General features: G+C 38.9%; 4 protein-coding genes and 2 long non-coding RNA genes across 11 annotated transcripts; 2 read left to right on the top strand and 4 right to left on the bottom strand.

Annotated features, from left to right (window-relative positions):
- Positions 1-63,330: 63,330 nt before the first annotated feature.
- Positions 63,331-65,216, bottom strand: LOC129443514 (uncharacterized). The gene is made up of 3 exons (XR_008644181.2): positions 65,116-65,216; positions 64,850-64,989; positions 63,331-64,129 (listed from the first exon to the last, which is right to left on the bottom strand). It is a non-coding gene; the product is annotated as an uncharacterized lncRNA (long non-coding RNA).
- Positions 65,217-105,252: 40,036 nt separating this feature from the next.
- Positions 105,253-120,108, top strand: LOC129451841 (polypeptide N-acetylgalactosaminyltransferase 5). 2 transcript variants are annotated; one of them, XM_055215305.2, is made up of 11 exons: positions 105,253-105,806; positions 106,162-107,246; positions 108,891-109,057; positions 111,230-111,349; positions 111,608-111,743; positions 115,600-115,719; positions 116,047-116,164; positions 116,302-116,631; positions 118,309-118,389; positions 118,480-118,623; positions 119,492-120,108. In XM_055215305.2, the coding sequence occupies exons 2-11, from the start codon at positions 106,177-106,179 to the stop codon at positions 119,630-119,632; spliced, it is 2,427 nt and encodes an 808-aa protein (XP_055071280.2). In that variant the 5' UTR covers positions 105,253-105,806; positions 106,162-106,176; the 3' UTR covers positions 119,633-120,108. The 2 variants fall into 2 exon arrangements, with proteins under 2 accessions (XP_055071280.2, XP_055071281.2); XM_055215306.2 differs by lacking the exon at positions 105,253-105,806 and adding an exon at positions 105,895-105,916.
- Positions 120,109-122,669: 2,561 nt separating this feature from the next.
- Positions 122,670-127,922, bottom strand: cytip (cytohesin 1 interacting protein). The gene is made up of 8 exons (XM_055215307.2): positions 126,926-127,922; positions 126,538-126,587; positions 126,394-126,448; positions 126,138-126,240; positions 125,235-125,328; positions 124,793-124,859; positions 124,465-124,531; positions 122,670-124,182 (listed from the first exon to the last, which is right to left on the bottom strand). The coding sequence occupies exons 1-8, from the start codon at positions 127,106-127,108 to the stop codon at positions 123,770-123,772; spliced, it is 1,032 nt and encodes a 343-aa protein (XP_055071282.2). The 5' UTR covers positions 127,109-127,922; the 3' UTR covers positions 122,670-123,769.
- A 20,226-nt stretch (positions 127,923-148,148) lies between these two features.
- acvr1c (activin A receptor type 1C) lies at positions 148,149-232,807 on the bottom strand. 2 transcript variants are annotated; one of them, XM_055214805.2, is made up of 9 exons: positions 232,595-232,797; positions 228,369-228,599; positions 195,453-195,695; positions 194,790-195,020; positions 189,736-189,903; positions 177,294-177,450; positions 158,277-158,401; positions 153,061-153,191; positions 148,149-148,473 (listed from the first exon to the last, which is right to left on the bottom strand). In XM_055214805.2, exons 1-9 carry the CDS (start codon positions 232,656-232,658, stop codon positions 148,348-148,350), a joined length of 1,476 nt encoding a protein of 491 aa, XP_055070780.2. In that variant the 5' UTR covers positions 232,659-232,797; the 3' UTR covers positions 148,149-148,347. The 2 variants fall into 2 exon arrangements, with proteins under 2 accessions (XP_055070780.2, XP_055070781.2); XM_055214806.2 differs by lacking the exons at positions 148,149-148,473; positions 153,061-153,191 and adding an exon at positions 153,346-155,895 and having other exon boundaries at positions 232,595-232,807.
- Positions 167,543-169,098, top strand: LOC129451560 (uncharacterized). 4 transcript variants are annotated; one of them, XR_012358212.1, is made up of 4 exons: positions 167,543-168,320; positions 168,387-168,598; positions 168,679-168,792; positions 168,896-169,098. It is a non-coding gene; the product is annotated as an uncharacterized lncRNA (long non-coding RNA). The 4 variants fall into 4 exon arrangements; XR_012358211.1 differs by having other exon boundaries at positions 167,543-168,323; positions 168,387-168,792; XR_012358210.1 differs by having other exon boundaries at positions 167,545-168,320; positions 168,387-168,792.
- A 9,722-nt stretch (positions 232,808-242,529) lies between the features above and the next one.
- Positions 242,530-285,340, bottom strand: LOC129451718 (activin receptor type-1). The gene is made up of 11 exons (XM_055215095.2): positions 285,111-285,340; positions 268,208-268,281; positions 260,049-260,297; positions 258,606-258,857; positions 256,286-256,491; positions 250,816-250,915; positions 250,285-250,431; positions 248,735-249,010; positions 245,751-245,948; positions 243,883-244,013; positions 242,530-243,418 (listed from the first exon to the last, which is right to left on the bottom strand). Exons 2-11 carry the CDS (start codon positions 268,272-268,274, stop codon positions 243,284-243,286), a joined length of 1,761 nt encoding a protein of 586 aa, XP_055071070.1. The 5' UTR covers positions 268,275-268,281; positions 285,111-285,340; the 3' UTR covers positions 242,530-243,283.
- Between the last annotated feature and the right edge of the window lie 3,018 nt (positions 285,341-288,358).

Here is a 288,358-nt window from a genome sequence, read left to right as displayed (position 1 = left end):
GACTTGGAATCTTAGCAAGCTTTAGCAATTGTTGGAGACCATGTGGAGATTCATTTGATTAGTAGAAGACTTTACTAAAGCCTGGAATACACTGCACGATTTTTGACCTCTTATAAGATCATTACCTTATCACACTGTGCGACATGCATCGTTTAAACTCGGGTACGAGAGGCAAGTAGACTGTACGATGATGACACGGAAGCTTCGGCGGCTGCGTCACACGTTGCGCAACGTCACCAGCATGCGCTCGTGGTAAACAAATACCGGCGCGCCGGTCGTAGCAGCAAACACACTGTGCGGTGATCATGCCGAATTTCTGACACTGCCAGAAAACTATCGTAGGCTATCTTTGGACGCAAGACCGGGAAAACGGCCGTCTTTGAACCTCTCTCACTGTACGACATAGGACCACCGATGGAGAGCCACGATCACAGAAATCGCGACGATAGTTTCACGATGGCAATCTTTCGTCTGGGACAGCCAATTATCGTGCAGTGTATCCCGGGCTTTAAAGAGGTTTAAACTTCTTGCCATCTAGGAGGAACAAGTGAGATTCTAATGAATCTCATTTATGATTTTTCTTTTCCTTTGAATTACATGCTGATTTTATGACTGATATATTTCATAATTTTAATAACCTCAAATCTGCTGGGGGAAATTTAATACACGTGTACACATCTTCCCAATGGACCAGGAGTGTTTATTTCATATCAAACTGTGCTTGTTCACTTTGAGAGATGCTGCAAGCCTTGACATTTGCAATAAGTACCATATAAAGTATTTTTAAGCCCTTTCCAATTTGATCAATTTTCATTGTCACAAATATGCACTCTGGCGACAGGGTTGCACAGATAGCAGGATAAGATAAATCTATATGCATCTCTCACACTCAAATAATAAAACTGAGAGAGAGAGAGAGAGAGAGAGAGAGCTTGTTGAACATATGCTGTGAGAGCAGCTAAGCCGCCTGGCTCAGAATCAAGCATTTCCACCAACGGCAGACTTACGCTACCTGACTGAGAGCGGAGCTCTATTCCCCTGGCACAGAGGCCACAAATGGAGAAATATTATTGAAATTATTATCTGCATGGAGACTCAGATTTGGGCTGACATTTCAGCAACAGCGCTGGGTAATCCGAGGGGTTGTGGAGGAGGAGGTGGGGAGGGGGTTTGATGCTAAGCTCAGTACTGATGATTAATGAAGCTGGAGCAACTCAAAGACCTGACACACCTCCACCCAGACCCAGCGGCTAACACACATATGAGAGCAGAAAAGAGAGAGATGATGGGTGAAAAACAGCAAGTAGAATATAGAGAGTTCCAGACAAAAGGGAGGAAAATAGCCAAAGTGAGTAAAAATCTTGACCTTCAGAGTGTCTGTTCACTCAATGTCTGATGCATATTGCACACAACACTGGAAAGCATTTTTCTAATCAGACAATATCTAATCTCGGTGTGTTTTCCATACAATGATGTAACTCTCTGCGTATGCACTATTGTAGGCCTATTTGCTTCACTGGAGAAAGTAGCTAGCGAGTTACGGATGTTCCAGAAAACATAGTAACTTTGTTGCACAACCAACGTTCAAACAATGTTGTTCTCAACAATATAATTAATGATGTTATGTAGATGGTGGAGTAATAATGTTTACTAATTAATCCATTCAAGATTAAATAAATGTCAGATTATTGCTGTAAATAACAAACAGTATCTGATTTTTTTTGCAGTTCTTTGCTTTATATCCAAAGTTCCCTCTTACTGTACGTCACTGGGATTCCTCTGGTGTATTGGAGCACATACCCAGCAGCGTTAAAGCAGCCCTTGAATTCTCTTGACAAACTAAAAGACATTGCATGGAATGTGTATATATTTAAAAAGGTTGATATAAAATGAATTGCATGTTGCTTTCCTATTTTGCTCAAGAGCATGATTACTGTAAGTCTACAAGTTATACTAACATATACCTTTAACCACAACTTGAGCACTGTATTTCCAACCACACAAGTTTGTGATGCAGTTTACAAATTTGAACTTTTCCCTTAACAACAGTTCCCTTTCAGTCAGTCACTACGACGTCACGTCGTGACCGACGAATTGGGAACTCGCTTAGAGGGACCAATCTGCTTCGTATACTACTAAAACGCCAATGAACTTGGCATTGAGATATTTGCATAATGCTGGCGCCGCCCTGCCAGGTGCGTATATAAGCCACAGGTGTAAATATGGAAATTAGCTTTTTTGCTTCGAAAACCGGCAGTATCTGCTACTGAGATGCTACTCTCTGCTCTGGTGGGAAACGATTGCTGAAGTTGGTTGGACAAGCAGTACCACAGCGGACGCTGCAGTTTTTCCACTACTCTGCATCTTTTTTGTTTTGAGTTTAGTGTGTGCGTTGCCTTTCCCTGTGCGCATCATCAACTGAGCATCTAGAGTGAATTTCCATAAAAGAGTGATACGGAGAGCTTTGTGCCTTGTTAAAGGCAGCCACTCTCTCGTATATCCGGAGATCAGCGTCCTTTTCAGGATGGCTTTTTGTCCGTGTGTTCTTGGATGCGGCAAGTACATGGGTCCAAAAGAACGATCACGAGCGCTGTCTTTCATGCTTGGGCATCGAGCATGCGGAGGCTGCGTTCGCTGGGGGTGCATGTTCTCATTTCGAGGAGATGTCCCTTTTGGATTTACACAGGCGGTTGTCATTTCTACGAGAACGGCGTCCGCGTCCGGTGAGTGCTGATTGGTCGGGTCGTGACGCCGGAGTTTGACCCGGAGATGGTGGCCATGCTCGCTCGAGCGGCGGAGACCGTAGGGTTAGAGTGGGTTAACCCCCCTCAGCCCGAACCGTCCCACCTGGATGATTGGTTTTTCAGAGCTGCCCGGGCTTCACAGCCCTCCCCACCAGTACCTTTCTTCCCCGAGGTGCACGAGGAGCTGTCGCGGACTTGGAAGTCACCGTACTCTACCCGGTTACGGCCGATTCAGCCCTCCCCCCTCACCAACGGAGCCACTAAGGGTAACACGGGGATCCCTCCTGTGGAGCGAGGGGTCACGATGCAGCTGTGTCCGGCCTCCGCTGCCTCCTGGAAGGACCGCCCAACCCTTCCCTCTCGGGCTTGTAGACAGTCGTCCGGTTTAACGGGCGCTGCCCATCAGGCTTGTGGAGAGGCAGCTTCGCTCTGCATGCAATGGCTTTGCTGCAGGTCCATCAAACAAAGGCCTTACGGGATCTGCACGAGGGAGGACACGACTCACCCGTCTTCTCGGAGCTCCGGGCTGCCACTGATCTGGCTCTCTGCGCAACGAATGTGGCGGCGCAGGCGATTGGTCGTGCGATGTCTACACTCGTGGTCCAAGAACGCCACCTATGGTTATGTCTGGCTGACATGACGGAAGCGGACAAGAACAAGTTCCTGGACGCTCCAGTGTCACAGACTGGCCTATTCGGCGAATCGGTGGAGTCTTTTGCTCAGCAGTTCACCGCCGCTCAGAAGCAGAGTGAAGCGATCGCTAAGATCATGCCCCGGCGCAAGAGGCCTGCCTCTTGTCGACCAACACCGGCTGCCCAGTCTGCTCCTCGCAGAGGGCGTCATCCAGGCCACGGAGGGGGAACAGCCGTCGACAGCCTGCCCCGCCCGCTTGACCTGCTTCCTGTGGCAAACAGGTTTCCAAACTGCCATGAGACGGGCGACCTGGGATCGGATGAGATCACTCTTCAGGAGACGGTGAACGCACCGCTCCTTCCCCCGGAGGAGGGCTGGGTGGAAAATCCTTGGTTTCGTTTTTCAGTCTTCTGAGGATCGAGAGAGCCGTGAGCAGGCATTCATTTGCTCATCCTCCCTCTCCTCCATCGCCAGCGGGTGTTCTGAGGAGTCCGAGCTCTCCGCTGAGGAGACCGGACCACCAGCACCCTCATTGGAGTCTGCGCTCTCCGCTGAGGAGACCAGATGACCATCACCCTCAGCGGGCTCAGGTCAGTGTCACACACACCCACATACTGTAGATGCTTATGCTGTCACAGCAGACGCACCGTCAGTCTCACCTGTCTCGCTTCGCTGCCCCACCGCGAGCTCTCCGGTAGTGCCGTTAATTCCCCTCGCACGTTCTCTGGAAGCTTGGCTTCAACTTACCAGCCCTTCCCGTTGGTTATTACGCACGATCCGCCTCGGCTACGAAATTCAATTAAACCTGCACACACCCAAATTCTCTTATAATAGCGCATTCTCGGCAGACGCTTTGCGAGCACAGAGACTTAACGCTTCGGCATCTCGCCCGTTTGGGTCTTCGGGTCAACTGGGAAAAGAGCAAACTCTGCCCCACGCAGAGGATCTCTTTCCTCGGGATGGAACTGGACTTGATCGATTTATCGGCACGTTTAACAGAAGCGTGTGTCCAGTTGATTCTGACTTGCCTCGGTTCATTCTGAGGGAAGAACGCGGTCCCTCTGAAACAATTTCAGAGGCTCCTGGGACATATGGCAGCAGCCGCGGCTGTGACACCGCTCCACGATCAAGTCCCAAGGAGAGCGTGGCGTGCCGGCATCCATCGTGTAACCATTACACCTGCGTGTCGCCTAATGTTCCCCATATGGTCAGACCCTGCGTTTCTGAGAGCAGGGGTTTCCATGAAACAGATCTCGTGGCATGCTGTTGTACACACAGATGCGTCCAACACAGGATGGGGAGCCACGAACGACGGGCTTGCAGCCTCGGGGGTGTGGACAGCACCCCAGCTGCACTGGCATATCAATTGCCGCAAGTTGTGGGCTGTATATCTGGGACTTGTACGCTTCGCTACGGAGCTGTGAGGGAAGGATGTACTAGTACGCACCGACAACACTGCGACCGTTGCGTATATCAACCGTCAAGGTTTGCGCTCTCGTCACATGTCACATCTCGCCCATCATCTCCTCCTTTGGAGTCAGAAGCATCTGAGGTCCCTTCGTGCCATTTACATCCCGGGTTCGCTCAATACAGCGGCAGACGTGCTTTCCCGAGCTGTGTGCCCCGGGAATGGCAACTCCACCCCCAGACGGTTCAGCTAATTTGGCAGAAGTTCGGTCGTGCACAGATAAATCTAGTCACCGGACGATACCCATTGTCGCCTGTTTTATTCACTAACCGAGGGAAGCCTCGGTGTGGATGCGTTGGCACACAGCTGGCCGCGAGGGATGCACAAATACGCATTTCCACCAGTGAGCTTAATCGCACAGACATTGTGCAGGCTGGACGAGGAGAGCCTTCTACTGGTCGCGCCTTACTGGAAGACCAGAAATTGGTTTCCAGAACTGATGCTCCTCGCGACAGCCCCCAGATGGTAGGCTGTCACCCTCCACCATTTAAGTTAATATCGCCGCTATTTCTGCTCATCACTCACTTTTAACGGCAGATCAGTCGGCCAGCACGACTTAGTTATTAGGTTTTAAGAGGCGCTCGTAGGCTAAACCCCTCGCGCCCTCCCTCTATTCCTCCTTGGGACCTGTCCATGGTGCTGAAAGCCCTGCAGGGACCTCCGTTCGAGCCTTTGCAGTCTGTGAGTCTGAAGTTTTTATCTATGAAAACTCTGACCCTGCTCGCATTGGCCTCTGTTAAGAGGGCAGGTGACCTTCATGCATTCTCCATCGACGATTCGTGCCTTCAGTTTGGTCCTGATGTCTCGAGTGTAACACTCAGACCCAGGCCAGGCTACGTGCCCAAAGTTCCCACCACTCATTTCAGAGATCAGGTGGTGAGCTTGCAAGTGCTGCCCCTGGAGGAGGCAGACCCAACCATGGCTTTATTATGTCCCGTATGCGCTCTGCGCCTCTACGTGGATCGCACACAAAGCCTCAGGACCTCAGATCAGCTCTTTGTTTGTTGTACGGTAGTCAGCAGAGAGGGAAAGCTGTCACTAAGCAGAGGATGTCTCATTAGATAGTTGATACTATCGCCCTTGCTTATAATCTGCAGGGCATTCCTTGTCCATTTAATTTGAGAGCTCACTCTACTAGAAGTGTTGCCTCATCTTGGGCTCTCGCTCGTGATTCCTCGCTAACAGACATCTGCAGAGCTGCTGGTTGGGCGACACCTAACACGTTCATTAGGTTTTACAGTGTTCGTGTCGAGCCTGTCTCCTCTCGTGTTCTTTCCTCGTTAGGGGAAGCACAGAGAACAGGCTTGCAGGTCGGCTTGCAGCCTCCGACTGGTGCTCCAAATTGAGTACCAATATGGAAGGCCATCTAGGCAAAAATGCGTAATGGTTTGATTTGTCTTCCTCCGCTGCCTTGGCAGCCTGATGTTGCGGAGCATCCGCTGCCAGCCTCTCACTAGCTGCATCCTCGCGAACCTATGTGTTTGGCTCAGGCATCCACATTGCGTCCCACCGGGTTCCTTTGTGAGTATTTTCCGTGGGGTTAATCCTACTAGCCCACGTTTCCCTCAGCAGAGCACTGCTTTGCTTACACAGCCACGGCTGTCATTTATACCTCAACTACAGTTGACTTTCGCCCCCCATTAGCCCTCAACGGGGCGGTAGCTTCCGCAGCGTTCCTATACCGCTCAGATAGGGCGCTTCCCCGTCGCTGGCACTACTGTGGGGTTAAAGGAACATCTAGTGCCCGGCCTTCTGCCTTAAAACCTAATTCTCCTTCTCCTTAAGTGGAACTGTCACAGGCCGGAGCGGACCACAGACTATGTGTGTCGTGCTCCTCCCAAAGTTCCACCTCGAGGAGGTCCCAAAAGCACCCCAATGACCAGACAAACAAGAGATAAGTAAAAGATAAAATAGAAACTTTATTTAATTTAATTAAAATTAGAACGGGGAAATGGGGAGGGAATCTAAAAGCTTTCTTCTCTCTCCCTCAGGGGGACCTACGGGGCAAGGGACGTTGGAGGGGGAGAAGCCTGGTTCCGGTGGGTCGGGGGATAGCAGGGCAAGGGCCGGGAGCTCCTTCGACCTCGGCCCACCTCCTGCGGGGAAGGACTTCTCGGGGCTCCTGGGTTCCTCCTGAGGGTAAAGTAAACACAATGTAAGTATGGCGTCGGTATTAGTCAAATCGGTATCTCTTCACTAACTTTCTTTTCCTTTTGCAGACACTCGGGCCAAGGAATCACAACTGGGTAAGAATAGCTCTACTTGCGGCAAATGGAATGCCCTCTGTGCTCCAGCTGCTGGAAACTTCGACGAGTCGTGGGTGGTAAGTTAGATAGGACTGTAATGTGGTAAGTATCCTTTGTAGGTTTCCCTGGACCTTCGGGTCGTACTGGGTAATTTAGCTTTAACTCGTGACACAATGAGTATGTTCCTTTACCGGTTTCCCTGGACTTTTCGGGTCGTACTGGGTAAGTTTTGCTTTAGCTCGTAACACGGTGAGTATCTTGATTTACAGGTTTCTCTGGGCTTTCGAGTCGTGCTGGGTAAGTTTAGCTTTGGCTCGCAACACAGTGAGTATCTTTCCTTACAGTTTTCCCTGGGCGTTCGAGTGTTATGGATAATAACTAGGCACAGGGGAAAACATGGGATCTTAGACCATATATCACCACACCATCTAGCGCAGCACGGCACAGGGGCAGGGGTCCCTCCTGGCACTTAGACTGCGACCGGCGCGACGGCACCTCGCTATCGGTGGATCCAAGCTAACCGGGTCCACACGTCCTCTTCCCGTTCTCCTAGGGCGGGCGAAGATCTAGACGAGATAGCAGGTTTGAATATACACTTGTCACATACAATACGTACACAGCGCCCGGACCCTCTGTTCTCCCTTGGCAGCTCCTCTGCCGATGGTTGCCCAATCAACCTCCTATTTTCCCCTCAATACCTTCTCCGGGGTCTCAACTGGTTCGCAGAGGACATAGCCAAGCGGCGGGTTGACTTTTGCTGAGGCCTACGTCGGCGCAGCGGCTCCCAGTGGTCTCCACAGAAACTGGTTTTCCCTGAGGGGAGCACAAACATCAAGGTCACGGCACCACACTACAAGCTTAGTGTACTCACGTCAAAAGATCACTCTTGCACTGCACAGCACACACTCCAGTGAATAATTAGGGTTTGTCTTTCTCTCTTGGCACAATCAGCTCTGGGTAAAGGGGGAGAGATCTCGTCTGCCACACTGACGATGTCCCAACCGGGCTTAGAGGCTTCGCTATCCAATGCCAGTAGAACACTCGACTTCCGGCTCACCCACCCGCTTCGCACCTGGTGGGGCCGCTAATAAACAAAACACACACTCCTTTAACAATGTGCAGTTGTCATACACCAGTATTTGGGGTTACTCACGACTGTGTTGTCTCCGATCGATCGTCCCTCCTCTTCTTGGCGTCCTTTAATGCCACCAACTCGATAAGTACAACTCGCCCAGGCTGTTATGCAAACACAGCGGTAATTCAAATGTTCAAATAATTTATGTTGCTCCAATGCTCACCCTTTTGTTGACTTTAACGGTGTTTTCTCCTTTACAGATCTCCAACACTCGCCCAATGCTGCCTCCTAATGTAAACAACTCAGCCCACGGATATTCCCAGCGGGATTCCGACGCAACTGAACACTTCCTGTCTTCTTCTAACTCTCCTTTATATACGCCTTTGCCAGCGTGACTCACCCAATCGTTGTTTGCCACGTCGGTGATACAGCTGCGTCTTGTTTTGGGTGATTGCGGGGATGACCGGGAAACCCAGAAGTGCCGGTGTTTGTGCAACCGGGTCCGGGCGGAACCTCTCTCTACTCACTTTAGTTCCGCCCCGTTGAAGTCACTCCGTGACAGAACCAAAGGGCTTTACGCAGACACTGGAAGAGGTCAGACCTCAGTGGCGTTTTGGTAGGGATTCCCAATTCGTCGGTCACGACGTGACATCGTAGTGACCGACTGAAAGGGAACGTCTCGGTTACATATGTAACCCTCGTTCCCTGAAGGAGGGAACGGAGACGTCACGTCCCGTCGCCACAGGGCTGCTCCCTGCTGTTTATCGTCCGGTCACACTTTCCGGCTTTCTCAGCGAAATGAAGCTAATTTCCATATTTGCACCTGTGGCTTATATACGCACCTAGCGGGGCGGCGCCAGCATTATGCAAATATCTCAATGCCAAGTTCATTGGCGTTTTAGTAGTATACGAAGCAGATTGGTCCCTCTAAGCGAGTTCCCAATTCGTCGGTCACGACGTGACGTCTCCGTTCCCTCCTTCAGGGAACGAGGGTTACATACGTAACCGAGACGATCTTGCAACCATGTTTGGCTAATACAACCTCTTAGAATAGGTGCATGCTGAGTTTTGATTATTTTTCAATAAAGTTACCTAACCAGTATGCAAATAAGGCAATTACATTCCATAAAAACACATAATCAGATTATTTTCTAATTTTTAATAAGAAAACAAAATCTCATCACATGCTCAAATGGTAGCTCTTTCATGTGGCCAAACCCTTTAATCTTAAGTCAAATGTTTACAAACCATTGGTACAGTTGTTGGCCGATACAAAAAAAGTTTTTTAGATCGCATGCGTTTTCCTTTCAAATTCTTTTTTTTCTTTTCCTGTCTCTATTTGTAGATGTGTACTTGATCTAATCCTAAAACAAACAAAAACTATGGGTGGGTTGCACCAACAAGGATTAAATTAAGCATTTTAAATAGTTTAAAGTTAGTCTAGGGTTTGTTGACTACAGTTTAATTCTAATTCAAGTTGTGTTGCACCATTTAAATTCAAACACAATTTGCTGGTGTAATTAAACAGCAACAATGTTGACATTGTACTGAGCCCCTAAGGTGACATTGGAGTAAAAAAATCTCACGTTTAGTTTTTAGTGTGCTCACGCGAAACCTTCATGTGCAGATTTTTTTTAAAGTTTAGTTTTGCTGAAACTATCGTGTGCACACGTGAAAGCAAAAGCGCACAAGATAGTTTCACGTATGCACGCGAAACTAAACGTGATAGTTTCACGTGCACACGCGAAACTAAACTTTATTTAATTTTTGCTCCATGTCCCCTTAGGGGCTCCTTAACATTTTCATTCAAAAGGAAATAAACTTTATGCAGGCAAATTAAATGTAATTTACGTGTGCAAACCGACGCTCCGGGTAAAAAGAAAATTATGGTTTTCATTTCTCTATTCACTGATTGTATTTTAATCGGCCACGGTATGTAAACAATATGAAATGGTGAAGCGGTTACTGTTACGATACTAGTAGAATACGTCTTTACTGATGAAACACGCATGAGAATCGCAGGCGATTTTTTGCACAGCCCTACTGCTTTTTGATATCTGTGTTGAAGAAACATTATACTGTAGAAAATATATGAGGGCGAATAAAAAAATAATATGTAAGTGCCAGTGTTTGATATAACATCGTGTATAATGGTACTGCCAAGACAATTAAATAAGATTTGACTCATAAAGCCAGTGGGTTTTCCACATTTTATAAGCTTAATGTTGTCTGTCATTTAAATTTTTGAGTTCAACATCAACAAAGGCCATTTAAGAGGTGCAGTATTAATTGCAAAGGAATTTGACACATAATGGGGAGTTAACATCGCTTTCTCATGGCAATTTGTACATATTTTACTAGGTGGCTAATTCAAATTAATTGGTAAGACCACATTCGTAAACGCCTGTGATGGTGAGGTTAGGGTGGGGTTTTGTTATTTTTTAATGATAATTGTATGTTTTTGCATGATTAACTTCGTACGAATTTATACAAATTACCCAACTAGTAAAATATGTATGAAGTACATATGTGTTTCCCGAAAAACGACGTAACTCGCTGCTGAACCAACATAGTACGATGCATAATTGGAGAAACTAACTAGCTTGTCACGACTGTTTCCCGAAAGCATAGTAGTTTTGGCGCACATTCGTCGTTTGAACCATGTAGTCACGTGGGAGGTGGAGTACTAATTAATCTGTTCAAATCAATTTAATGTCAGATTACTGCTGTAAATAACATATATTGCATCGGAATACTGATTTTGTTATCGTGATTTAGTTATCTGTTGTTTATTTTTAAGATATTTAATTCATGTGCAAGTTCCCTCTTATGTCACTCCTCCCAGGGATTCCCCAGGGTCTTAAAACTCGTAGGACTGTGCACATGTTCAGATTTCAAATGCAGCGCTTTAATTCTGTTTACAATCTTAATAAAGACTTAAAATAAATGTTAAATATATTTAGAATGATGGATATACATTGTACTACATGTTTTTTGCTTATTTTGATCGAAAGCATGATTAACGTAAGTCTACATATGATAATAACAAGGAACTACGCTTCTAATGACAGGTGAAGAACTGTCGTTCAAACCACATAAGTTTGCGATGCAGCTTGCGAATGTTGTTTGAACTATGGTTTTGGGAAACACCAAATCGTTGAACTTTGTCAGTAATGACGAAACTTACGACAGTAATTGCCTAACGATGCTTTTGGGAAACGCACCCTTGGCTGGAAGTTAAAAGTAGTATTTAGCTGGTCATGTGATCGTGTCACTCCACATGTAGCACTCTACAAAAACACTTAATATTAAAATTCTGCTCTGATTTTGCTGTATTGTAGCGTCATTCTGTTGTATTTTATAAATGTCTTAATTTCTTTATGCTGTGGGTTATTTTTAATGCGTTGTCACTTAGTTGTACAGTATGCTCCAATATCCTTATTGATCTCTGACCAGGTTAGCTTAGAATTGAAATAAAAATATTAGAGCCTCCAGCATATCCTAGCAGCCTTTGGTTAAAACAAACCATTGTCTTTATTGCCGATAATACAGTAGACCAAAACATACATGCTTATATTTTAAACTGAGTAATTAATAACATCAGTGGAAACTGAATAATGAGAACAATGTATTGTACTGGTTTACAACATCGGATTAACATCCTCTACCCTGTATGCTTTCTCGATTTATTCCTCTATTTCTTCTCCTTTAAGAGAGTGGCCCAACCATGATTAATTGCAAGCTTACAGGTTTTTCAGCTTCAAGAGTAAATCAGCTGCTCTGAAGTGCTAACTTGGTAAAATCTAAACTAATTTTAGGCCCAATATATTAAAATATAATCCATCTTCTTCCACGGGGAGAGCTAATTAGAAAATGTGACTGGCATAAGGGAGAGAAGAAATAGGAACTGTGGGATTAGAGATATAGAGATAGCGGCACAGCCTCACTTTAATACCGCTGGATTTCTACAAGCAAAGTGTATAAATCACCAACATTACACAGCCAGCACACAACGGCAAAGGAATTTGAATAATGTGACTCTCAATAGGATCGCAACACAATGCAAAACATAGGCGGAAATTATTAATACACACATTCCATAATCATTTTATTAGAAAATGTTTTTAAAGTTTTTCTAAATTATTTCTAATATATTTCCCTCCAATAAATATCACACAGCTGTTCAGAATAACAGTGTCAATTTGGTCATAGCCAAATAGTGAGTGTCTTAAAAAAGAAGCATCTATTGAGAGTCTATTATCCATATTAGAGTAATATTTACAATGAGTTGAACCAGCAATTGTTTTATTTTATCGAAGTTTGGTCCTGCAATGGGACAAGCAATAAATAGCATTAGCCTGAGGCTGTGAACACACTGATGAGTCTTTTTCTGTCACTGTGTAACATGAGGTCCTGCTCCACTAGTAATCTGCACCTTACTAAAAAGACCAAACTTTACTAGTTAATATTTATTTATTTTGTTTGTTTTTTAATTAATCATAGATTTTGATTACGGAAAATTTAAGTTGTGATTTTTTAGGCAGATATGGCTAGGATCTATACTCTCATTCTGGCGTAATAATCAAGGACTTTGCTGCTGTAACATGGCTGCAGCAGGCGCAATGATATTATGCAGCGCCTGAAAATAGTCCTCTGCGATAGAGGGTATGCACATGACGCCACCGTCGGCGAGAGGGGCTGCGGTTAAGCCCACTGAGTGGCAAAAGACAGAGCGGCAGCATTTGAGTACAGCTTGACATCAGCAAAAACACTATGAAAATGCTGTAAAATGGGAAAAAGCTGTTGTGCAATAGACTATTTGGGGTAGCCTGTAAGGGTATGTTGCAGTTCTACAGAACTGCCATTGAGAGTGTTCTCACTTTTTCTGTTACTGTCTGGTATGGCAACTCTACTGTCCAGCAGAGGTTGCAGCTAGACAGGATAGTAAATACAGCCTCAAAAATCATTGGCTGTAAACTCACCCCATCTATGAAATCTACATGGCCCGCACATACCGGAAAGGATTAAAGATCCTACGAGATCATACACATCCTGCCAACTCCCTTTTCTCCATACTTCCATCAGGGAGGAGGTTGAGGGCTATTAAGACAAGAACCTCTCGCTTTCTTAATAGTACATACTGCAGAGTCATCAAATCTTTAAATTAACTGGGTTTTTTATGAAAGAGTATCTCTTAATGAGTTTGCATAATTTGCACTTTTTTATCTTTTTAAATTGACATAATGTGTATGTATATATGTATGTATTTTATAAGTTTTTAAGCTAGTCTCAACATGACACCAGCCAATATAACCTCCTGGTTTGTCATCCAGGTATGTGGCAAGCGGTGTGTCCCTTTTAATTGTATCTGCCTGTGTTCTCTGTGTTTTAGGGTTAAGTGTTTAGCGTTATCCTGTGAGGAATATTGTGTGTGTATATATTGTTCTACGTTTTTGGTCCTTTGTTGATGTTTTTTGTTTGAGCACACTGAAGCAAATCCCTAACAACCAAGTTGTATGGCAATAAATGATTGAAACTTGAAACTACTGTACTAACAGATTAACAAGAATTCAGAGCTATCGTTTTACAGACTGACAAAAAGCACCAAAAGGAGAAGCAAATTGATCGTTCATGCCAACGTCCACTGACCACAGGTGGGTTGATAAGTTGGTAGGGTCACTATCAAGCAGAGGTTTTACTTTCAACTAAAAAGTATTTTGTCAAGTATTTGTATTTTATCTGTGTTTTTCTTTGGAAAACAAATTCCAAAGCATATTATCATAATTCTTCCTCTATTACATTTAATAAATAAATGTTAAATGTAAAACAAAAATGTATTAAGTACATCAAGTAAAAGTACACAATTTAAATGTAATTAGGTATTAAATAATTGAAAAATCATTATAAAACATGTATTTGGAGGGAAGCTATATAACAATACTTTATGCGTCTTGTTCATCATATTCATTGTTGTTTAAAAGCAACAAAACGTATTACATCCAGTTGATCAACAATGTACATAAACGTAAATCATACATTATCAGCCTTTGAAGTTGTACGGGGCTGATTCACTATGAGGACTGTCCATCTTAACTGCACTTTTTTCACTCCTTCCATGACTGACTGCAGCCACCTATTGCCAGATGTGTTTAGCTTCATGCAACACTGAGCAAAACGATCTAGATATGACATCAAAGTACCATGTGAGTGATTTGAGACTAGAGCAAGCTGCTTCTTAGGATTTTGAATCACTCTCGTGGTACTTTGATGTCATACCGCCGATCAGTCTGTGCAGCAGACATCTTGTGTAGTTGCGTTTATGGATCGGGGTAGGTTATTTCCCCAAAATCAAAACTAGAAATTACAACCAGTTTGAACTGATAACAGGAGCAGAAGAGTGTAGCCGCTTTTCTTTGCGACTATGCTGCATGACAGTCACCGAGTCTAATGTTGGAACAAATAGCGTTCCTGATATGTTACATTTGAGGCATCCTAAACAGAATCTAAGAAATTATCACTTTCACTGGCCTCATCTAGCATGCAATCTAATAATGCGACCTCCTCTGTCAGCCAGACGGCTTACAGCAGTAATTGTTGTTGCATTAAGACTGATGAAGAGATCCACTCCACATCCACGTTGGATTGTAGAAATGTAACAAAATGTAGACAAACGCAAATATAAAGTGAAGTGTGTTGGAAAATAGAATTAAATAAAGTACATACATTATAAAGGAAGCCATGACTTACAACAGCGATTGTTGTTGAGATAGCCCTATTCGGACGGGATTAGTGTTACAGGGGGACCTCTGAGAAAATCGTGCTTTTCAGAGGTCCTCTGTGTTTTTAATCCCGTCCGAATCGGCCATGTCTGTGTTTTTCTCTGACGACCTCCGTAAGAATTCCAGAGCAATTTACCTACTGCTTTTGGCCGAACTCAGAGATCCTCTGAGAAATGTAATCCCATCCGAATGCAAATGTCTGTGTTTGCCCGCAATATCTTTTGAAAACGCGGTTCATTTCATGTTTTGGCCAACGTGATCTGCCGTAAGGTCTTACTAATGCACGTATATTGTGTTTCCTGAGTCCCATTCATTCAAATATGAATGTTTTTTGCATTTGGCAAAATAAAATAATTAAAGCAAGACGAGCTGAATATCATACACTGTTAAGACTGGGCACTGTAATATCATTAACGTTATAAGAAACTCGGATCAAAGTTGTCCAACTCCGGAATGGTAATGTTAATTAATAAAGATAATAAATTTTTATTAATCATTATTTCTTCATTTCTTTTGTGTTGATTATAAGCAGACAGTTATATAAAACATGTAGGCTAACGTTACTTTAGTAGGATTTGTATATTTTATTTTGATTTGTAAAAATTAAATTAATAAATTACATGTTCTGTCATAATTTTACATTTAAAGCAAAATATTAAACATTAAACACGCATATCCAGAGCACGTGCTACTGCAACGCCCAAATGCATGAAACAGACACTCCCATCTCTGGAATAGCCTGCATCATTTTAATCCCATCCGAATCGGTACATAAAATCACAGACGTCCTGGGGTAAACGTTGAAACTCAAACGTCGTTTGGAAAACGAATCCCGTTCGAATAGTGCTAAAGAGTAGGCTAGATGCACAGTCAAAGATAAAAAGTAAGGTGTGGTGAAAATAGTGTTAAATAAACCAAAAACAGGAAAAGGCCAAGTAAAACATAACCAAGAGAGTTACAGTAGATAAAACTTGCAGGCAAGTGAGTTACAAACAAACAGTCTACATCTCCAGAGTAGAAACGGGAAGTGATGTGAGACAGGAAAACCTACAATACAGTATGTACAGATGACACTTCAACCCCCAATGCAATGTTCAAAAAAGTCCACATCCTTGGGTGCATAATTGAAATGCTCTCTAAAATTTAAAATGTGCCTTGTCCCAAATCATACCACCTACCTCAAACTAACAAAGCAGCAAATTGTGGTTTTGTCAAAGCAGTGACACAACAACATGATCTCACGAATTTCCGTGACATTCTCACGGATTGGTTACTCAACTGTTTTGTCCTATTTTCTTACCATTTTCGCTTCAGTTTAGGGTTAGATTTACATGAAATGACATCCCTACCCAAACCCAACTCTAACCCCAAAGCCAGGCGACAACTGTTTAAAGTTTAGAAAATATAAAAGAATAAATCAGAAAAAATAGTATAAACCAATAGTTAAAGTGACATACTAACGCAAACACCAAATATAAAACTGTAACTTTATTTAAATTAATTAAAAATCAGAGGGGAATGGGGAAAGGGAGTCTAAAATATTCCTTCTCGCCCTCAGGGGGAACTACGGGGCAGGGGACGTTGGAGGGGAGAAGTCTGTGCCGTGGGGCCAGGGGACAGCAGGGCAAGGGCCGGGCGGAGCTCCTTCGTCCTCGGCCCACCTCTTGCGTGGAAGGACTCCTCTGTGCTCCTCGTTCTCCTGAGGGTAAAGTAAACACAAGGTAAGTATTGCGTTGGGCTTAGATCAGATCAGTACCTCCTTCCTAGGTTCCTAGGTTGTGAGGAGTGGATTGGACGTGGGCTCCAGACAAGGTAAGTATCTCTTCCTCCACAGGTTCCACGGGCTTACGAATCGTTGCTGGGTAAGTTTAACTTTAATTCGAGACAAAGTGAGTATCTTCTTCTTTACAGGTTTTCAGGGCTTACGAATAGTTGCTGGGTAAGTTTAACTTTAGCTCGAGACACAGTAAGTATCTTTCTCTTTACAGGTTTCCTGGGCTTACGAGTCGTCGCTGGGTAAGTTTAGCTTTAGCTCGAGACACAGTAAGTATCTTTCTCTTTACAGGTTTCCTGGGCTTACGAGTCGTCGCTGGGTAAGTTTAGCTTTAGCTCGAGACACAGTAAGTATCTTCCTCTTTACAGGTTTTCTGGGCTTACGAGTCGTTGCTGGGTAAGTTTAGCTTTAGCTCGAGACACAGTAAGTATCTTCCTCTTTACAGGTTTTCTAGGCTTACGAGTCGTTGCTGGGTAAGTTTAGCTTTAGCTCGGGACACAATAAGTATCTTCCTCTTTACAGGTTTCCTGGGCTTACGAGTCGTCGCTGGGTAAGTTTAGCTTTAGCTCGAGACACAGTAAGTATCTTCCTCTTTACAGGTTTTCTGGGCTTACGAGTCGTTGCTGGGTAAGTTTAGCTTTAGCTCGAGACACAGTAAGTATCTTCCTCTTTACAGGTTTTCTAGGCTTACGAGTCGTTGCTGGGTAAGTTTAGCTTTAGCTCGGGACACAATAAGTATCTTCCTCTTTACAGGTTTTTCAGAGATTACAAAGCGAGTGTGTCATCAACTAGGCACTGGAGTAATACAGAACTGAAGTCATACATCACCACCACCATCCGACGTAACAGGAAGCGGGGGGTCCTTCCTGGCGCTAGGCTGTGGCCGACGCGGCGGCGCCTCAATGAATGAAAGTTCAGAATGGCAGAGACCACACGTCCTCTTCCCTTTCTCCTAGGGCAGGCGAAGATCTAGACGAGAAAACTCGTCTACGTCTTTAACATGCACTTGCCACATACAGCGTATATACGGTGGCCGGACCTCTGTCCCCCTTAGCAGCTCCTCTGCCGCTAGGTGGTCGCGTAAAACTACTGTATTCCTCACAGTACCTCACTTTGTGGCTCCGGCTGAATCCCACTGGACACAGTCACGTGGCGTGTTTGATTTGGCTGGGCATGCACCGGCGGGGCGGCTCCCGATGGTCTCCACAGAGGTCTAATCCTTCCTGAGGTGAGTACAAACGACAAGGACACGGCACAACACTACAAAGCTTAGTGTACTCATGTCAAATAGATCACTCTCACGCTGCACAGCACACACTCCAGTGAATAGTTAAGGTCCGTACTCCTCTCTTGGTGGGACCAGCTCTGGGTAAGGGAGAAAGGTCTAGATCGCTACGCCAAGCGGTGTCCCAACCGGGCTTGGGGGCCTCGCTGTCCAATGTCAAAACACACGTCTTCCGGCTCACCCACCTATCACACACCTGTTGGGGCCGCTCATAAGCAGAGTACACTCTCCTTTAGCAATGTAAGTCTCTCTCATACATCAGTGATTTCTGTTACTCACGACTGGGATGTCTCTAATTGGTCTCTCTTTCTGCTTCCTCCTCCTCCAGACGTCCTCTAATGCAGACAGCCCCATTGATAAGACTCGCCCAGGCCTTCGTGTAAACACAAAAGTAGCAGGAATATTAAGACGTTCATACAACTCCGGTGCTCACCCTTATTTGACTTTAAACTGTGTTTCTCTTCCACAGATCCCAGAGCGTTCGCTCAATGCTGCCTTCCTGTGCTCAAAGTCTCAACCCAGCGGATATTCCCAGTGCCTGTCCAACGCAACCGAACACTCCAACTTCCTACAAACAACCATGCCGTCCTTTCACCCAGACCAGCCCCGCACTCTTTCCGCCCGCTTCCTAGCGGTCGCCACATCAGCGGGGCCTGCGGACTCTTCAAAGGCTGGTGTTTGTTGATCAGCGGGGCCTGCAGACTCTTCAAAGGCTGGTGTTTGTTGTGCTGCCCAAGGCGGAAGTTGACTCGCCCGAAATCGACTGCCTTTCTGCATCTTCAGTCCACCTTTTATGTCCCTATCAATCATAGGGACCGCCCAGTCAGTGTTCGCTCCCTCATTTGCGCACCTGTAATGAATTAAGCCCAAATTCGTTGCCATAGAGAACCAGGAAGTGATTGTGTTTTAAAAAATTTGATCCGGGCGGAACCTCTCCTATCCATTTTAGGTTCCGCCCTAAAAGTCACTCCGTGACAATTACACACTCTCCATAAATACTCACATGACTCTCTGTTCCCTGCCAGATTCTCACTCTTTGTTTGATAGTCATGTTGGTTGGTTCTCTGTGTCGTTCTGTGTGGATTACATGTCATAAGTTGGATTGTTTATTGTCTTCGTGTGGATGTTCCCGTGTTCAGTTTGGATCTTCACCACTGCTCACCACTCCACCAACGGCACACTCAATAATCACCGTCACCAACTTACCACCGTAGTCCTTCGTCACCATTGCCAACAACACTGGACATTTCCTGCCTGGTCATTTAATCTGTCATCTGTCTCTTTGTTTACTTTCAATAAACATTGTCATTTTTCACCTGCATTTGCTTCCGCGCATTCCGTATCATTACAGGGTCGTTTAGCTGAGAATTCAGGTCACTTAAAAGACCCTATGAAACTGGTATTACAAAGAAAGAGAACTACAGACTTCCTGATGGAACCCAAAAGTGTCCACAGTAGAGGACAGAGAGAGACGATGATCCAGATGTGAACATTGTCAGAAAGCAATACAGTAAGACAGTGATATTCACTAACACTCTGAATAAAAGCAAAAGCAACTGACAAAACAATACATTAGAGCACAAAAAAGTGAAATCTTCCATAAATCTGTTCCCCCAGGTTTTTTGTAGTATAGTTGTTTTTCTAACAATTAATACAAGTGTGAAATGTGACATCTTCACAATTTTCAGTGCTTTTTATATCTTACGCTTACCTCTGCAAGTTTCTCAGAAGGATATAATTTAGTCGAGAGTGGCAATTTTTCCTGGATGGACACTGCTCTGTTAACCCTTTCCCTGTAGGATGCTGCCTCATAAGCCATTAAGAGACACACATTTTGGAGTTGTTCAGTGTGGTAATAGTGGTTGAATTGCTTGCCTGCTGTGGGTCCATTTGGCTGCTATAAAACGCAATCTCACACTATATAATTACACCATAGAAATGAAGAGATGAGCAGAGAAGATATAAACATCTATGTTGTGTTATTTTTTGTATTGTCGTAGATTTTTGAAAAACTTTTACATAATCTTTCTTTTTTCAGAGGTGTGTACTGCTTAAGTATTTTAGTTACTTTTTCTAAGCATCTGTGCTTTATCAGAGTGTTTGTCTTGGTAAAAACAATTACTTTACTAAAAAATGTTCACTACATTCTAAAGCATAGAATCATACTGTGTATTCCGTTAATACTGCATATTAAAATTGATTTAATACCTAATTACGTAAATATTGTGTACTTTTACTTTCTTGAGTAAAAGTATGAAAGTATCTTTTACTTAAGTAAAAGTAAAAAAAAATGTACTAGATGTTTAATGTGGTTAAATATTAACTATAAACCAAAAACCTGAAAATATGAAATGTAGTGGAGTAAAAATTATGATAATATGCTTTGGAATGTATGTTTTCCAAAGAAAAACACTAATAAAATATGAATACTTGAAAATTTACTTTTATGTAGAAAGTAAAAAGACTTAAGTACTATACACCTCTGTTTTTTGTATCATATACATTTTCAATATACCATGTTTCTGTTCTTCATTCCTTCAATAGATGTTTTGAGACACTCTGCCACAGTTAGATAGGTTAAGTAAAGTAAGTTTATCTAGAATATGTACACATTTCTTAACGCAAAAAACATGACAAAGTTGCATTTATAAATTTGTCCAGAATTATTTGAAATTGTACTGTGAAAATGTTTTCCTTTGCTTCGTAACACAACAAATAACCACTGCATTGTGGGATAAGATTTATTTTACTTCTCCCATTCAGTGTAACAAAGTTACATGATGAAAATAAGCCACGTTTGCTGAGTGACTGTATAAGCCCTATTCGTGCAGGACTAGTTTTACAGAGGTAGATGGAATAATACAACTTTATCCCATGGCGTCTGTATTATGAATGGCCAATTTGCGCGGGATTAGAAATTTCAGTATAACTATCAGAAGTGGGAGGCGTAACTTGATTACGCACTACTGTCACCTCCCTGTCGTCACGTGCGCATTACTTTGCTTCCTGATATCACATGCAACATAACATACTGTATGGATATAAGTAAATTATATATATATAAATAAGTGCCTCCATATTTAAAAAACACAGGAAATTACAGAATATTTGCATTAATATTTACAGTTGGTCTATTCGCACAGGAATTAGCATTCCCTGAGGGAATTTTTCTGGACCTTTCTACTGAAGATAAAATTTGCTGTATTCTTTAATGATATTGTCCATAATGGTTACTGAGTGGGCACATTTTGGACAGGACTAAAATCACTGAGAAGCTTTTGTAATAATTGCTTTTTCCCACCATATAACTAATCACATCCGAACAGGCCTTAAGACATATGTATATACAGCCAATGTAGTTTTGCACATTCAAAGGTAGACAGACTTCAGTGTCGTTCTGTGACTGCTCTTCTCGATGATTATGGTATAGCCGTGATTGTTTTGCACTGTATTATAAGACAGATTATGTCAGCATTGTAGAGTAGAGCTGGATGAAATTCAGATTAAAGTTAAAGAGAATGCCTCTAAGATCTTCAGTTCTCTGTCAAGCTGAGCTGAGGAAGAAAAGAGTAAAAAGAGATACAGACAGAGGAAAAGAGACGCTCATTTTAAATTCAGCACAGCAACATTGCCATCTTTTGGCAGCATGCTGTACGGTTTACATCAGATGCATGGGTACTTTCTTCACAAACATAAATTATAACACATTACACATGAACAAATTCAGAATACTTTAGTTAGTGTTTGTGCTATTTTGTCTGTGTGCTGTACTGTAAGAATTTAATTGTGATTCACACTCAAAATGTTAAATATTTTGTGCTTTTATTTAACAATGAAGAAAAACACAAAGTTTCAGCTCTCAGGTTTTCTTCAATGTGTAAGGTAATGTGATATCTCCACCCACTATTTGTACAATCAATTATTTGTGACATCATAACCCATTAACACATTTAATTAATCACAAATCATCAACAATGTCATTAATTGTATATACATATATATATACCTTTAAAAATATAATGGCCCCAAAACCTTGGAATCTAGATACATTTTGTTGGGAATACGGTTATTGAGTTGCTACATTTTCTTTGAAAAGGTTATGAATACAACATTATATGCTCTTGGAATCAGAATATTGCATTTTGTAAAATCTGTAAAACACAAGTACTGTACCTTAATGGTTTTCTGAGGACCTTGGGGAAAAGTTATTTGTTGAACGTCTATGGAACCACACTGCAAATCATTTTATAGTTGATTATATCTTTTTTTTTTTCTTTTTACAATTTTGATACTTTTATGTTTTAGATGCATAAAAAGTACAAATGAGATCTTGTTAATATTGTGTCTTAGAAAATACAGATTTTTATGGTTTAATAAAACAAAGACTTGAATAACAACTGAAACCTGTGCATCATGAAAAACTCCACCCATTTTCTATACATGGTGTCCTGGTGCTTGCGACAAAGCACTTTCTGAGCAATATTTTTCTTCTCATGAAAGAGTCTAGGTTGATAAATGCATATACAAAAATTCCATATTTAAAAATAAAGATGTAAACTGATTAGACGTTATGCAGTGTTTGTTTTATTGTACGAAGCTTATTGCAATAAAATGCCCTTTTTTACTCAGTTTTATTATAAACAGTGTTCTGTTTGTCAAAGCTTCACTCAATACACAGACAGTATCTATTATCAGCTGTTGTTGGTCTGGCTCTTGAATAGTCACACATCCAGCAGTAGTAAACTGTATTTAGGAGCTGTTCAAAGCAAAAGTGACATATCTGAGAAAAAATATCATCCATCCATCTTAAAAAACCTTATGGCTGCTGTTTGCTGTTCCCACGCTGCTGTGTGCGTGTATGTGACATCAGGGATGAGAACTGCATCCAGACTGACACCAACTGACAATTCATCCACCTCTCCATCCATCCGGCGTGTCACTCCACCTGATGGCTTTATTGTGTGGCCTGTCAGAGCACTTAATCTGTGTGTCACTCACACACACACAGACGCGCGCACATCAACCACTTCTTCAGCAACACTAGATCTGGTGTTATGTCAGTCAGCATGGTCAAGATATAATCAGCTATTTAGCATCATTCAGTGTGTTGTTGGAGCGTGGGTCTGTGCGGTCCAGCCGGAGATAGCAGAACCGGTCGTTTCCCAGTCCGTTTGACACACCCTGACAGATGTCACAGCACACAGCATTTGGCTGACAGACACTGTGTGTTTATCACAGACAGACATGATGTCTTACTCTGCAGTGGAGAGAGCAGTTGTCCGGTCATTATTTATTCATAAAATAAACTGATGCCTCTCCATTACCGTCTTCAGCCAGAGCCGCCCAGTGATTTGCTAAATGGAGTTGGATGTGTTTCTTATGAATGGAATCACATTATTTTCTTGCTTAGAGCGCAACATACATAAATCTTGCATAAGCACAGTAGTGGCTCTCTTTAGTCCGTAACTGCTTTTAAATATGAATAGATCCATTTTGAAAGCTGTAAGAAAACAATGGACACTGGGTTTACAAAAGTAATCTTCACCTCTTAAATGAAACAATTCTTATTGACAACCTGATTTTTATTAGGATTTCACCTAACCAAAAATGTTTTCATCTTTAAACGTTGTTAACGGAAAAAGTATTAGTATTTACCCCCATTCGAAACCCCAATAAATTCCTCTGTGCTGTAAAACAAAACAAAACAATCCCAATAAAAAGCTTATTTACAAACAAAATGCACACCATTTTATTTACTGGTATAACAGCAGCTTGGACATTCTGTAAAATATTTTCCTTTAGGAAAAAAATAAATAGTTTTAGAACTGTCAGGGTGTGGCGATGGAGGAAGGCAAGATGATGACGAAGGAAATAAATGAAATGATTCTTTAAATGAATCAACATAAACTGAAACATACACTATGACTTAATACAGAACTTCAACACAAACATAACCTTAAACAAACAAACAACACCCAACCAAGTGAGGAGGAGTATAAATGGTGACTGATGACAATTGCTGTCAGGTGTGCTGATGATAATGACGATCAGGTGAGGGAGAGTGAGGGATCATGGGAAATGAAGTCCAGATAGTGAATACAGGGGATAAACATGAGGGCACAGATAGTTGTGGGGAGCAAATGATGTAGCAAGATTGTGAAATAGCTGACTCACAACTAAAAAAATGTCAAGAAATGGTCCCTACTGTAGGTGTCCCTGAGGCAATACCCTTTCGAAAAGTATACCTTTTCACCTTTTCAAAAGAGGTATACAAATTGGTACCAATCTATATCTGTGCCTATTATTTTACTACACCCATTAACATATTAGGACCTATTTAAAAGCTACTGCCCCAGTGACAGAAATTTGTGCAGGGGTCTCAGTTTGTCTCGTAAACTTGAGGAATCCATCAACAGTCAAGCAGATAATTTCACTTCCACATAAGCACATAAATGTTTGCAAACTTCCTGCACACAAACATGAATTTCGCTATTCTTGTGCAAATGCTCCAGCACATAGACAAAAAGGAGCACAAAACACATTCACCAGCACCTCAACCTGCTGCCCAACAGGGCCATAGGGGACTTTTGGATGATTTCCTGGGTCTGCTCACCCTTGAAGGGGCAATGTTTCTAAGCCCATTTGTTGTGCTTTTTCTTTGTGCCCAACTAGCATGGCAGTGCTCATGCCAGCCTGCCGCTATGCTCTCACAAACAGGTGCCTATGCCAAGCGGCACTCTGGGACAAGACAGCCACAACGGCGTGCCATCAATCCCTAGTTAAATCCTGGTGTTTTCACTCTTTTTTCATCTTGTTTTTCCACACAGAGCTCTTTTTCTGTTCTCTCAAGCCATAATTGCAATTTGTGTGAGATAAGCTAATTTTACGACACAGAACACCTGTATTCATCTCCATATTAATCGAAAAGAGGAAGTATAAATCCCAATTCGGCAGCAGCTGGTGTCATGTTAGATGTACCTTCAGGGAGAAGTCTGTCTTTGGCACATTAAAATATCACTCTATTCCCCCGTGTTACCCCTGTAGAGCAGCACTGCTCTGCTCCAAATCAGATATCATAATTATGGATGTCACCATATAAAGATTACTGGAATATTCTTACATATGGCAACATCCAGCATATGGTAGGATTTTAGGTAGCCGATTACTTGACTTTTAGTACTCCATGTAGTTTAGTACTTCAGGTAGTCCATATAATACTATGGTACTACCAGGGTTTGACATTAACGTTTTTGCTGGCGGGCACTGTGGCAAATTTTTTTTTGAAAGCCACTAATCACTCAGGATTTTCACTGGCCCCAGTGTTGTTGTTGGCAAATTATTTTTTATATGATTAAAGTTGAAAATGACATGCGTAATGATTTACTCACCCACATGTTGTTCGAAACCTGCATGAGTTTCTTTATTCTGTTGAGCACAAAAGAAGATATTTTGATAAATGATGGGAACCACCAGTGGCGGCATTTCGCAAAAACCTAGTGTATGGCATAATGTTTTCTTGTCATGCAACAACGACATTCCCAAGTAGCGCAACCATGAAACTACATTATATCTAAACAAAATGTGTACATACTCCACCTGTACAACATCCACTATACTAAAGAAAATCACTACAAACAACATGTAAGCAATACAAACTGCAAGTCTACTAAAAATGTACTTTTATCAAGCTAATATCAACACAAAACAATCTGCCATTTATATTGTGACAATCTGTCCACAGCCATGTTGTCATGACAAACCCAATAAAATGACTTAAATAGTTTGATAGCATATAACATGAGTTAACCGATTATGATCCTAAAATTCAGACTAAAATATTAAATACAACTCACAATAAACAGGACTAAATATAAAAACAAGGATAGCACTCGATGCATGTACTTACCTTGTACATATATGCAAAATATGTTGTACTTACAGACAAATGTGTGGTGTTTACCTTTGAGTATCTACATGGTAATTAAATGGTATCATTACTGTACTTACCAGTGCTACATACTGGGTAGTTATTATATAACACCAGATAAGTACTGGGTAATACCAGATACATAATTATAGTGTAAGTATACTGTAACTAACAAGAAACACTACTGTACTTACAAATGAATGTACAATATTGTATTTAATATTATAATACTTATTATAATTAAACATATTTAATACTTAAAGGCGAGTGTGGGTTAATGACAGGAACTTATAATTTACATATAATAACAAACACTACTGTACTTACAAACTGTATGTATGTCGTAAATGTGTAGTACATAAAGGCCAGTGTATATACACGTATAGTACATGTGTAAGTTAATAAAAGGCACTTATAGTGTACGCATATGATAACTAATAACAAACATTACTAATGTGCCATTTTTGTACCCTTAAACCCAACCACTGAATACCGTACACATTAACTACTGGTAACATTTTCTAGTACGTTTATAGTAACAGTTATTACACTGGACCTATAGTACCACCTAAGATATAGCATAGTATATGAGTTACAGTAATGATAACATTTAATTTACACGTGTAGATACTTAAAAGTAAGTACCACACGTTTGTAAGTACAACATATTTACCATAAATGTACAAGGTAAGTACATGTACTGTAAAATAAAGTGCTACCAAAACAAGTCTTGCCCTGTGATACCATGCAGATTTTATAAGTAGACATATTTTAAAGGTGAGCAAATAAATAATGCAATTCACTACTATTGTATTACAACTGTGAATCTGATTGAAATTTGTCCAGAGAGAATATTATAAATTATACTATTTCTACAGTAATGTATCTTGCTCGAGTGTGGAAACTACACTACCCACAATTCTAAAGTGAGATCCAATCAGAGAAGTCGTCATTAATATCATAATACCAACCTGTGACTTTTTTTCAAGGCCGCATGATACAAAGCTTGTCACAACATGTATGTAGCCCGTTATGTGTTTGGCTCATTATTTCAAGTGTTCGGTGCGTCATGTAAACTTATGTGCGTCACGTGTCATGTCAAAGTACATATCTGCTCCAGACACTTTGAGTTTACTTAAGTTAGTGTCTTGTGAGTATTTCGTGAACGTTCGCGACACTTTTATCATAAACCCTTTCAACACATGTGCAGCAGGTATTTATTTTGACACAATGCATGATGCACATGGTTCACATAATGCAACAAACAAATATTTTGAAATGACGAGCAACACACAGGACACTCCTAACACGGAGGCTGTGTCCGAAATCGCATACTGTCATAATTTTATTGAATACCTTCTTAACGAGTACGTACATTATTGCCTGATCATCAAAACATCATCCGCCATGTTGACGTAATTATGTGACTTATTAGGCGTATTAGGCTTGTTCGAGCTAATGCAGCGCTCCAAAAACCGACAGGAGGATGACATCATAATACAGCGGGAGGGATTCGAAATCAGACTTCTCTGTATGATTTTTCAAATCCCTGTCACGATACTTTGATGTCACCCGCCTGCTGGTTATTGCGGCCATGCATGAACTTGAACAAGCCTGATAACAGGCATATGAACTTATGCGCTTGTATGATGGACAGGTGCACTAACACCTGATTGCATCAGTAACTTTGACAACCCTACTTTGTACAGTTTCTTTCAGTGTTTGCAATGTCTGGACATAGGAGACATCGGAAAGCTGCTCAAAAATCTCGCCTTTGGATAAGACTGTTGGTTTTACACTCAAAAATACTTAAAAATTAATATTTCTAAGATGTCATATCCCAAAATTACATTGCTAGCCCACCCCAACTGTATGCACAATAATAATGACAAACGCTGACCATTACTTCATTATATTACACATTTTCTTAGTGGGCAAAAATGAGTAAAACATGCAAACTGTATAGTCACAGAATTTTTTGCGTGGACTTTTTTCCGTGGCATTCTCACGGATCTCCGCACTTTCTTTTCGTGGCATTCTCACGGATTGGTTACTCAACTGTTTTGTCCTATTTTCTTACCATTGTCGCTTCGGTTTAGGGTTAGATTTACTTAAAATGACATCCCTACCCAAACCCAACTCTAAACCCAACGCCAGGTGACATTGGTTTAAAGTTTAGAAAATATAAAAGAATAAAGCAGAAAAAAATAGTATAAATCAATACTTAAAGTGACATCCTAACGCAAACACCAAATCTAACCCTAAACCGAAGTGATAATGGTTTGAAAATAGGAAAAAGCAGTTGAGTAACCAATCTGTGAGAATGCCACGGAAAAGAAAGTCCAAATGCGGAGATCCGTGAGAATGCCAAGGAAAAATGAGCAAAAAATTCTGTGACTATCCCACGGAACTTTGTGAGATCATGTTGGTAATTTAATGCGTATTGTCAGATGACAGCTGTGCTTGAATACAAACTATACAAATGCAGGTGATGTGAATACATTCATTTTCACTTATGATTAATACACGAGTTAATGCAATTTCCCTTTATATACTGAAAACAACAGGAAACATTGAATAAAGATAAATAAATTAATGAATAAAACCATCACAATAAATGAAAACATATAGAAGTCCATACCATATGAAACAAAACTATTCAAATGTATTTCTTTATTTTGATGAATCAGCTGAGCACTTCGTGGGATATCCTGGGTCTGGAACACAGAATTTTCATTTTTGAGGAAAGTATCTCTTTATGCTAGAACCTTTAAATTGTGAATGACCATTGTACAAACCTTAATCAAGACTACATGAAATGTATAACACAACAGGTCATCGTTTAATATTTGTCACTGAAAAGGTTTTGTGTGAACTGAGGTGCAGCTAAAAATTAACTTGCACATCTGTGATATTAGCATAAATTGCTTCGCAGTGGATGCGACCATATACATTAAAATCCTAATCACATTTCTTCACAGCGACTTTTTGGTAACAGTGTCATGCGACTTTGGCCAGGAGCACGCAAGCAAATGGACCAGTGGGCAAATTCTATATACAGGTTTGACTCACCACAGTACACATTTTTAAAACACTGCTTCATTACCGGTACCTTGTGATCCAGTTTTTTGAAAGGTAGACAGAGAGAAATCTCAGATAAACAGTGTTTAAATGAGAGAATTAACATTCTGATTCATCAATTCTCTCTTTCTCACTTCTCTCAGGCCTGAAAGCTGGAACCCGTTGTAGGGTCATCCAGCACAAAGCTGGGAATGTTGTATGAGGGTCACCTACACTTATTAAAAACATTACCAAGCATCACTCTAATGAACTCAAGACAATGCTAATTACTGACTGAGAACAAAAGATGCTTTAAAAGCCTGATCCACAGGGCACGCTCGTACAACACAAGCTTAGCCATCTTATCCATTAGCCATGTGGCAAGAAGGCGCACCATCTATTCAGGCTAGCGCTGACATGGGTCAGATGGGTTGGTGCTCTCAGAACTGCCGATACATTCACCTGTGACAATCCTTTATGGATGTGATAAAATAAAAAAGTATCTCAAGAACCCGGAGAGCTGACTCTGCTCCTGAACGTCTCCAGAGACCAAGTGCCAGAGTTGTCTATCAGAGACTTGAAAGGAAAAAGGAAGCGTGGTAGCGAGGGCTATTGTGCTGCCATTGTCATTGACTGATCTGGCCCATTTAACGGGCTTTCACAAAGAATGAAAGCACCTGAATGGATGAAACAGAGACAGCTTTCCTGACAAACAAGGAGTCCACGGAATATTCATGGAGGACCTGCGAAGGAAAGATTAATGTATTAGAAATTAAAATGGGGGCTGAGCCGTTATGATCTTGCTCTAACACTTGGACACACCCGTGTCACCCACGTTCCATCTAGCACCTAAAGTCGGCATCCCGCCACTGCCAAGGTAGAGGGAAATTATTAAATGGGCCGCTATTGTGTGAGGAGAATAATCTAACTTCACCCCAGCCCAGCTGACAATGAATAATTCCAAAGCCATTTGCAATCTTAACAGCAGCTATCGGAGCCATCCGTGCCGTTACGATAAGAGCAGCAAATATGCATTTCAACAGTTGGAACAGACGCCACCTCACCGGTATTTCAAAGGACACCTGTCATTCATCTGAAAGACCTGTCACTCTGTGTCTGGCAGAGGAGCCAGGAAAAGAGAGACGCAAAGATAATCTTGACTTCCCTTGCCCATTTTTTTCCACTTTCTCTCCCATACACTCGCTCCCTCATGTTTTCTGTCATTTTATAAAACTGAAGCGCTAGACAGAGAGTTATTTACTGATTGAAATGGGTAGGTTTAGAGAGGAATGGGGCATCTATTCTCTTAGGTGGTGTGGATTTATTCTTCGCCCAGTTTACAACTGTATCAAACATGCTATCGTAAATGTGATCTGGGGCAGCACTGAATGTCATTATGTTTGATACAGTCAGGCAATAGTCGTCTGTCTGAGCTCAAAGGTGACATTGATAATTCATTTCACAGGATGTGTCTGGCGGAGTATAGGTGACTCGTAGAGATTTCGCTCTTTGAAAGTTTCTATATGCACAGGTAATTCTTTATCCAAAATTCCATCTTACAGCAGATGTCAACAGTCACTACATGTGACCCTGGACCACAAAACCAGTCATAAGTTGCACGGGTATATTCATAGCAAATAGCCAACAAGATATTGTATGGGTCAAAATGATCAATTTTATGCCAAGAATCATAAGGATATTAAGTAAAAATCATGTTCTATTAAGATATTATAAAATTATACGTCCCTATTGCACTAATAACAGCATGGTTAACAAACAAATCTATATCTACATTTAAGATATTAAAGAAGTGTTCCAGTTATCCTGAGATCTGCTCATGACTTCCACAGACTTACGGATCCAATATGCCACCAGCAGCACCTGGCATTTACACTCCAGTGCAGTCAGCATGCTCAGCAAACTTTGGGTTTGGGCCCAGTCGTTGTGGCCCTACCAGGCAGTCCACAGGCTTCTTTTACGGGGAGGATGGGCTGGTCAGGACATGTTTGAGATGCTGTGCTCAAACATGGTCACACGCTTGGACAAACACACAGAGAATTTTGTGAGGACACATATTGTGATGATAGTAAAGGAAAAAAGCATCAGTAGTTTTGTTAATAATTGTTTTTCTGAGACAAAAGTGAGAATTTCTGGTAACACTTTATTTTACGACCCGCAAAGTACCGCGTAATTAAACCAAATTTACAGCGTACCTATTTGTAATAACAGGATACCTCTACAGTACGTACTTGTAGGTATAAGGTAATAATATTTTAAGTTTGGGGTAATAAGGGGGTAAGAATATGAAGAATTATAAATTATTTATACTCTAAGTATTTTATAACAACAGGGTACCTATTGTAATATTACGTGGTATGTATGACTTAGTCAAGTCTATGGGGAAATTATGTTTTATTTTTTTTTATTTTTTTTTATTGTGACTTTTTCATATTGACTAATGAATGTTGTATACAGTCAATGTCTACGAGCCACATCGGCAAATAAATATAACAGCACATCACTTTTATTTTAGTAGCCTATATTACTTGCTTTTAATAACAAAAGTCCAGCCGATTTAATGTGTTTATCTTTTTTTTAAGGTAAGTACAATAAAAATAGCAACTTATTCCCTATTTACCAGGAAACTCCTACATTTGCGGACATATTTGAAGTGGTGCTTTGCAATTTATTTACTGTAAACACAAGTATTTTAGCCAAATATAGTTTATGCAATGGCAAACCAGAATATCAGCAGATATCAGCTCCCGCTAAAGCAAAAGACGACTACATGCGTAGGCTACTGCGCAGGTGTAGAGCGCGCGGCCGTCTGCAGGAAGTTTGCTGGAACGCGATCCTGTGGTGAAATTTCTTTAAGAGGTTTTAAAAACGTTCTACACTGTGGAGTACGGCTGCGAGTGATGTTAGCAGGATCCACATGCTGGTTAAGGTGACTGGTTTTGTTACATGACTCATGCATTTCAAACAATGTTTTTTCAAGAAAGTTGCCAGCTAACGGTAGCAGGTAAGCTTGCACATAAGTTAGCCTAAAGTTATTAACGTAACTGGCTCAGAAAACTCTGTTTCTGTCAAGGCACAGTGAAGAAACATTTACTTAAGGCTTTCATTTATGTTTTTTATATGTAATGCAGAACAGCATTTGTGAGACGACATCAACTCATCATCCGAGTGGACAAGAACACCAACAGAGGAAGCCAAGGCGCAAAAACAATGAAAAATTGTCATGACTTTTTATTTGAAATAAAAGTTATGTGATAATAAACATTAAGTGTTGGCTTAATTATAGTGTTTTAAAGATGTTTTGAAATAAGTTGTTTTAAAATAAAAAGAACAATATTCTGTATGTTTATGGTATTTACCCTATAACATTTATAACAAAAGGTGAACAAAGCACCACTTTAGTTTACAGCCCGCAAATATGAGAGTTACCTAGTACATACACAGAACAAGCGGGGAATAAGCCCAACTTTAGTTTACAGCCCGCAAATATAAGAGTTACTTGGTTCATACACAGAACAAGCGGGGAACAAGCCCCACTTCAATTTACAGCCCGCAAATATAAGAGTTACCTGGTAACTCATGTATACATATACAGATCAAAGAGGTACAAGTTGCTATTATTTTTATTGTGTGTTATATTTTATTTGCCGACGTGGCTTGTAGACATCAACTGTAGGCTATACAAAACACTTCATCAGGTAAGAAGCAAATATGAAGAAAAAAACATATTAAACATAGACCATATTACCCATAGACGTAAGTCATACATACCACGCAACACCACAATAGGCACCCTGTAGTCACGAAACACCCAGAGAACAATTTTCCATATATTCTTACCCCCTTATTACCCCAAACTTAAAATATTGTTCCCTTATAACTACAAGTACGTACTGTAGAGGTACTCTGTTGTTACAAATAGGTACGCTGTAAATTCGGTTTAATTACGCGGTACTTTGCGGGTCGTAAAATAAAGTGTTACCATAAATGCAAAAGTTTTTCATGTATGCATTTGAATTTTATAGTTGAAGAGCTCAAATGCAAAACCCTTTCTTGTTAATGAGCATTTTTTATCAGACTCTTATTAAATGGCTCATTGGAATGCTTGATTCTGATTGGCCAGTCGTCCCATTTGCAGATTTGTTACTCCCAGATTACAACTGCTCAAAACTAATAACACACGGTAACCCGCATGCCACCCGCAAATTATTTTGACAGGTAGTTTAATATTATACAAAATATATATATGTCCTTTAATAACATATATAACATTATATTTACAAATAATTAAACCAAATACAGTAGTGTGTTTGTGACATTCGAACGCCTTGTCTTATCTTAAAACCGAAAGTAAAGGGGTTTTCCTCACGGAGGGTCTGCATTCATTAAAAATGAACAATTAAAATATTTCAAATCAATATTGAATGTTCCTTACCTTACTTATGAGGCAAACAGCCGTGTAATAAGCAGGATAATGTACAGACATCTTGTTGTTATACAAGCTTACAATGTTGGGGCTGATTTCTGCATTAAAGGTGCAGTGTGTAATTTGTAGAAGGATCTCTTGACAGAAATGCAAAATAATATACAAAACTATATCAGGTGTGTATAAAGACCTTTCATAATGAACTGTTATGTGTTTATTACCTTAGAACGAGAACTTTTTTATCTAGATACACCGAGGGTCCCCTTACATGGAAGTCGCCATTTTGTGCCGTCATTTTTCTACAGAAGCCCTTAACAGACAATTTTTTTTACTAAGTTGTCTCAGACGATAACACGTTTGTGGCTTCCGTAGCTTCTCTATGTGTTTCAAAAGTAAGATGTGAGCAGTGGACTAAGCCGTTGGTTGCAATTCGCAACTTCGTCACTAGATGCCGCTAAAATTTACATACTGCACCTTTAACAACTAGTTTTCTACAGGTATACATACCTAATAATATGTGCAGAGAGCATAATGTTAATATCTTTAACTAATTTTTGACAGTGGCAGCGTTTAGCTGCTTTTGCATCTGAGCTCCTTAGTTGTAAATCCTAGTTATCCTTACTTATTTAAACAAATTTGACCAGGCAACAAGATAGAAAATATATTATTTGTTCAAATGACTAAACTTATAAACAATCTTGGTCTAATTGGTGTAACAGTTTACATTTCTACATTTTAGTTGGGGCCACTGTAACTCTATATTGTCATGGTCCTGTCAGCCCTGTATGTCTTTTATGTGTTTCATGTGACAGGGTCATGGCAGCCCCCACTGTTGTCTTGTTTTGTGTGGAGAGTCATGTGGTCTGTGTTTATGTTTTGTGTACCGCATGCTCTCCTGTCTTAAGTCTTGACCCTGCCCCCTCGGTTCCTTGTTAATTATTCATGATTGGTTTATTCCCTTCACCTGTTTGTCATTGTTCCCTAGTTTAGTTTTCCCTATTTAATGCCATTGTGTCTTATGTCTTGTGCTGGTTCATTGTGAATCGTATGATACCGTCTCATGTGTGCTTTGTCTGTCTTGTCATGATTATTTTCTAGTTATTGTCATTGTTTGCCCCCTCGAGAGTTTTTATGTTTTAATAAACGTCTTTAAGTTACTAGCTGTCTGCGATTGGATTCTATCCACCAACACACCCTGACATGTGTTATATTTTCAGATTTGCATTTACATGTTCAGTCACATATCTTTGTTATAACATTTTACTAGTATAAAACGAAAATATTTATATTCAGATTTTCTATATTTTTTCTGTATATTGTTCCATATATTATAGATATATCAATTTTGTTTTTAATATATCAAGTCTTGTCCTTATTAGAGTTTGTCATTTCTGGTCAGGGTAAATTTAAATTAGGGAAATAGTTCTTCAACTATTTAAAATATGTCAACCTGGAAAATAAAATCCTAATCCTAGTCACAAATTAGTGTCCCTAATTGAGTCCTTGAGGAAAATAATTCAGTTTAACCACTGGAAACAGCACATTCAGTCTATAATGAGCTAATTTCAATTTGCCGCACTTACATTAGCGTGCTCAGACTCAGCTCCTTGTTGGGAATGGTGGTACACATTGCGGCCTTTTCATATCCATTTAAATTAGCATATGGACCTGTCAACACATCAGGAAAGTGTGCTGTAACGATGCCATTTAGCTTCACGGACTGGCCTGCCACTGGAATAAATGTCTACAGCTGATGAATGCCCTTAGACCTTCAGTGATAGAGAGACACACACTAATGTCTCTGCCCAGCCCTGAATCCACAGCCAGAGGTTTCACAGTCAGTGTAGTATTTATAAAATAGTGTCCCTGTAGCTTGACTGGTAGAGAATTGTGTTAGCACATTAGTTCATGTATTCAATTCCCACGGACCACACATACAGTGTCAGAAATAAAGGTACAAAACTGTACCTTGTTTGTCATTGGGGTGGTACACTAAGGGCCTTAAAGGTACACAATAGGTCCTTAGGCTACCCATAACTGTTGTATACCCATAAAGGTACAACAAATTTACCTTTGAGGGTACCACCCCAGAGACAGGTACCTTTTTCTGACAAATGTATGGCTTGTGTGCAAGCAGGGACAGATTGGCAATCTGTGCGTTCTGGTAAAGTCCAGAACGGCCGTTCAAAGGAGGGCCGTCACCCGGCCAATGGCAAAAAAAGTCTAATAACGCAATATGAACAGCCAACAGCAGAGGCACTAATAAGATCACTTATATGCTGCTACGTGTAAAAAAAAAAGAAGGAAGAAGAGTCGGCCTACTAGCCGTGATTGGTCCACGGATTCCCGGAATTCACGAGCGTCTATGTTCGCGAGCCTGAGCATCCACAGCCTGGTCATGATGAGGGACAGACCAAGTTAACTTCACATAAAGCAAGAAGTCCTGTAAGTGCCAGTAGTAGCAGGACACGTGACATTATAATACAATATACACGAAATAAAAATAAATAAAACTCACGTGAAAATTAACATAATGCGCAACTACTGTTAGAGAGAGACGTGATGTGAGTGTGTGCACGTGTGGGAGAGAGAGAGAGGCGAGGGCGCGATTGAACAGTGGAAACGTAAAAACAAAACATTTTTCGTCATTTTGTTCATGTGGGACATCATTCAAACTGCAAAGTGTTTGCTTATATTTCTGTGCAGTTGCTATAAAACAAAACATTGTGCTTTTGTCAAACTGTAAACTCTTGTCAAACTGTAACTTACAACTGTCATCTAACCAAAATCACACACACCAAAACAAAAAATATTTATCCAACCCTGTTTAAAAATGGGTGGACATTCATCGTATTGCATTGGTTTTCATTTCTTTAATTAATAATTACTATTTGACCTAATATTTATTTTTAATGTCCTTTATAATATTTATATAAACATCAATTCACAAAATGTATCACTAAAGTAGTGAAGTAAGCAGTCGCCCATATCCAGTAAAATGAATGGGTCTCTATGGGCATCTGCTGGTCGAAATGATTTAATTCCTAAACTGTAATTGTTTTATGTTTTATCTAAAAACAGATGGATGAATTTCAACACCTAACAATTTAAATCAAATGTAGGTAATAATTTATGTGAATTTTCATAAAAATTTGATATTTTTCAGGCAAGCTAATGGTGTAGTTGAGGAATTTAGTGGTAAACAGGTACAAAAGTACTTAAAATCTCTCACACAGCTTATAGTACAGATAAACAAAAAAGATATATTATTTATATAATTGAAAATGCATATTTTTCTTACAATTATGCTTTAAATGTTGGGGTCATATAGACCCCAAGGGCCAGTAGTGTAAACAGAAAATGAGGAGCATTTGAGGGTTAAGAATGTTGCATTTTCTCTAAATATTTTGTTACTGTACTGTATTTTTCAATTTTATTTACATTTGCACAATAAATTATCTTACAGTAGCTGCAGACATTGTAGGTCTCTATAAATACTGATAATTGTGACAATAGCAAAAGAAATCCCTTACGAAAATTAACCATGGTTTTATTGTGGTAAAAGTGTAGTAACCATGGTTTTTTGGTCAATTGATTACTATGAGCAAAACCATGGTTTTACTTCAGTAACCATGGTTTTTTGGTCATAACTGTAGTAAAACCATGGTTAATTTTCGTAAGGGATAGGTCTGTATTATTAAATTGCAGACAAAGATTTTGAATAGCTAGGTTGGATTGTATGTTTGGTGTGAAATGGGTATGGTAGTGGGCCCAACCTTCTTTCATACACTCTTTAAACAAATGTGTTAAATAGATGTGTTGTCCTTAACTAGACACAAGATGTGTTATTTAAACACATTCGTTTTAAGAGTGAAGGGCCCAAAATTGCTAGCGCCGCCCCTGGTTGCCTACAATCCGCGTGTTTGTTGTAGTCCAAGAAAAGTGATTTATTTTGGAGACGATAACTTGCGTCATCGTTTACTTTTGGGTATGTACCTTTTGTTAGGGCTGTGCAAAAAATTCAGCTGCTTTCAGATGGAGCTGCATTTACTATACAGAGTTCACAGAGAAGCTAGGCAAAATCGCATAGATTATCGGAGTCGATTTTGAACCCGATTTTTCCTAGCTTCTCTGTGAACTACAGCTCTGTGTGGTAGATGCCGCTCCATCTGAAAGCAGCTGATGGCTAATTTCTTCTAATTTCTTCTAATCACTAATCAATCGCTTTACTGATGAAACACGCATGAGAATCGCAGGCGATTTTTTGCACAGCCCTACCTTTTGTATATCATTAACATGTACTAATACATACTTACATACCAAAGGAAATGTAAAAAAGTGAATCAAATAATAGGTGCTCTTTAATTATATTTTATTACACTATTACGGCATTTAGGGCAAATAACGTACCCATTTCAGGGCTGTACAGTGCGACAAAATCACAATGGCACAATCGCACTGTGGAGGCACAGAGCATAGACATTAAAAAAATAACTGACAACGCATTGGCTGCAGGATCATGGGTCAACGGCGCCGACATATTAGTGGTGGCAACTTCTCCATTAGCAACCGGAGGTAAAAATGCCTCCTTGGCTTCGTCGTATGCAGTTTGGTGGTGTACAAACCGTCACACACTCAAGTATGGAAGGGTTTATCTTATCCACAAATAATCCTTATGTTGTTAATGCTGTTACATATATGCTATAGATAGTATATGCATGATATTAAACAAATGCAGAGAAGGGTTTTCCTTAAATAAATTAGTTACATGTGAAATGCGGGAAACTCTCTTAAAAAAAATGGGAGTGTTGACAGGTATGGTCTTAAATGTATGTATAGATTAGAGGCAGAAATCAGTCTTAAAAAAACAGTAACCTCAATTAACCTGCTAAAGACTGTGTTATTAATGTTAATCAAACAACCCAAGACAAAGAAAAAATCACTTCTGAAGCTCTAAAAATAACAATTAGATTTAATTTATACAATAAAGTGTTATTATTCATTTGGTTCAATTTCTGTACCTAATGCTAATTTTAGACTTTACTTAAAGAGTAACTAAATCCTAAACCAACTTTTTTAAGGGGGTTAATTAGTGCTGTTCATTGATAGTAAGTTTTTTGACATTTGGGTATAAAGTGTTTCAATGCTACAATATATGGTGAAAAAAGTGCTGCCCTCTTCAGGTTGAACGGTGGCTACTGCAGTTGACTTTTCTATTGGATGTTGCGGTACCGCGTGACATAAGCGGTACGATCCTACGTAAGCAGGTTCAAGCTCACCACGCCCTTGTTACGATCTTACCACCCCCTTGGTACAAGCTAAGTTCATCCCCTCTATCTCCGTTGGGGTCTGCCCACTTTTCTTGCATTTTTCAAATATTGCCAGTGGGTGGAGTCAGGCTCTGACCAGGGGTTTAGTTATGTTTTAATGTGCAACTTTGTTCTTTTTTATATCCAACATATCCAAAAAACTTCAGCATACATTGCAACGTAAGGGTCCACTCTTCAAAATGCATCCCACATTTTAATCCAAAACAACAAAAAATAGGGTAAAAACCCACAAGATTCTCCTTTGTTTACATGCGCGCTTACAATCATGTTTCCAGTTCACCGAAAATGCATCTTTTTCTGCTTCGTTAGACTGTTCCGATAAATATTCCGCATTATTTTTCTGTTTTGTCCAATCAGATAAGGTTTGAGAACTTAAAATGTCCTGGAAGCGTAAGCGAGGTGTCCTTTTGTGCACCTTCGCTTTTGACTAGATAAAGCCAAAATGAAGCCAGCCATTGCCTATCCAGCAAAGTTTTGATTGATTGGGGGTAGTAACCAATCATGAAACAATTACAAGGATTCAACTTAGGTCAGTATGTACTTCTGCACAAATCTGCACTTACACATTTAGAGACATGCGTGCGCAGTCTGCGCACCCGAATGTTTTGTTTTGGTAGCATAGCGGGTCGGCTAGCCTCTCACAGAACCGCTGAGAAACCTCTCCAGAGGTTAGATATAATCTCCATTGTGGATCGTCGTGCAAAAATACTAGATTGTATAAAAATGAAATTGCGTTGCAGTGTTGCACCGGACTGTGGAGCTGCGCTCGGATAAAGTAACTTTGTATTGTTATGTTCATCATATATTTTCAGTTTTTTATTTGATGTTTTTCATGCTGTTTTTGATTATAAAAGTAACAGTGGAGATGACTAAGACACTAGACACATGGGCTCATTTTTCTATGACATGACATGTAAATGCATCGTATTTATGGCTATATGAATCTAATGCATAGAATATACAAACTAAAAAAATTTCAAAATCACTTTGAAAACTAGACAAGAACAGGATAGTGAGATGGAAAATATGATTATATATATGATTTTATTGTTGGATAAGGGTTTCCCTATAACTTCAAGTATAGCCTTAAGGATTCCTATGATTTCACCAAAATAACTTTCCGAAATGTTGGTATAAAAACAGTTTTGGCAGTACAGAGCTGCAAAGAGCTGCCAGTCCACAGATACAACAGCCCTTTTGTTGCAGTGTGATTGTTTGTGATGTGTGCTGAGAGCAGATATTGTTGTGCAGTGGGGCACGGCAGGGCAAGCATCTATTGTTCAGGTTGGGTTTAAAAACACAAGGCTGGTTATCAATAACACACAGCCTCTCTTCAAGCAGCCCGCTGTGACTGACAACCCAGCACACCTCACTTCCAGACAGGATTTGACTAATAATTGATTCTTTCGCTGTTTAAAACACATGCCACCTCCCATGTGTTTGTTAGTCAAGACCTGTGCTTATCACCGGCCCTTAAATGCTCTATGTTTGCACATCACACACTTTATGCGTTTTATTTCACTCATTATTTTCTCAATTACATTTCTTCACTGTCTCAGGCTGAGGCTGAGAAATCATTACATGCCATTAGCGAATGTGGCGTTTTATATATTGGGGGCTCTGCAGGATTAGGACCTAATTAACCCTGCGATCTGCATTTGACGGCAGAAATAAGGGCAGGGTGGCTGACTGCGGTCCTTCTGTGGAGCACGTCAGCCTGAAGGAGAAGACAATCTCTGCCTCCTCCACTCTCTACGTACCTGCAGCATAAAAGAAAATGTGTAAGCCTTGGGCGTCCTGTGATATTTCGAGCATTCGTCCATTTTGACCTGGACTACATCTAAGTTAGACTTGAGGGTCAGTGACATAGGATGGTGAAATGAAGAGAACACGAGAAAGAGAGTAAAGAAGAAAGCAAAAGAAAAAATGAACGAGAGAGAGTGAGCCTAGATTCAAAATGCAGAACAAATGGACAGATTTTGCCATCGTAATAAAGCTCATTTCAATTCAAATTGTTCCATTAATTCAGTAGTAAAGCATTGCGTTATCTGCGCAGTCCAATCCCAGGAAATACACATAATCATCAAATGTATGCTTTTTAATTCATTGCAAATCCAAGCATCAGCCAAATGCATAAGTGTAAATTAAATTGAGTGAGACAGATAACAATAAAGAGATGTAGAGTGAGTATTTATGTGTTTAAATTGGAAGGAAGTGATGTGACATTTTGCTTACAGTTGACTTGTAGTTTACACAGCTTTTTTGACAATAATTAAAATGTTTTGCTGTATAGCATAGTGTTGCTTACTCTTATTTTAGAAAATTATTGTTATTGTTTATTTTATAATTAGAACTGTATATGAAACGCTTGGAGACCATTGACAATACAGGGCAAACATAATATTTAACAACATTAAGAAAATGTAATGTAGAATATAACAACTAGAATTTACCACAGGGCCGGTAAATGCTTAATTCTGATTGGTTGAGAAATGTTTTACCGGTGTGCATTATTTTTCAGTAAATGCACACCTATGAAGTAATTCCAGTTCTGTCGGCTGCATTACAGTTCCACATCACCAGACCAAGTTTAATTGATATGATGATTATCAGATGATAATGATTTAGATGAGATGTATAAGATAATAGTCCTACTCACAACAGCATGTCATCAATTATTCCTTACAGAATGAAATAAATATAATATAAAAAATACATATAATTAAAAAAAATACTTCTAAAGCATAATTCTGTAAAAACATTACTAATTATAGTTACTGTAAGTTAGCTTGCCATGTGATAGGCTGATATGTTTCTAGGAATAAACTGACAGACCTCTCAAAATCTATGAATCATGTGAAAATTGCACGACCACAAGACCCAATGTACATGAAGCACTGCGAGTTTGCCTATATCCAGAAATTATGCAATAAGGATAAACACAAACGAGGAGCAGAGAGGGAGCGGATAAAAAAGGAGAAAAGCCCACAGACGCAGCAAGGTGCTACAAAATCACAACCACATTTGCCAGTAATGGGGCAGGTTGATCAGATTTAGCAACACTAGCAACACTTTAGCCCTATAGCATGACTAGCTATCACCTAATACAGTAAGTCCACTTTGTGAAAGTTAATGCTGTTCTCAAAATATAAAAAAACAAAAGTTTTAAAAGAGGGCGTTGCAACATCTTAAAAAAAGACAAATTAGCACATTGTGTTATAAGATGGGGATACAGTATTTTCAAAGGTTTGACTAGGAATTTAGATTTTCTGTTTTAAGGACTCTCTGCTATGTTGGGTGTTAGTGTAACCTAAACTAGCCTACAATATCTAGTCTGCAATGTAAAGGGTTTCCATAGGTCCTAAAAGTCTCACAATTTAAGGCTGTAAATGTTTAAGGATATCTTAAGGAGCTCTTATCATTTAACTATTAGTACTGTATACCTAAAATTAACTTACATTTTAAACCAGTGGTTCTCAACATTATTCCTGGAGGCCCACTGCTCTGCACATTTTGTATGTCTCCCCCATTCAACACACCTGATTCAAGTCATCAGCTCATTAGTAGAGATCGTCTCGGTTAAGTATGTAACCCTCGTTCCCTGAAGGAAGGGAACGGAGACGTCACGTCGTGACCGACGAATTGGGAACCGCTTCGCGGGTGACCTATCTACTTCGAGAAACAATGAAAACGCCAATGAACTTGGCATGCAGGTATTTGCATAATGCCGGCGCCGCCCCGCCAGAAGCCGCAGGTGCACAACACCAAACCAGCTATATTATTGCTGAGAAGCCGAGCAACAGTGCCCGGCCTGAAAACAGCAATGGAACAGCAATGGAACAGCAAACTGTGGCGGCGGGACGTGACGTCTCCGTTCCCTTCCTTCAGGGAACGAGGGTTACATACCTAACCGAGACGTTCCCTTTCAGTCGGTCACTACGACGTCACGTCGTGACCGACGAATTGGGAATCCCTACCAAAACGCCACTGCAGCTGAACCCTCCCAGTGCCTGCAAAAGCCCTCCGCCCTCCACATAAGGGGCGGAACCTAAGGCAAAATGCAGTAGGCCGGTCACTACCTGTTCCCTAACCCACGATAGTGAACCAGCGAACTGGGGAAGCGTCTAAACTGAGCGGAGCTAGAACACTGCGGAAGCATCCCCTAAGAAGTTTGAATGGATGACATAAAAATATGAAACAACCAACAGGTTGCTCAAAAGAAGTCTCTGAACAATACATGGTAAGCAGAGAGATGCAGAGCAGGCTCTGCTAAGGAAAAACATGGAGATTAGAACCCCACGGACTATACACACAAATGAACCCCACGTAGGGGACAAATGTGGGCACCTAGCCTACACAGGTTTACAAAGAACACATCAGTGATAGGCTGACAGCGGATGCTCCGCAACATCGGCTATCAGGGCGGTGGAGGAGAGCCAAAAACAGTTTTTGTGACATTTTTGCATCAACAGCCTTCCATAATGGTGCAAATGTGCAGCACCAAAATAGAGGCTCCAAGCCAACACACGAGCTGACCCTCGGTGTTCTTAACTAATTAACAGAAAGAACCCGAGTGGATACCGTCTCGACACGAACACTATAGAATCTTGTGAACGTATTAGGTGTCGCCCAGCCTGCAGCTCTACAAATATCCGTTAGTGAGGAACCGCGAGCCAGTGCCCAAGATGATGCCACACTGCGTGTAGAGTGAGCACGTAAATTAAATGGACAAGGCACGTCTTGCTTTTGATATGCAAGGGCTATAGTATCCACAATCAAATGGGACATCCTCTGCTTGGTGACAGATTTCCCTTTCTGCTGACCACCGTAACAAACAAAGAGCTGGTCTGAGGTCCTAAAGCTTTGCGTCCTGTCTATATACACACGTAGTGCACGAACAGGGCACAACAAAGCCATGGCTGGGTCTGCCTCCTCCAAAGGCAGCACTTGCAGGTTCACCACCTGATCTCTGAAAGGAGTGGTGGGAACTTTGGGCATGAAGCCGGGCCGGGGTCTCAGTGTTACGCTGGATGCAGCTGGCCCGAACTGAAGGCACGAATCATCGACCGAAAATGCATGAATATCCCCTATCCTCTTAACAGAAGCCAAAGCAAGGAGAGTTAAAGTCTTCATAGTAAGAAATTTAACACTCACACTATGCAGAGGCTCAAATGGGGCTTCCTGGAGTGATTTCAGCACCAAGGACAGGTCCCAAGGAGGAATGAGGGAGGACGCGAAGGATTCAGCCTCTGAGCGCCTCTGAGAAATCTAATGACCAGGTCGTGCTGACCCACTGTCCTACCGTTTACGGGTGAATGGTAAGCTGATATCGCAGCGATATCGACCTTAATAGTGGATGGTGACAGCCTATTCTCCAAACGACGCTGGAGATACAAAAGCACAACACTAATCGACCTTAATAGTGGATGGTGACAGCCTATTCTCCAAACGACGCTGGAGATACAAAAGCACAACACTAAGCTCTATTCTCGGGGGTTCTCACGTTGGGAAGAACACCAGTCGACAAACAGGTTCCATTTAAGCGCGTAAGCCTGTCTCGTAGACGACGCTTGCGCTGCAGCAATAGTGTTAGATAACTCTTACGGTAAATCACTCAGAACCTCTGTGCCCTGTCCAGAGACCACACATGGAGGTTCCAGAGGTCGGGGTGCGGGTGCCATAATGTGCCCCCTTGTTGAGAAAGAAGGTCCTTCCTCAGGGGAATCTTCCAAGGAGGGGCTGTCGCGAGGAGAGAGAGTTCTGGAAACCAATTCCTGGTTGTCCAATATGGTGCCACCAACAGCACGCTCTCCTCGTCCTCCCAGATCTTGCACAGGGTTTGCGCAATGAGGCTAACTGGTGGGAACGCATATTTGCGCATGTTTCGCGTCCAGCTGTGTGCCAATGCATCCACGCAGAGCGAGTCGTCGGCTAGTTAATAGAACAGGCGACAATGGGCCGTCTCTGGGGAAGCAAACAGATCTTTCTGCGCTTTGCCGAAACGTTTCCAAATCTTGTGAACCGCTATGGGGTGGAGTCGCCATTCGCCGGGACGCGCAGCCCGAGAGAGCGCATCCGCCTCTACATTGAGCGTGCCCGGAATGTAAATGGCACAAAGAGACCTCAAGTTCATCTGACTCCAAGTGAGGAGGTGACGGGCGAGATGTGACAGGTGACGCGAGTGTAAACCGCCATGGCGATTGATGTACGCAGTATTGTCTGTGCGAACTAATAACATCTTTGCCCCGTAACTCGTTGCTGAAACGGACGAGCGCAAGATATACAGCCCACATTTCTCGGCAATTTATGTGCCAATGCAGCTGGGGTGCCGTCCAGACCCCCGAAGCCGCAAGCCCATCATACGTGGCCCCTCACCCCGTGTCCGAAGCATCTGTGCATACTATTGCATGCCTGGAGACCTGTCTCAGAGGCACATCGGCTCGGAGGAACGCACGGTCTGACCACGGAGTGAAAGTGTGACGAAACGCAGGTGTAATGATAACACGGTGAATGCCGCACAGCCATGCTCTCCTCGGGACTCGGTTGTGAAGCCAATGCTGAAGCGGTCGCATATGAAGCAGCCCGAGCGGTGTCACAGCCGCAGCTGCTGCCATATGCCCCAGGAGCTTCTGAAATTTTTTCAGCAGGACCGCGCTCTTGCTCTTGAATGTATTCAGGCAAGCCAGAATCGACTGTATACGTGCTTCTGTTAAACGAGCTGTCAAATCAACCGAGTCCAGTTCCATCCCTAGAAAAGAGATTCTCTGCACCGGGCAAAGCTTGCTCTTTTCCCAGTTGACCCGAAGACCCAAACGAGCGAGGTGTTTTAGAGTTAGATCTCTGTGATCGCACAGCACCTGACGTGTCTGAGCTATTATGAGCCAATCGTCTAGATACGCGAGAATGCGCACACCTTTCTCTCTCAGGGGTTTTAAAGCCCCCTCCACTACTTTGGTGAATACACGGGGCGACAGAGAGAGCCCGAATGGGAGGACTTTGTACTGGTATGCCCACCCCTTGAACGCAAAGCGGAGAAACGGCCTGTCCCAGGGGAGAATCGATACGTGGAAGTACGCTTCCTTCAGGTCGATAGATGCGAATCAATCGTTTGGACGAATGCATGGAAATATGCGTTTGGGCGTCAGCATCTTGAACCGTATTCTGTGAAGTGCACGGTTCAGCGAACGCAAGTCCAGGATCGGTCGCAAGCCGCCGCTTTTCTTGGGTACAATGAAGTAAGGGCTGTAAAACCCCAACCTCATCTCGGCTGGAGGGACCGGCACGGAGGACTTTGGTGGGACGCCAGGCAAATTGGATCACATAGCCGAGACGAATCGTGCGTAAAAGCCAACGCGACGGGCTGGGAAGCTGTTCCCACGCCCCCAGATACCGTGCGAGGGGGACTAAAGGCACGATCGGTGTACCCGCGGCGGGCACAACGGAGGTGATCGCCGGTGTGTGCGTATTGGCCACACCGACAGCAGTGTTGTGTATGGTCACACTCACCTGAGTCCGCTGCTGGGTGGGTGAGTAAGGGAGGCTCTGCTGAAGACACCTCACGCCACTCGATGCACCCTCTGGCGAAGGAGGAGGAAGACGATGGGTTATGAGCCCGTGCGTTGCTCTCGTACTCCTCTGATGAGTCGGAGAACGATGGGGGGTTATGAGCCCGCTCGTGCCTCCGGCGCTCATCTGAAGACCTAGAGATGGAAGTGGAATTCGCTCTTTCTGTGATTGTGTGGGTGCCGACTGAAAAGTCGGCGGAACAGAAAAATGAAACAAAGGATTCCCCAACCGGCCCTCCTCCGGTGGGGGGAGTGGTGCCTTCACCATCTCCCGAAGAGCGATCCCCTCCATTTCTAGGTCGCCCGTCTCAGGGCGGCTTTGATCTCCTCTTTCCACCCTTCAAAGCGGGCTGAGTGGGCGGGGCGGACTGCTGACGACCGGTTCCTCGCTTCTTAGAAGAGCCCCGGTGAGGAATGGAGGCGGCCGCCGCAGGACGCCCTCGACGAGGAGCAGGCTGAGGCACCGACGTGGACGGGGCAGGCGCAGGACGCTTCCGACGTGGCATGATCTGAGCGATGGCCCTTAGTCTGCTTCTTGGCCGCGGAGAATTGCTGCGCAAACTCCACGACCGTCTCGCTGAACAGGCCGGCCTGGGAAACCGGAGCATTCAGGAGCCGGGTCTTATCAGCATCCTTCCTGGCGTTCCTGGACTACCAGGGTAGACATCGAAAATCACTCTTTGTGCAAGCTTGTGAAACACACAGGGAGAGGCAACGCACTCAGTCGAACTAAAGTCCTAAATTAAAGAGACAGAGAGAGAGAGAGAGAAAGGGTGGAGAAAACACTGCGAGCCTCCGCTGAGGTGTCTTTGCCCAACCAACTTCAGCAAGCTGAGATATTTTCCTCTTAGAACAGGATCTACGAAGATCAGTTTGCAGCTTCTCGGGAGCAGATGTCTGCCGGCTTCGAAGCAATAAAAGCTGATTTAATATTGTGCACCTGCAGCTTATATACGCACCTGGCGGGGCGGCGCCGGCATTATGCAAATACCTGCATGCCAAGTTCATTGGCGTTTTCATAGTTTCTCAAAGTAGATAGGTCACCCGCAAAGCGGTTCCCAATTCGTTGGTCACGACGTGACGTTGTAGTGACCGACTGAAAGGGAACTCTATGAACTGAACTTATTGTGTTAGATGAGAGAGACATACAAAATGTGCAGAGCAGTGGGCCTCTAGGAATGGAGTTAAGAAACACTGTTTTAAACCATTTCAAAGTAAGTTGTTTTGGGTAATATTAACCCTAAAAATATGCATGGATGCACTCCTTAAAAATCCACTTGAAATACATCTAAGCATCTTAGTCAGTGGTTCTAAAGCCCTGTTTACACGTACATGGTTATTTTTAAAAACTGAGAGATTTACCTTCATTTGTGCCCCTTGTTTACACGCAAACGGAGAACTCACCTCTGAAACCTATTGTTTCTAAAAACTCCGGCCAGAGTGGAGATCTTGAAAATCTTTGGTTGCACGGTTGCATGTAAACTGAGACAAACGGATGCTTAAGCAGGCATCGTCACAGTATGCGCCAGAGCTCGCACCTACGTCAAAAGTGCGACCTATGTTTACATGTGACTGCTACTCTGAACGCTTACAAGGTCACATTTATGTTCGTGCAAACTCGTTTCGTGTGTTTGTATTTGCAAATACAGCTGCTCCATTATGTCGAGGAGCAGAGACGAGTGCTTGGAGCAGCAACTTTACGCGTGTTCGACTTCATGCGACACTGCAAGAAAGGACAGACGGATGATGTCAACGTACCGCGTGAGCGAGTTGAGAAATCACACATAGAGATCTAATATCAAATCGCTCTTGCTGTACTTTGACGTCATCGAACACCTACTGCAACAACTCCTCTCTCCAACATGAAGAACCAGTCCGCGTCATCCCCACCAACGCCGGCGGTGATTGGCTTACGTGGGCTTCAGATCTCTTGACGGAATATATGCACGGCTACGTGTAACTGATCACTTTTGTGAAAACTGACATGTGTGCACGATATTATTTTTAAAACAGGAGAGGTTGAAATGTCTGTTTATGAAAATAGCTGCTCACGTGTAAACATAGCCTAAACACCAGTCCCCCCCCCAAACATTTTATATATATAAATCACCAAGTCATCAGCTTGTTAGTGTGTTAATTAAGGAAACGTTTCAAACATTCTGGGAGGGGCTTGATAAACCTGATAATGTTTCATATAAGGAAACATTAGGTGTGTTCAAGATCATCCAGCGCTGCACAGACCGTTCGGCGAGGTTTGTCGCTTGCAGTCGAGGGAGGAACTGAAGACGGAGCCATCAAGCCGGACACCCGCTGCTTGCCGTAGTGACGTGTGCGCAGTGTGTCCTTGTTATTAATCGCGAATGAAGTGAATTAGATGCTGAATTTGATAAAAACAAACCTTTTAATAAAAAGTTGCAACCAGAAACATTTTATATCGAATATTTTAATTGCTGCTTATACTGTATATCCGAAAATAACGGGAAACAAGCCTATATTATTAAAATACCAATAGAGTTTGTTATTTTCATTTTTATTTTATTACACGACACAATATAACATATTTATGCATAATAACGTGTTTTTTTCCGCTTTAAAACGTGAATTTATAATGTTTATTAGTGGAACTAAAGGTTGGATTAAACTTGAAGTGCACGTGATCGTTGTCATCAGTGAGGCGACCAATCACTTAAAGCTGTGTCGTCATCACCGCTCTGGAGAGGCTGCACCGGCTTAGTTAGCTGGCTACTCTCGAAACGCTCTTGCGGTACTTAAAAACCACATGACACAGACACGTGCCTGCAGCGGCAGCTGAAGTCGGACAAAATTACTAACCGGAATGCACTGCTTCAAGTCAGCCACCGATCGGTCTGCGCAGCGCCGCATGAAGTCGAACACACCTTTTTAAAACATTCAGGAGGGGGGCCGAGGACTGGAGTTGAGAATCACTAATCTAAACAATTATACTGTTACATTCTGTTTTCTTTTGCACTTAGCATCTTGATAACTCTTAATGAAATGATTATAAAATTATTAGATTATTCACAAAGTTTTATTGTGGAAGAGGTTATATATTAAATGCATAATTCCACTGAAAGTATTACACTATTTATGCTATGATTCGAAAGGCACTAATTCTGAACTCACATACTGCATAGTAAAGATATTGGTGCATTTGGATGCAGCCAGGGAATGAGATACTAAAGGAGGAAAGTGAAGTATATTCTTTAGGAGGCAGAGGACCATGCAGTGCATCTGTATCTAATTACAGCGATCTCTTTGCTGCATTGTGTTATATTACCTTTCCTTTCATCCATATTAAAACCAAGTTAGAGTACTTTCATCCTGTCAGTGCGCTTATTAAAACTTTACATATTCACAGCTCGGCAGGACACATCCTTAATGAGCAGAGGAGGACTCACTAATAGAGTTTCTCCTGTCCGTGTCCATCACACAAACCAAGCGCAATAATGAGCTGTATTCCAAAGGAGGGACACAGCCAGAAAATGAACCGTTTCTATATTGCACTAGTCAATACATCAAGTGGACATGAATGGAAGTACAATTAAATAGCATGAAATATTGATCACATGGATAACTCAATGCAAAAGTTGCATTTAAATAAGCCAATTATAGAAATGCTCTGAAAGTCAGTATTATTTTAAAACAGTCAAACTCAATTTAGAGCCATGATCCCACCTCATAAGGGCTCTCGAAACACATAGGGACTCACTGATTATCACAATAACAAACATCTGGAAACCAATAACTTGTAGTCTATTAGATGCTAAACAGTGTGTTTACAAGTAAATGGACATTGCCTTTTAATTAACAGGTCTGACTAGACCCCTTACTGCTAAAGACAATCTCAAAGATATGGCATAGAATGACATTCTAGAAAAGTGTTGCAACTGTGTGGCAACACACTGGGGAGGGTCATTTTCTATTCCAGACTAATAGTGCAGTAGTTCACTCTGGTGTAAAAGAAATCGAATGGCCGGTACACAGCCTAAACTTGAGTTCCCTAAACACATTTGAGATAAGTTTGAGATAAGGTTTTTGTTTGGCGCCATTTTATTTAGAGATGTTTCCATGTTGTCACAGAGTGACACAGGGTGTGAGGTCAGATCACTTCCGGTTTCACGCTGAACAGATCGTGCATCGGAGCTCCGTCGAGTTCTTCATCTAAACGCCTTTTTTACTATCTTATTCCTATTTATATATTAAGTTTTACCTAGGAATACTTTACCGTGAGGATTATTGAGCATTACTACCACGTGAAACTATTTATCACTAATAAACACCCACAGTGTTAGCATATAGCCCGCTAGCTTCAACAAACGCTGCCGACTGAAGCTAGCATTTTCCGATCTAATGGCGGATTCATCTGATATATGCTTTTCTGACCTGTCCTCGCCTGAGCGGGAAGATGCGAAGGAGTTGATCGGTTTGAGCAGATCCAACGCGAGCTACAGCGCCCACTTCACCATGTCTCCGGACGTCCACAAGCGACCGAGGAATGCGACAAACGAGTGCTCCACGCGATGCAGCTTTACGGACCGTAAGCGAGTGAACGGAGACGCCATTGCCCAACATGAAAGCGATCGGGAAGCTGTGGAGGAGCCGCTGCCCGGCCTTCGCAGATTCAGCATGCCCAACATCACCCTGGACCCAGACGTTCGCAGGCGACTGAGGCGTACCACAACCAAACCCCCAACGCGATGCAGCTCCGCGGAGCGCGTTCGGGTAAACAAAGACGCCATCGCCCAGCATGAAAGCGGTAAGACTCCGCTTGTTATTGTAACATGTACTACTTGCTACATGTATAGTTTAGCTTCTGCCGTTAGCATAGATGGGTTTACATGCACTAAGTGTATTGAAGTATTAAGATTAACTGAGAAGGTTGCTGAACTAGAATCGCGCATCCGAACGCTAGTTGAGGATAGCAAAACCGCTAATGTTACTGTTGTAAATACTGTATCGAGCGAAAAGACTAATGGCTCGGTTCCGACATCAGATGCTAATGTAAACATTACAAACAATGTATCGAGCGCACATAGTGTTCCGACATCAGATGCTAATGTAAACATTATAAATACTGTATCGAGCGCGCATAGTGTTTATCATAATACACATGGCTCGGTTCCGACATCAGAGTCAAGTCGGCGGTCTAACTGGGTGACTGTCAGGCGGCATAGTCATATACGGCGTCCATCTAAGACCCATAACGTTACGGTACTTTCTAACAGATTCGATCCCCTAAGGAATACACTAGCTGAAACACCTGTTAAAAGTGCCCTGGTCATTGGAGATTCTATACTCAGGAACACTAACATTGAGGCACCAAACACCCTAGTCGACTGTATACCGGGAGCCAGAACGTCTGACATTAGATCCAAACTTAAAGTGCTGGCTAATGCTAAACGGAAGTTTTCTAAGATTGTTATTCACGCCGGAACAAATGACACCAGACTCCGACAGTCGGAAATCACCAAAGATAATATTAAGGAGATGTGTGAAATTGCAAAAACAATGTCAGACAATGTAATATGCTCTGGTCCCCTCCCCGCCTACCGGGGAGATGAAACACATAGTAGATTAGTGTCTCTCAATGGCTGGATGTCAAAGTGGTGCCCTCAGCATAATGTAGGGTTTATAGACAATTGGAAGCATTTCTGGGGTAGACCATTCCTCCTAACCCGAGATGGCCTTCATCCGACATCAGAAGGAAGTGCTATACTCACCAGAAATCTGATTAATATTCTTAATTCTGATATAGTATGACTATCCAGGGCCCAGGTCAGGAAACAGACGGATCAGCTTAACTGTCCGTCTGTTAGCTGGCATGATATGTCTAGATCACATATATCCCAGAACTTCGAGTCGATCTTACCAGAATATCAACACATTTCAACTGTATCTGTTCCCCGAACAAGCAAATACAGAGCACCGCTTGCCACATCACGTACAAATTTGACCAACATAAAATTAGAAAACAATACATTACAAGATGAACCTCGAATGTTAAAATTCGGCCTTCTTAACATTAGATCGCTTACCAATAAAGAACCTATTGTTAATGAAATAATTAATGACCAAAACTTAGATGCACTCTGTTTAACAGAAACCTGGCTTAAAGCAGACGACTACATTAGTTTAAACGAATCCACCCCACAAGATTATTATTATAAACACGAACCTAGGTTAAAGGGGAGAGGGGGTGGTGTAGCTACAATATACAACAAAATTTTTAAAGTAAACCAAAAATCTGAACTAAAATTTAAATCATTTGAACTAATGTTGTTAAATATGGAAATAACTGATCGTAACCACAAACAGCTCTCTTTTGCCTTAGCTACAATCTATAAACCTCCGGGCCACCATGCAGATTTCCTTAAAGAAATAGCAGATTTTCTGTCTGAGCTTGCAGTCACTGTAGATAAAGCTCTTATCGTTGGTGATTTTAATATTCATGTGGATAACCATAAAGATGCATTAGGACGTGCGTTTATGGATGTTCTAAATTCTCTCAATATTAGACAAAACGTGACAGGGCCAACGCATACTCGTAAGCACACATTAGACTTAATTCTGTCACTCGGGCTTAATATTAATGACATCAAAATATCACCTCAGAGTGATGCAGTTTCTGACCATTACCTTGTGTCATACACTGTACTTCTAGATAGGATCACTCAATCCACAACATGCTACAGATTAGCCAGAACAATAATTTCCACCACTAAAGATAGCTTTATTAGCACTCTTCCAGACCTGTCCCAAATTAAACATGCAGATAACTGTGATGATCTAGATATTGTAATAGAAAACCTAAACAATGTCTGTTCTAACACATTGGATGCCGTTGCTCCCATTCGAAAAAAGAGAATCAAAGAAAACCCGCCAGCTCCATGGTATGATCATCACACCGCAGCTCTTAAAAAGGCAACTAGGAAAATGGAAAGAAATTATAGAAGCACAAAATTAGAAGTATGGCGTGCAGCATGGAAAGATAGTGTTAAACACTACAGACAGGCTATTAAAACCGCCAGATCTACCTATCTTAGCAAGCTTATAAATGAGAATCATAATAACCCTCGTTTCCTCTTTAGCACCGTTGCAAAACTGACTAGAAACAAAGAACAAACAGAAACCAATAGTAAACTCCAACACAATAGTAACGACTTCATGAACTTCTTTTCTAACAAAATTACGGCTATAAGGGAAAACATCGTAGCTACACAGGCAGCCACCACTCTACCCGTTAGTTCACTTAACACTAGACTACCACACGAACATCTTGATTCATTTAAACCTACTACAATAGAAGAGCTCTCTAAACTAGTAACGTCATCCAAATCATCGTCCTGTATATTAGACCCCGTTCCCACAAAACTACTTAAAGAGGTATTTCCTGTAGTGTCAACCCCGGTTCTAAATATCTTTAACTCATCGCTAGAAATAGGATACGTTCCAACATCTTTCAAACTAGCAGTTATTAAACCTCTGATTAAAAAACCACAGCTTGATCAGGGAGAGCTTAATAACTTTAGACCAATCTCAAATCTCCCTTTTCTTTCGAAAATATTAGAAAAGGTAGTGGCAAGCCAGTTACGCACATTTTTGAAAAATAATACTACATATGAAAAGTTCCAATCAGGATTCAGGCCCTACCATAGCACAGAGACAGCGTTGCTTAGAGTTACAAATGACCTCCTATTAACATCCGATCGTGGTGAAATCTCAATTCTTATATTATTAGACCTTAGTGCAGCCTTTGACACAATAGATCATACAATCTTACTCAATAGACTAGAAAACTATGTTGGTATCAGTGGTCAGGCGCTAGCATGGTTTAGGTCGTATCTAACCAATCGCTATCACTTTGTTTATGTAAACGAGGAAGAGTCATATCACTCCCTGGTTAAATACGGTGTACCGCAGGGATCGGTTTTAGGTCCTATCCTGTTCTCGTTATACATGTTACCTCTAGGAGACATTATCAGGAAACATAACATAAGTTTTCACTGCTATGCGGATGATACCCAGCTTTACATCTCCTCACATCCCAGCGAAACACACACGTTTTCTAAGCTAACAGACTGCCTTAGCGATGTTAGTGACTGGATGGCACATAACTTTCTTAAGCTGAACTCCAATAAGACAGAGATACTTATTATTGAACCGAATCGCTACAAACATAATATGTCAGATTACACGTTGCACATAGATGGCTGCACTGTGGTGCCATCTTCCACGGTAAGGAACTTAGGTGTGATGTTCGACAGCAACTTATCCTTCGATAGTCATATCGCCAACGTCTGCCGTACAGCTTTCTTCCACCTTAGAAATATCTCGAAAATACGCCATATACTGTCTACATCTGACGCAGAGAAGCTTATCCATGCTTTTATGACCTCTAGAATAGACTATTGTAACTCGCTACTCGGGGGATGCCATGCAAATCAAGTAAACAAGCTTCAGCTAGTTCAAAACGCTTCCGCAAGGGTACTTACTCGATCTAAAAAGTACGACCACATAAGCCCAATTCTGGCATCTTTACACTGGCTACCAGTTAAATATCGCATACAATTTAAAATATCACTACTCACCTACAAAGCTTTAAATGGCCTAGCACCCTCATACCTTAGAGAATTACTATCAGAATATAATCCATCACGCACACTACGGTCACAAAATTCTGGTCTCTTGATTATCCCTAGACTATCAAAAGTGTCTAAAAGTGGAAGGTCATTTTCCTATAAGTTGGAAAGCTGAACACCCAAAATTAGTGCATCAGTGATGTTATATGTGAGGTAACTGCCTTTGTATTCTGGCTAAAGAAAGAGCAATTCACTTATTTCTGTTTGGGTATCCATACTTTTGAAAAACGTTAGAGGGATTGTGGCTGATCAGACAAAGTTTGGAAGTAGCAGTGAGAGGGGATGAGTTTATACTGTAATATGTGATTAAAGGTTTACAGTTTTTCTCAGTCGCTTTGGTGCATTTCTCACATCACTATTTACATCAGTACAACAGTTAATGCAGTTCTCAAAACAATTAGTACAAACTGCAAAACCTAGTTGATAACCTGCAAAAGCGTGTCACTTGCTCAAAATAGATAATTCATTCCTCAAAAGCAAGTTTCCATTTCAATGAAAGTGTCAGTGTCATTAAAATGAAAAGTCCTGACACCATTGTTTATGAACAAGATAGTCAAATGGCTTAACCATGTTTTCATTATCATTATGTTTTCCAATGCATTGATTTTGACAATTTGTTCAACATTTTTCTATGTAATGACTCAAGCAATGATATAAGGACACTTAGTTTTATATGGAATGACTGTTCAGCATTCACAAGTATAGTTAATTTTGACTGACATGACATGAGCAAATGATAATTTTATAAAACAGCAGAGAATTATATGAAAGCAATTGATGCATGTCCAAAAGCATTTGCAATTTGTTCGAAAGAATGAGAAACTGATACTATGATGTGCACAAATGACTAAATGTTGTGGAGCTTGAACTAACTGTGCAAATGTAAATAGTGTTGTGAGAAATGCACCAAAGCGACTGAGAAAAACTGTACGTTTGTTTATAGGAAGGGATTGGGTCAAGGGGACAGGTAGTGGGATGGCTGGAAAGAGGTTTGGAGACTTCACCCTCACTGACCATAGAAAAAAAGAGAAGTGGCTGCTAATAGATAGGGCTGCAACAAACAGTTATTTTGATAATCAAATAATCTATCGATTATTAGAATGATTACAGTTTTTCTCAGTTGCTTTGGTACATTTCTCAGATCAGAATTGAAATTCTCAAAACTACTTGTTCAATTCTCACATCATTGTGTCACTTGTGCACATCAAAAAAGCAGTTTCTCATTTCTTTGAACAAGTTGCAAATGCTTTGGTACATCCATGCAAATGATTATGTACAATTCTCTGCCTTTTCCTACATTATCAGTTGCTTATGTCATGTTGATCAAAATGTATTATAATGGGTCTCTGTTGAATAGTCTCACTCCACACAACATTTAGGCATTAGTTCATAGTATAAGTCTTTACATGCAAAATGTTTGAACATGTTGTCAAAATACAGGGTATGGTCAAACATATTTCTATACATTTCCATTAGACATTTTTTATAAATCTGTCCTGAATTGGTAAATTGCTCCTAGGTGAATCTTGACTTTCTCTAACAGACAGGAACGTCCCCAGCAAGCAAAAACCGAGACGTTGAAATGACTGCTAACTATAGACCCAATATAGTACGTCTATGAGTAACCCACTTCTACCATAAATAACCTTGAATTTGGTTACATGTCATTTTTGCCAAAATAACTTGAAGATGTATGATATGCCAACATGTAAGCAAAGTGTGTTCAAGGTGTTTGCTTTCATTTCTTTTACATGTTCTTAAAGTATATGCATCATCTATTCTTGGGCTATGGTTAGACATCTTTTAGACATCTATCATGTTCACATTTCTACTTTTTTTTTTCTCTTTATGCTATGCAGTGCTTACAGTGCTGTCTTTATCTTTCTTTATGGCAATGACATGGTCTTTCAACGAATTACAGTACAAACAGTAAAAGCGTAAATGTAAATTTTGTCCAGTCTCTTGCAGTCAAACTCACACATAACTTATACTAAGGTGTAACTTACAATTTACAATACTTGTCGTCAAATCTTTAGCCATAGTTTACATCAGAACATTCCTCCAGAGTAAATTGTTATATTGACAACATGACTAAACAATTTGACTGTCTTATCCGTACACAATGAAACAAGGACTTGTCATTCTGATGGCACTGACATGTTCATTGACACAGATATTTACTTTTGAGAGATGAACTAAGTATTTTGAGTAAAAGAGTGGCTTTTGCAGGTTATCCATGATGTTTTGCTATTTGTACAAATTGTTTTGAGAAATGCACTTACTGTTTTGCAAATTGTGAGTATGATTCGAGAAATGTACCAAAGCGACTGAGAAAAACTGTAATTTACTAATCGTCAATTATTAGCACGATTACTCGACTAATCATCGATTATTTTTGCCAACTAATCAGTAATTTTTGAACGATTATTCTGCTTTTTCAATTAGTTAAAACACCAAGTTATATATATATATTAGGGGTGGAACGGTACATGTATTCGTTTCGAACCGAATCGGTACGGGGGTCACGGTTCGGTGCATGAATTTAAAGGAGAATACACGGTATGAAAATAAAAAAAACTTGCGTGCAAAATAATTAATGTAATGCGGAACTACTGTTAGATACGCGGGTTCTTTATGGACAGCTAATCTGTTGCCCCGCTTTAGCTCTGAAGCTCTGATTTGCGCCGATGCAGCCGAGCTCCGCCTATGTATGCGCTCTATCAGAGCCCGTCTACATTCTGGCACTCTGCATTTTTTGTCAGGTTGACGCCGGTCCAGTCAGTTAGTGAGTAGCGATAGCGAGGATGGCAAGTGGTGTTCCACAAGAGTTAGACGCTCCGCCAGCCTCTTTAAGATCGCAAGTTTGGCAAAACTTCAGTTTTCCAGTCAGTTACAATAGTACAGGCGAGAGAGTGGTGGAAAAGACGAGGACTGTGCGTCGGCGTTGTTCAGCAGTTGTTAGGTATGTGAGTGGAAATACTTCTAATCGGGGCTCTCAAGTCTCACGCATTCACCTTGACACACACGCATTTCAGTCCGATTTGTATGAAAGATGAGTACAAGATTACTTAAAGTGGTATACATTTTTGAAATACGAGATAGTATGTTAAATGCATTTCAGTTCATATTCATGACATCTCAAAATAACACTGATAAGGACACCTATGTTTTTAAGATTATCTTAAGTACTAAAAAAAATGCCTTTTTCATTTTTGTTTTGCTTTTCCCTCCATTGTACCGAAAGTGAATCGAACCGTGGCCCCTGAACCGAGGTACGAACCGAACCGGGACTTCTGTGTACCGTTCCACCCCTAATATATATTCTAACTGATAAATAAAACAAGAAAATCACTTCAGCATTTGAAATAGTTGTTTTAATGAACTTTCTGTCATGACTGGTTACGGAAGTGAGGACGCAGTTGCAGAGTTCGTGATGATGAATAAATAACATTTAATAAATAAACAAGATGAGAAACAAAACACGAGGAGTAAAACAACAGGCAAGTAAGTCAAACAGGAACATCCAACACATGGAACACAGGAACACACATGGAAGTTACAACAATGATCCAGCAGTGAGTGTGACACATACAGGGGTATACATACACAGACTAAATGACATACAGGTGTGATGAGGCAGGTAATTAATAAATGAATGTCCAGGTGACAACAATCAGAACAGAAACAAGACATGACACGGATTAACCGTCACATCACTCAAAGAGTGGCTTCCAGACACCACCCAAACATAAACAAAAGTCTGGGAGGGTGAGTCTGGGGGGAGGGATGGAGGGCTTGAAGGCCACTGCGGAGCCGGCGAAAGCCGGGGTGAAACCGACAGGGCAGGGAGCCGGAATGAAGCCGGGGCGAAACCGGCAGTGCAGGGAGCCGCAATGAAGCCGGCAGGGCAGGAAGCCGGGGCGAACCCGGCTGTGCAGGAAGCCGGGGTGAAACCAGCAGGACAGAAGCCAGGGCGAAGCCAGAAAAACCGGAGCAGCCATCTCGGGGACCGACCCAGATGACTCGACCCTCCTGGGAACCGGCGAGGATCTGATCAACCCAGGGGTCGACTCCCACCATTTCGGGGGAAACGGGCTCACCCACGGTAGCAACCACCCCGGGGAAATAATCGGGCATGGCGTCCGTTGAGAGCCGTGAATCGAGCATGGCGGTGGACCTCCCAGGAACCTGACCAGACGACTCCATCAGCAGGGGAGCTAACTGGACCGATTCATCCCTCGCAGAAACAGGCTCGTGTGTCGCAGCAACCACCCCGGGGACTGAATCAGGCGTGGTGACTGCTAGCTTGAGCCCGTCCTGGAGTTCTGAGCGATCCCTCTAGGTCAGCTCCAAGGGACATCAAGACTTCGAAGCTCGCCGATCCCAATGTCCACTACTCCCCCTCGAAGAAATTTCAGGGGAAGCTCTCCTCCTGGAACTCGCTGCGTCCTTCAATGGCTGGATCATTCTGTCATGACTGGTTACGGAAATGAGGACGCAATTGCAGAGTTTGTGATGATGAATAAATAACATTTAATAAATAAACAAGACGAGAAACAAAACACGAGGAGTAAAACAACAGGCAAGAAAGTCAAACAGGAACATCCAACACATTAGGCCTGGCAAACTTGACTCATTTTAATGATCCGGGTTATTGTGAGTCACTTACTAAAGTGATCCGGGTTGTGTGAGTCACTTGAATCAGTATTGCTAAATCGCCAAGGAAACTCAGTACAGACCCACTTGTAACCGGCTGATCCGCGCGACTCGAGATTCTCAGTGCCGGAAACATTGCACACTCGCAGACCATGGAACTGAAACACTGCAGAAAACTGCTGTCATAGTAAAGCCGGTAACATGGCAGACTAAAAAATACCACATCTGAAATATATTTCTTATTTCTATTTATCAGTTAAATTAATTACGTTAAATCAGTTAAGTATTGCATACATTTTGATGCTGATTTACCCTTTAATCAAGTAATACAATCTATAAAAATGTATAAGTCAAGTTTAAAAACATTGAAAAGGGGTTTATTTTTCATGAACTTTGATACCACATCTGAAATGGTGAGTCTTCCTACTATGTTATGGTTAAAGACAATGGGTCAGAGCCGGAGAGTCTCGAGTCTGCAATGTTTCCAGCAGATCTGCAAATCTGCAGTGTTTCCGGCTCTGACTCGAGAGACAGTTCGCACCGATCAGCCGGTTACGTGCTGAGACTTGAGAGATTCTCGAGTCAGAGCCGGAAACATTGCAGATTCGCATATCTCTCGAGTCCGCAATGTGAGTGAGAATCTCGGGTCAGTTTGCGGCTCGCGCGGATCAGCAGTTCTCTTGAGTTTGCAACGTTTCCGGCTCTGAGTGAGAATCTCAGGTCAGTTCAATACACACCAGGCAGTCAAAACGCTCTCATTCGTTCCCTCTAACACGTCCCACAGAGACTCCTTTGATGTACACGGAGACTGCAGGGCAAGCAATAGATTTTTACTTCAAAATGATGTGAAAATCATTCGGCCTACTCGTTCACATAAAGCAATATATTGATTTACAATTTCTAAGACACTTTTTCCTGGGAAAGGCTGTATGCGTGGAGGTGGGATAGCTCCTGAATAATCAGTGATTTACAGCTGAGGAAAAGAGTTGCATAATGAGCCACATAATGAGGCTTGTGGAGATGTTCAACAGGAATGTAACTTTCTCTGTAGTAAAACCATGATAAGGTTTACTTGGGAATTTATAACAAAAAATTATATATATAATGTGTGTATATATAGAAATATTTTCTATTAATTTCACAAGTATACCTTTAAAAACCATAGTAATCATAGTAAATGTACTGTTTTGGCCATCGTAAAAATGAACACAGGGTAGTGTTTGGTTGGCCAGCGAGAGTTTTACTTTTGTGCAGTAAACAGCTCAAAATAAAAACTGCCTATTGTTGTCTGGACTCGTATTTGTGTTTTTGTAATCATTATAGTAGAAACACAACAAGGGACAAGCGTGTAAAAACTTATCAATGTTTGTTTACAGCCGGCGCCATTACTCCCTCACGTGTTGATCATGAAAGCAGTATGTGTGCACACGCGAGTGATCCTGTGTTTAATAAACTTGCTGTGCGTAGATATGCGCTTAGACGCAACTAAATAAGGATTGTATTGTTTGCAATCGGGTATTTTATAAGAATACCAAAAACCGCGTCGAGTTTCCTGACTCGTGTGTTTGTTTATGCGTGTTCCCCTCGCGTGAAATGTTTGACGGAAGAACAAAGAAAACACTCGCGTCTGGAGATACTGACACACATACGCAAGTAAATAAGGATTTTGAATGGAGAGACTGGATTGTGAATTGCGTATCCATTGACTGCAGGAGGCCCGAGTTATGCATATGGATGTTTCTGCTCGTTCACTTCAATGGCGCGGGCGTGTGGCGATCTCATCTCATTACAGATAATCAGGTAACAAGAGAGAGACGGTACTTGTCCTCCTTCTCATACAGTTTACACCGAACGACAATATATGTTTTCAATCTCACATCATTCAAAAGCTGACATTCCAAGCATTATGTAGACATTTCTCTTTTGTTTCAAGTATGCGCCCGCGCCGCAGTCGACCCCAGAGTGTTAAATACTCAACTTAATCCTCCATTGATCCAATCTTCCGAGTGCTGCCAAATCCACAATATCCTCGACTACGTCTCCCTCTCTCAGCCCACTCGTCGCTCCGTCTCACCTCCAGTCCCGACCGGAATAACAACCACCTCACTGCAAATCAACTTCGCACTTCCTTGAAGGCTATGTCACTTCGACCATAGGCCTCGTCCTCCAAACACTCATCTTTGATTACAGTTTCGGGTTCATTTCCAGTTTCAGTGCGCGTGCTTCCCCGCGTCCGTCCCTTTCCTGTAGCGAGCCCAGCGGGCGCCCAGCGTGAACTCGCAGTGCCAACTCCTCTCCCATTGTTCTCCGGGTGCCTTATTTATATTCCTCTTCGACACTGAATTGTCCAATCATCAATGGCCACGTTCGTTTTCGCACCTGCACGCGATAAAGCCCCAAATTTGGTTGCCCAGAGTTACAGGAAGTGACGTGGTCCATCACGGATCATCGTCCGGGCGGAATCATTCTTTGCCGTTTTTAGTTCCGCCCCTTTTACTTTTAGTCACTCCGTGACACTTGGACAACAGATATCGGCCAAGTCAAGTGATTGCAGTCTGTGTGCTTTGAACACTTCTTATGGCAAACGGAGTTGGCTAGCTGAATGCTATGTAAGTCATGTCTTTTATTGTTTTCTCTGTTTGCTGATTTAAACTCTGAATGCGTGATAGACTGCACAAAAGTTTGTGGCGTGTTTGAACTGGCTTTTCATGGACATAATAAGAGTAAGAGCTCAGTTAATCCTGTATATTCCATGGCTTGGTCGACATTGTTGCTCATGGAGTATAAAAGAGCACCCACAAGAATACCACAGTGTTTAAGGGAACTTTGAAAACTGCATACAAAGAGCTGTTGGACTGTTTGTTGTGAGAGAAAACATGTGCTTGTGCTGTGCTATTGAAGCAAAAAGAAATGTACTGGCTGTGATTAGACAACTTTAGTGTGTGTGTGTGTGTGTGTGTGTGTGTGTGTGTGTGTGTGTGTGTGTGTGTGTGTGTGTTCGGTTGCGTTAACAGAAAAGTCTTTGACAGAATATTTTTTAAGTAGGATCAAGAAAAAATCTGAACGCCATTTTGACAGAGTGCACTTACAACTGTCTAAATGTAATTACTAGTCATTTCCAGTTGGTGGCAGTGCGTTGATCTAATGCAGCACTGTCTCTAAACTCTCTTGTGATACTTTGATGTCATACCCTTATAGTTCTGTGCAACACTGCTGAAGTAAAACACTACAGCAGTGGTCTCACACTCCCGGCCCGCGGGCCATTTGCGGCCCGCCCTCCCCCTTCTGCCTCACTTTCAAAAATATAACATAATCTGGCCCGCAGAAAGAATTTTATTCACTTTGTTTTATATTCGTTTAATTTTTTTATTTAAACGTTCAAGTGTTCGTTCACATGTCACGTCTAACAACGCGTTAAAACGAGTCAAAGCATTTACTTTCCAAAGTGCTCGGGAGCGGAAGTTGCGTTCCGTGGCGTGGGTCGCATCACCCGTTGCTACGCAGCCATGAACCGCGCTCTCCGTGATGTTGAACGGAATGCATGATCGGATTTTAATTCCTCAACTGAACCTCGGGCCAATCATATCATTGTCACCATGCGATCAGTTAATCTGGTCAGGACTTTTTAGCGTTTGTCCAGAGAAGATTTGTTACTTCCGGCTGGATACTGTCCATTACTATTACAACAATCAGCACATGCAGTACATACATAAAGGGACAATTTCCCAGACAGGTTGTAGATTAATCCATGACTAGGCCCTAGTTATATTAGGATATTTTTACAAAAATGTTTACAAACAAACCTACCTTACAAAAACAACAATGGAGTACATCTTTAGACAAAACAATGGCACTGATATATGGCATTGCAAAAGTCTGGGACTAGGAAAAGCCCCATCTGTGAAACTGACCCAAATGTTTAAAATAGTTACTATCACAGTAGATTTAGAAGTGCTAAAGCACAAACACTGCATTCCAAAGAGACATGCAAAACAGTATGTACTATTTTTTTTAATGGATTTACAAACTGGAAAATATCAATCCTTAAGAAAGTCAGAACTACAGCATTTGTATAAACTGTTAATCAAAGATTCATCAAAAACAAAATACAACAACCATTTCCAAAATCGACTCTGAGCAGCAAACTGTTAATGTTTTAATAAGATAAAACACTTAAAAGTCAAAAATGAGAAGCACAGTCTTTCTGATCCTTTCACGGAAAGAAACTGTTCGTTAAAGTTACGCTCAATGCAGTTCCATTAAAATCTTTTGGATTTCCTCAAAAATAAAGCAGAGATCGGGATAGCTCAGGTTTAAGGCATACATCAGCTCAAACAACATAGCACGATGTTGCAACACCTTCATGGCTTCCAGGACTATACAAAGATCCTCTTCTTCATCACAAGAAGCATGTTGTTTGAGAGCACAAATCCCAACATTGGTGTCTTCAAATGACCTCACTGATGCTGACTTCATCCATGCCCTGTACAAAACAAACAAATGTAGTTAAAGAAACAGAAAAAAGGTTACTGTTACAATAAAAGTGTCATTGGAAATTAGTACAATGCAAACAAATATAAATGTAAGTATACAGACCCATGTGCATTGCCACAGCATGTTACAATTGGTTACAAATACATGGGTTACAAAGCAAGGCAGCTGCACTGTCCACTGCTCTGGGTGTGTGTGTGTGTTCACTACACTGGGATGAGTTAAATGAAGAGGCCACATTTCGAGTGTGTGCTACCATACCTGACAATCACAGCAAAAGTGAATTCTCTCATTTTCTCACTCTCATGTTGTTACAAACCTGTATAAATGTCTTTGTTCTGATGAACATGAAGGAAGATATTTATTTTGAGAAATGTTTGCAACCAAACTGTTCATGAGCCCCATTCACTTCAATAGTATTATTTTTCCCCACTATGGAAGTGAATGGGGCTTATGATTGGTTTGGTTACAAACATTCCTCAAAATATCGTCCTTAGTGTTCATCAGAACAAAGACATTTATAAAGGTTTGTAACAACATGATAGGGAGTAAGTGATGAGAATTTTTATTTTTGGGTGAACTACCCCTTTAAATCTTCCCAGGTGTTTTAATGACCCGTGTGCCAAAAGATGTTGTAACTAAAACATACTAAATGTTCTGTACTTCCAACAATGTTTACACATTTTTATGTCTATGAATCTATATTACTTACTTCTGTCATTTGATCATAAAAGTCTTTTTGATAGCTGTCCTCCTTTCTGGTAGAAGAGTTTCATCAGGTTTTTGGATTGGAGGTCCAGGTGACACGCAGGAACATAAGACAGTAGTGATTCTTTTAAATTCAGCATTTATCTGAAAACAAATTAACCAACCATTGTATATTTGAGTACTGCGAGTCAAAGAATAATAATTGTATATTAGTTACAAAAATAAGATTTAGCTCCTAACAGCAGTACAAAAGTGAAAGAAATTACTTACCAATGCTTTTGAGTGTGTAGCGTATGAAAGGATGATGGACCTATAAGAGGAAATATTCTGAGGTGAAATCAACACATAACCTCAAATGATTAAGGTCACACATACAATTCAATTCAATTCAATTTTATTTATATAGCGCTTTTCACAATACTTAATTGTTTCAAAGCAGCTTTACACTAATAGAAGCAGTAAAAGCACAGAAAAACAACAGATAGCATTTATAAGCTTGCTAAGATAGGTAGATCTGGCGGTTTTAATAGCCTGTCTGTAGTGTTTAACACTATATTTCCATGCTGCACGCCATACCTCTAACTTTGTGCTTCTATAATTTCTTTCCATTTTCCTAGTTGCCTTTTTGAGTGCTGCGGTGTGATGGTCATACCATGGAGCTGGCGGTTTTTCTTTGATTCTCTTTTTTCGAATGGGAGCAACGGCATCCAATGTGTTAGAACAGACATTGTTTAGGTTTTCTATTACAATATCTAGATCGTCACAGTTATCTGCTATATGTTTAATTTGGGACAGGTCTGGAAGAGTGCTAATAAAGCTATCTTTAGTGGTGTAAAATTATTGTTCTGGCTAATCTGTAGCATGTTGTGGATTGAGTGATCCTATCTAGAGGTACAGTGTATGACACAAGGTAATGGTCAGAAACTGCTTCACTCTGAGGTGATATTTTGATGTCATTAATATTGAGTCCGAGTGACAGAATTAAGTCTAATGTGTGCTTACGAGTATGCGTTGGCTCTGTCACGTTTTGTCTAATATTGAGAGAATTTAGAACATCCATAAACGCACGTCCTTATGCATCTTTTGGGTTATCCACATGGATATTAAAATCACCAACGATAAGAGCTTTATCTACAGTGACTACAAGCTCAGACAGGAAATCTGCTATTTCTTTAAGGAAATCTGCATGGTGGCCCAGAGGTCTATAGATTGTAGCTAAGGCAAAAGAGAGCTGTTTGTGGGTACGATCAGTTATTTCCATATTTAACAACATTAGTTCAAATGATTTAAATTTTAGTTCAGATTTTTGGTTTACTTTAAAAATGTTGTTGTATATTGTAGCTACACCACCCCCTCTCCCCTTTAATCGAGGTTCGTGTTTATAATAATAGTCTTGTGGGGTGGATTCGTTTAAACTAATGTAGTCGTCTGCTTTAAGCCAGGTTTCTGTTAAACAGAGTGCATCTAAGTTTTGGTCTGTAATTATTTCATTCACAATAGGTTCTTTATTGGTAAGCGATCTAATGTTAAGAAGGCCGAACATTCGAGGTTCATCTGTTTATGTATTGTTTTCTAATTTTATATTAATCAGATTTGTACCAGGTGTGGCAAGCGGTGCTCTGTATTTATTTGTTCGGGGAACAGATACAGTTGAAATGTGTTGATATTCTGGTAAGATTGACTCGAAGTGCTGGGATATAAGTGATCTTGGCATATCACGGCAGCTAAGGTTAAGCCGATCCGTCTGTTTCCTGACCTGTACCCTGGATAGTCAGACTGTATTAGAAGTAAGACTATTGGTCAGATTTATAGAGAGAATCGCCCTTCCTTCCTGAGACGGATGGAGGCCATCTCTCTTTAGCAGGTCAGGTCTCCCCCGGAAATGCTTCCAATTGTCTATAAACCCTACGTTATGCTGAGGGCACCATTTTGACATCCAGTCATGAAGAGACAGTAATCTTCTGTAAGTTTCATCCCCCTGGTAGGCGGGGAGGGGACCAGAGCATATTACATTGTCTGACATTGTTTTATCAATTTCACATATCTCTTTAATATTATCTTTGGTGATCTCCGACTGGCGGAGTCTGGTGTCATTCGTGCCGGGGTGAATAACAATTTTAGAAAACTTACGCTTAGCATTAGCCAGCACTTTAAGTTTTGATCTAATGTCTGAAGACCTGGCTCCCGGTATACAATCAACTATGGTGGCTGGTGCCTTAATGTTCGCGTTTCTAAGTATCGAATCTCCAATAACCAAGGCACTATTAACAGACGTCTCAGTCGGTTTATTGCTTAGAATATCGAACCTGTTAGAAATTACCAGGGGGGTCTTGGGTGGGCACCGGATACGACTGTGCCGCCTGACAGTCACCCAGTTAGTCGGCCGCCTTGACTCAGATGACGGAACCGAGCTATGTGTATTATGATTAATACTAGGCGCACCCGAAACAGTGTTTGTAGCATTAGCGTTATTAGCATTTGTAGCATTAGCGGTATTAACGTTTGTAGCATTAGCGGTATTAGCGTTTGTAGCATTAGCGGCATTAGCGTTTGTAGCATTAGTGGTATTAACGTTTGTAGCATTAGCGGTATTGCTGTCATCAACTAACGTTTGGATGCGCGCTGCTAGTTCTGCAATCTTATCCGTCAGCCTTACTACTTCAATACACTTAGCACAAGTAAACCCCTCTGTGCTGATGGAAGAAGCTAAACTGTACATGTGGCAAGTAATGCAGGTTACAATAACAAGCGGAATCTTACCGCTTTCATGTTGGGTGATGGCGTCTTCGGTCACCTGGACGCGGTCCGTGAAGCTACATCGCGAGGGAAGCTCACTCGCAGCACGCCCCGATCGCCTGCGGACGTCTGTAGCCAGGGTGATGTGAGGCACGCTGAATCTGCGAAGGCCGGGCAGCAGCTCCTCCACGGCTTCCCGATTGCTTTCATTCTGGGCGATGGCGTCTCCGTTCCCTCGAGCGCGGTCCGTGAAGCTGCACTGCGTAGGGTGTTCGCTTTTTGCACGCCTCGGTCGCTTGTGGACGTCTGGAGCCTGGGTGAACTGGGCGCTGTACGTCGCGTAGGATCTGCGATAACCGGGTATCAATTGCTCCACAGCTTCCCGCTCAGGTGAGGACAGGTCTGAATAGCATACATTGGATGAGTCCGCCATTAGATCGGCAAATGGTAACCACACCGGCACCTGTTTGTTGATGCTAGCGGGCTATATGCTAACACTGGGTGTTTAGTAGTGATAAATCGTTTCACGTGGTAGTACTGCTCAATAGTAGTCACGGTGAAGTATACTTGAGATAAACGAATATGTTATATTATATAAATAGGAACAAAGTAGTCAGAAAATAGGATTTGTATAATAAAATCGACGGATCTCTGATCTATTCTGTCTGTACGCTGGCAACTACACAGAGCAATAATGAAATAAGTATTATATCTGTCATAGGACGCAATGTTGGACAAAATGAGATCTTAAAACAAGGTTCTCTTCTGAAAACGTCAGCTTTAAGGTGTGGCCACTTCAAAGCGATTTTTTTTTTCAGTTAATATACCAGACGTCACGCGAGACATTTAAAAAAGCTTTTTCTAATAGAATCAAGTGTTGCTCGTGGCGTAGCGAAGTCACGAATAACTGATGCGGGTCTATTAATCTGATTAAGCAGACAGTTTGTTTAATACGCAATGTGTTGTCAATTGATATTATCTGGTAAATTACTTACATGGATAACGTTACAACTCAAAGCTGACAGTTTTCAACTCAGATAAAACTACCAAACGTGAAATAACGTTAAACAGCTGACGTTTTTCAAACGCTGTGTTTTTCTTTATGAGCCTGACTGACTGTAACGTTAACTTACTCCACCAACCTCATCCAAACTAATATTTACTACAAGTGATTGCAATGGCTACATATTGTAAAAAAAATAGTCTGTCTCGTGAAGATATATCACGTATGAAGCGAAAATAAATAAATAACAGAACTTACTTTAATAACGTGGTGTCCGTCTGAGGGAGTTCTTCTGACTGACTGTGCTGAGTCTTCATTTTGGTGCATAAAACAAATGATCTTTATTCTTCTTTTATGGCAATCGACGTCCTTCTCATTGAGCTATACTGACACCTGCTGCTCAGGAGGTGCCGTTTTGTGTGCAAACTCAATTTTATTGCTTTAAGTATTCAATTCAATCAATTGTAATCAACGTGAGAATAATGTGTTCATTTTACATTCAAACAAAACATTTTAATCCTAATCAATAAAATTATGTTTACACAAGGAATATAAATATTTTGTGTTGCATATACATGTTTATTTTATTTAAATTCAAAGACCCACTAAGTCCATTTTTTTCAGTGTAGTAAAACCATGGTTAGTGATCGTAAGGGTAGGGTTTAGGAATGCACAGTGTGAAATGTCAGATTATGAATACCCAGGGTTATCTCTTAACCCCTGGCTAAGTATTAACCCTCTGGGGTCCGACCATTTTGGGACACTGTCAGAGCTTCTCACATGCTCTTACATTTGGTCTTTTTTCAGTTGCTTTAAAACATAATAATGGCAAGTGTCTCATACCACTGTGTTCACCACAAACTGGGCTAAAATATTATATGAGCTACATGTATGTACATGTTTGTATTTTTGAGAGAAAAAGGTTTATGTGTGGTTTTTAAAAAAGCTAAAATTTTAAGTCACTGATATAAGTTCACAAAACCCATACTAAACATGTTTTAACAAGACTTTCCTAAACAGAATCTAGTAGTCTAGAGTTTTTTCTTTAAAATGATGTGAGAATCATCCTGCCTACTGATTCACATAAACCAATATATTGATTTAGAAATTGTAAGACACTTTATGTTTAGAGTGGCCGTATGCGAGAATGATTGATTGACAGCTAGCAAACAAAGGCTCGCATAATGAGCTGCATAAGGAGGCAGGAGGGAACTACAGTAAAGAATGTGAGGACAAATGTACATGTTTGTTTGAGGTTTATTAAGAAGTTAACAATATAATCAAAATAGAAATGAAGGTCAGTAAGACCCTATTTAAAAACTTAACTTGTATAAGAAACTGATAAACAACAGAGCTGTAAACTTCATGTGGCTCATGTTACCATATAACTTTATGTCCAAAGAGTGTGAATATGTTTTTCCACTTCATAGTTTTGTACTGATGAGAGGGATGCAGACCTGTAAGAGAGTTATGAACAGCTGTCAGCATAAATTGTCCACAGAAATACCCTTAATACATAACTGATGGGTAAATGATAGCACTACATTCAGATAAACTATCATAAACTAAATTAGTATCTCAGATAAACATATGCAATGATTAGTTGTATAAAAAGCTGTTTTCAGATGACTGTTTTCAGATGCCCATCCCCTTATCATCTAGCTTCTGTTTTAAACGCGTTTCTGTAAGCGAGTATGAACTTTAAAAACACATCGCAAATGGATGTGCGCGAGCTCGCGTCTCCGTGTAAACAACGCGGAGCTCATAATAAAACGGTGTTGCGTGTAAAGCGCAATGTATGGAATGCGTTGCATGTAAACAATATCATATTATAGCAGATCCCTCAGTGCAGCATTACTCAAAGTTGCCATGAAGGATAAGAAAGTGAATAACTGTGTCTAACACTGTACAGCATGTAACAATGAAATCCGCCATTACGTTATCACGCTTACTCGTTTGTAAATAAGCATGTAAACATGGAATCATATTACAGCACACACTTAAAAGATACAGCAATGCAGCATTAGTCAAAGTTGCCATGAAGGATACGAAAGTGAATAACGGTGTCTAACACTGTACAGCATGTAACAATGAAATCCGCCATTACGTGATCAGGCGCGTACTCGTTTGTAAATAAGCATGTAAACATGGAATCATATTACAGCACACACCTAAAAGATACAGCAGTGCAGGCTTACTGAAAGTTGCCATGAAGGATATAAGTGAATAACTGTGTTTAACACTGTTACAGCATGTATCAATGAAATCCGCCATTACGTGAAACCACGCGCCCTCGTTTGTAAACAATGCTAAAGTTTTTAAATCCGAAGCGTGCAGTCAGCTGAGGTTGCTTATGTAGGCTGAACTGCACAAGCCATAACATATTAAATGATAGCAAATATAAATGACAACAAATGACTTACAGTTTCTTCAGGAATATATTCTTCTCCATTGCGTCTTCCGTTGTTTTTCTTCTTAGGTGACGTTAAAGATAAACGCTTCTCTTCCTCAATGTCCAGACATAAATGAAGATATTCCTCACGTGTGTGTGTGTAAAGTTTATAATCCAAACATGCGGTAAAGTCTTTAAATCTGATAAAAGTTTACGCTTTGTTTATTATTGTTGGAACTGCTCGTCTCTTCATTACCATGTCAACAGCCTGAGGGGGTGACCGGATTAGAGATAATGAGCTCAGCCACGAAAAACGGTACTCTCTTTACTTCAATGCAGATTATATAAACAGGAAATATTTGTTTTTGATTATAATTAGCTTGTTTAAAAGTAGACATTTCAGGCTTTCTTTTGATATGTGTATCATGTTTGTGTGACGAGTATTCGCGGAGTTTCAACTGATTTTTGTAACGTGATTTGAGAGACAGCTGGCGGAGATAGAAATGTCTGAATGTGCACTCTGTTTATTTTCTTTATTTGATAAAAACACAAAGATCTCTTGTTATTGTGAATGTACACTAATTAAAGAGGACCCTTCAGAGTTTCAAATGATGTCAAACACGTAAGTGTTTGATTATTAATGATAGAGTATTTTAAGTTGATTCTGCTATGATAAGGAGAAAACACGTCAAAACGCGTCCCGCGTTTTTGGACCTCTGGGGGTTAATAGTGTGAAGCGAAGATAACCCAGGAATCCTAGACCCGGTGTTTAGAATAACACGGCGTTAACTATTTTCAGAGTGAAAAGCTCTTCTGTGTCATTCATTTTTCTATTGCAAGCTTAAAAAAAACTCACCAACATTATCTAGCTTTCATAACAATTAACTATGGTTTTGTAGTTAAACCATATTAACCACAAATGTATCATTGTCTCACTATAATCATAATATAATAAACCATGTGAAAAAATACTAGTTATTTTAGTAAACTGCAGTCTCAGAAGAAAAGCTGTCACTAGGTACAGATATGAATACATGTTGGACCATGTACCTCTGTGGTAGAGATCTAATAAGTACATTTATTTATACTAATACCACGCACAAATAGGGTGTAAGTTACTTTTTTAAAAACCACCTCGGTGGCAGCATTTGTACTTTTTTTCTGAGTGTGTACATTCCACTGACAATTCCCACTATAGGCTATGTACTATAGTATGCTACACTTTTCAAAATTATTTTTAACCATACTATACTACATTGGCCTACTATTGTGCACTATAGTTTTAGTTTTAATACTTAGGCTAAATCAATCTGCAGAAAAAAATGGTTATTATTACTATGGTTATATTCATAAGGGATGAAAGCAGTCTCTTTTCTGTCTCAATATGCGATAAACACTGCAAAAATTCATGTGATCGTGTCAATTTACCAGATCATAAAGTCATAAAGTAGCCTATTACTGGATCAGGATGATTTTAAAACACACTTGCACGCACGTATGCGCACATGTATACTATACTTTCATTATGGAGTTATGCTCCACATTACTCATTGTACAAGCTAGAAATTAAGTTCTGCACAGGTCTACTAAAGGGTTAATGGTGCCACATGGTGATCAACAGTAAAAATGACAAATTTGACCTCTTTGCAAATGAAAAACCACCAACATTCAAAAATGCATGATAACAAGGTGTCATTGCTCTGCAATCAAAAAATGTTGTTATAATGGAAGTCAATGGGGCAAAAACAGCCACTAACAATAAATGAGGGAGAAAACAATTTTCAAAAGCCAATGTTTTTACTTTATCTTTGACATGCCCAAGACAGCGAAAAAGGTAAATTTTAATATTGAAAATTTGTCATTTAGTTTTTTCCCCAAATCCACTTATGAACTTGGCAATTAAAGAGTTAAAATCATGGAATTGAAGAGTTTCGTTGCAAAACGAGATAACCACCATTTTTTTAATTGTTCAGAAATCTTGTTTTTTGGTTGTGCATTCCAATTAATTTCATTTCAACTGCAGTTGGTTTGTTTTGATTTAAATCTTCATAACTTAACAAATACAGCTAAGTAGCACCATAAAACAAAATAATAACATGATAACATAATAATAAACATGTTTTGAGAAAAATGTTAAAAAATGTATTTATCTCGTTTTGCAACTAAACTTTCAAGATTTGGTAGTTTTGATCAGTACTGACATTTTTCATTTTTATATGCGTCTCGGTAGTGTCGTTTTACGTAGGCGTAGACTAACCGTTCCGTACATGGTTCTGTACAACAACGATGTTCCGTGCAGATTAACTTTAACCGCCGATCGCTGAATAAATACTAATTACGTTAGGTCATACACAAAATATGTATGTGTGTCGTCTTCATTTCTCTTCCATCTCCGTTTAAAGCCCGGGATACACTGCACGATAATTGGCTGTCCCAGACGAAAGATTGCCATCGTGAAACTATGGTCTCGATTTCTGTGATCGTGGCTCTCCATCGGTGGTCCTATGTCGTACAGTGAGAGAGGTTCAAAGACGTCCGTTTTCCCGGTCTTGCGTCCAAAGACAGCCTACGATAGTTTTCTGGCAGTGTCAGAAATTCGGCATGATCACCGCAGTGTTTGCTGCTACGACCTGCGCGCTTTTGTTTACCACGAGCGCATGCTGGTGACGTTGCGCAACATGTGACGCAGCCGCCGAAGCTTCCGTGTCATCATCGTACAGTCTACATGCCTCTCGTATCCGAGTTTAAACGATACATGTCGCACAGTGTGATAAGGTAATGATCTTATAAGAGGACAAAAATCCTGCAGTGTATTCCGGGCTTTAGAGAGACACGTCCCAGCCGGTTGTTCTGGTAATATATCATAACGTTTGCGCCCACTGCGCTTAAAAATTGACTGTTTTGCAGAAGTGCTTGTATTTGCATATGTTAGTTAATGTTCTCGTGTTTTTGTGTGTTGATGTACCGGGTATAATCTCGATAGCACCCTTACGAAAATGAATCATGTTACTACAGTAACCAATTTTTTTACTGTAGAAAAACAATGGCTAATTTTCGTAAGGGCAGGTGAAGTGATACCTTGTTTTATACTGTTAATTTTATTTTAACCCCTTTCCTGATGTTTTTCTGAACCTTATACTTCTCATGTTTGCAGATAATGCATTGTACTGGAAGCAGGTGTGGGGCCTGCTTGGATGTGTAAAGACCATGGGCTTAAGACTTCAGAGCCTGTGTTTTTACTGGCTTTGCCTCGCCATCCTCTGCCTCTACCACTAAAAAAGTGCAAAACAATAGGTTTAGGTTCTGCACATCACTGATTGAAGAAAGATGATGTGTAACTTTCAGCTGTGAAAAATTGGTTCCACCTGGGTGATAAACCAGTTTCACATCGTTTAGGGGTCTCGTTTATAAAATCCTTACTAAAAGTCTACGTAAGCACAAAAGGCAAAAATGGCATACGGCAAAATAAATTTTAAGACTTATAAAACAAAGCACTGTTCTCTTTATAAATCACAGATCACCTGCAAGTGTTCATACATGTATCATCCTCAGGTCCCACCCTGCAAGCCCATCTCCCATTAAGTTTTTTTTTTATAGATCACAACCTTTGCGTGGAACTGGTGTACGCACATTTCCAGCTCCGTTTTGTGCGTACGCCAGTTCCACGCAAAGGTTGTGATCTATAAAAAAACAAACTTAATGGGAGATGTGCTTGCAGGCTGGGACCTGAGAATGATTCATGTATGAAGAATTGCAGGTGATCTGTGACTTATAAAGGGAACAGTACTTTGTTTTGTCCTAATATTTTTTGGCGTATGCTACTTTTGGCTTTTGTGCGTATGTAGACTTTTAGTGAGGATTTATAAATGAGACCCCAGGTGTCTGGTCTTGTTGATAATAACTGCCATAATTTAAAATGTAAATTTTGTAGGTTGCTTTTATTATATTACTGTTAATACACTGCATCTACATTTGTACTACTCTTTTACTTTTACTACACTGCACATGTGTATGTATATACACTGTATATGTTGCCATCCCCCAGTGATTTTCTATGTAACTGTTATAATAATCTTAAACCATTTGTCTATGGTGCATTTTTGGTCTGCTATTTAAAGGCTACTGCGAAAAACATTGCATATTTAATTTATACTACTGTAAACCATACTACTTTCTTCACTGCATGTCTATACAATATAATATCAACCTTCCTTTGCAGTTTCTTCAATAAAAACTTCCTCTCTTCTCCTTTGTGCGCTTTTTATCGTTGTGATATTTGTGAAATGGCTGTAGCACTGCCTGTGGTAGCCAGTGTTAGCTAGTTTGACTAACTTGTTTGTAGGATCCTGGCTTTGTAACTTATATGCCTGTACTGCTTGTTCTTGTATACTGCTTTCTCTGCATTCAAGGTCTTTCCACAAAAACACTGATTTAATCAATTTCTGCCAACTTGTGCCTGTGAAGGGAATGGTGGGTCCACTACCCTCAAATACATACATGCAGCACTTCATTTTTTGACATTTCTTTCCAGTAAACAGGGAAAAAAATTGGCTGTCTCGTTTTTATGACGTTGTGTTTCCAAGCGATAACACAGATCAAATGTATGAAATCAGAACGGTGTAAAAAAAAAGAACGGTGTATTTATTAAAGATTACAAAAAAATGACAGGACATGACAAAGATGGTTACATAAAATAAAAACAGTTAGAATGGGCAACGTTACCCCTACTTTCACATTTTGTTTCAAACTGAATATTAAAACAGCATTAGTGGCTAAAATAAGTTAACAAGTTCAATCTTTCCTGCGAAACTCGCCAGTGTGTTGACACGCGTCATCAACACTGACACTTTTCCACGCACGCTATTGGATGAAGGCAACAAATACGTCATGAACTTCGGACCCCAAACGTAGCTGCTTGCTCTATTCGCCGGGAAAATAACCTGGAGAAAGTTACCGATATTATAGAAATGTGCAAAGTATGTAAGTGTCAACAATTTTTATTTGCTTTGTTGAAAAGCGTAGCGGTTACATTTAAAAAACTGGGTTATCCCTCACCAGAGATCGTCTGATAACACAAAATCTCCCCTCGGCCCACCGTCTACCTGTCTGAGGTAAAGACAAAAAATCTAATGACAATAGAATCTACATTTAACTGCCTTCATGCATTTATTACACAAGATTGTTTCAGATACACAGTGTCATGAATTTAGTTCAATTCAGATTTTTACATGTTTGTTGATATTTTAATCGCAATAGTATTTTGTGATTTGTTCATATCTGCCTGTTCAGCACAAAGTTTGAGTGTTTTATCGCCTCCGCTGTCACTGTGAGAAAAAAGCATTCATTCATCTGCTTCATGATGTTAAACATGTAAAGTGATGCACAGTCTCTGTTCATCTGTTCTCTTCGCAAATAAATAAACACATTTTTACTTGTATGCACGTCTTGTAAGTTCATGATTAGAAATGAACGATCATTGAAAAAAAATTTGCTGCCATTTTTCATGAGCTGATGTCACAGGTCGGAGCGGACCACAGATGTCGTGAGTCACGCCCCTTCCTAAGTTCCACCTCGAGGAGGTCCCCAGAGCACCCCAATGACCAAACACACGAGAACGGTAAGTAAAATTAAAACAAACTTTATTTAAATTAGTTAAAATGATTCAGGGAGGGGGAAAGGGAAATCTTAAAATGACGTCTTCTGTTTTGCAGGAGAGAACGGGCCAGAGGGGTCCAGACAGCAAGTGTAAGTACACCCACAGGGGAGGGGAGAGGGACGGAGCTCCTTCGTCCCTTTTTGGAGAACCCTGGGTCCTTCTTCTTGGTTTTGTTGACTCGTGGCGCCCTTCGTTTCTCCTGAAGGCAGAGTAAAACACACAATAAATAATCGATCGGGTGAGAGTGGCTACCTGCTACTTGGTTCCTCATGACTAGCTGACGATTGACTTGTCCCTCTGATGTCGTTACACAGGGCGCTCGGCCCTGCGAGCTTCGAGAGGGATGCGACCCACCACACAAGACTCCTAAGGGACAGGTAAGTGGCAAAGTGAGTATTTCCAAACGTTTACCCTGCACTCCGGCTGACCGGGCTTTTCAGAATCAGTACCCCTGAATTTTGACGTTCGGGGGGAACGGAGTTTGCAAGGCGAATGTAACTTTGACTCCTTACAGGTGATACTCCCTTTCGTCGTTGGATAGTCTGTTCGTGACTTACGAGGTAGGTATGGCTTTTGGGGCTTGGTATAGGTAAGGCTCTCCTTCGTCGCTGAATCGTCTATTCGTGGCTTGCAGGACTTATGAGGTAAGTATACTTTAACTTATTGTAGGCAATGCTCTCTTTCGTCGCTAGATCGGCTATCCGTGGCGGCAGGACTTATGAGGCGAGTATAACTTTAACTTGTTGTAGGCAATACTCTCTTTCGTCGCTAGATCAGCTATTCCTTGCTTACAGGGCTTACGAGGTAAGTATAACTTGAGTTTGTTGTAGGCAATGCTCGCCTTCGTCGCTGGATCAGCTATTCGTGGCTTACAGGGTTTACCAGGTAAGTATAACTTTAACTTGTTGTAGGCAATACTCTCTTACCTCCTTCTGGCTGAACACAAGGACCGGAATTATACGTGGGAAGATGTAGAATGATGATTACCACCACAGCAGCTCACATAAACGTCTAGCTGGGACTTCCTTGACCTAGAGGACGAGCAGGGACAACAAGAGACACAGCACAGCACTGCAAGACTTCGGTGCAAATACGTCAAAAGACAGACTCACCCACTGCACTCCCCACACTTCAGTGACTTTTAAGGTCCGTACTCCGTACTCGGTCGTGGTTCGCCCTGGCGGAAGTTCAAAGTTGCTGCCACAGCCGGTATTCAGCTGGCGTCCGTAAAGCCAACAATATAATCTCCGTTGCCTTTCAACTCTTCGGCTCACCCACCCGTCTCGTAATCCACAGTGGGGCCGCTACTCAAGAGTAAACACTTCAACACAGGTAATTATGTCCGTTCTCCAGATGAAACAACAATGTAAACAAAGCGCTGTACTCACTACTTCCCGGTTATTGATCTCCTCTTTTCTTCGTCTCTGGTTCTCCCCAGACAACTCACCAAACGCCCGGCAGTAGTGTTTATATTTCCGTTCTGAGATTGTCTTTCCAGTCAGCCTTTAACACAGCACACACACCATAGGTAAGTGCATATCTCATTCAACTTGACTAGCTTCAAACCTGGTTTAATCGTTGATCTCCCTCCGCTTCATCCGCTCAATAAATCCTCCAAATGCCTTGCCCCTACATCCAACTCACCGTTCCACACACCTGCTGCCGATTTTGCTTCATTTAGGTTGCCCGTTCAGTGGCGGCTGGTGCTAAAAAAACACACTCAAAATCAAACTTTTACTAATGCAGTACTCTTAATAGCCATTTATCAGGTGATGAGTATCATTAGCATTTAATGCTGAAAATGTTACAGTTGAAATCAAACGCACTAAATAAATGTACTATGAATCTGTAATGAACTAATATCAAGGTAATCATTCGCACGCACGCACACACACACACGTACACACACAGAGAGGTTGCGATAGACATTTTCAATCTCCGTCATTAAACAGCGTTGTAAAGAGTCCTTCACAGTCATTTATTATCCGTCATTTCATGTTTTAATTATTTTCATTTTCGTTCACATGTCCATTTCTAATCATAAACTTACAAGACGAGCATACAAGTAAATGTGTTTATTCATTTGTTTAGAGGAGACCGTGCATCACTTTACCATCACACGAAGCAGATGAATTAATGTTTTTTTTTTCTCACAGTGACAGCGGAGGCAATAAAAGACGGAGCTTTATGCTGAACAGGCAAATATGAACAAATCAAATAACAAAATACTACTGCGATTAAAATATCAATAAACATGTAAAAATCTGAATTGAACTAAACTCATCTGAAACCATCATGCGGACTCTTAGATTTTGTATCTTTACCTTAAAGACAGGCGTCTTGTTGCAGCGCTCCTGTAGTGTTTAACTTCAGCAGCCATGCGCAGACCAATCAGTGTATGACATCAAAATATCGCGAGAATGTTTAGAAACCAGGGCGTCATTTGAGCAACACACTTCCACCAACTGGACATACATAGGAATTACATTCTCAAGTTGAGTTGTATGGACAATCTGCCAAAATGGCGCTCATATCTTTCTTTATCCTGCTTAAATTTTCTCCGTCAAACACTTTTCGTTTAACGCGACCGAACACACACAAAAAGAGACACTAAAGTTGCCTAATCACAGGCTCGTACGTTTTTTTTTTGCTTTTATAGCAATAGCACAAGCACATTTCCCCCTCACAACAGACTAACTTACATACAGTCCAGCAGCTCATTCTGCACGGTTCTTGAAGTTTCCTTAAAAACAGTGGTTTTCTTGTGGGTGCTTTTTTAAACTCTACAACAACAAAACTAACAACAAAGTTGACCAAGCCACGTAATATACCGGATTAAATGAGCTCTCGCTCTCATTATGTCCACGCAACACAAGCTCAAATGTGCCACAAAAGTTCATGTCGTGCACGTCTATCACGCATTCAGACTTTAAAACAGCAAACAGGGAAAAAATAAAACTCAAGAAGACTTACATGATATCCAGCTAGCCAACTCTGTTTGCCATGAGAAGTGGTGGAGAACACAGACTGCCATCATTTGACTCCGTTGGTCGATCTGGTCCAAGCTTCTTAATCCTTTATTTATTCATCAATTAAATACCTTTTATAGGGTGATTTTGAAGAATAAAATAATATTTTCCTTCATCTCAAGATATTTCACTTGCTTTCACTGATCTGTACTGTAGCTATCACTCAGTTAACACAGCAATCTCCAACGCGGTTATGAGACTCTTCGAACGATCCAATCACAGGAGGTTAAACACATTAAAAGCAATATTGATTCGCTTTCAACATAAGTGGGAGTGTTTGGGGCGCACAGTCCTGCGCCCCAGGGCGGATCCGAAACCAGCCACTTAGAACTCAGCTTCAGGTCACATGTTTTTACCCTTTTTCCTGACCTACATAGACACTCATTAGGGGTGCGCCCCAGATACACAAACATGACACACACACAACGAACTCAGTTTTGATTTTTGATTTTTTTAAATAAATTATAACATGACTAACAGTGAAATAGTACAACTAAATGAATTTATTTTGTATTAATTTGCACTATATATTTTACTTTTTGGTAACATGTTAAAGTACTTTTCCTCTCTGGCCAGCTTTAAGGGGGCGGCGCCCCAGCGCCCCCTAGTGACCAGCCGCCACTGCCGGGGTTACCCGGAAGTGACGGGTGTTTGTGGATTCGGTCCGGGCGTAACTTTTCCTCTCACTTTTAGTTCCGCCCTGCAGTCACTCCGTGACATCGAACTTATAAGACTGTTTGTCTATGTACACAAAAGGCCTATTTCTCTCAAATAATGTTCACAAGTCTGTCTAAATCTGTACATTTTAGGCCTAGTCCACACAGACACTGCTATATTTATAACCGTGACACTTTTTACGCGGTTCGGCCGTTAGCAGTAACACAGTATCAGGGCACTGAAACCAAACATTTTTGAAAACCCCTGCCAGGGTGAGGATTTTAAGAAACGGCAGCTGCAGTGTTGTCATGTAGACAGTAAAACCGGGGCTTTTGCCTTGCGACATCAGAGTGTGCACTAGGGATGCCACAATTCTCAATATAATATTGAACTGTTCGGTACGACCCCCACATTCCAATACGGGCATGTGAATTGCGATTTTTCGGTTTATACATCCAAATCTGTCAGTTTTATATTCCCTGCACTTTTGTTAATGTGCGCGCCTGCGTGATCTGCGCGCTTAAACGCAAACGCACGCTATTTGCCTCAAACAAGTTGAAAAAGTTCAACTCAAGAAGAGAATGCGCATGATGCTAAAATAGATCCCACCAGTAATCTTGATTGAGGAACGCATTTTCTTTACACAGACAGCATGATGTTGAACTTAAAAGCTTTCTGTACATATATTTTGGTCTATGTAAAGTAACTGAATAAACAAACATTCACAGAGAAAAAAAGAGCTTATGCGAAAAGTTATGCAATATGTGAGTAAATCATTTGTTTAAGTCTATTTATTTCTTGTTGATAATCGGTCTGAATGATTCATTCATGATTAGAACTGATTTGGTTCTCACATTCAGATTCATTGATTCTTCACTGTTACAGCTCATTTTCACATTTCTTTTACCGAGGCTGGTGTGTAAAACGTTTATTTGATTCATCGAATAATAATGATAATGATGATGATACGTGATTTATGTTCATTTACAATAATATTACAAATAATTTTGAGATGGTTGCAAATACAGATAATGGCTCCACTGCACATTCCTAATACATTACCTTAGACAGCTGTAGCATTTGGTTTTAGCCAGAAAATCTAATATTAAGCTGGAAATGTGAGTATGTTTCAAACTATGTTGCTGCTTTCTGAGCTGTCAGCTTTCAATAGCTCTCAGAAAGCACTTCCCTATCACGCTTAGAGTAATGGAGCTTTGCTTAGATTTTTCTCAGCCCTTTCAAGCGCAAAATATAAAATGCCTAGCTGACTGCTCCTACCTGATTCAATCAAGTGTGCAACATTGTATACCCATGGGCTATACGCAGAGAGGCGAAAAGCTTGCTTGGGTTTTAATTAATATCATGATGCTCTATTCTCAACAGCAAAGCCTATGGCAGTTGAACACTTGCTGCACTTTTAAGACAAAAGCAAAAATGCTTCAAGCTTTTTTCTTTCTCTTTCTGAAATTATACAATTGTATTTGGTTTGTTGTATCCCATTTTTTCTTCACTCCACGCACAAATGCTCCAGACTATATTTTAGTGATAGACTAGTATTGTGATAAAATATAACATGTTACAAGACATGGGATCTCATTTATAAAGCATGTACACAGATTTGTTCGTCTTTGATGTGGAAAAGTGATTAGAGCCACACGCCAGGGTCTAAGCAGACATATGCATTTTTGCTAGTCCGATTGCTGCAGGTTTTGGGAAATATAAGCCATTATTGCAGCTTGAAAAGCATATAAACATTGACAGGTGCTCTTTTATATGTAAATGGTATTAATTGGGCATCGTTTAGAGGCAGAGATTTGAAACTGTTTTGCTGGTATAAACATAATAATATCTTGGTATTATTAATTACACATATCTAAAAAACATAAGGTAAGCAAAATATTTTGATCACAAACAGAAACTTTTGATGGTAGAAGGGCCAGATGACGCATATCAACATTTTAGGCTAACCTTAAAGCTTTTGATTAAAAGAATTTTGTGTTTGTTGGTCAAGCGACACGTAATATGTGTCTTATTTTTCCCAAAGCACTACAAAACTGTGAGCATTTTTAATTACTTGAGGTTAGTTTTCCGCATCAAAAGATCCGGAGTGATTATTCCGGCCCTGGGAGAAGAGCTGTCTCCCTGCGCTCTGTCAAAAGGTCAATTATGGCCCGAAAGCACCACATGGCTGATACTGACCTGGAAGAACCAGCCACGACCCCACAACCACAGGCACCGATGACTGGATCATCTCACATGCAAGCAGCCTGCAGCAATGGAAAGCTGACATTTCTCTTTATTCAAATGAACATAAACAATATGCATCTCAGCCCTTTGCCCGAACTGGGCCAAACATAAATGCACCAGGACAAGAGGACACTGTCATACTGGCTCTAAAACCTCCAGTGATGCATTGTTTATATGTGTGTACAAATACCTAGAGAGGGAGGGAAATAGAAGCCCAGATAAAGAATTTATGTTTACATTTATGCATATGGCTTACACTGCATTCAAGCCATACATTTTATCAACACGTGTGTTCCCATGACCTTATTGCACTGCTATACCAGCTGAGCTACAGGAACACGTTTTTTTTCTGTGGTACACCTTTTCAACAGGTGTTTTATTCCACATACTGTACTGTAAGATAGGAGTCAGGTCTCATATGAGGTCTGTATATTTCTTCTGATAAATGAACTTGCCTGAAGCTGCTTTCTTCAGTAAATGTTTATCTATGTGGACGAGCTTTCTCTTTTTGTCTGTGCCACATCTGTGGTTGTACGCAAGTCACTGATGTGCGTGTACCAATGTAAGGGCTCTCGTGTCTGGAGGGGATCTACGGATTAACCCTTGCAATACACAGATGAGAACAACCAAAGAAAGGTTGAGCATAACCTTGGCATCCCCCTTTTATGGTCTCCCAACCCCCATCCACCCCCACCCAAACATCACGCTCCATTCCCTGTCTCACCATTCCCCAGAATCAGTTTTTGTAATATGCCCTGGCTAAATCATACAGAGAGGTATTACAAATCACTAGCCCTGTGCCCACAGAACCCAATCATTCCAACCACCAAACACAAGCACAAAGAAATGGATATCCAATGAGAAATGCAGAGGAAAAGGTATTTTTCACATTATAATACAATGGGAACACAAGGGCTCCATATATATCAGATTGGTTATGCGTCTGTAGCCCTGGGCCATGCACAGCAGGCTGATATTAGTTTTAAATACAGATTGCAAGCAATAAAGCTGCAGAAGGGATCTTTTCACATTGCACAAACACAACATCAGCGTCCGTCTCCTATTCTCCTCCTAGAGATCCTTGATCACAAACATCACAGACAGAAAATAAATGTACCTGTTTGGCTCTATCAATTGTAAACGCTTATTGATTTTATGAATTAAATTTGTTCGTGCTGATCGATCAAACGCATTATCTCCTTGTTTTTCCTTTTTCCCCTGCAGTCTATTACCAGTTACACGAGCATCTCCCAAGGCGCTGCGGGATTGAAGGGCTCTGAGTGAAGTGGATTTCTGGCTGAGAGCGGCCGTAGGGTTGTTAAAGTCAGCCGTGGATATAAACACCCGTACTTAAAGGTAATGGAGTTACACTAGGGCTTAACAGCAGGAGCCTGAGGTGCAAACTCTACGGTGTCTACAAACACGTCTTCATCCCTAATGTTTTCTGTTTCCTCACCCCCCAACTTTCAATACCGTAAGCTCGCCAGCTGGCATACTGCAGTACTTGGCAGGTCAAACAGACACCAGAATTAAACCTATATGGGTTTTGTTACCCATTCTCAAGTATCAGTACAGAGCAGGATTGCACTAGGGACACTTCAGTACTATCAGCTCCTGTTTGGCTCTCGTCCCACAGACATAATTAGCTTGACTGGAAAAGACGGAAAGTTTTAAAAGAACTTGTATCCTGTAAAGGAGTAATTGGTTTGGACACAAATTGTTGAATTTGTTTAAATGGGTCAATGACAAAACAAGCTTCAAAAAATATATTTAAAAAATAAATCTTTTTAAAATATATGTAATGCATTCAGTATATTTGAGTCAGGAATAATGTGTTTTAAAACGTTGTATTAAATGAAACAACATTCTTTCCCACTTTCTTTAGCCCCACCCAAAACATGTCAAGTGGTACAACCAATAATTGTCTATTTGCCAGATAAGTTTTAATGTGCTTAATGTATTGTACTGATTGTTTGTTTACTTGATATTGGCATTTAAAATTATAAACCTACTGTATATGCACTCTTAAGCCCTGTTCGGACGGGATTAGTTTTACCTCTGAGAAAATCGTGCTTCTCAGAGGTTTTCTGTGTTTTTAATCCCGTCAGAATCGGCCATATCTGTGTTTTTCTCTGACGACCTCTATAAAAATTCCAGAGCAATTTACCTTGGTGTTTTTCACCAAGCTCAGAGGTCCTCTAAATTGAATCCCGTCCGGATGCAAATGTCTGTGTTTGCCCGCAATATCTTTTGAAAACCCGGTTCTTGTCGTGTCTTGGCCAACATGATCTTCCGTAAGGTCTTACTAACGCGCATATATTGTACTTCCTGAGTCCCATACATTCAGATATAGATGTGGTTTTTTTTAATTCGGCAAAATAAAATAATTGAATTAAGACGAGTGGAATATCAAACACTGTTAAGAATGGCCACTGTAATATCAGTATGAGGTAAGAAACTTTTGTTAAACTCTGGAATGGTAATGTTAATTGAAAAAGATTAGAAAAGATTGAAAAAAAGAATTGTTATTAATCACGATTTCTTCATTTCATTGGGTTTATTATAAGCAGCCAGTTATATAAAACTGCTACTTTAGTAGGATTTGTATAAGTTATTTTGATTTGTTAAAATTAAATTAATAAATTACATGTTCTGTAATAATTTTACATGTAAAGCAAAATTACAAACATTACAAACACGCGTATCCAGAGCACGTGCAACGCTCAAATGCATGAAACAGACACTCCCATCTCTGGAATAGTTTCAATAATAACACAGAGATGGGTGGATTATGGGACAACACATTTAGTGTGTTGTCCCAGAATCAACACTAATGTGTTGTTTTTAACCCATTCCTTTAAGAGTGTGGTTTGAAAATGTAAAACAACTTTAACATGAAATTAACATGTAAAAACTATGCATTATAGAAAAATTATTTAAAAAAATATATATAATATGTTTTTCAATTATCCCAACAGCTACTGGTATTTGTGAAATGTGATTTATAGGAAAAGTTTTGAGCATAAAACGATGTCAAACTATTTTAATTTGAATTTTTTAATCATTTAAAAACCATTTTTAATAGTTGCCTTAAACTGTTAATTTGTATGGACAGTTGCCCCACCTGTCATTTTACAAGTTTGAGATACCATAAAAAATAAATATTTATTATTAAAAAATACTGAAAATGTATTTAAACTATATAGGTTCATAGAATAAAGATTCCCCTGGACACAAAAATATGCATGTCATCGACCCAAATGCATCTCATGGCTTTTTTCACTTTGTATGGTGGAATACAAGCTGAGAAAATGTGATGTTTTGCATTTTACTAGCTCTAAAAACCCTGCAAATACAATCACTTATAAGTGTGAGGAAATTATATCTCTACAATATGAAGGTCAGTTCAATGCAAAGATACAGACACATGCACAATATCAGTAACAAAAGTAATACGGATACTTAAATAACAACTTTAAATTACAGTTTTCTCTCCAGACGTATTTTTGAGTTAACACTATTCTGCAAAGAAATATTCTGATTTAACTAGTTTAATCAGTTCAAAATAAATTCTAACCAGTACTTACCACCATAAACCAAAATGGAAATTCATGCTGCCCTATGAGGAGGGTCTTCGAAACAGGGTAAACTATGATTAATCTGATGTTAAATGCATAGTCTGGTTTGGTCAGGGCTGTTTCCATGCTTTTGTTTTCTTGTTAGGTTTGTCTGTTTAAACACCCTCCTCAGCCCTTCAGTGTTTTACTCCTTTGTAACAGAATCAAATTGTTAGAGAGCGCACAATTCACTTTAAACATCTCTACATGTTGTCTCTACCTAAGAGATGGAAATAAGAAAATCATATAAACCTTATATTATAGAACTTACTTGAAAAAGAATCTTAAACATTTGCCATTTTTCTTATTTGCTGTATTTTTTTCTTTCTCTATTCTTCCTCATCCTCGCGTCTCCTGATTTCTGCCTGTATCACAGCCTCTATTGATAAGATGTCTAAATTTATTGCAGAATAATTCTGAAAGAAAAGAGATAAAAGGTTTCTGAATAAAATATGAGGAACAGGCTGTAAATTATGGCAATGCAAATCATTTCATTCAAACGGAGGACGCAATTACCATCTGCGACGCTCATCAGCCCTTCCTTTATGGCTTAATTATATGTTTAATGCTATCAGATCAAGGAAAGGGCACAACAGATGAATGAGGCAGTGGGAGAAAAGATTCCACAACAAGACAAAAGCCAGAAGAAAAAGTAACATAAAAAAGAGAATTGATTTCATTTACTGCCAAAAGGGGAAGTTAATTTGGACACCTTGCGTTCTCATCTCCTCCTCTGTATGATAATAAAAAGTCATGTTTAGCAATAGGCTTCATACAAATTTAACAAAGAGAGTCAAATTGTTCTAAAACTGAAATCAAAACAGCCTTTTTTATGAAAGTATGATATAAAGTCATGAATGGTTTTGGTGAATTTTGCACATCTTGGAAAAAAAACATAATTTCTGTTTAGATACGTTCAATAAGCAGTTTATTCAACTTCAATGATTATAACTGATTATCAACAATAAAGGGTCATTATGTACAATAATTCTATAATCATAAACAAATTAGTCACATAATTTTTCAACTAACAGTGCCAAACAATGCTGTATACTGTTAATGAAAAGGCTATTTGTGAACTTTTGGCCCATGTACGTAGACAACAGGTCTTTTAGAGGAAGTATTTTGGATTCAGGAGTCGGTGTGTCTATGATGCTTCAGGCTGGCCACAGGGCATGTGTGTTGCCAATACAGCTACTGTCCAAACTCTGAGGTGCTGTCCAGCATGCAGTACAGACTGACATTTAACACTGCTGCCATGCACACACCTGCCACTGCTATCAGAACAATTCACATGCAATCAGGCCACAGTCATGGTGTCACTTACTAAAGTATTCCCGACGATCAATTAACACTGTGTGATGGACTTATGTAGTCAAAACATTTAGGTGCTGAACTTTGCTATTCAATATCTGTGTTACGCTAAACACACCTGGGATTATATTTATTCGTTTTCATATAAGGTCTCCTGCTGCTACACTGTAAAATCTGTTCTTCAAAGCATATCCTTCATGTAATAATTTCATATTGCTCAATTAAACTGATTATATATATATATATATATATATATATATATATATATATATATATATATATATATATATATATATATATATATATATATATATATATATATATATAATATATATGTGGCATGACGAGGGGGTGAGAGGTTAGCTTCATGACAATTAGCAAGGATTTTTACATAAAATTCTGACTACGCCACCCTGGGAAATATTCCTTACACCCAAAAAGGCAGTAAGGCACACAAGTTCGTTCCTCTTAAAAAGAAGAGTGAGCAAGAGACGTGGGTATAGTACAAAAATAGATTTTATTTACACGTAACCCCTTTAAAATGAGCACTCCCAAACATACATCAGTCACTCCACTTCAAATGCATCTCAATCACACACACACTCAAAATTAAGGTTAATGGAAACAAAACAAACATATAATAACCAGCAGGGCTGAGGTTCCCAACGGGAGGAATCACTTAATCACGACAAAAAGGCACACACACACCCTACTGTGCATTCAGACTACACAACCACACACCTCAAGTGTTACACAGCACCCACTAAGGAGGAAGCACTACCACCGGACAGATCCATCCACCCGTGGGACCCCAGCTCCTGCAACAAATCAAAACACTATGAATAATTGGATCACACAAAACAAAATGGTGGCGACCAGCCTTATTTCACAAAGCCGACGACCACCACAAACAATAAAATAAAATAAAATTTATAACAATTAATAAAAGTAATTATACTAGCCCAAACCACAGGGAAATAGTAAGGCAGTACAGAAGATGTATACAGTTAACAATGTTTTAGATCACAATTATGGACAAGCAAGGTTCTCAGGAACCACTATAATGAGCAATCCAGAATGTCAACAGTATTGCTCATAAAACAGGTTCACAAACACAAATGATATTCCCCGAAAATAAGGAAAAACAAACAAACAAAAAAATGTAATTGATGCATTAAAAGCAGAGCCAATGGAAAGCGACTCGTTTCTCTTACACCGAAAGCGAACCACGGCTCTGAGATAGTAACGTCTCACGTGGAGTGTAAACGCTAGGCTCACAACAGAACCAGACAGTACACAGTGTGCAATGGCACAGATAATGACGTTGGTAACAGCGGTGCAACACTGCAGCACGAGAATCAAAAGACCGGTACAACGGGAGACGCCGCGTAGAACGAAAGGGAGACTCCTAAAGTAAACAAATAATATTAAAACTACACACAACATCATACACTCAAACATTAAGACTTCGTGCTAGACACTTACCGAAAAGTGGCATCACCCCAGACATTTTACTGTTTTACGGCACATGTTAACCAACAGCAGGAAAACCACTAGCCAACTGAGGGTACACCATCACGTACAGCACTAACAGCACAAGGGCACCAGCACGACAGACAACACACTAAAACCAACACATTACTTTTAAATGACAAACACAAATTAAAACTGCTAACCATAGCTAACCTGCCGCTAACGTTGCAAACACCCAGGGGGAAAACAGGACATGACGCATCCCGGGCAACGCCAATCGGCTCTTAAAAAGGGACTGCCCCTTCCTGATAGGTGAAATCAGCTGTCAATCACAGCTCACCTAATCCTGCTACATATATATATATATATATATATATATATATATATATATATATATATATATATATATATATATATATATATATATATATATATATATATATACTTTTACAAATCAGGTAGAAAAATGGCATATTCTCAAGGTGTTTTTCATATAATAAATATGACAGAAAGTACAAGAAAACTGAATCTTATGTAGCATCATCCAATGAACGCTGAACAAACCAGTAAATAAATAAGATCTCAGGGATTAATGCATGCAAAGTATTACAACTGAACTTAAATCAATCATTTGCATTTGTTCTTAAAGGCCCACTAATGTAGGTGGTTTCAGCAATGTAAAAATAGCCTCTGGTAGCCCAAGAATGTGTCTGTAAAGTTTTAGCTCAAAATACACTACAGATCTTTTATTATACGGCGTTGAACATGGCCATTTTTGGCTGCAATGAGTTTTTGTGTGTGTTTATTTAAATGCAAAGAAAACTTTTGTTCCCCTCCCTGTATGCAAAGGCGGGGGTAGAGCGCTTACACGTGCTTTGGACTACATCAAAACATGTGTCTCTGGCAGAAGGTTGAACTATTCGCTCATCATAAGGTGGAGTATTTGTGTGGTCATGGGTGGGGCCAGGGGCGCCGTAAGGGGGGGTGGGAAGTTAGAACGATTCTAAGGGCCCATGAACTTTTGAGGGCCCCAGCCAAGGACAGTGCCGCACACGCAACCCCCTTAAGCTGAGCCCTCTTAGCTCCGCCCCGTCTTCACTCTGCGTTTTAGCGCCGTTTTCAATCCACGTCTCACAATGCAGAGTGAACTTCACAAGAGAGCAAGGTTTGTGTATTTACTGCTATTTGCTATGATAACTGCATATGTGCACTTCCTCACTATAAATGCAGTTTACACAATGTGACGCTGGAGCAATACAATGCAGTTTTCTTTCCACTGTAAAGTCTTCGCTCTGTTCACCTCAGTTTAAAAAAACAAGGGGATTTACGTTCCCTGTTTTGTGTTATGATTCTAATGCGAAGTCAGCCCTTATAAGCTGTTTTTATTAACGTAGCCCGTATAAGCTAATTAACATAAACTAGAAATGCGATCTGTTACACACTCTAATGTCAAAACATATGCCAAAGAAGGATTTTTATGCAGTCGAGAATCGAGTTGATTGTGACGAAGGCTAAACTAGTCCAGTTATGTATATTAAAGCTTCTCACCTTGCAACAGGTTTAAGAAATCAATGGAAATCTATGTCGTAATCTGCTATAGTTGATATAGTTGATTAATAAACAGTCTGAAAACTCATTTAAGAGTATAGCTGTTTTCTCGAGTTCACAGTTTCAATGATGTGTCGTTATTTTTGCTTTATTGAAGCTGCTGGTGTGTGAACCTTGTTCTTTACCTTATAAATAATGCTAATAATTATAAAACAAGCGTTGGTCAAGCATTTTTGACCCAGTCTTATTTGAGGCAGAAGGTAACTGTATAGAAAAGATGCATTGTTGTTGTTTCCTATTTTTAAATGTTACACTGTTGTGTGTAACAGCTCAAGTATACAGTATGTCACTGAGACTGCCTGTGAAAATCAGACTAAAGCCTCAAATCTTATTGTGAGATAAAAAGCATCACAGTTTGATTGAGAATTAATTTCACTATGATTTCAATCGCTGACATGACATTACTCAGTCAACATTAAAGAGATCAAGTTTATATTTTCACAAAATGTTCTTTACATTATATAGGATGATTTTATGTGGAAAACAGTAAATCACAAAGAAATACTTCAGCTGGGTTTTCACAGACATGGTCACATTTATCTTTAATCTTTAAGAACGTTGCATTTTCTCTGAATATTTGATTACTGTACTGTATTTTTCAATTAAATTTACATTGCACGATAAATTATCTTAGCTGCAGACATTTTAGGTATCTATAAATACTGATAATTGTGGTCAAAACAATAGCAAAAGAAATAGTCCTGAATTATTAAATTACAGACAAAGATTTTGAATATACAGTAGGTTGGATTGTATGTTTGGTGCGAAATGGGTATGGTGGGGGCCTGACCCCCTATTCTTTCATAGGGCCCAAAATTGCTAGCGGCGCCTCTGGGTGGGGCGTAATCAATGTGACATCACATTGATAGCAGATCCCCAAACAGACGGTTTTGTGTGATTGTTGCATTTTAAAGGAGATTACACAAAGAAAATTGTGTATTATTACAGGATGTTTCTGCACATACATTGGCAACTCATTTTCAGCTAGAAACACATTTAAAAGTGCATTTTCTAGGTAAGGGGGGCTTTAAAATGAGATACTGCACATGAGTGTGATAGGAGAAAGTGACTCGTCTTTAAGAGAACCCAGTAGTATGTGAGTTTGCTATATACCTTGTTTAGCTTGTTTTTCTATCGCCTAGATAACTATCTGTTGTGATTTAAGAAAAAACTTGCTTGCTTGTTTATACTTGTTGACTGACTGTTAAGTGTTATCATTTGGCTCTGTTTGTGTTTGCTAGCCTCTGTTGGCAAATGCTTCATATGTTTACTCGTGTGCTCTAGCCAAAAAGTTTGTTTTTATTGCACTTTATTAGTTTTGCACTTAAAGAGCATAGTGACTAGATTGCAGTGTTGATATATGTACTGGTGACATCATTCAGGCTTTTGTTTTGCTAATTGCTAAGCCTTGCTCAGCTGTTGCCCAGAAATTAGCTGGGGTATACACTCTTACTTAAACCATGCGCCAGTGGTGACACGTCAGCAGAAACATCAGCTAGCCCTCATGTGACCTATAAGTGTAAAGACCTGCGACTCTACCTGCGCGACTCCACTGATCAAGAACATCGGAAAGGCACTTGAGTATTTCTTTCACATTCTATTTATGTTTTCTACTTTCAACTAACAATGTGTTTCCAGTACATTCCTGTCATTCACAGCAAACACCACCCGAATTTCAAACGCAAGACAAGACATACTCACTCCATCGTGTGACCAATCCACAACTTACCTCCAACACCTCTGTCTTTTTCTGTGGGACTCTGGAATTGCCAGTCTGCCAGCAACAATTATGACTTCATCATAACAACATACACCTTCCTACATCACACACACCCATGCTGCCTCCAGTTAATTTCAGGCGTAACCTCTGCTCTCTCTCCCCTAGTACCCTCTCCACTGATGGTGGCATCTTCTCTTGATTTTACTAAACCTATCAGCAGCTTCTGACACAGTCAATCATCAGATCTTACTTGCCACCCTATCAACGCTAGGGATCATGGATACTCCCCTCCAATGGTTCAAATCTTATCTCTTCAACAGATCCTTCAGGGTGTTGTGGAAGATTGTGCAGTTCACAGCTCACCAGATGGCCGGATTTTACCCTGATGATCCCACTATAGGAGCACGTATAACAGCCTGCTAAGAAAACATCTCGGCTTGTATGAAGAAATACCACCTCCAGCTGAAGCTCGCTAAGGTGGAGTTGCTTGTTTTTCCAGCACAACCCAGGCTACAGCTCAACCTATCCATTCAAATTGGCAACACAACAATTTCTCCTTCCAAAACGGCAAGAAACCTCGGTGTAGTCGTCTTTGATGATGAAGTGTCTTTCTCTTATAACATTGCAAAGACAGCACAACCATGCAGTTTAATGCTATACAACATCAGGAAGATACAGCCATATCTTACACAGCATGCTGCACAACTTCTGATTCAGGCCCTTGTAATTTCCAGGCTGGAACGCAGCAGCACACCTCATCTTCCAGGAGCCCAAAAGGGCTTATGTAACACCGCTCTTCATTTCTCTCCACTGGCTACAGATTGAAGCGCGTATCAGGTACAAGTTGCTACTGCTCACTTACAGAACTGTCACTGGGACCGCACCTTCATACATTCCTACACCCCATCCAGAACTTTACAGTCAGCAAATGAGCGCCGTCTTGTGTTACTGTCACAAAGGGCACTAAATTACATTCCAGCTCATTTTCCTTCACTTCTCTCTGATGGTGGAATGACCTTCCTATTGTGATCCGGTCCACCACATCTCTTGGAACATACAAAAAAAACAATTACAGTTTTTTTCATTCGCTTTGGTACATTTCTCGAATCATACTCACAATTTGCAAAATAGTAAGTGCATTTCTCAAAACAATTTGTACAAATAGCAAAACACCATGGATAACCTGCAAAAGCCACTCTCTTAGTTCATCTCTCAAAAGTAAATATCTGTGTCAATGAACATGTCAGTGCCATCAGAATGACAAGTCATTGTGTCACTGTGTACGGATAAGACAGTCAAATTGTTTAGTCACGTTGTCAATATAACAATTTACTTTGGAGGGATGTTCTGATGTAAACTATGACTAAAGTTTTGATGACAATTATTGTAAATTGTAGGGTATACCTTAGTGTATGTGGGAGTGTGGTTGCAAGAGACTGGACAAGATTCACATTTACACTTTTACTGTTTGTACTGTAATTCATTGACAGACCATGTCATTGCCATACAGAAAATAAAAGACAGCACTGCATAGCACAAAGAAAAAAAGTAGAAATGTAAACATAGGACAATCTCCTTAGGGAAAACTGTACATGCAGTGCTATAGGATGTAAAAGAAACGAAAGCAAACACCTTGAACACCTGTTGACTTTGCTTACATGTTGGAATATCATACATCTGCAAGTTATTTTGGCAAAAATGGCATGTAATCAAATTCAAGGTTATTTAGGGTAGAAGTGGGTTACTCATAGCCGGACTATAATGGGTCTATAGTTAGCCGTCATTTCAATGTCTCAGTTTTTGCTTGCTGGGGACGTTTCTGTCTGTAAGAGAAAGTCAAGATTCACCTGGGAGCAATTGACCAATTCAAGACATATTTAGAAAAAACGTCTAATGGAAATGTATATAAATATGTTTGACCATACCCTGTATTTTGACAACATGTTCAGCCATTTGCATGTAAAGACTTATACTATGAACTAATGCCTACATGTTGTGGGGGTGAGACTATTCAACAGAGACCCATTATAATACATTTTGATCAACATGACATAAGCAACTGATAATGTAGGAAAAAGCAGAGAAGTGTACATAATCCTTTGCATGGTTGTACCAAAGCATTTGCAACTTGTTCAAAGAAATGAGAAACTGCTTTTCTGATGTGCACAAGTGACACAATGATGTGAGGATTGAACAAGTAGTTTTGAGAATTTCAATTCTGATCTGAGAATTGTACTAAAGCGACTGAGAAAAACTGTAAAACCCCATCTCTTCCAAAAATACTTGACATAGATATTGACTGCATTTCTTTTTCTTCTCCCTTTTCAGTTAAAAAAACAGTCCACTAAATGAGGCCATAACTCTAAAACAAGACAAATAGAATATAAAACCCCAAATGGTCTATTAATTCTCAAACACAGAGTAAAGATTAAAAGATACGTTTTCCATAATGTTATCACTTACCTGGCCCTCCTCCTGAGGTTTCTGAGGAGGAGGGCGTCGAGTAAGGGAGTAGTACGAAGCCCAGACAGGCATCAGAGAAATGGCTGACACAGTCTTGTCCCCATATTTCCTTACTCAACCGTTTTTGATAATGCTCAATGGGTATCGATTTGTAGTGTTAAGCCCACTGGTCTGGTTTCTTGTAAGGGATTCAGTGCGCCGACCTCCAAAAACATGCGCCGACCAGTGACTTATCCTTGTTCTCCCTAAACCAAACTATGAAGAGTCTCTCACAGGGGAGACATTGTATCTTCAATACCTAAATTAACTCTTCCTTTTCTCTCAACAAGTATTGTTTAGAAATAGTGAAAACTTGTATCATGTTATAAGCACCTTTTGTACTATTGCCTCCCTATGACACATTGCTTTTATTGTTTCCTAATCTTTGTAAGTCGCTTTGGACAAAGTGCCACAACGCCAACCACACGCCAGCTTATTCATGGAGAGAAGAAAGTAGTAGTAATATTACAAATTAGTATATGAGGGGATTATTCGTAGGCCAGTGGGCCACCCCTACGCTTTCTCAAAAGACATCCTGGGATTTTTAACAAACACAGAGAGCCAGGACCTCGGTTTACAGTTTTTCTCGATTGCTAAAACACTATAACCAGGCTTTTGAAATAAAATTTCAAAACCATAACGTCATTTTTCAAGATGCACAATCATTTTGCTGAACTATGAACACTACTCCCCTGCTTTAACACATGAGTCAGTTTTGGTGAACTTTTACTTCAAAACTCTAGACACAAATCCCTACATTTCTCAGTGCTTACACCATGTGGTCATATGGAATGCACTAGCATTCAATACCGTTCACTCGAGTCAGCACAGCTTAAGCTCAATTAGCAAATTACCAAGGTGGAAACAAATTGAACACACATCAATCAGATCCTTCAATGGATAGATAAAAGGGCCTGAATCGGTTTACTGAGCTTTGGAACAATGGATCCACAGAGAAATTAAGGAATAGGTTGAGGAGAAGGAGGAGGAAGAGGGAGAGGAGGAGGCAGAGGAGGAGGGAAAGCAGGAGGATGTGGTGAAGGAGGAGGGAGAGGACTTGGTGAAGGAGTAGGAAGAGGAGGAGGACCTGGTCAAGGAGGAGGAAGAGGACATGGCTGAGCAACGAGTAAAGCTTAATTTGAGTCCCTTCCCTGTTGACTCCATCTTCAGAGCCTTCAGGGAGGGAAACAGATGTACTTACAGTAAGACTGCTCTGTACAGTAACTTTAGTGTGCATACACTGTTGGACTATGCTGCTGGAATAAAGAAATGCATCAAATTGCCTTCCATACAGATAGACATATCAGTAGATGAATGCCAGGGGTGGATCATGCAAGATGATTTTACCCTTGATGCTTGGCTAGGACCAATATAGCCTGTGATGTGGATGAGATTCTCTGGCCTGACCCAGAACAAAGATGGGATGTTGAGGAGGAATAATTACAGTTTTTCACGATTGCTAAGACACATTTCTTGAATGCTGCTCTCATTTTCTCTAAACTGTGAACACAAAACCCAATTTTCAAGCTACATTCACAAAACCTCAGACTCTTCTTGCAAAACCAAACTTTCACCTCAAAACAGTTCAATCTGTGCTCAAAACTAAATTATGTTATCAAATTGTGCCCAGAGTCAATCAAAATTAAAAACACTACAGAACAGTCACTAAACACTACGTAGAAAAGTAGAAAACACAATGCTCAGGACACGAAGCTGGAGAAATAAATGTTTATTGTTTACTGTAGGCTAAAAGCATGTTGCAAAACAAAAAACAATCTGTGCATTTAGCACTTGTACAAAAAGAAACAACAGAAATCTTATGTAGAACATGGTCAATCGCAGTAGCTCTGATTTCATCAGATATTACTGTTCTTTGTCTTCGCTGACCACCTCGACCTCCCCTCACACAAACTCTTCCACACAGATTTCTATCCATTGTAGGACCTCACAAACCAGTGCTCTCTGAACTGGCTTACTGTATATCCCTCACATCATTAGCCACAAGTGTGATAAATTTTGAGTTGTTGCGTTCAAGTGGTGACACTTGTGCTTTAATTGTGTTTGACTTTTGTCACCTGTGCTCACTATTATGCAGCACGGGTGCATCACAATGAAAATGTGTTGGTAAGTTGTGTTTAAACAGGTGAAAAGTGCTTGTGATTTTGCTAAAAGCATGACTGATTCAATCTGTGGGTTCAGGCAACTGATCATTTGGTTCAGACAATAGGGTTTAGTGTTTTAGCAATTGAGAAAAATTGTAAAAAGAATTGTTTTACAGTTGTGCTGTGTAGCATATGAATGAATAAAAATGTGCTAATGCATACATTGGTTGTGTCTTTTTTGGTCATATGAAAAGGTTTTTGGGCTTGAGAACCAAAAGCAACTTACCAGTTTTGGATATATTGTTTTGTATTTATTCCACCAGTGTGTAATACTATGTTGTTGTTGTGTGTGTGTGTGTGTGTGTGTGTGTGTGTGTGTGTGTGTGTGTGTGTGTGTGTGTGTGTGTGTGTGTGTGTGTGTGTGTGTGTGTGTTTGAAAGCTTGTGTGTGATGTCTGAGGGAAAAGTTTGGTTTTTCAGTAGGAGTGAATGGTTTTGAGTGTAGAGCTTCATTTTGACCTGAAAATATGATGTTTGGAGTATTGTGTGAGATGTTATGCAATTGTGTTTGCTGTTTTGAGAATATGAGGCATAGTTTCAAGAAATGTGTTTAAGCAACCTAGAAAAACTGTAATGTAATCATGTAATGGAAGGATTGTGCTTTTTACAGTATAGTGTCCCAACACTATAGACCAAAGGGTCAGCACCTCCTACTGGTCTAACTAGCACCTCAATCAGCAACAACCTGGTTTTCCCAGGATGTCTCCCATCCAAGTACTGATCAGGCTCAACCCTACTTAGCTTCTGTGGGCAACCAGTCCTCCCATGTCCCTCGGTTTGAGAACCACTGATGTAAACAACATTGATTACAGGGTGTTTGGTTTTATTTATTTAATTTAATTTTAGGGGACTACTACATTTTCATTGGCAGACCTAATTTTGTCTAGTTTTAGTCTAGGCATTTGGGGTGCTTGGAAGGTTATAAAACATCTTTTAAATGCAAAATTGCTTGCTGGGAACTTCTGCTGTGCCCAGATGTAAACTCTACCGAATCACAGCATGATTAGGTAATGTTAGAACTTTGGGACCTTTAAATACTACAACATTTTACACTTTATTATAACTTTACAGTTTTTCTTAGTCGCTTTGGTGCATTTCTCACATCACTATTTACAACAGTTACTGCAGTTCTCAAAACAATTAGTACAAACTGCAAAACCTAGTTGATAATCTGCAAAAGCGTGTCACTTGCTCAAAATGGATAGTTCATTCCTCAAAAGCAAGTATTCATGTCAATGAAAGTGTCAGTTTCATCGAAATGAAAAGTCCAGACACCATTGTTTATGAACAAGATAGTCAAATGGCCTAACCATGTTTTCATTATGACAGTTTACTTTATAAATGTTTTCCAATGCATAAAAAGTCAATTCTTGGTGACACTACCTGAAAATGCTCAAGACAGCACTTTATATTGCACAGCTATTTGAAAAATACAGTAAAGTTACACATTACTGTATAGTGAGGTATCTGAGTACAAGCCTCAATATGTTTCACATTTTCACTGCATATGCTCTTTGCAATTCTAATTTGTTCACAGCATTGTGCAAAAGAAAAAAATACACCCTTCTTTACAACAAACACAAACTCCCTTTGAATAAAGCTTTGCACAACTGTAAACAATATTGCAGTACATATTGGAACTGTGAACCATACTGGAACTGAACATACAACATACATAGTACTGTAATCATTCTTGCACATCCAGACATTCCTCTCTGTCTGGCCACATAATTTCAGAAAATGTTCGATTTAGGAGATATTTTCGGGGGAAAAATAAGATTTAAAAAATGATTTTGACAACTAGTTAAACATTTTTGTATGTAATGACTCAAGCAATGAATTGAGGACTATTTGATTTATATGGAATGACTATTCAGCATTCACAAGTATAGTTAAAGCTCCACTGTGTAGGATCTGCTCCCATCTAGCGGTGAAATTCTATATGACAACCAACTGAATATTACTTTCTAGCCCCCCCCCCCCATTCAGAACGCGTTTTAATTCGTACGGTGGCCGTTTCATGCCAAGGTTAACATGGCTTCCAGTACAAAGGAAAAGCAATTAAAAATAATTACAATTTGCAATGTCATTTTCCTGTGATCTGTCATAACACACAGATTTATTTTAAACATGGAAAAAGTCTGATTTCATGATATGTCCGCTTTAAATCACATACAAAAAGCAACCATAAACGTAGCTTTGACACTCCTTTTTAATCGACGCGAGAAAAAATATCCTAGGGCCTGTTACACTTGGTATTACAGTTTTTCTCAGTCGCTTTGGTGCATTTCTCACATCACTATTTACATTTGCACAACAGTTAATGCAGTTCTCCAAACAATTAGTACAAACTGCAAAACCTAGTTGATAATCTGCAAAAGCATGTCACTTGCTTAAAATGGATAGGTCAGTCCTCAAAAGCAAGTATTCATGTCAATGAAAGTGTCAGTTTCAACAAAATGAAAAGTCCAGACACCATTGTTTATGAACAAGATAGTCAAATGGCTTAGTCATATTTTCATTATGACTGTTTACTTTATGTTTTCCAATGCAAAAAAGTCCATTCTTGGTGACACTACCTGAAAATGCTCAAGGCAGCACTGTATACTATTGCACAGCTATTTGAAAAATACAGTAAAATTACACCTTACTGTATTTAGTGAGGTAACTGAGTACAAGACACTGAATACTGTATGTATGTTTCACATTGTACAGCATATGCTCTTTGCAATTCTGATTTGTTCACAGCATTGTGCAAAAGAAAAAATACACCAAAAAATATTTACAACAAACATAAACTTCTTTTGCGTAGAGCTGTGCACAACTGTAAACAATATTGCACTACATATTGGAACTGAACATACAACATACATAGTACTGTAATCATTCTTGCACATCCAGACATTACTCGCTGTCTGGCCACATAATTTCAGAAAATGCTCGATTTAGGAGATTTTAAAAATGATTTTGACAACTAGTTCAACATTTTTGTATGTAATGACTCAAGCAATGAATTGAGGACTATTAGATTTATATGGAATTACTATATGACATTCACAAGTATAGTTAATTTTGACTGACATGACATAAACAAATGATAATGTTATAAAACAGCAGAGAATTGTATGAAAGCAATTGATGCATGTACAAAAGCATTTGCAATTTGTTCGAACGAATGAGAAACTGCTACCATGATGTGCATTGTGCACAAATGACTAAATGTTGTGAAGGTTGAACTAACTGTTGTGCAAATGTAAATAGTGATGTGAGAAATGCACTAAAGCGACTGAGAAAAACTGTAAGATGTGTTTTTGTCGATCGAATCACAAGTGGATGAGAGAGACACATCACGTTTACACCTGGTATTTAAATCTGTCTCTTTTTGTCCATTTTCGACCGCTTCTCTCCAGATTACTGCGGGGATGGTCTGTGGACAAGTCCCTCTCCTGTCATTTAAACATGAGTGGGAGTAATGACGTGTTTAAATGGACGCAAACTAATATTATGTCAGAGTCCAATGCTTATGTTTTAAGTAAACATGTTACATGTCCGTGTACATGTAAGAGCTTTCTCTGATATTGGTGAAAAAAGATTGCGCAACTTTCACATGCTTGTAAAATGAAACGAAAGACGCGCAGATCAAACGCTTTTATCAATGAAAGGCTAAAAATAGCGCTGTACACCGTGTGTTTGTGAAGAGGTCAGAAAAGATGAAAACACATTGATTTCAGTACCTCAGATTACATAAATGGGCAGAGAGACGGCGTGTGGCTGTTCGAACACATTAAACCACATGCGTTTACACTAACAAGAGTTATGCATAACCCTGCTATAGTTAGGAAAGCAACTATAAAACTTCGAGTTTACAACATAGACTGTATAGATTTAAACAAATATGCTGATTTAGCTGTGGAGAAGATAGAAAGCAGGCAACTTACGTGTCCCTTGAGCCTCATGATCTTGGAAAACTAACATTACTCCATTATTGACTTTGGTCTTCTTGTTTTTCCTGTCGTGTTGTCGTTTTAAATCCTCTTTTCGCTTCCTTGGCGACTTGTTTTAATGTCCGCGAGAATAGGTCTTCAACAGGCATTCAAATCTGCCTCAAATCAAAGCATTAGATCGCGGGATCATCACGGTACGTGCAGCTGTTGTAAAATCACACAGGTCGCATATGCAGGCTGCATACGTCATCAAGCCTGGTTTATTTAAATTAACTGAGAATTACATTCGCAAGTCATAAGCATGTAACATCAATTTAATATTAACTAAGAATAATCGTCAGCTTTATAATTGTTAATATTCTGAAATAAGACTGTCTTGATGACGTATACCGCCTACACATGCAACCTCGGGAGGCTTCAGCTAGCGCCCAGCGTGAGTGTAGTCTGAAAGCGCGAAAGGCGGAGCTTGAATTTCAGGAATGTCCCTCGTCGGCGAATGTATTTCAAAGATGGAGGCACAACATGGATGCGCCAGTCGAGCGACTCGACCGTATGTATTTTAAATAGCAGATTCCACACTTACGAGAATACTTTGATTAGTGGGGTGGAAGTAATTACACATGAATGAGCACATACTTTTGAAAGAATACATGGGTTTTTGCTAAGAATTAACTCAAAAAAGTACACAGTGGAGCTTTAATTTTGACTGACATGACATAAGCAAATAATAATGTTATAAAACAGCAGAGAATTGTATGAAAGCAATTGATGCATGTCCAAAAGCATTTGCAGTTTGTTCGAAAGAATGAGAAACTGCTACTATTATGTGCACAAATACCTAAATGTTGTGGAGGTTGAACTAACTGTTGTGCAAATGTAAATAGTGATGTGAGAAATGCACCAAAGCGACTGAGAAAAACTGTAAAGCAACACTAAAGAGTTTTTGCTCTTTGCTCCCCCTACAGGTTGGAAGCGGAATTGTCCATTACCACTGTCGTAAATAATTTAGCCTACTGCAGCAAAGCTGGCTCTGATTGGATTGTCTGCTGCCGTAAAGCAAGTTTTTGTAGTTTTCAATCGAACTACAGGACCGCGACCGACGGTTGGAAACTTCTTTAATGCAGTTTTGGCCTGTTTCGAGTGGATGAACAACTGAAACTTTTTTGGAAACGTTATTTTAAGGTAAAAAAAAAACTCCTTGGTGTTGCTTTAAAGAACATGTATTTACTAAATAATTAAAATAATTGCTAAACTTAACTAATCTAATATTACACTTTTAATGGGGTCTGCAAAATGCAGATACAGGATTCTGCATTATGGGAAAGTGTTAACCTTGATATCTTTCATTCTGGATCTCATTGTCTCAAGATCTCATTGTAGTCATTAATGTTTTAATCAACAATATAAAAACTAAAGCTTTTATTTGGCGAAAACAAAAAAACTGTAGTTGTATGTCACCGCACCTTTTAATATCGATAATTCCCTGCTCTGTATTCGGTAGTTGTAGATTCGAGATTAAAAGAACAAAGGCGCCATCTAGTGTCAGAAAGTGTTTAGCATCTGAAATCATCTAGAAATGTACAGTAAAATGACAATGTGAAGTAAGATCAGCAAAAATATATAGTTTAATCGAATATTTATAGTTTTAGGAACGTTTATAAATTTATGATAAAAAATGATGAATATTTTTGAAGCACATCTGTCAGTATTCGCTGTTATGGAACTCTTTAAACTAATGTCTCAAATATAATCTTATATTTGATTATATACATTGGCTTGACATTCCCATCCCCTCCACCCAAACCCTGCTGGTCACTCACACTGACTGACAGGGACTCAGAGCCACTGGGTTGCTCCTGCTTGCAATAGACTGATTTACATAATTGTGGCTAGATCCTGTTTAAAACTACAGCAATAGACAACAGACATGCACAGTCTACAAGCCCAAGCATTGCAATCCAGGACTAATTAAGGAGGATCTGTGAATACAGTGATGGTAGAAGACTAACAACAACCATTACAACAGTCCAATTCATTTATTTGACTGCTGCGGTAGCAGAGGGGGACATGATCGCTCATTAGGGCTATTTACAGCCAATCACAGCAGAAGGAAATAGCATACAGATTTCCCACACAGTGCCATACCAGTTACAAGGAGTGCGAAAGGAAGTAATTGATTTTAAATTAATTGTTTGAAAGGTGTTTTTGATGGGTGCCATCTGTCCAAACAAGCTGTACATTTAGTAAAAAATGCAATCATAATTAATTAAAGCCCTAACAAATTGCATACATCATTGTTAATATGAGCAGATAGTAGCGCAGGAAATGTTATGAAACAAATTAGCTTCAACAATGAAAGAAAATGACTTCACATAACTAAATATTACGGTCGTTTCCGCAAGCCATATTTCTTAATGAATTCTCTAATTAATTTAATTCACACATTGTGCATAATTTGAAGCGGGAAATGTCATTGGGTCAGATTTAACCATAGCCATGCTGGCTGTCGGTTTCAACAAGAGACACATTAGCTAAACATGACCTCTATGCAAATGAAAGACCAACTGTTGTAATTTTAATTCCAATGCCTAATTAGCATGTTATAAAGACATGGGATTGTTCCGCTCATCTCAGGACATGCCAGAGTCACTTTTGCAGAGGATGAAAATGTCTCAATTAAAAGCTGTCTACCGTACAGACAGGCTCATCGCAATACAATATATTTACCACAATAATAGCATCCTACAAAATGGTTCTAATTTATCGTTACTTAAATCTTAAAGCTTCTTTCTTTCACACCATTCCTACATCTATCGATATATTGATGGCAAGAACCAGTTAATTCATACACAAGTTGATCCACACAAGTAAAAGAGTGGCAATTTGGTATCTCCAATTCACTTAAATTGTATGTTTTTGGCCTGTATGTGGAAACTCACTGACACAGTGAAAACTAATTTACCAGCTTGATTCTGCAGCTTTGGGATTACAAACAGAAAGTTATACTGAAAGTTCCATCTATTTCAAAATATACATTATCAAGGATTCATTATGAGCAGCGCTGACAGATTTAACGAAATTGACAATGAATATTGAAGGAAATGGTATGGTAAAAGTCACTGTAGGTTTTGGTTTAGTGCTGGAGGGCTGACCTAAGGCAAAGCAATGATAAATCACTCTAATGAAACAACACCCTCAGGACTACATAAGGCCACATGCCCAGAAAACCACCATCCCATCTGACAGCAAATACTGTATCTCCCTGAGTTTTTGTTCATTTTATTAGGCTATAGTTGTATAATCCGTTGACATGCACTTCAGCTGCTCTACCGATCCATACTTTTATAAGTAATGATCTTATATGTTTTAAAGACTTTAGTCTGTTCTAAACTACAATATACACTACCAGTTGGTTAAAAAAAACAGGTTAGACCAGACAAACCTGATCTGAATTCCTGTATTCTGTGTTCCTAAATGGGTACGCACATAGGCTAGGCTACTTGTTTTTCCAGTACAAATAACAAAAATACTTAAATCAAGATACTTTAACTTGAGAAACAAAGTGACCTAATATATTAAGTATTGTTTTCTGATTAAAAAAACGCCTAAATTAAAGAATAAATAGCAAACTTTAATTCAAGGTTATTTTTCTTAGCCCAAATTGGCAGATTTCTATTTTTTACAGAAGCTCGCTTAATCAAATAAAAAAAAAAGGTTCAGAAAACAAGACTAATGTCATTTTGGGTTAGAAATAGGGCTATATTTATGTTTATATTTGTACTGGAAAACAAGATAGAAATACTACAGGTATATATGGAATTAATTTTAAAGTGAAGCACACTTTATTTACATGTATGAGTTTTGTTTTGTAGATCAGAATACACTTAAATATGCTTTTAGTACCTGAATAATTCAATTTAGTTTTATTTGAATAGTTTTCATAATGTGCCTAAAACATAATAAAAAATAGACATAATTATTACGGTTTGTATTTAAAATAATCTAAATAATTCTAGATTTTGCATGATAATAAGAAAGTGTTTGTTGATGTAGGTATAACAGACAATTATAATGAAAATATCTAAAGAATCACATGAAAATACAGGTAGGCCTATGTATCTATACATGGTATGACATATAGTAGCCTATTAATTGTAGGCTACCTGTACCATACTAGTAGCCTACTCTGTTAGTTGTTCCCCATTTTTAGCACATATATCGTGCTTTCTAAAATAATATATATTAATAATATATATATAATACAAATGACACCACACCCTGATCAGAAATTTATTTTTCAAACATATATTGCTCTACACATTGTGTAGTACACAATGACACGTAGTCACAGAAGCGCGTGTACGTGTTAAACAGGGCAGGTCTATCTAGAAGTCCAGCAGGAACTACAGATTCTGACAGGAGGCTCTCTAACTCACTGGAAGACAACGAGTGGTCTGCGTGTGGTCACAACAAGCGTGTCTCACTTGAATCGATTGGATTATCGACACAAACGCAACAATCTGCATGAACATTAACTTCAGAAGTGTGGCGCTGCAAACTTTAAGACGTTGATCTCACGAGGAAGTTTCAGTCTTCGCGAGCTTTTCGCGCGACTCTTTCTGCGCACGCTTCTAAAATGTTTTAATATCAAGACATTACTGATCTAGTATCAACTGTATATAATATGAGTTTGAACCAAACCGCGCTAGGTGCACAAGGAGAACAGTTTGATTCCGATCGGACAACAGAAATGCTGCCACGCAGTCGTGTTTGAGTGGAGGTTTAAGGACTGCCCCTCTATGGCTACACACACATTCAGTGTTTATTATTGACAGCTACGGCTACTAAGACTTGAGTACTCTCAAATTGTCTACACTACAGCAAATATGAACATTGTGACAGGTAAAACAAACTCAAATCCCGTTTCCATTCTCGCGATAGCTTAATCAATGTCTGTAACCATAGCTACAGACAGCGCTACAGATTTAATTTAGGAATCGCTCCTCGCTAATGTACTTTTATTCTGTAATATGTTGACAAAAGCATGTTCTTTTTTAAATAATTTCCTTGTTGGTCCAGGTTCTTAGCAGTAATGATAGTTTTTATTTTTGTTGCACATTTGAAGTTTTAATTTTAGTATTCTCACTAACTCTAATAGAAAGAATTAGCTGTAAAAAAAAAAACACTCAGTCAATTTTAATAACCACAAGCATTTGAATGTAACACAATTTCTGTTTGTTTTTGTTTGTTTTTTAAGGTTTGATATGGTAAAATGAAGTTTCTGAAGTATTTGAGGGGAAGTGGAAGGGTCCTGGCATTTGTGTTCATTGCCTCTGTACTCTGGATCCTCTTTGATATTGCAGCACTGAGGATATCCTTCAATGATGTGAATCAAGATCTCAAAGAGAGAAAGTTTGCACCAAAGCAGGAAAGAAACAGAGACAATGTAAAGGATGTAGGGCTTAAAGATCCCCAGCAAGTAGTAAACATGGGCAAAGGGGCATTTTTTAAAAAGGGCAATAGGTTTGAAAAAAACGTTAATGATGTGTACAGAAAGTTGCCAAAGGCAAGGCAAGAAACCAAAACTCTGTTACAAGAAGACAACCATTTGGATTCAAAGTTTAATGTTGGCAAAGCTTTAGTGGCAATTAATCAAAGCAATGTGCATTTAACCATGAAATCAGTTGTGAGAGAAACAGTTGTCATCATCCCTGAAAAAAGCAATAAAACAAAAACTGTGATTGATTTCAAAGCGAACAATGTAGCCGAAATCAACGCTGCTGTTAATGGAAAAAATAAAAAGCCTTTATATGTTAAACCACATGCAGTTAATGAAAAGCAGCTTGCTGTTGAGAAGGAAAAGCAAGGTTCGTCGGTCAAAGAAAAAAATGTGAAGACAGTGCATGATAGTAATGACCTACTAGTTATGTCACACGATAATTTTGGTGTGCATAAGAACCTCAGCAATAATTTGTTGAAACCTGTGAATGATAAACGCATAATTAACAATGCTGAGAAGCATGCTTCCAACAAAACTAAAACACGTTCTATTCAAAAACCAAGTGAGCTAAAGCTTCAAGCTCAAGCAGAGGAATCAGTAATCCTGCTGAACTCTACAGATGTGAGGAGAAGAAGGTCAGGTGGGCTTCACAAGATCATGGCCCTTGATGTGACCGACATCCCCAGAGACCCACAGGCCGTTGGTCAGTTTGGACAGCCTGCAAATGTCCCCAGAGATAAAGAACTGGAGAGCCGAAAACGCTGGAATGAAGGATATTTTAATGTGTTCCTTAGTGAGCAGATACCAATAGACAGAGCCATCCCAGACACCAGACCGCAATCGTGAGTGTTAATTCAATGCGTTGTTGAAATTGATTTGAGTTCTGCAAATTATGACAGATGTTTTAAATGACAGGAACATTGGGTCAATGACAAAACAAGCTCAGTACAACATTTTGCAGTATTTTAGATATCTCCATTTAAACAAATCTGGTCAGTCTATTTGCCAGATATGTTTTAATGCGCTTCCTGTGTCATGCTGATTGCTTTGTTTGTTTGACAGTGACATTTAAAATCATAATCCTGAAAATGGTTTGAAAGTGTAAAACAACTTTACCATAAAACCTTTTTTGGTCTCAAAAACATTTGAGACCTAAACATTTAATAATAATAAAAAGTATACTAGCAACCAGTGTTGGGGAAAGTTACTTTTAAAAGTAATGCATTACAATATTAAGTTACTCCCAAAAAAAGTAACTAATTGCATTACTTAGTTACTTTTCATGGAAAGTAATGCTTACGTTACTTTTAGTTACTTTTGCGTTACTTTTTCTTGTCTAAAGCTTGATCTCTTTCAGGCCTTGCAGGTGTTTTTATGACTGAAAAGTTCTGCATTCAGAAATTGCATATTTCATCACAAAAATGTTTAGCTCTGGCCTGCCATCTCAGTTTCTGACTCAAACTGTTTCCACACAGGCACAGAGAGTGCATACGTTTAGTTTAATTCAGTACATATTTTTTAATCAAATTAATTAAACTAAAAAAGTAACTGGAGTTACGTTTTTGAAAAAGTAACTCAAATATTAATGTGTACATTTAAAAAGTAATGCGTTACTTTACTCGTTACTCCAGAAAAGTAATATTATTACGTAACTCAAGTTACTTGTAATGCGTTACCCCCAACACTGCTAGCAACTATAGACAACCTTAGCTTGCATTTATTATTACTAAAATGATTAGCTTATTTAAATTATTTAGCTTAATTTACATTTAACAGACTTCTACTTGGATGCTTGTATGAGCTTTTGCCTGTGATATAAAATTTAGAAGAAGAAGTTGTTTTATTTATTACAGTATAGTGCCTTTCCATACTGTAGCTCAAGGTCGCTTTACATAGCACTACTACACCAACATTAACATTAACTTCCAGATTGGAAATACATGTCATACAACACAAATAATACAAATATTACAGAGTTTGTCCAAAATGCAAGTTAAAGAGATACGCTTGTAGCTTTCAGTATTGGTTAAAGAAGATCGAAGACGCACAATATTTCCAAGATGAAAAAACTGACAGAGCCAATCAACAATATGTCAGTCTTTACCATTAAGAAGATCCAAATTGTTGGACAAAAGTTTTTTAATAATTCTAACAAATCTCACATTTGTAATATTCATGAAATTTGTTTATAGGGCACGTTGCAAAAATAAAATAATGCAGAAGTATCTTATTAAGAATTCTTTTTTTAAACTGCTAATTTGTATAGACAGTTGCCCTACCTGCCATTTTTAGATACCAAAACAAAAATTAATATTTATTATTAAAAAAAATAATGAAAAGGTATTTAAACTAAATAGGTTTTATAGATAAGTGTGACTTCATAAATGTATCAAGTTATTTGTAATCAATGGCCCCAGACAAAAAAAGGCATGTCATGTCATTGACCCATGTACCAATTTATAACACATTTCTGTCCTGTGATGTAGATGCTCAGAGAGCCTGGTTCACGATGACCTTCCCTCTACCAGTGTGATCTTCTGCTTTGTGGATGAGGTTTGGTCCACTCTGCTCCGTTCGGTACACAGTGTGCTCAACAGGTCTCCTCCACACCTGCTGAAGGAAATCATTTTGGTGGACGACTGCAGCACCAAAGGTGAGAGGAAAAATCTCAGTGCACTTTGTTAAAAGTGAACTCCGTCATTCACAATTATGTTGTATTTGTTAACTTTTAGTAAATGCATTGGCATGAAGTAACAATAAGCAATATAGTTTTTTATCATTTGTTAATGCCAATACTGTTATTCATGTTAGTTCATGGTGCATTAACTAATGTTAAGAGATACTTTTAACAGAACTTTTAATTAAAAAACTGTATTAGTAAACGCTAAAATTAAAATGAACTAAGATGAATACATTCTTTAGAAGTATTGCTCATTGTTAATTCATGTTAGTTTGTGCATTAACTTATGCTAACAAATACTACCTTTTTGTTAAGTGTAACCAAGCATTCTTCTTTAATGCTTAAGGGTGTCACGATTTCGATTTTAAATCGAAATCGATCGAAATTAAGTCACAACCCTGAACATCGAATTAAAAAATGGGATCGTCGATGCTGCCACGCCCCCATCTCACGTCCGGTCGGCTTACCAAGCGGGGGAAAATAAACTCTCAGAAGTGCCTTTAAAAACATCCATCCAGCGGAACGAGATTTATATTTTAAACACGAGGGATGTATTGCTACAACTCCTTGAATGCATATCATAAACAGGATTACTACCTAGTGATCTGCCTTCGGACAGAGCGCAGCTCTCTGCACGTGCACGAGAGAGCCACCAAGATGAAGCGGGTTATATTTTAAACAAAAGGTATAGTTTGCCTCAGCCCGCATGAAAAGCATAAAACTGAACAAATACGTAAGGATTATTACTTTCGTTTATGTTTAGACTTTGGACAGATGCGAGACCGCGTGCATGTGAGACAGAAGCGCAGCCAGCTGCTTATGACGCACCGGTTTTATTTCAGATAATAGGAGTCAAGACGCGCGCATTAAGTCTATCTGCATGCAAGAAGGAATTCTCTCTCTACAAGCTCTTCGTGTAAAGTAAAGCCCACAAACCCCCATACAAGGAAAAGCACGCAATGTGCATGTAAATGTGAAACTATACTAATAATAATAAAGGCATATAATTTTTTGTCTTAAAAAAATTCATTTAAAAATCGAGAATCGAATTGAATCGTGACATCAGAATCGAAAATGTAATCGAATCGAGGATTTGGAGAATCGTGACACCCCTATTAATGCTGCATTTACACCAATTGCGTTTCAGGCGTCAAAATTGCATCTACCGCGCCTAGTTTGCCGCTTGAACAGTTGAATGCATTCGCGCATGTAGAGCGAAGTAGACACACGGAAAAAGCAAGCATTTGACGCGCGTCATAGGCAAAATCCACTTCTTGTGGGAGGTGCAAGTGCTATGCGGTTGTCAGTTTGCAAAATGACTGATGTTGATTGTGCATTTATCGAGAGAGTTACTGGTTTGTATTTGGTAACCTTACTATAGGGGGAAAATAAACGGCGCGGGTCGATAAACGTCACGTGACTCAAAAGTGAAATGTGTATTACAACTTACCAGGTTGCCCAATGTCCTCCCTGAAACTCTTCCAAGCGAGATTCTTTTTATTCATGTCTCCACTGTAGAAATAAGAACTTGTGTCGTATAGCTCCGGGTGACTGCTTCGGACAATATCAAGCATTTCTTCAGGTTGAATGAGTGACTCTGGGCGGGGCTGCCGCCACAGCAGCAAGCAGGCTCCTGATTGGTTAACGAGGCACGAAATTCCGCCAAAGTTCAAATTTTTCAACTCGGGCATCAGCTGGAAATTCGCGTCAAACGCAAAATGCACAAAAGCTCCATTTGCGTGTATCGGGCGTACCGCGCCAGCCGCTCAATTCGCGCCCCGTCAAACACCTCATCCGCACTGCGAGACCTCCACACGCGCGTCAACGCGTCTTCACATTGACTTAACATTGAAATCACTCCCGCTTCATGCCTCTACTGCGGCTGGTGTAAACGCAGCATTACTGTATCCTTTGAATCCTTTCCTTAATCATGTGACTACACACAGCCTGAGAACTGAAATGAACCAATCAGAAGATCACAATTAACCCCACTGTACTAGGCAACTGGCAAACCTCAATGAACAAACATCTCAGCCAATAATTTTAATAACCGTTAGCATCTTTGTGGGCTTAGGAATGCAAACAGAGCAATAAATTGTAATTTTCAATCTTTAAAATCTTTGCTTCTATGCATTTGTGTTGAAGACTACCTGAAGGAGCAGCTGGATGTGTATATGTCTCAGTTTCCTAAGGTACGAATCATCCATCTAAAAGAGAGACAAGGCCTTATCCGTGCCAGGATGGTTGGAGCTGCTGCTGCAACAGGTCGGTCACATTCAATACAGTTCAGTCTGCTTCACTATAAAAATGCAAAGCTTCACTCTATACAAGAGAAAATGAGAACCAATCAAATAAACATGGTTATAATGGTCATGGTTTGATATCCAGGGAAGACACATAATAATACACTGTATATAGCTACTGTACAATGCATTGTAAGATGCTTTGGATAAAAGTGTTTGCCAATCTTTCTGGGGTACATAGCATACCATAGCTTTGTAATCTGTAATGTTGTCTCTACAGGTGAAGTCTTGACATTTCTGGACTCTCACATTGAGTGTAATGTAGGGTGGCTGGAGCCACTGTTGGAAAGAGTTTACCTGGACCACAAAAAAGTGGTCTGTCCTGTTATTGAGGTCATCAGTGATAAGGACATGAGGTAATGAATTATTCTGGCAGTACCATGGTAATTTTTGTTTTAAAAAGCCCTCAAAGCACTCAAGAGCTTCTTTTCTGTTCAGTTCAATTAAAATGTATTTAAATATCACTTTCTTTTTAATGTTTCAACGCAGCTTTACAGAAAACAGGAACATCTTATATATATATATATATATATATATATATATATATATAGAATAAAAAGAGATTGCAAATCTTTTAGTCCTCATTAAAAAGCCAGTATTCAACTAAAACGCGATATATATTCTTTTACATAAAACTAGGAAATTAGTCAATCTATATAAAAGATCACAGTTGTCATTTTAAATCATGCATACCATTTTAGCCTACATGGAAACTGTCCTTAAAAAGAAGATTGATAAAAATGATAAAATTGACTATAGCGGGGCCTTAGCCTTGGTCACCCCTAAGCAATGGGAATAGCAAAAGACACACTTCTTCATAAATCTTTCCACAATCAATTTGTCTGTTGGTTGCCTGCTTTTCGTGTAAACTTCCAGCTCAGTTAGATTCGACAAAACAGTCTCTGTTACAGCAGTGTCAATGAATAACTGCAATCAGTAACGTTATGCATCTAAAGCATCTCTGCTTGAAACATTCTTCACAGTTTAGGAGGAGGAGTGCTCTGTGGTTGGACTAAAATTCAGAAATTTGCAAACACTATTGAGCAAATAATTTTTTTTTTGGTTTTGACAAGGGGTGACAATGAGCATAGATCACTGTGCTGTGAGAAAGGAGGTTCGGTAGCCAGGCAAGAAATCAAGGATCTGTAGCTTACATTATATAAATTCACACAGTAACATTAGCTCAGTGTAGTAGTTGAAGAAATAGAATCTACTGTTTATCAGAAATAAACTACTGTAGAGGGAGTCTGCCAAAAGTTAAGTTTGTGCATTTTGTGTGAATAAGAGGCAGAAACAATGCCGTAAGGGGCGTGCCGCGGGGAGGACACGTGTGTCATCGTGACAAGAAATAATGATTGAGCTCTTTGACACAGGGATTTAAACACTACGAGGAATGTCTGCAAACTGGTCTGAAGCATAGATCAGGGAGCTTATCACTATCTGCGCTGAAGCTAAGATCATTCACCAGCATACAGTGTATCCTTATTATCTCTTTATAAACAAACATGCAACAGAGAAATCACGGACAATAAGCAAACTTTAGACGCTGTGGAAAGAAACCTACCACATGCAGGACTTTAAAAACATTACCTTAAATTTCTGTATTTTTTATCAAAGCTGCTTTGGAACTATGCAACATTCCAAAAAAGTGCTATGTACATTTTAATTGAGCTTGAACATAAGAACTTCAGTGTAAGATACATAAAGAGATTGCAATAATACCATGAACAGGTGTGTGAAGGTACCTTGGCATTACATACTGAAAGAGTGAAATAGTCTTAAAACTGCACTTGGACCAATATAATAAATGTGATATTATCAGAATTTATTACACAGGACTGTGGAATTAATAGTTTCACAGCTACAATAAAGAAAAAAATAAATCATGTACCAAAAATGTAAGTGCAGCATTTGATACTATTTCACACAGCATTATGTTGCATAGAGTATAATCTATTGGAATTACTGGTACCACTTTGACTTGGTTTCAGATATACTTTACTGGTCGTACTTAATTTGTACAGTTAAAGCAGTTTTGCTCTAAACCATCATTTCTTAATACTGGTGTCCCGCAGGGCTCAATATTAGGTCCTCTTTTATTTATCATTTATATTTTACCCCTTGGTAATATTTTTAGGAAATTCGGTATTCAATTTCACCTGTATGCTGACAATAGCTATATGTGCCTTCTGCTAATTTTCCTCAAATTATCCTGTCAGATTGTTTGGCAGAGATTAAAGAATGGTTTACGTCAAATTTTCTTAAACTTAACTCTAGTAAAACAGAAATTCTTTTCAATCTGATGAAATCTACCTGCTCATCTGTAAATATAACTTACCAGTCACCGTATCTAAACAAGTTAAAAGTCTGGGGGTTATTTTTGACAGTACTCTTTCATTTGAAGCACACATAAATAATGTCATTCGCTCTGCTTATTTTCACTTACGTAATATCAATTGACTACGCCTGGCTCTCTCAGTAAAAAGCACAGAAATTCTTGTCCATGCTCGTATTGATTTCTGTAACAGTCTTTTGTATGGTTTGCCTTCAAAGTTACTTAACAAACTACAATTAGTACAGAACTCTGCTGCTCGAATCATCAGCAGATCTCCCCTAGCTGAACATATTACACTAACACTTGCTCTGGCTCCCGGTTAAATATTGTATTCATTTTAAAATTCTTCTTTTTACTTACAAAGCATTGCACCTTGCTCTGTCATACTTATCCGACCTTCTTCAAATCTGCTCTCATTGGGGTCTGTACTTAGGAAGCATGGTATGTCCTTTCACTTTTATGCTGATGATAGCCAGATCTATATCCCTCTCAAAAAGAATGAAACTGCTGGCCCACTACTTAAGTGTCTTGATGATAAAAAAGCATGGATGGCTTTTAACTTCTTAAGCTTCAATGAGAGTAAGACTGAAGTCATGCTATTTGGTGACTCCACTGGCACCAATTTTATTGATCTGGGCTCTTTGAGCCAATACATTAAGCCAACAATCACAAACCTAGGGGTAAAAATTGACCCTGAACTTAAGCTGGATAGTCAGATTAGGTCAGTGGTGAAGTCGAGCTTTTTTCATCTGAGAAAATGGGCCAAAATAAAGCCAATTCTGTCTAGGCAGAATTTTGAGATGGTAATACATGCTTTTGTAACTACAAGGTTGGATTATTGCAATGCGCTTTATGTGGGGGTCAGTATGCCCTCCATTGCTCGGTCCTCAGTTGGTGCAAAATGCTGCCGCACGTTTACTAACTGGAAGACATAAGTTTTCACACGTTTCCCGATTTTATCCTCACTACATTGGCTCCCTATACAGCAAAGGATCCATTTTAAGATTCTGTTGTTTACCTTTAAAGGCCTAAATGGCCTTGCACCGCCCTACACTTTTTAACTTTTACATCCCTACAGACCTACCCGCTCTATCAGGTCAGCCGATAAACTGCTCCTTAGTGTGCCCAAAACTAAGAGCAAGCTTAAAGGGGATCGGGCTTTTGCAGTTGCGGCTCCTAAATTGTGGAACGAGTTACCTTTATTCATCAGGCAGGCATCATCATTACCAGTTTTTAAGTCTCTTCTTAAACCCACCTGTATGCATTGGCGTTTGAAAACTGAAATTGAAAATTTACGTTTTGTTATACAGATGGTATTTGGTCTTTGTATGGTTGTATTACTGTTAGTGTTCTTGCAGTCTTGTGTGTCTTGGGTGTGTTTTAGCGTTTTTATATATTTATTTATCTATTGTTTTTATTGTACACCACTTTGTGTCCGCTCTGGATGTTAAAGTTCTTTATAAATAAAGTTTGCTTGCTTGCTTGCTATACTCCTTCACAGACTCTATGATCATCTTCTTCACTCACACTTGTCCTCCCAAGAACTCGCACTAGTACTACTTCTGTGGGGTCCCAAGCTTTTAGTCATGCAGCTCCTTACTTATGGAACTTGCTGCCACAGGATGTGTAAAATAGTGGTAGTCTCCTTGTTTTTATATCTCGCCTTAAGACCCATCTTTTCCTGCTGGCTTTTATGTGATTTTCTTATGTTTTAATACTGTTTTTTAAGGTTTGGACATTGTGCATTATATTACTATTGACTGTTTTATTGTGTTGTATGGTGCCATTGAGTGTCATGTAAGGCGCCTATATAAATAAAATGTATTATTATTATTTTATTATTAAACATTTCCTTTTGCCTGTTTTTGTCTATGCAGTTATATGCTGGTTGATAATTACCAAAGAGGCATTTTTAAATGGCCACTGGTGTTTGTATGGGGCGGTCTGCCAGATGAGTATATCAGAAAGAACCAGTTGAAGGAATCAGATCCCATCAGGTAACATCAGACTGTTGTAGCATACTCGGTAGATTTTCATTTCAAGTGCTGTAGGTTGCTCAGATTCCCTGTTTCTATAAACAATTTAGTATTACATTGTTTTTAAGGTTTGTCGAAATATGTACCTGCAACATCTTGTTGATGTTCACTCAAATGCTAAACACTAATTAACTATCTGCTATATTTTATAGCTTCATTTTAATTTTTATAGATTTAGTAATGCATTTGAAATATTATTAAATATCACACTACTTTCATACTTTTCATATCTTGATTTCTGACTTCTGTGAAATGTACTTGTGGCATCATCTTTTTTTGTTTTCACAGGTGTCCTGTTATGGCGGGTGGTCTTTTCTCTATAGATAAGGCATATTTTTATGAGCTGGGGGCATATGACCCGGGCTTAGATGTTTGGGGAGGTGAAAACATGGAAATCTCTTTCAAGGTAAACCAACACTGATGTTGATTTATTACCAAGGTTACTTATAATTTTTAAGACTTTAAACTAAAATGAAGCTGTACGTACATAAATACATTTGTAGAGTAATTTGTATAGCAGCTAATGTGCTATCTGTGCTGTAGATCTGGATGTGTGGAGGCGAGATCGAGATTATCCCTTGCTCCCGTGTGGGCCACATCTTTCGTGGTGATAACCCTTACAAGTTCCCTAAAGACCGGGTAAGGACGGTTGAAAGAAACTTGGCTAGGGTAGCGGAGGTGTGGCTGGATGAATATAAAGAGATCTTCTACGGTCATGGCTACCACCACCTGCTGGACAAGAGCAAAACTGATATAGGAAATTTGACAGAACAGATTCAACTGAGAGAAAAACTCCAGTGTAAGAGCTTTAAATGGTACTTGGAGAATGTCTTCCCAGATCTGGATGCCCCTCTGGTCAAAGCTGATGGGCTGGTAGGTGGAAAAATAAATTATTATAAATAAATTTTATATATATATATATATATATATATATATATATATATATATATATATATATATATATATATATATATATATATATATATATTTATATTTATACAACAGCTCTTTCTGGTTCTCGAATCTGATTGGCTAAGAGCTATGCGATATTGTACTGATAACGGCACAGTAACCGCTTCACCTTTCCTATCATTCCGCCACCTAGTGAATGGAGGTCCTAAACAGGCTCATCTCTGAATGGAAAAACACAGACGCCCTGTTTTTAAACACTCTCCGTGTGTCTCATTAGTTCACTAGCTCATAAATCAGTCTGTGAATCCCCAATCGGAAGTTATTATTCCGTCAAAGATCAGCGCTCTTGGATGTTACGTTAAAGTTAATGGAGTAATGTCTTGTCACATCGTGTGGACGATTAACACTTGGAAAGAGGAATGTAAACACTCATTTTTTTTCTGGAGCTATATCTCTTATCAGAACGCAAAAACACCTTGGAACTGCAGGTAAGCACAGCAGCTTTTAAATGTGGACATTGATCATTTATTTTGTGACTATTAAAACATGTTATGAAATATCGCCACTGATATATTTATAAGTAGCATGCAAAAACATCTCTCTGACACTTATAAAAAACAGTTTTATATAGTACTGACAAGAACGAAGTCTTATAATAATCGAGTGCTCGTATTGCGTTAAGAATAAATGAGAAAGCAATAGTAACATTATAGAAGTATAGTTTTATTAACTTTTACCTCGCACCAAAACAATAACAACACAAAAGACACTAAATATGAATAAGAAAACAAGTAATGGTTTCATCATGACACCAAATACTGCTGATTTGATCTAATTTTTGACCATCAGGCCAACATGAGAGCCAGGGAATCCCTGTCAGAGATGTAGCCCAGAGAGGGCGGTGGTCAGCAAGGCGAGTGAACACTGACGTCCGCTCATGCTTTGGTTTTCATACGTACCGAATCTCACTAAGCAAACGTTCAAACAGGCGCTATCTTTACTAATCGACTGTAGATTTAAATATAATACATATACATTCTCGACTGAACTAATCTTAAAACTACACTTTGTGACCAAGAAATTTTAATATTTAAAAACGGCGAATCCGTCCATTGAGTTAATATGAGATTCAAAGCAGCCGAAAGTGTTACCTGTCATTCTGGCCGCCCTCAAATCCGTGGTGGAAGAAGTAGTTCTCAAACAAAGAGGCTTTTAAAGTTGCTGCGTTGTTGTTTTCTAGTTTTCGTTTTTTCAAACGTGTGCTGTCGAACTGTTGTATAAAAGCAATATCGCTCTCGGAGTCGTGTGATATAGCTCTATATCATCACGGCTGTGATTGCCTCCGGCAGGTCTGGCCTAATCACAGCCGTGATGATATAGAGCTATATCACACTCCTACTCGAGCGATATTGCTATATATATATATATATATATATATATATATATATATATATATGTATAAGCTATACCACGGTGACTACGTGAGAGTATTTTCTTGCTGAAGGATGTTTGTGTTGAAATGAGATTATTTGATTACTTTGGACACAAGAGTTAAAATGCTCCAAACACTCAATTGCATTCTGTTCCTGTTTCTGCATTTTGTTTTGACCCTTTTTGCTTTATTTGTTCTTTTTTTAGATTTTTAATGTTGGGACAAGAAAATGTTTAATCTTTCAAAACGGTACTCTGTCTTTTGTTAAGTGTGACCTAACAAACAAGGTAAATTCAATACTTTAATTCAGATATTCTCTGTGTGTAATCTTTCATCATAAAAGCTAGGTGTTGGTCTGCTTGTATTGTTCATTTCAGAGTCAGCACTTCAGCTACACCTGGTTAAGGATGCTTCGACAAAACACTTCCTGTATGGCTCCCCAAAAAATGCATGTGACCATGGAACCATGTGACAACACTAAGCCAGACCTCCGCTGGATACACAAGTCTGATAAAGATTTTGTAAGTAGTGGTTAAAATCTGATCTCCAATAGAGTAAGGAGGTGTGTCCATGTAACTAGAGTGTGTTCGCACTTTGCAGATTTGGTTCAGTTAAAACAAACACTGGTACAATACTTTAATTGGTGCGATTCATTTAAGCGTGAATGCTGCCGCCCGAACCTTGGTGCTCACTAAACACTGGCCACTGAAAAGGTTGACCTCTGTCTGCTTCCAAATGCGCTGTACAAATGCGACTTAAATGGGATCGAAACACATCTAAACGACCCCAAAACATAAAATGATAACAAAATGCGACCACAAAAATCACACAATTCAACATGGTAGGAGTGTTTGTGATATATTTGTTGCACATATAAGTTAGCACTGACACCACTGGTACTGTAAAAATATCCTCATATGTACATGCATACGTTAAGCGTAGCACACAGTATTTGATTTGGATGTTCTGCTAAATCTGTTGCAAAATACACATCATAAAAGCAGGTTGTGACCTTATCCTTATGCCTATAGGTTTGGTTCGCTGTTAAAAATGCTAGTGTGGATACTAAGCAAAATGGGAACAATTATGTTATTTTGGGTCTGGAAGAAAAAGGTGCTTTATTGTTTTTGTACAAAATAATAATATCAAGGACACAGTACTGTAAAATATAAAGTGCACAATTTTCATAATAGCTCATGGGTACTGCACAAGCAAGATACATAACTATAATTGAGAAATTCCATTTTTCATCATTTTTTTGTGTATAAAACATGCCTCTTATAGACATTGTTTCATGTACAGTTTTATGTAGAGTGGGGTTCATGTCTCTAGATTTAGGTGAATGTGCAAACATTGTTTGACCAAAGACTTTTCTTTAAATCTATCTAGACAGAGCATCTGATGATGGAGGTTCATTCTCGACCCATCTGTCTGGAGGCTGGAGTTAACGGTCATGGCATCCTTCTGAAGAAATGTGATCCCATCAATCCTTTCCAAAAATGGCAGTTTACACACTACTATGCCCAGTGAATTACATGAACATCATATACAACTTCACCACCACTCGTCATCTGTCCACAGACTCATAGGTTTTGTGTGCGTGCGTGCGTGCGTGCGTGTGTGTGTGTGTGTGTGTGTGTGTTTTTGTTGTAGGATTTTTAAATACTTTGTTGTTTTGCTATGTAAAATATAAGCTGTGTGTGTAATTGTGGTATACATTTGGTACATTTGGGGTTCAGAACATCATGGATTCAGGTCTGTCTTGGGTAAAACAGGTTTTTTTATTTTGGGGTTTTGGTGAGTTGGAGTTTTGGATATGGATATCTTATTTTTAAAAAAGTTTTGCACATCAAAACATGCATATTAAAGTACCCTTAAAGAAGGTTTGGACTTTTAATGAATTAAATGTATTATTGTTTTAAATAATATTTAAGTGAGGCTGTCAGTTTAAAAGCATAAAATAAGTTTTTTGATTTGTGAGTAAACTTTCCCTTTAACAAAATGAATTGTCTTGATTGCATTATTATTTCCCACTAGAGGGAGCTGTTTACATAGTTTTAAATCTATTATATACTGTGCATCTGCTGAAATAGTGCTTCTTAAAAGTGATCCACTGCTCAGTCTGCACATTTTGTACTGTATGTCTCTCTTGGCTGACATACTTAGTTCAGTTCATTGAGCTCTCATCCAATGAGCTGATGAGCAGAGTCAGGTGTGTTAGATAAGAGAGATGAACTTATTAACTAAATATAAGGCTACATGGTAAAACAAGATGAGTAATGTTTATAAAATATTTTATTGTCCTTTACATATTAATAAAAAAACAAAGCAGTCCAACAAATCTACTGTATACAGAAAGCGGACCGAGAACCCTAAAAAACCTCAAACTGGTTACATTTTTTTTATGCTGGAATTGAAAAGGAGTTATTTTTAAACAACTTGATAGCATTTAAAAATGACTCCCCATTATGACTTTTTATTGCAAATATTATTTTATAATGCACCATCGAGCTTGTCATATGACACTTCACAGTCACAGTGGCACTGTATGACTGATGTATCGGTTTCATATAAGATATTTCCTCTTAAAATATACATTAATATATTTTCACACTTTTCAATTTGTTTTGAAAAATGTTTCTTTAAAGGCGGAGTCCATGATGTTTGAAAGCCAATGTTGATATTTGAAATCACCTAAACAAACACGCCCCTACCCCAATAGAATCTGGACCTTCTGTTGATAGACCCGCCCCACACATACGCAACCCGGCATTTGATTTGATTTGATTGGCTATAAGTGTGTTTTGGTAGTCGGCCCGTCTCCTTTTCCAAAGCGTTTTTCAAACATCGTGGACTCCGCCTTTAACCTGAGGACAAAAGTATTGTTGAAAGTTTGTGTGACTTAAATACTTAAGAAACATTCTAAGGAGGAAAAATGCATTTTTAAATGTCTTTAGTTATTTTAAACCCATCTAAGAAGTCATTTAAGTACCCCATGCCTCCCTCCCTCCAAACTAGAGTCCCACAAGTGAATTTCTGCCATTTCCAGCCCTGGATATGCCCACCCTGTGAGTTTTAGTGACTTCTAATGGGGGCATAGTGCCATGATTCTAGAAAAGCACAATACCGTTCTGTGTTTTTGGAAGGGTTTTTTGACAACATTTTATTTGCTCAGCAACGAGCCTGTGACTGCGCACAGATGTAGATGACTTCAACCAGTGCCAACCATATGCCCCATAAGTTTAAAGGCCCACTGAAGTGCCTTGGAATGTGCAGCATTATTTGATGTGAACTGAAACAGGAAGTCAGAGCGGAACTATAGAGGAGAACCCCCCCCCCCCATTTTAAAATAACCAGTAGCGTTTCATTTACAGTGTAGCCTATGGCACAGTCCGGCAAAGACATGCTGTAACAAAACGTAGGGTGTCCTAAGCAAAACCCTCGGCCAAGCCCCCATCTAAAGAGCATTTGACTAGACAGGAAATTTGATGAAGTTTTGCATTCCAATTCGGCACTTTTTTTAGGGCATGTGCCAAGCTGTAGGTTTTGCATGCTTATATCTTCAATTTGAGAATTTTGTCAGTGTTTTGGACCATACCCGTTATATTTATATACATTTTATAATAAAAGAGAAAAAGTTTAAATTTAAGTTCATTGGGGCTTTAAATGGGCAATGATGTCTCTGTGACGTGTGTTCAGTAGCTGATAACTTGCACCTGTGAATATGAATTTTGTTAACTTTCATGTTATAGACAGCATTTCTTCTTTCGGACCACTTTACTTTGATGTGATTGCTATCAGGATGTGGAGAGACTTTCAACCAGCACAACAAAAACTGTTTCTAGAAACGGTTGGTTTTGTGAGGTAGGAAGCCTGTCACAGTTCACTACAGGTAATAAGATTTGCATTTGCAGCTGGATAATGGTTGTGTGCTTTTTTTACCTTGTGCAAAACAACAATCAGAAAACATGGTTTTATATTTATTTTAGTGCAATTGTATCAATAAATCTTTACAAGAATAAACAAAACTAGTCTTTACATTCATCCTAAATATTGTTGAAACAAGTCTCACTGCTGGGTTTTTGCAGTTGGATTCTGTGTTCCTCACCTCATTCCCCCCTCCTTAACTGGGATAGATACCAGCTGAGAGTGAGGTGTTGGGAAGGATGAGGGATGCTGCAAAGCTGTCACGGGACAGAGGTCATAAACTGATAGTGTCCAAATACAAGTTTTAAGATCCTGCATGGCAACAGTTGAAGCCATATGCACTGGTGCATATGTTTTACCACATGTTTAAATTTTTCTTATTTGTATCATGCATAAACCTGCAGCTTTTACCTATTGCATTGTACACTTTCAAAAATTGTACTGTAAAGAGCGTATTTTATTTAAGTTATAAAGCTATTTAAATGCTTTTTGGCATATGCCTTTCTAGTTCTTTGTAGTATACCAACCTATTTAGTAATGCAATTGGATGAATTGTTCCTTTTTAAAGCGGTCACAAACATACAGTATGCACTGTGTGTGCAGGTACTACAGGGAAACAAATCACATCTGATTTCTGATATAATCTTTCCATCAACATGATTTTATTCTGTCCATGAATGGCCTCCACAAAACTTTTTCACATTTAACAGCAGTTGGTATGTGTGCTATTCCTCTATTTACATTCAGTTACAAGTGAAACTATTTGTTATATAGATCACTTAAGTAAGTGAAAATAGTTAGTAAGGTAGCACCTCTTTCAGACCACATCCTGTTATGAAGATCTTTGCTATACCTCTGTGGTTTGAGTTCTGACACACGTAGTCTGATCTCAGTCACACTGTATCTGACAGCATCGGTTTAAAAGAATAGTTTACCCAAAAATGAAAATTCTCTCACCGTTTACTAATCTACCTTCTTTTCTTCAGCCGAACACAAAGATTTCCATTAAAAGATGCCTTTTTCTGCATGTCCATGTGATAAACGCCACCCAAAATTGGTGATGATGCAAACAGAAATGTAAACTTATTTAGCATCATAATACAAGAAAATGATATTTATGTGGCGCCATTGTATAAGGGGAAGAAATTGATAGCGATGTTTGTGTAACTATTCATTTACCTTTCACATTATTACAGCTACATTAGGTCAGTTATTTTTTTTCTAAAGATTTACATGAAAATCAATAAGAATATTTTTTTTTACAAAGAATTAAAGAGATGTGTAATAGTGCCTGTTTTATAAATGAGGATTCTAATGCACAGTTTAGCTGTCTGTTTTTCTTGACTTGCATTTGCAAACAGTGTGTCCATGATTTTGTAGTTAGTTATCCAAGATTACTTGGATCAACAGCTTACTTGCTGTCAAACCTACATTCACTCTGTCCCCGTTTGTTTTTTTGCCATACACATTAATGCAAATGTATGAGAGATTGCAGACTCTTTAAGAAGTAATGGCTAATGCATTTGGTCCCTCACATAGAGAGATCTTCACCCTGCAGTTTGTAATGCTCATGTGCTGCTCCACTCGTTTTCCTTAACCCCTAAAGCGGGAAGCTCAAGAATTACCATCAGATCTTGCATGACATGAATTTAAGAACATCTTGAGAAGCCAGTAGGAACCTTCCACTGCTTGAGGTCTTTTCAGAGTCATTCAGATCAAAAGTCATCGGTGGTGTTTATTTTAACTGATCTCTTCTTCCTCTACCGAATGATTTAGTCCAGGTATGAACTTCAAAAGGTGCTTACGGACGCTGCCTCTTCTGTGTCTCCGTGGCATGGTGCCAAACACAGATGAAGATGAGTTTTCCCAGCTTGGTGAGAGTGAAGAGTTACTGCTTGTCAGGCTAATGCTACGGGTTCGGGTCAGTGGGCACGCTGTACCCCCATCCAGCGGAAAGAAGACTCCATTTGACTCTGTGGGGCTGAATGGACTTGAGTCATCAAATACCGATGGCATGAAAGCTCCATCGTCACTATCATCTGTCATTATGCTACGGCAACTGCTGTCGCTGGAGAAGCGCCCGCGGCCCGTTGGAGACAAAAAAGACATCAGAGAGTCCACTGATGGATGCTGAGCGCTCTCGTTCAGATTACCTGAAATGTAGAGGGAGATTAGTACTGTAGCCATGCTAATTTGACTTGTGTCTTGTGCAACTAAGAGGTTGCACTAAAAGCTAAAACCTCTTGTACCTTTTTTGTTAGCTTGGTTTGTTTCATCTGATGGATGCTTAAATGAGTAAATGATTAATGCTACAAATCAGTTGTTTGGAAACATAGTGAAGATTAACTAACCATGCACAAACAACTATATTATCATAGACTGAACTTCTTTACTGGAACCATCTCAAATGTGTCACTGTCAGTCTTTTTTCATACCTCGTGTTAGTTGCTTTTCCTGAAGTGTGAGAGATTGCAGTTCCACCCATTTCTCACGAAGAGTTTGCTGTGCAGAGAAAAAACACATCTGGTACATTTCTTACAATTTTGATCATGAAATCATTTAACTGGTTTAGCAATGAACTAAGAAAAACAGTATAGTTTAGTTTTCAGTAGGGCAGAGTGAAATTTGTTCAGCTGTGTGTGTGTGTGTGTGTGTGTGTGTGTGTGTGTGTGTGTGTGTGTGTGTAATAATCCAATTTTCCAATAAAACTATATAAGAAACACAATAACACAGTTTACACACATTTACATACCAAATACACACCTTAAGGTAACGCATTTTTTTCTCTAATTCAATTCTCTTCACAACATTACCGCTGACGGTCTCCAACCTATGCACACCAGATTGAAAAGTTAGGGGGTTAGTTAAAACTTTAAATTTGTAGGATTTTGTTATTGAAAACTTGAAAAGTATAAAAGTTAATATTTGCACAGTGAATATCTAAACACTTCCAGCACACCTCTCCTTAACAAGTCTCACAATTTAAGATTTCATATACATTAAGTGTGGGTAAGAACTCAACAGTTAAAGTAGTTCAATACTTTTTAAGTTTGTTCAAATCTTCATTTCTTAGCAAAATTAATTAGTTGATGGACATTGAAAAACACCATTAATAATCCTTACAAGTGATGTGTGTCTGTGTGTGGAGTGTTTACTGTTAGACAATATTACTATGAAATATCATGTGTCTTATGTTCAAACTTACTTCAGCTCATTAGTGGACTCTCGAATCAACTTAATAATGTGCTGATGGGTGGATCCCTCAATACTGACTCCATTTACTGACAAAATAATATCACCTATCAGAGAAAGAGAGATGAAACTATTACACATAGTCGTTACACAAATCTGACAATTATACAAAACACAATTTTTAGTATATCATATATAGATACTGTAAATAATTGTATATAATATACTGCATAAAACCTGCCGTGGTAAATGTGTAATTTTTGTAATACGTTCTTCTTTTGTTGCTTATTATGTGGAGTCGGTTATAAATAAGCTAGTAGTTGTTTGTCTGAACATCTAATAGTAGATGAATGAGTGTTCAGGAAATCTGCTTTTAATTAAAGAATATGTTGCTATTCAGTTTGGTGACAGCATAGGAATAGGAACAGTTTGCTTTTTATATTCCTTTTGGTCAAATTACGATTTCGTAGCTTATCTTACTTTTTTACTATTGATATTTTTGAAATTGCTAATATTACTTGTTACTTATTATTCTTAGTTATTTTGCACAGTTTCTCACAAACACTTACTGAATATTTTTGTGTGTTTTCGCATCAATAAATGACTATATGTTTTTAACGTGTTTAGATTAGTATTTAGAGTATTGAGATTGATTAATAAATTGAATAATTAATTAATTGAACTGCAATGTAAAACATTTATAAAGATGGGAAGAGGGTGTTGATTTCTGGCAGCTGATGAGTGATGAGAAACCACAAAACATTTGATCATGAGAACCATACGAGCCCGAGAGACAGAGAGTGATGCATCAGCTGCTGGTTAATGCTGTGGATGGGTTGGACAGTGCATGTTAAATGAGGTTAGATGGGTGGGGTGTGTTAACACTGTGAATAAAGGAAGTGGAAAACCTTCTCACCAGCGGTCAGACCTGCAGTTTCTGCTGCACTGCCATCCTGCACGCTGCAAACAAATGTGCACATCTCCACCGTACTGGTGCTTTTCACTTTAAGACCATAAGTCTGCATTGAAACAATGATAATAAATGCGTGTTGTCACTTTAAACAAAACATTTCAAACTTGTGTCACGTGATCAAAATCTTTTCCTAAATAAATTTGACTTTTGCATTGAGACCTGCATTCGATGTCATTAAAACGTTAGTTATCCAACATACCTGAACTTCAAATCCAAAGGCTTCGTTGTCCTGTTTCTCCAATACAACCATCGTTCTGTGCAAAACCCACGAGAGTGCCAATAAACATCTGCATTAAAGTGAGTTTATAAATGAAGTTGTGATATTACAGTAAATCGGTCTTACCTCTGAGGATCAGTGTAATCCACTAGAGATGTTGAACGAGTTCTGCTCAGCTGCGAACGAAATTCAAAAATCAGAAATTTTAAATCACCTACCAATAAGAAACGTTATGTGAAATTACACACAAAACAAAACATCTAAAACTAACTTGGTCAAAAAAAGTTTAAGGTCTGAAAAAACGATTCCTCAAAGAATTCAGCATAATAAAATAAAATCAAAAACATGATAGTCCATAGTCCATCTATTAGGGAACATAGACATATTAGAATTCAAGTTTCAAGTTTCGAATTGAGTGATATTTATAACAGAAACACGACAGGTGTTTGTTTAGTAAAATAGTTTAGTGCATACATAGGTTTACTGTCACAAAAGGTTATCTTGATTGTCCCACCTGACTGCATGCCCGTGATATTGTCCTGCCTTTGGTGTCTTCAGTGTTTGAATTTTTGACCGAGTTGTTGAAAGAGCGTCGTCGCCACAGAATACTTTTCTTCTTCTGAGAGCCGTCTAACATGTAGCTCTCCAGACTGTTCTGCTGTTTCAAAGGCGCTTTAAAGTTCTTATTGGATGTCATGATGCCTCATTCAGAGAGCCACAGCACAGTACTGCAGACTTCAGTCTGACCCGTCTGTAGTATACACAGCGGATATACACACGTCACGTGAGTGCCAGGAACCAGAGACAGCAACGCAGACTATGTGGGAGTGTGTTGACCTACATGGGTTCTTTCTTATTCTCATTTTTTCTTTCAGTTTTTTCTTCTGGTGAGTGTGTGGACAGGACTGGTGTTTTTTTAAGTGGCTGTTTCCTCTGTTTGTCTTTCAGCTGACAGACGTTTGTGAACAGACTTGCACGAGAAGCCTCGGTCCTATAAATTTAAACATTTCTCACCTGTTTCCACAGCACCACAGGGTTTTCAGTTCTCTGTATGGGTGATCACTTCTGTTTTGTGGTTTTCACAAGCTTTGTGAAAGCTGGCATGATAAAAATAAGAAGCCTACTGGGGTCATAATGGACATATCAATTGTCATGTTAAACAATGCTCTGTCATGTTCATCATGCCCTGTGACTTAGCCCACTCTCTTCACCATATTCTTAACCTATAGCCAAGCTTACCCTGGAAATTTCTGTTACCTACAAGGTATCTATTTTGATTTAGTTTTATCTGAAGATTTAAATTTCTACTTAAACTGATGCAAGTTTATCTGTGTCAGTGTAGCAACAACAAGAAAAACATATTTTAAACACAAAAATAACAGGAAAGATGCCAGGATGTCATCAGTTGTTTGCCATGGCATTCTGGGTAATTTTAGGGGGCGTGCACACCAACACTTTAAAAGGTTGATGAAAACGCCTGGAGGAGGCCGCATGCCAGCTGTTTTCCCAAAGTTGAATATTTTTTCAACTCTCGGCGCTCAGTGCTAAGCGTGGAAAAACCGCCGAGCGCCGGTTTTCATTGCAGAAAAAAAGCACTAGCTGCTGGCTTTTTTGAAAAATACAGAGCTTCCATTGGAAACATTTAAAAACATACGCCAGCCGTTGGCGTCAAAGCTTTGGTGTGCACGCCCCCTTAATGTTGCAGTCCCTTAAAGGCCAATTCGCACTGGTCAGACAACTACCAATTTCAAGAGACACCAACAGATACCAACAGACACCCACATTCTATGTCTTATTTACTTTGATCCAACAACTGTCAAGTCTCATTTTGGTCTCTAGATATGGCTTTGGTCATTGCTCAATATAAGTCCATTGGATTTTTTACCATTTAAAAAATCTATTAGGTTCCAGATACGTAATAGCACACTTCTTCAACAAGCCGTCATTTAATCAATACTCCTGTGGCCTTTGACACTCTATGTGAAAGTTTCTTGAGATTTTTCAATAAAAAAAGCAAATTCAAGATATAGTAAGTAGGGCTGAAACGATTCATCGAGTTACTCGATTTATTCGATTAAAAAAAAATGCCTCGAAGCCTCGTTAAATTCCAATGACTACACGCTACACGCGCCGAGATCTGATTCACACGGACCGTTGTTCAATGTTCAGGAAGCAAATCATAGCGCGTGGTACATTTTGAATTTAGTTGGCGCGATGGCGGAGCGAATATGTCCATAAACGGCAGAGAGAGAGAATGTCTAAAGTTTGGGATCATTACATTATCATTACATTCAGCATCTGAACTGAAAACATCCACTGCTGTTTCACCAAGCGTCGATGAAACAAGGTAACGTAGCTTCCGCTGATTTTAATCCCATACTGTATTTGTAGCGATGCCGTTATGCGGATTGACTAGATATGATGTATAGCTTTGATGTTTTTAAGTAGTAAACGTATTCACGTTCAATTGCAGGAGAGTATAGCTTAAAAAATAACCCCTTCACACACACGCATGCACTTTACAGGTGTGTGTACCAAAAAACGGCACCACAGTGCAATCATATATGGGCAACTTGTAATTTGACATATTTTGTTCAATAATAATAATCTCTGTCTTATTGGAGTTTAGCATAAGGAAGTTATTCTCTTTCACGCGAATCAGACCGATCGCGCAATGCATCACATATGCTTAAACTTTTATGTAGCCATACAACAATAATTTCAGCTGCATGCATTCACTGTATACAGCGGGACGTGATGTTGTGATTTTTGAACGGATTCTTAACCTAAAATGCACCCCAATGCAAGTGATGCAAACCAAATGCAGCGTTCTATTGAAAAGTAATGTATGTATTTCGGCAGTACCAAAATGCAATGAAGCAACTGCACGTCTGACTGGGGTGTCACTCTTCCTCACGCACAGAACGCGCGCACACACACAGGTTGTTACCATAGCAAATATGCTCACCCCAGAAATGATATATGTTAGTAGCCTAATTGTAAACGCTGCAGGTGTAGAAATGTACATAAACCAGATATTTACTTTGATGTCAGGGCTAGATTACAGCATGAAACCTGTTGTGCATATTAATAAATTAAAGTGTAATTGTTGGCACTGGCACTTACAAACACTAAATGGGTAAAAATTGAAATAAATAGGCTTATTTTTTGGAGCCAAATACCTCTGTTTTTTTTTTTAGAAATAAAAGCCAAATGCTTGAACATTTTACAGCCAAGTCATTTTCGTTATGCATTATTTGTTTTGGATGTTTAAAAACACACACAAAATTGTTATCCGATTACTCGATGAATCGATCGATTCAGTGCTAGATTAATCGATTACAAAAAGAATCGATAGCTGAAGCCCTAATATTAAGCCCTCTCTACTGAACAGCCAGTGCTTGAAGTGGACTAGTATGGTATGCAATTTCTGTTTTACCTTTTATTTCAAAGACTCTGGAAAAATTTGTTTCTGTATGAGATTTTTCAGTCTGGCTTTAAAGCTGTACATAGCACTGAATCTGCTATGTACCTTTGGAGAGTGTTAAACAACATTTTCTTAATTACTAACACCTTGTCCTTTAAGATTTGTCTGCAGCATTCTTCTAGTGTTGACCACCCAACACTGATCGTTAGTTTAAAGTTTTGGGTGGGACTGTCAGTCACAGTTATCAGTAAGAGGGTAATATTAAGATGCATTTTGGTTGATTGGATCACAAGTGGACGACGCTAAAGACAGTTATAAAAGAGGTTTAAAACATTTTGAGCTTGTCTACTTTTGACCACATTCAAAGGTAGTCGAAAACACATTTGACCGATTGCTTTCTCTCCCCCTTTTGATCTAACGTAATGTACTAAGCACAATGTTTTACGTAGTTTCTGAATTCTATCATGAACACACAGTGTACAGCGCTATATTTAGACTTTCATTGATAAAAACTAAAGTGTCTGCTCTCCACGAGCGTCCTTCATTAGTTTCACTTAGCGAGCATGTGAAAGTTGTGCAAGCTTATTTCATCAATTGCTGAGAGAAAGACCATCCTCAAAGTAATCAGGCCAGAAGAGGTCAAAAGTGGACAAAAAAGAAGGGTTAAAATACCAGGTGACAACGTGAATGTCTCTCTCTTGTTCACTTGTGATCCGATTGACAAAAATGCATCGTATAAACAGCCCCTAATAGAAAGTTTGTGATCAAATTTTGTGACTCTTCCTCCTTCACGGGTCCTCTATCTGCTCCTGTGGTCTTCCTCAAGGCTCGATTCTACAGTAGCACCATCCCTCGGAAAATATGGGGTGTTGTTCCAATTTTACACGGATGATATCCATCAGCTGATCTAAGCAGATCTTAAGTACTTACCTTCAGATCTAAAGTACTTTCAGCAAGTCATTTAAACGTATTGTTATTTTTACAGTCATTTTGGATGAAGGCATCCACTAAATGAAAAAGTTAATGTTTAAATAAGTGTGAACCACCCAGAGCACACAAGCAACCACCCTTAACATCCTGGTTGTGGTGAGTTTTGTATCGGTATAAGCATAACTCACACACTGTAGATGTACAAAAGCTACGAAATTTTCTCGGAATTAGTTATGACCTGGTATAAGCATTAAATTATATTAGAGGCTACACATTATAATTTATATAATCAGTTACACAGAATTGTCAAGCTAGACATTTTCCAAAAATTTGTTTAGTCCTGTGAAATCACTCTAAACTGATTCTCATTGATGCGGTGAAAGTCTGTAGAATTACCCACATGATCTTGCACTTTTGTCAACTTGGAGGATTACTGCTATCAGGGTGCAAACATGAATGAGAAAGACACAGTCATCTCGAGAACCCTCATCAAATATTCAAACGTGTGCACCATCTAAAGAAGACGGTTTGATTTGAGGAAATGACAGACCAAACCACAGATACCCAACGTATTTTCCAATACATTCTCATTTAGGCCATGGGGCCAGAAAACAGACAAACAACATATGCACACACAAATACACACACAATGCACGCCAAGATGCTTAGCGGAAAGATGTCTGACTCACTCAGCAGTCAAACTGATAACAAACTTGCTTAACGGTCAGATCTGCCTGAAACTGTCAAATCTGCAAGTTGTCAAAGTAGAAGTACTTAGTTGAGTCATCAAGCAGAATGTGTTAGGGTTTGGGTTAAAAACAAAGTAAAATCAGGACAGTGTATGCACTAGCAATTGGTGGGAAAATAACCAATAAATTACTTGTGCAGAGTCTGCGCCAGTAGTCGTGACAACAAAAACTAGGCTGTGCATGTCAGGAATTGGCAAGACAAGAACCCAGGCACAGACAATAATGAAAACAAACACTGAACTTTTATTAACAAAACAGGAAAAAAACTAAACCCACAAGGGGGTAAAAGGTAAAACAAACAAAAAATTAAACACTGATTAGACTAGACTTACAACAAAATGAAACACAGGACACTAACAAGACTAATATAAATGTACAAAGACTTGACTAGAATTTTACCAACAGGACAAAGTACTCACTGGTAAATTAGACAAATGCACAAGCACAGAACAAAGAGCACAGGGACATTAAATAGAGATGACTAATGAGGGGAAAAGGGGAAAATGATAACAGGTAAGGGAGCGGGTAAAAAGTGACGAGACACAGGAAATACGTGGTCTTATAGAACAATCCAAAACCACGTATCTCCCACATAAAACATTGTACTGTCAGGACTCTGCCATACTAGAACTAGATATACAACAAGACAATAAACCGGCAGAATCCTGACAGTGCATGGGGTGTTTTCTATGGCTTCTAATCATGGCCATAGCCAGGGTTTGAAAATTACCGAGGTCCAGGGTGGGGGGTTAAGAGTTAACAAATGCTATCCAAGGTGTAAAAAGTGCACTTAAATAAAGTACACCTTTTAAGTACACTTAGTAAATGTACTATTTTCGTGCACTCATTTTGTGTCTTATATATCACATTTGTTTTTGGTACTTCTTAAAATTAAGTTAAGAACATCTAAGTGTTATTTTTAGACATCATTTTTTTTATAAAAATCTAGTTGGTACTGTTATTCTTACTTTTTCAGGTAAACTGAAGTACTGCTCGAGTAGAACTTACTTTTAAAAAGTATATTTGTAGCATAACTTTACATAAACTTACAAATGTACTTGCTAGTATTTAAGTGGTTTAAGTACATTGAAGCATACTTTATTTTTACCCTACCCAGTCTCCTGAGGATGCGTATAAATAGCACGAAGTGTAAAACTCGTGCAATACATACGCCAAATTCCACTTTGGCGTGCATATGGTGCACGGGTCCTTCCCATTCACTTGAGCGGGGCATTTTTTTTTGTCGTTTTATTTTTTGGTTTCTCAGTTTTTTTCTGTTTTTTTAAACCATTTTCGGTTGGGTTTAGGGTTAGATTTTAGATTTGCTTAATGAGGTTATTTAATATACAGGTTTCTCAATGTTTTTGTCCATATTTAAGCCATGGTCACTTGGAGTTGGGGTTAGAGTTAGGGTTTGGGTCATTTTTATATAACAAAAAGTTGTTCTAACCCTAAACCCAAGCGAAAATGGTAAAAAAAATAGCAAAAAAATTGAGAAACCAATAAATAAAACGACAAAAAAAGATGCCCCGTTTAAGTGAATGGGAAGGACTTGCGTATCATATGCACGCCAAAGTGGAATTTGGCGTATATATTGCACGAGTTTTACACTTCGTGCTATACGCATTTTCAGAAGACCTGGGATCTAATATATTCTGTCTTAACCTTTTAACACTTTGAGTACACACTCTGTTTTGGGGGATGGACTGGGACTGCTGGATTATTTATTACTTTTTCATGCAACAATGTTTATTTTTGTAATCATTTTAATAAGCAATATTATATAACAAAAGCGTTACAAGATTTTAAACAAGAAATTGTTTAGTGCTCTTATTGTTTTCAGCATGACTTTGTTAAAGGTTGACTTCTAAATTAAATTAAATAACAGAATTCTTAATGCTTATGTTTTGTTGAGATTAGCTTTACCTTTTTACGCTACGTGTTTTAGCATATTTGGCATATTTTATTTAAACCCAATTCTTCTACATCTTTGTACCAGAGTTATTTTCTGTTTTTCGATAGCGTTGTTGATACTGTTGATACTCTTACAGACACAATTATGATGATTACTGCTTCTTAATGTAGTATCAGCAATAACCTGCTCGCGCTGAATAATGCGTCTTATTTGATAACTTTCAGTTTCCATGTTGCCAGATATTAGTACGAAAAACAAGCAAAAATAATTGGCCTTAAAAAACAAAGTTCGTCCAAACCTTGTATTTCAGACATAAATCAGAGAAATTGCTAATACTAACCTACACCTAACAATCACTTTAAAGATAATGTGAAAGTGTCACATTAATTGCTAAAACACTACGTCTAAAGAGGATTTTTAACAATGGGATCTGGCAACACTGCAACTTCTGTACCCGCGCTGTCGCAGCTTAAGCCAATCTTTGTCATTTTACACTAAAATATATACAGTAAAGTGTCCAAACTTAATTATATATGCAGATTCGTTGTGAAAAACGTATTAGTCATTCAGAGAACTTCAAATTTAATTTTTTTTAATTACCGAGGTCCGGACCTCTGTGACCTCATAGCTGGCTACGGCCATGCTTCTAATGGCGGTTTTCCATTGCATAATACCCCACGGGTCAGGTCGTGTCAGCTCACTTTACTTTAGCTTTTCCATTGAGTTCAGTACCACTTCAGAGTGGGAGGAATTATAGGCATGTCTTTAGATTTGCATTGCCTACTGCAGTGACATCACAAGTGGGAGCGAGCAACAGAGGGAGCATTGTTGGAATACAGTGTTTCCCATTCATTTATTTGTCAATCCAGCACAAGATAATTGACCACCACAATTAGATTTTTGCAATTATCACAACCTCTGTCTCTGTACAAAACAACCGTGGTCACCATGCTCTGCTGAGCCTAATTTAAATAGCAAAAATGACATGCATATGTTATGGGTCACGTGGAACTCGTGAACAGATTACTAAATGTAGTCATTTGAAATGCCCTGAATGATCAGGAAACAAAACAAGAAGCAGCAGATTTAGTGGCTTTCCTTTGCGTAGCTCAGTAGCATCTTTAACAACACATCTTGAACAGCATACAATAAAAGATCTTTTAATAACCAAATGTTCAAAAATTTTTCTTAAATGTTCAAATAGACCCCTTCACGGTTCACGTCACAGGCGGTTCCCACTGCGCATGTTAGGGTCAGAAAAGTCATTACAGCAGTTTGAGTTGCGTATTATTCGGTATCGTCAAAAATGCCTACTTACGTTGTGGGCTGTGAAAATCGCACCAGGTCTTCCGTTAAGTTTTCGCAATTCATGCAGCATCTCAAAAACAAAAAAAGACAACATCTGCGGCTGCAAGCAATTAACGTGCTGACTGGGACAATGCAAATATCAAACAGGCTTGTGTTTGTAGTGCTCACTTCATTTCAGGTAAGTCATAATTTTTCAGCCCTGTTAGATTAATCTAGAAAGCCTAAATGGTATGAACAGTTTGACCCCATGCTGCGCGCGCACCCGATAGTCATTCAATGTTTACAAACCTTGAAGGGGTCTATTGTTTTCTTAAATACACCCTAATAACCAAATGTTCAAAAAAATTTCTTAAATACAAAAGACACTTTGTATCTCCTATCTCATTGTTATTTCAGTATTCTTCAAACTGCACATCGCATCCCATAAATGATCACTATATGAAGAGTTTCGTTGCAAAACGAGATATATCCATTTTTTAACATTTTTGTCAAAACATCTTTATTATTATGTTATCATGTTATTCTTTTGTTTTATGGTGCTACTTAGCTGAATTTTTTAAGTTATGAAGGTTTAAATCAAAACAAACCAACTGCAGTTGAATTGAAATTAATTGGAATGCACAACCAAAAAACGAGATAAAATTCGCAAGTCATACGCATATTACAACAATGTACGATTAACTAAGAATAAAAGTAAACTTGTTAATATTCTGAAATAAGACAGTCTTGATGACGAATGCATCCTAGATATGTGACCTCCTAGGTCCTAAAGCTGAAGTTAGGTCCAAACCCAGTTCATATTAATCCTTATTGTAATTAATATTTACAAATTACAAACAAATTACAAAGAAACACTGCTTATAGACTTATAAGGCCAAAGATTTACCCGCAATGAATTTTATCCACAGCCAGCGGTGATTTTCAGCAAGACTGGCCGAGGTGAGGTGCCGTTGTCCGGTATATATGAGCGCTGAGCGCCCGCTGATTATCTGGAGCTCCCATCGCCAAAAACTCGAAGGAAATGTTTAAATAGGCGATATCTTTATGAACCTACTGCAGATTCTTGTTTAAAAAACATACATTCTCGACTGAAATGCTTTCAAAACTTAGAATTTTGGCATAATAACATAAATATTTCCTAAATCCGTCTGCTCAGCGCTCACGACCTGCATATCAACCTGGAATGGTTTTTAATTTAAAACAGCTGATTCGTATTATGTTGGATTTATTCAGTATTCGCTACATTCGCAGATACACAATAAGAATAGCTAAATCCTTCACAAAAACAATAAGTTGTTTTTATTCCAGTCATTTTTAAAGAATTTTAACACAAAAAAATTACCAAACTACATGAAATTAATTTTATTAAATAAAGTTTACATATTCAATTTCATCAAATCTACAAGCCTGCAGAATGACTTTTTACAGTGTATGTTGTTGTTATACATGTCTGTTTACCAGTCTTCCGTTTTTACAATAACCTCACATACCTGAATTATCAGGAGAACCAAAACAAGGAGAAGCAGATTTTGTGTCTTTCCTCTGCGGATGTGCCACCACAAACTGAAAGTATGGAAAACACTTGTATGGTGTTTCTGATTCTCAGCCTATGGATGTTTTTCACCACTAAATGGGAGATTGGGAACTTACAACAAAGCCCAGATGACAACAGGTTTGCACAAGGCAGCGCACGCACAAAGGTAAAGCTAGTCTTGCATTAAGCGATGATGCTGGTAGTGAAGATTCTTTCAGACCAATCAGTGATCTACAGTGTTTTTACATCACGTTTTAGTATCAGCTCATCTTGCTTGGGACCTCAACCGAGGTGGTACTAAATAAAGTAGTGGCTACCCTGTACTGTATCAAGTGAAAAAGCCCTCAAGAGTAAGCTGACCCGTGGGGTACTATGCAATGGAAAATAGGGGGTTTGCTATTAGGGAATACATTTCAAATGTTTAGGTTAAAATCATACTAAAAAAGAATCATACGCTGAGGCTTAAAGCTCACGTAACACACGCTGTTTCTGCATTTCTGATATCATTCTGGAGTACCTATAGAGTAGTATGACATCCTTTATATCTCTGAAGAGTCTTTAGTTTAATCAGATTTATAAAAGAAATATTAGCTTTAACGAATCTTTCCGATAACGTAAGAAAAAATGAAGACGGAGGAGTTATAACACGGGAGGAGCGAGTACGAGTCATGCAACACTATACAACACTTATAACGTATGATTCACTACATGTTCGTGTCATTTATATAATATACACGCGCCTATTTCCAACATAAGGCAGAAGTCTTACTTACCACGTGTAACTCGTCATGACCCGGTTCTGGAAATCCACCGCATCAAACACACACGCAAAACTCCGCTGCTAATCCGGATAATAAACTATATCCATTGTTTCCATGAGGCTGGATGTCTTCTCCTTACATCCAAAAACACACTTCTTGTTGTGCCATTGTTGACTTTTGAAATTAAACAAAGCTGAGTGGCGTGATAAGCTGTTAGCAAGCTCTAGCGTCTCCCGCTGACTGACGGCTGGGCGGGGTTTTCCGGGGGAAGTTTTCCGGCGGAAGCCCATATAAAGAAGTGATACGTATCGAAAACCCCTGAAACGTCAGTTAGAACCGTAATCGAAAAAAATTAGCCGAAACTTGTACGAACCCTGGCGAAGTACATTCGGCACAGAAATACTCTGAAACACGCCCAACTGCATTTTTGACACTTTGCCTACGTTTAGCATGAGGAAACAACTCTATAACTGTGTTAATAAGTCAGAATGCTTGAAATACCATTAAACCCCCCCTTTAAAAATCCTTTATATGGGTGTAAAAATTACTAGATGCTGTTTAGGTATGGCAAAGTGATGTTAACATAGCAACCCTTAAAAGAGCTCATAAATATTGCATTATTTCGTCACCATTTTGCGCGTGTAGGTCCTGAAAGCGATATTTTTTTTTCCTATAACGCGTTGTGTTTTTTGTTTCATGCATTAAAGTACCAATCAATCCACAGGTTCTTTAGTGCTGTAACACATCCTAAAGGTCGACTTCTCAGAGTTTTTCAAAATAAAGGTAAATCGGGTTTAAAAGTGTCCCGCTGCTAATATTGTTGCATTATGTTGAAAAAGTATATTATTCTAATTTGATTTAATTTAATTTTTACTGTTTTTTAATTCTCAACAATTCAACTTTGTTCTGTCGGGTTGCTTTTAAAACATTTGATGAAACTGAAATGTAAAATGGAAATGTACACAGAATCTAAACAAATTTATACATTAAGTTGTAGCCTGTATAATCAGCGTTCACAAAGTTGTTTCAGCTTTAGCCATTGCTTTAAATGTGTATTAAAAACCTTGAGTCCTTTCAGTGTTTTAATTTCTGATGGTAAAGCATTCCACCATTTTATGCCATTTTAAAGTGATGTCTGACCAAATGTTGTTCTACGTTTTGCGACTATACAGCCTATACAGTGCGGCGCGGCTTTTTATAGTGCTAAGCAACCACCGAGTAAGCTGTCTTGTCAATCAAATATTGACGCGTGAGCGCTCTTTTACTGTTAACTGTCATATTAGCAGAAACTTTAAAAATAGGACGCTTGCTCTGACCTTGTTTGAGGGTGAGAGGTGCACAAAGACGCAGGAGAAAGTGAGCGAGGGGAGTCCGGTTCTTCAAAGCCCTTGTAAACTTCCCTTACCACAACGTAAGGCCCGCCTTTCCCCTCATTCGCGTCGGGCGCTTCTCCGCTCTCAGCGCTTCTTCAAAAGCGCGTGCTGCGGCTGGCGGCAAAACCCTAATTTGTAGGGGGCGTGGTAAGGCTTTGGCAATCAGATGTCTAGTAGCAGTCAATCTGCTTCACAGCCAATCACGGGCCCCCTACTTGTTCGGGCCCCGGGGCTTTAGCCCCGCCAAGCCCTATGGTTAATGCGGCCCTGTATGTCCTAGCTGACAGGGCGTTGAAAGTAACAATGCGCTACTTATGTTCAAAGTGAAATTACACTAAAGTCGTTTTACATTTATTCAAAATTCCATGTGGTATTTATAGACAACACTTCTGAGTTATTTACCACAGGAAAAATATATCTCTGTCTAAAACAAACATTTTTAAAATGACACTTTTTTTAATGGTACTTTCGCCCCTGCTCTCCCCTACAGTACAAATATACACATTAATATTTCCTAAACCAACAGGTATTTGAAAACATTGCAAAGTGTTCATCAAATTCAGAATCAGAATGAGGTTTATGAGAATCAGAAATGCCTATAATATTTCTCCCAAATACTGAAGAAACAGAAATGAGTCATGAAAAATAGTTTATTGTGCTATAGCATACATTGGAATAAATAAAAAAACTTAAACATCAACAATTAAAAACAAAGGAAACTACTTCACAAAAATGTATGACAATGAAAATATATGCAAGCTAATGAATCTCACTGAAATCCATAAGAACATTTTACCGATGGCAAAGGCTATGGTTTGGAATGTTTTAAAGGGGACATATAATGAAAATCTGAATTTTTTCATGTTTAAGTCCTATAATTGGGTCCCCGGTGCTTCTTTCAACCTAGAAAATGTGAAAAAGATCAACCCAGTAACTTAGTTTTGGTAAACCATTCTCTGCAAGCATGTAAAAAATAGCTCATTGAAATTTGGCTCCCCTTGTGATGTCAGAAGGGGATAACACCACCCCTTATGCTGCACTATCCAACCGTGGCACTGCCGTTTAGTACAGAGATAAACTCATCTGCATTTAAAAGGACACACCTAAAAATGGCACATATTATGAGCTAAAACTTCGCATACGTACTCTGGGGACATTAAACATTTATTTAACATCTTTAAAAGGTCTCAAAAAGTGTCCCCTTTTTAAACAAAGACACATCTCTCTTGTCTCTACAGTCTGCTGTCCTGACTACTTAAATTATCAAAAGATTTATGTCAGTAACTGTTACATACTTGGGTATGATTTATTTTCCATGTCAAAACTGGCAATGCATTATGTAAATGATGTTTTCCATTACAACATGAGCTTTAGTATTTCTCAGGAGCATCCGTTTATTTATAGTGACAATTTGCTGAGATTTTGGGGGAAAGTTTGAGAAACTTTAAGTGTAATCTAACAACTACTAATCTACAATAACAAACAGTCAAAAACAGTCTACATATTATCTAAACACCGTTTCTTTGGTAAAGATTAAATAAATAGTAGGGGAGACCGGGGTTGGTTGTCACAATTTTTACTCATGCATGAATTGCTCATCTTAAAAAAATCTTTCAGCAGTAATTCCTACATGAAATGAAACTTTGGAGTCTTGGCTTTAAATGTGTATACTTTTTACTTTTCAAATGTATTGTAACGGGAAGTAATTAACCATCAAAGACACTCTGATACAATGTGACAACCAACCCCATCACGGGGTTGGTTTGTCACAGGGTATGGGGTTGGTTGTCCCTATAGAGGTTCAATAGGATTTCAGTGATAAATTGGGATCTGAAAAGATAATGTGTAACTTTTTAGTAGGGGTGCACCGAAATTTCGGTCGCCGAAAATTTCGGCCGAAAATGGCATTATCGGTTTCGGGCCGAAATAAAAAATCCAGCCGAAAATGTAAACCGAAAATGAATGTCAACCGCGCCACTTTCATCTGTGCGCTAGCGCTTGGGTTTCACGGTGATCAGTCGTCTCCCACCCCTCCCCTTCGTGCTCAAGCAGGTTTCACTCAGGGTCCAGCTGTTTGCACGCGTCTGCAAAGATTAAGAATGTCTTGATGTGTAAACTTTAGAGAGAGTCGCGCTATGTGTCTCTTACTGTAATCCATTAACGTACATTTGGCGAATAAAGCAACGAAACACAACGTAACGTTTTTATGTGGAGCGACTGTTGCGCTGTTTGGGATTCACCATCAGTCTCTGTATATGCATGCGTTTAAGTGCCCTTAAAGCCGAAAGTATACTAGGGACGTCCGCGTATGCGCGCCATCATTTTCGTCATCAGGAGGGTCCGCGGCCGGCCGCGCGGACCGTCTGCGTGCAGCCCAAAATTTGAGACCGCACGGACAGTGCGCGTACAGTCCGCGTACAACATCGCATGCGCGTGAAAATATTTAGACAGGACACTCCACTACAAACAATTATACACAGGAAATAGACAGCATTTGCACACATACTATCGTTTTTCTTCTTTAATTTTATTTCATCCATAAACAGAGAGCTGTGGAGCATGTTTGTTACCATATTGTTTGATTCCTGTTCTTTGTTGTCTTCTTGTTTGTTCTAAACTGTGTTTGCAATGGTGGATTGGTTTCTTTTCTTCACCTATCCTAATGTTTTAATGTACTGTAAATGTCTCCAAATCAGTGCTGCACTAGAGTAATAATTTGAATAGAGACGCGTTTAAAAAAAAAACAAGCAAACATAATTTCTCTCTGTTATTGACAGGGCACATATAAACAAAATTCTCAGTACAGTATTCTTTTTCTAATAAAAACATTTGTTTATGTCTGTATAGATTAGTCAGATTAACCTACTGAAGTCTGTGTCATTAATGTTGATCAAACAACCCATGACAAAGAGACAAATAGCTCTAAAAAATAATAATATATTTAATTTATTGTGTTATGATTAATTTAATTTGATTTCTGTCCCTAATGCTAATTTCAGACCTTATTAATGCACAACTTTGTTCTCTTTTATAAATGTTTGCAATTTCTTTATTGTTTATTAGATTTTTCCCACCTGCTTTTTGCTGAAAAATAATCTGATCTGTGCCTCAAAAACTGTAATGTGATCCGAACTGTGAGTTTTTTTATCCGTCACACACCCCTAGTAAAGTTAGCACACAGTGATAGCCATAAATGCAATTGTACTAATAATTGGCATAATAATTTATTTCGGTGTTTCGGTTTCGGTTTTTCGGCCTTGGTTTCCTTTTTTCGGTTTTCGGTTTTTTCTACTTTTTAGTTTTTTAAGCTAGAAACTTCAAATAAGTTTTAATATGAATCCCCCCCTATGATAGTTGTTATTAATGCCCCTTATGTTTAAACAATGGAATTAAAGTAGGTGATCAGTTACTTGAATAGGCTTTATGCCCAGCTGCACTATGAACTTCAGCCAGCTCCTTGTTTCCTGTCTGCCATTATTGGACAAACTGATTAATCCAGGTGAGTCTGATTATGGTTGTTGTGACTAAGGTCAGGCACACCTGGATTAATCAGTTTGTCCAATAATGGCAGACAGGAAACAAGAAGCTGGCTGAAGTTCAGGAAGTAGTGCAGCTGGGCATAAAGCCTATTGTCTACTGTGTTGAGAAATAAAATGAAATCTTTTTTTTAATGTTAAAAACTCTTTATTTAATGCTTTATTTTATTTTAACAGCAAACAAAAACAAACAGACAAACAGTCTTAAAAGGTCTACATGTCCAATATTCTTATTTGACAACCAACCCCACAAGCTATGTGACAACCATCCCCAACTGACTTCTTGACAAACATGATAAGCTAGCTGCCACACGGCTTTAACTTGATAGCTAAAAGATGACTCAAAATAAAGCTACTACTTTTAGCTTTTTAATGAGTGTTTTGTTTTTGAATGACTAATATCCTACAAGATCTCAACACAAAAACAACACCAACATAAAAATTTACTCTGACCCATAAAAATTAAAAATTGTCTCCTAAACTCAATGTTTTGTGTCTGCTCAGCAAAATTTCAAGTGCAAATGAGTAAGCTATTAAAGGCTAACAAATTGATATCAAAATTGTACCACAGTGCCATGTAGTATGTCTGGAATAGGCAGTGTGACAACCAACCCGTGAGACAACCAGCCCTGGTCTCCCCTATTGCTTATCCCTAACAGGAATATTCCTTAACAAGTTTGAGTTCAGTGTGTCAGCCTGGAAACAAACCCCATCTCCATGTACCCTTCTCTTATTAAAGAATTATATGCGTTTAAGTCTAAATTATAACATGTTTCATAGGCTCATGTTCCTACTGCTCCTGTAGCTCAACTTGTAGAGCATTGCATTAAGAGCGCAAATGTCATAGGCTACTATACACTGAAAAAAACAGCATAAAGTTAACTATTTAAGTTTTGACCTGTAAATAGTTGACATAAATTATAACAACTAGTTAAGTTAAAGTAGCATCAAAAATATATGTTTATTTGACAAAAATGCAAACATTTACAGTGTAGGTTTAATTCACCAAGAACACACACAGTGATAAAAAACATATAGCTTAAATGCACTGTAAGTTACTTTGGATAAAAAGCATCTGCCAATTGTGTATATTTAATGCATCTGAAAACCCCATCCTAAACACCTTTTGTTAGTGCCATTGAGAAAGGTTCCTTTCATTTGATATTATTAAATAGTGATGTCACATACAAGAATGTTCTAGATAACATACTGTACATGTCACAGGTCAGGCGGACCACAGATGTAACAAGCCACGCCCCTTCCTAGTTTCCACCTCGAGGAGGTCCCAAAGCCAACCCAATGACCAGACAACACAAGCGTAAGTATACAATTAAAATGCAACTTTATTTAAATTACTTAAAAGAATTTGGGGAAAGGGGGGGGGTTAAAAGGTTTTCTCTTCTGTCCTCCAGGTGGGCCGTACAGGGGGAGAGGGAGAGGTGCCAAGTGCCAGGGATCCAAGGCACCGCTGCGGGGCGGGGACAGGGGAACAGGTCTCCTACGCCTTGTTTTCTTGATCCCGTGGCGCCCTCCTCTTCTCCTGGAGGCAGATTAAAAGAAAAGTATATTACAGGTGGGTTCAGTACAGTAACTGTCCGACACTTATCTCACGTCAGGGCAGTCCGTCCCTCGCCTCTGTCATAGCGCTCGAGCAAGGTAGGTCCTCCCAGGCGACTGGGCTCGCCCTCTCTCTTTCCGCAAACGTGCAACTGTAAACACAGAGTACTACTTGACAGTGGCTAAGACTTTGTTTCTCTATCACCCAGGTAACTCGTAGCAGTGTGCAAGGTAAGTACTTCACAGGTGCTGAACTCGGACTCTCTCTCTTTCTGCAGGTTTATAGCTGCAACACAGAGGATCACTTTGACAGGTAACTGAGACTTTTGTTCTCACCCAGGTATCTCGTAGCAGTGTGCAAGGTAAGTATTTCACAGGTGCTGGACTCGGACTCTCTCTCCTTCTGCAGGCTTATAGCTGTAATACAGAGGATCACTTTGACAGGTAACTGGGACTTTTGTTCTCACCCAGGTATCTCGTAGCAGTGTGCAAGGTAAGTATTTCACAGGTGCTGGACTCGGACTCTCTCTCCTTCTGCAGGCTTATAGCTGTAACACAGAGGATCACTTTGACAGGTAACTGGGACTTTTGTTGGTCACTCTGGCGGCTCGTAGCAAAAAGCAGAGGTAAGTAATAATCAATAACTACGTCTCGTGTAGTCATTCTCTTAGCTGGTAATATCTTTAGCATTAAACAGGCAATTCAATTTCATTTACAGCTCGTGGACGGTGGACTTACGGCGACTGCACTGTAACCAGTCGGTAGGTGTACTCACAGACCTTGGTGTAGTAGAACGTTGTGGCACAAGCCTACCCAGAGGCCTCTTGTCCTTCAGGGGACCCTTTCACTTCCCTCTCCTCTCTTCCACTTACAGCCACAAGAAATGGACAGGGGCGCACCTTTGAAGAGGCTCCGTAACAGGTAAGGTTAATCCACACTACTCTCTTTACAGCAGTACAGTTTCTTTCTTCGTACACATAAAGCACGTTTTGGTGTTTTTTTGTTTACTCACACAGACCAGTCGCCGGTATACTTCACCACCGCCTCCACCGAGCCAATGCAAATCCAAAGAATCACCAAAAAGGGACGTCAATACAGGGGTCACAAGCAGCATATGTTAAAAGTTTTGTTTCTCGAATTCCACAGCCTCCCATTCTCCCACGGTAAGTTCAGTCAAGGGGGCTACTGACAGCGTAAACACAGCATCACACTGCACAAAATGTAAGTGTACACTCACAGCAAAGACACAGACTCCCCCACAGCACTTCTCACACAAAATAAGGTCGTCCCCCGCTTCCTAGAACTGTCCCCGGGACCGGTTGGGCGTTGCAAGAAGGGAGGTCAATAGGTGTACGTCGCTGCCGCGGCTCCTTACTTCTCCCTGGGTCGTTCTTCCCGGCTCTCCCACCACTCTGCTCCATGGTAGGGCCGCTAACCTGATTGCTGAAGACTCACAATACACGTTGCAGCACACTTTCCACAATAATTCTCTGTATAATAATCCAAGTACTCACAATGAACGATGATGCTCTTCCCTTCGTTCCTTCTCCTTGTATTTATAAGATTCCTTTGCTCACCATACTTCCCGGCTCGCCCACCCTTCTGCTCCGTGGTAGGGCCGCTAACCTGGTTGCTCAAGACTCACACACGTTGAATGATGTACTTTCCACAATAACACGCTGTACAATGCCCCAAGTACTCACAGTGGTTAACGATACTCTTCCTTGTTTCCTTCTCCTCAGAGCGGACGAAATCCTCTTCACTCTGTACTTAATCCACGGCCGAAAGTCTTCCTCGACAAACACTCAAATACATCGATGATGCATGCAGGTTATTTCATTTGGAAACATCCAAAAATGAATGATATACTCAGCCCCGTGCTCCGTATCCTTCTCTGCTTCTTTGTCCAGAAAACATCAATCCCTGCCGCTATCCAACGTGACTTCGCCCAGCCCTTTACTCTGTACACCGGAACGGTTTGTCAGCACACCCGACCACACTGCAGCACTGCTACCACAACACAACAACAACCACTTTGCGTGTTTGAAGCTCTCTTTATATCCCACGCCTTCTTCACATCGTCCAATCCCCAGTCGCTACATTTAATTACTCACACCTGCGTTAAATCCGGCTTGATTTGACTCCCGGCGTTTACCGGAAGTTCCGGTGTTTCCGCTCTCTCGTCCGGGTGGGAACACCTCCGGGCGGAACCAATCTTCCCTACTTTTGGTTCCGCCCCTTGAAATCGTCACTGTGTGACATACACTACACCTTTAAAAAGTTTAGGGCCACTTCAATGAAAAGTTTATTTTTATGATTTTCATAATCTCATGATCTGAAGGAATCTCTTCACTAATATTATTAATAATTAAAGTGGTTTAAATATTAAAAAAATATTGTGTGAAAGTCTCAGGAGCAATGTACCTGCCTGCCTTACAATGTATTTGCATAAATTCATGCACCCTACTTAATGCGCATATAAACAACCAGCTTACATTAATAGTAAATAACTGGTAATTGACATGAGAGGTATGGCTTTGGAAAGAGCTCAGAGGGGAATATGAAACTTTTCGCTTTAAAGCTAGCTTGCTATTGCAAACTGCTACGAAACTGTCTACCTAGCTTTTCAAGTAGCCTGAAACCTTTCAATAGTGCAACAGAATCCATTTGAAAACACATTTCATATTAATATAGTACAAAATATACACATTATTCCAGCAGGCATACATTTCAGATTCTGAATGTCTTTACAGCATCTGGTTCAAAGGCTTTGGAGTACTCTGTTCTTGTCTTCATTTTGCGGCAAAAAATGACATTGACAGGGTTTGTCATGGACATTTGCAAAACACTAACTGCTTCCATTTAAATTCGGTAACAGGGATTAACATGGTTTACATGAAATCATCCTTCAGTAGAAAACCAAAAAAAGTATTTCCTTATACGGTAAACCATAATTGCACTATGTTTGATAGGGCTGCAAAATATATCGCATGCGATAGCCATTCACATCTCGTCAGCAAAGCCGGTTCCTTGATAAAATTCCCAGTAAATCGCCATCAGCCGCTCCCACATGGAGCAGCAATCACCACACAAAGCTGTAGTTTACTGACAAGCTGGGTTATATTAAATTCATATCGAAGGCAAACAGTCTGCGATAATAAAGGCGAAGGCTGCGTCCGAAAACTCTAAATTACTGTCTCCTGAGGCAGCTTTTCAGGGCAGGAAGGCATCAAGGCATGTCCGAATTCAATGTTAGGTTTACTTCCTGTCTCCTGAGATACCTATGCCTGGGCATACAATAAGAAGGTGATTCGAGTCTGGTCGAGTTCGAAAAAATAAAATGGCCTGCCAAGGAAGCGCCTGGAGCACAAATTTAGTGTAAATAAAGGTAGATGTTCACTTTTTACACCTTTTAGATGCATTTCTAGCGAGAATTGTAGTTTTGAAATATGTGATTAGTTATCACAAAGGCGCTCTCTGTTTATATTTCAAACACGCTGCCTTTGAAGTGTGTCCGAAATTCTTTCTCTGAGCTGCCTTCATGCCTCCGAAGTCATTTCCTCATGAGGCAGCGAGGCAACGAGTCACTGCCTTGAGTTTTCGGACGCAGCCGAAATTGTCCCGATTGGCTTTAGTAATTCCTGCTCCATCTGAAAGCAGGTGATGGCGATCCACTACTAATTAAGGAACCGGCTTTACTGACGAGACGCGCATGACAACCGCATGCGATCCACTGTGCTTGTGATTTATCAACCTAATGTTTGATGTCAAACTAAAAAAGCAACACATTGTTTTTGACATATTTTAAAGCAACACTATGTAGTTTTTTTTTTACCTTTAAATAATGTCTCTAAAATTATTTCAGTAGTAGAACAACTTTTAACTGGACAAATTGTACTGTTGCTGCAACCTGATCAGCCTCCTAGCTGCTACAAGCACACTCTGAAAGTGGCGGTGGAGGGTAGAGCACACAGCCCCGCCACTCCCCCTGCCTGCAGAAGAGTGTCTGATACCAGGCACTGTTGCGCTTTTCAACCACATGGGGGAGCTGTAAGTCATTTTTACATGGAAACTACATAGTGTTGCTTTAAATTATAAATAAGAAATATTTGTATTCCTCTTTCTAAAGTTGGGGTCTCAATATACATCATTACTACTCTTGATTAATAAAATAGACAATATACACATACAATGGCTCAACAATATTTGGACACTCAAGCAACACTTAAAAATGTATGAATGATTTTTAAAATGTTGAAAGCAGGCATTCAATAAAGCACACATACTGTTTTGCAGCAAAACATTTCACAGAATGAAGTTAAATTAAGTTTGAAATGATAAAACCAAGTGCATAGGACAAGTGGGAATAAACAACAGGGGCAAATTATAAACTTGAACTATTGTATGGTTATTCTGATAGTACACTTGTAAACGTGTGTAAACTTGAGTAGAAATTGACAACGTACATCAACAGAAAAGTGACCTTAGTTCTGAGGAAAAACCTTTGTTTGCAGAGGATATTTTGAAATGTATCCACTGATATATCCAGAAAATACTTCAGCGCCACTGTATGTTCATAGGTAACACCTAGCAAAACACTTACAAATCCAGCATGCAACTTGAAGCTTTTGGCACTTACAGGATTGGTTGAGGTAGCAGTATAATTTATCCTCACACATGTAATTAACGGCATCTACAGGCTACGGAACAAAGCAGACGCTTATTCATTAACCATTCCAATGCTTCAGGAACAGTACAACTTCGGGAACTGTAGTTTCCTTACTGAACTACAGGACTCTTTGGCATGTCAGACTAACCATTTGAAATGTTTCAACAGGCCAGTGCTTTACTCTTTAATGTCCTTGATCACAGTCACCTGATATAAAGTCTTCTTGACACGTAGTGCAGTTAGGCGAGCTGATGGATTGATGTACCAGCACTCCCGCATGATCTTACCCACAACCCTCAGTGCCTTAAAACAAACAAACATAGGTAATTCTTTAACTGGGAGCATATTATACCTATATCAGCATAAAATTGCTGACACAAATTTTTTTTATAAAAATCAACATATATTTTTATGTTACTTTAACAAATTGTTTAACTTAATTTGATAAGTTATGTCAACTTAAGTTAAACAAGAAATCTTTGAGCAATGAAACATTTGGCAAAGGACATGGAATTAATAATGGAATAATGGAATACATATATACATGGCCTTGATACAATTGAATTGGTGAATTTTGATGTAATGTGTGATGTGATGATGTGTGACAGCTGCTAGAGGAACTGCAATATACTAAAGGGATGTTGTATCTAGACCTCCTATAATAAGTTTTTGGAATAGCCGTGTTGATGGTTTGATATGGCATAAAATTTGGAAATTGCCTCACAAATATTTATTAACAAATAAAGTAAAAGAAATCTCTTATAAACTCATTTATAAATGTTACCCCAGTAAATATTTCCTTGTAAATAGATTTAAATGTGACATTGACATGTTTTGTACTTTTTGTGGTAAAGATACAGAAACATTTTTTTCATTTGTTTTGGAGTTGTCCTTATTCAAAAAAATTTTGGTTAGATTTGTGCTCTTTTGTTAGACTTCATATTTTGCCCAGCTTTAAACTTTGTTTTGAAAATATTTTATTTGGATTTTTCTCTTATGATATCTCCTTACATAAGGAATATTATTTGATTAATATGTTACTTTTGTTGGCAAAGTTTAATATACATAAGTGTAAATATGGAGATTATAAACCATTATTCCATATTTTTCTATTAGAAATTAAGCAATACTTAAATTCTATTTATAATCTGATAAACAAGAAAGCTGCTAAATGTATTAAGTATTTCCATGTTTTTATATAATTCTTTTTTCTCTTTCATCCCCTGGCTAATGTAAAAACAGTGTTGAATATGTTTGATTCAATAAAAAAAAAGTTTTAAAAAAACTGCAATATACTGTATTTCTTAGACATGCAAAACTTGTCAATTTTTATGACAACAAATAGCACAGAATAAACTTACTTTTGGATCATGATATAAAAACATCTTTTAACTAATAATCAAATATGTCATGTTGCTGTTGTATTATAACTGTATTCCTGCATGGTAACTTCTGGCAGCTTTCATGTCTGATTGTTTAAAAAATATGTTTCATATATTTTACATTTTTGCTGCACTTCCAAAATTTCTGTTGCACCATAGACTGTAAAAAATATGGGCGTAGTGACCTCCGTGACCTCACCCACTGGTTTGTGAAGAGTTTTTTGAAGCCATTAGTTAGCTGAGCCTGCCGTCACCATCTTGGCAGCGTGTTACCGCGCATCACCCACAGAAAACTGAAAATGGGTAAAGAGGCGGGAAGCTGAGGTGGCTGGTTGCAGAAACCACACCCACCTAGCTCGACTCTAGTGACAGCAGTGGCAGCTCACCCGTCACTCAAGTGGTCACGCCCTTAATTATGCAGAACTCTAAGGCTTAACATCATTTAAATAGATCAGTTACAAAAAAATTCACCCCCCTCACAGTTGTCATAAAGGGCACTTTTTGTACTTGGCTGTAAACACATTTATTTCTGCTGTAAATTTGGGCAGGGGTCTATGGGATTTACCCCCTTTTGGAGCCAGTCGTAGAATTGCAGTTTAAGTCACTTCCATGTTGGCTTCACAATAGAAATCAGAGGTTGCCCCTTGGTATGAACGCTTTCAGCGGCAACAATATAAACAAACAAAAGTTTGTAACAAAAGTAAATTTCTGCAAAGAATCAGTAACAACGGAGTTTAAAAGTAGATTACTTCTGATAACAAGCAAAATAAATAAATTACCTTAGTTCAAATTATAGCTAAAGCGTATTAACCAACAAACACTGGGCTAAGGTTACTACGTATGTGAATGTAGGCCTATAGATGATTTTAGCGGCAACAACATAAACAAATGTTTAAACAAACATTTTATTTTCCATAAGGAATTTGTTCCAGAGGTCAGTTTACCCTGCTGAAAAAACAATAAAACCATTACAGAAAATTCTAATGGTTTCCATTAAAATACCAATAGGAACCATTAGCTTTTACCATTAAAACCACTACACTGTAGTGTGTTTTGGGCAATATTCCATTAGAACCAATACATAGAACCAATACATACCATTAGAGACCAACAAAGACCAATACACTGTAGTGTGTTTTGGGCTATATTCCATCAGAACCAATAAAATTCCCAATAAAACCATTAGAATTTTCTGTAATGGTTTTATTGTTTTTTTTTTTCAGCAGGGTAGTCGCTAACCAGACCAATAAAATAGCACAGACGGGAAATTAACTTTGGGCCAGCGTAACCGCAGCAATGAGTGTGAAACTCTATACAATGTCTGTACAATGGGCCATTTACTAAACAGGGTAAATTAGCGTGAGAGCGCAATTCCAAAAAAGCACAGACGGGAGTGGTAATATCTGGGGGTTATTTACAAAAAACATAGGCGCAACAGCTGATTTTTATAATGACCAAAGCAATCTAGTAAGAGCAGGGCAATTTAGTTCAGGGTCGCAAATAAGCAAAGCTGATGTGTTGTGGATTTACCATCTACTAACACCTGATACTCCACCATGGACATCACAGGTACAGTATAACAAAGCTAAAGTACACTAAAAACTGAAGGTTTACAATAACCTTTGAAACATCTGGTATTGTGTGACGACTTCTAGTGACTCCTCTTTTATTTTCTCCAGCAAATCAAAAATGGCTTGGCAAACAATATTTTTGAATAATATCCCTTACGAAAATTAACCATGGTTTTATTGTGGTAAAAGTGTAGTAACCATGGTTTTTTGGTCAATTGATTACCATGAGCAAAACCATGGTTTTACTACACTAACCATGGTTTTTTGGTCTTAACTGTAGGAAAACCATGGTTAATTTTCGTAAGGGATGTTCCTCTGGTATTCCAAATAAACTGTTACATGTTAAAACAATCCTCTGCATTGTACCACACGCTCTCTGATGTCTCTTCTATCAGCTACAATTTCAGCCATTTCAAGTGCAAAATGATTTAAGACATGCCTTTTTTCATTGTAAATAATGACGCAAAAACCAGTAATATCACACGCACAAATTAGTAAATCGCGTTGCGTGAATCTTTTAAATAATCTCCTCCTTTGCATCTAAAAGGGAAACTCCTTGAAATGCATATGCAATAAGGTCAGTCGCAACAATAACTAGTCCACATCTTTTCAGTGCTAATAATCCACTGCCCGTCTTTAATAAATCCCGACAGTCGTTATTTAACAACAAAATTATGGTTTGTGGTGGCGCAAGCTGTTAGTAAATCTGGCCCAATGTTTTCCAATATTGTGATGTTGTCCCCCCACAATTAGGGACTTTTTACACCTGGTTACATCATGCATTTTCTCTGATCAGATAGTTATCCGATCGTAAAAAGACCAGGTGTAAATGCCATCCGAAACGTTTTCAAGACAAATTTAAATCCTATCACTTAAACCACTTCAGGAAGTGGTCTGGGATGCATTTCAGGCGAAACTGGACAATCTGGTTAATGAAACCACATCTGTCAGCGCATAACTCCTCCCAAACGCCAACGTGTTACCCGGAAGTTAGCCGGCAAAGAGACAAACAAACAAACATGACATGTTTATTGCTTTATGGAGCAATGGCAGCGGGTTAAAAAGCTTTCTAGAACCAATAAAAGAGTCTAATGACAAACTCGAATGATATTAAACAAAGAATTAAAACCTTAAGAGAGTTTTGTGAATGCTTTTCCCGTCATAGACCTGTACATGAAATCACCGCGCTGTCACTCTCTTGCTGCACTGTACTGTGAGCTTCAGCTCATGCTGAGCAAGGAGACGCGCACCCCCTGCCCAACAGACAGTACGACATACAGTAAGTACTGCCTTTTGTTGCATAAACGTCGTCTTAAGTTTTTTAAGGCGGAGTAATGAAGAGTGTATTTTCCGTGGGAGAAGAAGATCAGATTCTTATCCATTTTCACAAGACGTATTTATGTGGCCAAATGTAAATGTTTTAACAAATCAGATGGCTATCCGATCAGAGAAAACACATGAAGTGACCAGGTGTAAAAAGGCTCTGAGTTGCAACCAGTGGTTGCCAACGTTTGCTTTTATCAATAAAATTCTAACTTACTTTAGTTACAACTCAATGCGGAAATGGTAGAGCCACAACGTGAGTGACGCGTCTTGTGGTAAAACCGACGACCAATCAAAATGCAGCTGGAGCTACCCCCTACATCTGAATCCAAACCCACCCCATGGATCTGGATATCGCGTTCTGCAGTGAGGCGCTACTGGAGAAACTGCTATATTAAAGAGACACTCTGTGTCCAAGTAATAATCAATTACTTTGCTGCTGTAACATGGCTGCAGCAGGCCTGAAAATAGTCCCTTGCTATTGAAAGTAACCAAGGGGACTATTTTGGGGCAGTGCGTAATTTGTTTGTTTGTTTTTACTTTGGGAAATTCTTGTGTAAATGAATGCTACATTTTGTCAGATGCCACATTCATGCTACATTTCTTGCACCCACCTCGCAGCTCTGCCACTGATTAGGAATGTTGGGGCGAAGTTTCTGTTCAGACACCACCTTCCTCATATCCTCTACTGATGGGTCTGATGGCACCTGATCATAATAAGGCAACTGGAAATCTTCATAAATTCCTGCAGAGTACAAAGTGTCAAAAAAATGGGAGAATTATTGAAAAAACATTTATATTTTTTATTTAGTTAAAGGTCTCGTTTTCCTGTGTTTTTGAAGTTATGATTGTTTTTATGGTGCACAATATAACATGTGTTTATGATTTGTGTGTAAAAAAACATTATTTTTCACACAATTTACTTATCTCTATAGTGCTGTTTTAACTGTCCTAAAAACAGTCTGATGTGTTCTTGTTCTATGAAGTCCCTCCTTCAGAAATACATAACGAGTTCTGATTGTGTAGTTTGTTTAGTGTGTTGTGATTCGACAGCAGCTTAGCATAGCCAGAGCCATTGGAGCTTAGCTTGCGACTGACGTATTCCTTTGGGTGGAGTTTAGTCATCATTTTGATGTCATTCAATCGAGAAGTAGAGAACTGTAGTACAAACCGCTCGTTTGCTGTAGGCTATGTAAGGGAAATTCTATTACAGAAAATTATCGCCTGACAGTGAACTTTGAGCTTTATCATTTTGCAGGTATTATTTATGCTCTAACAGCACCATTACAAACTAACTAAAGCTGGAAAAATAGACCCCTTCAAGGTTTGTAAACATTGAATGACTATCGGGTGCGCGCGCAGCATGGGGTCAAACTGTTCATACCATTTAGGCTTTATAATTTAATCTAACAGGGCTGAAAAATGATGACTTACCTGAAATGAAGTGAGCACTACAAACACAAGCCTCTTTGATATTTGCATTGTCCAAGTCTGCATGTTAATTGCTTGCAGACGCAGATGTTGTATTTTTTTGTTTTTGAGATTCTGCATGAATCGCGAAAACTTAACGGAACACCTGGTGCGATTTTCACAGCTCACGACGTAAGTAGGCATTTTTGACGATACCGAATAATACGCAACTCAATCTGCTGTAATGACTTTTCTGACCCCGACATGCGCAGTGGGAACCGCCTGTGACGTGAACCGTAAAGGGGTCTATTGGACCTTTAAAATCCATATTCTTTATACATATTGTCATAAACTTCTATCAATTATTATATCCGTTTTAACACTTTAAGTTAATAAAGTGAAATTAATAACAGTACATAAAAGTGCTGTGACTTTACAGTTGGGTAAAAAAATACGGTATTGTGCTTGCACCATGCTTCAGTCACAATCACGTATTCTCTCTTTTCACAAAGTATGATGGATTTCACTGAATTTAACCATTATTATTCTGGGGCCCGTTCTTTGTACATGGATTACTCGAGTAGTTGGATTTGATTGTTGATGATTTGGCATGGTCTTGGATTGTTTGGTTCTTTCTCCTTGAAGATGATCCTGAAATTGCTGTCATTATTTCATGTAAACAAGATTAGATCACAGCTTTATAATAGTAAGATAATACAAAAAGTCTGTTGCAACCATCTCCTCTTATACAAGAGCAACCTGCGCAATGCGCACAATTAAAGGAGCATTTCACCCGTAGAAACATTAAACTTTATTGAAAGTGCGTCATATTTGTAGTCGAAATTTAACATACATTTCGAATTTGGTGCCTATTTGACAGATGAAAGGGGTGTTTGTAGTCTCACCCCCTCAACAAAGATATTGGACTTCCTGCTTTCGATGATGCAAAATGACGATTTTTACATCATTGAAAGAAGGAAGTGCAACACTAAAATCTGTATTTCTCCTGTCTCAGCGGCAACTGAGGAAATGATGCACAACCATTCAAAACCATGACTGGGGTTCTAACTATACAAAGCTTAATGCAAATGGGTGAAGTGTCCCTTTAATACAAAGAACATTCCAAATTCAACATGTATTGTGGGATAGACTACATTTTTTAACGATGTGCTTTAAAAAAATATAATGTTTTAATATGTGCAGATCTTGTTTGATTTCAATCATTTTATTTGCAGCAATGTTCCACTAAGCAATTAAAGTTCATCTCTTTCTTTCAATAAATACCGCCACCTACTGTGATGGAGTGTGAAAGGAATGATCTACATCTTCTATATCCTATTATATAACCCACTATTCCTAATAAATCTCAAAACTGCATACATTTGACTTCCTGATTTTGGATCGTTGTTTAATAAGTTGGCTATAGTAAGTTCCTTGCATCCTATTGCTTGAAATTCTTCCTTTAAATCCCTCTGTTTCATATGCCTTACATATTTTCAAAACATGTTCTACAGTTTTTTTTTTGTAAAACAAACACAATGCCACACTTTTGTTTGTGCCCCCATTTTTATGAGATAATCCATTTACCTCACAGTTGTGGCATATCAAGATGCTATTTAGACAGCACAGGTGTGCCTTAGGCTGGCCACAATAAAAGGCCACTCCAAAATGCGCAGTTTAATCATACAGCACAAGGCCACAGATGTTGCAGGTTTTGAGGGGGCATGCAATTGGCATGCTGACTGCAGGAATGTCCACCAGAGCTGTTGCCTGTGAAATAAATCTTCATTTCTCTACCATTAGCCGTCTCCAAAGGCGTTTCTTTGTAACTGACTTGAGTGGATAAATGCTCACATTCAATGGTATCTGGCACTTTGGAAAGGTGTTCTCTTCATAAATGGATTCCTGCTTGTCACTGTACCAGGCAAAGATGGCAGACACCATGTATGACATTGTGTGGGTAAGCGGTTTGCTGATGTCAACGTTGTGGACGGAGCGGCCCATGATCCTGGTGTTGTTATGGTATGGGCAGACGTATGCTATGGACAACAAACACAGGTGCATTTTATTAATGACATTTGACATGAATGCACAGAGATACTATGACAAGATCCTGAGGCCCATGTTGTGCCATTAATCCACGACCATCACCTCATGTTGCAGCATGATAATGCATGACCCCATGTTGCAAGGATTTGTTCACAATTCCTGTAACTTAAAAACATCCCAGTTCTTGCATGGCCAGCACATTTACCAGGCATGTCGCCCATTGAGCATGTTTGGGATGCTCTGGATTGTAGTAGGGGAGACCGGGGTTGGTTGTCCCTATAGTGATTCAATAGGATTTCAGTGATAAATTGGGATCTGAAAAGATAATGTGTAACTTTTTAGTTTTTTAAGCTAGAAACGGCAAATAAGTTTTAATATGAATTCACCACTATGATAGTTGTTATTAATGCCCCTTATGTTTAAACAATGGAATTAAAGTGGGTGATCAGTTACTTGAATAGGCTTGATGCCCAGCTGCACTATGAACTTCAGCCGGCTCCTTGTTTCCGGTCTGCCATTGTTGGACGGGCTGATTAGTCCAGGTGTGTCTGATTATTGTTGTTGTGACTACTGAGGTCAGGCACACCTGGATTAATCAGTTTGTCCAATAATGGCAGACAGGAAACAAGAAGCTGGCTGAAGTTCAGGAAGTAGTGCAGCTGGGCATAAAGCCTATTGTCTACTGTGTTGAGAAATAAAATGAAATATTTTTTTTTGTTAAAACCTCTTTATTTAATGTTTTATTTTATTTTAACAGCAAACAAAAACAAACAGACAAACAGTCTTTAAAGGTCTACATGTCCAATATTCTTATGTGACAACCAACCCCACAAGCTATGTGACAACCATCCCCAACTGACTTCTTGACAAACATGATAAGCTAGCTGCCACACGGCTTTAACTTGATCGCTAAAAGATGACTCAAAATAAAACTACGACTTTTAGCTTTTTAATGAGTGTTTTGTTTTTGAATGACTAATATCCTACAAGATCTCAACACAAAAACAACACCAACATGAAAATTTACTCTTTACCCATAAAAATAAAAAATGGTCTCCTAAACTCAATGTTTTGTGTCTGCTCAGCAAAATTTCAAGTGCAAATGAGTAAGCTATTAAAGGCTAACAAATTGATTTCAAAATTGTACCACAGTGCCATGTAGTATGTCTGGAATAAGCAGTGTGACAACCAACCCGTGAGACAACCAGCCCTGGTCTCCCCTATACGACAGCATGTTACAGTTCCTGCCAATATCCAACAATTTGGCCCAGCCATGGAAGAGGAGTGGACCAACATTCCTCAGGCCACAATCAACAACCTGATCAACTCTATGCAAAGTTGTGTTGCACTGAGGCAAATGATGGTCACATCAGATACTGACTGGTTTTCAATACAGTAAAACTGCACATTTTAGAGTGGCATTTCATTGTGGCCAGCCCAAGGCACACCTGTGCAATAATCATGCTGTCGAATCAGCATCTCCATATGCACACCTGTGAGGTGGATGGATTATCTCAGCAAAGGAGAAATGCTTACTAACACAGGTTTAAACATATTTGTGAACAATCTTTGAAGTCAGAAAAATGGAGCAACAAACAAAAGTGTTGCATTTATCATTTTGTTCAGTTGTAACATTCAGCCTTATCGTCTGAGTTACAAATGGTTACAAATGGGGTCAGATTACTGTGTGAGATTAAAACAATGTTAAAAGAATGACAAACAATTAAAATTAAATTAGACGCATAAAAGCATAAAGTACATTAATACCATACAATAAAACAATCTTAAAAGTACTAGCATGATAAAAGACCAATTGTGCAAAGTGTTCTCCGGTGTATATCAAAGTGATAATCCACAATCCATACTGGAAAGGTAAATCCACATAGATAAACTCCACAGACCAGCCACAGTTTGTTTGAGCAATAGCATAAACTAAGCATGTGCCTGCTTTTATACTGGCACTTCTCGATTCCTGTCATGTGACCACTTACATGACAGGTAGACCAGATAAGATTAAAGACATACACAAAAAATAAGAGATAAAATGGCTAAAAACTTAAATATACATAAAATCACAAACATACATATTTGCATTTTTGACCTGTCTTTTGGTGTCAATGTTTGATGTCAATTTGATGTCTTTTCAACATCAAGTTGCCTGTTGTGTTGTCTGACAGGCTGATCTTTAGTTAATCATAACAATGCTAAACTCTAGGGCAGTCTACATGGAAGGTTTTTATGTAGGTAATAACTAGATCAGGCAGCTCACTAGATTTGGGAACACACCCAGTATCAGTCGGGCTACTGCTGTTATGTATTGACTGTGATTGAAATACTCTCTATTTAACATTATTTTAACACAATAACTCACCTCGGACAGAACATCTGCGGGCAAGTTCCCAGAGCACCAGTCCCATTGAGTAGATATCGGCTCGCTTAAATGACTCAAAGCTGCTCATGTTTATGGAGTCATCAAGAATCTCAGGTGCCATGTACCTGCAGAAACAAACACACACAGACTTGCCTGATGTAATGTACACGCTAAATAAATGCTGGGGTGTTTTACCAAGGAGCAACCTTCCAGTCTCTACCATGAAGCATACACGGAAGTAACTGTTAACAATTCAGAATGCTCTTCACAAGCTTACAAGTGAATTCACAAACACTACGTCCATATTTTTACAGTCTATGGTTGTAATTGTAAAAACTGGTATTTATAAGTAATATTAATATTGCTAAATTATACCCAGTACAATATATACTGTCACTGTCAAAAGACACTGTCAGCTTAGTGTCAATGGGGGTTAATTAGCCTGTTGGAGTTAAATAAAACAAATAAAACAAATCCATAACTTTTCTTGCTAAAAAATTTAAAAAACATCTTAAGACTTATAAATCGGTTTCTGTACTTTTATTGAGGTGATCAAAGGGCCTTTTTATACCTAGTCATTTAATGCGTTTTCTCTGATCAAATAGTTATCTGTTTGTAAATGCCAAAACGTTTTCGAGGCGAATTTAAATCCGATTGCTCAAACCACTTCAGGAGGTGGGAGTCTGGGAGTGTAAATACATGTGGTTGATGAAGCCCCATATGTCAGCCTTTTACTCCTCCCAAACGTAAGTGAGTGATGACAGTGGGTAAAAACCTTTCTAGAACCAATAAATAGTCCAATGACAAACTTGTAAATCATAGACCTGTAAATCATTGTGCCGTCTCAGTTGACAAGCAAGCCCAACATACAGTAAGTGCTGCCTTTTGTTGCATAAGCTTTGTCGTAATTTCTTATGGCAGAGTAATAAATAGTGCATTTCAATTTTGCTTGTTAATAGAAGATCGGATTAATATCCGCTTCAAGAGTTCACACTTACAAATAAGTCAGATAGAATTAATGATATGCGTATTTGGTGTGCTGTCCAATGAGAGGGCTCTGAGCTCGGTATTTGGCCTGAGCCCGAAGCACTCCCCCACAAAGAGAGGGCTACGGGGTCTGTATTAGGCCCGAACCCAGAACAACAATGGCTGATTGTTGACAGCTGGTTGTAATTACAAGATAGTTTGGCAGAATATTTGAACGTGCTCCCCTCAAACTTTGTTAATAAAACATAATTTCCTGCGGGAGCAGAGGAACCATCAGAATTACGTTGGTAGAGAAATTATGTAATATTAACCCCAAAAAAGTGAAGGGCATGAGGAGGTGTTTGCAAAATCGAGTGTGACCGTTCAACCGAGAGGGCTCTCGCCGCATCAGATGGGGATTAATGCTCACAACATCGGACGGCTAGGCCCCGCCAGCAGTTGAACAGTAAGCTTGTGTGTGCACGGCACAAGCGTGATTGGGAATCGATTTTAGCGACAAACGGGAGCTTTGGAAGAAATTGCTCACGGCATCGGACGGGTAGGCCCTGCCTGCAGTCGAACTGAGGGTGCCCACTGCATTAGATCAGGAGGGATCAATTTACTCAAAAAAAAGTAATTAATTACTAGTTACTAATTAATTCTTCAATCATGTAATTAGATTACTTTACAAATTACTCTCTTCAAAAAGTATCAGGCCTGTGCGAGCCAGGGCTTCAAACGGGCCTCACGGGCCAATAGCCTCAGACCTCCAGCTGTGTAGCCAAAATCACAACGTGTTTGCATTGTCAAGCCAATAGCGCTGCAGCGCTTCAGAAAACCCCGCCCTTATTACGCCTACCTGAATGTAACGTCACACAACTCCGCCTGTTTTACCATGAGGAAATCACTTCAATCTGACAGGAGACGGGAGTGAGATCGCATCATCATACAACAAACATAATGAAAATAACTGAGGCGGCTGTTTGCACGGTGAAAGCCAAGATGAGAAGATAGAGATGTTTGCTCCATCCGCCGTGTTACTCTTGAAGTTTATGTTGGCTGCATACGAGCGATCTCACGACGAGACAATATCAGATCAATAAGCAATATTAAACTTTATGAAGTAGGATAATTACAAATAAAGCGTTCATCTACCTAATGTGCCATTATACTATATACACAATATTTTAAAGAATATAACGAGTCCTAGTTTTACATTTATGTAAAATAATCTTATTTTAAAATACAGGTATGCACGTGTGTCTAAATATGTAACGTTAAATTTGTAATTATAGTTCTATGGCGATGTAAACATACTTACACATTATAAGAGGTGTGATATCTTTAATCATGAAAACGTTAATGCATCACATGAAACACAAGGTAACTGTCTAATAGCTATTTCAATAATGTGTCAATCAATAAATACTTTTGTCTATAAAGAACTGCCTCGAATAGCTGAATAGGACTGAAAATCACTTTACTTGCATCTCAAAAATAAAAACGTTTGAGAAATCATTAGAAAATGTGCTCGTTAAGAATCAACTCTGAATATACACAAGTATTTAAAAAGCTATGTTACAGTGGTTAAGTTAATGATGGTTATATTTACCATTTTGTTGCATCTTACCATTTCTGTGTTTCAGATGTGATCCTTATAAAGCAATTATTTTCAATAACTGACAAGCAGTCGTAGTAATAATAGCACGGTACTTTATTTACATATGAAGTTTATATCAGTGCACAAACAGGTGTATTTAAAGACATCTCTTCCAGACGGATTTCAACATCCATGGCTCCTCTCGTCTCATCATCATCATCTTCGTTTCATCTCCTGCTCTTGCATCTGTTGCTGTGTCATCTCTCATATACAAAATAAAAACTCATGGATGACAAACTGAAAGCTTTACGTTGGCATTTTTTCTGTAAAAAGGACACAAAAGAATAAAGCAGCACATGTGAGGTTTTGTATAAAGGGTTGTAAATACACATACAGTATACCGACATATAAAGTTTCCTACATTCATATAAGAGTTAATCTCCAAAATACCAGAAAGCATAGCTATGACGAATATAATAAAACCATGGTTACTTTTTCTAAGGGCTGACAAAAAAATTCAACAGAGATGACAATATAACACAAAAAACACAATAAACACCCATGTAAGACACTTCTGCAATTGTTATTTGTATTGTATTTTAAGTGTTTTGTATGCAAACGTTATGTAGCATGTTAACTCACCGACTGTAGATACCATCGTGAATCGAGTGATCGCTTCTTTAATACATGGACGATGAAATGATGATCCAACAACACACATCTTTAATTTCTCAGCACTGGTGCACTTTAAACACTTTGTTCTGTGCCCGAAACTTTATAAACTTCTCCCGAACCGGTAGCGGTGTGCGCCGGATCCTTAGCGTGGCGAGTTCGGCGTTGTAACGCGTGTTTGTTTTTTACATATGCAGATCATTTTCTTCAGTCCGAAGTACAAACATAGCAGGCATCTTCCATTAAACAGTAAATTACTGGTGATCCTGATTATTTTTAAAGTTTTAAATCTGCAGACAGATGGATGCGCATCTTGCCAGAGACTCAGATAAACTCCGCCTTTGACCTTTACCACTCCCCTAGCCCCGAGAAGCCCGCTCTGGCCCAAGGAATTCGGCGGGCCAGAAAAGCCGGGCCTTAAGCCCCAACGAAGCACCAGTGAAGCACGATCATGCCCCGGAAGTGACAATGGAAACACCACAGGCCTCGGCAGGCACTGGCACGCCCGCTTGAAGCCCGATAGTGCAAACATGGATAATTATTCTGGTCCCACTTTAGGGTCCAATTTTCTCTATTAACTAACTATTACCTACTTTTGCCTCAATGTACTCCAACTACTGCTTATTAATACTAAATAAGTTGTTAATTTTAAGTATTGGTAGAAATGGGGAGGGTTAAGGATGTAGAATAAGGTTTTGCAGAATCAGGCATTAATATGTGCTATTAAGTATTAATAAACAGCCAGCATCTCTTTAATATTAATGCTAAAAATCATCCAGTTAATAGTGATAATTGTAAACTTAAACCATGTTAAATCCACTATTGTATTATAGTATACATAATTGTTTTAGAGTACATACACAGTATTTAGTTACATCAGAACTAACTGTAATTAGATTACAAGAAAAATCAGAGTAATCCCTTACTTTACTTTTTCAAGTGAAAAGTAATTTAATTACAGTAACTAATTACTTAGTAACTAGTTACACCCAACACTGATTGTGACTGGCATTTTTGATCAGATATAACTTGGTCAATGAATAGTGGAGAGAATTTCTTTAATAGTGTTTAACAGAATATCACTGCAGTTTAAAATACAATTTGTATACATGAGTTGACAGTAAATGCATGTGCATATACTATAGCGCTTAACCAATGTTGGGGAGTAGTTAACTACAAGTAGCGATGCTACCAACTTAACTTAAAGAATTTCTGTAGCTGGACAGTAGTGTAGTTACTTTTAAAACAGTTAGCTTTACCAGCAGGCCCGGGGTGGGTAATCGGGAGAACCGGGAGAATTCCCGGTGGGCCGCTTCACTTTTGTGCCGGTCGAGTTTTTTTTTTTTTACATTTGTCACGTTAGTGAGTCTATCTTCTCTTAAATGACACTTCACACGTTTTGCATTGACACTGCAGCGCGCAGCCTCTGCATGGGTTGTACCATGTGAGGGAGTTTCCCCCTACCCTCCCATAGAGTTGGTTCGGTCCATAGCACGTCCAAGAAAACTTCTCCGGTAGGCTGGGCCGGCCCTACCGTAACAATACGCGTGCGTCTGAGAGGAGGCAAAAAACAGGTTGAAGGAAAAATCCATTGGAGGATGATGCTGCCAAATGTGCCAAACTTACAGATTTATTTTCAAGAGGACAACAACAGGTAACTTAAAGAGAAATAAGCCTAGTAATGATTAGCATTAGCAACGTAATTATTCGTCTAAAACCGTTGTCAAACTATTTACAAGCCAACTTTTTTTTAGTTAAAATATTAGCCTTTTGTGTATACATGGCGATTCATAGACTTTGCAAATATTATGCAAGCAGCCTCTGAGCAGCAGATAAGCCAGTTCGCCGCTGAAAATGAGGAGGCCATGAGAAAACAATATGAATTAAAGTTATTTAACCCTCAGGTTGTGTTCAGAACCATATAACACCTTTTGTGTTCCCAGTCAAAAATGACCAGCCGAAAAAAGCTTATAAATCACTATATATTTACCCAATATTGGATTCAATATTTTTGTCAAATTGTTTTTTTTTTTAATTAGGACTGGGTTTTATATTTCTATTTGCATCTGATTAATCATAGCCCTCATAGCATTAGCAATGATAATAATTTATCAACCTTTTCTTGTGGAATAGACTCCAAAAAGGGCTGGATTATTTTTGACCCATAATGGGTAAATATTGGACAGAACACGCTGCTTTGACCCAATGCTGGGTTGTTTTAACCAAACTGTTGGGTTATTATAATCCATGGTTGCATAACAACAATCCAACATTGGGTTATTTTTAACCCAGCATGTGTTCTGTCCAATATTTACCCATTATGGGTAAAAATAACACAGCCTTTTTTAAAGTGTAGAGGAATATTTTTTTTAACTTCTCATCTTAAGTGAAATATTATTTAACTTTTACCTTATTTGTTTAACCATGATATTAATAGAAACTATAGTAAGAGCTGGACTGTTGCTTTATTTATCCAATTTGAAAAAAGTGCTAATTTGGAATAACACTATGGAAAAAGTGGTCCGGTCTTGGGCCTGAAACTCCCGGGCTGAAAAGTGGCCCCACTCCGGCCCTGTTTAGCAGTAGTGAAATACTTCTGCCAAGTAGTATAGTATATTGTGACCAAACGCTACATTTTCGTTGTGGTTCCACAATAACTTTTTGCACTGAGTGAAGCTTACACGTTTGTTAGTAAAGTGTGCAGACCAAACCATTTGTCTGTCTGCCTCAAAAACTTCAAGTACATGCAAGTGAGTAATCATCGTTTTAAATGAATCCTCCTGTTTTATACCTGTTAATGTTACATGTTTTAATAAACGCTGTTAAATATAACTGGCTAAAGCAATACAATTGTCGATAATTTTAAGTTAAATGTTAAATAAACGTACATTTCGCCCATCGGTCAACTCTTCAGTTAAAGCATAAACAGCTTGGCAGCTTTCTGATGTCGAACGTGTACTATTCGGAATGTCCGTGCTCAGTTTGGCTCATTGTCAAATGCATCCGAAGGAAACTGTTCTGGATTCAGTGTACCGGTGGCTTGGGAACCTCTGTTTCTGTATGCATGCTGTCAGGAACGTGCATGCTCATTATCAACACAGTCTCAGTTCAGTGTAATGTTGAAGTAACTGGGAGCTGTAATGAAAGGTCTGTATGGTAAATAGATTATGTAGTGGAATATTGTCTTATTTTGAGTGAGAGTGACTGTTAAGCAGACCTGAAATCGAGTAACGTTAGCTAGATTGTGCTGTTTGGAGACGCCATTGTTTTAAAAACAATTAATTGCGATTCCGATTTGGAGTACTGGTTCAACCTTGTCCCCTTAAAAGAATAGGTTCGAGAGAACAATTTGTTTACAAGCAGGCATCATTACAGTTTTTTTCGATTGCTAAACGACAGTGGGCACAACTGGAGTCAAATGTGCAAAACTCTAACTACAGTCTGCACAGCAGCAGTTCATGTGGACCAAACTCTAGTTCGTTTTTCATTGCTTGAACACAGTTTTCAAAACTCTACACACCATGACTTTAAACACAACCTGCACAACACTGTGGATTTACAGCACTTTGTTCAAATGCTAACACACTGCTATCAAAACTGTGAACCCTACATTCAAAACAGAATTCATTTCAGCCTTGTGCCTTTCAAACACTGCTGATTGCAATTTCATAAAAATATAAATTCCAATTTCATATATATATTTCATATATATAAAATATTACCTTTCATATAAATATTTTAGAGAGAGCTCAGAAAAACTAATTTTGGAAATGGAACAAGGAAGACGGGTTCGTGGAGGGAGAAGGGTGGCAGGTAGTGGCCTGATGCTAGAGAGAGGCAGGATTAGACCCTCAATTATTTGTTTGAATTACAGAATGTACTTTTAGTTTCCATAAATTACTACAGACTACTGAAGCAAACTGATAATTTTCATTTACCTTAAAGAATTATGTTCTAAAAAAATTTATAAATCATGTGATAAATCAATAAATAAATATATCATTATTTGAAGAAAACATTACTTTGTATGAAGTCACTGAAATTGTTGAAACTGTAAAGATGAAAAGTTTGTATTTTCTGGATTGGTGTTTAATGTTAGTGTTTTTCCTTTCAGTGTGTTGTGAGTGACAGTGTGTGTTATCTCAGTGAGGGTTGTGTTTAGTGTTTGGCTGCACTGAGCTGTTTTGAGTCATGTGTTAAGAGTTGTGTTCAGGTGACTTTTGGTAGTGCAGACTGTTAGAGTTTTGCACATGTAGCTCCAGTTGTGCTCATTGTCGTTTAGCAATTGAAAAAAACTGTAATTGTCACGAAAGGTATTTTGTTTTTCTGCGTTGCTGGTTTTGAACTCTGCTTGAGACTGGGCAATAAATACAGGTGCTTTACAAAGCTTTGAATCATTTACAGTAAATCAATTGTTTTGCCAGAAAGATTCACCATTTCGACATACTCGAAACAACTAAATATGGCACCACCTGCTGGTGAAAACGTTGTAAAAGCGACAAGATTTTAGTCCAAACCTATACACGTCATACAAAATAATTGCAAATATTTTCTAAAAATATGTTTAAGAAAAAGATTTATTTAACTTAAACGAAAAACTCAAATACCTTTACATGGTGGCTTATTTAGGGCAAAGAGATCATTAAAACTAACTCCCCTTAATTAATTATGCACATGTTGGTCATTAAATCTGTCTATAAAAGCTGTAATGCGAAGCCAGGAGCGCCCCCCCGGGCTACCGCCACCAGACCAAACCGGAGACTACCTGAAGAAGGTTGCCTGACCTCGATTGCAATAGAACTGTGGCACGGTCTGCTCGAACATGAAAGTACCTCTGACCCGGGCACGCAACCCGTCTTTTTACTACCAACATGACATCAAGCAGCAGCCCGTTTTTTGGGGGTGTGGGAGGGGTATGCAAAGCACCACTTACTATAAGGTATAAGTGTCACACCCATCATACATATTAGGTACACTAATGTTTAATTGTAATCATTAAGTATTGTCGTTGTCAATTATGTTTTTTTTTTTTGTAGTGTCGAGTATCAGTTGTCCTTACCTCAACCATTGCTCTTAGCCCAGGGGGGTATTGCACAAAAGTAGAATTAAGTAAGCCAGGATAACAGAAAAGGCCCAGCTTGACCTAGTTTAATCAGCCCATCCTGGTTTAGTCTGTTGCACGATTGCTGAGCCAGGATGAGAACGTGCAGCTATGTCAAGCCAGGTGTAACTAGCTAGGATAAGTGCATGCTCACGGAATTCTTAAACAGACCACGGGATCGATCACAGAATCACTGATGCAAAAACTGATAAAACTCATAAAAATGAATCATGAAACTGCAAACACTTTGTGTATCTACAGTATTTGATGCAAAAAAGTGTGCATTATCTTTAAAAAAGCTATGTATTTCCTATAACAATTTATATTTTGTGGAACTAAACAGAAATCATTGAATTATTATAAGAATCAGGATTTGACCATATGAAGATTTTTTTTTTCATTGACATGCCATAATACACTGAACAGTATATTCTAGGTTGTTGGTGAATAGCCACCATGTTCAAACAAGGCTGGTTTGGACTGGAATATTGGGAGGTAAGATGGTAGGTCCCTTGAGGGGGCCAAAAGGACATCTGGAAGATATGTAGAATACCTTAAAGATGGGAAAAAAGGAATCATGTCTTCTGAGATTAATTCTGATAATACACTATAGCATGCTGCAAAAAAGCAACACTGACTATTTTAATATGGGCATGACATAAGAAAAAAATTAAGGTACAGTATGAATACTATCCTCTGACCTCTCTATGGAGCATCATTATATGAAAGATCTGTAAGGTGGACAGCACTATAATTCATATTCAAACATAAACTCTGGGATGCAATAGTAGCATCTTCAAGTGAAATAAAGGCAAGCGATAGACTTACAAGTTTAATGAATGGGAGAGTTAAAGTCATGTCAAAAATATGCTTATATATTATTATGTAACCTATGTTAAATACAGTATTTGATTTACAATGTTTTTTTATCATTATCTGTCCATGCAGCACATTTGACAGATATCTGTTTTGTGGATCATTTTAACACACTAAATTTTGATAAAGTGCATTTTGCATAATAATTTGGAAAAGCATAATTTGCATATTTTTTAAAGTAATGTATTTAAATAGAATAACATGCACACTGTCATATAACTATTGAGATTAAAATACAATTTGTAAACTTATTTGTTTTTAAAAAACAAACAAAAATAGCATAATAATTTGGACCATCCATCACTTTCAGAAATCAAGATTAAGAACATTTTGCTTGCTGGTGACTTGATTGCAGAAATAAATCTACACATAAGGTAGCTGTCACGAGTGACAAACATGCGGAACTGAAAAACAGCGGGAGAAGGTTCCGCCCGGACCAACTTCCGCAAACACCGGCACTTCCGGGTAACTCCGGGCAACACAAATCAGGGCGAAACACACGCCAGGTGTGCGTGATGACACGGCGAACGCCCATTGGATAAACCGTGTGAGCTGGGAGGATAAAAGGAGCATCAGGAAACCAGGAAGTGGTCGATTGTTGTCGTTGTTGAGAGAGCGGAGAAGCAGCGTTGTGGACCAGGCGGCGACATTGTGGCGTGGGGACTGAAGAGACAGGCTAAACGTTGTGAAAGGATACAGTGGAATATCGGGAAGAACGGCGTTTCGCCAGTAGCACCAAGGAAAAGGTATCAGCGGTGTTGTTGCAACCCATACTTACCTGATGTGTGTGATGTTTTGAGGGCTGGTTGAGAAATGAGATCAAACGGAGGTCGTGAGTACATCTATTGTTTACTTTCCAACTAAGTCGCTAAATTAGAAACTTACCGCTGTGTAGAAGGATCTCTTTCTGTAGTGGCCCCACCGTGGAGGATTGAAGCCGTTGGGTGTGCCAAGGAAGGACGAGGTGCGCAGAGAGCTGCAAGGGGGCCGACGATCTCTATTCCACTCGCTGTGACGGTGCTCCAACAACTTCCCCCCAGGACAAAAGCTGGATAGAGTGTGGGAGAATTGGCCTTATATTTCACTAAAGAGTGTGTGCTGCTGTGGGTGAGTGTGCTATTTCGATGTGTGTGCACTGGAGTGTTGCAGTGTAGTGCTGTGTCTCCTGCCGTTCATACTTACCCCAGGTCTGGCTGAAGCACCGTGTGTGTGGGCTCGTGGAGTGCTGCAGAAGTGATACTAATGTGGATTTACACCATTATTCCCCCTTGCCTGTGTGTGCCCCGCCGAAAAGGAAAACTGTGAGTACAGTGATTGAAATACTGCAGTAATAACGGCATTGATCCGTAAGGAGAACAAGAAACTCTCTGTTACTTACCTGACTGGTGTTGTTGTGTTTCGGAGGAAAAATTTGCCATCCGCCTCTGAAATAGGTATCCCTCATACCCCCGGACGGGGCGGAGCGTGAGCCTAGTGTCTAGCCGCACGGAAGAAGCTGGTGGTTTCTCCGTCCCCAGCGGTCCATCAACGTAGGACGCAGGCCAGGCCCAGTTACTAGGCCAGTGAGACGGGAACAGTGTCAGCTACCCAGTTCTCTACCCCGGTCAGGTGATGTACAGTTTTCCTTCATCTTAAAAATTGCGTAGAGGAGAAGCCCTCTAGTGCGAGTAAGGAACCTGTAAAAACCAAACCAAGAGTTCTACTTACCTGTCACGCCTGTGAATCCAACGTCGCACGCCAGCAAGTGAGGAGCCTGTAAACCTAAACTTAGAGTTGTATTCACCCAACACGCCTGTGAGTCCCATGTAGCACGCCAGCGAACCAAGAGCCTGTAAACCCGTATCAAGAGTTGTACTTACCTATCACGTCTGTGAGGCCGCGTAGTACGTCAGCGAGCCAAGAACCTGTAAACCCAACCAAGAGTTGTACTTACCTATCACGTCTGGGAGGCCACGTAGTACGTCAGCGAGCCAAGAACCTGTAAACCTGAACCAAGAGTTGTACTTACCTATCACGTCTGTGAGTCCCACGCAGCACGTCTGCTTTTGCTCTGTTCTGCGGCTGACACCAGACTCCAAAGTGGAAGGCTCCCTAACCACAGGTGACCGCTGGACTTCTCTCTATTAATTGTGTGTTCTTTTTGCCTCCAGGAGCCGAGGAGGGCGCCACGTGTGTCCGGCTGGTAACATAGTGTCTGCTAACACTAAAATAACAGTAAATAAATTACAGTATATCAAGTATTTTTATGCAATACCATGATGTGACTAAAACAGATGAATATCTAGGATTGACAGAGGAACTAGCCGATTAATCTGAAATAGTCTGCTATACCATGCTGTGGATGTTTTATGAGTCTGTGGTGTTTAGCATCATTTTTTATTCAGTGGTCTGTTGGGGATGAAGGTGGTGGACAGAAATAAACTGGACAAATTCATTAGAAGGGCTGGCCCTGTACTTGGTATGGAGCTGAACTCTGTTCATGTTGTGGCTGAGAAAAGAATACTGTCAAAACTAAATTCAATTCTAAACAATCCCTTTCACCCACTACATAGGGTGCTGGCCGACCAGAGAAGTACATTTAGTCAGGGACTGATCACTGCTTAGTGTTTTACTGAGCGTTTTATAAGATCCTTTATACCTGTGGCCATTAGGCTGTATAACTCCTCTTTGTAAGTGCTGGGACAATTCACTATTGAAGTATTTACCCTTTTTAATATGGGTATAGTTTATTATTTTTTTTATTTCTTATCTATTAATTTTTAAATCATTGATGGGCATATAATTATGTTTTTATTTCTTTTCACTTCTTTTCTATAATTGTAACATGAAAGCAATTTCCCCCTGGGATTAATTAAGTTCTTTGAATTGAATTAATTACTAGAATTAATCTTAGCCTGGTTGTTAGCCTGATCTGAAGCAGGCTAGCTGCAAAGAGTAAATCTCCATACTAACTTCATCTCGATTAATTTAGCCTCCCTTCATGCAACCGAGTCAGGGCTAAATTCAGCCAGGATAACTGGAAAATCCCAGCTTAATCCCTTATCTTGCTTTTGTGCAATACCCCTCAGGGGTGCAAACTCATCAGGGTTGAAAAAGGTGATAAAGACACAAACCTTCATACATTCATACACACACACACACACAAATATATCACAGTTTATATATCAATTATAATTTGTATTTATTTATTGTAAATCTTATTTACTTTAACATTTAATGCACCTCAAACTAACATCAATTACTGTAATGACATTAACAAGAATTAAATAAATGCTTATATACAATATATTTTTGCATTTGCATTTTGTATTTTGCAAATGCATTTACTGATGTGAACAAATACCTTTTTGTAAACCTTGCAACCTTTGTGTTACAGAAATTTGTATTTTATTATTCAGTACACATAAACACATAAATCACATAAACATAAACACATAAATCTTCGCTTCACTAATGTGTCGGAGCACAGTGAGGGCACCGACATGGCAGGCTTCATAATCCAGCTTCTACAACACCTTTTCAGCAGAGACAGCTTCCCCATACCGCCAGTGATTGAAAAGGCTCATCGTTCTCCTATATTCAGCTCCATAAGTAATGTGAGATCCCCACGGCCTATACTTGTGAAGTTTCTACACTTCCAGGACAAGGTTAAAATCTTGCGTTTGGCGAGAGAGAAAAAAAAGAGCTCAGCTTCCAGGGCAGACGCATATACATCAATCCCGACTTTAGCGTAGATCTGCTTAAAAGACGTCGCCAATACGATGACATCAAGAAAAAGTTGCGTGAAGCAAGAAAAAGCTACTCCTTATACGCTGCTACTCTGAGAGTCATAATTGATGACAAACCCAAGCTTTTTCGTACTCCCGGGGAAGCATCTGAGTTTCTTCGGGATATCGTCTCTTCTCCATGATGTAACTTTTAGCTCTGGTTATCCTTTGAACGGCTGAATAACGCTTTGACATTACGAAAGATACGCCATATGCGGTAAATACTTTAAATTTCTTATTTAAGTACTGTACATGCTTGGCCATGTCATTGTGTTTTTTTTTCTTTTCTCTCTCTCTCTTTTTGACCGTAATCTAATGATTCTCCAAGCATGTTTAATGTTTGCCGTATTTTGCGGCGTTCTGTCGCACATTACAAGCCATTGTCGTAAGACTATAGTGAGTGTAATTCACTGAAATATCCAATGGGCAAATTGTTTTTCTTATGTGCTTGTTATTTTGAGTTTATCTTTTCTGATGACTTAATACACATTTTTATGTGTCTATTTGATTTTCTTTATCAGATTATTAGCCCTACAGTTCTTCAAAGTAGTATAAAAGCAGCAGGCTGTACCTGTTTTCTGCAATTGCAGTGAGCCTCCTATTTTTTTATTTCTATATATGTTATGTCTTGTTTGTCAATGTGTTTGTCTGTAGTGTGCTTGTTAATGTATGTCTTCTGCTCTATGTCCTCTCTCTCTTTCCTATGCCCCATTTCATACTTATTACATTTAAGGGATAGAATCAATTAAGGGTCTGAAAATAATCCACCTTAACATAAGAAGTCTAATACCAAAAATTGATCTTTTGAGAGTTTGGGTTTCTTATCATAAGCCTCATATTATAACTCTTTCTGAAACATCGTTACACACTAAAATATCAGATGTTCAAATAAAGATGGATGGTTATGCTCTTTTTAGAGCTGATAGAGGCTCCAGGGGAGGTGTGTTAGTAACATATGTCTCTACAAATTTAACAGGTGAACTTCTCATTCCAACTGTTGAGCCGATTAATTTTGAATCACTTATTGTAAAAATAATTTTCCATGACAACAAACATATAATTATTACTAATATATATAAACCACCATCTGCTTCATGTGATTAAATAAAGTCAATTATGAATACAATTGATTCTTTCAGGAAAAATTGTGAAATGGTGGTTCTTGGTGATTTTAACTGTAACTGGCTTCATCATTCCTCCTCGAATGACAGAAATATGATTGCAGGTGCCAATTTTACTCAGCTAATAAAAGAACCAACCAGAATTGGTCCCTGTTCCTCATCTCTGCTTGATTGGATATTAGTTACACACCCAGATAGAATAAGTACATCTGGCATACTGTCTGACAGCTTTAGTGACCACTCAATTGTTTTCTGTGTGTGGAAAATTAAAATACCCAAACTACCACCCAAATACATTAAAGTCAGAAAATGCAAAAACATAAATACTGAACAATTTATAAATGATCTAGCTAATATTAATTGGACTAGATTTGATCTAATTCCTTCTGTTGAGAATGCTTGGGATTTTTTCTATTCTGAAGTTAACAATGTAATTAATCAACATGCTCCATTTAAAACGATTCGTGTGAAAGGTCGACATCTCCCATGGATTAGTTCTGATTTAATAAACCTTTTTAAAAAACTTGATCAAGCGTGGTAAAAATGTAAATTATCAAGAGATCCTACTGATCGGGAAGAATATCGGCAACTTAGTAACCACTGCAAAACACAAACTAGGAATGCAAGATCTAACTACTATAAGGATGCCTTTAGTCAAAATTGGAATAAGCCTAAACAGTTCTGGAAACATCTAGATCATTTCCTTAATAAATCAAATAATGACTCTATTAATAGCGTCATTGTTAATGATAATGTTATCTATGATCCTTCTATGATCGCTCAGGCATTTAATACACATTTTCTCAAATTAGTAGTTCACAATATTCTGATTATTTAGTTTCTTCTAGTTCACCAAATCAAACTGATGGATCCTTTTCATTTTCCAGAATTCAGCCATCTGAAGTATTTCAGGCCATCTCTGAATTAAAAAATTGTAGTGTTGGACCTGATGGGTTGGAAGCCAAATTTCTTAAACTTGGATCCAGTATATTAATATATCCACTTTCTGAGTTATACAATATGTCTCTAGATATGAGTTCCATTCCTATTGTTTGGAAAACAGCAAGAGTAAGTCCAATATTTAAGGGAGGTGATAACACAGATTTAAATAATTATCGTCCAATCTCTATTATTTGTACAGTCACTAAAATATTTGAAAAGATTATTTATCAACAATTATACAAATATCTTAATCAATTAAATATATTATCTCCTTATCAATCAGGTTTTCGTTCTGGGTACTCTACTACAACGGCTTTACTCAAATTCACAAATGATGTATTTTCTTCCTGTGATAAGAACCAATGTACAGGTGCTATATTTCTTGACCTCTCCAAGGCTTTTGACTTGGTAGATCACTACTTGCTTTTGGATAAGCTTAAATCCATAGGTCTTAATAGAAAAGCTCTCTTATGGTTTAATGTTTATCTCCATAACAGACGTCAGTTTATTCAATTCAAAGATGTACAGTCTGATGAATGTATTATTGAAAAATGTGTTCCACATGGTTCTATCCTTGGCCCCCTTTTTTTTCTATTTTTGTTAATGATCTCCCGCAAGTGTGTTATAATTGTCAATTACTTTTATATGCAGATGATACTGTTGTCTATTTTTCTAGCTCCAACTTATCTCTACTTCAGAATAAATTACAGACAGATCTTAAATCATTTCAAAATTGGCTTAAAAGTAATTTTTTAAAACTTAATATGAAAAAATCATTATGTATGCTCTTTGGTACTTATCATTCCCTTAAATCTGCTGACCTCAACCTGCACTTTGATAATGGTACTCCAGTGACAAAAAAAACCTCTGTCAAATATCTGGGAATTTGGCTTGATTCAGAATTAAATTTCAAACAACATATTGATTACATAATTAAACGAACATATTCTTGTTTAATGCCTCTATACAGGTCATCAGATTGTTTTACATTTAAAGTACGAAAAAAGATAATTACCCAATTAATCTTACCAATCATTGATTACGCTGATATAATTTATCAAAGCACGTACAATGTATATCTTAAACCACTAGATGTTCTTTTTAATAATCTGTGTAGGTTCATCTTAAAGTGCCTATATAGAACTCATCATTGTCAATTATATGATCCGCTTAACTGGTTGTTGCCTGATAAAAGACGACAGTATCACTGGTTTCAATTTATTTTTAAATGCATATGAACTTACCACCATATTTGAAAAGTGTTTTTGTACAATATACTCCACCTTATTTTCTTTGACACTTTCAATGTTTGACATTTACTGTCCCTGTTATGTGCAAAGTAGTTGGTCGGAGGTCCTTCTGTTTTAAGGCTCCTTCAGACTGGAATAATCTACCTCCATCTGTGAGATCTAATACTACTTTAGGCTCCTTTAGAACATCTTTGTAAGTCTATTTGAAAAATGATTGTAAATGCTTTTTATTGTAATTGCTCCTTGAATTATCTTGTTTTTGATTGTCAGATTTGTAATTTGCTATGGTTGCTGAAACAACTGGTTTTGTAAATACTTAATGTAGATTTTGAAATGGCTCTGGGAAGAGATGGTGATTGTGAACAGAATTGTCCTGTAATGTTTTATTTGTATAGTACTAAATGTATTGTTTTTGTTGTATGTTTCTGGTCCCCCTTGAAAACGAGATGTTTTTTTATTCCATGAATAAAATTTCCATAGTAAAAATTTTCATAAACAAATAATTAAGGGTTTGTTCTGTTTACAGTCATAGCTCTAATACAGTATGAACATGAACCCTGAACGAGCAACTCCAATCAAACTCATGTACAATTCGACATACAAATCTTACTAAAGGTAGAAAAGTGATTTAGTTAAGAGCAGAGAGAGATTTTCTCTCAATGCTGTTTGATTAACACGAGTGACAGACAGGAGCAAAATTAGGTAACTTCCCCTTTAAGACCAAAGTCCATATCTAATATACCACTGTTACACATGCGTTTTCTCTTATAGCCGTTTACTTTCTCTTAAGATCCAAATGGTCCCGTTTATAAGGATACTTGCAAAAGCCGGGAGTTTTGACGCATATCTGTATTAAAAGCTAATTACAGCGGTAAAAATACTCACAAGCACAATGAGAAGAGGATGCGCGGCTTGCATGCTCATTTCAAACAGAAACAGTGCGGGCATAGCACTGTTGCTTGTGTTTTAACAGCTTAAAATCACTTAATTTAAAACTGCGGCGCTTAAATAGTAAATACATATACAAATGTTAAGCTTTTGTCACCACGCTTGCAGCAACTTGACGTGGGCGTGTAACCTCGAATGAGAAAGTTAAGTTAAGTGTGTGCGCTCAATCTGCACAGACTGCTCCAACACACTCAGGTCCTGTTAGGACCGTATATATTTTTAAACTATGCTACATGGAGAACACATGGAGACACAAATATTAAGCAAAAATTTTTTACTACCAAGTCAAATTGCTTTTGTTACCTTTTACTACCTTTCAAGGGCCTTAATTTTGGTAGAGTTTTTACTACCACACGGACACCCTGGATCACCATGCCAACTGAGAAACTCATTCAAAAACAGATGCGCAGCCTCGCTCCCCCAGGCTTGCTTAAGAACAAAAACTTCCCATACGAGTGCAATGGTAAATACGCGAGACTACTCAAGTGAATCGGGGTTTGATTTACTCGAGTGGCGGTTAAACTGGACCGACACTGCGGGGGTGCCGGGATTCCGATACGATCGCACCCGGGATCGGACCGCAGCAAGTAAGCCTAGTGCTCCAAGAAAAATGCCCCAAGACATTCAGGCCTGTGCAGGTAGCGGATGCAGCCTCACGCTTGGGGGGGGGGGGGGGGTTAGGAAGGAAGAAGGGAGTTGAGGAAGAAAGGCGGTAGCAGAGGCAGCCTCGCGCTACAGTCAGGCCACGGACAGAGGAGAGAATTAGAGATGGAGAAGCCTGTGCTGGCTGAGTCTGTGCCACTGATGAAGGCATGCTCACGCAGAGTTAGGGAAAGCTGTGTTGAGAGGCTTGGTGGAAATGGTGGCTGCATGTTTATATAGGCTTCCATCATGCTGATCAGGTGGACACCTGATTTCTGATTGTTGACAGCTGGTTGTAATTACGAGATAGTTTGGCGGATTATTTGAACGTGCTCCTATCGAACTTTGTTAATAAAACATCATTTAGCCAAGACTCATTTAGGTTGCCGAATGTAAATGGAAAAGTTTTAACAAATCAGATAGCTATCCAATCAAATAAAACACACGAAGTGACCAGGTGTAAAAAGGCCCTATTATGTGCATCCTATTCAACACAACTGATCTTTATAAATGACTGAGTAGCTCAGAGAATTCGAAACTAATACACTGCAAAAAATGACTTTCTAACTTAGTATTTTTGTCTTGTTTTCAGTAGAAATATTTAAAAAATCTTAAATCAAGAATGCCAAAACATCATTAGGATTTGAGACATTTTACCCATATGGTTTTTGTCCTTTCTGCATAGTATCAGTCTCTTCAGTTTGCAATGTAGATTATAGTTTGTAAAATATATTGTCACATCACATTTTTGTCTAAAAACTAGACTTATTTTCTTAGGTCATTTTGCTCATCAAGAAAATACATTAGTGTCAATGGCTTATGCCATTACTTTGGCCTAAAATGAGCTGATGTGAAGGCAGACTTACAGTATATTTTACAAACTATCATCTACATGGCAAAATGAACAACCACAAAAAATGTGTTTTCATACAGTTTCAAATTTGTATGAAACAAAGTTTTTGATGCAATTCTATCCTATTTGTATTGCTGATTTTATTGTTAATTGAAAAAGACAGTTGCTGAGTGAACTCACTTGTTCTGAAGAGACTGATACTATGCAGAAAGGACATAAACCATATGGGTATAACGTCTCAAATCCTAATTATGTTTTGTAAGAGAAAGATGGTCTAACCTCTTCGTGCCCACCCTGTGGTTGATGGGAATGTCGATGGTGTTGGTGCTGGAGTCGTGTTTTACAGCCAGACCAAGATCAGCAATTACAGCTGTTCCATTCTTCTTTACCAGGATGTTTTTTGATTTTATGTCTCTGTGGGCGATGGCAGGCTTTCCTGTTCCAAGAGTAATACACCAAGTTAATAAAGCATACAGCTGACAAAAACCTTGTTATACAGAAAAGCAACAATGTACAGTACTAACTGGCTGATCTTTTCAAGCCTTATATACCTGTTGCAAAATGACTTGTTGAGCTTAACAGTTTAGCATGAGGTTGAAGTGGGGGTTTGTGTGTTGTGAAGATAAGTGTTGTACAGGGAGGATTTGAGCACAGGCTGGTTGTTTCTCAATCCAAAGGCTGCAGCCTGTGGAGGTCGCATATGCAGGCTGCATACGTCATCAAGCCTGTTTTATTTAAGTTAAATGAGCATTTACGATTAACTAAGAATGATAGTCAACCTTATAATTGTTCATATTCTGACAGCCTTAATGATGTATGCATCCTAGAAATTCGACCTCTGGTGGCTGCAGCCTTCGGATTGAAAAACGGACACTGGTTTCCGCACTGCATTTCGGGACCTGCACCTGCCTCGTCACCCCTCTGCTTTGATATGCGTTTTGTGTTTTACAAATTAAGTACTGCTAAAGACACTGTGGGTTCACGCTAGAAGTCAGGACTGATTTAAAAACATTACACATTTCGTCAGTAGGCTGGGAGTAGGTAATCTTTTGTGGCTGCTCAAACAAATTTGGCCACATGACCCTAGTAAAAAATAAATATACTAAAATATATTTTAAATGCATTTATTTTATGCTAAGTATACTGCAAATACATTAACACATCTATGTATTAAATGAAAATACCCCATAATTGTACTTATTTCATGCTTTCTTCAAATGCATGCAGCAGTAACTTTGTGCACTAAAAATAAGTTGTAAAGTAGTGCAGTAGTGCATTGTGATAACATATATTTTGTCTTTTGACCTGATCATGATACATTTTCTCTTGAGTGAGTAAGGATGGATAGCAAATACATTGTTTGTTTAAAAGCCACAAGACTCATTATTTTACAGAGGGTTCCATCTTCCAACTAAACAACTGAGTTGTTTCTTTTTGTAAGTGTGGTATTATTGTAAGAATGGTAAACAACACCTTTAAAATAACCCTGATTGAACTGTCACATTACAGTTTTTCTCGATTGCTACAACACTATAACCAGGCTTTTGAACTAAAATTTAAAAACCATAACGCCATTTTTCAAGAAGCACAATCATTTTGCTGAACTATTAACACTACTCCCCTGCTTTAACAAATGAGTCAGTTTTAGTGAACTAATACTTCAAAACTTTACACACAAATCCCTACATTTCTCAGTGCTTACACCATGTGATCATATGGAAAGCACTAGCATTCAATACTGCTCACTCAATTCATCACAGCTTAGGCTCAATTAGCAAACAATTATTCCACCTGTACCAAGGTGGAAACACTAAAAGTCAAAATTGAACACACATCAATAAGATCCTTCAATAGATAAAAAAAGGGCCTGAATCAGTTCACTGAGCTTTGGAACAATGGTTCCACAGAGAAATGAAGGAATAGGTCGAAAAGGAGGAGGAGGAAGAGGAGGATGATGTGGTGAAAGAGGAGGAAGAGGACATGGTGAAGGAGGAGGAAGGGGAGGAGGACATGGTGAAAGAGGAGGAGGGAGATGAAGGGCAAGGTGACAAGCAGTCTCAGATGAAATTCGAGCCACTCTAGCTGACCATGTCCTTGTCCATGGTATGACTATGAGTGAGGCTGAGCAACGAGTAAAACCTAATTTGAGTCACTTTACTGTTGCCTCCATCTTCAGAGCCTTCAGGGAGGAAAACAGATAGATGTACTTACAGTAGACTGCTCTGTACAGTAACTTTAGTGTGCATACACTGTTGGACTATGCTACAGGAATAAAGAAATGCATCAAATTGCCTTCCATATAGATCGACATATCAGTAGATGAATGCCAGGGGTGGATCATGCAAGATGATTTTATCCTCGCTGTTTGGCTAGGACCAATATAGCCTTTGATGTGGATGAGATTCTCTGACCCAGAACAAAGACGGGATGTTGAGGCGGAATAATTACAGTTTTTTACAATTGCTTACACACAAAATCTTTTCATGTCACACGATTTTTGAAACCTCTCACTCAAAGTGCAAAACTACATGCCAAATCATCAAAACCATAAGCTATTTCTCAGCCTTTGACTCAAAACACTACACACAATTCTCTACCTAAAACACAAAGATCTATGAGGAAGTCACTTGCTTTCCTTTTCCAAACACAACCAATCAAAATGCTACACTTATTCACCAGGTCACACAGACACCCTTTTCACATATGCAAACACTAATTGCTTTACTGATCACTTACCAATCACTGCTTTACTTTACAGTAGTATAGATAGTAAAGTGGCAATCTGTACCAGCCCGCCAATTCCTGTACCGGGACCCCACACACAATTTACTGTAAGAATATACTTTTGGTTTACATGTTTATAGTTTTGTTGTATGCTAATGTATACAACAGTAATGTTTGGACTAATAAATATTTTCTGTTTCTACATTGCATTGGCCTTTTCAGTGTACTTCTTACCCCTCTCAGCAGATTACTTTCACTATAGAACATTGTATTGAAATGTAGATATAAGCCTATAAAAGACCAAAGAGCTTTAGATTTTGAACAGCAGTGTTTACATGGTACATCCAAAAATATATTATTATGAAAGAAGTGTTTGCCATTTGATGCAAATGCTTCATTTTGACAAGTGTTTGTGGCACTTTGAATGCAGTGTTGCATTTTGAAGGAGATATGTGCTATTTTGCATTTTGTGTGTGCAGTTTTGAGAATTGTGTGTAGAGTTTTGAAAAAAGGAGACTTAGTTTTGAAAACGTGTGTAAGCAATTGGGAAAAACTGTAATAAAAAAAAATGTTTTACAGTTGTGCTGTGTAGCAACTGAATGAATATAAATATGCTAATGAATTCATTGATTGTGTCTTTTTTGGTCATGTGCAAAGGTTTTTGAGCGGGAGAACCACAAGCAACTTACCAGTTTTGGATATATTGTTTTGAATTTATTGCACCAGTGTGTAATACTATGTTTTAGTGTGTGTGTTTTTGAAAGCTTGTGTGTGTTGTCTGAGGGAAAAGTCTGGTTTTTCAGTAAGAGTGAATGGTTTTGAGTGTAGAGCTTCATTTTGACCTGAAAAAAGAATGTTTGGAGTATTGGGTGATATGTGATGCAATTGTGTTTACTGTTTTGAGAATATGAGGCATAGTTTCAAGAAATGTATTTAAGCTACTGAGAAAAACTGTATTCCGCCTCAATCCTGTCTTTGTTCTGGGTCAGGCCAGAGAATCTCATCCACATCAGAGGCTATATTGGTCCTAGCCAAACAGCGAAGGTAAAATCCTCTTGCATGATCCACCCCTGGCATTCACCTACTGATATGTCGATCTGTATGGAAAGCAATTTGATGCATTTCTTTATTCCAGTAGCATAATCCAACAGTGTATGCACACTAAAGTTACTGTACAGAGCAGTAAGTAAGTACACCTATCTGTTTTCCTCCCTGAAGACTCTGAAGATAGAGGCAACAGTGAATGGACTCAAATTAGGCTTTACTTATTGCTCAGCCTCCCTCATAGTCATACCATGGACAAGGACATGGTCAGCTAGAGCGGCTCAAATTTCATCTGAGACTGCTTGTCACCTTGCCCTACTTCTCCCTCCTCCTCTTTCACCACGTCCTCCTCCTCTTCCTCCTCTTTCACCATGTCCTCCTCCTCTTCCTACTCCTTCACCATGTCCTCTTCCTCCTCCTTCACCACATCCTCCTTCTTTCCCTCCTCTTCTGCCTCCTCATCTCCCTCTTCCTCTCCCTCCTCATCATCTTTCTCGACCTATTTCTTCATCATGTCCTCTTTCACCACGTCCTCCTCCTCTTCCTGCTCCTTCACCATGTCCTCTTCCTCCTCCTTCACCACATCTTCCTCCTTTTCCCTCCTCTTCTGCTCCTCCTCTCCCTCCTCCTCCTCCTTCTCGACCTATTTCTTCATCATGTCTTCTCCCTCCTCCTTCACTATGTCCTCTTCCTCCTCCTTCACCACATTCTCCTTCTTTCCCTCTGCCTCCTCCTCTTCCTCTCCCTCCTCATCTTCTTCCTCCTCCTTCTCCTCGACCTATTCCTTTATTTCTCTGTGGATCCATTGTTCCAAAGCTCAGTGAACTGATTCAGACCCTTTTATTTATCTATTGAAGGATCTGATTGATGTGTGTTCATTTTTGACTCTTAGTGTTTCCACCTTAGTGTAATTGTTCAGCAAAATCATTGTGCTTCTTGAAAAATGACGTTATGGTTTTGAAATTTTAATTCAAAAGGCTGGTTATAGTGTTTTAGCAATAGAGAAAAACTGTAATAGCAAGCAGCTCTTTATTAACAATTCTGTTTTTTGTGCCTATACTGTATACCAGACTTTGTCATGATGCTTTGCTTACTGTCTAGCCAGAGAGACAAGTTGTCTTGTTGTGCCAAGGCAGACACTATGTTGGTATTCGGTTTTTGCTGCAATTGTATGGTGGCGCAGTTGGTAAAAACAGTACCTCTGTACGGGAGGGACCCGGGTTCAAATCCAGACAAGCACAAGATTTGTATACAAAGTGGTTTGTATGAAGTGTCAGTATAAAGCAAATGTTCAATCCAGGTGTATAAATCACTGTAAATAGATTATGAAGAAATACTAATATAATATTTTTTCACTGCTCTCAAGGTACTAATAAACAGAAGTCCTAGCCTGCATGAAGTGTATTTTAATGACAGTGTATTACCTGAAATACACTAGAAGTCTGAGTTGAAGGTACTTCCAATGTCATTGCAAGCAATTTTAAGTATGTCTTAAGCATACTACATCTCACTCAAAGTTATATTACAATACAATTTTATTATGCTTCAAATGTGTTTGAATGTCACTATTAGTAAAATACTATGGCCTCAGTTTATTATAAGTATAACATAAGTGTAAATAAAATGTAATTTAGTTGCAATTGTAATGTTATTAAAATAAATTTCAAGTGCACATTGAATTTTTTGTTTTGTATATTGTCCAAAATTAGGGTAGATACTTAAGTTGTACTTAAGTATACTTTGAATAGTTCCACTTTAGCACAAAAAATTATATTTAACACAATTTTAGTTGGACCCCAGTACTACTTTCACACAACTAAAGTGCATTAAGTACAAAATGAGTTGTTCCAATTTAGCAGACTTGAAGTATACCAATATATAGTGTTCAACAAATACATTTAGTTATACTAAAGTACATGTGAATAAATTGTACCTAAGTATACTATTTTTTCACTAGGGCGGTTAATCTGACTGGGTGTAAAGAACCAAAGCTCAGCATCTATTTTGAGAGATGACCAGCTCTGGCCTTTAAGAGGATTTAATGCAATCAACCATTTACTCTTTATAAAGGCTGCTGTCTGCAACTCCAGGTATTTGGGGGTTACAAAGCCATGATGTAACACAGTCCACACTACCACTGTACTATAGACATTGTACCAGAGACCAGTTTAAATCCAGGGTCTATAAAATATTCACACACTTGAACTTTCATGTCTTCTTGTCATATAGGATTAATTTACATGGGACTTACTATGTTTTTTTACTCTTTTAATGTCTAGATGAAAACATCACATAATTTCTGTGTTATCAAGAATTTTGAAACTGAGAACCCACTGTTAAAAAGGTCATCTGTACTTGGGAGTTTATATAAACTATAAAAGACCAAAACTTATATTTTTGGCAATGGGCATCAAAACACAACACTGTGAAGCAATGGCTAAATTGATTGGGAGGGTAGAGGTTAAAGGTAACATAGCAAATACAAATCTTGTGCCAGCTCATCTTGTGTGTTAGCCGCTGCTCTTCCAGAATTGAAACAAAATTTATTATTTAATTAAAACAAACTTTATTTAAGTTAATTAAAAGGTAATCAGGGAAGGGGAAGGGAAATCTAGAATCACAGGTCCAGAGAGTGTCAGTCCGAGTCGCTTCTGACTCTGTCACGGGGGCTCTCAGGTGGGTCTTTAGACGATTCGTGTCCTTTCCCTCACGTGACTTAACCGGGTTATTCACAATGGTGTCTCCTGTGTTTTTCCTGCAGGGAAACTGGCGGTGGGGCCCTTCTAGTTCCTGCGCGTAAAGAAGTGAAGAAGGTAAGTAACACTGATGAAGTAGATGGGATGCGTACCTGACGCTGTTCGGCACGTGATCCTGGGCCGCTGTTGGAAACACTTGGAAGATCCACAGGTAAGTATAGACAGGACGTCTATCGGTGTGTGGGTAAGTATGCAAGAGAGAATACACACAATCACAACTTCAATTCGTCCAGGTAAGTCTTACGGGTGGGATTCACAGGTGGATCTACAAGGGCAATACACTGGTGCTTTGCTCGGGGCGTACAGGTAAGAGTACAGGAGGACCACTGGATCTTTACTTTGGGTGTGCAGGTAAATCTACAAGGGCTATACACTGGGTCTTAGCTTTGGGCGTACTGATGAGTATACAGGGGCAACTGGAGTTTGACTTTGGGCATAGTATACAAGGGCTATATGCTGGTAAGTATATAAGGGCTATATGCTGGCTCTTAGCTTTGGGCGTACAGGGGGTACACAAGGGCAACTTGAGTTTAACTTCAGGCATACAGGTAAGTATACAAGGGCTACACGCTGGCTCTTAGCTTTGGGCGTACTGAAGGGTACACAAGGGCAACTGGAGTTTGACTTTGGGCATACAAGTGGGTATACAGGAGTACTATGGAATGGATACAACTCACAGACTCTCAAAGAGGTGGACAACAGGCTTTAGCCCTTTGGAGCTCGGGGGACTGGAGAGGATGTATCCGTCGCGACACCTGTAGTCCTCTCTGCCGGGATAGACTTTCCAGGGCAACATTCAACACGGTCACCTCCAACCGTGAAAAAACTCCCTCGACGACACAGAGCCTTAAACTCCGACCTGTAGAACTGGTAACAAACAGACAGAATTCCCTCGCAAATTTACTCAGCTTCAGTGCATAAATGGGGAAAGACACACCACCTCTCGAATTTGAACAGGGGTAGATGGGGGTGCAGATTGAAGTTGCTGCGCGTTGGGCCTACCACGGCCTCAGCTGGCGTCACCACGCTGGGTGAATTCAGGTAGGTTTGTTCCACCGAGTATGTAGCTCAGGAATGAATCGAACGCTTCCCTCTCCTCTCTTTCAGACAACGGACAAGAGATCTAGACAGGGGCGAACCTCTGAAATCACTCCACAAACAGGTAATCATACACAAGGGCTACACAGCTGGGTTTTCATATGGCAGCCAATACTTCCCTCTGTCGACGTCCCCCACAATGTGCACAATGTTCCTTACTTGTTATTGTTGGCGCGCCACCACTAGGTAGAGTAGGGGTCCAGAGCCATGAGCGGGCATGTATATGAAAAGCGGTCGTCCCACAGCACCAGTGCACATTCCTTTCCACAGGGTTTTTCTCCCGGCCTAGAGGGTGATTACTGACAACATGACACAGCACGACACTGCAAACTCCAAGTGTACACACAGCAAAGGAAAGGACTCACCCACTGCACTCCACGCACTCACAGTGAATTAAGGTCAGAACCACATAGGGCCGGGGATTAGTTCCTGGACGTTGGGGGCACCGATGCAGCGGACGGCCAGATGAAACGTCACAGCCACGACAAAGGCAACAGACTCCTTCCTCAGCTGTTTCCGGCTCACCCACCAATCCTTTTACTGTGGGGCCGCCTGCACACTGGTCACAACTCACCAGAGGTATACGGATATTCCACACTTTCAAAGTAAACTTTTGGCACGATGAATATTTCTGTGTACTCACAATTTCGTTAACAATCTCCTTCACTGCACTCCTAGCAGATCTTCAATGTGTGTTAGCTTCCCAGAACACAATGCATATAAACAAAATACTCCAATAAAGGTTATCTGTATACTCAGCCTCGTGTGTGTGTGTCTCTTTTTGCCCAAACTCCACAGTTCACTATGCACTCGTCTCTCCAACCGTCTCCTCCGCTCCGTTGCACCCACAATAACTGCTGGAATAACACCACCTCTTCCTGTGTTTCTGATGCTCTATTTATATGTCTCCTCTTCATTGAATTGCCCAATCAACAATCGCCCCGCTCAACAATGCACCTGTTTCCAATAACACACCGATTTGGGTTGCCCGGAGTTCCCGGAAGTGGGTGGTGTTGTGTATCATGGTCCGGGCGGAACTAATCTTCCTAACTTTAGGTTCCGCCCTTTCACAGTCACTCCGTGACATACAGTTCTGTCTGCTGTGCCTGTTTTGACACTCCAGGGCTTGTCTGGCATGTTGGTCTCTCTCGTCTACTCTCTGTCTGTCCAGGCCCCATCAGCCTAATCTCCCAGTCCTGTACTATGGGTCCACCTGTTCTGCCCATTGATTCTGCTCTTTCTCTCAGCAACTCTTGTCAAGCCCTTGTTGGTGCTCTTATATCCAAAGTTTCTCCCTACTCAAGTTACTTACTGGTGCCATTCAGGATTGAGTTAGATGAGACAATCTGCTTTTACGTCGCCTTCAATGATCACTGCTGCCACAGAGACACGTCATCAAGTCATCATCTTCTTTTGGCACCAGCCTTATACCTCCACCGACACTAAGACCGTCCATCTAGTATTACACTGTACTCCTTACAATAAGAACTACACTACTCCTTGTGCGAAACTACAGTTTCTTGGTGTACCAGTTTCAAGATGTGCTGTACCCATTTAGATCGGGAGCACTCTTCTTGCATAGAGTTCATCAGCACTGTGAAAGGAAGCCTTTCTACCAGACATATGTATAGCGCCAGGTTGGGCTACCTAGTCTCGCCTAGTCATGTTTAGGGACTTGGAGATGATGCCACAATAACAGACTGGTATGCAACATTATTCACAACCATCTCTAAAGTTTATAACAACAATAGCAAACATGTTTGTAGGAGCCTAAATGCTGTTACCTGATAAAAAAATTAATTTATGCTTTAAATAGTAATTTTCATGATTAATTTATGTGGAGGAAATTGAAGAGCATATTTACAATATTTACAGTTATCCAAGTAGTTAATTGTGTAATTATCTAAAATGTATGTGGATAATTTAGAGTGGATTTATATTATTTTGGGGATATTTTGGGAATAATACCAGTTATTGCATTTTTACCTTTGAAACGCATGGATCTTTAATTACTGGGAATACTTTCGCGAGAGGGGTAACCGAGAGTTGTGAAGTTTAAAAAAAATAGTCAGGCAAGCAGAGAGTTGGAGCCGCACAGTTTTTTGACCTCTCTCTCTCTCTCTCTCTCTCTCTCTCTCTCTCTCTTTGATCGTTCCTGTGCTGAAGTTTTTGTTACGAACCAAGTAAAAGGATACAGTTTTTTTCAACGAGTGGTACTGACTGAATGTGGATTGTGGACGAAGGGGGTGGACAAAGCGGCAAGCTAGGGCTTCATTTATTGGAAATCTACAGCATTAAAATACATAATTTATAAACATTATGCGTAGCGTTTATTCAATGTTGATAAAGTATATCACTGATGTAAACATGAAAGCTGTCTTATTCGATCAGACGGCTTTGTGTTGTTTCTGTGGGTGTGATGTCTGAGGCTGAGACTTGGCTAGCCTTATCCCTAATTCATTCACAAGGTTTCACAAGTCTTCATGTGGTACTGGTGTTACAGGGTAAGTAGGCCTAATGGTAATGTTGGGTGCATTGCCTTTCCCCTTGCTGATGATGTGTGCTATGCTAGTCCATCTGGTTTCAAAACAATGGACATTAGGATGCTTTTTTAAGCACTTTTTGTGACAGACATGACAGAGGACATACCGTGTCATCTTCAAATAATAATTATGTGACATACTTGCATCAGGTGACCTGGTAATGTGAATAAACTGGTTCCAACTGGTTTAATTCACACTGACCGCGTTTACATGCACCCTAATAATGCAGTTATAATGGGATTTTGTCAATACTGCGATTATACTTTACCTCATGTAAACGCAATAATTCAATAAAAATAATGCGATTAAGCTCATAATCCCAGTAAGTATAATCGCATTAAAAGAGGTGGCGTACGCCGTTTATAATCGGAGTATGCGTCCATGTAAACGCTTTAGTCGCATTTATACCGCACTAATTAAGTGCACGTGTGTTTTAGTCACGCACCTTAAGCACAAATTCGTTATAAACTTGACATTAGGAAGTTTTACGTGAACTCTGCCAACACGACTCGCTGTCAGCAGTCTGTCTTTCAGAAATAGCTCAAATAACATGACATCAGTGTATTAAACCATTAATGGACATTATAACGATAATTATAATGATAAATATATTAGTGACCACATCATAATGATAACTTCATGCTAATTCGCTCAACGAGCGCGGCATTACCTATTGGATATTTCTTGTAATACAGTTTTTTACGATTGGTTGAACACAAAATCTTTTCATGTCACACGATTTTTGAAAGCCCTCACTCAAAGTGCAAAACTACGTGCCAAATCTTCAAAACCATAAGCTATTTCTCAGTCTTTGACTCAGTTTTCAATTGCATAAAACACTTTTTTCAAAACACTACACACAACTCTCCTCCCCAAACACAAAGATCCACGAGGAAGTCACTTGCTTCCCTTTTCCAAACACAACCAATCAAAATGCTACACTTATTCACCAGGTCACACAGACACACTCCTCACATGTGCAAACACTAATTCTTAACGGATCACTTACCAATCACTGCTTTACTTTACAGTAGTATAGATAGGCCTATAAATAGGTCAAAGGTCAGATTACCTGTTTTGGCAATCTGCACCCCACCCCTTGCCAGATCCTGGACCGGGACTCCACACACAATTTACTGTATTCTAATGTAAAGAATATACTTTTGGTTTACATGTTTATAGTTTTGTTGTATGCTAATGTATACAACAGTAATGTTTGGACTTATAAATATTTTCTGTTTCTACATTGCATTGGCCTTTCAGTGTACTTGTTACCCCTCTCAGCAGATTACTTTTTCTATAGAATATTGGATTGAAATGTAGATATAAGCCTATAAAAGACCAAAGAGCTTTAGATTTAGAACAGCAGATGGTATATCCAAAAATGTATTATTATGAAAGAAATGTTTGCCATTTGATGCAAATGCTTGATTCTGACATGTGTTTGTGGCATTTTGAATGCAGTGTTGCATTTTGAAGAATATATGTGCTATTTTGCATTTTGTGTGTGCAGTTTTGAGAATTGTGTGTAGAGTTTTGAAAAAAGGAGACTTCGTTTTGAAAACGTGTGTAAGCAATTGGTAAAAACTGTAAAAACTTTTTTGCAATTGTTTACATGTCACTGAATAGAGCTGTTCTTGTTGCATTTACACAGCGGGAAACCAGCAGATGTCCTCAACTCGCTGCGTTTCGCGTAACAATGAATGTAGTAGGTTAATATCTTACCTTTTGGCGTAGTCAGTGTGGTAGAAAAATTTCACAGCAACAACTGCATCAGCTCTGGATACCTGAGGTAATTTTATGTTATAACCTATAAGTGCGCGTGCACTTGAAGTTCAAATAGATTTGATTGGCTGTCAATGGTTTATCGTTCATCATGTGCCAAAACTGCTATCATTAGTTGTTGTGTGAGCTCTGCTATTATCTTTAATATAAAACGATTTTTAAAACTATATTTTTATATCATGTGAACGCCCTTTACAGGCACTGTCATATTTATATCTTCATCACGGCACCGGATAATGAAATACATCTATAACAACGTGTTTGTCATTTAACGTAAGTAAATTAAAAAAGTGGACCATATATGTGAGTTCATCATTTGTGCTCTGCATTGGGCTATGTGTGAATAATCCGAAAATAAAAACTGCATGTAAACCGGAGTGAAGAGGTTAGCTCCAGTCATGTAAACATCTTACTGCGATTAAGACCTTACTCGCATTATTGGAAATAATCGCATTATTGGTGTGCATGTAAACGTGGTCACTGTCAATTGGCAAAATTTGTAGGGTAATGGAAATGCAGCTACAGTCACATTACAAAGATAAAGAAATTTTGATATATTAGTGAGTCACTTATCCCCAATTGGTGAGTCTGGGGGGTTGGGAAATGTTGTTTAAAAAATATTTTAATAAAATTTCGTATTTTCGTGTGGCATTAATTTAGTAGCACCGAAATTGCACTTTTTTTTAAAGGGTCAAGGCCACCATTACTTTTGAGTAAACCTTATTAACCCTTTGATACAATATTAAGTTGATTTTTACAGATGATCCACACCTTGTGTGCCGATGATCTCCATGTGTAGGTGGGCAATGCCACTTGCAATGGACAGTGCCAGAACTATCATCCCCTCCACTGATACTGTGTATCTGTTCAGGTAATCAAAGAGCGACCCATGCTCATGGTACTCTGACACCAACCACAGCTGTGTCCAGGAGCCATTATCTAAAGACAGACAGAGACAGATTACAACCACTTAAATCTGAGATGTGACCGTTTTATTTAAACCACAATCCAAACAAACAGATATCTGTGTATAATTTGTTACTTTGCCGGTTTCTGGATTAAGAACAATTAAAAATGTATGAATTATAAAATGTAAAAACTATATGGAAAATGCATGTATAGTACCCTGTTTTTAGAAATATAATTATTATATTTACATACAAGAGGTTTAAGTAGTAAACAAAAGGTTTAAGTAGTAAATATGTCAGGTTGTGTAACTAAAAAGTACTTTTTTTCAATCATGAATATCACAATATGTTTTTAAAAGTGGCCTAATGGTTAGAGACCCTGCTGAAAAAAACAATGAAACCATTACAGAAAATTCAAATGGTTTTATTGTGAATTGTATTGGTTCTAATGGAATATGGCCCAAAACACACTACAGTGTATTGGTCTTTGTTGGTCTCTAATGGTATGTATTGGTTCTATGTATTGGTTTTATTGGTTCTATGTATTGGTTCTAATGGAATGTGGCCCAAAACACACTACAGTGTAGTGGTTTTAATGGTAAAAGCTAATGGTTCCTATTGGTATTTTAATGGAAACCATTAGAATTTTCTTTAATGGTTTTATTTGTTTTTTTCAGCAGGGGTTTCAGGCTTAAAACTCTATTCCTGGTTGAAATCTCACGACTGACATTGCTCCCCAATTGCCCCCCAGGTGCTGCAGTGATAGTGGGCTGTGTAAAATCTGCCTGTCAATCACAGTTCCTGCACACAAGACATGCCACAGATCCACCCTCGCGCACATTCCACTCATGTATCCGCCTGAACAGGAGCGTTGCTAGAAATAAAGCTCTACTGGGGCAAAGGCCCCCCATTTTTTGCTGACTTTTTTTGAAAGCCTGCTGTGTGCAAGAAGTGTGCAACACTTCTATACAGTGTCCTTTGCTTAACCCACTATTCTACAGTTACTGCGAAAGATACATATATACAAGTGTAATCTTCATCATACCTTACATTATTAACATGTTATGGCATAACATGCTTGGAAATAATGACAGCAGAGAAACATTTTCTACATTATACAATGATAGCAATGATTAATAATTTATTTTTACAATAATATTTTAAGAAACCAGTCATTTTATGACTGCTATACTAAATAATCTCAGTCATAGTTACTGCTAACTGTTATGTAAATTAGTGTCCTAGAGTTAAATATTAGTAAACTAAATATAAATTTATATCTGAAAATACAGAACAGTATAACACATACATCTGTTGATTTTCTCAGCAACAATCCAATTCTATAGACTTGACAAGAGGTTTTTCTGAGATTTTTCCTCTAATGTTTGAGACCTGAGGATGTAGTTTGTCTTAAGTTACCTCCCTTAACCTCATCATCTCTCCTTTCTTCTTCCCTTTCCTTGCTTTGCACAAAACATTTCTGATGTACATCTACATAAGCCAATAGTGATCGAGTCAAAATAAGATTAGCATTTTTTTTTAGAAACTTACTTTAGTCTCGTCATGTCTTTTATAAGCTAACTCACTCACGTGGGGTCACCTTTTAAATGCGGTCGCGCGCGGATAACGCAAAGACGCGCGCGGACATGGATACCTGCGTGCACGTGTCAATGCGACTACTTCGTCGCTTCTACAAGCGTAAATTGGGTAACTACATTGCATATAGATCCGTTTTTGCCGCAATTGTCTTTGTAAAGGATTGCACTACTTAACTGCTAAAATTTAAACTTGAGATTTACACCGGGGCACAAAAGATTTACACTGGGGCACGTGCCCCAGTAAAAGGGGTCTGGGGACGCCCCTGCGCCTGAAGTTCACACAGGTGTGTTGGATTAAACCAGTGTTCTTCACATCCAACCCTGGAGAGCCAGTGCCCTGCAGAGTTTAGCTCCAACCTTAATCAAAAACACCTACCTGTGATTTTCTAGTGTTCATGAAGACATTGATTAGCTTGCTCAGGTGTGTTTGATTAAGGTTGGAGCTAAACTCTGCAGGGCACTGGATTAAACACAGCATGATGGAGGAGAGAATATTCACTAACAAACTTCTGATTCCTCGGTTAACAACCAGAGCTAGAAGAACAACCAATGAAAAGAAGGAAATGAAGATAGAAAGTGACCGTGCCCTTGCTAAAACTAGGATCAATATCAGACCGCCATTTGAAAGGTGGAGGAATCGACGAGATTTTAAAGGGTTCAAGCTGGATGCAGAGCTTTCCACATTTCTTCTAGACAGGCAGTGGCGGTTCTAGACAAATTTCACTAGGGGGGCCAAGGAGGGGCCAGTGTTTTACCAGAGGGGCACATAAAAAAATGGCAAGAAATTATATTTAAAGATTATAGGGGCGGTTACAGGAATTACTTTAAGACAGGACTAGACCTTAGTTTAATTAGGAAATATAACTAGTTTTAATAAACATGCCTTACTAAATACATTACTTGTGTGCATTTTGAAGCAAAACAAAGGGCACTGATGTATTTTAAGATATGGCATTGCAAGTTGTTTTCAGTTTGGACAGCTCTTACATTTATTTTAGTCTAGGACTAGTCTAATCCCTTTCCGGGAAACTGGCCCATAAACTTTATTTTACTTTACAATCATATACATTTTTATTTAATACAAGAGTGAGTGCAGGTGCAAAAGGGGAGCTGGGCTCTTTTCTAAAGCCCTCCAACCGAAAATCATGCGAGCCTACTCAATAAACTTTATGAAATGCAACCTTTTATAAAGACAAACGTTTGTTTTAGTTTACATATAAACACACATTGCTAGACAGTTAGGGACCACAATCTAATCAGTATTTAAAATAATATTTATTTAAAATTGTAAACATTTTTATATGTAACATTTAATTATATTCCTCCAATTTTATGCACGTATATGTAAGAGCATAATTACAGCGCTTTGTACAGTGTGTAAACTTTAAAAAGTTAGCGAGATGTTGGTTTTGCCGGTTGTTGATGAGTAACAGCTGTGAATGATCACCGCGCTTAAAGCAGCCACGTCACAGGAGAACAAGTGAACAGTGTCCCAATAATGTGAAGTGAGCTAGAGTACTTACCAGTGCCCAAACCTGCATACACATTCACAACATCGGGAGATTGGGAACGAATTGAGAACTCCCTGAGCAGCACCCGCAGCCGGCTACAGTGGTTGGGTGCGCGGCTCTTATTTTCCCGTGTAGAACGTTGCGTCGCATTAGTTCCGCTTTTGGCGCTCGCGTGTAAAATCAAAATAAATGTATACTTTTTTATTTGGTCAGCACGGGGTGGCCACAGTGGTGGCCAGGGACTTGTCTACAGAGGCACGGGCCACCCTTGGCCTCCGTGTAGAACCGCCACTGTCGACAGGTAATTGTGCTTTATCAACCATTGATTCCATTTCTGAGTGTTATGTAAGTAATCTAAGTATTCTTGCTAAGTATGCGTTCACGGTAATACTGTAGGGTGACCATACGTGCCATTCTTCCTGGACGCATCCCGTCCAGGATTTTGTGTTCGTCTTCCGGAAGTCGTATTTGTCAACCGCATACGTCATAGAGGATTATTATTATTATTACAGAAAAGCAACCGTTACATTTTAAGGCAAGAATGAAACTACGATTGTATATCTTATGTTTTTAACTGAATGGCGTATGCGGTCAACAAATACGACTTCCGGAAGACGCATTGAAATTCTGGACGGGATGCGTCCGGGAAGAATGGCACGTATGGTCACCCTATAATACTGGTACACACGCGCTGACGAGGACGAGCTCGAAGGGAGGTTGCTCGGTGGTAGTGGGGGAGGGGCATGAAAATTGTAAACATTTGAAATTAGCTCAATCCTCCAGACTTGCCGAAAGCAGCTTTAAATATGTCTGTTTAGTTGTTTTGGGTAGCGAGGAGTTTTTGTTTATATTACCTACTTTAAAACAGTCCGTTTTGGCAGTGTATTAAATGCTAAATTCCATATTACACTGTTTGAAAATGCATGCATAAGCATCTTTAGGGTTGAACAACAAAAAAGTAACACAATAGTAAGGCATATGGACTACATAGGGGGAACTTGATGGTCATTTTCGTCACCAGCCCTTTTTACGCGAAAATAAACTAGACTTCCCATATACTTCCCACACTCCCCACAGGTGTGAATAACTTATGAAATCACTCAGAATAAACATGAGAAGTAATTATATGTCCACCCTGCCTGCCATAGGCTGTGAAAGATACATCCACAAACTTAATTTACAATTTACAATTTAGTACAATTTAAAAACATGTCCCTTCATTCTCCCAGCGTCAAATTTGTGAAACAATGCTAACCAGGGGCCAGAGTTACCAGGACATTTACTTGTACCTCCTTGTCTTTCCTATTTGAAAGTAAACATTTTTAAATGTATATTGAGTGCACTTTTCTGTCCAGCCATACAAGCCTGGCTTAGCTTTTGATAGCATCATATCATGTCATTCATGATATCTCCAGCAAGATATGGATGATGATGGGAGATAAGTTAGCCTGGGCTAGTTGATAACAGACATACACTAAGACAGCCCAGCAATTATCTATCTAAAATAACACAGTGATCATGATAGGTTGTAAAATATTGGAATTGTGTGAAGCGTACATTACTTAAACTGTATGTTTAAGGTTGCTAGTGTCCTGCTTTGTAATCAAGCTTGAGATGTCATGCAATGCATTATTGAGATCATATTGTTCAATAATGCTTAGCCTTTCTGTGCTGTAAAGAGTAAACCACAACTCTTTGGCATGTTATACGGTTTGTTCTGTCAATTTTTTACCCAACATGGCTGAAAAATAACCCAGCCATTTTTAGAGTAAATGCAAAAAAGACACCAAAATCCTGTTATATCATACCTTTGTTATCAGCAGCGATAAATCCCAAAATATTCTCATGTCGCAACATGATGGTCTGATAAATCTCAGCTTCACGGAACCAGGAGCGCTCATCTCGTGAGGAAAAGATCTTCACAGCAACGTCCTCCCCCCGCCACTTGCCCCTCCACACTTCCCCGAAGCGGCCCTTCCCAATGCTTTCCTGAAGCACGATAGTCCGAGCAATTGTTCTTTGTACCAACAGGGGCAATCCTGAGATAAAACCACAATGTCAGCTAAGAGGCACAGCTCATTCATGTTAATAAAATAAGAATAATTGCATAGTCATTCATAATATAAATTAAAAGCATAAAATATTCTATTCCAAGCAATGCCTTCCTTCAATATAAAACACAAAAAATATACACAATTGACAATATCTATATGACTCATGTACTACAGTATATGTATATTACAAACAAATAAACAAATAAAAAACCCAGAGAAATATCTCATCACTGTATGCCCATAGTGGGCCTGTTCCTTTAAGCTGTCTCATGAACTCAGAATAGCACACGATAGTCACACTATATCACCTTCTGTATTCAACAGATAAAAAGGTTTTTGAGTGGAATTATTCCTTTAAAATATGGCCTACGACATACAATATCCTGAGCAGTTATGATAAGCATCTTCAGCCCTCACCTGACCCAGAGCCGGAGGTGCTCATGTCAAAGATGAGTTCCTTTAGGCATTTCTCAGGTGACACCAGAGTCTGGTCATCTAGGGGTTCTTCTGGGTCTTGCCTGCGGGCTTTAATGTGTGCGCAGTGCAGGTTCTGAACACCAAAAACTACCAGAACAACGACCACACACAACAGGCACGATGGCACAAGAATTATTGCTGCCAGTTCCAGTTGACTCCAGCCAAAGCCCTCAGATGACGGCTCTGAACCATCACACACACACACACACACACACACACACACACACACACGAACACACACACACGCACACACACACGCACACACAGACACACACACAGGAAGGTACACATTACTTTAAAGAACAATAACACATACCAAGATCTCAACAAAAGTACACAAGTTTACAAAATATAACTGAATGTGGAGAACAAAAAAAGTTCATTATTACAAAACATACACAAAAATTATCATGTCTGCAAATCATTTATTACCTTGTTATTCTATATGCTCCTTACAACCAGCAGCGAATATTTAAAACATAAACATAAAACATCTTCACCTAACATAAAATCTTTAGCATAAAATCTGAGCCAATGGTTTTCCATTCAGTGGTAACAAGCAAGAAAAATAAACTACTGCAAACCACTTTAGATGAACGCATGTGCTTCACAATTTTGGTTTAGACATAAGACGATAACATGACAGCATTTTAATAAAAATTGTTTGTGTTCAGCAACATGTGAGTGAATTATGAGAGAAATGTTATATTTAGGTACCTGAACATTGATACCTTTTGTAAAAATACAAATCAGTGTGTTAAGTTCACATATGGGAACAAGTCGAAAACATCCAATCTCAGTGGTTCTACCATACGCACAACCGGCGCAACGTCATAGAATGTCTCTGAACAGGTTCACGCCCACTTTTGGGGGAAATCAGACTAGACCTGCCATTGGCTCCCATTCAAAATAGCGGAACAAAGCAACCTTCGTACACAGCAGGCAGGCGTAAATAACTTATGAAATCACTCAGATTAAACATGTTGAGTAATTATCTGTCCACCCTGCCTGCCGTGGAGCGTGAGGGATGCATTGACATGTTTAGTTTGGTCAATATAGAGACATGTCTCTTTCATTCTCCCAGCGTCAAATTTGTGTAACAACGCTCCCTATTGGCCAGAGGTGTCTTACCATGACATTTACTCATACCTCATCGAGTCAACAGGGAAGCAAGTGAATGATTTTATTTCGTATTTGAAAGTTACTTCGTATTTATTTATTATGTCTTTATATTTAGAGTAATGAGTGAACTTTTCCGTCCAGCCATACAACTAACTGGCTTAGCGATATTTACAGCAATCACTGGATGGCGTTTATACACAAATTTGACGCTGTGAGAATGAAAGGGACATGTTTTTATATTGACCAAATTAAATGTGTTAATGTATCTTTTGGGCTCTATGGCGTGGCAGGGTGGACAGATAAATACTCAACATGTTTAATCTGAGTGATTTCATAAGTTATTTACGCCTGCCGGCTGTGTAAAAACGTTGCTTTGTTCCGCTATTTTGAATGGAAGCCAATGGAAGGTCTGCTTTTTTATCCCCCAAAAAGGGGCGGTGACGAAATTTACAGTCAAGTTCCCGGATGTGCTGGTAGTCTGTATGTCTCAGAACTAGTTGTCACAAGTCACCAGTTGTGACTCCATCAGATTGATTATTACTTTTAACAATTACAGAATTTGGGTGCATGTTTGGTTGTTCTGATTTAGCCCTACTTGGTATTGCATCCATTCGTTCGACTGCTTTGGACTCACGCACTGGCCAGTTATTATTATTTCATAATTATGCAGGCCATGATCACAATCGAACAAGGCTTGGTCGCTGCTAGAGGTTGGATAATATGCTCAGAAGGCCGCCTTATGCTTGCTCATTTCTAAACATACTTTATTTAGTCCCCTTAGAGGTGCAGAGCTTCATTTTTACAATAATTAATTCTAACCAGAGGTTCACTACCACTATCATAAATCAACGACCGTCTTCTCCAATGATAGCTTTGTATAATCATCCCATAATTTACTATGCAACTTAGATAGAATAATATTGAAATAACCAGAGGTTGAGGCTCATCTGATTTAGAGTGGTCAGACAACATTTAATGTTACTCTAAACAGGAAATACACTATTAGCCTCCACACATCTAATTTAACTTCAACTAACGCCAAGTGCTAGTCGGATCTCCAAAATCATCCACTGATGTGCCACTATGCCCATCTAACCCACTAGCCCATCTAAAATCTAAAGGATTTTAGTCTGTTATACTAGCCTGATTTCAGTCATTGCGGTAACAAGGATACATTTTAATTTACTAGTCATGTCAAGAACTTTCGTAGCAACACAGAATAAATCCAAACACAATTTATTAGCCAGATAGGAAGATCATAATTCAAAGTCAATACACAATCATGGCCGTAGCTACCATTGAGGACACCGAGGTCATGTCCTCGATAGTTTTTCTTGAAGTTTTATTTCATTTTGATGTGAAAATAGCAGACGAAACAATTATCCTTGCATCTACAGACCGTCACATGAAGTGATGGAAATAACGGCGTTATAAATAAACATTGTTACTAACGGTGTTATTTTTTCAGTAACGAATAATCAAATAAATTTTCGTCGTTACTGTTACTGACATTAAAATGTTGCACCTTAATCTCACTGATTTGAGTAGACTATCAGACAGGCAATGTTTTTCTCTTCAACTGATGATGATTGGCCTGTGTATGTTAGAGGGGGTGGGACAACCACATAACCAATGATGACTGGCTGAATTTCCATTGTTAGCCAACCAGAAGCAGGCTTAGTTCAAGTTGTCATGGGCTTGCCAGATCTTTTGTACTAGACTCGGGTCTGAGTGTATCTGGCAAGACCATGACAGTACTATGTTCTGTGTGGGAGCATGTGGAGGCATATAGTTGTGTGGCTTCCACATGTTCCCAGTGTTTTGTGGCTGTCATGGTCTTGCCTGACCTTGGTTATTATCCAGGTCGGTTGTTAGTGGGCAAGACTATGGCAGCATTGTGTTTATGTGGGAATACGTGTGTTTTCACATCATGTATGTGTAACACGTGTTCCCAGTGTCTTGTCACTTTTACCTTACTCCCTTATGTACGCGTGTCTTACGTGATTAATTATGTTCACCTGTTCACCATTGATGTGCTGTCTATATAATGCCCTCGTGTTCTCTGTGTGGTGTGCGTGCGTTGTTGTATATCAGTGTCTATGTACTCCGTATTCTGTTTCTGTGTTCCATCACAGTGTTACTATTGCATATTCTGTTTTACCCCCACGTGGGTTTGTTTTGTTCTGTTCTATTAAATCATAGTTATATTTTCATATATCTGGTCTGCGTTTGGGTTCTCTTTTTGTTTTCCACTTCCCGGTGTTAACCGGTCGTGACACAAGTTCATTCACTGTATCAACATGCACAGCAGTGCCGTGTTGCCAACTTGATGATGACTTTGTCCCTAGATTTAGCCATTTTAAACCCCTTTAGCGACTTAAAAAAGCGAAAAAGGACAAATCTAGCGATCTTTTCTGGTGTGGTTGGAGACTGACGCGAGAGCATGTATCATTCTTTCCACTCAACGAGCAGTGGGTGCTGCTGCTAGACACTCACAGGAAGCCCGGTCCTCACGTACAGTCTGCCCGACAGAGCGATGAGCGATGGCAAGTACAACAAGTGCAAAGCTAGCGGTCGCAAACACAAAGTATGATAAGCACTGCTTTTATACCTGAATAGTATGCAAGAAAGGCAAGAATGTTTATGTAACGTGCAACTTATGCTGAGTAAAGGGTCTTTCCACGTTTGTAGTTCTGATCTAATAAAGCAAATGAAAAGTCTGCAACAAACTAAAATATCATTTGGAAAGCCAGCAAAAGATGAGCAGAAAGGAGAAGGAGGGAAGGGGAGAGTTAATGGTTATGCAGCAAATACCCTACAATATGAGATGCAATACAGCTACCAATTAGATTCAAACCTACACTACTGTTCAAAAGTTTAAGGTCACTTGACTAAAATGTTAACTATGATCTTAAAAATCATTTAATTTGAAGGTGCATGGTTAAATGCTTGAAATTACTTTTGTAGACCAAAAATATACCTGTGCCAAACTGACTAATTTTGTTAATAATTATTAGAAAACCAAAAATGTATTTTTGAAATAGATGACTTACACTGAATATTGAAGAAAAATCAGCCAATAAGAGCCCATATTATATATAAACTCCTTCTATACTCTTAAAAATTCCTCCTAAATTGAACATTTAAGAAGCTTCTTTACACAGTTTTGCAGTTTTTAGGCAAAGGGTGACTTACACTTCTGATGATGAAATGTAACCATTGATTTATTTTGGATGCTTTTAGTCACCAACAAAATTCTCACAGACACAGTTACATTTGTGCTATGTCGTAGTTTGGACGTGTTTATTATTATTCTGTAATATGGAAAAAATATAAATAATTAAAAAAAATGTAGGGGTTGTCCTCGGTATTTGAAAAATCCTGGATACGGCCTTCTACACAATCCAATTAAAACAAGAAGAAACAAATGTTATCAAAGGAGAATATTGCATACCTGGCAAATGGTGAAGGCCTGGCTACAGATTCCTCAAAATAAAAATACATGGTGGTTCCTTTCTGAATATAGAAAATCCCGCCTGGGTCTTTTACCAATTTCCTTAAATATCCAGAGAGAACAAAGCATTGTGATAATATAGAACTTTGATACTGATTGGTTCTTGTGAACCCAGGGGTGTTGCCTAATATACAGTATTGTTCAAAATAATAGCAGTACAATGTGACTAACCAGAATAATCAAGGTTTTTAGTATATTTTTTATTGCTACGTGTCAAACAAGTTACCAGTAGGTTCAGTAGATTCTCAGAAAACAAATGAGACCCAGCATTCATGATATGCACGCTCTTAAGGCTGTGCAATTGGGCAATTAGTTGAATTAGTTGAAAGGGGTGTGTCCAAAAAAATAGCAGTGTTGCATTCAATCACTGAGGTCATCAATTTTGTGAAGAAACAGGTGTGAATCAGGTGGCCCCTATTTAAGGATGAAGCCAACACTTGTTGAACAAGCATTTGAAAGCTGAGGAAAATGGGTCGTTCAAGACATTGTTCAGAAGAACAGCGTACTTTGATTAAAAAGTTGATTGGAGAGGGGAAAACCTATAAAGAGGTGCAAAAAATGATAGGCTGTTCAGCTAAAATTATCTCCAATGCCTTAAAATGGAGAGCAAAACCAGAGAGACGTGGAAGAAAACAGAAGACAACCATCAAAATGGATAGAAGAATAACCATAATGGCAAAGGCTCAGCCAATGATCACCTCCAGGATGATCAAAGACAGTCTGGAGTTACCTGTAAGTACTGTGACAGAATCCCCTGCAAAGTCCCTCGGTTAAAAAAAAGGCATGTGCAGAAGAGGTTACAATTTGCCAAAGAACACATCAACTGGCCTAAAGAGAAATGGAGGAACATTTTGTGGACTGATGAGAGTAAAATTTTTCTTTTTGGGTCCAAGGGCCACAGGCAGTTTGTGAGACGACCCCCAAACTCTGAATTCAAGCCACAGTACACAGTGAAGACAGTGAAGCATGGAGGTGCAAGCATCATGATATGGGCATGTTTCTCCTACTATGGTGTTGGGCCTATTTATCGCATACCAGGGATCATGGATCAGTTTGCATATGTTAAAATACTTGAAGAGGTCATGTTGCCCTATGCTGAAGAGGACATGCCCTTGAAATGGTTGTTTCAACAAGACAATGACCCAAAACACACTAGTAAACGGGCAAAGTCTTGGTTCCAAACCAACAAAATTAATGTTATCTCCAGACCTTAATCCAATTGAGAACTTGTGGGGTGATATCAAAAATGCTGTTTCTGAAGCAAAACCAAGAAATGTGAATGAAATGTGGAATGTTGTTAAAGAATCATGGAGTGGAATAACAGCTGAGAGGTGCCACAAGTTGGTTGACTCCATGCCACACAGATGTCAAGCAGTTTTAAAAAACTGTGGTCATACAACTAAATATTAGTTTAGTGATTCACAGGATTGCTAAATCCTAGAAAAAAAATGTTTGTACAAAATAGTTTTGAGTTTGTACAGTCAAAGGTAGACACTGCTGTTTTTTTGAACACACCCCTTTCGGCTGGTTGCCCAATTGCGCGGCCTTGGGGGCGTGCATGTCATGGGTGCTGGGTCTTGCTTGTTTTCTGAGAATCTACTGAACCTACTGGTAACTTGTTTGCCACGTAGCAATAAAAAATATACTAAAAACCTTGATTATTCTGGTTAGTCACATTGTACTGCTATTATTTTGAACAATACTGTATACACAGTGGATGATTGGTCAACATGTCTAAGGTAGGAGGTGTCTCCCAACATTAGGTGAAGTTTACTTATTTTATTTTTACAAATAAATATTGAATTCTGTTGTCATCTGAGTGTACCATTATATACTTTTTGTTGAAACATTTCAAACGATACCAAACAAGAGCAGTTTCAGATACTTTGGGTATGTAAAATGTATAGAGAGAATGAGGAGACTGATGTCTGACTCTGCCTGGAGGTGTGATCTTTGAAGACCAAATGTGGCCTCGGTGGGAAGTCCACTGTGAGTTGTAGAGAGTTGTTTTCCCGGGCATTTACGGTGCACCCATGCTGTGTACTTTGGAGAGGGGCTACCTTTATTTAGGAAATTGGCCTACAACTTACAACACTAATGTGTGTGTTTACAAGAATACACAAAGTTTTAATCACTCAGGATTAGTGTGAGACTCTCAGGGCCTTTTTACACCTGGTCACTTCATGTGTTTTCTCTGTAACTGTTCCACTTACATTTGGCCACATAAATGCGTCTTGGCAAAACGGATATGAATCCGATCTTTTACCCCCGCCCAAAATGCAAATACACAATTTGTTAATCCACCTTAAAAAACTTAAGATGACGTTTATGCAACACTTACTGTATGTTGTACTGTATGTTGGGCAAGGTAAGTAAACCTTGTTCGTAGAGACGCTGAGGAGTGACGAGAGACGCTGAGTCGCAAGCCCGGAGCTCCGTTGAGCTTAAATCCTATTTTCTCACTATCTTATTCCTATCTATATAATATAACCTATTAGTTTATCTTAGGAATATTTACCTCGTCGATTACTGAATTGTATTACTTAGCGAAACGATTTATCACGAGTAACACCCAATGTTAGCATATAGCCCGCTAGCATCACCAGTCGGTGCCGGCTATAGTTAGCATTTCTTACCGTCTTTTTACCGTAAACCTGCCCTCATTGCCGATCTAATGGCGGATTCATCCGATGTATGCTTTTCTGACCTATCCACACCAGATCGGGAAGGAGGTGGAGGAGCTGCTGCCTGGCCTTGGCAGATCTAATTTGCGGTACAGCGTGCCTTGGTTATTGAGTTATATACTCAAGAACGTGAACATTGAGGCACCAGCCACCATAGTTGACTGTATACCGGGAGCCAGATCGTCAGACATTAGATCCAAACTTAAAGTGCTCGCCAATGCTAAGCGTAAGTTTTCTAAAATTGTTATTCATGCTGGCACAAATGACACCAGACTCCGCCAGTCGGAGATCACCAAAGATACTATTATAGAGGTGTGTGAAATTGCAAAAACAATGTCAGATAATGTTGTATGCTCTGGTCCCCTCCCTGCCTACCGGGGTGATGAAACTTATAGCAGATTAGTGTCTCTTCACGACTGGATGTCAAAATGGTGCCCTGAGCATAACGTAGGGTTTATTAACAATTAGAAGCATTTCAGGGGGAGACCTGACCTGCTAAAGAGAGATGGCCTTCATTCGTCATCGGAAGTAAATGCTATACTCTCTAGAAATCTGACCAATACTCTTACTTCTAATGCAGTCTGACTACCCAAGGCCCAGGTCAGGAAACAGATAGATCGGCTTACCCGTCTGTCTGTTAGCTGCCTTGACATGTCAAGATCACATATATCCCAGAACTTAGAGTCTATCTTACCAGAGTATCAACACATTTCAACTAGGTTCGTTCCTCGAACAAACAAATACAGGGCACCGTTTACCTCGTCTCGTACAAATCTTACGCAGATTTTCTTAAAGAAATAAAAAATGTCTTGTCTGAGCTTGTAGTCACTGTAGATAAAGCTCTTATCATTGGTGACTTTAATATACACGTTGATAACCCAACAGATACATTAGGATTAGCGTTTATGGATATTCTAAATTCTCTCGATATTAGACAAAACGTGACAGGGCCCACGCATACCCGTAGACACACATTAGACTTAATTCTGTCAATCGGGCTCAATATTAATGACATCGAAATATCACCTCAGAGCGATGCAGTTTTAGATCATTGCCTTGTCTCATACACGGTACTTCTAGATAGGATCACTCGATCCACAATATGCTACCGACTAGCCAGAACAATAATTTCCACCACTAAAGATAACTTTATTAGCACTCTTCCAGACCTGTCCCAAATGAAACATGTAGCAGATAACCGTGAAGATCTAGATATTGTAATAGAAAACCTGAACAGTATTTGTTCTAACACATTGGATGCCGTTGCTCCCATTCGAAAAAAGAGAATCAAAGAAAAAACGCCAGCTTTTTTCTTTGGCCATAATACTGCAGCCCTTAAAAAAGTAGCTAAAAAATGGAAAGAAATTATAGAAGCACAAAGCTAGAGGTATGGCGTGCAGCATGGAAAGAGAGTGTTCAACACTACAGACAGGCTATAAAAATCGCCAGATCTACGTATCTCTGCAATCTTAATAAAGAAAATCTTAATAACCCTTGTTTCCTCTTTAGCATAATTGCGAAACTGACTAGAAATAAAGAACAAACAGAGCCCACTAATAAACTCCCACACAAAAGTAACGACTTCATGAACTTCTTTACTAAGAAAATTACGATTATTAGGGAAAACATTGTAGGTACGCAAGCAGCCACCACTCTACCCAATAATACATTTAACGCTAGCTTACCATACGAACATCTTGAGTCATTTAAACCTACTACAATAGAAGAGCTATCTAAATTAGTAACGTCATCCAAATCATCGGCATGTATATTAGACCCCGTTCCCACAAAATTACTCAAAGAGGTATTCCCTGTAGTGTCACACCCAGTACTAAATATCTTTAACTCATCACTACAATTAGGCTACGTTCCAACAGCTTTCAAACTAGCAGTTATTAGACCGCTCATTAAAAAACCACACCTTGACCAGGGAGATCTTAATAACTTTAGACCAATCTCAAATCTCCCTTTTCTTTCTAAAATATTAGAAAAAGTAGTGGCAAGCCAGCTACGCACATTCTTAGCAAATAATAGTACGTATGAAAAGTTCCAATCAGGATTTAGGCCCCACCATAGCACAAAGACAGCACTGCTTAGAGTTACAAATGACCTTCTCCTAACATCCGATCGTGGCGAAATCTCACTCCTTATATTATTAGACCTTAGTGCAGCCTTTGACACAATAGATCACACAATCTTACTCAATAGGCTAGAAAACTATATTGGCATCAGTGGTCAGGCGCTAGCCTGGTTCAGATCGTATCTAACCAATCGCTATCACTTTGTTTATGTAAATGAGGAGGAGTCATATCACTCCCTGGTTAAATACGGCATACCGCAGGGATCAGTTTTAGGTCCTATCCTGTTCTCGTTATATGTTACCTCTAGGACAGGGATGGGCAACTTCGGTCCTGGAGGGCCGGTGTCCTGCAGAGTTTAGCTCCAACTTGCCTCAGCACACCTGCCTAAAAGTTTCCAGTATGCCTAGTAACACCTTAATTGGCTGCTTCAGGTGTGTTTAATTAAGGTTGGAGCTAAACTCTGCAGGACCACGGCCCTTCAGGACCGAAGTTGCCCATCCCTGCTCTAGGAGATATTATCAGGAAACATAACATACGGTTTCACTGCTATGCAGATGATACCCAGCTGTACATCTCCTCACATCCCACCGAAACACACCAGTTTTCTACGCTAACAGACTGCATCAGCGATATTAGTGACTGGATGGCACATAACTTTCTTATGCTAAACTCCAATAAGACAGAGATAACTGTTATCGAACCGAATCGCTACAAACATAATATGACAGCCGCACAGCATTCTTCCATCTTAGAAATATCTCAAAAATATGCCATATGTTGTCTGCATCAGATGCAGAGAAGCTTATCCACGCTTTTATGACCTCTAGAATAGACTTTTGTAGAGTTGTGACGTTCGCGAACGAACCGATTCTTTTGAACGGCTCATGAACATGAACGATGGGAGCCGAGTCGCGGCTGGAGGGAGCCGTTCTTTCTGTCGTTCTTTTTTTCCTATGCGTGTTTCACACAGATGCACACAAATTATCTCTTCCGCGAGACAGAACAGTTATAGGGGGAGGGGCTCACCCAGCGCATGACTCATATTTGTTATCGTTTATTTAAGACTTGAAGGGGCTGATGTCCTATTTGCAAAGTTTACAGTAGTAGTAGTAGGACTGTATGTAGACATTTTATTTATTCTAATTTGTGGAATTGTAGTAAAAGCAGTTTTGCACAGAAATGCATTGCAACCGGCTTTGTTTTTGATGTTTAATTGTGAGTAGATAACATAAGTCAACGTAGCTTTACACATACACACACTTTGTACTAAAGGTAAATACAAAATAGTGATGTCACTGTCTAAGCAGAGGGATGTTGTGGAACCCTATGGAATATAGTCCACACATGACAAATGAGGTAATAATCAATATTTCAGAATAATTCAAACTCAGATATTGGTGTGTGATATCTGAGTTTTAATTAATTTACTACAAATATCACCTCATCATTCCTCCCAGTGATTTTTCCAGGATAAACGGAGATGCTCCCAAGCTGGCTTCTTAAAACGGACTAAATTTAAAAAGAGCCAAAAGAGCCGTTCTTTTGAACGGCTCTTTGAAAGGAACGGATCGCCAAGATCCGGATCCCCTCAACGAGCCATAAATCCCATCACTAGACTTTTGTAACTCGTTACTCGGAGGATGCCATGCAAATCAGGTAAACAAGCTTCAGCTAGTTCAAAATGCTTCTGCTTACTCGATCTAAGAAGTATGACCACATAAGCCCAATTCTGGCATCTTTACACTGGCTACCAGTTAAATATCGCATACAATTTAAAATATTACTAATCACCTACAAAGCATTAAATGGCCTAGCACCCTCATATCTTAGAGAATTATTATTAGAATACAATCCATCACGTGCATTGCGGTCACAAAATTCTGGCCTCTTAATTATCCCTAAAATATCAAAAGTGTCTAAAGGTGGCAGATCCTTTTCCTACTTAGCCCCTAAGCTATGGAATGATTTACCAACCGATATCCGAAATTCAGAGACAGTAGATAACTTTAAATCTAGACTTAAAACTTTTCTCTTTAACAAGGCATTCACATAATTTGTTTTAGTAATGGTACTTATCTCACAATAGCTAGCTTGTACAAGCTAATAAATAAATAAATTAAAACCTTTTTTTCGTCAACACTCCAAAGCATGGTAAATGTCATTAATACTCTTTAGTAATATGTTGAAACTTTGAATTAGTTGTCGGTTGAGTCTTAATTTCCACATATGGTCCATTTTGGCTTTTTCCCATGATCTGGAGAATAATATGTCATACAGAACCGTTTGCCACTGTACGTTAGTATTAACAACGGCAGTGGGGCCTCTGGCCTTAGTCAAACGAGTTTCTGTTTTAAAGATCATATGGGGGGCCCCATAATCATCAACTGTAAGTAATACACTCTACCAGCAATAGTTAGCCTGTCCGGAACCGAGCTGACTTAAACCACATCACTGTGTGACACTTGCTTTTCATGTGAACGGCCCCTACGCTAATAAGATTTTGTTTCTCTCTCCCTGTCTCGTCCTCGATCCCGAAGACAATGAGACAAACAGATCGAGTTCCGGTAAATGTGAAAGTCGGCACACCTCTAATCTACTGTTCTTCAGCGTGATGCCCAGCTGATGCCTGACCAATGACCACCAGCAGAACCTGCTTAATCTCCGCTTAATCTCCTTATCCGTTTATATGTATATATATATATATATATATCTCCCAAGGGTTACTCCCTCCTAGGACTTTTTTTACTTCCCCGGCTAAAAAGTCCGGGGGGTTTTTCTCCTAGGGGGTTTTTCAACCCGGGGAAGCAGCCTTCTTGGGCTTAACTTCTATACGTTACATTAGTAATACATTCGCTTTAATGTTGATTTATAGCCGCAGCAAATTTAGCTGCTTGTGCTATCATGTATTATGTTGTGTAATCTGTCGATTTTCTGTGCTTTTCACTGCTTCTATTAATGTAAAGCTGCTTTGATACAATTACCAAATTGTGAAAAGCGCTATATAAATAAAATTGAATTGAATTGAATTGAATTGAATTGTCATCACTCCATTAAGCAATAAGCGTGTCGTCTTTGTTTGTTTGGCGCTCTTCCAGCTTACTTGCGAGTGACGTGCTTTTATGTTTGGGAGGAGTAAACGCTGACATGTGTGGTTTCATCAACCAGATGCATTTGCACTTCTCTAGTTTCGTCTGAAATGCGTCCCAGACCACCTCCTGAAGTGGCTTGAGCGATCGGATTTAAATCCGTCTCGAAAACGTTTCAGAGGGCATTTACACCTGGTCTTTTTACGATCAGATAGCTATCCGATCTGAGAAAACACATGAAGTGACCATGTGTAAAAAGCCCCTGAATTATGAACATGTGCCAATTAGACCAGACAGTGCATAATTTTGATTACGACCTTTTAAACTACAAAACACGCCATCATATGTTCAGGGGTTTTAACTTTACAACTTGTACTTAATGGGGGGGGGGGGTCTAATGCTAATTTATACATTCAGACTTATTGACACTGTTAAAGAGTTGGATTCTCATGCTAAGCATGGGCAAAGCTTAAAAACAGTTGGACGTATGAGTATTTCTGTGCCAAATATACTTCGTCGGGGTTCGTACAAGTTTTTTTTTTGTTACGTAACAACGGGTGGAAGTAGGTAAAAGTCCTTGTATAGGGACTTCGTACAGGAAAGCGCAAGAGCAATTAGAGTAAGAGCAAGAGCGTATGCCAATCAATGTGCTGCATGTGGTTAACAGAAGACGTGGGCAGGGCTTCACAGGACTTGGTTGAGACGGATTTGTTATTTTGTTTTTAGCTCATGAAATCAACATCACCAAAGTAGTGTGTTTTTGTTTGTAATGGAAATTTAAGCTTGTTCAGCTTCACATAGAACACAGAATTAAAGGGACACTTCACCCATTTGGATTAATCTTTGTATAGTTAGAACCCCAGTCATGTTTTTGAATGGTTGTGCATTGTTTCCTCAGTTGCCACTGAGACAGGAGAAATACAGATTTCAGTGCTGCACTTCCTTCTTTCAATGATGTAAAAATCATCATTTTGCATCATTGAAAGAAGGAAGTGCTATATCTTTGTTGAGGGAGTGAGACTACAAACACCCCTTTTCTTGGTCAAATAGGCACCAAATTCAAAATGTATGTTACATTTCAACTACAAATATGACGCACTTTCAATAAAGATTAATGTTTCTGTGGGTGAAATGCTCCTTTAAGGGGACAGTTAATGCAGTTAGTTTTTCAGAGTTGCGCATGTGTGTTTGTTCTGTTCCCAGCATTTCAGCGATGAATGTTTTATAAACGATGCCTAGTTTGATGCTGGATTTGCAGCTTATTTAAAACTGAAGGATGGAGTGGCCCAAGCGATAAAAGAGTTTTTTTATTTGGGGGTACATTTCAAAAGCTGCAACTTGAGTGGAAAAAAATAACAGGTGAAAATAAAACATAAATATATTGTTCATAAGAAGTGTAGTTGATTTAAGCATAATCATAGAAGTGTCTAATCTCATAATGTTAGCTGCCAAAGATGTTGACTGGCAGTGAGGAGAGCACTGTCATCTATCAGCAGCACAGCTTTACTCCTGCAGATGAACTGTTCTTGAAAGAAAAAAATAGGGTCACTGAGAGCATTATGGGTGGAAAGCATCTGCATTTCTGATTTTACAGTAGTACAATGAATGATTGTGTAAAATTATATATGGTACACATATTCTTGACCAATCATTATTACCTGACATGTTACACAAAACATTTTTAATGGCAAATGATGTGTGCATTATAGAGCATTATGTTAAACCCTGGGAGCATGAGAGATTTAAACCACTGGTTTACTATCACACTGTTAAAAAATTAGCTCTAGTTATGCAGCTGTTTGCCAGTAACTCATGTAGATTTAAATGTATGTTATTTACTGGCAACCGTTTTTTTAAAGTTAAATGAACATTAAACATTAACAAGTCTATGTTTTTACAGAATAAAACTATAAAATAACAGCCTCATGCAAAGCATTTTGGGAACCAATTCAATTCAATTCAATTTTATTTATATAGCGCTTTTCACAATTGGTGATTGTTTCAAAGCAGCTTTACATTAATAGAAGCAGTGGAAAGCACAGAAAAACGACAGATAGCACAACATAATACACGATAGCACAAGCAGCTAAATTGCTAAGTTAAGCCTTAAAAGGCTGCCTCCCCGGGTTGAAAACCCCCCTAGGAGAAAAAAAACCCAGGCTTAGCCGGGGAAGTAAAAAACAAAAAAGTCTTAGGAGGGAAAAACCCTTGGGAGATATATTTATATATACATTGAAACGATTAAGGAGATTAGGCGGAGGTTAAGGGCGTTCTGCTGGTGGTCGTTGGTCATGCATCAGCTGGGCATCACGTTGAAGGTCAGCCGGGGGGTCAGGATGTGCCGACTTTCACATTTACCGGAACTGGGTCTGTTTGTCTCATTGTCCTCGGTCGAGGACAAGACATGAAGAAAGAAAAACAAAACCCAATTAGCGTAGGGGCCATTCACGAGACATGAAGAAAGAAAAACAAAACCCAATTAGCGTAGGGGCCATTCATATGTATACACATATACATATACACACATATATATACACACATACATACACACACATATATATACACACATACATACACACACATATATATATATATATATGTATATATATATATATATATATGTGTGTATATATATATACACACATACATACACACACATATATATACACACATACATACACACACATATATATATATATATATATACACACACGTATTGAAGATACAACGTCACCCCAGTGACAGACTCTGCACAGTTTGGTTTAGGGAGAATGAGAAAATTGCACGGGACGGCGAATGTTTTGGAGATGGGTGCAGTGACACCCTTTTAAGAACCGAAGTACCGCCCCCGACTAGTGGGCTTAATACCACAAATCTATGCCCACCGAGCTTTATTGAAATCCGGACGAGCAAGTGAGTAAAGGGGAGACGGCGACGTGACTGCGCCAGCCATCTCCCTGATGCCTGTCTGGGCTTCACAGTACTCCCCTACTCGACTCAGAAACCTCAGGAGGAGGGCCGAGCAAGTGATAACATAATGCCATACATAATTTTCAATCACTCCTCTGCGCTTGGAATTAATGGCCCGTTTCGGGGTTTTATTGGTCTAGTTTTGAAGTTTTGGCCTTGTATTGTGGTTTGTATGTGCACAGAGTAGCGTTTCTTTTCCTTGTATGTAGCCTTTTCTATTTTATACGTGACATTTGTTTTTGAAAGTTTATGCCCGGCTCATGGTTTGCTGCACATATGTAAACGAGTAAGGAGAGATTAAACATATTTCTTAAGAATATTAATAGCATTTACCATGCTTTGAAGTGTTGACGAAAATGAGGATTTAGTTCATTTATTTATTAGGTTGTACAAGCTATCTATTGTGAGATGAGTACCATTACTAAAACAAATTATGTGAATGCCTTGTTAAAGAGAAAAGTTTTAAGTCTAGATTTAAAGGTATCTATTGTGTCTGATTCTCGGACAACAGTTGGTAAATCATTCCAGAGCTTAGGGGCTAAGTAGGAAAAGGATCTTCCACCTTTAGACACTTTTGATATTTTAGGGACAACTAAGAGACCAGAATTTTGCGAACGCAGTACACGTGATGGATTGTATTCTGATAGTAATTCTCTAAGATATGAGGGTGCTAGGCCATTTAAGGCTTTGTAGGTGATAAGTGATAATTTAAATTGTATGCGATAATTAACTGGTAGCCAGTGTAAAGTTGCCAGAATTGGACTTATGTGGTCAACCAGAAATCCTCACGAACCTTTTTCTGTTGTTTACTTCATATTTTGGTTCCCAGAATGCTTTGCATGAGGCTGTTATTTTATAGTTTTATTCTGTTAATAAATAGACTTGTTAATGTTTAATGTTCATTTAACTTTGAACATACTGTTGCCAGTAAATAACATACATTTAAATCTACAGTAAGTTACTGGCAAACAGCTGACAGTAATACTGTCATTTCTACAGAATTTTTTAACAGTGTAGTGTTAGGTGTTGATAGATAAACAGAGTTTCATGAATGGTTTCAGGAGGATTAGTTGAAGAGAGGCCTGAGGTATATGCACATTTATACTGTAAGTCAATACTGTAAGTCAGTACAAGCCAACTTGTGTGGTGAACAATTATTGTCGGCAGGACACTAACAATCTTCTCTGGGATCACAGACAAAAAAAAGTGTTTTAACTCATTACAACAAAATGCCAAGAGCATACCATCACATAATTATATTGTGTTCCTTCAGACATGCAGACACCATAACAAATTTTTTAAATTTCAAGAAAATGTAACTAAAAATACAAATATTCAATTCAATTCAATTCAATTTTATTTATATAGCGCTTTTCACAAGTGTTAATTGTTGCAAAGCAGCTTTACATGAGAAGATGTAGAGGAGAACACAGAAATTCAATAGATAATATAAGAAGTAGAGAAAGCGGTTAAACCGTACAAGCGAGCATATTAATAATGTAACGCAGGGCCGTGCACAGACATTTTGAGGGGCAGTGGCCCAAACCAAAAAGGGGGCACGGGGGCCGCAATTTATATGGTTTTAACAATATGATGTGTTATAGATTAGTATCAAATAATATAAGTGATTATAATGGAAAATAGACTTTATAACCAGATTTAGAAGTGTGACAAAACTTCTTAATATTCTATATGATTTACATGCTGAAGCTTTGAATCCATGCTTGCCATTTTGAACAGCTTTTGCAGCCTCCCTTCCAACTTTGTCTTTTTTTTAAACATTGTTTTTTATTTTTTGTTGACAAAGTGTGCCAACAACAGCAAATTTGTTGTTATTTATATCAGATCTCATCGGGTACATTACACATTAGACAATCACTGTAATTCTAAAAATGTTTGCTAAGTTGTTAGCACTTTAAGAAGACAGAGAGCAAATCATCCACAGAAATACAAAAACATAGGAAAGCCGAGAGAGGTCATCCATATTTTTATTTTTGCTGCTTGTTTTCTCATGGTCTCGAGATAACAAAAGTTGTTTTCTCGCTATCCAGACATAATAATCCAAATGCCATAATGTAATTTCCTGTCCATAATATTTCATTTATTTTGAAGTGGACTGCTGATGCATATAAGTTGGGGTCTTCGCCGTTACCACGCGTAGCTAATTGTCGATAGACTTAATAAATAAAGTTTGATGTTCGTGAATTTAGGGACCATCTCTAAAGTGCACTGTACATGTTTCTATCTTCAATATTATTTAACAGTTTATTTGAATAAATATAAAACATCTAAAAAAGTGTGCATTATAGTTGACAACCACGAACACTTTACAGATGGTTTTGTGACTGTTTGTTGACTTTAAGTTATTCCATTTTAATGCTGTTTAAAGAAGAAACGTATATGGAGTACTTTAAAGACGGTCCCTAAATTCACCGCGCTATCAAATGGTCAATTATTGGCAAATCTGTTTCATCTTGAGCGAATCCCTGATCTAAGTAAAATCTCATTTGTTCATCCATGCTCATTTAGTTAATATGCTTTTGCTGTCTAAAAATTATGTTCTATTGAGTACACGTAAGCTTTAATCACATCACAAAAATACAACTTTTGTTATGACGAGATCACGAGAAAACAAGCAAGCAAAAATAAATATAGAACACGACCTCTCGCCTTCAAACTACCAAATTACTAATTGAGCAGCTCAACAACTGAGGTAATGTAATGAATCTACCTGTTAATACAACAAACTGTCGTCTCCGCCCTTCAAAGAGTGGACACAGAATGTGAGAGATGCTGCGGAGCGGGCGGGAAATCACGAAGTGGACTACCAGAAACAGTGGATCTTTAGACGAGCTGTTACAGAACACTTTGACTGGGGTTGGCGAGAGGGGCACCTCAGCCGATTAGGGCAGAAGGGCAGTTGCTCTAGCCACCGGGCCACCCCCCTGTGCACGGCCCTGATGTAACGTATACTGTAAAGTGCTAAGTTAAGCCAAAGTTGGCTGACTCTCCCTGGGATTAAAAACCCTCTAGGAAAAAAAACCCAATGGGAAAAAGTCCTAGAAGGACAAAAACCCTTGGGAGGAATTAATATATATTTATATATATATAGAAACGGTAGGGATAGGAGGCGGGTAAGCGAATTAAACTGGTTTAGCCGGTGGTCGTTGGTCGGGCATCGGCTGGTCATCACGCTTGCAATACAGAATCAAATACTGTAGATCTTTAAAATAATGTGCATTTTTATGAACATCAAGCATAAAAAAATCAATGACTGTACTTGACTTGTGTGTGTTGAATATTTAAATTAAATCTCCTTTCTGTATGACAGACAATCTGAATTATATATCAATACATTGCAATTATATGGATTTAGATACATCTTAAATTTAGATACAAATTTTACTGCTGTGGCTATTATCCTTATATTGTGTTAGTTAAGATTATCATTTATATTCAACATTTGATAGGCCTATAACATACCATATGATGAAACACATGTCTATTTTGTATTAATTATTATTGTAACAAAATGAATTACATTTAATATATAAGTTGATTTTCTTTAATTGTTAGATTAATAGTGGTTAATAAAGTCAAATAAAATGTCAAAGAGTCAGCATTGCATTTACATTTCAGTGTTGGTGGAAGTCTAGTTAAGCAACAACTGAGGCTTAGCCTGACAGTTAGCCTGCTCCGGACCAGGCTAGTTTCCAAGCATAAGTTTCCATAGTAACCGGGGTTGAACTAGTTCAAGTTTGTTTTATGAAAAGAAATCCACCGGTAGTAAGCCAGACTTAACAAAATAAGCCTGGCTTATTCTGTAATCTAGTTTTATGAAACAGCCCTCTGGTGTGCATCTTACCAAACAAATACTGGTGTGCTTCTTGAAAAACAATGGCACTGATATATGTTATCTCTTTCCCTTAAGTGAAAACGCTTTCCTGGCATTGACGAGTTTTTACGGAAATCCATATTTCTGCTATTATCCACTACCGAACTTATAAAACGGAAGCATCCGCTGATCCAAAAAACAGTAAAAACTCTGTGTATGTTTTGGTCATCGTTCTATATCTGATCTCAAATAAAATTCCTTTACAAAAATGCAACTATCTTAGCTTTTGCTCAAACTGTGGTACTTTGAAGAAATCTACCCATATTTGAGAGGTGATAAAAAGAGAACAAAAAAAGAAAAACAGATTTTTTTGTTGTTTGAAAGCAGATGGTCTGTTCTTTCATTTGATATATTGTATGTTTATATATTTAAAGAAGAAACATTTCTGGAAGGCATTATATTTTTCTGAAAATCATTAAAAAAAACTGGCACTGGCTGGCAACCAGAGATGGGGACTCGAGTTTGAGACTCGGACTCGAGTGCGACTTAAGTCGCACACACAGTGACTTCAGACTCGACTTGAGACTCGACCCTAAAAGACTTCAGACTCGACTCGGACTCGAGCCGCGCGACTCGTGAACAATGTTTATTTTTAGGAAACGTCTGATGAGCTCGCTGTCATAGCTCCCTCCGTTACCTACAACCTGCCCACGACGTAACACGTGACGTATCTGCTCCACGCGCGCGGCCGCGAACATACATGTCGACTGCACCGGCAGGCAGCCGCTGCTGTGGCATTCATCTAAAGCTTTGGTTAGTGCTGTGACGGATCCGCGGTTCCGCTCGCATGTGATTTGCGGATTAATATGCAATTTAAATAGGGTAAGTTTATCATTAACGTGTTTCTAAGGCTTGCAATTGTTTAAATTGTTTAACAATTTAAGCGCAAAAAGGCGCTCAAGTGAGCAGATTTCTGTACGCACATGCGGTTCAGTGTATCCGGTCCAGCTCCAGTCAGGTCCAGAGTTGCGCTACTTTGTGTCATACTGTACTTGCCGAACTGCGCGATCCGATCGGCGTATGAAATCAAATTAATACTATAGCGGATCTAGAGTGACTGGGGAGCAGACTGCTGTGGCGCCACAAGAACCCACAAGCAAGTGACAACAAAGTACCGCGAGAGCGATTTCAGTTATCACATGGAGAAATCTGCTTTGAATCGCTCTCGCGGTACTTTGACATCACCAAGAGGTCTGCTTAGCGCCAAATGAACTCGAACCTGCAGTGTAGCTGCTCACGCGACACTGTAAACAAACAAGAATTGTCCATCTGGAGAAGTGAACGAGTGGAGCAGTGCTTCAACATGAAATCCGAGAGTTAAAAACGCACATGTGAGTAAACAACATTTAAATCATCAGTCCAGTTTAATAGATAAGGTTTCAAGTGCAATAAAATAAGCCCGTGATGATTATATCCTCATGGTTTTTAGCTGCCTTCAGCATGTTTGCTTGTGCTTCACAGTGTTAAACTTACCTTCTCTGTGTGTGTTCATTTATATATCTACGTTCAAGATGTATATGATCTTAAACTTCTGTGAGGAAATTCATGTCTGTGTTGATGTTCAGTTCAGACTTGCAAATTAAAGATAATTTTCTTCACTTTGGTTTTGGTGTCTAATATTAGGCTACATGATGGTCTTGTAATAATAAAAGTAAAAGCCTATTTTCATTTTTAGACAATGCTTGTATTATATGCAAAAAATAAGGTTTTTATATCAATGACTATGCAAATTAGAGTTAATTCATGGTAATCTTAAATGTGTATTAATTAAAAACATTTACACCATTAAATTACACATGGTAATGTTATCAATAGTTGTCAGATAATAGCTATTGAAAGAGTGGATATTTTTCTTCTTCAATGCATGTGTTAGCCACGGATTGAAGATTGTAAACAGTTTATTTAATTTTAATTAACAGTTGAGTAAGTTTTGGCCCCGAGTTAGATGTTAATCAACACTAAACCAGTCTAAAAATCAGTCCAGTTTCCCCAGCTGTAAACCCATTGGCTGTTAAACTCTTTTTTTTTCTTATAATAAACTGACATGTTGATAACACATTCAGTTTATGTGTTTATGTGTACACTTTCAGAATGCTCTGTTACATGGAGATCCATACTGTTTGCATCTGTGAGTGTGGTGGTGCGTTGCGCTGGGACGAGTGAGCATAAGGGTGAGAGGGAAAAATCACAGTATACTCACTACAAAAATCTAGACTACACCACTGACCTTACTTAATGTGCAACTTTGTTTTTTTATAAATGTTTATAATTTCTTTTTGTTATTAGAGTTTTATTTGTTACAACGAGACTTGAGACTTGACTTGGACTCGAGCCCAGAGACTTCAGACTTGACTTGGACTCAAGCTCAAAGACTTCAGACTTGACTTGGACTCGAGCTCAGAGACTTGTGAACATCTCTGCTGGCAACTATTTTCGGAAAGACGCGGTACAGCTATATATGTCTTATACTTAGACTCTTTGGAGATATGAAGGATGCAGTACTACTCTACAGGTACCCAAGTATAACCTGAGATTTGCAGAAACTGTGTGTGTTATGTGACCGTATTATTGATGTACGACTCTGAAATAAACAATTTAAACATTTTTGGCAGAGGTATGACTTTTCATCATGAATAAGGATCAGAGCTGACTTTTAGCTGCTGTCCTTGAGGCAGAGAGTGGGCGAGAAAACCAGAAATTTGCTTAAAACAAGGTCTGACATTTTACAGTTTCCTGCAATAAAAGATTTTAAAAAATTAAGCTTTCATTTACATTCATGTGCATTCATGGGTGAGAAGTCGTGGCCTAATGGTTAGAAAATCAGGCTTGTAACCTGAAGGCCATCAGTTTAATTCTCATGGCTGGTAGGTTGCGAATAAGGTGCCCATGAGAAAGGCATGTTTTCCCAAAGATGGCAACCATAGGACATGGAGAGCAGGGTTCTAAATTAACTCTAAAATTCATTTTTGGCGGGTGTTAATTAAAACTTACCCGCCAGTTTGGCTGGTGATGCATGAGGCATTGCATGAATGATACATAAAGCTCTGTTCTCGGACATTTATCCCTCAGTACTTCCTACATTTCCCATGAAAACTGTGCCGTAATGCTACTTGATAATGTTTCATACACCCATTGGCTGCACGCAGTTTGAGTGAAACCAGCGCGAGAAACTATGGAAATGTGTGGAGCGCATCCACCAAATCACAAGGAAGGCGGAACGTGCCCCAGCGTAAATCTCAAGTTAAAATTTTAGCAGTTAACTAGTGTATTAATAGCGGCAAAACGGATCTATATTGAATGTAGTTACCCAACTTACGCTTGTAAAAGCGGGGCAGCAGTCGCACTGATGCATACAAGCACAAATCCATGTCCGCGCGCGTCTTTGCGTTCATGCACGCACAACCACATTCAGAAGGTGACGCCAAGCGATTGAGTAAGCAGCTTATGAAAACATGACGAAACTGAAGTAAGTTTCTAAATAATCGTATTTTAACTCGATCATTATTGGCTTCTGTAGATGGACATCTGAAATGTTTTGTGCAAAGCAGTAAAAGGGAAGTAGAAAGGAGAGATGATGAGTTTAAGGGAGGTAAGACAAATTACATCCTCCTTACTCAGTCAGGTCTCAACCATTAGAGGAAATATCTCAGGGAAACCTCTTGTCAAGTCTATAGGATTGCATTGTTGCTGAGAAAATTAACACATTTATGTCTTATACACTGTTCTGTACTTTCAGATATGAAACTAATATTTAGTTTACTAATATTTAACTCTACGACACTATAAACACTCAGCAGTAACTATGACTAAGATTATTTTAGTATAGCAGTTAGAAAATGACTGGTTTCTTAAAATATTGTTAAAATATTCTTGTAAAAGTAAGTTATTAATCATTGCTATCATTGTATAATGTTGAAAATATTTCTCTGCTGTCATTATTTCCAAATATTTTATGCCATTTATGCCTCCAAACATGTTAATAATGTTAGGTTTGATGAAGATGAGGGAGACTTTTGGGAGCGAGAGGAGGCAAGGATATAGACAGAGAAACAAAGAAAGCTTGTGTTTGATCACAAAAATGTTGTCATGTTTTGTCAGGATTGTCACATGTACGCGAAAGAAAAAATGAAACGAACAATTTCATGGTGGGAACTAATAATTTTAAAGTTGAGGCAGTAAAGGACCATGAGTGTGCCCGTAGCCATCACAGAACCTAACGTTAATTAAAACTGCCAAGACAGGTCGTATTGAAGAGAGCCTTGTTGGGAGAAGCCTTACATTTATGTGTGTTTTCATGCCAACAATGTTAATAAAATTATCAAATGCATTCAGTGGCACTTATAATTTGTCTTATTTTCACTGGAAAATATGTGGCTAGTGGAAATGCTGATTGGCTGGTAACTTTAGAAAGTTACCAGCCACATTGGCTGGTGATCAAAAAAGTTAATTTAGAACCCTGATGGAGAGACAGAAATATTTAAGGCCCCTAAAGAACATCAAAATAGAAGCTTAGTATAGGGCAACAAAATAATGTATGCACATAATCAGCTGGAGAAAATGAGTTGTAGTGCACATTTTTAATGCCATAATTAGCTTTAAAACACAATTTCCCAACAAACCTGTGGCCAGTTAAAATGGCTAGAAATTTTGGAAAACCACTAGCCACAGTGAATAATGAGCAAAGAAGTTAATGTCAAACCATGATTCTTGCACAAATGTGTTGCATGCATGTACATTTCCAATTTCTTAAATGTAACACACACGCATTGGCCTTGTACACACTGCGTATCAATTCAGTTGTCACTTCACCTTCTTATGCTTGATCCTGTTCTGTACACACACACCTTCAAACTTTAATTACACCAAAAGCCATAAACGGTTAAGCGCCACATTGGTTTGTAAGTACTAAAAAGATAAGGACCTGGCAACACTGCAAGACAACGCTCTGTGGAGCAGTCTCACAAATGCGTACAACACTCAATGCCAAGATGGGGGTTTATTGCAAAACATAACGCTGTGATATTGTTTTGGTCAATGCTGTGAATGATGTGAGACGGCAGAATTTTACTATGGTTGTCTCTGTGACAATCATCGCAGTTTCAGAAGAGAGTCATATTCTGTACAGACATGAAACGATTTAGGGGATTCACTTCTGTATTTTAATGCTCCCGAAAGCTTGCAGTGTGTACGAGGCCAGTATATAAAAAAAATAATTATATGAATTACTTATCATGCCACACACACACACACAATAGCTGTTATTATAAGAACGCTATATTGACAAATCCATGACCAAAATGTAACCATGTTTTGGCTTGAAAGTAATGCACCATAAGCAACTATGCAGAATATGTGTGTCAGGAATCGGGACGAAAGGCGAGGAACACGAAGGAGGATGCAGATGCAGGTTACAAACAAAAATGACATTTATTCAAATAAATAACATCAAACAAAACTCGAGCAAACCAACAGGCAGGTAAAACTGGAACAAAACAGAACACTGAGCACAACTGACAGGTAACAGGTGAGTGAATGACAGAAAACAAGGGTATAAATACACAGACAATCAAACAAGGAACAGGTGTAATGAGTTAATGTAATCAGTCAATGAAAGTCCAGGTGACAAGGATCAGAGACAAACACAAAACATGACACGGATAGAACCGTGACATAAGCCCCCCCATAAAGAGTGGCTCCCAGACACTCCACCATGACACAAAAACACAAGTCCAGGTGGGCAGATCTGAGGGAGGGCCGGAGGGCTCAGAAGCCCAGGCGGAACCGGCAGAGCGGAAGTCCAGGGCGGGTCCATCCACAACGGACCACCATCGCTGGAATAAACAGCGCTCTTCTTCGGCCATCTTGGGCCAGGCAGAGAGTTCAACCATCGAGGGAACCGGCTTTGAAGATTCGACCATCGCGGGAACCGAAGATTCAACCGTACAGGAATCGACACAGGAGGTTCAACCATTAGAAGAACTGACTTGGAAGGTTCGACCATCACAGGAACCAACGTAGAAGATTCGACCATCACAGGAGCCGACTCGGAAGACTCAACACACACAGGAATCAACCCAGAAGGCTCGACCGCTACAGAAGGTTCAACCGTCACGGGAACTGACCTTGTCCCCACCATTGCGCAGCCCGCTGCATCCATGTATGACCGGTTCATCTGTCCCTCTGATCCTCACAGAATGAATCTGCCAAAACTGAACCCAGCAACGATGTCGGGATCAACTGTTTCACCTCCAGTGGGGCTTCTACTGCCCATTGCAGTGCGCCCTGTGCTGGACTGGCTTACCAGTGGGTTCCGTGACCGGATATTTTCCGAGCTGTGGAGGGCCGCCGTTGACTCTGATCCGGATCTGGAGGAGCTGGCGGTCTCGTTAGGTTCGATCCTCGCCTTGGCCGCTGTTCGGGTTGCATTAGCTTTCGGGATGGCCCAGCCTGAGCCGCCGACAGAGCCTGTGCCGCCGACAGAGCACGCGCAGCCCGCACCACCAACAGAGCCCGTGCCGCCGACAGAGCCCGCACAGCCCGCGCAGCCACAGCCGGAGCCCGCGCATTCCGCGCAGCCACAGCCGGAGCCCGCACATTCCGCGCAGCCACAGCCGGAGCCCGCACATTCCGCGGAGCCACAGCCGGAGCCCGCGCATCCCGCGCAGTCGACCCTTCCCGCGCATTCCGCCGTCCACCCAGTATGCGCTATTGGTAACTGAGCGGACGAACCCAGTGAGGTCTGTGTGGCCACAGCTGCGTTCTCGTTGGACAATATTCTGAATACATCATGGACTTAAGTGTGTTTAGTTTTGTATTTTATCTTGTTTTTGGCACCTTTTGTTATGTTTTATTCTGATATGTTCTTAGTCTTGTCATGTTAATTTTTTTGTCATGTTTTCTTGTCTTGTGTGTTCCCTTTTGGGTTGTGTTCTCGTGTTTCGTGTACGTTTCCAGTCTAGCTATCTAGTCAAAGTCTTAGTGTTATTTGTCAGTTTAATGTTCATGTTGTGCACCCCCTCGTGGGTTTTGTTTTTTGTAAAATAAAGTGTTTTCTGTTTTCCCCGACATCGTTTGCGTTTGGGTTCATCTGTCCCTCTGATCCTCACAATGTGAGCATGAATTGACTCAAGTCTTTAAAATAGCTAATTTTGTTCGGCCAGTGGGCTATTATCTAGCACAGTGTTTCTCAAAATTTTTCAGACCAAGGACCACGTTATGTTCCAATTTTGTTCTGAGGACCACCTAACAGAATCCCACGTTTAAGTTTAATATGCAACTGTTTCAAGTCAAAAACTAATTTTTTAAAAACAAATGCAATGTTATGTTCAGAAATTATTATATGAATTTTATTTCATTTGAAAAATAAATGTGAAATGAGTTGCAGCTTAATATGAACAACAAACTGCACATGTGAAAAAAATGCAATTAAACATACGTTAACAGCCTAGGTCCCACTTAATGTCATTCCAAACTGCCATAATTTTAAAACTGAGGCGGTGGGTATATGAAGTCTAGGTGTCACTGTAGGTTTAACAGAGAGAACCCAAACGCAGACAAATGTAAAATAAACTGAAGGTTTATTTAAACCAAACAACACAAAAACCCACGAGGGGGTAAAACAAGTAATAACTGACGAAGTAGATAACAAAACAAAGAAACAACACTGAATACTGAAACAAAAGACTCTTGAGAATTAGATTCAGGCAACCCGGAGGACGGGAACTAAGCACACTGAATCTAGACAACGTACGAGCACAAGACAGAGAACGAGAGGGCATTATAAAGACAAACACTCAAATGAGGAACAGGTGAAAATCTTTACATAATTAAATCGGGAGCACACAAGGGAGTGGGGTAAAAGTGACAAGACACTGGGAACACGTGGTCACAACACACACTAGGGGTTTCATTCATGAAACACGAGCAGGACGAATTTTTGTGTAAATCGTTCGTAAAGTCCTTTTGGCGTAAATTTTCTTATTCATGAAAATGTTCGTATTTTCCAAATGTTCGTTGGTACGAAAGAAATCTACACCTGCTCCCAACCACGCGTAAATTGTGCGTTTAACATCCGAACGTTTTGCTCATCAATAAGGCTGTATTTTAATTCACCGTAATCATGTACATATACACAGCATTTTGTAAAAAATATTATACAGTAATTATATACGTTTTTTTCTTTTAACTTTTATGATAAGCTCCAGTAATAGCATCTGCAAACGGAACACTTTAATCAAATAAATTATTGATTTCAGTAGGGCTGGGCAAACAAAATTGTTAAGGAAATTGTTTTCTTATTAAATGGCCAAAATCAGGCATAACACATTTACGATGGCTTATATATAGATTTGGCAGAGCGCTGCGCAAAAGGCGTATTTTCAGAGACCGCGCTTGTCGAGAATGAAGGTTAATTAGTCGTTTCAGGCTATCCAGACCAGTTCTTTTGTGAAAAGTTAAATCTGCTTAAATGTAAACAGCTTGTGTATTTCCTCTAAAATTATTTTTTTTTATTTTTGAATAAGATTTTTTCGAAGTTAACTAATTCTTTTTTTGCAGTCAAGCTTCATGTCGAATTTTCTTTTCACTTGTGGGACTGTTCGATTAACAGATGAAATTTCATTAACAGCATCTGTAATGTGCTGCCAAGCTTCCTTTTTTAGGACCTGAGACGCCACTATACGCTTGAAAATAAAATTTGCCTTTTTGAATTAACTTTTGATAATAAACTTCAATTTCTGCATCTGATAAATGTTTCTTTTTCATTTGCTTCAAAAGACATATGTTGAAATCCTTCGTTTGGTGTCATAATATAATGCCCATATATAGTTTTCAGTCGGATTTAATGGTCAGGATTCATGGTAATAAGCGTGCACGCGCGTCCCATGTACGACTGATAGGAATTCATTAACACATACACACATTTAACTATCAAATCTGACGTTTACAAAGTATTTGTGAATCAGGAGGAGAGTTTTCGGGAAGGTCTGTTTACGTGCAAATCGTGCAAATCACTCACAGATTTATTCATATCCAAAATCATTGAAATTACAGGGATTTTACACATGAACGAAAACTAGTACATTACAAAACTAATAGATCTGTGGATTTTAGCTGCTTTCAGTTGATCTTTTATTTTGACTCCTCTTTGGTTTAACCAACCGATCCATTTTTACGTTATTAAAACAGAATGGCAAGAACTGATATCACAGTTTCGCAAGTGCATTAAAAATCTACTTAAATAAGTGACGATTGTATAAACACTTGCCTAGTTTAGGTCATCTTTTGGCGGACCACTGGGGGGGTTTGGGGGACCAATAGTGGTCCGCGGATCACATTTTGAGAATTACTGATCTAGCAACATCTGTACAGGGTCACCAGTGACAACAACCATAGTCATCTATTTCAAAACACATTTTTTGTCTGCTAAACAGACTGCAAGTCCACTTGGGACACAAGGCGGCCAGTAGCCAATGAAGGATGCCTTATAAACTAGCTACAGAAACAGCAAGAGCAGAGGGCCCTTCTGTAAGGAGTACCATGAATACAATTTCAAAAACAAACTAAAAACTAAATGAATTCCCAGTCATACCAAAAAGGTGTTTTCTGATGCAATCAACGTTATTATTCTTACTGTTTCAAAACAGCATCTATAAAAACAGCATACCAGCAAGACCAGCATATGTTGAGTTTTGGTGCTGGTTTGCTAGTGAACACTAGCTAAACCAGCACCAAACCAGCATTAGCGCCAGCATCCCATGCTGGTCATACCAACAAGACCAGCCATATGTTGTGTTTTGGTGCTGGTATGCTGGTGACCACCAGCTAAACCAGCATAGACCAGGATAATTCCCATGCTGGTTTAATGCTGTTTTTCCAGCAGGGTGCAGGCTAATGAAACCTTAAGATTGAGGAGAGGTGTGCTTTTACTTTTATACTGTTACTTTTGTAACTGATCAAGCGATTACCTGGCAGATGATAAAACAGGTAAAAAACAAGCAAGATCTTTAAGCAAGATCTAAAGGACAAAACATCACAACATGGTTTTTACTTAGACCACTATACAACTAAAATGAATACTACATTAATAGCGTAGCAATGCCCTGGCCAGTGCTCACTTTTTCTTAAAAAACTACATCAAACTGAATGACTGAGGCTTTTCCGTGAAATTACCAAATTCAAAAAGTCTTGAGATAGGTGAATAAAGCTCAAAATACTGACCCATCAGAAAGAGCACTGTCAGGTTGCTTTAAAAAAAAAAAAAAAAACATTTCACCAGCAGTGAATAAACAACCTTTATTAAAATGTATTGCAGTCTAATAGATGTGATTATCTTAGAGCTTTCAGGTTTCATGCTGGCTCTACTTAAATAAACATACAGTGGCTGTCGTAACTATGGTAACTGTAATTACAGTTCCATGCACTGTGATGCTACACTCACATGCCCTGCGATCATGTTCACAACTGGGCCATATGTTTCACAATGTTTAACCTACAGCCTAATGAACTTCAGCATGGATAACTGAGGAAACAGAATTTTCACAACAAATCCATCAGCCAAGATCAGAAATATCAAAAACGATCTAAATGGAAATCACTTTGCACCCAGCACTTGACTTTAATTACAGACGGAGAAACATTGATGCAATGCCTCAAGCAGGTAGAGACAAAGGATCTCACAAAGCTTTCATGTAAAAAGACTGACCCTATAGTCAAGAATGTAATAAAGACATTCAACAAATCTAGATATTTTGGAAAATACAGTACAATAAGCAAACACAGAACATTGTCTCCCCTTACGAAAATTAACCACGGTTTTACTACACTTAAAAAAAACATTGTTACTGTAGTAAAACCATGGTAACCACAAAATAACCATGGTTTTGACAACCATGGTTTTCAAAAACCATTAGTGTAGTAAAACCATAGTTTTGCTGATAGTAATCAATACACCAAAAAACCATGGTTACTTTTACCACAATAAAACCATGGTTAATTTTCGTAAGGGTCAAGATGGACAAAGTTTAGAGGATGAATTATGAATGGTTCTGCACTAACCATGATGTTGTTAAAGAGTAACTAAACCCTAAACCAACTTTTTTAGGTAAGAATGGGGCTTTATTAGTGCTGTTCATTGATTTGAGTAACTTTTTTGACATTTATGTAGTGTTTCAATGCTACAATATATGGTGTAAAAATTGTTGTGCCCTCTTCACAGTGTAACAGTGGCTACTGCAGTTGAATTTTCCTGTTGGGATGTTGTGGTACTGCGTGATGTAAGTGGTACGACCCTACGTAAGCAGGTTCAAGCTCAGCACGCCCTTGTTACGATTTCACCACACACTTGGTACGAGCTCAGTTCGTCCCGAGGGGCAACCTTTCAATCTCTCTGATGAAGCCAATAGGGAAGTGATTTAAAGAGCCAGTAAAGATGCAAATTTTAAGCATCCTACTGTTTATATGTCCCGGACAACAGGTTTAAATGCATGCAAGGTCAAAAACACTGTCATTTTCTCAAAATATAAATTTTAAATTACCCCATTTCTCAGAGATCCCCAAATGATTTGTGTCCGTTCAACGACTCAGTCTGCCTAAACCCCAGCTTTCAGTAGCCTACTCTGCTCTGATTGGTCAACTGACACAGTTTCCGCACAGATCAGTGGCACAGACAAGAGCTGAAGATCTTTGCCCGAACCCGACGGGATCCGTCGGGACCGGGCTTCATTTCTAACATTTTACATGGGCTCGGGCCGGGCTCGGGCTTGCGCTCCGGCTTTGCGCAGTAAATGAGCGGTCAAGTTCAATGCTGCTGGATGCACTGTAAGCGCAGGACCATACTGAAGCCATTTACTTAATTTAATAATTTAATAATTTGATTTAATAATTTTCCTCAACAAAAACATGTAGCCTAATCTTGGTGAGTAAAGGTTTTTCAATGTATAACTATATATTAATTGAGTCTTAAATACATAATTTAGACAGAGGATATAGACAAATGTTGGCATTAATGTAGAGAAGTGCCGAAGCAAATCCCGCGGAGCCTTTATCTTAATTTCATTATTGCCAAATACCCATCTTAATTCAGAATGTATTATCTTTATTTAATTCGTTAAGAAATAATAATTTTTATTGGCATGTTGGCCTATTTATAGTGTATTGCATAGGCCTATTTAGAGTGAGATGTTACAGATTACTTATTTTATTTCTTTGATTTAACTTCCAAGTTGCGTAGCCTAGTTAGTCATAAATAAATAATGTTAAAACCTGTGTAAATAACTCATCCTTGACAAAAGCTGTATATGTGCGCACATCGGGCTTTTAAAAAGATGTCAATCAAAATCTTCTTTCGGGTTCCCCAGTTCTATTGCCAGTGGGTGGAGTCAGGCTCTAATCAGGGGTTTATTTACTATTTAATGTCATGTTTCAGTATGTTTTCATTTTTAAATCTGTTTTATTATGTTTCTCTGTGTTTCATTATTCCTATGTACCCATTTATCATTGGTTGTCATTAGTTGTCATTGTCACTAATTAAAGCACACCTGTTTTTTATTGGGTTTGTTATCTTATCTCAACTTAACTCATCTCAACTGAACTTACAGTATCTCTTTAAGCCCTTCACTTCTTACCACTCATGGTCTAGCATTGTTTGTGTAATGTGTACACTTTGTGCACATAGAATCTTGTAAAGACTCTCTTTTTACAGTTATACTACTAGTTTATCCAATTGCCTTCATCCTCAACCACTATCTATAACAGAATGACTCAGCACAATCTGAATCTCTTTTGCCAATTCCACTCACTAGTTCTCATTTGTACCTAATTTGGGCTACCAGAAGTGAACCCCTAGTGTCACTACATCAGCACATGCATTGATTAAAGTGGTGGGCTCAGATTTACTGAGGGTGCACTTATATTATACCCAACTCACACTGTACTTTGACCAATCCGAGCCCAGGCACGCAATGTCATTAGGATGTGATTGTTTTGCAGAAAGTAGAAAGTAAAGCTCTCTCTTAACAGTGGAACTCATTGTAATGATAAGTCTGTGTTTTTTGGTCATTTGGTGCGTGATGACACACAGCCCTCTCACAGGCCTATAATATTGCTTAGTTTATCTTGTCTTGTGTGCAGCTCAGACATTCACGTAACCCTGCAGCGTGCATCAAAAGATTTTTACGAAGGCAGATGAAGGTGAGTGGTCGCACAATTGACGTCTCTCCTTTTGACATGCACTCTGCTCTGCCACAATTTGCAATTCCACTGCATGTTCCGTGCCTGAGCCCAAATAAACCATGCTCAAGCCCAAATTGCCATGCACACCTCCACGCAAAAGGAGGTCTTGCACACGACCACCCACTTCGCATTGACGTCATTTTTGCTGCGCACCAATGTGCTCATGTGGAAGCGTGGAGTATACCCAAGACTTTAGTCACCGATCTCTGTGAGAACATGTATTGCTGTGTTTAGAGTAAAAATTCAATTGGTGCCGGTCATTAGACTGCTATACCTAGACTGAGATGGAGAGTCTCATTGTTGCAGAAATCTGTGAAGCAGCAGTTGCGTTTGGAGACATTTCTGGAGCTGTAACAGAACATCTGACCCTTCAGCTCTGATGGAGACAGGCAGGACTTGACAGCTTCCTCCTTGCCATTAATGAGCATCACAGAGTTCCAGCATGCACCATCTGCATCTGTCTCACAGGTCTGGTTCACACACAGCTGACAAACACATTTTAAGCCTAGAAAAACAACATATACAATAGATTAATATTTACTAATGTTTTTACCAACAAATATTTTACCCCCAAAAAACAACAAATGCTCATCGGGAGTATTTGATATCTTTTGGTTCAACATCCTGCTTCTTCACACCCCTTTATAACAAAATGTGTTTTTCATTCAAACAAATCAGACACAAAAATACCAAACTAAATGTGAGTGTACAAAATGACACATAATGTCATGTTAATCACTGGATTGTCACCAGAGGTAGACAGTGCTAAAGTATTTTAGTTACATGTTCCATGCATCTGTACTTTATCAGAGTATAAGTCTTGAAAAACGTTTACTTCATTATATTTTAAAGCAAAGAATCACACTGTTTATTTATTTATATTGCATATTAATGTATTAGCGCTGAGTTGGGCCTTTTTTGGTAATTTAATTGGTCATTTTTTCATTATTTTTATATTTGTAACCTAATAATTGTGTTAATATTTGGGTCGTTTTCAGTGACATTAAATGCACTCCACCCACGACATATCAACCCAACTGCTTGGTCAAATAGCAGGTTTGAATTTACTTCAGGTGTGGAGAGGCAGCAGCTTTTACAAGGACCCCTTTTTTTACCATGACAACTTTTGCCTCAATGAAATCATTCTGATTAATAAATCCGTAGCGGTTACATGAACACTTAATAATGTGATCAGTATGATGTGCTTGTATATATGGCACAAGCTTCAAATCAGATTTTATCATTTGACATGCGCACATTGCACAAATATAGTTTCAAGATACGCATACAAGCTATCCTCCAACTGTGCATCTATTTCAGGTAACTAATAAACGACGAGCACATGGAGCTTTGTGCCATTCTGATTATATTTTTCAATAAGCTGCAAAAATACAAATTCACGTATGCCCAAAAAGCATGTTTGAGTGCTGCAGAGACCGTCCACCAGAGTGAGACCAAAATCCGCATGTTGTTCCAAATAAAGTGGGTACTGAACCATCTTTCATTGTCAAGCGTCTAGTAAATAACTCTGTAAAAAAGTCATTTTAACCACTGATTCTTCACAGCCAAACGTCGAGTAAATCCCTCCCTGAAAAAGTAATTTTAACCACAGAATCTTCACAGCCAAACGTACATTTAGTATATCCCTCCTTGAAAAAGTAATTTTACAACACAGATTCTTCATATATCTTCATCCTTTGGTAGTGAAAACAACACAAACTGAAAACACAGCGTGATATGATGTTTACACACTAACTAGCTGAAGTTTCTATAGGCATGTCATAGTTTTTGTTTCTCCCACGGGCATTATTATGCAAAGTGTTGGTATTATGTGGATAAAGTCAGGCAGGAGATTCAATCCTTATGATGACCCGTTTCAGCGATTCAGAGTCAACTCCCTATACTTTAGAAGCCAATAACTTTATTAATCGTGCATTTTTTGGTTCAACTACTTTGCCCATTGTTTACATTGATGGACAACTACACACTGTTTACTGCGCACGAGTTCAAGATCGTTTGCGCTTTTCATTTAGATTTCACATCTGAAAGAAAGGGGTACAGGCGTTTTCTGTGCGTTTTATGAATCACACATAAGCAGTTTTGAGAAATTATCGTCAGATCTAATTTAGGATGGTTTCTACGCAACATTTTATAAAAAAGGCTCTTGCATGCTTCCTCTGTGTGCTTCCCTAAGGACATGGTTATAAAATTAGTTTTTGCTGTACTCTGACTTGTAACTTAATGCCAGTACAAAATTAATTTGTGCATGAAAAAATTTACATTGAAATCATGAAAAATTAGAAACTATAGATCAAACCCACGTTTAAGTAAAACTACCATTGTATGACAGTAAATTGTAAAAAAAAACATTTTCTGGCACATCTACTGATTAGCCTACTGTGGTTTTACCACAAATACTATATCGTATCCATGGCTACTGTAGTGAAACCATTGTTATTTTCATAAGGGCAAACACTGGGTGTGCCTGAAATGGTTTCTTCTGTAAAGAGCTCGGATGTACTCTAAAAACAAGCTCATAAATTTTATGATGCTATCTAAAATGCTGCCTTTACAAGAGGAGAGGTTATATCCAGAGGAGCATGCATTTGTTTAACAGCTAGCTTCTGCTCAGTTTCTGTTCTGTGACATGATCAAATTTGACAGCCTCGCACCTACACACTTTTTTCTGATAATTATTTAACTAACAAATGCTTTTTATCATTTTACAGAGATATTTTAAATACCTAGTCCAAGTACAGGTTGTAAATAACTTCGGCTGAAGGCATTCTTTAATCAAAATCACTTGGCACCAACAAGAACAAAAGCATAGGCATTACTGTGCTTTTTGGACAACAGTGACAGAAAAAGTCAGCCCTCACAATAAATCCAGACGCACGCACGCACGCACACACACACAGTGATGATTAATGATTACAGAGATCTACTTTTTCATTATAAATTACAGTTTTAAATGAAAAGACTTTGTAAATGCTGTAAGGCTGTTTAACACTGAAATATATATATATATTATACTAAATTAGAATGTTGGTGTTTGTTGACATTTATTACACGCCACTTTAAAATGCTTGATTCTGATTGGCCGGTCGTGACATTCCAAGTTATGTTATTCCCAAATAACACACAGTAACCCGGATGCTGCAAATCATTTTGGCAGGTACAGTTTATTATTACACAATATTTAATATTATCACACTGTCAAGGCTGATTTCTGCGATAACCACCTGCTGCCTATACACTAGTTGTTGGATCAGTGTGAATTAGCCCTTACAGATTTAACACTAACTGAAAACAGCAAGGCTAATACTGTAGGTTAAAGGACTAAAGGACATTTAAACATTCAAACTCATTCATATGGACTCTTAGGGTTTGATTTAAGTACTGATCACTAAACTACAACCCTGTGAGAGTTTAAACTCAACCTGACAAGAAATATTATCCTAACAATTTGGGCAAAACAAATCAATGTGAAGCTACATGTGAAAACCATCAAATTTGGTTTCATTTCACCTATTAATTTCACTATAATATCATTTTTATGTTCACTATAATTGTATAGAAAACGGTAAATCATAATTAAAATGACTTAAGCTGTGTTTTCACAGGCAGGGTCACATTAAAAATCTATAGCTGCTTTTTTCTACATAATACAGTCCAAGTCCAAGCAAAATGATTTCAAAAGGAATACAACTTTACATGAAAAGATTTTTATGATCATTACAAACATTTCATTTTAGTTACCCTAAACTTTTGAACGATAGTGTAGGTCCTGTAAGTTTTTGCCAGTTTGCCCTTTCTACAATAATTGAAATGGCTCTTTTATATATGTTTTAATATATTTTGTAATAAAATTTTTAACACAACATGCAATCATTTGAAAAGGCCCTGTTGTGTAAAAAATTAATAAAAAATACATATATAAAAACCTTTAAATAAACAAAAAGTCATGATATTTCACTTCTCTTACACACTGTAATTTAAACAAATATAGTTTAAAAATCGGTCCATCAGGGAAAAGATGCGATGTTTATCTGCATCATTTATTCTACCGTTGAAACTTTTTTACTGCAGTGAGATAATAAGGCAATAAATCCTTACACTCATTATAAAATGTATCACAGGTTTAGGTATTTGGTGCACGTGCTTGGCTAAATGCTGCACGTAAATGTTTTAAAATGAACTAGATGGGGACATTTTCAGTCTTTTCATGATCTCTACTGATCTTTTACCTGCACCATTTCATTATATAATGTTCAGAGTCCATCTATAACAAGTTAACCATAATCACAGCAGAATGAGGTCATTAGATTCACAGCTGAGTAAGTGAATTTCAGTTTTGTAAGAAGATTACACAGCACGTTGTGAACACCATGAACTTAACTTTACTCACACGTAACACATATTGCAAAATAATCATTTCAGTTTGTTTGGAAAATATATTTCAAGGTATGCTAAAGTGAGCCGACAAGAAAAAAACTCTACCTGCAGTGACTTGTGCAAAGATGAAGAGTAGCAGCACAGCTTCTGAGCACCTTAGATGAGGCATGACATCTGTCACTCTCCACAGACCAACACATCCAAAGCTTTGCACAAAATCATCATTACTCTGTTCTGCTGTATATTCACGGTGTCTGCCTGCATTGCTCCACTCCAAATAAACCAAACTCTAAATACGCAGACAGACTTGCCCCGCCTACTATGGCTCAATGTAAGAGGATTAAAGGGAAAGGGAGAGGGAGAGAGAGAAAGAAATTGAGGGCTAAAGAAAGGGAGAGAGACAGAGAGAGAGAGAGAGAGAGAGAGAGAGAGAGAGAGAGAGAGAGAGAGAGAGAGAGAGAGACAGAGAGAGAGAGAGAGAGAGAAAGAAAGAAAGAAAGAAAGAAAGAAAGAAACAAAGAAATTGAGGGTGAAAGAAATGGAGAGAGAGAGAGCACTAGTAAACACCCATGGCATGAAGATGGACGTACAGTAGCTGATACCTTGGATATTATTGTTGCTGGTTAGTAAATTACAAGAGAACTTTTATTATATTGGGTACTTGTGCTATAATGCACATCACGAAAGTGCTATAAATAAAAGCTATTTCGTCATTGGTTTCATTGTAGATACTGAATTGAGACCCATATAATGAACCTTGGAAATTAACATTACGGCTAAGATTTCTTGCATTGTGGCATTAGTTTCATGACAGTAAGACACCCTTTAGAAAGATTTTCATTTCAGGGGTGATTATTACTATTCAAAAAGAAACACCTTTCCTTCTACTTAATGCACACACATATGCTTACAGTCTGAATGCTTCTTACATTTTTTTTATAACAAAATTAAAAATAACAAACTTATAACAAACTTGACTTAATCAGAGACCAAAAGTTGCTCCTTAAAGACCATATAAGGGCTGCCCATGTTTTACATTGTAATACATTTGTATATTTACAATTTGTACAGAAGAATACATTTTATTCTGTCTGACAGGCAGGAAAGAGAAAAAATTGGAAAGAGACATGAAGTTGGTATAAAAATGTGTATCACTATATTTCACAGTGCAGAATCTATTAAACCAGCAGTGGAGGGGTTGAATGTCCCATCTTCACAGGTTTATTTCATGAACGATGCCATGTTTATGCTCCATAATAAAAAATTAATGACATAATTTTTCCGACCCTACAAATTCACTTCAGTTTGCAAGTCTGGCAGGCTTTGCATTTTTTGTTATTTTGTGAAAAGATACATTTTTAAAAACAGCTTATTTGTAGACACCAAGGACAGGCAATTATTACTAAGAGGCAGCATTCAGTTATTTTACTTATTAAACATACATGGGTTTCTACTGAGCCATCTGTTCAAACAGTATGTACCTGTGCATCAACTGAAACTTTCCATAATTAGAATAAACATTGATTTTCTGTTTTTGTTTATAAAGTATTATAGGCACACAATATTTGGGGTAATAACTGTTAGATGTAATCTAACATACACTCAAAAAACAAACCCAACCACTGGGTTATAAATAAACATATACTGGGTTGTTATCCAACAATGGGTTGAAACAACCCATCAGATGTTTTTTTATTATCCAATGGGTTAAAACAACCCAGCAAATGTTTATTTGTCCATATTTTACCCAACTATGGGTTAAAACAGGGGTGCCCATAGACCCTTTTACTATTTGTACTCAATGATGATGTTACCAGCCGGAGTGAGCCACTAACGCCCCTCCGTAAGTGCCACCTCGAGGAGGTCCCCAAAAGCACCCCAATGACCAAACACACGAGAACAGATAAGTAAATTTAAAACAAGCTTTATTTAAATTATTTAAAATATGGTTGGGAAGGGGAAAGGGGAGTTTAAAATAATGTCTTGTTTCCTTTTCGTTTCTTGCAGGGGAGGAGAGGGCCAAGTGCCAGGGGTAGGGACACCCACAGAGAGGGGAAAAAGGGGACGGAGCTCCTTCGTCCGATGGTCAGTATATATACACTCCTAGGGGTCTCAGCCCTCAGCCTTGTTTTGTGTTGAACGCGTGGCGCCCTCCTCTTCCCCTGGAGGCAGAAAGGAAACACACAATTAGTGGATAGAAGGCCAAACGCAACTACCTGAGCTCTGTCAAGGGGTTTGTTCCGTGGTTCCAAGTGGGGCATCCTTGCCTCCCTCCTGCAATCTACCGGCACTACATCCGTATCTCCTTCCCCGTGGACTGGGGGTGAATGTCTTGTGGTCCAAGGCCCTGCGAATACAAGTGGTATAGCCAGGTAAGTATTACCGTTAGTTCCGTTGTGAAAATAACTTGCTCCTCTGTTTCCCTCGTTCCACGGAATGCTGGAGTGCCGTCCCTCCGTCCGCAGGCCCACTGCCTTCACAACTCATCCTGGAGGCCCCTACAGCCACAGGTAAGAGACAGGTTAGTGTCACAGGGTGACTATGATAGGGCGGAACCAAAAGCAGCGAAGATTGGTTCCGCCCGAAGATTGTTTCCGACCAGACCAATTTTCACAAACACCTTTTTACTTCCTGGTTTCTGTGGCAACACAATCGGGGCTTATGAGAAACAGGTGTGCGGAGTTAATGTGGCAACCGTGTGATTGGAGGATTTGTTGAAGATGAGACCTACAAATAGATCTGTAGAAAACAGAGAAGCAAGTTGATTTCGGGGTGAGCTCCTTTACACCTAGGGCGGACCAAACCACACGCTCCTTCCTTGGAAGAGCCAGAAAGCGCCGTTGATCCGGGGATCGCTTAAATCGAGTGGAAAGAGTGCGGTAGCCGAAAGAGGCAAAAAGGAAGGAGTTGTGGCCATTAAAGGAGCACCACGGAAAAGGTGCTTTGTTGCTGTAGTGTTGTGTTCTGTTGGCGGTGTCGTGTTGTGCTGTGCTGTCGTGCTGTTATTGCCACGGAGGAATCGGAGTTGGATGAACTGGGCGAAGAAGCGTCGCTAAAGCGAGTCACTAGGTTGGCTAAGTTGAAGACAGTTGCTGTTTTCGATGCGGATAGCTGGGAAGCCTCAGCAAGTGTGAGTAAACGAACTCAACCATTGGGAGTAACTAAGCAAAGAGTATCACCTGATCCTGTGTTGTGAGTTGCCACGTAGCGTTGCGGCCCCACTGGAGAGAGAAGCGTGGGCGAGCCGGGGAGCCACGCTGGAAGTAGAGAATATACGTGAGTAACATTGAAGTCTGTGGTGTATTGTGAATGCAAAAGTATTACCAGATCCTGTGTTGTGAGTTGCCACGTAGCATTGCAGCCCCACTGGAGAGAGAAGCGTGGGCGAGCCGGGAAGCCACACTGGAAGTAGAGAGCGTACGTGAGTAGCGTTGAAGTCTGCGGTGTGTATTGTGAATGCAAAAGTATCACCTGATCCTGTGTTGTGAGTTGCCATGTGGCATTGCGGCCCCACTGGACAGAGAAGCGTGGGTGAGCTGGGGAGTCACACTGGAAGTAGAGAACATATGTGAGTAGCATCGAAGTTTGTATTGTGGATTGTAAACACAAAGTATTACCTGATCTTGTGTTGAGAGTCACCCCGTAGCGTTGCGGCCCCACTGAAGAGAAAGAAGCGTGGGCGAGCCGGGGAGCACCAGAAGCACCACAGGGGGTCCTGTGTTCCTCTCTTATTCATTTCATCCCCTCCACCACAAAAAACCACCCAACCAACCACACGGCGGTCCCGGGTCGAGTTCTGGCTCCGTCCATAGTTCACGAAGTGTGTGTGTAGTGCTGTGGGTGAGTTTTGTCTTCATTTGTGTGTGTACACCAAAAAGCTTGCAGTGTCGTGCTGTGCTCATGTCGACAGAAGCCACTTCGAGGCCAGAGGAGTCATGAGGAGATTTTAGCCGTTGAGGTCGGTGGAGTGTGGGTTGAAGAAAGTTGTAAGTTGGGATTTCTTTGAGCGGGAAGTGACGAAACCTTCCCTTCGTTTCCAATCACGTCCTCCACTTCAGCGAATCATCTCCGTTGTTTCTGCTCCTTGGCTTGTCTTTATAACACAACACACAGCTTCGCCCGCAGCGCCTTTTTCCAACCATCCACAAGCACACTTCCTGTGTTTCACACACTTCCTTTATACTCCTCACCTCCTGTGAACTGCCCAGTCAGCATTCGCCACCTCATCACACACACCTGATGCGTATTCCCTTCGATTTTGTTGCCCGGGGTTACCCGGAAGTGACGGGTGTTTGCGTAAATCGGTCCGCCCTCATAGTCACTCGTGACATCGACGTGGACATTACTATTCAATTTTTTTAACTCCTCAAAAAGAAATGAGTACTTGTGACAGTCTTAAATCCAGGTATATGCAGTATAGTCCCAACACGCATTTAAAGTGTTAAAAAATTTAATTGTGTTCTTTTCTGTAATTGGTAGATCTTGTCGGTTTAGCATTTAAAAAGTAGACCCCCACACACACAAAAAAAGTCTGGGCATAAAACAATCTAACATTTTTAAGAGTGTAAAATTTAAATATAGCATGAAAATTGCCGGATCTTAAATGCCTGTTATGTAAACACATCTGTCCATTCAACCCTACAAAACCATGGTTGGTTAAAACGTGGAAAACCTGACAGTCGGGTTACAAGTAAACCAACTTTATTTTGATAATTTGATACAGTCTCTGTATGATATATTCCACATTTCATGCAAATCAGGCAAATGAGTTTGAAAACATTTGCAATATTATTAATAAATGGTGGATAGCATTGCCATTTGTTGTATAGTTGTACTCTGTAAGGCCCAAAATATCAAAACAGATCAGGAAAAACAAATGTTAAAAGCATATTTTCATCACCACTTGGCATCTACTCTCAGGGTATGGTGCTGAACAATAATACCGAATTTCGTAATGATATGCCATGTTGCGTTTTTAGAATGCTACACAGCACTACAAAATGGTTAGTAAAATAAAAGTAAGTAAATTAAAATCAACAAGTAAAACAAAATAGACTTTTTAATAGACTATATCAAAAAGTTACCCTCCAGATTGTTTAATCCATTGTGGTAGCCCTTGCTCACAAAAAGGTTGGAGACCCCTGCCCTATATGTTGTATTATATCTTTAGATCCATTCTAACTGCTACAGAAACAGCAGTTACAAACACAGTTGATGCGGCAGTGGTTCAGTGGTTCATGTAGGTTGTCTACAAACCGGAAGGTTGGTGGTTCAATCCCGGCTCCACCTGACCAAGACACCTAACTCCAGCTGCTCCCAACGAGCTGATGGTGCCTTGCTTGGCTGACACTGCCATCAGTGTGTGTGTGAATATGAGGCCACTTTGAACTGCTTTCAACAGACCCATCCAAAGCGCTTTACTTTACCAAATGATACAAACAATGTGTATGAATGATCAAACAGTGCCAACCTCAAGATGATTTCCCAGAAGGACCTTGAGACAGTAATCTATGCATTTATAACATCAAGGTTGGACTACTGTAACTCCCTCTACCTGGGTTTGTCTAAATCAGTGTTTTGCAGATGGTAGCCAGAATGCTTACTGCCACTAAAAAACGTGAGCACATTACACCTGTGCTGGCTTCTCTTCACTGGTTACCAGTTAAGCTTCGCATTGACTTTAAAACTTTGCTCCTTGCTTTGCATGGTCTTGCTCCTCAATACATTTGCGAGCTTCGTATCCTAGACACTGCTTCAAGACCTCTTAGATCATCTTGTCAACTTCTATTCACAGTTTCTCGTTCCCGTTACAAAACTAAAGGTGATCGGGCTCTCTCAGTGGCTGCTCCTAGGCTCTGGAATAGTCTTCCTCTCTCTCAATCAGATCTGGGGCCTCATTTATAAAGCGTTTTTATGCACGGATTTGATATTAAACCGTTGTTACGCTCAAATCCACTCCAACGCTCAGATTTATAAAACTTCTCTTTGACGTGGAAAAGTACTTACCTCCATGTTTCCTTGTGGCAATATTGCAGGTAAGCATATTCGAAACTTTAACAGCGTCAACCAGGGGCGATTCTAGGATTTTCATTTTAGGGGGGCTTAGCCCCCAGTAAGGATATGATTAAAAAAATATTATTTGACTAGGGTAGGGTTGTATACTACTAACCTTATTGCAATCCACGATCCCATTGTATTCCATGTGTTTCATATATGGGACTAGAACATTTTCAGCTGGGAATGGAGATTTTTTTACAATGAAGACTTCCTGATTCATTATTCACTGTGCAAATACACGACACACGTTTTTAGTACAAACACATCATTTTATTGTTTGCATTTCTATGCTCACATAGAAACCTTAGATAAGGTTTTTATTTTTGACAAAATAAAATAAACTTTTAACCAGGAAATAACATAAATGTGTGTGTTAACATAAATATAAACATAAACAGGATTTGCTAATCTTATAGGTTAATATTAGGCCTATTAGTTGATTTAGCCACTGTTAATCTGGGAGCAAATTTATACAGATCTAAAATATAGAAAAGGGGACTGACCAACAAGTGATCTACCTTAATACTGAGTTGTCAAGATGCAGTATGATGTGGTTTTCAGGACAGGGTTTAGATTAATCCAGGACTAGGCCTCAGTTATATTAGGATGCTTATGTAGTTTTTACAAGCATACCTTACAAAATAGTACAGGTGTGCATCTTGAGACAAAACATACTACAGGTGTGCATCTTGAGACAAAACAATGTGACTGATGTATTTTATGTTAGTGCAAGCTACTTTTAGTTAAGAACTAAAATTCAAGTCTTGAACTAGACTTAAGCCCTGTCTGGGAAACAGCCCCTATGTCTATACTATAGTAGGTGAACCTTCAAAAACTTACTAGGAATACACAATGTATACTACCATACCACAGACAAATACACGGTTGGCATACACTTTTTAAAAGGAAGGAGTTCAAATGTTGAAATATTAATATTTTACATGAAACAAACATATTTAATATAGCTACTCATATTATTAGATTTAAAAAAAGTTATTTTAAAGAACTGAAAATAAGTTGAAGCTTGATTTGCACTTTTGATCCAGTTTTCCCACAAAAACCAAGTTTTATAAAAGGATAAACTTCACAATCACCCGGTGTTTCGCTGCATGAAATGATCTGCCTGATGCGTTCAGAACAACAACTGTACATAAAGCAAATGCATCACGCCAGCACCTGACTTTAAAACAACATTAATCAGCAATATATAGATGTGTGCTTTTAATGGTAACTTTACTGACCTGCTCCCTTCTTAGCGAATATTTCTGTGATTTTGCAGCATCTCGCTGCGTCTGTCTCTCTCTGCTTCTCCTTTGTGGCTTTATCTAACAAATATGCAGCGCAAAGGCAGTGGGTTGCCACCGTTAGGTCATGTGGTGGCATTTTCGCAACGCGATTGACTGACTCGTAGATTTTAAGAGGTCCGTCATTCATTCATATCATATTATTTCACATGTCAACCTGAGCTGACTGCACGGCAGGTTAGAACAGCCGCCAGGCCAAGATGGCCAGTCCGCCTGCACACACTTTGTACTACTGTACTGATGTTCGCTCTGCTCAGTCCCGCTGCGTTTTGAAAACGCGCTAAATCCATGCTGACTCAGATCAGAGGAGGAGCCAAACCTTGACGCAGCATGCCGCCTTTTCTACATAGTTTTTATAGGGGACTGAAGCGATCACAAATTAATGAATCAAATCATTTTTTAGTGGGGCTGGGCTGAAGCCTCCCTAAAAAGGGCCTAGTGACGCCCCTGGCGTCAACATCATCTGTATTAGAGCTTAGATCGGGCCCAAAAAACATAACTGAAGCCCCTGCACGTTGTGTCCGAGCCCAGCCCGCCCGACACATTAACTTTAATTATGAGCCCGACGAGCCCAATTTAAACTCGACAATGTTTTGATAGTGCGCCGTGACGTTCTCAACTACAATTCACAATTGGTTGAACTACAGAAATCTGTTCAGAATTATCTTAATGAACTAATGCAACAATGATGACGCATGTAAACTGTGCTGTTTGTTTATTCAGAATAGAAACATAATAAAAAAACATGCAACAATGATGCACACAGAAAATGAACAAGAATGAACTGTGGAGAAGGCCTATAGGAGAAGACATACTACTCTAAAATATCAAAATAGTCCAACATATTTTGTTTAAAATATATTCTAAAACCTTGTTAAATTATTTTAAAATGTAGACCTATTCCGATGCAAAAAGGTGGTGCCCAAGCTATAGGTTCAGGAAAAGATTTTCTAGTTCGTCATCTTTTCAAAAAATATTTAAAAATATAGCAAAATTGTTTTGCGGTGTTTAACGCACATGTAAATGTTACAGAACATATGTGCTTTATTGAATTGAAGTAAAAACTAATCGAATTTAATGATTACAACGACGTGAAAGGAAATAAATTGTACGACATTTAAGAGTGATGGATGGGTATTTCAAACATTTATATAAATTATTCCCATGCATCGATTTTAATGTTAAACATCTGTAAATCGAAATGAATCCATATGGAATATATTTTCCGACAGTTTAAGATACGATCTTTGAATTTTAAATTCGAAAATATTTTACACCGCCGCGCAGGAGGCATGGCAAACTGAAACAAAACTTTAAAGACACAAGTTTACGTGTAAAACTACATTTGAATGAAACCCGTGAATTGAAAGGTCCACTAATAATCGCCTTAACTCGAGTGATGTCAATAAAGTTTCCATGTTAGAATTTAGAAATATTAAAAACTTATGCAAACGACAACAAATAAATTTTCTTACCACTCGCCATTGTAGCAGTCAGAGAATTTGGCCTTTGAAAATTTCATAGTTTTATGCTAATAAATTAAATTAGGGGCGTTTACAAGCCGGAGATAATTTGTGATTTATAAACTGCACATCTGGAAAAGAGGTGTACGCACTCTTTATCGTGCGTACGCTCCTTTCCTCTGAATCACACATACGATCATTTCAAAAATGGCCTTAGATCAGGGATGGGCAACTTCGCTCCTGGAGGGCCGGTGCCCTACAGACATTAGCTCCAACCATAATTTAACACACCTGAAGCAGCCAATTAAGGTCTTACTAGGCATAGTAGAAACTTTTTGGCAGGTGTGTTGATGCAAGTTGGAGCTAAACTCTGCAGGACACCGGCCCTCCAGGACCAAAGTTGCCCATCCCTGCCTTAGATGAAATGTAGGATAGTTCCTTCGTCGCAATTTTATAAATGAGGCCCCTGCTCCTTTCATTTCGGTCTTTAAAACCTCTCTGAACATGTATTTTATTCCTTGTGTTTTGCTAACAGTCTTGCTAAGGGTGCATATTTTTATCTGGTCATTTGGTTATGTGCCAATATTGTATTTTATTTTTATTATTTGATCTTGTGTATATTTCTTCTATTATGGATAGCTTTTATTTTATTTGAACTTTGTATTTATCTATTGTACAGCACTTTGTAACACATGTTGTTTTAAATGTGATATTTAAATAAATATAGTAAAGTGTATTTTAAACAAACAGTTCCATGTAATGACATGACAGTGCCTCCTGGTGGCATATCTCTCTGGGATCTAGAGTCAAACAGACCTGCTGAGTTTTATAGGCTACCAACTGGCAACTAACCTTGTGTAATATCTGCTCAAATTTAATTTAATTGGCTAATGACGCCCATGTTGTTCTATGTTTACCAGTGATATATCAATTTTCTAGTAATTCAGACAGATTGCTGTTGTTATAGCCTTTTTTGTTTGTTTCTTTCTTTCTTTTATGATACTGCACAACTAAGTGGTCAAGTTCCCCATTCTTTTTTTTTTTCGTTTTGCAAGTGACCTCAAATTGGACCCAAACATAAGTACCAAGTTCTGTATCAATAACCTATTCATATCAAAAAATGTATAGTCATTTATGTAAAATTCTACAATTTGACACTCATACTTTGATAATACAAACTCATTATACAGTAATGGTACAGCACATACAGTAAGAATTTCTTTCAGGATCTTGTAGTTTTATTTAAGATTTTTTGCTCTTTTAGTGTCTGTATTTAACAAAGTATATAAAACAAAACAAAAAACAAATACATAATGCTAAATTCTCAGCAATACACAAAATATCTGAAACTGAATACATTAGAAGTCAGAGGGACATCATGAGAGGGACAAACTTAAAAGCTGTTTGTCTTTGACATTAATTAACATGTTCACTGTCTACTTTAAAGTAGTAACTGGTTTCCTGTAACCATGATTCATAGAGTCAACCCCAGTAAATTCCTTATTTCTGCTGTGTTATGAATTATTTGGAGTTGCTTAATTTAGCAATTTGTTGAGTAAAGTCACCTGTAACAGCAAACAATGCACAAACCTCGAGTGCAATAAATAGAGCACACTGCTAATGAAACGGATATTTTTCATGGAGCTCTAAAAACTGAAGCAGCTTTAAAAGGAAAACAAAGCGCTTTCTTCAAATGCCCAGTTACAGTACTAGTCTTTGTGTTACAGAAAAATGAACAAAAGATCCTACGTCTTAAAAGAGACTCCCATATCAAAGACTGAAGTCTTTCAAATGCCCACCACACCTTTATCTTTGGATGCCAAAATGTGCCCCACTGCAATATCAAAATAAATACAATGTGCCTCTATAAGAGCACAGAGCTCAGACGGTACTATTTTCCAGCGTCTTCTCCAGAAGAGACGACAACCGAGCATGGTAAAGGCCTTTAGGTTCTTCCATACAGAAGTACTTCAAATGTCGGTTTTAATTTTTTCCAGAGAGTTATTAATTTTTGTCAGAGTTTTTTTGATTCGTAATGCCGTAAGTCTGGCTGATGGGCTCTGGTACCAACACTCCTTCATGAGTTTAGCGATAGATGTTAAGGTCTGAAAGATAAAAACAAAATCTGAATTAAATAAACTGAGTCAAGAATGATCCAACAGTAATTTGGGCTGACTGCTGTAAAGATGTATATACTTTGTCTAAACATTAGATTTCGCTATATTATTTATCCCCTGCATACGTTATTTACACATAAGAGTGATAAAGACGCATGAAATAATTAAAAAATTCCAAGTAAATTGTGTCCTTAAAAAAAGAATTCAAGGCATTTTTGTGAGGGACAACACAAAGCAGTTATTTACCAATGATGAATGTTGCTCATTCCAATAACCTTTTATTTTATTTTATTTTTATAAAATGTATTTGTACAGTGCATGATATAACATTTTCTTTATATCATCACCCCTTACATACATAAACGTTTTCTACACGTTGTTTATGATATAGCGATTAATGATTGATCAATATAGCTAGAAGGTGCTGGAGAATTGTATAAGCAGGTACTTACAGGATCTGGGAACCATCTGTTTGGAATGTTGGGTCTCTGTTGGTCTATGCATATCACCTTCTTCATATCCTCAAAGCTGGGGTCGCTCGGCACTACATCATGGAATGGTGGCTTGTATTCTTCTACGATACCTGTGTGGTCCAAAACAAAACACCTTTATAAACCATTATCATAATTCTCAGGACGTGAATTACACTTATTTTCACCAATTAGCACAAACATTTTGCGTTTGTCTGTGTTTTCAATTTCAATTCATCAGGACCACCAACAGCACTGGCTATATACTGGCTTTTACACAGCAGGGAGCAATTGGGAGCAATTTTAGGAGAGGCATATGGAGGGCATCAACCAGCTCCCATTGCACTAATGACCCCTTCAAAGTGATGGGGCAAAAGCGACGTGACACACACACACACACACACACACACACACACACACACACACACACACACACACACACACACACACACACACACACACACACACACACACACACTTATATTCTTGCCAATAACATACACACCAGAGAATGTGAGCAGAGCAGAGTGGGAGCGGCGTGATTTTGCCTGAAAAGAGGAGCGGACTGCTAACATATTCTGCATTACCTTTCAACCGGGGTGTACTCTGGTTGACAGGTGTTTGCATTAGTCAAAACACCCACCCTAAGCCTCTATGGCTTGGGCACTTCATTTAATTGCAAGTTTTTTTGACCAATTTTATCACATTCTTTGCAACTAGGTAAAGTGGCGTTAAACGTGAAAATGATAATTGCGCCAGGTTGAAACTAGCAAAAGACATATGCTTCGCGTATTGTGCTGCCTTGCGCTGAATGTATGAAAGGGCCCAAAGTCTTTACTGGTAAATTGCAGTTAACAGATCATGTGTGAACAGAACCTTTCTGTTAATTCAGTGCTGCCAATTTACCAGTAAGAGAGGTTGTAAGATTACAGCCGCACGGCAGTTTAGAGTTAACTACCGCAGGCATCTATTTTATCATAAACCCATTCGAAGCGTCTGCAGCAGACATGTATTTTAACTTGACGCGTGATGCACATAGGTTCACATGACGCGGCAAACACATATTTTAACATGACGAGCCACACACATGACCGGCTGCCATTGATTTACTGGTAAGGTCATTCTGATAAATTCATGGTTATTTATCAAAATTACTGTGTGAAAGAGGTTATTGTCTTTATGTCTTTAAAGGGCACCTATTACATTGCTAAAAACAACGCTATTTTGTGTATTTGGTATAATACAATGTGTCCCGTGGTTTATGGTTAAAAAAAACACATTATTTACCACATACCGTACATTTTTGTAGCTCCAGATATCCCTTTCTTGCTGAAGCGCACAGACTCTGTACAAAGCTCTGAAAAGCGCTGTGTTTTTGATTTGCCAGCTAATCTGTATGTTGTGATTGGTCTGAATACCTCTCGCTCCTTACCATGTTTGAAAGATTCGCTCAATGCTAACAGGAGTTAACTTACAGGCTGTGAGTCTGAAGTGGAGGAATTATGATAATGTCGGTCTTTACTACATGAAAAATTCCAGGAAGTAAACTGCTGCATACAATCCGTGTGTTTGTTGTAGTCCAAGAAAAGAGATTTACGTTGGAGACGATAACTCGCGTCATCATTTACTTTGCACCTTTTGCATATCATTAACATGAACTAATACACATTTACACACCAAAGGAAATGTAAAATCGTGAATCAGGTGCTCTTTAAATGCATTTCTGAACTACAAAGTGAATTATTACAATGAGAAAAGTGTATATTTGAAACAGTACAGTACTAGTGCATAGAGATTACTGATAATTTTAACAGAAAATGTGAAAGTGAATCATGTTTATAGATACATACCATTGCTCACCGTTCTTCTAGCAATCTCCCACAGAACAAGTCCAAAGGCCCAGATATCAACTCGTTTGTAAGACTCAAAGCAATCCATCTGAATGGAGTCATCAAGAACCTCAGGGGCCATGTAGCGCTTGGTCCCAACTTTAGGGTTGTTGCCCACATCCAGCTCATTTGTGTCTTGATAATGCATCACAGCCAGACCTGAAGAAAAAGCAAACATGTGGCCACATCTATCAGTATTAGATACAGTAGTTAATGATCTATCAACAGCTTCATACAACACACATGTGGTCTTGTTTCTGTTTTGTAACAACCAACAGCCTTTGGTAACGTCAGTAACTACATAACCATACTCACATCTACACAAAATAGCAATAAATGTGGTAGCACGACTATAGCACCACATGTGCTATATAGCACTTAAAGTGGTTCGCCTATAATTACGAGCCAGTGAACCAATTTTAGTGCTATTTAGCACCAAATTGTGTAAAATTTTTGCCACTTCATTTGTAAGTAAATTGATAAAGGAATTATTGTACCCGGAGACACTGACTGTACTTGCTAGTGCTAGTTATACTTTACGGGGAGGGACATTCTTATTCATCTACACAACCTGCAAACAAGATGATGATACTATGTTTTGAAAACTTTTTCTGAACAATCAATTTTAAATGTGTACTAGTAGCATACAATTGACTTTAATAAATGCCAAATGATGCTGAGAGTAACTGCAGTCATTTTCTTTGGCTATGCGTTGATGGTGAAATCATCAACAGTGAAGGCTTGGCAAAATAGTAAATTAGTGGCACTTATGAGCACCCGCTTAAATTGCAAAACAAGAAGTGGGACACCCTACGGTCTCAAAAATGTCAAGGACGTGCAATGTCTTTGTGGTGGTCATCACAGGGCTGCAAGTACACAAAGTGATACCAAACAGAGATCAGCACAGGAATTTTCTTTTATCCTGACATGCCCTTTTCTGAGGACAGACAAAACGCAACTACCACACAGCTCAGCAATTAATGTTGTTTGACCTTTCTAAAACAGAATTATTTAGATATGTTTTTTTATTTTTAAGCACAAAGTTTTTTTTCACTTTTGAAAGCCTACAGCTACACCCCTTCTATAAATATATATAGAGATAATTGTGCATTTCCATTTGATTACTCATAAACACTAAAAATCACTTATACCTAATAAGGACTTTAAGGAGTTTTTGTGTGCATGTGTAAACTTTATTTTTGTATGGTTTAAAACGTTGCATCTGAAATGTGTACTGATGAGCCAGAACATTTTGACCAGTAAAGCGAATATTACACAGTCTGTGAAACCTGGGTATCCACTTTTATAATTATAATTTTGCAGATATTAGTTATGCTCTAACACCAACATTAAACACTAACGAAAGTTTGATAAAGTGGCTCAGGAAAAATGGCACCTTTAAAATGCTATTTACCACTATTTTATAATAGTATAAGCTACATGTGTCAAAGCAGTGGTGCCTTTAAAAGTACATTACAAACAAATCAGTCCAACAGCCTGCGATTCAATTTTTAATCTTGAAGGGCAGTTTTGCCTCAGTTTCGCTTGCATAAAACTGTACAAATACTACAAGGATAACTACTTAAGCGGTCTGACTTCGGAGCGTAGCTCCCTGCACGTGCGAGAGAGAATGATCTTGAGAGAGTGGGAGAGAGACAAAAAAAAGCTTTTATTTCAAACAGAATTCCATTACGCTGCCTATGAAGTCTGTCCGAATGCATTTCCCGGAGTTGCCTTCATGCCCCCGAAGTGAAGCAGTGAGGCAAGAAGTCAGCTGCCTAAGCTTTCGGACACAGCCAACAGAGTGAGAGCGGATGATGACGCGCTGGATTTATAATAAAAGACGAGACAACAGAAACGGGATGCGGTGCATTGTCGACACACTTTTACACAGAACTTGCCTTTGAAGCACATCAGAACGTTGAAATCCAAATAATTTCCAAATATATCTGGTATTTTTCTTTTAGATACTTTGCTCTTCTGCAGACACACTTTGTTGTGGAGCCGAACTGCTGCTTCGATATTTGATAGTCCTTAATCAAACTAATTGAAGTTATTGCGATTTGAAAATTGCACCCATTTAAAAAGTGATTTTGGTTTACACACGATCAATCGTGCAGGCCTAATTTACATAATAATAAAAAAAAACATTATATAAATACATCATAAAAGGCTAAAATTGCACTCAGGAAATACTTCTATGCAGAAAACATGTTTTTGAGTTCTGTAAGCAAGAACATTTTTAGTCCGTTTTTGATTTAATGTGCTCTACAAAAACACATCTCATGTTCCTCATCCTGCCCATAAGAGTGTTCTCAGATAAGCGTTAGACTCAATGCTACCTAATGGGTTCTCTGTTAAGGTTTTAGGGGAAAACAATGGTATTTCTCCTAATAAGAGCTTGATGTGGAAATGGGCCAAGGAGCTTTCGAGTGAGTCGGAGTGGATTTAATAAAGAAACTAATTAAAGTGTCCGTCTCCCGTAAGCAAACAACCTGCTTCTGCTTTTTGCTTATTTAAGTGAAAAGGGCAACATGTTCAAAAGTTAAATATTGAGAGGAAAAACAAGTGGGCTTTCACTAGTTTACTGATTCGTAGTGTTTGTTAGATACTGGACAATACAGGGTTAAGGCCAGAATTAGCCATTAAAAAAAGAACAAAATGTTTACGAATTTAAATGAGTTAAATCCATTAATTTGTCATTTCTGAATCATTACCATGAATCTGACATACAATGATTATTCAAAGAAGCAGAACCACAATACAGCAGTGCACAATTATGGCATACATTTATTTTGTTAACATTATTCAACGTTCTGTTGTCAAATACCATAATCATACAGTAGATAGTTTGCGGTTGTTAATGTTTACTGATAAAGTTCACATATAGTTTATGGTAATGAATGGGAGTGCCATATAAATCAAAGTCACGTGTACAATCTTACCAAGGTCAGCTATACAACACTGCCCATTCTTGTTCACCAAGATGTTCTTGCTTTTCAAGTCTCTGTGGGCAATGGCTGGTTTTCCCTGAGTCCCAAAGATCTCCACATGCAGATGGGCAAGGCCACTGGCGATAGACAGTGCCATCCGCAGGCAGGCAGGAGCGTCCAGCATGCTGATTTGAAGATAATCGTAGAGTGAGCCCATCTCATGATAGTGTGTGATCAGCCATAACTGTGTGCTGGAGTTACGTGATGTCATATCTGAAGCAATGAAGCCTAGAAGCAAGACACACATTTTGTCTATAGTACACATGTGGTTTACTTAAGCAAGGCTTTTTAAACTGAGCCCCAAAGATCCACAAAGTACCCCAATAAGCCACAACAAACAATGAACAATACCGTTTTTCAGCATGTATAAATTTTTCTTCATGTTAGTTCATGTCAATACAGTTATTTATGCGCGATCAATGACAACCGGCTGAACCAGTTTAATCCGCTTACCCGCTTCCTATACCTACCGTATATAAATATATTAATTTCTCCCAAGGGTTTTTGTCCTTCTAGGAGTTTTTCCCACCGGGTTTTCTCCTAGGGGTTTTTTTCGTCCCAGGGAGAGTCAGCCAACTTTGGCTTAACTTAGCACTTTACTGTATACGTAAGCAATAAGGTACGAGAGGCTGTGCTGTATCGTGAATAAGTAACGGCTGAAGGGCCCTTCAGCCGTTACTTATTCACGATACAGCACTTGCCTCAAGTGCCTTATTGCTTTTATAAAACGGTTGCCACACAATATTAAAGTAAAAAAATATTAGTGCAACTTTCATGAAGTTAAATCAATAAAAAGCATTCCTTCCGCTAGAAAAAATAGTCCCTGACCATGAACAAAAATGTGTTCCAATGTGTAATATGCATGAAAGTTCAAATAAATACAACAAACCGATACATGTGGTTGCTAAGGGTGTTGCTAAGGACGCAGTGATCAACAGAACCGTTGGGTGAAGCGGCCATAGCTGTGTTTTATCATGAATAAAGCACACCTATTGACCAATCAGAATCAAGGATTGGAACTAACCGTTTTATAAGTTACATTATTAATACGCTTGCTTGTACGGTTTAACCTTAGCCGCTATATTCTACATCTTATATTATCTATTGATTTTCTGTGTGCTCCTCTACATCTAGTCATGTAAAGCTGCTTTGCAACAATTAACAAATGTGAAAAGCGCTATATAAATAAAATTGAATTGAATTGAAATTTATGTTAGTTCATGGTGCATTATTTAATGTTAACATTTACAACGCTAAATTAGAAAGATTGATAAAAGTTGTAGAAGAATTGTTCATGTTATAAATTTGTAAAACTGACTGGAAATGATGTAATGAAATTACATTTACATGAATACTGTATAATGACATGTTTTCTATGCTATAACTATGGTTTACCGAGACATAGGACGTGTCCCCCATAAACTGAAAAGCTAATAAAAAAAAATTTCTACATGGAAATGTCCCCGTAAACCATGCCAACGTGTGTGTAATTGATCATTTACCTAGAATGTTCTCGTGTCGCAGCAGGACAGTGTTGTAGATTTCTGTCTCTCTGAACCAGGATTTCTCATCTCGAGATGAGAAGATCTTAACCGCCACACTCTCCCCCTGCCACTGACCCTTCCACACCTCTCCATACCGGCCCTTACCTGAAACAAACAAACACTTTAGAGGAGCAGTGACACAAAATACCAAACCGAATGATCACTTCTTTTGTTACAGTCAGTGTGTGTGTCTGCGTTTACATGTTTAGAAACAGGCCTGAGAACATTTCAAGTGTTCCTCACTACTCATAAACCCTTTAAATTGGCCAAATAACGGTTTGTGTTAAATGTAACAATAGTAACAGGTTTGTGATAGCCAGTGTTAGGTGTAGGGGTACCGTATTTTTCGGACTAGAAGTCCCTACGGAGTATAAGTCGTATCAATCAAAAATGTGTCGCATTTATTTAGAAAATTATTCATAAAAAACATTGGATCAGTGTGAATTAGCCTTAAAAATGTAAACATGCTCAGAAATGTTGCACACATACCCACACACTCGCTGAGGGTTATCTGTCTAGCAACAGTCCTCTGCACCAGAAACGGCAGTCCAGAGCCACTTCCAGATGTACATGAATGGTCCAACAGATCCTTGTAGACAGACAAAGAAGATAAAGAACATAATGATTTGCTGCAGCCCGAAATTACCATTCAAATGACTTGACTTGAAAAATATACCTGTGGCAAACAGATTCATTTACGTGATTAGAAAGCAAAAATTTTAATAAGAAATATCTATGTTTAAAATAGATGACTAAGTATTGAAGAAAAGGCTGCCAAAAGAGCCCAGATTAAATGTGAACTCCTTTAATATTCTTTAAAATGCATCCTAAGGTGAAACCTCAAGAAGGCTCTTGATGAAATGACACAAGTACGGTTTTGCAATTTCTAGGCAAAGGGTAACTGCACTTCAGAGATGATATAATATAACTGTTTTGATTTAATTTGATGATTGTATACACAACATAATTCACACCGTTACATTTGTGTTATGTCATAGTTTGTATGAGTTTATTAATTTTTTTCCACATTAGAATAATAAAGTACGAGTGAGTGTTTTAAAACTTTTGATGGGTAAAAAAATCTGTAGAAATTACAGTATTACTGGCAGCGTGTGGCCAGTAACTTACTGTGGATTTTACATTTATGTTTACTGGCAACAGTTTGTTCAAAGTTAAATGAACATACAGTAAACATTTTCAGTCTTTATCTTCTACAGTTAGTTACTGGCAACCAGCTGCATAATTAAAGCTATTTTTTATTACTGTGTATATTTGTTCACAAGAATTCTTTAGTACACCCAAATATGCACCAGAGGACGACACTGAACAGCCACAAACATCTCCTCAACCCTTACACCACATTCCAAAGAAATAACAGGGGAAAATTCTACTGAGGCCCAAACCGCAAGAGTTGGGAAACCATGTGTTTGCACGAGGAAAGAGAGAGAGCTTTAAAGAGCAGCAATGCTAAATGCAGGGAACAATTCTAGAAATTATTCTTGCACAATCCTATAGACTTGGGCATGATCTGAAGGGAAGGGAGGTCCTTTTTAAGAAAAAGGCAAACCAATCAACACATGTCGCATTTCATAGCAAGAGGAGATTTTATACATCCAAATGTTCCTAATAACATCTGTCCATCTTGGCACTAGAGAAGAGTTTTAATTATACTCAGGCAAACATTTGACTGCTGAATATCTGCCTTGGTTGCCAAGCACACCGCAGAGCTCCTTGAAAATAGCTTGACAAAGATCCAACATCATCAACTTAAGAGTGAGCTCAGCAAACACATGCTGATAGATTCACCGAAATGCTAAAGTGATTCTGCTGTAGCAATTTGAATCACATAAAGGCATGCTGGGAAAAGCTAGAAGAGTTTTATTAAACAAATTTAGTGAATTTTAAAATCCATCAGTATAATAAATCCACGCAAACCAAAAGTAAAAACAAGAAATCTTGTTATAACAAACAATTAGGAGCAACATAACGTAAAATCAATTTTTTAAAGAAATTGTTATTAATGATTTTCACTGTGCAAACTAGGGCAAAAGCAGCGCTTGACTGTGGCTAGTGATTAGTCTATCGGCAATTTTACTGGCCACAGTTATGTTGTTGTTTGTAAAAAAAATTTTTATATGAATAAAGTTGAATCTTCAAAACCATATACAGAGGTGGCAGATCTGACAAAGACCGGTTGTTCCCAATGCCACATGCTATCCAATGCAAATGCATGAATTTATCATGCTTAACACAAAACTATCATTTCTTTTCATTGCAGATTAACATGCTGGATTCAAGTCAAAATGGGTACCAAAACAATGTTTCAGCTACAGTTAAAGTGTCTTGAAATAACTAATGAATAATATGGCTAGATGGTGGCTACCTAAAAATAATGATTGTGACTAGCAAGTTAAAGTGACCAAAACCAGAATTGCTTTACAGGTAACGTGGTGGGAAGTGCGTATATAAAAAACAAAGTTAAAGTGCCCATGTAGTCGATAATTGTATTACTTAAAACTCATCTTTGAGCATCATAATAGCACATATAATATAAAACAGCTTAAATGTAACTCCTGTGCTTCATTTAGTTTAAGCGGATGAATATGCAAATTAGTCCCTGCCTCTAATCAATCACAAAGCTCGAACTAAAGAGATGAATATGCGAATTAGCTCCACCTCCAGATATAGATTTTAAGTTATAGTTTAAGGCCATGTTTACATTACAGCATTTGGTTTTAAAAAGGCATTTTAAAACGAAAACAATCCTCGTCTATACTGGCATTTACAAAAATTATCTTTGTCCACACTATACACGACTACACACATGAAGCACACACACACAGGGCACTTATTACTGTAATAATAGCTTACCTAGCGCATATATGCAGCCTAGGGGTGTGTGATATTGGCAAAATTTCATATCTGAAGTATACCTAATGTATATAAATGCTTATTGCTTTAATGTAGGGAGTTCCTCTTTAGCCTTTTTACGCTGTTATGTTTATAATATAAAACTGACTGTATTCGTCAGAAAAACACCAAATAACTTCCCTTTACCCGTTTGCTGTTCCATGTGCATGTATGGTGTGTGTTGCTCATGACAAAAAAGCGTTGCTGGCTAAAGTATTAAAAATTGAAATTACTTTGTTTTTTTCAAAGTGTGCGCAAAGGCCCACGCACGTCCTTTGCTTAGCGACTCAGATGTGGCAAAAAGCACAATCGGCTAAAGTATTAAAAATTAATATGATGTTGAAGTCATAAGCATTCCTTCTAAATGTTCTTATTAATTTATAAATTATATACAAATAATATGAAACGAAATTCATTTTAAAGAAGCAAACAAAACTTAAATAAAATGTCTGACCCACTCCACTTCTCCTGTCATACTGGCCGTCTATATTTGGAGTTTAAAAGTACAGTCTGTCTTTCGTAATAAGCTAATTAAATTGAAACAAAACATAAACACAATTACATGTGATTACATCTAATAAAGCGTTTAAGCAGGTTAGTTTTTCAGTCAAAATTAATTATATGATTATGGAGTCTAAGCGTAGTACATTATTTGGGTTGTTTTATAGACAACAAATTAACAGGGGATTATATGGCTAGCAAAAGGATTTTAAAGATTTGTGGTAAGGTTACGTTTTTAGCATGGTAAGTTAATTTATTAGATAGTTATTCTCTAAAAATGCTGCCATTTTGATTATGCATCATTCTTTTGGTATAGTAGTTGTTCAAATAGTTTGAAGAACAAATGACAAAAGTCTCAAAACAAACTAGTTAGAATAATCCCAAAAATGCATCAGCGTACGCATTTGCATAGCGATTGCTTTAAAAAGCTGGGTCTGTTGACTGTTGAAAAAAAAAGTGTTATTCTTAAAATTGGGCGAGACTCGTGAAATCTTAAATAATATGGTTCCACAATATTTAGGGAATTTTTAGAACATGGTGAGACATCAACATCTACATAATACAAGTGGTAGGGATTTTAATATATATCCTTGCGGTTACAAAAGTTTAGCAGGGAAAAACACGTTTTTATATGCCAGTGCTACAGCATGGAATAAGTTGTCAAAATCTATAAAGAATATAAGAGAGTTGAGGAATTTTAAAAGGGTATTGAAGAAGTGGTTGATAGGTGTGTATAGTTAAACAAATGTGTAATCCTTCGAATTTATTGTACATGACTAATAACGGGATAAGGAGAGATGTCTGTTGTGCTTTGCGTCATCTCTGCATGCTGCCCTTAGGATTTTACTTATAGCGAGAACCGCAATGGAAATAAGCCTTTGGCTTTATTGTGGTTTTATCCTTGGCAGTTTTTTAAAGTGTATGGGTTACTTGCTATTTTGTACAGTTTTATGAAGTCTGTCAAATAAACACTTAGCTTACTAATTTGAGCAAAACCCAAATAAAAATCCGTTTCACATCTACACTTATTTACACTGCAGCGCACCCCGGAGTTCTCAAACTAAAACATTTTCAGCGTTTACGAACACCTCCGTTTATGAAGGTAGAAAACGCCGGCGTAGTCTGAATGAAAAGCGTAAATGTGGCGAAATAAAGTGTTTTTTAAAACTTAAAAAAAAAATTGTAATTAATAACTTTATTTTTGTGCGTCTTGGAAACAGACATTTACTTGGGTAAAACACAAGGAAAACTCTAATTTTATTGTCTATATTCAAAAGGCATTGTTTTTTGCTGTGCAGCCAAGTTAGAGAGAACACTTAGGAACTTTCTATCAGATAAGGGTGTTCCCAAACTTTTCATTAGGTGAGAGTGTCTAGGACATCTAAAAGCTTATCAGTTGAGTGTCCAGAAAAGGAAAGGGGCAAGATGTTGACTGGAGACATGCTTGAGTATAAATGTATAGGCCTCCACTGATCACACCCCAGTTAACGGTAAATGTCCTTACTTTTTTTAAATCTTACCACATATCTTGGCTTACTGTAGTTCCTAAGTTGAGCCCGGTAATTTTAATTAATCTGTTTTGTTATTTTTACGTACTCAATCTTTACGTGTTCTGTTCTCTCTGTTGTTTAAACAAATGAAATTGTACAGGGCTCAACAATAAGGACAGCCCGATGGCCTGGGGCAGCGTGAACGATGCTCAGACCAGTTGACAGAACTGCCACTGTCCCGATCGGGACATTCATGAAAGTTTATCATTTGCACATGTTTTGAGGTAATGCCTATTTAAATATTTAATCAAAAGAGACGCAAAACAGATGTCAATGTGCTACTCATGTGCTGTCCTTATTGTTGAGCCCTGTACAATTTCATTTGTTTAAACAACAGAGAAGCTTTGCGTGTACAACTTGACCAGAAATGCGCTTTTTAAAATAGTGTGCATATACGAGCAAGTGGTTTAGACTGCATGCAAAAACTGAATTAACGTTTTCAAGCAATTGAGCGGACATATTTATACAAAATGATCTCAGAGTGGTGCGATCATCCTCATATGCATGTGTTCAGTATATTGGATCCATGTGCTTTAGTTCTTAAAGAGGCAGCACCTCAAATAAACTTTGCACTATCCAGTATTAGTTTAAATTTGAATGCTTTCGATTCAATTCCTGTACCTGTTCAAGGCCTACGGATAAATCAATAAAAAAAAAATCATTTCATTTGTATGTTTGTTTAGGTTTTATTCTGTATTTATTTGTTATTATTCATTTTAAAAACAAGTTTGCTATTGCTCATAATTTGACTCTTTGCCTTAATGAGGTAGGCTAGTAGTTTTTGGTGCTACATGAGTCACAAACAATAAAAAGCATAATCAGGCATATATTATTTTAGTGCTTGTTGACAGGGCCAGTAAAATTCTAAACCCCTGGACCAACCGTGCCAGATGAAACAATCTTTAGCATTGAGCACTGTTGTATCTTTCTGCCAAAGCTTCTGTGACCTAATGTGCTTTACCTAAAGACAGACAGTGGTGTTTGTAAGTTTGCCTTACCGCAAGTGTGTTTTCTCCCACATTAGATGCAATCAGACCATCAATGGTGCCATACTCTGCATCCCGTGCCGTAAGACGCTCCATCTGCTGATGGTGAATATGACGGAAGACCAGGATGGCCACAGCAGATAGGAATATAAGAACAATGACTGGAGCCACTATAACAATCACCAGAGTTGTCACACTGTACTTTGGACCCTCCACCACTTAAAGAGAGAAAAACTATGGTAAATTACAGGGAGCAGTATAATAAAACACTTCACTTTTTTGTTATTTTCGTTAGGTCCAGTTCTTTGTTTGATGGTAGTTCTGTTAAGATGTGTTAAAGGTGCCAAAGAATGCATTGTACTAATCTGTTAAATTGTTCTCTGATATCTACATCGAAGGTATTTGGCTTTATTAAGTGCAAAAATGATCCAGAGATGGTTTTACATGTCCATTTACAACCCTAGGATTTGCCTTAAGAATAAAATGGTCTATTATTATATAAAAAGGGTCATGAATAATTTTGTTGAGCTCTGTTCTGATTGGCTGTTACTCAGATGAAGATACAGAATTGGAGGAATAATCAATTGTTTGGAGATTGCTAATGATAGGTTTCTGAGTGGTAGGTTTGTGGGTTTCTTTCAGTATGGACCTGAAAAACGTAACCGTAACATCAATAGTAGAACTTCAGCCTAAACGCAAGCATGTAGCATTAACAGCAGTTTTTAGCATTGTAACAACATTGTACTTAATTTAATCTTGGGGGCATACATCTCCACTTTAACGTCACAGTTGGTGTTATGTTAAGACTGGCCTGTTTCCCAGCGGTCTTTTGCATGCACGAGTTGTACACAAGGAGGGAACAATCGTGTTTAAGGCTCACAATATCTTGTTACCTTATACAGAGCTTTCATTATTTCATATATGCCTAAGTAAATACAATTTTACGTTCTACGGCACTTTTAAAGAACACACCAAACTTTCAGCAACTCACTTTTTTCTTGACCCCACACATAAACACATTGCACTTCAAACACACAGGCCAGCTTAACCCATATAAACAGCAGAGTTGTATAGTACTTAAAGGCGGAGTCCATGCTGTTTGAAAGCCAATGTTGATATTGGAAATCCCCTAAACAACCACGCCCCTACCCCAATAGAATCTGGACCTTCTGTTGATAGACCCGCCCCACACATGCGCAACCCGGCATTTGATTTGATTTGATTGGCTATAAGTGTGTTTTGGTAGTCGGCCCGTCTCCTTTTCCAACGCGTTTTTCAAACATCGTGGACTCCGCCTTTAAGTATTTTAACTTTCTACATAAAAGTACATTTTCAATTATTCGTATTTTATTTGTGTTTTTCTTTGGAAAACAAACATTCCAAAACATATTTTCATAATTTTTACTCCACTACATTTCATAATTTCAAGTTTTTGCTTTATATTTAATATTTAAGTACATTAAACATCTAGTAATTTTTTGTACTTTTACTTAAGTAAAAATTTTTTCGTACTTTTACTCAAGAAGGTAAAAGTACACAACTTTTATGTAATTAGGCATTAAATCAATTTTAATATGCAATATATAATGAATACACAGTATGATTTTATACTTTAGAATGTAGTGAACATTTTTTAGTAAAGAAAAGTAAATTCTTTCCCAAGACAAACATTCTGATAAAGCATAGATGCTTGGAAAATGTAACTAAAATACTTAAGTATTATACACCTCTGATAAAAAGTATTTTTAGACCTGAGCTCCAGTGGTGTTTAAGGGCCTGATCATGACACACTGAGTAAAGTGGGCAGGGTTAAAGATAGAAGCAGAAGCTCCATACAAAACAAACATCAAAAGTGTGGACACATGGGGCTCTGGAACAAAAACATTATTTTACCCAAAGGTGTTAATTATCCACCAAAAGCAAAAGTAAAAAAAAAAGATATTGTCTTGACAAATTTAAACTTAATATTTTGATATAATCTTCTGTAACAGAAGAATGTGTCTGTTGGGGCTAAAATTATTAGAAAAAGACAACAGTGACTAAACCAAGTCACAGCAAGTTAAACATAAAATAGTTAATTTAAAAGTAATGTAGAAGTAATGGCTGCAAATATACTAGTCAACATTTGAAGTGGATCAAAAAGTTGATCAAAATTGTTCTAAGACAGGAATGTCTATTGGTTTTAAGATTATGGTTATGAAAGGTTTTAAACCACTTTAAAATGTTGACTAGTGTATTTTAATGCATTAACAAATGCATTCCCTGTCAAAATACTAGGAAACGGTGTCTTTTTCCAATGTAAGTAGCTGTGTTTGTTTTATGTCATGGTTACCTCGTACAGGAAGTGTCACAGTGAGGTTCACGTTGCACAGATGAGCCTGACAGCACTCTACAATCTGATCAGGAGACGGAGGAGTTTTGCAGGTCATTCTTCCCTGCTCATACACTTTAAAACAGCCCTTCTGAGACACAGGTGTCCCATCACTTAGAGTTAGCGAGGAGAAACACTGCTGTCCCATACAGCGATCCCCTGTGACACATGATCGACCCTCACACACACACTCATGCTCTGTAGGGGCCTCATCTAGACAAAGAACAACAAACGTGTTACTTCAGCAATATTATTAGCATATATGAATTCCTCAACCATCCCTTAAATTGTTTTATTAAATATTATTTCTGTAAAATCTTACATAACAATATGATGTATTTTCAAACGACACAGTTAAATGAAAGACAAGCTTGACCATATTTCCCAGGCTTGGTGGACCATCTTAAACCAGCTACTTAGGCAAGCTGGCCAAGCTTCCAGCCTGGTCAAGCTGGTTTAGGCTTGAGGGTCAGCTGGTCTTCCAGTCTAAAAAGTGTCCAAAACCCCTGTTAAACCAGCCTGCTACAAAATCTAAAACCAGGCTGAGAGACCAGCTAAAACCAGACAACCAGACAACTAGGCTGGTTTTAGCTGGTCTTTTCATTAGGGAAAGTGAATCGGCACTCTCATTCAGCCTGTCTGGTGTTTCTGTTTTCAGCTGCTGTGTATTATTTAACCTAATAATTTCACAAAGGTGTTTTTACTTATGAATATTGAAATTCTAGAAAAATTATGATGATGTTATATTAATGTTAGAAAAATTATATCTTAATCCAAAACAACTAGTGATGTCAAGTACAAGTATGTAGAATCTTTCTTTGATTATTGTGCTCAAGATGCAGTTCTTGCCTCTAGCTATAGCTATAAATACCTATACATTTTTTTGTTTAAAGGGATAGTTCACCCAAAAAATGAAAATTCTGCGTCATTTTCTCATCCTTGTGTTGTTTTAAACCTGTATGAATTTGTTTTTTTTCTAATGAACACCAAATAAATAAATGTAAGCACACAGCTGATTGTATTCATTGACTTCCAATAGTAGGAAAACAAATACGATCAAATTCAATGGGTATCGTCAACTGTGTGCTAACTATATTTATCAAAATATCTTATATTGTGTTCATCAGAAAAAAGAAATTAATACAGATTTAGAACAACATGAAAATGACATTTTCATTTTTCGTTGAACTACCCCCTTTAAGGCCAGTTTGGCCTGTTAACAACAAAGCACATACATTTGTTCATGTAGGTACTCTTATTTTTTTCTTGTCTTTTACTAAAAAAATTGGAAATTGGTATCAAAAACCAGACCATTTGCAATGCATGTTAAAAATAGGCAATCAAATCATGATTAGTGGCTCCCTAAGGTTTTTCTCAAAGATAGGAATGGTTCTGAAGTCTCACCTTTAAAAAGTGCCTCTACAGTAATGTTGGCATTACACTTGTGTCCTGTACAGCAGCTGATTACATTGTCAGATGCTGTAGGTGTGTCACAGGTGGTCTTATTGAAACAGCCCTTCTGAGAATGCAAAGTGCCCTCTATCATCTTCAGAGACGCAAAACACTGCTCACCCCAACACAACGTCCCACTCACACAGCCCTCACCTTCGCACACACACTTGTACACATGTGGAAGGGAGATTACAGCCATGTCTGAAGAAAAGAAAAAAATGAACATGTGATATTGATTAATCATTCTGCTACACAGAAATATGATGTAACAGATGCTAGTCTGACATTGCTTACTGTACAAGATGAGGTTTCTAGGAATCCCATACTAAATTATTTACCATTTTACGAATACTAATTGTGTTATTCTTTTATATTAGAAACATAGTCATTTATTGACCATTTTTTACAGCGCACATGATCAAATAGCTTGTATCTGGCCACTTTATATTTGGGCATCTCCTAACATCTTCTATCCACTCCACTATAGTACACTGATCTGTAGCTGTGCTGAAAAAGTTGATAAAGCACTAATGAATTTATGATGGCAAATGTCTGAGTGCACACACGCAAACTTTGGGCAAGAGGAAAGATACGCAATTGCATTGAAGACATTTAAAGTATGTGCACACTGTCTGGGCGAGAGTGGAGAAAAATTCATAGTGCATAAATCCTCCCTATACACAAATTACGCAAGTTGCATAGGGCCATCACACCACTAGGGGGACCCTTAATCTTAAAATAATTTAAATACCATTATACCAAATCAAAAGGATTATTAGGTTTAATGTTAACAAGACGCTATAATTTTAATAATTTGCAAACATGCGGATTTATGCAGATTTTTTAAAAATACTTTAAAATGACTTCGTACATGTACTCGGAGAACATGCAGTGCATGACATGACACAGGAGAGTGATGTGCTAAGGATGCGTATATCACATCCCCACCATGGCTTTAAAACGGAGTTATCCGTCTGGAGCAGAAAGAAAAAACAATCACCAAGAAACGAAAGCAAGGAAACAAGAGGAAGGTATGTGTTTGTAATTTTTCAAAGCCTTGATAGTATTGCCAAACAAAGCAATGTATTATTTTCAAATAATACTCCAATACAGATTTCCAAATTCAGATTTCTATTGTTTCATTTGCCCTTTTAAAGTCAAAGGAAAGTCGCAAGAGGAGAGGTTTGCGTAGCATATTAATGTAGGCTACTTGTGCACAACAATAATTCTATCTCGACATTTGTCAGTAAAATAGTGCCTTAACTGAAGTCTTAAATGCAATTTATAGTTGTGTGTAAGGTCTACACCGTAGGTTATCTGTAGCCTTTGCATAGCTTTGCATAGCCTGACATGCACCTTGCCAAATTTTGAACAGTGCGTCAGTTCAACGCGGTCCACTAAAACCCCTGCCGTCAGGTAAAAAAACTGCACCATTGGTATTTCCGTTTGCGACGGTGAGAACAAAGATGGACCAAGTAGAGGAGTGATTTAAGTCACAAAACATACACAATGGGCCCTATCTTGCACCCAGCGCAATTGACTTTGTCAGTGACGCATATATCATTCGTATTTTGCACCAGCACACAGCAGGTTTTCCCTCCACAGACGCACGTCGGCAAACTAGGGAATGAACTTGCGCTCCCTGGGCGGGTCAGCGCAAAAAAAGGAGGCGTGTTCTGGCGCAAATCATCCCTGATGCTATTTTGCAGTTTCAAAAAACAATTGCGCCACTGACCAAAAAAAAAAACTAGTCTAAAGTCAGTGGCACGTTGCGCGTGGTTCATTATGCTATTTTAAGGGCGCATGCTTGACCATAATGTATAGCGTGCACAACGCGCACACACTTTGCTTATCTAATCTACACAGACGCAACAGTTATTTTTGTAAATCATAAATTGTTACAATAAAAAATATTAACACATGAGATAACGGAAATTATAGTGGTGAGCATTGTGGTGATAGTTTTTATTTATTGTGTGGCTGCGTTAAAAAAAATCTCATGCAAATAACGATTAAAATATTTTCATAAGTTTGTTGTGTAGCTGTATTACGTTTATTTTATGTAAATAATAATTAAAATGTTTTCATAAGAAACCTTCATGTATATGAACTTGATTTGTAAGTGTACTTTGGGGTTGGACCTTGCTTGCGTTTCCGATTTCAAAGCCCCCAAACCCTTTCAGCGGTGAGGGTTGACGCAGCGATGTCCTCTGCTGGCGTCAGGTCCTGTGAAAAAGACAGATCCACCTCGCGTTACACGGCGTCCCCGATTTATGCTGGCAAGCTTGGGATTCCCCCGTCTCCTGACATCATTGTAGCGCTTGGCGCAACGATGGCCAGCTGATGAGACAATTGTGGCTATTTCCTCTCACGCCTGTTTAACCTACGCTGATTTGGGCGGGTTTCTCCCATCCCCATACAAAACAACTTCTCTGTCTTTGACTGCTCTTACAAGAACGTGGGTCTCCTCGGCTGTGGACTGCTCCTGGTGTGCGCCTGGTAAATCCGTCATAATAATAGCAACCTGCCATGGAACTTGCGCCCTTGCGTTTAACGGGAATGTTGAATAGCGTTCTGATTGGTTTATTTGACGTTACGCCCAAACCACACCTATGAATAATGAACCTACTTCAGACCAACCCCTTATTGATTTGAAAAACACACACACACACACACACACACAGTTCTTCTACCATTTCTATACCAGGATAAGTAGTTCTTTTTTAGGGAATGACCATAGATTGTAAAAAATATGGACCAGTGTTTCCTCTAGGATTTTTTTCAGCTGTGGCGGCAGGGGGCGCCCATGATGATTATAAATGTACATTATTTTTTTTAAAGTAGAATATAGGCTACAGCAAACTAACATGTATTTTTTTATCATTTTCATGCTGTCATTTACTTTTCCTTATATTTATAGCATATTGCTTTTCTATGTTTGATCTAAAATGTATTTTCTTAAAAAACGTTACATAGCTACGTACGTAGTTCGGATATTTCATTGTAGTTTTAATGTAGTGTGCATTGCAAGTTGTGCTCGTGTTTAGCGTTACAGAGCTGTTGCAAACTCACGCACAGTCCTGTTTGATAATCCGCACAGCTGTGATTGACCGAACATCCATCAGCAGTAGGGGTGTAACGGTTCGTGTATTCGAACCGGACCGTTTCGGTTCAGGGCTTTCGGCACGGTGCGCACGCGCACCGAAAGCATTTTGTGTGCGCCTGTGCGGAACATAATACGTGCGTTTCCGCACGAACATATTAAGTGGCGGAAGTCTCCGCGTTCAGCGCAAGTCTTCTGTCAAACATATAACATAATTCGGCCCGCAGAAAGATTTTTATTTACTTATTTGTATATCCGTTTGATTATTGATGTAAACGTTTACGTGTCGTATCTAAAAGCGCATGTTAAACGCGTGTCAACGCGCTGCTTTGTTCTTTCAAAAGTGCGTGAGAGGATGCACGTCTTTCGTTGCTACGCATTCATGAGACGCGCTTTCTGTGACAGCAAGAATAAGGAATGCGTGATCAGATTTTTCATCTGCATATCACGTCAATCATATCATTGTCACAATGCGATCAGCTGGTCGGGACAGAGAAGAGCTGTAAACCCGGGCTTACTCAGCTGTTACTCAGCTGCGGAGGGGTTCGTAAGTAAAGTCACAGCTTACATTGATGACACAAGCAAAGATTAGGAGAAACGTGCAAAAGATCAAAGATGGCTATGTATGCAACTCACTAATCTCAAAATGAGTGTATAATAAGTATATCATCATGTTGCTTGCTATGCAGTTACACATAGAGCAGTAATATTATTTTTATACAGAGATGGTACATAGCCAATTCAATTCTGTGAGTTAAACAATCCAAAATAAATCAAAACAGAAAATTTTTAGTGGCAAAAATGTAGGCTAATAGTTCATAAATGTATTCAGGAATTGAATTTGTTAGTTCAAGGTTTTAGTAGAAAAAGTTTAAGAGAAGGTTAAGATAAGAGTTACCTTCTGTTATAAAATAATGTAAAAAATAACTTTGCAGTAGTATTTTATTTATTATTTTTTCATTTTATATATATTTTATCTGTTATACTTTAATAAAGTGTTTAAAAAAGTGTAAACAAATTGTAAAAAAAAGTTTAAAGTAATAAACAACCTGCAGTTTAATGTTTGCATTTCTCCCTTACTGTACCGAAAATGAACCGAACCGTGGCTTCAAAACCGGGGTTCGCACCGAACCGTGATTTTTGCGTACCGTTACACCCCTAATCAGCAGCAATTTTATTTCACACCCGGACCATTTGATAAAGACCCCGAGCCGGTCACACCGCAAATCGCGCAAATGAATAGAAACCTTTAACGGTCTTCAGACAGATCTTAAACAGAAAGCACGGGGCCATTTAAAAACGAGTCGAATTTTGGTCTTGGATGTTAGACCCGCATTTTATTCTTGTCTATTGAGTCCCGACCTGCATCTACAACCCAAATGACGCGCGAAAAGCCTATTATTACACCCGTTACATCAAATATTATGCGGTTCACCCGCGGGGACCCCGACCGTGCTGTCTGAAAACAGATAAAACAGTCTCACCGTCTGCCTCAAGTTTCTATTACCAACGTTCTTCTCTTCCACGGGAATAATGTAAGTTTCCTTACAAACAGATTGGACTATTAATGTCTTGCAGTCGCATAAAAGTAGTATTCAGTATTTAGCCTTTTGTTTTTGGACAAATATCATATCATTTAATGTGAAACTTTGTGAGTGTCGATCTAAAGCACAGATGATTGACTGACAGCTGAGCGGTCAGCAGCGCGCTACTGCGCTTATAGCCTATATTCTGAATAACTAATGACCAGATAAGTTAATATGAGTACAGTGATTCCAAATGAATGTCCAAAAAACTCGTAATATGTTAAATCGAAAGTTTAATAATGTCTTTTCTCGCAGCCCTGCGCTGCGTCCGTGTTTGCGCCGGTGAACATCAAATGCGTGATGACCTTGCACCTTAAATTACCCTAAATTTATAGTCATAAAGATAAAAGTAAAACAATATTCGAAACTTCAAATTATGTATTTTTATTTGTGTAAACTCACAATAAGGAGAAAACTTTGTGCTTATTTAAAATCATTAAAAACATGACGTGCTTTCTGCTGCTTTGGTTGTAGAGGGCGTCACAAAAAAAACAAAAAATTAAATACTTTTTTATTCGTTTTGTCAATTTAATTATTATTTAAGTGTAACATATTTCGTATAGGCTTATTTATTTTATTATTATTTCTCAAAACAGAGACGTAGCCTAATCATCCTCTGTTGATTTAAATCTATTTGTGCATTAAACTAAACCCATGGAAGAAATTATGATACTTTAGGAGATTTATTTATAAATGAGTTAACAACGCGAATCCAGAAAGGAATTTATTTCTAAGACAGCCAGTCTGGCAGGGCGGACATTTCGCTTTTTTGCGAGCTGCCGCCGTGGGTTTTGTCTAGAAGGTATACAGCAAATGCCGAAAAGTTTAGGATTAGATTTGGAGGTAGGATTATTACGATGAAAACAGCGGCTCTGGCTAAATGAGATACAAATACATCCTACAATCGTGTAAAATTTTGTGTTTAGAGTTCGGTTTGGTTGAAGGATTAGGATAAAACAGTGGTCATCCAGCGAGATTTCGTTTGCTGTATCCCTTCTATCCACAACCGCAGGCGTGGCGGGGATGTTTTAGGCATGGCGGGCCGCCACGGTAGAATGTATATAGCGGAAACACTGTGGACATAGTGTCCTTGAAGTAACTCATAGGTTTCTTTTAAGCCAATAGTAGGCGGTGGCTGCCGTTACCATCTTGGCCGCGCATCACTTGCGGATAACTGAAAATGGGTAAAGAGGCGAGACGTGGGAGATGCTGAGGTGGCTGGTTGCTGAAACCACGCCCGCTTAGCTTGACTCAGTGGCAGTTCACCTGTCACTCAAGAGGCCACACCCTTAATTATGCAGAACTTTAAGGCATAATGGGGCGGTTTCCCGGACAGGGATTAGACTAGTACTAGACTTAAACACTTTTAAGAGCTCTCCAAACTGAAAACAACTTGCACGGACATATCTTAAAATACATCAGTGCCCTTTGTTTTGCCTCAAAATGCACACAAGTAATGTTTTTAGTAGGGCATATTTGTTAAAACTAGTTATATTTCCTAATTAAACTAAGGCCTAGTCCTGGTTTAAGCTAATCCTGGTCCAGGAAACCGCCCCAATATCATTTAAACAGATAAGTTAGCAAAATTAGCTTCATAGCACAAAAACACTTTTTGTGCCAGGCTGTAAAACATATTTTCTACTGACAACAAGGGGGTCTCTATGGGGATTGACTCCATTTTGGAGCCAGCCTCTAGCGGCCAGTCAAAAAATTGCAGTTTAAGTCACTTCCGTATTGGCTTCATCAAAGAGACCGGAGGGTTGCCCCTCAGGAATGACTAACCACAGAAAATAATTCCAGAAACATGCTCATTAGGGGTGCACTGATAAATGCCGACATACATAGGGCTGGGTATTGTTTAAAATCTTTCGATCCGGTGCCAATTTCAATACCTCCGTTTCGATGCCGGTTCCTAACGATACTTTTTTCGATACCATGTTTTAAAATCCATTGAAACATGAACAAAAATACATTAAACACACAACTTTTATTGTTCACCTTAATTAAAGCAAATTCTGGTAACACTTCTCACTCAGGGTAACATTAATACAACTGGTTGTGCTTTTTGGATAGGGGTGCGCCACAGCAGACACACTTATCAGTTTTTTTATGAAAATAAGGAAACAAAAATAAAGAAATTAAGAATAAAATTTACACTGCTTTATTTTATGAAATGTAAAATGGTATTTAGCTTGGACTAACAGTATTTGTGGGTTCATTATAGCTGCAACTTTGACAAAAAGTTAAAATATTTAAATGGGTGACTGAGTTGTACTGGGAAAATTTTATGCATGTTTGTTTTTTGTAAACAATACTCAACTTCATAATTATCAAAATATTAAATACACTTGGGATTTTTAAAATGAGTAGAAAATGTGAAATTAGCAAACCAGTTAAATGGAATTTTAGTTTGTTTTAAATAACGAGTCAGGCTTTGGGCTGCGCGTGTGCGTCACGTTTAAACCATAGACTGTAAAAAATAGGTTTAAACGCATTGTCCATTTAGCGAGACAAGGGCATGAAGGCTTTGCGATGCGGAGAGACAGGCGCGAGTATTTCATAAGCATTGAGAGACACAAGCTTGAAAGCCTTGCCATGCGGAACCAGGCGCGAGTAAAACAAGCAGACACAGGCTGCTAGCGTGCTTTAAATTGAAACCCCTCGTCACTTTAGGAGAAGCACAGTTTTGGTTGACGTGCCTTTCACGGAGACAACACGGCCATACTTGCGCTAACTCTATTGGTAAGACTGTCACAAAGACTTTCTTCTCATATTGCATCCTTTCTACACTTGTGTTGGGTGACTGCGACGTGGACTGCTAGTATTTTCAGAAATCCTCCCCATCACGTGGTGGTGGACAGCCAATCGCCGGCGCTTTAGGTCCTTAGACGCAAATACAGGCTCACAGACACAGCCGCTTTTGGAATCGAAATTTGGCATCGAAAGATAAATCATTTTTCGATACTCAAAGAATCGAAGTTTTTCATTCGATGCCATAAAAGTATTGACGTTCTGTACCCAGCCCTAGACATACACTAATAATACGTGGCCGACAACTATTCTTAATCGCACAGCCAAAAATATTCAAAGCTATTTCATGTACTAGCCTTTAATATGTATATAGTGTAGTAACTTCTCTTCCGAGGGGCGCAAATTCAAAATAGGTCTCTTGCGTCATGTGAACCATATGCATCACGCGTCATTTAAAAATACGTACCTGCTACACGCATCAAAATGGTTTATGATAAAAGAGACGGTCACGTTCAGAAAACACTCACAATACACTCACTTAACACTAAACTCTGATTACACATGAGATTAAGCAAATAAACACAAGCATCCCTTTATCATAAACCCCTTCAAAGCGTCTGCAGCAGACATGTATTTTGACATGACATGAGAACTTTTAGTACAACTCTTACCTTTTATACAGGCAACTGGTGAAGACAACACAAGCCCCAGCAACAGAATCATCAGACTGTCCAACATTATAGACCTATTAAAAAAAATAGAAAAGACATTAACTTAGAACACCAGCAAATAGCATAAAAAGCTACATACAATACATCAATTAAATCTGAAAATATATAAAAAAATAATTTCAGATTTGTATATATCCACAACTAGGGATGGGCGTTATGACGCTATATTCCCTCACAGCAGAATAAAATGTCAGACTTTACAGATTGTTCTATTCCTTCTATAGACCGTTTCATCGGACGGAGGTGAAAACATGTTTACTGTGAAATATACAGCTAGCTAGCGTGAAATAAAATGACTCATTCCGTGAAATGGATTTTTGGTCATACCACCCAGCCTCATCCACAACTAGGCAGACTTTAACCAGAAGTTCACAAAATTCTTCGGGAAGTTCAAAAATTACACTAAAGACAATAGACCCTTTTACTGTTTGTACACAATGATGTTGTGGCAGCGTATGCGCACGCAGTTTGGCAACGGAAGTATGGCAAGAATCACACAGACAGAGAAAGTTATTTTAAAAAGTTGACTTTATCAACTTTTTTAACACAGATACAGATCCGTGTACTATAGTGGAGTGGATAGAAGACGTTAGCAGATGACCAAAAATAAAGTGGCCAGATACATACGTATATTAGTATATTATATTCGTGCAACCAAACGCAACAACCAGACATTTTGATGCTGGGAAACCGTTTTAAAGTGCCCATCTTATGACTGCTTTTCCACAAGTTAAATAGGTATATGAGTTCCATAAAACATGTTTAAAAAGTTGTTTGCTCGAAATAGCTTGTAGGAAAAGATTGTTACCCATCTCTAGTAGCCTCTTAGCCTGACGTTGTCATACTCAATTCTAGTCAGAATTTGAGTCTGATACCGCTCCATTGAGCTATAATTATGAGGCGTGTCTCAACCGAAAAATGCCTCTGCACTCAATTGGATAGACCTACGACCAATCAGAGCAATGGAGTGTGTGACATATGTTGAAATTACGTATTTGCAGCCTGACCGAACTGCTAGTTATTTCGCTACAATGACACTAACATTGTAATTATACTGAGTTAGCGAATGTACATCAACACCTACTATGTTTACAACATTTCGTTTATATCACAACATGAAGTATTTACTAAGTCATAAAGTAAGACTATCTCTTACCATTTGTACGTTAGGTGAACTTCATCCACGACGATACCCATTACGTTGGCTTGAAAACATTGGAGCCTAGCATGTACCTCCACTTATTCAGCAACCACGATTCCGGGCTTCCGAAAAGAAGCTGGCAACGACCGCTAATTATATCCATCTCGTCGTGCACGCTGAGTCGCATCGCCGTGATAACATTAGCCATTTCAGTTGCGACCAACTTTTGCCGAATAGGAAGGACGGCAAAAACATCAACAAATGCCCTGCTCGCGTTTCTCTGTTGCTCTTTTAAAATCAATGCTCTGTCGATATCTTTTAGAACAGACTCAATGTCAGAATCCACACATCTGAACTCTACAGCGGCAGCCATTCAACACACGCGCTCTTTGGTGACGTGGTTCATTACGTTACTGTTGATTATCTGTCCATCATCGTATAAAGCCCGCCCTGACAATTTGATTGGTTCGACCAGCATTTGTCCAAGCATAGTAGCTCCTCTACGGAGAAACCCCAAACCGATATTCCCGTTTTCAAAATCTTGTGGGCGGGGGTAAGATCGGCTGGCACCCAGGCTAGTAGCCTCTGTTTCAGTGCATTTCAGATGTGCCGTTTTGAGGTGGTCATTACATATTTATGAGCTGCTGCTCCTTTGATCACGCCCCACTACTAACGTCATGTGCCCGTGCGCATGCTCAGTGGTATCGTGAGCAGTACAGACCACACTGTGTTATTTTTATATATTATTATTAACGGTTTATGTTGCCAACAGAAAAATCAAGCAAAAAAGTATCACTAATAAGTACACTCCAGAAGAAGAAACTCATGACACACAATGATTCCAGAGTAAGTTGTGATGTAGCAGTCTCAACAATACACTCATTTTCCCTGGACAATGCTAACATATTCCCGTTATAAAACATTTTCAAACGCATTATTTTTGCAATTGACAGAAACTAAGACCCGGCGGGGGATGTATACTGCTTGTGAACCGCGTGCTAATTGCTAGAAGCTAGCGGGAGGTCCGGACCGTATCTTGGGAAAGTGATGAGACTCGGGGGTACATTAGCTTCGTCAGAAAAGCCGGGTCGGTAAGGCCCGGCCTCGGTTTGTTTGGCAAAACACTTTTAGTTTGGCAAAGCACTATTACTTAGTTCATGACAGTGACGACAGTGGGGCCTCCAGCCTTAGTCAAACGGGTTGACACGTATGGTCAGGTTGCGATGTTGGGGTTTTCTTGTGGTCTTGTAAATAGTATGCAATATAGACCCGTTTGCCACTGAACCTGCATTAACGACAACAGTGGGGTTACAGGCCTTAGTCAAACGGGTCGACAGGTTTCATTTTCTCTTAAAGACCGGAAGGTGACCCTTAGTTACCATATATACCGTCGCAGTGGGCCCCCAATTTGCAAAATTTTCAACTGTGGATAATATAATTATGCCGCAATAGTTAGTCTGTCTGAAACTAAGCTGATTAAACCACATCACTGTGTGACACTTGCATTACATGTGAACGGCCCCTACGCTAATATGATTTTGTTTTTCTCTCCCTGTCTCGTCCTCGACCCCGAGGACAATGGGAAAAACAGACCCAGTTCCGGTAGATGTCAAAGTCGGCACACCTCTGATCTACTGGTCGTCCTTCAACGTGATGCCCAGCTGATGCCTGACCAACGATCACCGACAGAACCAGCTTAATCTCCGTTAATCTCCTTATCCGTTTATATGTGTGTATATCCATATATATCTCCCAAGGGTTTTTCCCTCCTAGGACTTTTTTTTATTTCCTCGGCTAAACAGCCCAGGGTTTTTTTTCTCCTAGGGGGTTTTTTACCCCGGGGAGGCAGCCTTCTTGGGCTTAACTTAGCTTCCTCTTCTAGACGTTACATTAGTAATACGCTCGCTTATAATGTCGAGTCATAGCCGTAGCAAATTTGACTGCTTATGCTATCGTGTATTATGTTATCTGTCGTTTTTCTGTGCTTTTACTGCTTCTATTAATGTAAAGCTGCTTTGAAACAATTGTGAAAAGCGCTATATAAATAAAATTTAATTGAATTGAAATTGAATGTAGAATTGTAAAATAAAGCCATTAAATATTTTTTTACTTTCGAAACCACACTGCAAACTATCTAGCCTGTAAAAAAAATATCTATATAGCCTACTGTCTACAATATTATTCACATTACTATACATTTAAAAGGTTATAATTTACAGGATTAGCATCAATGTATGGTCTCTGTTTTGAGATACAGATGCTCTTGCATCATAAATGTAGTATTTTGTGACAGAAGATGACAACATGCAAAATATAACGTGACTTCTTACCTTTTGTGTTGATATAACGATCGCGAATCGAATCAAGTCTGTTTCAGATGTGTGAATAATAGGGGTGTCAACAATAATCGATTCAGCAATTCATCGCAATGCGCGCATGCACGATTCAGCATCGATGCAGCAAAGTGCCATAATCGATTATGTCACAGTTTATTTTCTGGAGAGAGATGGCGGTGATAGACGGGTAAATAAAAACGCACCCTTTTCCATGGAAAGTGGACATATGGGCACATTTCGGATTCTATGAAGAATGGGAAACTAGACAAGATGCTGTGTGTAAAATTCTCATCTCAGGCAGGGCTCGCAAAATCGCTAGCCCGACGTCTCGAGGCTATTGTGAATTCCTGTCGGGCTACCAAAATGTATCTCCACGGAGGAAATAATATTTTAATGTTTTTGCTTTGTCTCAGATTTAATTAGGTAATCATATTGTATGTATTTCGGCATCCTCTTGTCAGTCATTATCCTCACGTAGCAAGTGAAACTGTCAGGAAATGAAGTGAAAGCATAAATAAACCCATCCTTTAATGTGCACGTCTGATATGCGCGCGACCCTCTGCACGCGCTTCTCCCGGCTAGGCTCTTCACGGGCACCTGCTTGCACGAACTCAAGTAATTTAATAAAATAACGTCATTTATTTTTACCTCATAGACTAACATCGTTTAGCGTTTATTTTTTGAGAGTATATGATGTTACAAGTAGGGTTGTAACGGTATGAGATTTTCACGGTATGATAATTGTCTCAGCAACTATCACGGTGTTAATAGTTTCACGGTATATGTTATTAAATTATTGTTTTCAAATTATTATTATTATAATCATCAGCTATAATGACCCTTAAATGAATAAAAACAGATATGATTTTTGGTTAAACATTTGGTTTATAATATCAAACATTTTAAAAAAAAAATAAAAAATAAATAAAGACAAAGCTGCATCTCTCATTTGATCAAAGTAAGGAATAAGTTATTTCTCTTTAGATATGGCCTACGTATAATCAACTTAAAATTAACTTGTAATATAAATCACTTATGTGCTTTAGTGTTTTGAGAGAACGAGACGTAGAGAGAGAGTGCATGTGAGTGAGAGAGAGAGCGAGAGCGCGCGCAAAAGAGAGAGAGAGAGAGCGCACGCGCGAGAGAGATTAAAAATTTGCCTTGTTGTGTACAGTAGAATTCTGATGCATCGCAATGCATCGTAGAATCGAACTGAATTGAATCGTTACCTGGTGAATCGTAATTGAATTGAATGCACACCCCTAGTGAATAATCCATGAAAGTCCAATAAAATCCAATGACCATTTTTGTCCACAAATGCGTATAATCCGTGAAATATAGATACATAAGCACTATTCGGACGGGATTAGTTTTCCAAACGACGTTTGAGTTTCAACGTGTCCCCCAGGACGTCTGTGATTTTATGTACTGATTCGGACGGGATTAAAATGATGCAGGCTATTCCAGAGATGGGAGTGTCTGTTTCATGCATTTGGCCGTTGCAGTAGCACGTGCTCTGGATACACATGTTTGTAATGTTTAATATTTTGCTTTAAATGTAAAATTATGACAGAACATGTAATTTATTAATTTAATTTTAACAAATCAAAATAAAATATACACAAATCCTGCTAAAGTAACGTTAGCCAACATGTTTTATATAACTGTCTGCTTATAATAAACATAAAGAAATGAAGAAATAATGATTAATACAATTTAATATCTTTATTAATTAACATTACCATTCCGGAGTTGAACAACTTTGAACAGAGTTTATTATAACGTTAAAGCGTAACTAAACCCCTGGTCAGAGCCTGACTCCACCCACTGGCAATATTTGAAAAATGCAAGAAAAGTGGGCAGATCCCAACGGAGATAGAGGGGACGAACTAAGCTCGTACCAAGTGTGTGGTGAGATCGTAACAAGGGCGTGGTGAGCTTGAACCTGCTTACGTCACGAGTTCTTTTTTGGACCCAACATCCAATAGGAAAATTCAACTGCAGTAGCCACCGTTCAACCTGAAGAGGGCAGCAATCAGACGTTTTTACACCATATATTATAGTATTGAAACACTTTATATCCAAATGTCAAAAAACTTACTAAAATCGATGAACAGCACTAATAAAGCCCCATTCTTACAGATCATTAACTAAAAAAAGGTGGTTTAAGGTTTAGTTACTCTTTAATGATATTAGAGTGGCCAGTCTTAACAGTGTATGATATTCAGCTTGTCTTGATTTAATTATTTTATTTTGCCGAATGCAAAAAAACATTCATATCTGAATGAATGGGACTCAGAAAATACAATATACGCGCATTAGTAAGACCTTAAGGCAGATCACGTTGGCCAAAACACGAAATGAACCGCGTTTTCAAAAGATATTGCGGGCAAACACAGACATTTGCATTCGGACGGGATTACATTTCTCAGAGGACCTCTGAGTTAGGCGAAAAACAGTAGGTAAATTGCTCTGGAATTCTTACGGAGGTCGTCAGAGAAAAACACAGACATGGCCGATTCGGACGGGATTAAAAACACAGAGGACCTCTGAAAAGCAAGATTTTCTCAGATGTCCCCATGTAAAACTAATCCCGTCCGAATAGGGCTATAGTCTTACATCAGATTTCGCATGAACGTCTTATCGCCTAGACGCCTACAATCTGAGGACTATTTGCGTCGTAACACACTGTATATAAGATTACTTTTTAGGTTCCAATAAACAGGCGTTAAAACGTTGTTTTTAAAAGTAGGCGGGAGTATAATCAATAATATCCAAATAGCGCTGTTATTTCCGTGAGACATGATAACAGTACAGGGCTTATTCGTAAACAGTAAACACCGGAAGTAGCTAAACGCGGCCATATTGTTGACATGACATCTGTCCTGCCCCTAGCCGAACGTAGATTTGAGTTGAGGGGAGCAGTAGCCTAATGGCTTCATCTCGTCGGTATCAAGAGAAGATAAGCTTGATTGGTGTGGACCCAAATAATAACTTTATCGTTCACACAGTATCCGCATACATCATACAATTTAGCACTAAACAGCCGCTCACGTTATAACGATATAACTATAAGGATAACTATATTAGTGTCCACATCATCGATAAACAATACGTTTATGCTAATTCGCTCACCGCACTCGCGCAAATCACTTGCCTTTAATATTGCTTGTAATAAAAACTTTTGCAGATGTCCTCCACACGCTGCGTTTCGCGTAACTCTAAACAGTGAATCTAATAGTTTGTGTAATCTCTTAACTTACCTTTTGGCATAACAGTTAGTTAATGTAATAAAATAAAATGTATTACGTAGTCACTTTTCACAGCAACTGCAGGTAATTTTATTTTATAGACCTCAGCAATGAGCTTCACTGTCATTTTAAGTTTTTTTATAGTTATCGTTATAATGTAAACGGCTCTTAATTCCCTACATAGTATCAATGACAGACCTATTTTGTTCATATAGTTATTAATACTAATTTAATATATGTCTCAATTTATAGCAGCTTATTTGAAAGAGAACAGTTTCAGTCACTGCTTACAACTTACCATATGTGATCAAATTATGGGGAAAGACTTTGCTGTTGGGAGTCTATCCTTCGCTGGTTCAACTCCTCTGTCTCCTTCCTTTCATTTTTTTCTGACAGTCGGTATTGCATAAAAACTAATTCCGGGGTTCTTTTTGCTGTTGTATTACACCACACACCATCGCGCCGTTTAAAAAAATTACATTGATAATACCATGGACAATACCGACGCTGCCTCGCTTGTCAATTGACAGACTGACAGTTCTATGTCAACAATATGGCCGCCGCGAACATTGATGACGTAGATCGAATAACTCCTATAGAGGATATCAGCGAAGTGACTGCTCTGTGCTCTCTAGCTACCTGGAGGGTGGAGACCTGCGAGTGTGGTGGTAGGCGGGAAAATTCAAACGGAATGTGACGAAATGGCTAGTTACGTCACAACGGCGCTGAGTTTGAACTCGTGCAATCTGAGACTCAAGGCAGAGGACATTCAGAAATCTGTATCTCACTCAAAACAAGATGGATGGATTTTTGATGTTTGTATGCTTGTGGGAGCATCAAAGACACAAATGAACACCCCAAAACCCAGAAAAAGTGAGTTTTTCATAATATGGGCACTTTAATAAACTTTCTGAGTTGCTAACACGTTAGAACCAATGAGGAATAACACCACTTCTGTTGCAGAAATGCGCGCGCACTGCCGCGCAGGCTATTTGATCACGTGAGCTGTAAAAGGGTCTATACATATTCAATATGAGACAATCTTGTCCTTTGTATACAATTGTCTATTTTTGCCCTATTTAGAAGGGTCATGAATAAGAATAAGAATTCTCTGTGGCTCATGCCAGTAGATCACAATAGTAAACATATTAACAACTTTGTACTGTATGTAATGTGTAATTTAATGTTGGGGGCGTACATTTCGACTGTGACATCACAGTTGGTTTTATGTTTAGATTGGCCTGTTTTCCAGCGGTCTTTTGCACACACGAGGTTTACAAATATAAAAATGAGTTGTTAGAGCCGAGGTCATCACCAGCACATCCATGAAGACTCAGATCGTTTCGCTTGTTTCTGTTTTGACATTTAAAAAATTTTTAATATTTAAAAGCTGCACAAACTTTTTTATTTAATACTTAAAATATGAAAATAAAAAATATTATATTAGTTAAACTCTGTAGTGGTGTGTGGCTTTTGCAGTTTTAAAAGTACACTTTTACACGCGAATACCCTAATTTAGTGCCTTATTTAGCTATAAGTGAAACATCTAATTGAGTAATATTTATGTTATATCCGATTAGTCGATTAATCGAAAAATAATCAACCAATTAATTGATCATTAACACAAACGTTAGTTGCAGCCCTACATGGGTTCGAACCCAGGGATCTAACACAATGATAAAAAAATTATACTTTGTAATACATTTGGATTAAAATGTCTGCCAAATCCATAATGTAATGCAATTAATATTGAGCGTTGTTAATAACACAAAGTAAACAAAAAATTCCTTAAAAACAATACCAGCATGTATTGCAAAAGCCAAACAACATGCTAAATAATTGTCATGACATTGTGCCACCAAACACATTGAGGATATTTGGTTCGTAAGGACCACTGCAAGTTATCCTATAGCAGGGGTGGGCAACTCCTGGTCCTGAGGGCCAGTGTCCCTGCAGAATTTAGCTCCAACCCTAATCACACACAGCTGAAAAATCGAATTGAAGTCTTCAGAACTGTTTGGAAATGACATTCAGGTGTGTTCGATTAAGGTTGAAGCTACTCTGCAGGACTGTGGCCCTCGATGCCCACCCCTGTCCTATAGGGTACTGGTTTGTGTTTTGTGACCTTTTTTATAAAAGTAGTACCAATTTTAGGCCAAATCCTACCAGTTTTAGACAAGTGCTGTTTACGGCTGGCCACAAACATGAAGAATTTAAGCTCTATTTGCACCGTAGGCAATTGAAAGGGGTCGTGACACAATTACTGTTTTACCACAGCCGTTTTTTACACAGATGTTTGCTGTCATTGTGTTTATTTTGCTGCACGTTTGAGCCTCCCCAATCCTAAATCGTAAATATCAAACAAATTTGCAGACAGCTGCAGTAGCTAATGAGAGCGTGCAAGCTCTAACCGGATGTTGTGTGCTTTTGTAGCTGAACACCCACAAACATATCATGAAAAAGGAGTATTGAGAAAGAATATCAACTTATACAATTATGGTAACAGTACACATGCTTTTATAATGTGTTATGCAAGAACTATCACAACATTAGTTTTTCTCAAGTCACGTTTGAGCTTGTGTTTCTGTGAGAGCTCGCGTCACTTTGAAATCGTTACAACAGTGTGTGGTCTCACGGTCTGGTCGAATTATGAGTTATTATGTTATGAGTTAGAATTATACGGTCTGGTGTGCATTATGAGAATTAAGTTGCATAAAATTGTATGACACTGTCCCTACGTCTGGCGTCTCCCATGGATTTAAAATCGTTTTAGATGTAAAGAAAATCACTCGTCCCAGGCCTTATTGGTTGCGGTAGGGGTATATGTCCAGTGGGACAAATGGTTCTGCAAAAGAGAGAAGCATTCTTAACGCACACCAACAACTAATAGTTTAGTATTTTTCTCATCTCAATCCATTTCCATGAGCACATAGTGATGATAAACACTCACAGGCAGATGAAATGCTTTTCAGAATTGACACATGAGCAGTGCTCTACTAATGTGTGGTAAACAACTCCCTCGAGACATCCAAACTGTACACCCATGTTTGAGTGCAATCTGTACTGCCATTACTACTTGGTCCTGACAGTAAACACTCATTAACTAATTATAGTCTGATTAGGGCTGCAGCTATCGATTCTTTTTGTAATCGATTAATCTATCACTGAATCGATCGATTAATCGAGTAATCGGATAAACATTTGTGTGTGTTTTTAAACAACCAAAACAAATAATGCATAACGAAAATGACGTGGCTGTAAAATGTTCAAGCGTTGCTTTTATTTCTAAAAAAACAGAGGTATTTGGCTCCAAAAAATAAGCCTATTTATTTCATTTATATATCATTTCTATGGTAACAACCTGTGTGTGTGTGTGTGTGTGTGTGTGTGTGTGTGTGTGTGTGTGTGTGTGTGTGTGCGCACGTGCACCTGTGTTTGTGTGTGCACGCATGCTGTGCGTGAGGAAGAGTGACACCCCAGTCAGACGTTCAGTTGCTTCATTGCATTTTGGTACGGCAGAAATACATACATTACTTTTCAACAGAACGCTGCATTTGGTTTGCATCACTTGCATTGCGGTGCATTTTAGGTTAAGAATCCGTTCAAAAAATCACAACATCACATCCCGCTGTATACAGTGAATGCATGCTGAAATTATTATTGCGTGGCTACTAGGGATGCACGATATATCGGCCGACATATCGTTATCGGTCGATAACTGCTTATTTTTAATATTATCGGTCTGATAGCAAAATTAGGCCGATAAATGAAAGCCGATAAATTATGGATTATTTTGGTTTGTTGAACCACTTCACTTGCTCATTGCTGGCCATGTGGAGTTTTGATTGGTGCTTTCTGTGACATAGCACGAAGATGACACATGTTGCGGGTTTAAGAAGAGTATGCTAGTCTAGAGCAAAGACAAGATGTCCGCGGTCTGGGAGTTTTTCTTGTGAAATTAATATGAATATTTATCGGCCTCTATATATATCGGTTATCGGCCCCCAAATATAAAGCGTTATCGGTTATCGGCATCGGCCAAAATTTCCATATCGGTGCATCCCTAGTGGCTACATAAAAGTTTAAGCATATGTGATGCATTCCCAGGTGAAAAAGTACTTCCATAGTGTATTTAAAGTGCTTTATTTTCGCACACTAATTTTGTACTTAATATACTAAAAATGTATCTTTAGTAATTCTTAAGATGTTCTTAAGATCATCTAAGTGTACTTCACTGTGCTATTTTGAGACACCATGAATATGAACTATAGCACAGAGACAGCGCTGCTTAGAGTTACAAATGACCTCCTATTAACATCCGATCGTGGTGAAATCTCAATCCTCATATTACTAGACCTTAGTGCAGCCTTTGACACAATAGATCACAGAATCTTACTTAGTAGACTAGAAAACTATGTTGGCATCAGTGGTCAGGCGTTAGCCTGGTTTAGATCGTATCAAACCAATCGCTATCACTTTGTTTATGTAGATGAGGAAGAGTCATATCACTACCCGGTTAAATACGGCGTACCGCAAGGATCAGTTTTAGGCCCTATCCGGTTCTCGTTGCATATGTTACCTCTAGGAGACATTATCAGGAAACATAAGTTTTCACCGCTCTGCGGATGATACACAGCTTTACATCTCGTCACATCCTAGCAAAACCCACCAGTTTGCTAAGCTAACAGATTGCATTAATGATATTAGGGACTGGATGGCACATAACTTTCTTATGCTAAACTCCAATAAGACTGAGATACTTATTATTGAACCAAATCGCTACAAAAATAGTATGTCAGATTACAAGTTGTCCATAGATGGCTGCACGGTGATGCCATCTTCCACGGTTCGGAATTTAGGTGTAATGTTCGACAGCAATCTATCTTTCGATAGTCATATCTCCAACGTCTGCCGCACAGCATTCTTCCATCTTAGAAATATCTCAAAAATACGCCATATGCTGTCTGCATCAGACGCAGAAAAGCTTATACATGCTTTAATGACCTCTAGAATAGACTATTGTAACTCGTTACTCGGGGGATGCCATGCAAATCAGGTAAACAAGCTACAGCTGGTTCAAAACGCCGCCGCAAGAGTGCTTACTCGATCTAAAAAGTATGACCACATTAGTCCAATTCTGGCATCTTTACATTGGCTACCAGTTAAATATCGCATACAATTTAAAATATTACTAATCACCTACAAAGCCTTAAATGGCCTAGCGCCCTCGTATATTAAAGAACTACTATCAGAATACAATCCACCACGTAAACTGCGCTCACAGAATTCAGGTCTCTTAATTATCCCTAGAATATCAAAAGTGTCTAAAGGTGGTAGATCCTTTTCCTACTTAGCCCCTAAGCTAAGTAGTTATTTTGTCTAGAACAAAGCACTCACACACCTTATATGGGTAATACACTATTGCCGCAATAGTTAGCCTGTCTGGAACCGAGCTGACTTAAACAACCATATAATAGAACAACGCTAATAGAACTCTGTTTTTGTCTCCCTGTCTCGTCCTCGGGCCTGAGGACAATGACACAAACAGACCCAGTTCCTGTTGCTGTGAAGGTCATTGCACCACTGATCTACTGGCTGTCCTTCAACGTCATGCCTAGCCGATGCCCGACCAACGACCACCGGCTGAACCAGTTTAATCCGCTTCCTATCCCTACCGTATCTATATCTATATATACATATTAATACATATTAATCTCTCCCAAGGGTTTTTGTCCTTCTAGGATTTTTCCCACCGGGTTTTTTTCCTAGGGGGTTTTTAGTCCCAGGGAGAGTCAGCCAACTTTGGCTTAGCTTAGCACTTTACTGTATATGTAACACTATTAATACGCTTGCTTGTACGGTTTAACCTTAGCCGCTATGTTCTACTGCTTATATTATCTATTGATTTTCTGTGTTCTCCTTTACATCTACTCATGTAAAGCTGCTTTGCAACAATTAACATTTGTGAAAAGCGCAATAAAATTGAATTGAATTGAATTGAATTGAACAGCAGTGGATGTTTTCGGTTCAGATGCTGAATGTAATGATCCCAAACTTTAGACATTCTCTCTCTGCCGTTTATGGACATATTTGCTCCGCCATCGCGCCAACTAAATTCAAAATGTACCACGCGCTATGATGTGCTTTCTGAACATTGAACAACGGTCCGTGTGAATCAGATCTCTGCACGTGTAGTGCGCGTCATAGGCATTTAAAGAGGCTTCAAGGCAGAATTTTTGCCTCGAGGAATTTTTTTAATCGAGTAACTCGATGAATCGTTTCAGCCCTAATTCTGATGATAACAACAACTCAACAGCACAAACGGAGCGCATGCTTATTGAACAATCAAGCCACGATATGCATAAATAGTTCAGGAAACTTACAGTAATCTACAAGTAACAAGAGATGAGCAAAACAGACCAAAACAAGCTATCTTATTCTATTTAAATATTCAAATATATAGATTGAGCACCAGTAAACTAATTACGAACATTCTGTCAGGACCTTAAACATTACTAGTTGTCTTCAGCCTTCTTCAATTCAAGTATGTGTGATGATTTTGCTCATTTTATATTCATTAAACAAAAATTATAAGTCTGGTTGAAAAATAATGGCGAGCAAGTGACATAATCGGTGAAAGGCTGACCACCAAATAGCACCTTTAACACTGTCAAGCATACAGTCAGCGGGCAAGAGACAGACAGACTTACCCATGTCTCGTGCTAAGATGTGCAGTCTTGCATGTATGTCTGTGTGTGCACAGCCCTGTCTGCCTCTGACGTGACAACAGACTCTGAAAACTGATCCCCTACAGGGCTCTGCCAACCAGCGCTTTTCTCTCGGTTCTAACCTCATTCTCCAATCCTCCTCTCTACTCCTTTCCTCTGTTGTATTGTTACGACTTCACCGCCAGCTGTTTCTGACAGCCAAATTACAGTGCATGGAAAAATGATTGCCTCTCCCATCCTTCCTTTCTTTCTTGCTACTTTGAGATATTCAGACCAGTGTGGACAAATTACACATTTTGCCTTGCTGAAAAAAGAATTTCTGAGCAGCGACAGGAGGAACAGAATAAAAATCATGAACTCTGGATGAATGCTGCGGTGTTCAAAAGCTAAAGAGATAATACACCTAAAAGGTTGTCATCTTTTGCTCACCCTTATGTTATTCCAAATAAATATCACTTTTGTTATTCTGTGGAAAAAGAAAACATTTTAAACAATCTGTTCAAGCTCTTTCCATGACCATAAATGAATACACATTCAAACAAGGCTTGAGAACGAATTCAATCATGACGGCACTTTCACAAATATTAGAACACATCCAGCAACAACCACAATCCTATACGGAATACTAATTAATAGTTGTCATTTGTAAACATAGTCTTGGAGATAACATTCAATTTAATGAGGCAATTATCATGAGGAAACATCTAAGCTGACAAGTTAAAGATGGTTATGACATAAACCTTTCTGTCCCTGAATGTCAGCAGACCATTGAAACAGCCAAAGCAAACAACTAATACCCCTTTCACACAGCACTTTGGTCCCAAAAAATATCTGTAAAATGAGAGAGAGGCTTCTTTGTGAACACAAACATGTCCCGTAAATGTCCTCCCCTAAAGAGGACCTAGTAACATTGCCGTAACATTTACGGAAAGCATTCTGTGCGAACAAGAGGCACAATCCCGGACGCATTTTCCGTATATTTTCCGTAAAAAGTGCTTTAGTGGTGACAAAAGTAAAAAAGCACTTTATTGTTAAAACCTAAAACACAGACACAAGCCTAGCATACAATTAAACCAAAAAGACACACCATGATTTTTTTGAGTACATCCGCCGAGAATTTACATGTTCGGTTTATACTGGGTGTGCTTCATACATCTTGAAAAGTGAAGCTGCTGGCTCTTTGATCGCCCCCTGGTGGCTGGCTGCAGTACAAGTCATAAAACCCAATCCAAACGAACGGGACTCTGCTCCAAATAAAAAAATATCTATTTCACTTCCAATAAAATTTTCCAAAGGTGGTTTTGGTCCTTTAAGGTAGTTGTTATCATGCTGATCATTTTTGTGAAAAGCTTCATTTTAGCTAGTAATTTGATGCTATAGAAAGAGGGTGTGTCGTTATGATTGGCATAGTTGAATAGGGCACATGAGCATTTGGGCAGAAGTTTGATACCGCGGCTCCACGTCTGGCTTCACAGACGATTCCTTCTGCGCATGCCTTGGCTCCAAACGTTTTTACCTAACATGGCAGTGCTCATGTTCTGACATTTTTGGCTTCAATTCATTACAATGAAAAAAAGCTACGTCGTGTCGTCCATCTTTTTTACAGTCTATGGTTAAATACAGTTCTTCACTTTTAATTTTCAACAACCAAACACTTGTGATTTGTGTAATAAGCAGCTGTTTATTGTAATATACTACAGAGGCCTAGCTTTACTAAAAATTATTGTTCTTTAGTCTGGTGGACAGCACATAACGCAAAGTTAGCAACAATCTCAACATGTTGATTCCAAACACCCCCATCAATCCACAACACACGACTCTAAAAAGTGCCCCATTCTTCCCACAATACCTGTCTGAACACATCCCCCGCACAGATATTTAGGTTTATTTATACAACATTTTCCCCAATGCAAATTAATTCAATACAGCTTTACGGAAGATAATGTTGCGTTTTCAGCTCAATGCAGTGTTTGGAAATCTGCATGTCATTATTGAGCAGCTTCACGTAAAGATTTTAGAAAAGCATGCCATTTGTCTGTAAGCATCCAGTCAGTAAACTGAGGGCTACTGTGGCAAAGAACGAAAAACTAGTAAATTAGTAAAAATTTTGGACAAAACACGGCTTGGGTAGATGGCCCAGCTCTCTTTTTCTTTATAGCTTACCCAATATCTAGTTGTTACTATTAGTCATATTAAATTGGTAAGATATAAATAAATCACTGAAGGAAATTTTAATTGTTTTAGAGTTTTCCATTACACACTGTAAGCATTATATTTTTTTGTAATGTTGTAGTTCAACAGCTGCAAATAACATTAATAAACTTAAAAAATACACAAGATATAGACCCCCAATGAAAAAGACAAGAGTGTTTGTGGCAAGGTATAAAAAACTCCATAAAAAAGGGCTGAACAAATAAAGTTAAAGAGGTAATAGTGGTAGAGGGTGGAAGTAAATATTTAATATATTTATTCATTTACTTTGCCATATACAAAATATCACCTTTCTATTTTGCGTGTCATCTATTTTATGAAAATACTCCAATAATAAAGTTAAAAACATTTTTCCATTTGGATATTTAAAATGATTACCTAGCTCTAGATTTAAATGTTAATGACTATAGCAAAAATCAAACCACTTCACAATGGAATTAAACTTACTTATCCACAACACAAAACAATTGAAATCACTCTGAGTGATAGTCTACATGCGTAAAATTGAAACACAAAAACATTATTAAAACGTAGAAAACTTATTTGACATCTTTCATAATAGAATACAACTCTGTGGACAACAATTCGACATATAGGCTAACTTGTGTAATTACTTGTTTGCAGAACAGTTGCACTGCTGCATTGTTGCCATATAAAACTAAATGGCATATCGTGATCAGTCTGGCTGTTTTAATGGACTGTCTTGTCTGTGCTTTATCTACTCTTTGTTATACTGAGAGCTCAGACTGTTGGTTCCAGCAGAGGTGAGAGCCGAACCTTCAACTCTCGTTTGCATCACAAAGACACACTAACAAAGTGTCAATTGGCCGCAGTTTTGCGCCAACGAGTCACCACAGCCTCCCAAAATATATTCCGACCCAACCTCTCCTTTGTCCAAAGCTCTAACAACTGAACACTGGATAAAAGAGGTTACGTTTAATCTTATGGCTTAGTTTGACTTACGCAGACAAGTCAACCATAGTTACACTATTAGACGCATTTCAATAACACGCGACTTTTCTGACGTAAGTTACAATACAAATATTAAAATACGCAGAGTAAAGTGCAAATGAGACATTTTAGCAAGGTATAAACCGAAAAGTTCACGTATCAAAAGCATTTCATATGAACACGAAGCTTGTGTGTGGTATTTTAAATGCAACGCAGAGATGTTACCTTTACAATGCACTCGGAACAGCTGAGCGATATGATGAATGTCCCTGTAATCTCACTGTTGTCCAGTCCCGGTCAGCACACATTCTTCTTTTACATCCACAAACTTTATCAACTCGTGTAGTGTTTACCATTGAACCAGACTCGTAACAGATCCTTCCTGATTTCCTGCATTTTACGAGCGGTGTGTGCTTGGGAGTCGGGGCAGGCCTGCAGTAGGAGGAGGAGGAGCGCGCTCTCTCTCTCTCTCTCTCTCTCTCTCTCTCTCTCTCTCTCTCTCTCTCTCTCTCTCTCTCTCTCTCTCTCTCAATTTTTTTAATTTAAAGGAACTTTATTGGCATGATTGTGTCACTTACAGTATTGCCAAAGCATTATCCATAAATCAAGAAACATACAATAACAAAATAGTAACAAGCATTAAAGTGGAATTAAGCTAAAATACTATACTGCAAATAAACGCAAATAAATGTAAAAGTCAGAGGATATTAACAATATAAAATAAACTTTGAAATATAGACATTTGAAGTTTACAAATGTATTTATGGAGACACATGACAGGTAGAATAAAAGTCCTACAAGATCAGGGCTGTAGATTATTTCTGAGGATGTGTAACTGATAAATGAATTTAGCAGCAGCCACAGTAACATCTTCATTTGATCTGAATCTTTGTCAAAGTGTTTTCTTTAAGCTTTTATTTACCACAGTAAAGAAGAAAGTGTGTCTCTGTCTCGATCTGAGTGGAAACAGATTCTTTTGGGAGACTTGTATGTCTGTGTCTGCTTTTATCTATAGCCAGACTGAGATCACTGAGTCTGTATATAGTGAGGATTTCGTCTCTGCTTTACATCTCTAACAGTGGAGAGATGTTCTGACAGATTGTATTTTTTGTTTAGTGTCCGATAACATTCTAGTTTACTTTGGATTTTATTATCCCAATGATCCAAATATGAAGTTTGACTTTCTTTAATGATTAGGTTTGTTGAGGTTTGTTTCCGTTCAGTTAGTGCTGGTCTGGAGTTTCAGAGCCCGTTGACAGATGGGACTGGTTTTAGGTCTCTTCTCTTGGGTTTAAGGGATTCATACTGAAGTGTGTTGGGGCTTGGAGGAACTTATTTTAATGTGACCAGAATTTAAGGGGGCGTCTCAGAATGTGTATTATTAGGGGATTAGTATGTGTTCTTAGCTGAACTCTTAAAATATTTCTACAGAATTCAGCATGCAGGGATTCAATTTGATGTTTGTCCCATCCAATCAAAGTGATGTTTGTCCCTTTCTCTCTCTCTCTCTCTCTCTCTCTCTCTCAACACACACATTTTGCATCACTTCATCTATGCACATATCCACAACTTCAAGTGGCGCTATTATAACTAGAGGTTAAAGTTTGTGAACAAACTTTGATGTTGGCTTGACGAAGGCCCCGTCAAAAGATTATTTTTTACTTTGCACAATACATAAAAAACGGATAACTAACAGAGCTGAGATTTTCTGACATAGAGGAAAAAACTGACAAAAATGTAATTCATTTTATTTTTTAACATTAAATTAACGTTTTTGAAGCAACACTGCATGACTTAACCCACCATTTTACTGTTTTAATTTAATTTTATTAATAGATTTGTTTTATTTTGATTTATTATTATTATTGGATCATTTATTTTTTTTCTCTAACACCTATTTGAGTATTAACACTAAATGATATTTTAATGACAAATGTAATTTTTACCACTGTAGTTAAGGTGAAGAAAAATATTCATGACGGTATTTGACTGTTTGACAGATTATTGACACTTAATAATAATTTAATTACAAGTTCAATTTGTATCACCGATAAAAAGTGGTCGGACACAGTTATAATGGCCTCATGACAGCCAATGTTCAAACCAACCACGTGACAGTTTATTGTTATGTTAACCCATAAAGCTAGGTAGTTTCTTAATAATAATTGTTTTAATAAAAATTGCACTTTCATCTCCGCTCCACACAGCTATAAGGCACATGACAGATAGTGGCTTTTAAAAAAAAATTCTTCAATTTTATTGAAAAAAAAAACCTTTCCCATGTGATAGGAAAACAGGGAGCGGTGTCGGCAAATGCTATGTTATTTAAATGTTATTTATTAATACTTTATCTGTATTTGTATTCGGATGGAACAGGAAGTGGGTCGGGATTAAACAGGAAGTTTGTCAAATTACAAAAAAAAGACTTTTTAAATGGCATTTTGCTTTTTATTATATTAATAATGTTGTAAATATATTATTATAATAACATAAGCAGTTATAAGGGCAAAATGATCGGAAGCACCAGACTAGAGGTTCTTTTCAGTGCATCCTTTCGTAAGCTAAACAATGTTGGCACAATAATATACATTTGACATCAACCAAATAAACTGTTACCAATACGCATGGAAAACACACTACTTAATTTAAAGCCCCAGAGAGTTTGTGCATACGATAAAACTTTTTGTATTCTGATGCAAGTCATGGACAATACTGTATCACCTTAGCCTTTATTGTGTCTGTCAGCACAGTTAGCATAAGTACTGCATTTCTGAATTAATTGCCCATTAAATAAAGTTTGGGAGAATTAAAAGAAAGAAAAAAGATATTAAAATCTGGGAAAGGATGTGGAATTTACTGGGATACGTTAAACAGGGAAGCAGGGACCGGTATGTGGACAAAATCGGAACTATTAACGGTTTGGATCCATATGAAAAAAGGGTGAATAAAGAGCCTTTTAAGATAACAGCGTGGTTGTGGTGAGAGCACGATTTCACGCCAATCTGTAAGCAAAGTCACATACGACCTAGCTTCACAAGTAGCTTAGTTAATGCAGCAGTTTTTGCTGTCAGCAGAGGGATAGCAACAGAAAGATGAATGTTGAAAATTTCCCGTATTTTGGGCGAGTAAACCGGGACATTACCCTTATGTTCAATGTTGACTTAAGCTATATAAATTAATATTCAGACGTATACTTCACTGTCGTATATATAAATGTCATGTATATGTCATGTATACACATTACTGAGGGGTTGAGGTTAATGTTTGGTTTCCAATATTGAATAAAACATAATGAAGTTTTGTCCTTATCTGTCATTTTTAATGTAAATTACTTTTAATGTGTTACTTTATTATTAATACAGCAACAGTTTACCATGGTTGAAAAAATAACGACAAATTAATCAAATTAAGACACACGATTGAGAGAAAGTATGTCTATAAACAGAGCGCAGCATGGAGCGCAGCAGTAAAGG

The sequence above is a fragment of the Misgurnus anguillicaudatus genome, chromosome 17 (assembly GCF_027580225.2).
Source record: "Misgurnus anguillicaudatus chromosome 17, ASM2758022v2, whole genome shotgun sequence".
Lineage (NCBI taxonomy): Eukaryota > Metazoa > Chordata > Actinopteri > Cypriniformes > Cobitidae > Misgurnus > Misgurnus anguillicaudatus.
The sequence above is the reverse complement of the archived record's forward strand: the minus strand, read 5'-3'. Positions and strand labels throughout refer to the sequence as shown.

What these genes read in the sequence shown, in the direction of transcription:
- cytip (XM_055215307.2), bottom strand. Translation starts at nt 127,108, where the DNA reads ATGACATCCAATAAGAACTTTAAAGCGCCTTTGAAACAGCAGAACAGT. An exon ending in TATCACGGGCATGCAGTCAG is followed by an intron (nt 126,588 to 126,925) that starts GTGGGACAATCA and finishes TTTCGTTCGCAG; the next exon opens with CTGAGCAGAACTCGTTCAAC. An exon ending in AAAAAATGCGTTACCTTAAG is followed by an intron (nt 124,532 to 124,792) that starts GTGTGTATTTGG and finishes TTCTCTGCACAG; the next exon opens with CAAACTCTTCGTGAGAAATG.
- LOC129451718 (XM_055215095.2), bottom strand. Translation starts at nt 268,274, where the DNA reads ATGTTGGACAGTCTGATGATTCTGTTGCTGGGGCTTGTGTTGTCTTCA. An exon ending in ACCAGTTGCCTGTATAAAAG is followed by an intron (nt 260,298 to 268,207) that starts GTAAGAGTTGTA and finishes TCTTTTCTTCAG; the next exon opens with ACATGGCTGTAATCTCCCTT. An exon ending in TGGGAGAAAACACACTTGCG is followed by an intron (nt 250,916 to 256,285) that starts GTAAGGCAAACT and finishes TCTGTCTACAAG; the next exon opens with GATCTGTTGGACCATTCATG.
- acvr1c (XM_055214805.2), bottom strand. Translation starts at nt 232,658, where the DNA reads ATGCCTCATCTAAGGTGCTCAGAAGCTGTGCTGCTACTCTTCATCTTT. An exon ending in CTTTGCACAAGTCACTGCAG is followed by an intron (nt 228,600 to 232,594) that starts GTAGAGTTTTTT and finishes TTGTTTTTCTAG; the next exon opens with GCTTAAAATGTGTTTGTCAG. An exon ending in CACAGGGTGGGCACGAAGAG is followed by an intron (nt 158,402 to 177,293) that starts GTTAGACCATCT and finishes TTGTTTCTGCAG; the next exon opens with GTACATGGCACCTGAGATTC.
- LOC129451841 (XM_055215305.2), top strand. Translation starts at nt 106,177, where the DNA reads ATGAAGTTTCTGAAGTATTTGAGGGGAAGTGGAAGGGTCCTGGCATTT. An exon ending in CCAGACACCAGACCGCAATC is followed by an intron (nt 107,247 to 108,890) that starts GTGAGTGTTAAT and finishes CCTGTGATGTAG; the next exon opens with ATGCTCAGAGAGCCTGGTTC. An exon ending in AAGGAATCAGATCCCATCAG is followed by an intron (nt 115,720 to 116,046) that starts GTAACATCAGAC and finishes TTGTTTTCACAG; the next exon opens with GTGTCCTGTTATGGCGGGTG.